Below are 288,358 nucleotides of genomic sequence, written 5' to 3'. Positions count from 1 at the left end.
AGAAAAAAAGAGGCGCACCAAGGTCGCTGTGTGACTAAGCTAAGCGACACAAGTGGCCGACACAAACACCTGGCCCATCTAGGAGTGGCACTGCAGTGTCAGACAGGATGGCACTTAAAAAAATAGTCCCCAAACAGCACATGATGCAAAGAAAAAAAGAGCTGCACCAAAGTCGTTGTGTGACTAAGCTAAGCGACCCAAGTGGCCGACACAAACACCTGGCCCATCTAGGAGTGGCACTGCAGTGTCACACAGGATGGCCCTTCCAAAAAATACTCCCCAAACAGCACATGACGCAAAGAAAAAAAGAGGCGCAATGGGGTAGCTGTGTGACGACTAAGCTAAGCGACCCTAGTGGCCGACACAAACACCTGGCCCATCTAAGAGTGGCACTGCAGTGTCACGCAGGATGGCCCTTCCAAAAAATACTCCCCAAACAGCACATGACGCAAAGAAAAAAAGAGGCGCAATGAGGTAGCTGTGTGACGACTAAGCTAAGCGACCCTAGTGGCCGACACAAACACCTGGCCCATCTAGGAGTGGTACTGCAGTGTCACGCAGGATGGCCCTTCCAAAAAATACTCCCCAAACAGCACATGACGCAAAGAAAAATTAAAGAAAAAAGAGGTGCAAGATGGAATTGTCCTTGGGACCTCCCACCCTTATGTTGTAAAAACAGGACATGCACACTTTAACGAACCCATCATTTCAGCGACAGGGTCTGCCACACGACTGTGACTGAAATGACTGGTTGGTTTGGGCCCCCACCAAAAAAGAAGCAATCAATCTCTCCTTGCACAAACTGGCTCTACAGAGGCAAGATGTCCACCTCATCATCATCGTCCGATTCATCACCCCTTTCACTGTGTACATCCCCCTCCTCACAGATTATTAATTCGTCCCCACTGGAATCCACCATCTCAGGTCCCCGTGTACTTTCTGGAGGCAATTGCTGCTGGTGAATGTCTCCATGGAGGAATTGATTATAATTCATTTTAATGAACATCATCTTCTCCACATTTTCTGGAAGTAACCTCGTACGCCGATTGCTGACAAGGTGAGCGGCGGCACTAAACACTCTTTCGGAGTACACACTGGAGGGAGGGCAACTTAGGTAGAATAAAGCCAGTTTGTGCAAGGGCCTCCAAATTGCCTCTTTTTCCTGCCAGTATACGTACGGACTGTCTGACGTGCCTACTTGGATGCGGTCACTCATATAATCCTCCACCATTCTTTCAATGGTGAGAGAATCATATGCAGTGACAGTAGACGACATGTCCGTAATCGTTGGCAGGTCCTTCAGTCCGGACCAGATGTCAGCATCAGCAGTCGCTCCAGACTGCCCTGCATCACCGCCAGCGGGTGGGCTCGGAATTCGTAGCCTTTTCCTCGCACCCCCAGTTGCGGGAGAATGTGAAGGAGGAGATGTTGACGGGTCGCGTTCCGCTTGACTTGACAATTTTCTCACCAGCAGTTCTTTGAACCTCTGCAGACTTGTGTCTGCCGGAAAGAGAGATCCAACGTAGGTTTTAAATCTAGGATCGAGCACGGTGGCCAAAATGTAGTGCTCTGATTTCAACAGATTGACCACCCGTGAATCCTGGTTAAGCGAATGAAGGGCTCCATCCACAAGTCCCACATGCCTAGCGGAATCGCTCTGTTTTAACTCCTCCTTCAATGCCTCCAGCTTCTTCTGCAAAAGCCTGATGAGGGGAATGACCTGACTCAGGCTGGCAGTGTCTGAACTGACTTCACGTGTTGCAAGTTCAAAAGGTTGCAGAACCTTGCACAACGTTGAAATCATTCTCCACTGCGCTTGAGACAGGTGCATTCCACCTCCTTTGCCTATATCGTGGCCAGATGTATAGGCTTGAATGGCCTTTTGCTGCTCCTCCATCCTCTGAAGCATATAGAGGGTTGAATTCCACCTTGTTACCACCTCTTGCTTCAGATGATGGCAGGGCAGGTTCAGGTGTTTTTGGTGGTGCTCCAGTCTTCTGTACGCGGTGCCTGTACGCCGAAAGTGGCCCGCAATTCTTCTGGCCACCGACAGCATCTCTTGCACGCCCCTGTCGTTTTTTAAATAATTCTGCACCACCAAATTCAAGGTATGTGCAAAACATGGGACGTGCTGGAATTTGCCCAGATGTAATGCACGCAGAATATTGCTGGCGTTGTCCGATGCCACAAATCCCAAGGAGAGTCCAATTGGGGTAAGCCATTCTGCGATGATCTTCCTCAGTTGCCGTAAGAGGTTTTCAGCTGTGTGCGTATTCTGGAAAGCGGTGATACAAAGCGTAGCCTGCCTAGGAACGAGTTGGCGTTTGCGAGATGCTGCTACTGGTGCCGCCGCTGCTGTTCTTGCAGCGGGAGGCAATACATCTACCCAGTGGGCTGTCACAGTCATGTAGTCCTGAGTCTGCCCTGCTCCACTTGTCCACATGTCCGTGGTTAAGTGGACATTGGGTACAACTGCATTTTTTAGGACACTGGTGAGTCTTTTTCTGACGTCTGTGTACATTCTCAGTATCGCCTGCCTAGAGAAGTGGAACCTAGATGGTATTTGGTAACGGGGGCACACTACCTCAAGCAATTGTCTAGTTCCCCGTGAACTAACGGCGGATACTGGACGCACGTCTAACACCAACATAGTTGTCAAGGCCTCAGTTATCCGCTTTGCAACAGGATGACTGCTGTGATATTTCATCTTCCTCGCAAAGGACTGTTGGACAGTCAATTGCTTACTGGAAGTAGTAGAAGTGGTCTTCCGACTTCCCTTCTGGGATGACGATCGACTCCCAGCAGCAACAACAGCAGCGCCAGCAGCAGTAGGCGTTACACTCAAGGATGCATCGGAGGAATCCCAGGCAGGAGAGGACTCGTCAGACTTGCCAGTGACATGGCCTGCAGGACTATTGGCTTTCCTGGGTAAGGAGGAAATTGACACTGAGGGAGTTGGTGGTGTGGTTTGCGCGAGCTTGGTTACAAGAGGAAAGGATTTACTGGTCAGTGGACTGCTTCCGCTGTCGCCCAAAGTTTTTGAACTTGTCACTGACTTATTATGAATGTGCTGCAGGTGACGTATAAGGGAGGATGTTCCGAGGTGGTTAACATCCTTACCCCTACTTATTACAGCTTGACAAAGGCAACACACGGCTTGACGCCAGTTGTCCGCATTTCTGTTGAAATAATTCCATACTGAAGAGCTGATTTTTTTTGTATTTTGACCAGGCATGTCAATGGCCATATTCCTCCCATGGACAACAGGTGTCTCCCCGGGTGCCTGACTTAAACAAACCACCTCACCATCAGAATCCTCCTTGTCAATTTCCTCCCCAGCGCCAGCAACACCCATATCCTCATCCTGGTGTACTTCAACACTGACATCTTCAATTTCACTATCAGGAACTGGACTGCGGGTGTTCCTTTCAACACTTGCAGGGGGCGTGCAAATGGTGGAAGGCGCAAGCTCTTCCCGTCCAGTGTTGGGAAGGTCAGGCATCGCAACCGACACAATTGGACTCTCCTTTGGGATTTGGGATTTCGAAGAACGCACAGTTCTTTGCTGTGCTTTTGCCGCAAGTCTTTTCTTTTTTCTAGCGAGAGGGTGAGTGCTTCCATCCTCATGTGAAGCTGAACCACTAGCCATGAACATAGGCCAGGGCCTCAGCCGTTCCTTGCCACTCCGTGTGGTAAATGGCATATTGGCAAGTTTACGCTTCTCCTCAGACGCTTTTAATTTTGATTTTTGGGTCATTTATTTACTGATCTTTTGTGTTTTGGATTTTACATGCTCTGTACTATGACATTGGGCATCGGCCTTGGCAGACGATGTTGATGGCATTTCATCGTCTTGGCCATGACTAGTGGCAGCAGCTTCAGCACGAGGTGGAAGTGGATCTTGATCTTTCCCTATTTTTTTAACCTCCACATTTTTGTTCTCCATATTTTGCGCACAACTAAAAGCCACCACAGGTATACAATGTAGATGGGTGGATAGTATACTATTATTACTTATACTTATGGACGACGAGTGACGACACAGAGGTAGGTACAGCCGTGGCCTACCGTACTGCTGCTTATATATATAATATACTGTATAACGGACCTGGTGGACACTGTCAGCAGACTGCTAAACTAGTATGAAGAAAAAAAAAAACACCACAGGTATACAATGTAGATGGATGGATAGTATAGTATTATATTACTTATGGACGATGAGTGCACTGACGACACAGAGGTAGGTACAGCCGTGGCCTACCGTACTGTTGCTTATATATATAATATACTGTATAACGGACCTGGTGGACACTGTCAGCAGACTGCTAAACTAGTATGAAGAAAAAAAAAAAAAACACCACAGGTATACAATGTAGATGGATGGATAGTATAGTATTATATTACTTATGGACGACGAGTGCACTGACGACACAGAGGTAGGTACAGCCGTGGCCTACCATACTGCTGCTTATATATATAATATACTGTATAACGGACCTGGTGGACACTGTCAGCAGACTGCTAAACTAGTATGAAGAAGAAAAAAAACACCACAGGTATACAATGTAGATGGATGGATAGTATAGTATTATATTACTTATGGACGACGAGTGCACTGACGACACAGAGGTAGGTACAGCCGTGGCCTACCGTACTGCTGCTTATATATATAATATACTGTATAACGGATCTGGTGGACACTGTCAGCAGACTGCTAAACTAGTATGAAAAAGAAAAAAAAACACCACAGGTATACAATGTAGATGGATGGATAGTATAGTATTATATTACTTATGGACGACGAGTGCACTGACGACACAGAGGTAGGTACAGCCGTGGCCTACCGTACTGCTGCTTATATATATAATATACTGTATAACGGACCTGGTGGACACTGTCAGCAGACTGCTAAACTAGTATGAAGAAGAAAAAAAACACCACAGGTATACAATGTAGATGGATGGATAGTATAGTATTATATTACTTATGGACGACGAGTGCACTGACGACACAGAGGTAGGTACAGCCGTGGCCTACCGTACTGCTGCTTATAATGGACCTGGTGGACACTGTCAGCAGACTGCTAAACTAGTATGAAGAAGAAAAAAAAAACACCACAGGTATACAATGTAGATGGATGGATAGTATAGTATTATATTACTTATGGACGACGAGTGCACTGACGACACAGAGGTAGGTACAGCCGTGGCCTACCGTACTGCTGCTTATATATTTAATATACTGTATAACGGACCTGGTGGACACTGTCAGCAGACTGCTAAACTAGTATGAAGAAAAAAAAAACACCACAGATATACAATGTAGATGGATGGATAGTATAGTATTATATTACTTATGGACGACGAGTGCACTGATGACACAGAGGTAGGTACAGCCGTGGCCTACCATACTGCTGCTTATATATTTAATATACTGTATAACGGACCTGGTGGACACTGTCAGCAGACTGCTAAACTAGTATGAAGGAAAAAAAAAACACCACAGGTATACAATGTAGATGGATGGATAGTATAGTATTATATTACTTATGGACGACGAGTGCACTGACGACACAGAGGTAGGTACAGCCGTGGCCTACCGTACTGCTGCTTATATATTTAATATACTGTATAACGGACCTGGTGGACACTGTCAGCAGACTGCTAAACTAGTATGAAGAAAAAAAAAACACCACAGATATACAATGTAGATGGATGGATAGTATAGTATTATATTACTTATGGACGACGAGTGCACTGATGACACAGAGGTAGGTACAGCCGTGGCCTACCATACTGCTGCTTATATATTTAATATACTGTATAACGGACCTGGTGGACACTGTCAGCAGACTGCTAAACTAGTATGAAGGAAAAAAAAAACACCACAGGTATACAATGTAGATGGATGGATAGTATAGTATTATATTACTTATGGACGACGAGTGCACTGACGACACAGAGGTAGGTACAGCCGTGGCCTACCGTACTGCTGCTTATATATATAATATACTGTATAACGGACCTGGTGGACACTGTCAGCAGACTGCTAAACTAGTATGAAGAAAGAAAAAAAACACCACAGGTATACAATGTAGATGGATGGATAGTATAGTATTAAATTACTTATGGACGACGAGTGCACTGACGACACAGAGGTAGGTACAGCCGTGGCCTACCGTACTGCTGCTTATATATATAATATACTGTATAACGGACCTGGTGAACACTTTCAGCAGACTGCTAAACTGGTATGAAGAAAAAAAAAAAACACCACAGGTATACAATGTAGATGGATGGATAGTATAGTATTATATTACTTATGGACGACGAGTGCACTGACGACACAGAGGTAGGTACAGCCGTGGCCTACCGTACTGCTGCTTATATATATAATATACTGTATAACGGACCTGGTGGACACTGTCAGCAGACTGCTAAACTAGTATGAAGAAAAAAAACAAAAAACACCACAGGTATACAATGTAGATGGATGGATAGTATAGTATTATATTACTTATGGACGACGAGTGCACTGACGACACAGAGGTAGGTACAGCCGTGGTCTACCGTACTGCTGCTTATATATATAATATACTGTATAACGGACCTGGTGGACACTGTCAGCAGACTGCTAAACTAGTATGAAGAAAAAAAAACACCACAGGTATACAATGTAGATGGATGGATAGTATAGTATTATATTACTTATGGACGACGAGTGCACTGACGACACAGAGGTAGGTACAGTCGTGGCCTACCGTACTGCTGCTTATATATATAATATACTGTATAACGGACCTGGTGGACACTGTCAGCAGACTGCTAAACTAGTATGAAGAAAAAAAAAAACACCACAGGTATACAATGTAGATGGATGGATAGTATAGTATTATATTACTTATGGACGACGAGTGCACTGACGACACAGAGGTAGGTACAGCCGTGGCCTACCGTACTGTTGCTTATATATATAATATACTGTATAACGGACCTGGTGGACACTGTCAGCAGACTGCTAAACTAGTATGAAGAAAAAAAAAAAAAAACACCACAGGTATACAATGTAGATGGATGGATAGTATAGTATTATATTACTTATGGACGACGAGTGCACTGACGACACAGAGGTAGGTACAGCCGTGGCCTACCATACTGCTGCTTATATATATAATATACTGTATAACGGACCTGGTGGACACTGTCAGCAGACTGCTAAACTAGTATGAAGAAGAAAAAAAACACCACAGGTATACAATGTAGATGGATGGATAGTATAGTATTATATTACTTATGGACGACGAGTGCACTGACGACACAGAGGTAGGTACAGCCGTGGCCTACCGTACTGCTGCTTATATATATAATATACTGTATAACGGACCTGGTGGACACTGTCAGCAGACTGCTAAACTAGTATGAAGAAGAAAAAAAAACACCACAGGTATACAATGTAGATGGATGGATAGTATAGTATTATATTACTTATGGACGACGAGTGCACTGATGACACAGAGGTAGGTACAGCCGTGGCCTACCGTACTGTTGCTTATATATATAATATACTGTATAACGGACCTGGTGGACACTGTCAGCAGACTGCTAAACTAGTATGAAGAAAAAAAAAAAAAACACCACAGGTATACAATGTAGATGGATGGATAGTATAGTATTATATTACTTATGGACGACGAGTGCACTGACGACACAGAGGTAGGTACAGCCGTGGCCTACCATACTGCTGCTTATATATATAATATACTGTATAACGGACCTGGTGGACACTGTCAGCAGACTGCTAAACTAGTATGAAGAAGAAAAAAAACACCACAGGTATACAATGTAGATGGATGGATAGTATAGTATTATATTACTTATGGACGACGAGTGCACTGACGACACAGAGGTAGGTACAGCCGTGGCCTACCGTACTGCTGCTTATATATATAATATACTGTATAACGGATCTGGTGGACGCTGTCAGCAGACTGCTAAACTAGTATGAAGAAGAAAAAAAAACACCACAGGTATACAATGTAGATGGATGGATAGTATAGTATTATATTACTTATGGACGACGAGTGCACTGACGACACAGAGGTAGGTACAGCCGTGGCCTACCGTACTGCTGCTTATATATATAATATACTGTATAACGGACCTGGTGGACACTGTCAGCAGACTGCTAAACTAGTATGAAGAAGAAAAAAAACACCACAGGTATACAATGTAGATGGATGGATAGTATAGTATTATATTACTTATGGACGACGAGTGCACTGACGACACAGAGGTAGGTACAGCCGTGGCCTACCGTACTGCTGCTTATATATATAATATACTGTATAATGGACCTGGTGGACACTGTCAGCAGACTGCTAAACTAGTATGAAGAAGAACAAAAAAACACCACAGGTATACAATGTAGATGGATGGATAGTATAGTATTATATTACTTATGGACGACGAGTGCACTGATGACACAGAGGTAGGTACAGCCGTGGCCTACCGTACTGCTGCTTATATATATAATATACTGTATAACGGACCTGGTGGACACTGTCAGCAGACTGCTAAACTAGTACGAAAAAAAAAAAAAAACACCACAGGTATACAATGTAGATGGATGGATAGTATAGTATTATATTACTTATGGACGACGAGTGCACTGACGACACAGAGGTAGGTACAGCCGTGGCCTACCGTACTGCTGCTTATATATTTAATATACTGTATAACGGACCTGGTGGACACTGTCAGCAGACTGCTAAACTAGTATGAAGGAAAAAAAAAAACACCACAGGCATACAATGTAGATGGATGGATAGTATAGTATTATATTACTTATGGACGACGAGTGCACTGACGACACAGAGGTAGGTACAGCCGTGGCCTACCGTACTGCTGCTTATATATTTAATATACTGTATAACGGACCTGGTGGACACTGTCAGCAGACTGCTAAACTAGTATGAAGAAAAAAAAAACACCACAGATATACAATGTAGATGGATGGATAGTATAGTATTATATTACTTATGGACGACGAGTGCACTGATGACACAGAGGTAGGTACAGCCGTGGCCTACCATACTGCTGCTTATATATTTAATATACTGTATAACGGACTTGGTGGACACTGTCAGCAGACTGCTAAACTAGTATGAAGGAAAAAAAAAAACACCACAGGTATACAATGTAGATGGATGGATAGTATAGTATTATATTACTTATGGACGACGAGTGCACTGACGACACAGAGGTAGGTACAGCCGTGGCCTACCGTACTGCTGCTTATATATATAATATACTGTATAACGGACCTGGTGGACACTGTCAGCAGACTGCTAAACTAGTATGAAGAAAGAAAAAAAACACCACAGGTATACAATGTAGATGGATGGATAGTACAGTATTAAATTACTTATGGACGACGAGTGCACTGACGACACAGAGGTAGGTACAGCCGTGGCCTACCGTACTGCTGCTTATATATATAATATACTGTATAACGGACCTGGTGAACACTTTCAGCAGACTGCTAAACTGGTATGAAGAAAAAAAAAAACACCACAGGTATACAATGTAGATGGATGGATAGTATAGTATTATATTACTTATGGACGACGAGTGCACTGACGACACAGAGGTAGGTACAGCCGTGGCCTACCGTACTGCTGCTTATATATATAATATACTGTATAACGGACCTGGTGGACACTGTCAGCAGACTGCTAAACTAGTATGAAGAAAAAAAACAAAAAACACCACAGGTATACAATGTAGATGGATGGATAGTATAGTATTATATTACTTATGGACGACGAGTGCACTGACGACACAGAGGTAGGTACAGCCGTGGTCTACCGTACTGCTGCTTATATATATAATATACTGTATAACGGACCTGGTGGACACTGTCAGCAGACTGCTAAACTAGTATGAAGAAAAAAAAACACAACAGGTATACAATGTAGATGGATGGATAGTATAGTATTATATTACTTATGGACGACGAGTGCACTGACGACACAGAGGTAGGTACAGCCGTGGCCTACCGTACTGCTGCTTATATATTTAATATACTGTATAACGGATCTGGTGGACACTGTCAGCAGACTGCTAAACTAGTATGAAGAAAAAAAAACACCACAGGTATACAATGTAGATGGATGGATAGTGTAGTATTATATTACTTATGGACGACGAGTGCACTGACGACACAGAGGTAGGTACAGTCGTGGCCTACCGTACTGCTGCTTATATATATAATATACTGTATAACGGACCTGGTGGACACTGTCAGCAGACTGCTAAACTAGTATGAAGAAGAAAAAAAAACACCACAGGTATACAATGTAGATGGATGGATAGTATAGTATTATATTACTTATGGACGACGAGTGCACTGACGACACAGAGGTAGGTACAGCCGTGGCCTACCGTACTGCTGCTTATATATATAATATACTGTATAACGGACCTGGTGAACACTTTCAGCAGACTGCTAAACTGGTATGAAGAAAAAAAAAACACCACAGGTATACAATGTAGATGGATGGATAGTATAGTATTATATTACTTATGGACGACGAGTGCACTGACGACACAGAGGTAGGTACAGCCGTGGCCTACCGTACTGCTGCTTATATATATAATATACTGTATAACGGACCTAGTGGACACTGTCAGCAGACTGCTAAAATAGTATGAAGAAAAAAAAAAACACCACAGGTATACAATGTAGATGGATGGATAGTATAGTATTATATTACTTATGGACGACGAGTGCACTGACGACACAGAGGTAGGTACAGCCGTGGCCTACCGTACTGTTGCTTATATATATAATATACTGTATAACGGACCTGGTGGACACTGTCAGCAGACTGCTAAACTAGTATGAAGAAAGAAAAAAAAAACACCACAGGTATACAATGTAGATGGATGGATAGTATAGTATTATATTACTTATGGACGACGAGTGCACTGACGACACAGAGGTAGGTACAGCCGTGGCCTACCATACTGCTGCTTATATATATAATATACTGTATAACGGACCTGGTGGACACTGTCAGCAGACTGCTAAACTAGTATGAAGAAGAAAAAAAACACCACAGGTATACAATGTAGATGGATGGATAGTATAGTATTATATTACTTATGGACGACGAGTGCACTGACGACACAGAGGTAGGTACAGCCGTGGCCTACCGTACTGCTGCTTATATATATAATATACTGTATAACGGATCTGGTGGACACTGTCAGCAGACTGCTAAACTAGTATGAAGAAGAAAAAAAAACACCACAGGTATACAATGTAGATGGATGGATAGTATAGTATTATATTACTTATGGACGACGAGTGCACTGACGACACAGAGGTAGGTACAGCCGTGGCCTACCGTACTGCTGCTTATATATATAATATACTGTATAACGGACCTGGTGGACACTGTCAGCAGACTGCTAAACTAGTATGAAGAAGAAAAAAAACACCACAGGTATACAATGTAGATGGATGGATAGTATAGTATTATATTACTTATGGACGACGAGTGCACTGACGACACAGAGGTAGGTACAGCCGTGGCCTACCGTACTGCTGCTTATATATATAATATACTGTATAACGGACCTGGTGGACACTGTCAGCAGACTGCTAAACTAGTATGAAGAAAAAAAAAAAACACCACAGGTATACAATGTAGATGGATGGATAGTATAGTATTATATTACTTATGGACGACGAGTGCACTGATGACACAGAGGTAGGTACAGCCGTGGCCTACCGTACTGCTGCTTATATATATAATATACTGTATAACGGACCTGGTGGACACTGTCAGCAGACTGCTAAACTAGTATGAAAAAAAAAAAACACCACAGGTATACAATGTAGATGGATGGATAGTATAGTATTATATTACTTATGGACGACGAGTGCACTGACGACACAGAGGTAGGTACAGCCGTGGCCTACCGTACTGCTGCTTATATATTTAATATACTGTATAACGGACCTGGTGGACACTGTCAGCAGACTGCTAAACTAGTATGAAGAAAAAAAAAACACCACAGATATACAATGTAGATGGATGGATAGTATAGTATTATATTACTTATGGACGACGAGTGCACTGATGACACAGAGGTAGGTACAGCCGTGGCCTACCATACTGCTGCTTATATATTTAATATACTGTATAACGGACCTGGTGGACACTGTCAGCAGACTGCTAAACTAGTATGAAGAAAAAAAAAACACCACAGGTATACAATGTAGATGGATGGATAGTATAGTATTATATTACTTATGGACGACGAGTGCACTGACGACACAGAGGTAGGTACAGCCGTGGCCTACCGTACTGCTGCTTATATATATAATATACTGTATAACGGACCTGGTGGACACTGTCAGCAGACTGCTAAACTAGTATGAAGAAAGAAAAAAAACACCACAGGTATACAATGTAGATGGATGGATAGTATAGTATTATATTACTTATGGACGACGAGTGCACTGACGACACAGAGGTAGGTACAGCCGTGGCCTACCGTACTGCTGCTTATATATATAATATACTGTATAACGGACCTGGTGAACACTTTCAGCAGACTGCTAAACTGGTATGAAGAAGGAAAAAAAACACCACAGGTATACAATGTAGATGGATGGATAGTATAGTATTATATTACTTATGGACGACGAGTGCACTGACGACACAGAGGTAGGTACAGCCGTGGCCTACCGTACTGCTGCTTATATATATAATATACTGTATAACGGACCTGGTGGACACTGTCAGCAGACTGCTAAACTAGTATGAAGAAAAAAAACAAAAAACACCACAGGTATACAATGTAGATGGATGGATAGTATAGTATTATATTACTTATGGACGACGAGTGCACTGACGACACAGAGGTAGGTACAGCCGTGGTCTACCGTTCTGCTGCTTATATATATAATATACTGTATAACGGACCTGGTGGACACTGTCAGCAGACTGCTAAACTAGTATGAAGAAAAAAAAAACACCACAGGTATACAATGTAGATGGATGGATAGTATAGTATTATATTACTTATGGACGACGAGTGCACTGACGACACAGAGGTAGGTACAGCCGTGGCCTACCGTACTGCTGCTTATATATTTAATATACTGTATAACGGACCTGGTGGACACTGTCAGCAGACTGCTAAACTAGTATGAAGAAAAAAAAAACACCACAGGTATACAATGTAGATGGATGGATAGTATAGTATTATATTACTTATGGACGACGAGTGCACTGACGACACAGAGGTAGGTACAGCCGTGGCCTACCGTACTGCTGCTTATATATATAATATACTGTATAACGGACCTGGTGGACACTGTCAGCAGACTGCTAAACTAGTATGAAGAAAAAAAAAAAACACCACAGGTATACAATGTAGATGGATGGATAGTATAGTATTATATTACTTATGGACGACGAGTGCACTGACGACACAGAGGTAGGTACAGCCGTGGCCTACCGTACTGCTGCTTATATATATAATATACTGTATAACGGACCTGGTGAACACTTTCAGCAGACTGCTAAACTGGTATGAAGAAAAAAAAAACACCACAGGTATACAATGTAGATGGATGGATAGTATAGTATTATATTACTTATGGACGACGAGTGCACTGACGACACAGAGGTAGGTACAGCCGTGGCCTACCGTACTGCTGCTTATATATATAATATACTGTATAACGGACCTGGTGGACACTGTCAGCAGACTGCTAAACTAGTATGAAGAAAAAAAACAAAAAACACCACAGGTATACAATGTAGATGGATGGATAGTATAGTATTATATTACTTATGGACGACGAGTGCACTGACGACACAGAGGTAGGTACAGCCGTGGTCTACCGTTCTGCTGCTTATATATATAATATACTGTATAACGGACCTGGTGGACACTGTCAGCAGACTGCTAAACTAGTATGAAGAAAAAAAAAACACCACAGGTATACAATGTAGATGGATGGATAGTATAGTATTATATTACTTATGGACGACGAGTGCACTGACGACACAGAGGTAGGTACAGCCGTGGCCTACCGTACTGCTGCTTATATATTTAATATACTGTATAACGGACCTGGTGGACACTGTCAGCAGACTGCTAAACTAGTATGAAAAAAAAAAAAACACCACAGGTATACAATGTAGATGGATGGATAGTATAGTATTATATTACTTATGGACGACGAGTGCACTGACGACACAGAGGTAGGTACAGCCGTGGCCTACCGTACTGCTGCTTATATATATAATATACTGTATAACGGACCTGGTGGACACTGTCAGCAGACTGCTAAACTAGTATGAAGAAAAAAAAAAACACCACAGGTATACAATGTAGATGGATGGATAGTATAGTATTATATTACTTATGGACGACGAGTGCACTGACGACACAGAGGTAGGTACAGCCGTGGCCTACCGTACTGCTGCTTATATATATAATATACTGTATAACGGACCTGGTGAACACTTTCAGCAGACTGCTAAACTGGTATGAAGAAAAAAAAAACACCACAGGTATACAATGTAGATGGATGGATAGTATAGTATTATATTACTTATGGACGACGAGTGCACTGACGACACAGAGGTAGGTACAGCCGTGGCCTACCGTACTGCTGCTTATATATATAATATACTGTATAACGGACCTGGTGGACACTGTCAGCAGACAGGAGGTCCAGGTACAGCAGACTAAGAAGTCTGCCATAAATAAGAGAAAAGGGCACAACCCAGGGGGTTGGTGCAAAACCCATATAGGCCAATAAAGCTCTGGCTGAAGGAATTCGCAGCCGAAATTTTCGATTCCACTGGTCGCTCAGCACATAAGATTAATTGCTTATGTGCTGAACGATTGTACCGCACGTAATTGTGTACATTAGTTAATCTGACCAGTACCATTTGTGTACGAACCCGGTCATAAAACTATTTGTACACTCTGATGTGATTTGTGTAATTTTTTATTTTCTGAAGGGAAGTTCGCTGGTCACTCAGGAATTGTCCAACAACCAATAGTTACTGGAAAGAGTAAGTGTTCTGCGGATATCCCTCGCATGTTCCAGTAAATAGAGGTTCATAGGGGCCCTGGGTCGAGTACGCCAGCGCTAAGGCAGTGTGTGGGTCGTATTGGTCGGCGTGGGCGAGTGAGTGGGGTACTCGGTAAACCGCCACCGTCAGCCTATCGTGAACATTTTGGTTTTTGTAAGGGTTCGCTGAAGACCCTGATTGAAGGTCAGAGGTGGTGAAAGCAACGCCTGCAAGTTATGGGGGCCAATTGTTCAGGAAGGGGGCGATCAACCTCGGTTCGGGTTGATTCAGTAAACCGACCAGTCGGGTCGGCAAGGTACGTAATGTGTGAAAAATATGGTTCACATACAGAGGTTTTATGTGATGAATGGGAGAGAATGACAGTGCATGACGGGGAGAAATTCCCAAGAGTAGGTAGCTTTAGCCCAGAAGTGTTGCAAAATTTAAGGAGGAGGATATGTCTCATTAAATCAACAAAGAGACGAATCCAACATTATGATTATTTGCAGTTATGGCAACAGGGGGGTGAAATACAGAGAGGATTGGCTCTGGCGGCGGGATCTAATCCTATCAAGAAATTGATAGCGACGGCCCCGCCGCCACCATACATATCAGGAGAGAAATTGGTTGCGGAGAATGACGCATTAGGGTGTAACAAACAAACACTTAGCAACTGTGTAAATGTTAATAAGTTAACTAATGCAAGTATTAACCCGTGCAAGTTGTACCCTGTTTTGAACTTTCCCCAGGAGTGTGATCAAGAGGACGAATCGGCAACAATATCAGCGCTCTCTCTAGCAGCCACCATAGCAGAGACAACAGTAGGCACGGCTCCACCCACGAGATTAGTAACAAAAGCCCCTAGCGGAGGGATAGGTGAGGTCGTATCTACAGGTAAGTACGGCACCATACACTATGCTGAAACCATTTCACCACAGGCTGTAGAACCTACACAGAGTGATGTTAGTAGACTTAATCCTGTTAGGGTAATAGCAGTGCCAAATGGGAAAACTGACACGACAGGAATCACACCTGTTAGGAACATTGCCATGTACAGCCCATTTTCCCGAATGGAATTAAGAACCATAGTGTCTGAATTCCCTGATCCTAGAAAAGACTTAGTTGCTAGCCAGAAATACATCAGAGACCTAGGGAACACTTTAGAGCCCAATAACAAAGACTGGCAGGTATTGCTGAGGGCATGTTTACCCTCCAATGTCGACGCAGCTCAATTTTTAGCTGACTGTGGATTAGATCAGGATGTACCTCTTACAGATGTGTACAACAAAGATAACGTAAAAAGAATAAGTTTACAGTTAAAGGAGTATTTTCCAGCGGTAGTTAAGTGGAACAAGATTTTCTCCATTAGACAGAAAGAGTCAGAAACTGCTGCAGAATATTTTCACAGGGCATTACTAGAAATGGCAAAATACACAGGTATAGAAGACATTAAAACAAACATTAAAACAAACATAAACCATCGAGAAGTAGCAGTATCTGTACTAATGGACGGTTTAAAAGAGACATTAAAGACAAGGGTACAGACCACGCAACCATGTTGGCGAGGTCTAACGGTGGCTACTTTGAGAGAGGCTGCTATTGATCACGACCGGAATATCACCCGACACAGGGAGTCACAAGGTGATAAGTTAATGGCCGTAAGTATACAGGCCCTGACCACAAGGCAGCCTTTGTATAAATCACCAAACCCTGTGGGTAAGTCAAATGTGGTAACTTGTTTTTCATGTCATAGACAGGGACACATGGCACGAGACTGTAGAGTGAAAAATTCACAAAACTCATATCAACCCCCTAGACAACGACACGACACACGACATTGGGAGCAGGGTCCGCAGAAACGGAGTTATGAGCCACATGCAGGGGAAACAAAAAGATACCCCCCGAACAGAGACTGGCAAACTCCTGGCAGTTCCCATTTAACCCCTTCACAAGTAGTTGCTGCCAGCGGGATTCAGGGAGGTCACCATACACAATAGGGGTGTGGCCATACCTGGAATCTGCAGCCAGTAAAATTGATTGCAAATCTTGGAAGTGAACCCGAAATTGCAATCAATGTAGCTGGTAAATCATTAAACTTTCTTGTAGATACAGGGGCGGCCAAATCAGTGATAAATTCGACAGTGGGCATGAGAACCACTGGTAAGACAATTCCAGCCATAGGGGTAACGGGAGTAGTCCAGCACTACCCTGTTAGCAAACCAGCCGAGATTACAGTAGGGCCTTTACATACCAAGCATTCCTTTTTGCTGGCTGCATCGGCACCGACTAATCTCCTGGGAAGAGACTTATTGTGTAAAATGGGGTGCGTCATCTATTGTACTCCTGAAGGTGTATTCTTGGACATACCTGAGAATCACGCTCAGGAAGTGCAAGACATGTTAGACTCCCCATCAAAATTAATGTCACATACCATTATGACAAATAGGACTCCATCCCAAGTAGAAGAAATGACATCCCAGATACCAGAGTCACTTTGGACTAAAGACGGACAAGACACTGGATTGATGGCAAACGTAGCTCCAGTAATTGTACAAGTAAAAGATGGTAGGATAGCTCCAAAAATCCCACAGTACCCTCTGAAGCCAGAGGTGGAGTTAGGAGTTTATCCCGTAATAGAGCGCTTGCTACAACAGGGCATTCTGGTAAGAACGTCCAGCACTGCCAATAGTCCCATCTTCCCTGTTAAAAAGAGTGGGGGGAGGGGTTACCGGCTAGTGCAGGATCTAAGGGGGATTAACAAAATAGTTGAGAGTCAGTTCCCCGTAGTGCCAAATCCAGCTGTCATCCTTATGCAAATCCCTCCCACTGCGAAATTTTTCACTGTTATTGACCTCTGCTCCGCTTTCTTTTCGGTACCTCTGCACCCTGACAGCCAATATTTGTTTGCATTCACATACAGAGGAGTCCAATACACATGGACTCGATTACCACAAGGTTTCATAGACAGTCCAAGTATATTTTCCCAGGCTTTGCATGATTGTTTACAGTCTTTCCAACCAGAGAGTGGATCAGTATTAATACAGTACGTGGATGATCTACTACTGTGTTCTGATTCATTGGAAGCATCCCTGAAGGATACGAAACAGCTCCTGTTTCATCTTTCAGACACAGGACACAAGGTTTCCAAAGACAAGTTGCAATTATGCCAAACTAAGGTAAAATATTTGGGACACTGTCTAACACAAGGACTGAGACACCTGACCGCTGATAGAATTCAAGCAATTAGAGACATGACTCTGCCACAAACCCAGCAACAGATCAGAACATTTTTAGGAATGTGTGGGTATTGCCGTAACTGGATCCCAGGGTTTTCCATTCTAGCGTTACCTTTGCAGGAGATGGTCTCCTCAAACAAACCTGATCGGATTTCGCATACAGACGAGTCCGAGTTGGCATTTGAGAGACTTAAACAGTGCCTAACGCAGGCACCAGCATTAGGTATGCCAGACTATGGGAAACCCTTTGAGCTGTACGGAACAGAAAGTGCTGGTTGCGCGGCAGGCGTCTTAACCCAAAAGCACGGTGATGCCAGCAGGCCAGTAGCATACTACAGCGCTCAGCTAGACACGGTAGCGCGATCCCTCCCCACATGCTTGCGAAGCGTTGCTGCGATAGCATTGCTAGTAACGAAAAGCGAAGATGTAGTGCTAGGTCACAACCTCACAATTCATACACCACATGCAGTGTCAGCCTTGCTAAATTCTGCCCAAACCAGGCACGTCTCATCAGCGCGGTTTACAAGATGGGAATTGGCACTAATGGCCCCCGTAAACATCACCATAAGGAGATGCAGTGCATTAAATCCTGCAACATATCTCCCAGGTGTGCCTGGACAGGCACAAAGGGTGGAGGATGAGAGTGGTGGGGAAGGAGAATTTAATACAAAGGAGGACACACATGATTGTATGGAATATTTTACCCAAAATTTTACCGCAAGGCCTGACATCAGTGACAACCCACTGGAAGATGTAGATCTAACTTTCTACACGGACGGTAGTTGCCACAGACAGTCAGACTCGGGAGACTTGTGTACTGGATACGCAGTCGTAGATGACCAAGGCACCATAGAAGCGGAACCGCTAGGCCCACCTCACTCAGCCCAGGTTGCTGAACTGGTCGCCCTAACCAGAGCATGTGAATTGGCTAAGGGCAAATCAGCCAATATCTACACCGATTCTAGATACGCATTCGGGGTAGTCCATGATTTCGGAGCCCTATGGCGCCTCAGAAATTTCATGACGGCAGCTGGTACACCGGTAGCGCATGCAGCTCACATCAAAAGGCTTCTAACAGCGATACAGGAACCCGACAGAGTGGCTGTTATCAAGTGTAAAGCACACACATATAGCCAAGACCCAGTATCACTTGGTAACAGCCGAGCAGACGAAGCAGCTAAGTTAGCAGCTGGGACCCCCAGACAGACAGACACCACACAACTGATGGTATTTAATACCATCAACACACAGAAGTTGTGTGAGATGCAAAATTTGTGTTCCACACAGGAAAAGGCAGACTGGAAGGCAAAGGGATATGGCCAGGAGTCCTCAGGACTCTGGACGGATGGACAAGGTAAACCGGTGGCCCCCAGAGCATATCTCCCATGTTTAGCTGAGGCAGCTCACGGGCTGACTCATCTGGGCAAGGAAGGGATGTGCAAGTTGGTAAGAGCATATTGGTGCGCCCCAGGATTTTCATCTCATGCAAGTAAGAGAGCAATGTCATGCCTTACATGCTTGAGAAAGAATATCGGAAAGGCAATACCAACAGAAACATCTCATATCCCACCTACAGGCGGTCCTTTTCAGGTAATACAGATTGACTTTATTCAATTACCCCCTTGTCGAAATTTGAAATATGTACTTGTTTGTATAGATGTATTCTCAAATTGGGTCGAAGCATTTCCTGCGGCCACAAATACCGCCATGTTTACTGCTAAGAAAATTGTGCAGGAATTTGTATGTAGATATGGTATCCCTAGAATAATTGAAAGTGATAGGGGTACCCATTTTACAGGTGATGTCTTTCAAGGAATGTGTAAGTTGATGGGAATTGATAGCAAGCTGCACACTCCATACCGTCCACAGGCGAGTGCGAAGGTGGAAAGAGTGAACAGCACTATTAAAAATAAACTGAGCAAAGTTATGGCAGAGACAGGATTGACATGGCCAGAAGCTTTACCCATTGTACTGTACAGCATCAGAACCACTCCCAGGTCCCCTCTTAATCTATCTCCCTTTGAAATCTTGTTTGGTCGAAAACCGCATGTTATGATTAACCCTCAGGATGATTTGAAGTGTAACAATGAAGTGACTGTAAAGTACTTGATTAACATGAGTAAACAGCTAAGGAATCAAAATGATAATTTGAAGTTGATGATTCCTGATTTACCAGATAGTAATTGTCATGACATTGAACCTGGGGATTATGTAATGATACGGAATTTTCTACGCTCAGGTTGCCTTATTGACAGATGGGAAGGACCATACCAAGTCTTATTGACTAGCACTACAGCATTGAAAGTTGCCGAGAGAGAGACTTGGGTTCATTCGTCCCATTGTAAGAAGGTTGCTGATCCAGAGAGGTCCCGTGATAAGGAACAGACGGTAGAGGAAGTTGTATCACTGGAGTGTCTGTTCCAGGAGGACTGAGGCGGCACCTGAGCATTGAGAATCACAAGATCAAAAGCAGTTGTCGATTCCCTGTTCCCTTTTATTGTTTTTCTCCACTTCCCATCCCCCCTCCCTCAAATTATTTTTCCCCCTTCTCATTCTTCTTCGTTTCCTCCTATAAGATGGACTTGCCCCAAGAGACTGTGATCCGGATTTTCCTGTTGACCATGATGTTGACCAGAGCAGTCTGTTCCGGCGAGAGTACCATGGAGGTCGAGAGAGGTTCTGGAATGGGTTCTGATGACAGAGATGGAGGCGTAGTTTTCCGAGAACAACATAATCAACAAGCAAAGGCGAGTATCAGAAAACGATCCGATAGCATTGACCATAGAAGGAATTGTGAAGGATTGTTAGCTGAAGAAAACTGTATCTGTAGGCTCTGTGACAATGTAGTTGAGGATGGATGCATCAAGAAATGCCAATCCAGTTTTAATATCCACATGGACCGGCATCCCTTGAGTGACTATCACTCCTTAGTGGGTAGTGTGTTAAATCAAACAGATTGTTGGGTATGCTCTCAAGTACCTCAAGGTCATAGCAAATCAGGACTAGTACCATTTCCTTTAACGATAGGGGAGGTACTTGAGCTAAGTGGTGGGAGGCCGGTGGACAAGAGGTTTAATATCTCCAGTCCTCCTAGTTTGAAGCTCCACCAATATCATGTGGATAGATCCCTCATATGCTTTAACATTTCCAATCCCCGAAAGCCGGGAAATTGGGAAGTGTCATGGAGTAACCAAACCATGACCTTTTCATATAGAGCAGATAGAATGCCGACAGATACAGAGCTTATACGCCACATAGCCAGTAGAGGAAAATCTTTCCGATATAGGTATACCCTAGGAAATAGGATTACGAGAGTTGGAGAGGTATCACCAGGATACTGTGCACATATCGTACAAGCTGATACGTGTACTAGACAGATGGGAGAATTAGGGTTAGGAGATTTCACATGGAAGATGTGTAATATGGTTATGTCCTACTCCGTCCCATATGTTCTCCCCGATGATGCATATTTCATATGCGGGAGGAAGGCGTATAAGTGGCTTGCCCCAAACTCTGAAGGATTGTGTTATATTGGAAAAGTACTGCCTGAAGTAATGACTGTATCACATGCCAAAATGAAAGATATACACCGTGTTGCCCAAGCTCCTTATACTCACACCCATTACGAGCACGTAGTTAAACGGCACCTGATAGAAAGAACAGAGCATCCGGCCTCTGACATGATCCATGAAACCACCGGGATTCAGTTTCTAATCGCGTTAGACATCACTCGCACCGCCAGAGGAGTGTTGAATTATAAATACATATCTGCGCTCGCAAATTTGTTAGACAATATCACAGAAATGTATGATGACACGTTTAGGTATACTGGAAGAGAACTTCAAGCTTATAAAACAGAACTGGTTCAGCATAGAATGATTCTCAATTATCTCACGGCAGTGACAGGTGGATATTGTGTCACACTGGCAACGCAGTACGGCGTGAAATGTTGCACATATATTACAAATAGTACCGAGGACCCGGTCGAGGTCATAGACCAAAAGATGGACGATATTCTCCAACTGAAGTGGGAATTTCGCAGGAGACACAATCTCACTCTTGCTGCTGTAGGTAATGAGCTGACTGGTTGGGTGTCATGGTTGAATCCGCGAAATTGGTTCTCTGGTTTAGGAGAATGGGCTCAAGGAGTCATAATGAATGTAGGGAAGTTTCTCCTATGTATCTTAGGTGTTATCATAACGATTGGCTTGATATTTAGATGCGGTCAGGCTTTAACGAAGTGTAAACGAAGTACCAGGGTGATGAGTTTAAGGAGTGAGGAAATTGTAATTCCAATGGATTTGATTTATGACCCAAATGTAGAAACAATGATGTGATGAAAATGCGATTTCTACGGTCCGTTTCTTTCACCTGTTTTTCCGTTTTCTCCAAGGTAAAAAGACCCACTTGGACGAGGAATTTGATGATCCTGTATACAGACAACTGATGGATTAAAGAAGAAGTTTTGACAACCTTATACACAGATATTTGATGAACTTTGCCATAGATCCCCAGTTTCCCTAGACATTTTAAAATTACGCTAGCCCAACACTTTTGTAAATCTATGGACATTGACAAAGCTTTTTGCCCACACGCCTTTTGGCAAAAGCACAAAGAAGACTGCATTCAACAGACACCGAACAAGACTTCAACCGACAAATGTTCATTTACCTGACATAGAATACCACTGCATTTACCGTAATTATGTCTTTTCTTCATCTCTACAACCTTCAGGTAATTACACACATAGTCGATAGGGAATACAGGCACAGATATCAGCAATCACATATTCCCCCATTCATGTATCATCAACTAAAATGTGCTCCCCATTTGTTACAACCACAGCCGAAAAGAGCTCGGTAAAGTTTGACAGCCCATCCACAGACCCGTACCACGGGATAAGAAGGAATTCAAATGTATACTTCGCAATGCCTCGAAGCTTGATTTAAAACACGTACGGCACGATGATACATGACGCCCAAACACGGATTCATACACACATGCTTCTGCTATCTCACTAGGTCATACCCTTTTCCTACCTTCTCCTCTCCTCCCCTACCCAACCATGGAAATGTATTAACCCCTGACATATATTTTTCTCGTTTTGAAATGTTTTAGGAAGTGGCAGTTATTGTTGACTGCCAAAGGGTGGACTGTCAAAGTCAGAAAAATATCACGGTGCACACTGCCATATTTGCACCTCATATGTGTCCCTGCTGCGCATGCGTGCGCTCTCCCGTGCGTGCGCATACTCACTGTTGCGGGCACCCGCAGGCGCACGGTATGCGCATTTACGGTAGAGATTGTATGCGTCTAGCGGGCGACTCTTTCGTTACATATTTCCACTATATAATGTATTTTGTAGATCATGGTCCCTTTGATAGATTCTGAAAGTTTGGTTAATGTAGCATGTTCATGGACAGAGAAATCCCTCTTTGTTTGATACGAAGGGTCAGACAGGAGTAATACAGTGGTGTTTAGTATCCATCGGAAGAGTATTTAATTAGCAATATTCCGGTGTTGGTTTGAAGCGGATTAATCGCTCGTGCGAATAGTTATGGACATAAGAAGTTTATGTCCATTTACTATTATTTGCACTTACTTATTCATGCGGCGGGAAACCCAGTTTCCCACCCACCTGAGCAGTTGGAAATCATCACAGCCCACCTGTATGAATCAACCTATGACCTTTTGTTATGATGCGAGGAGGAATTCCTGTGTCCAATGAACAATGAGATTGTAGGGACCATTGAATTGTATTGTGTGTGGGGCATAAATAGACAAGCCGATCACATCCAGCTCACTCTTCAACGGTTCTCATTGCTGAAAATCGGGAGCTGGATGTCCAGAGGCGCATGCGATCGTTCCCCTTGTGCGTAAGTTTTCTCCGCAATCATATTGTCTTTCTTGTTATTATGGGCCATATCTCTCACTCTCTCTCTTCTCTTTCTCTAGTATTCTCTTAAACGTAATAGTATTGTATTGTATTTACTGTGTAGTTATCTGGTTAGTTAGTCTATGTTATATTGTAGTGTATGACTTGTAATTGTATTATTCTTTTTCAAGTATAACATTCATATTAGGCGTTAGACCCTAAGCACGGTATTTGTGTATTTCTTACAGTGTTAAGTATTCTCAGAGCGTCGGTGACGCTCGAACAGCTTTTAAGTGAATAAGGTTACACGGTGTTGCATCTACACTCAATCTCTGCACCAAGGTTTACTGCATAATACACTGTTTTATGGTATAGTTACAAAGGTTTAACATTGTGAGCGTCTGCGCCGCTGGTGATCTCCTCGTGGTCTCGAGCGTTCGCATCGCTATAGCAAATCATTACGTTAGTCGGCAGCCAATAGTGTGCCTGCCTGTGATCTCTTGGCCGTGAGCGAACGTGACGCTTGAGCGTCTCGACCTCGGCTAAGCGATTGCTACGCAACGTGCGTACCCTTACGGTACTCCATACGTCAATAGCGTACAGTGTTCATAGACCTCATAAAGGGTTTTAAATAAGATAAATATTTAGCTTTATCAATGGATAGTATAGTATTATATTACTTATGGACGACGAGTGCACTGACGACACAGAGGTAGGTACAGCCGTGGCCTACCGTACTGCTGCTTATATATTTAATATACTGTATAACGGACCTGGTGGACACTGTCAGCAGACTGCTAAACTAGTATGAAGAAAAAAAAAACACCACAGATATACAATGTAGATGGATGGATAGTATAGTATTATATTACTTATGGACGACGAGTGCACTGATGACACAGAGGTAGGTACAGCCGTGGCCTACCATACTGCTGCTTATATATTTAATATACTGTATAACAGACCTGGTGGACACTGTCAGCAGACTGCTAAACTAGTATGAAGAAAGAAAAAAAACACCACAGGTATACAATGTAGATGGATGGATAGTATAGTATTATATTACTTATGGACGACGAGTGCACTGACGACACAGAGGTAGGTACAGCCGTGGCCTACCGTACTGCTGCTTATATATATAATATACTGTATAACGGACCTGGTGAACACTTTCAGCAGACTGCTAAACTGGTATGAAGAAAAAAAAAACACCACAGGTATACAATGTAGATGGATGGATAGTATAGTATTATATTACTTATGGACGACGAGTGCACTGACGACACAGAGGTAGGTACAGCCGTGGCCTACCGTACTGCTGCTTATATATATAATATACTGTATAACGGACCTGGTGGACACTGTCAGCAGACTGCTAAACTAGTATGAAGAAAAAAAACAAAAAACACCACAGGTATACAATGTAGATGGATGGATAGTATAGTATTATATTACTTATGGACGACGAGTGCACTGACGACACAGAGGTAGGTACAGCCGTGGCCTACCGTACTGCTGCTTATATATTTAATATACTGTATAACGGACCTGGTGGACACTGTCAGCAGACTGCTAAACTAGTATGAAGAAGAAAAAAAAACACCACAGGTATACAATGTAGATGGATGGATAGTATAGTATTATATTACTTATGGACGACGAGTGCACTGACGACACAGAGGTAGGTACAGCCGTGGCCTACCGTACTGCTGCTTATATATTTAATATACTGTATAACGGACCTGGTGGACACTGTCAGCAGACTGCTAAACTAGTATGAAGAAAAAAAAAAACACCACAGGTATACAATGTAGATGGATGGATAGTATAGTATTATATTACTTATGGACGACGAGTGCACTGACGACACAGAGGTAGGTACAGCCGTGGCCTACCGTACTGCTGCTTATATATATAATATACTGTATAACGGACCTGGTGGACACTGTCAGCAGACTGCTAAACTAGTATGAAGAAAAAAAAAACCACCACAGGTATACAATGTAGATGGATGGATAGTATAGTATTATATTACTTATGGACGACGAGTGCACTGACGACACAGAGGTAGGTACAGCCATGGCCTACCGTACTGCTGCTTATATATATAATATACTGTATAACGGACCTGGTGGACACTATCAGCAGACTGCTAAACTAGTATGAAGGAAAAAAAAACACCACAGGCATACAATGTAGATGGATGGATAGTATAGTATTATATTACTTATGGACGACGAGTGCACTGATGACACAGAGGTAGGTACAGCCGTGGCCTACCGTACTGCTGCTTATATATTTAATATACTGTATAACGGACCTGGTGGACACTGTCAGCAGACTGCTAAACTAGTATGAAGAAGAAAAAAAAACACCACAGGTATACAATGTAGATGGATGGATAGTATAGTATTATATTACTTATGGACGACGAGTGCACTGACGACACAGAGATAGGTACAGCCGTGGCCTACCGTACTGCTGCTTATATATATAATATACTGTATAACGGACCTGGTGGACACTTTCAGCAGACTGCTAAACTGGTATGAAGAAAAAAAAAAAACACCACAGGTATACAATGTAGATGGATGGATAGTATAGTATTATATTACTTATGGACGACGAGTGCACTGACGACACAGAGGTAGGTACAGCCGTGGCCTACCGTACTGCTGCTTATATATATATAATATACTGTATAACGGACCTGGTGGACACTGTCAGCAGACTGCTAAACTAGTATGAAGAAAAAAAACAAAAAACACCACAGGTATACAATGTAGATGGATGGATAGTATAGTATTATATTACTTATGGACGACGAGTGCATTGACGACACAGAGGTAGGTACAGCCGTGGCCTACCGTACTGCTGCTTATATATATAATATACTGTATAACGGACCTGGTGGACACTGTCAGCAGACTGCTAAACTAGTATGAAGAAAAAAAAACCCACCACAGGTATACAATGTAGATGGATGGATAGTATAGTATTATATTACTTATGGACGACGAGTGCACTGACGACACAGAGGTAGGTACAGCCGTGGCCTACCGTACTGCTGCTTATATATATAATATACTGTATAACGGACCTGGTGGACACTGTCAGCAGACTGCTAAACTAGTATGAAGAAAAAAAAAACACCACAGGTATACAATGTAGATGGATGGATAGTATAGTATTATATTACTTATGGACGACGAGTGCACTGACGACACAGAGGTAGGTACAGCCGTGGCCTACCGTACTGCTGCTTATATATATAATATACTGTATAACGGACCTGGTGGATACTGTCAGCAGACTGCTAAACTAGTATGAAGAAAGAAAAAAAACACCACAGGTATACAATGTAGATGATGGATAGTATAGTATTATATTACTTATGGACGACGAGTGCACTGACGACACAGAGGTAGGTACAGCCGTGGCCTACCGTACTGCTGCTTATATATATAATATACTGTATAACGGACCTGGTGGACACTTTCAGCAGACTGCTAAACTGGTATGAAGAGAAAAAAAAACACCACAGGTATACAATGTAGATGGATGGATAGTATAGTATTATATTACTTATGGACGACGAGTGCACTGACGACACAGAGGTAGGTACAGCCGTGGCCTACCGTACTGCTGCTTATATATATAATATACTGTATAACGGACCTGGTGGACACTTTCAGCAGACTGCTAAACTGGTATGAAGAGAAAAAAAAACACCACAGGTATACAATGTAGATGGATGGATAGTATAGTATTATATTACTTATGGACGACGAGTGCACTGACGACACAGAGGTAGGTACAGCCGTGGCCTACCGTACTGCTGCTTATATATATAATATACTGTATAACGGACCTGGTGGACACTGTCAGCAGACTGCTAAACTAGTATGAAGAAAAGGAAAACAACACCACAGGTATACAATGTAGATGGATGGATAGTATAGTATTATATTACTTATGGACGACGAGTGCACTGACGACACAGAGGTAGGTACAGCCGTGGCCTACCGTACTGCTGCTTATATATATAATATACTGTATAACGGACCTGGTGGACACTGTCAGCAGACTGCTAAACTAGTATGAAGAAAGAAAAAAACCACCACAGGTATACAATGTAGATGGATGGATAGTATAGTATTATATTACTTATGGACGACGAGTGCACTGACGACACAGAGGTAGGTACAGCCGTGGCCTACCGTACTGCTGCTTATATATATAATATACTGTATAACGGACCTGGTGGACACTGTCAGCAGACTGCTAAACTAGTATGAAGAAAAAAAACAAAAAACACCACAGGTATACAATGTAGATGGATGGATAGTATAGTATTATATTACTTATGGACGACGAGTGCACTGATGACACAGAGGTAGGTACAGCCGTGGCCTACCGTACTGCTGCTTATATATTTAATATACTGTATAACGGACCTGGTGGACACTGTCAGCAGACTGCTAAACTAGTATGAAGAAAAGGAAAACAACACCACAGGTATACAATGTAGATGATGGATAGTATAGTATTATATTACTTATGGACGACGAGTGCACTGACGACACAGAGGTAGGTACAGCCGTGGCCTACCGTACTGCTGCTTATATATATAATATACTGTATAACGGACCTGGTGGACACTTTCAGCAGACTGCTAAACTGGTATGAAGAGAAAAAAAAACACCACAGGTATACAATGTAGATGGATGGATAGTATAGTATTATATTACTTATGGACGACGAGTGCACTGACGACACAGAGGTAGGTACAGCCGTGGCCTACCGTACTGCTGCTTATATATATAATATACTGTATAACGGACCTGGTGGACACTTTCAGCAGACTGCTAAACTGGTATGAAGAGAAAAAAAAACACCACAGGTATACAATGTAGATGGATGGATAGTATAGTATTATATTACTTATGGACGACGAGTGCACTGACGACACAGAGGTAGGTACAGCCGTGGCCTACCGTACTGCTGCTTATATATATAATATACTGTATAACGGACCTGGTGGACACTGTCAGCAGACTGCTAAACTAGTATGAAGAAAAGGAAAACAACACCACAGGTATACAATGTAGATGGATGGATAGTATAGTATTATATTACTTATGGACGACGAGTGCACTGACGACACAGAGGTAGGTACAGCCGTGGCCTACCGTACTGCTGCTTATATATATAATATACTGTATAACGGACCTGGTGGACACTGTCAGCAGACTGCTAAACTAGTATGAAGAAAGAAAAAAACCACCACAGGTATACAATGTAGATGGATGGATAGTATAGTATTATATTACTTATGGACGACGAGTGCACTGACGACACAGAGGTAGGTACAGCCGTGGCCTACCGTACTGCTGCTTATATATATAATATACTGTATAACGGACCTGGTGGACACTGTCAGCAGACTGCTAAACTAGTATGAAGAAAAAAAACAAAAAACACCACAGGTATACAATGTAGATGGATGGATAGTATAGTATTATATTACTTATGGACGACGAGTGCACTGATGACACAGAGGTAGGTACAGCCGTGGCCTACCGTACTGCTGCTTATATATTTAATATACTGTATAACGGACCTGGTGGACACTGTCAGCAGACTGCTAAACTAGTATGAAGAAAAAAAAAACACCACAGGTATACAATGTAGATGGATGGATAGTATAGTATTATATTACTTATGGACGACGAGTGCACTGACGACACAGAGGTAGGTACAGCCGTGGCCTACCGTACTGCTGCTTATATATATAATATACTGTATAACGGACCTGGTGGACACTGTCAGCAGACTGCTAAACTAGTATGAAGGAAAAAAAAACACCACAGGCATACAATGTAGATGGATGGATAGTATAGTATTATATTACTTATGGACGACGAGTGCACTGACGACACAGAGGTAGGTACAGCCGTGGCCTACCGTACTGCTGCTTATATATTTAATATACTGTATAACGGACCTGGTGGACACTGTCAGCAGACTGCTAAACTAGTATGAAGAAAAAAAAAAACACCACAGGTATACAATGTAGATGGATGGATAGTATAGTATTATATTACTTATGGACGACGAGTGCACTGACGACACAGAGGTAGGTACAGCCGTGGCCTACCGTACTGCTGCTTATATATATAATATACTGTATAACGGACCTGGTGGACACTGTCAGCAGACTGCTAAACTAGTATGAAGAAGAAAAAAAAACACCACAGGTATACAATGTAGATGGATGGATAGTATAGTATTATATTACTTATGGACGACGAGTGCACTGACGACACAGAGGTAGGTACAGCCGTGGCCTACCGTACTGCTGCTTATATATATAATATACTGTATAACGGACCTGGTGGACACTTTCAGCAGACTGCTAAACTGGTATGAAGAAAAAAAAAACACCACAGGTATACAATGTAGATGGATGGATAGTATAGTATTATATTACTTATGGACGACGAGTGCACTGACGACACAGAGGTAGGTACAGCCGTGGCCTACCGTACTGCTGCTTATATATATAATATACTGTATAACGGACCTGGTGGACACTGTCAGCAGACTGCTAAACTAGTATGAAGAAAAAAAACAAAAAACACCACAGGTATACAATGTAGATGGATGGATAGTATAGTATTATATTACTTATGGACGACGAGTGCATTGACGACACAGAGGTAGGTACAGCCGTGGCCTACCGTACTGCTGCTTATATATATAATATACTGTATAACGGACCTGGTGGACACTGTCAGCAGACTGCTAAACTAGTATGAAGAAGAAAAAAAAACACCACAGGTATACAATGTAGATGGATGGATAGTATAGTATTATATTACTTATGGACGACGAGTGCACTGACGACACAGAGGTAGGTACAGCCGTGGCCTACCGTACTGCTGCTTATATATATAATATACTGTATAACGGACCTGGTGGACACTTTCAGCAGACTGCTAAACTGGTATGAAGAAAAAAAAAACACCACAGGTATACAATGTAGATGGATGGATAGTATAGTATTATATTACTTATGGACGACGAGTGCACTGACGACACAGAGGTAGGTACAGCCGTGGCCTACCGTACTGCTGCTTATATATATAATATACTGTATAACGGACCTGGTGGACACTGTCAGCAGACTGCTAAACTAGTATGAAGAAAAAAAACAAAAAACACCACAGGTATACAATGTAGATGGATGGATAGTATAGTATTATATTACTTATGGACGACGAGTGCACTGATGACACAGAGGTAGGTACAGCCGTGGCCTACCGTACTGCTGCTTATATATTTAATATACTGTATAACGGACCTGGTGGACACTGTCAGCAGACTGCTAAACTAGTATGAAGAAAAGGAAAACAACACCACAGGTATACAATGTAGATGATGGATAGTATAGTATTATATTACTTATGGACGACGAGTGCACTGACGACACAGAGGTAGGTACAGCCGTGGCCTACCGTACTGCTGCTTATATATATAATATACTGTATAACGGACCTGGTGGACACTTTCAGCAGACTGCTAAACTGGTATGAAGAGAAAAAAAAACACCACAGGTATACAATGTAGATGGATGGATAGTATAGTATTATATTACTTATGGACGACGAGTGCACTGACGACACAGAGGTAGGTACAGCCGTGGCCTACCGTACTGCTGCTTATATATATAATATACTGTATAACGGACCTGGTGGACACTTTCAGCAGACTGCTAAACTGGTATGAAGAGAAAAAAAAACACCACAGGTATACAATGTAGATGGATGGATAGTATAGTATTATATTACTTATGGACGACGAGTGCACTGACGACACAGAGGTAGGTACAGCCGTGGCCTACCGTACTGCTGCTTATATATATAATATACTGTATAACGGACCTGGTGGACACTGTCAGCAGACTGCTAAACTAGTATGAAGAAAAGGAAAACAACACCACAGGTATACAATGTAGATGGATGGATAGTATAGTATTATATTACTTATGGACGACGAGTGCACTGACGACACAGAGGTAGGTACAGCCGTGGCCTACCGTACTGCTGCTTATATATATAATATACTGTATAACGGACCTGGTGGACACTGTCAGCAGACTGCTAAACTAGTATGAAGAAAGAAAAAAACCACCACAGGTATACAATGTAGATGGATGGATAGTATAGTATTATATTACTTATGGACGACGAGTGCACTGACGACACAGAGGTAGGTACAGCCGTGGCCTACCGTACTGCTGCTTATATATATAATATACTGTATAACGGACCTGGTGGACACTGTCAGCAGACTGCTAAACTAGTATGAAGAAAAAAAACAAAAAACACCACAGGTATACAATGTAGATGGATGGATAGTATAGTATTATATTACTTATGGACGACGAGTGCACTGATGACACAGAGGTAGGTACAGCCGTGGCCTACCGTACTGCTGCTTATATATTTAATATACTGTATAACGGACCTGGTGGACACTGTCAGCAGACTGCTAAACTAGTATGAAGAAAAAAAAAACACCACAGGTATACAATGTAGATGGATGGATAGTATAGTATTATATTACTTATGGACGACGAGTGCACTGACGACACAGAGGTAGGTACAGCCGTGGCCTACCGTACTGCTGCTTATATATATAATATACTGTATAACGGACCTGGTGGACACTGTCAGCAGACTGCTAAACTAGTATGAAGGAAAAAAAAACACCACAGGCATACAATGTAGATGGATGGATAGTATAGTATTATATTACTTATGGACGACGAGTGCACTGACGACACAGAGGTAGGTACAGCCGTGGCCTACCGTACTGCTGCTTATATATTTAATATACTGTATAACGGACCTGGTGGACACTGTCAGCAGACTGCTAAACTAGTATGAAGAAAAAAAAAAACACCACAGGTATACAATGTAGATGGATGGATAGTATAGTATTATATTACTTATGGACGACGAGTGCACTGACGACACAGAGGTAGGTACAGCCGTGGCCTACCGTACTGCTGCTTATATATATAATATACTGTATAACGGACCTGGTGGACACTGTCAGCAGACTGCTAAACTAGTATGAAGAAGAAAAAAAAACACCACAGGTATACAATGTAGATGGATGGATAGTATAGTATTATATTACTTATGGACGACGAGTGCACTGACGACACAGAGGTAGGTACAGCCGTGGCCTACCGTACTGCTGCTTATATATATAATATACTGTATAACGGACCTGGTGGACACTTTCAGCAGACTGCTAAACTGGTATGAAGAAAAAAAAAACACCACAGGTATACAATGTAGATGGATGGATAGTATAGTATTATATTACTTATGGACGACGAGTGCACTGACGACACAGAGGTAGGTACAGCCGTGGCCTACCGTACTGCTGCTTATATATATAATATACTGTATAACGGACCTGGTGGACACTGTCAGCAGACTGCTAAACTAGTATGAAGAAAAAAAACAAAAAACACCACAGGTATACAATGTAGATGGATGGATAGTATAGTATTATATTACTTATGGACGACGAGTGCACTGACGACACAGAGGTAGGTACAGCCGTGGCCTACCGTACTGCTGCTTATATATATAATATACTGTATAACGGACCTGGTGGACACTGTCAGCAGACTGCTAAACTAGTATGAAGAAAAAAAAAACACCACAGGTATACAATGTAGATGGATGGATAGTATAGTATTATATTACTTATGGACGACGAGTGCACTGACGACACAGAGGTAGGTACAGCCGTGGCCTACCGTACTGCTGCTTATATATTTAATATACTGTATAACGGACCTGGTGGACACTGTCAGCAGACTGCTAAACTAGTATGAAGAAAAAAAAAACACCACAGGCATACAATGTAGATGGATGGATAGTATAGTATTATATTACTTATGGACGACGAGTGCACTGACGACACAGAGGTAGGTACAGCCGTGGCCTACCGTACTGCTGCTTATATATATAATATACTGTATAACGGACCTGGTGGATACTGTCAGCAGACTGCTAAACTAGTATGAAGAAAAAAAAAAACACCACAGGTATACAATGTAGATGATGGATAGTATAGTATTATATTACTTACGGACGACGAGTGCACTGACGACACAGAGGTAGGTACAGCCGTGGCCTACCGTACTGCTGCTTATATATATAATATACTGTATAACGGACCTGGTGGACACTTTCAGCAGACTGCTAAACTGGTATGAAGAGAAAAAAAAACACCACAGGTATACAATGTAGATGGATGGATAGTATAGTATTATATTACTTATGGACGACGAGTGCACTGACGACACAGAGGTAGGTACAGCCGTGGCCTACCGTACTGCTGCTTATATATATAATATACTGTATAACGGACCTGGTGGACACTGTCAGCAGACTGCTAAACTAGTATGAAGAAAAGAAAAAAAACACCACAGGTATACAATGTAGATGGATGGATAGTATAGTATTATATTACTTATGGACGACGAGTGCACTGACGGCACAGAGGTAGGTACAGCCGTGGCCTACCGTACTGCTGCTTATATATATAATATACTGTATAACGGACCTGGTGGACACTGTCAGCAGACTGCTAAACTAGTATGAAGAAAGAAAAAAACACCACAGGTATACAATGTAGATGGATGGATAGTATAGTATTATATTACTTATGGACGACGAGTGCACTGACGACACAGAGGTAGGTACAGCCGTGGCCTACCGTACTGCTGCTTATATATATAATATACTGTATAACGGACCTGGTGGACACTGTCAGCAGACTGCTAAACTAGTATGAAGAAAAAAAAAAACACAGGAGTGTTTTTCAGGCAGACAAACCTATACTGGACTGGTGGTCACTGTCAGCAAAACTGTGCACTGTACTCCTGCTATAACTGCTCCCCAGTCCCCACAATTAGGCAGTGTGAGCAGAGCAGTGCACTCAGCACACTGCACAGATATATCATGCAGCAGTGCAGCACACTGAGTGAGCACAGATATGGTGGAGCGTTTTTTTCAGGCAGAGAAACAAAGGATTAAACTCACTGGTGTGGTATAATCAAAACCCTGCACTGTACTCCCTAACAGCTGCTCCCCGTCCCCAATCCTCCCCACAATTATAACTAACTAAGTCACTCTGTGTTCTACTATAACGGAGAGGACGCCAGCCACGTCCTCTCCCTATCAATCTCAATGCACGTGTGAAAATGGCGGCGACGCACGGCTCCTTATATAGAATCCGAGTCTCGCGAGAATCCGACAGCGGGATGATGACGTTCGGGTGCGCTCGGGTTAACCGGGCAAGGCGGGAGGATCCGAGTCGCTCGGACCCGTGTAAAAAAAAGGTGAAGTTCATCACTACTATATATACATCTCATATATATATAATCTGTCAGGAACATCAGGGTCCCTAATGACATTAATGTGTTCTGAATGTGTATGAACATGTACTGAATGCCGATGTTGTGGCTCTAAACAGGAAACATTATGGCCAACAGAAAACAGAGTATTCGTGGCGACAACAGGGAGTATCAACTGGGCAAAACAACATTTCTGCAACCCCGAGGGATCTGAGGGAAACATATACCTAATTCCACTAGAACGCCCCCACAAATACTATCACGTCTGTGCTCGAGCTACAGCTCACTGCAACGTACTATACATATATACACATACAGGTATAGGTTTGATTTTTTTAATTTTACACCCAGTCATAATCATTGGTGTCGACAGGGTCACCCACATACATCTGTGTTCCCCAAACAGTGCTTACTTTGGAAAAGATTACAACTACCGACATGCTGACACTTAATCTCATGAATCAAGTACCATCTGGAGTCGACAATGCCGACAGAGGGATACCCATATCTGTATGTGATAGAGCGCTCACACATGTCGACACACGTGTACTAACCACCCACTAACATTGCTAACATGGGCAGATTTCTGACTGGGAAAACACAGAAAACTTTTTACCAACTCCTTGTACCAACACCCATTATATATATATATATATATACATATATATATATATATATATATATATATATCTAAAGTGCTGCTTGGATGAACCTATAATGCACTACATAACTGTGCCCCCCCTCATTTTACACTGTTAGGTGTATAATTAGGTGGGCCCAGCATCTCTGTGAGGAGAAAATGGCGCTGTATAGAGTGTGAGAGCTAAGCCACGGCCCCTTCTCAGCGCGCTTCAGCCCCGCTATCTTTTTACCATTATATACTGGCGGGGGTTCGTATACAGTGCCAATGGACTGTATACATCTTTGCCAGGCTTTTTTGTGAGGTATATTGCTGCCCAGGGCGCCCCCCCCTTGCGCCCTGCACCCTTGTAGTGCCGCTTATATGTCGGAGCAGTGGCGCGAAGCACGACCGCTGCGCGTTACCTCCGAGACCCTGAAGTCTTCTGCCGTCACTGAAGTGTTCTGTTCTTCTAATACTCACCCGGCTTCTGTCTTCTGGCTTTGTGAGGGTGGTGACTGCGCGGCTCCAGGAACAAGCAGCTAGGCGCACCAAGTGATCGAACCCTCTGGAGCTAATGGTGTCCAGTAGCCTAAGAAGCAGAGCCCTTAACTCAGATGAAGTAGGTCTGACTTCTCTCCCCACAGTCCCACGAAGCAGAGAGCCTGTAGCCAGCAGGACTTTCTGAAAATAATAAACCTAACAAAAAGTATTTTCAGATAAACTCAGGTGAGCTCCCCTAGTGTGTGTCCAGCCTCTCTGGGCACAGAATCTAACTGAGGGCTGGAAGAGGGGCATAGAGGGAGCCAGGAGGAGCCAGTTCACACCCATTCAAAGTCTTATAGTGTGCCCATGTCTCCTGCAGATCCCGTCTATACCCCATGGTCCTTACGGAGTCCCCAGCATCCTGTAGGACGTATGAGAAATTAGGTAGCCTTCTATCTAAGATTGTAATTATTAGTACGGGAGTCCCACAAGGTTGTGTACTACGGGCCTAATTCCGACCTGATCAGGTCTGAACTGCGCATGCAGGCAGAGGCGGTCACTGGGCGGGAGGGGGCAGGCCGGCGGTGTTTGGTCGCCACTTAGGGGGCGCGGTCCTGGCAACATAGGCGTGCCCGGACCGTGGGGGGGAAAGGGGCTGCGGCGGCTGCGCGACATCACATGCAGCCGCTGCAACCAGCATAGCGACGAGTAGCTCCCTGCCAGCGCGCAGGAGCTGCGCTGGTGGGGAGTTACTCTTCAACTACAAAAGCATTGCCGCTGTGCGATGCTTTTGTACTTGTGCGGCGGGGTCGGGCCTGACATGCGGGGCGGACTAGCCCTGTGCTGGGCGTCCCCCCGCATGTCTGTGTGACTGATCGTAGATGTGCTAAATTTAGCACATCTACAATCAGTTCTGAATTAGGTGCAAAGCCCTCTTCTTTACTCGCTATTTACCATTCATTTCTAGTGAGAATGAGGTGAGTTATCGTAGGAAAATTGAGAATTTGGTGGCCTGTAGGGTTACGGTCGTTAGGTCGACACAACTTAGGTCAGCACTCATTAAGTCAACCACTGAAGGTTGACAATGCCATTAGGTCGACATGCATTATGTCGACATGGCCGTTAGGTTGACATGTCGACATGAGTTTTTCACTTTTTTTTTTTTTTCATTTTTGGGATTTTTTCATACTTAACGATCCATGTGGACTACGATTGGAACGGTAATTCCTTGCCCGAAGCTCGCGAGCCATGCGAGGGGACACGGTGCACTAATTGGGGTTTCCCGTCACTTTACGGAGAAAACAACACCAGAACCAGTCGAAAAACTCATGTCGACCTTTTGACCTGTCGACCTAGTACATGTCAACCTAAATGACCATGTCGACCTACTGTCCCTGTCGACCTAATGCATGTCGACCTTCCATGGTCGACCTAATGACTGTCGACCTAAGTTGTGTCTATCCAACGACCCATATCCGGCCTGGAGTGAGGATAATCACCTTCTGTTAAATGTGGATAAAACCAAGGAACTGGTGATGGATGTCAAGCGCAGTAGTGATTTTTCAATTTTCACTACTCCCAGTATCTATAAACGGGTTAAATATTGAGGTTGTTCATTCTTTTAAATTCTTAGGTATCCATGTTTCCTCCAGTTTATCGTGGGTGGTTAATACTCAGGCAATAGTTAAAAAGATACACCAGACCAGTGAAACGCATTGAGCTACATTTCTAAGGACCACAAGGTGTTATTCCCCATTAACATCTCTGACGGTACAGACTCTCTTGCATCCACTGGATAAAATTCCAGCACAAGTCACCTACAGACCCGGATGTATCCCTGCTTGCTAATTTGGATCTTTATGTAAGAGATACCTAGGGGGACTTTTTTTCGGAAGCAAGTCTGGTTGATCCAGCTACCCACAGTTAGCATGGACTGAACATCCTGTTGCAGCTCACTGTCAACAAGGCAGAGGTGGAAGCGGATTGCCAAGTGTGCAGACAATAAAGATTGGAAGTCCTCGACAGTGGAGTTTCACTTCCTAGGAAGGAAGTGGAGAAAGAAACCGCTACGGGCTTGACATCATCTTTGAAGACTGTAAGTGGGGTACGTTTGCCAAATTGTTCCATTATTTATCTATTTGGACATGATCTACGGTTAAAGATACCTTTATGGGTTTATTGAATACACTTTGAGTGTGAGTACGGTATGCTGATTTATTCTTCCGGCTACCAGTGGGGTTGTTAAAATCGACTCCATTGTGATTTATTAATTGGGCCGTTCTTCTCCCTATTATCTCTCACATTGGGGTACCACCTTGGGAGGAATTGAAAGAAGAGGAGCCTGTTTCCATCTGGTTGGGAGAAGTCTGGACCCATAAAGAAACCTTTATGAGTGGAAACTCTTCCTCTTTAGACGTGAGTACGGTACGAACTACCGTGATTAACCACAAAATCTAGAACCACCAATCACTTCAAAATTCAGGACGTACTACACGATATTGTGCTTCTATTTTTTTGAGGGACTTCGGACCAACCCAGAGGGAATTCCTCCACCCAATGAATTAAAGAAAAAAGATTGGAAGACGACATCCTTTCTTTTTACGGACTGACATATTCTCGAACATTTAAAGACATCTAAGTGGACTTTACTTAGCTGAGCGCGGTTGAGGTAGTTCTCATTTTTTCTGTTTATGTCTATGTTGTATGGTGTTGGGTGACACCAGGGTTCTACGCAACTGCAGCCGCAGAGAGCGCAGTGGTTGATTATTTCTGTATTCCTTACTTATTTTTCCTTCGCCGTCTTAAGGTTGCAGGTGTGGGCGTTGGTACGTTAATGAATTTTTATAGATGCACTATTGAGAGTGTTTTAACCTATGGAATTATAGGGGGTCATTCCGAGTTGTTCGCTCGTTGCCGATTTTTGCTATACTGCAATTAGTCGCTTACTGCGCATGCGCAAGGTTCGCAGAGCGCATGCACTTAGTTATTTAACACAAATGTTAGGTATTTTACTCACGGGATAACAAAGCTTTTTCATTGCTGTGCTGATCGTAGTGTGACTGACAGGAAGTGGGTGTTTCTGGGCGGAAACTGGCCGTTTTATGGGAGTGTGCGGAAAAACGCAGGCGTTCGAGTTGCAAAACGTTTGTGACTTCAAACCAGGAACGAAAAGGACTGAGCTGGTCGCAATGGCTGAGTAAGTCTGGAGCTACTCAGAAACTGCGGGGTAATCGTTACGAGAAAATTAGTGAAGCTTTCGTTAGCAAATCTGCTATGCTAAGATACACTCCCTGTAGGCGGCGGCTTAGTGTGTGCAATGCTGCTAAAAGCAGCTAGCGAGCGAACAACTCGGAATCACCCCCATATAGTCTGGTATGGAAATTATACCGCCCGTGAGCAAGGGGAGTTAGAACGCTTGGTTCGCTCAGCTGGTAAAATTATTGAGGTCCAGCAGCAGACTGTTAAAGATCTCTTTGCAGCAAGATTCATAAATAGAGTTAGGAGAATACTGTCTGATTCTAACCATCCGTATTCTTTTCTTTTTGCCCTCTGGTAAGCGTTTTAGATCTTTGAAGGCACGCACAAATCGTCTACGGAACAGCTTCTTTCCAACTACTGCTGAACACTTATTGTGAATAATGGGGGTCATTCCGACCCGTTTGCACGCAGCGGTTCTTCTCTGCGGTGCGAACGGGTCGGAAATGCGCATGCGTGGTGGATGATTTGCGCACAGGCGTCATTGCCTGGCAATGACCGTTGCCGGGCAACGCCGCCACCTGCGACAAATGTGATCGCAGCGGCGATCGCAAGAAGACGGACAGGCGGGAGGTGTGCCGGGGCGGATACTCACCGTTTCCAGCCGTTTTCGGGGAGTGGTAAGAAAAACGCAGGCGTGTCCAGGGCGAACGGAGGGCGGATGTCTGACGTCAAAGCCGGGACCTGCATCGCACAGGGTTAGTAGGTCTAGGGCTAGTCTTGTTTTGTGTGAAACTTTTTTAGCATAGCAGGGCTGCACAAGCGTTTGCAGCCCTGCTATGCTAAAATACACTCCCCCATAGGCGGAGATTAGTTGATCGCACCAGCAGCAAAAAGTTGCTTGGTGCGATCAACTCGGAATGAGGGCCAATGTGTCATCTCTCCAATGTGTATTATTGTGTGCTCTTTTATACCTATGTCCTACCTTTTTTATATCATCGTTTGGTGTGTTGTACAAATTGAATTTCGTTGTCATCTTTTGTTTGATAATGACAATAAATGTAACGTATCGTACTGTAACCATCACCAATGTCTGAGAAATGTATTAGTGCGATTTGTAGCACTAAAGTCCACTGCAACCAATTGCCACACATTGGGGGTCATTCCGAGTTGTTCGCTCGGTAAAAATCTTCGCATCGCAGCGATTTTCCGCTTAATCCGCATGCGCAATGTCCGCACTGCGACTGCGCCAAGTAAATTTGCTATGCACTTAGGAATTTTACTCACGGCATTTTCATCGTTCTGGCGATCGTAATGTGATTGACAGGAAATGGGTGTTACTGGGCGGAAACAGGCCGTTTTATGGGCGTGTGGGAAAAAACGCTACCGTTTCCGGAAAAAACGCAGGAGTGGCCGGAGAAACGGGGGAGTGTCTGGGCGAACGCTGGGTGTGTTTGTGACGTCAAACCAGGAACGACAAGCAGTGAACTGATCGCAGATGCAGAGTAAGTGTGGAGCTACTCAGAAACTGCTACGAGGTGTGTAATCGCAATATTGCGAATACATCGTTCGCTATTTTAAGATGCTAAGATTCACTCCCAGTAGGCGGCGGCTTAGCATGAGCAAATCTGCTAAAATCCGCTTGCGAGCGAACAACTCGGAATGACCCCCATTATTTTTATTTTTCCTTGACACTTGTTTTAGTTCACACATCTAGAGAGAACTTTCAGCGTTGTTGCTTTTTTTTTTTTCATTTGTTTGTAGCCGCGATTTCTGTTGTTTAACAAATATTTAATGTCAGCTTCTGGCCTTTTGGCTATTTCATGCCGCTAGGATCTAATCCTTTTGTTTTTCCCCAAAACCTGATCAACATTGCTCCCTCTCCAGCAGAGTCTGAAATGGCACTCTCCATTGTTAAACTTAGATTATTTCATGTCTATTAACTTTACAGGGCCAGTATAAGAGTGTAGGGGGGCTTGTGTCTTTGTGGAAGCAAAAACGGTCAGTTGCCACCCACAAACGGCCTCTTCCTGTCAATCTCCTTGCGTGTGTTCAGAAATTTCGCACCATCGCTGACCAGCGATCCCCGTTGCTGCGGTCCGTCGCACCTGCGCATTGTGGGCATACGCATGCGCAATTCAGATCTGATCGCAGGTTGTGAGAAAACGCAGCCTAGCGATCAGGTCTGAATCGGCCCCTTAGTTCATCACAAAAAACAACAACAATAAAACTGTGTTTTATCAATCTTGAGTTTCATACGATTAAGATGTCTATAATTTATGACAACACTGTAACTTGCATCATAATGTACAGATACACATAATGTACATATACTCACATGCAGCTTTAGCAAATGTATACAGCATGGGGGTAATTCCAAGTTGATCGCAGCAGGATTTTTTTTAGCAGTTGGGCAAAACCATGTGCACTGCAGGGGGGGGCAGATATAACATGTGCAGAGAGAGTTAGATTTGGGTGGGATGTGTTCAATCTGCAATCTAATTTGCAGTGTAAAAATAAAGCAGCCAATATTTATCCTGCACAGAAACAAAATAACCCACCCAATCTAACTCTCTCTGCACATGTTATATCTGCCCCCCCCTGCAGTGCACATGGTTTTGCCCAATTGCTAAAAAATGTCCTGCTGCGATCAACTTGGAATTACCCCCCATATCAGGTTGTCATCACACAAAACACCTACTGAATGTAAGATCATGTTATAGGTCACAGAGGAGGAGCACCAGCAGGCAATGGAGGTGGGGGAAAAGGCAGAGATAGCGGTGGCAGTATAGGAGGTGGCAAAGGAGGCAGAAATGTGGATGAGGAAGGGAAGGATGCTATGCGGAGGTGGAGGGACTGGAAAAGAAGGTGGGGCCATGTTTACAGCATAGTAGGCTCTGGGCAAAACAATGCACTGGGTCCCTATCCACCCATTCATGGGAATCAATAAAAAAGTAAAAATCATAACTTGCCCCTCCTGTGGTTCCATGCCTTCTTTCTACATGCTTCCATACAGTGAATGGCTGTCAGCACTCTGATTGGTGTATAGCTCCAGCCATCCACCAATCAGCATGCTGACATCCAGTCACTGCTTAACTGCAGGCTGGGAGGCATGTAGAGAAAACTGCCTCCTCACTCTGATTGTGTGGCCACCACCCACCCATGCTCAAAGGCCCCTAGAATTGTGGGGCCCTGGGCAGCTGCACAGTGTGCTTACAAGTCGGCAGTGGGGGATAAGGGTTGGGTATGGGATCCCAACAAAAACGATCAATTAAACTAACCCTACCCCTAACCCTTCCTCCCCACAGCCTAAAGCTAACCCTTCCCTCCCGCAGCCTAACCCTAACATCCCTCTCACAAACAGCCTAACACAAACCCTCCCCCCACGCCTAACCCTAACCCCCCCCCAGTCTAACCCTAACCCTCCCCCCACGCCTAACCCTAACCCCCCCCCCACAGTCTAACCCTAACCCTCCCCAACAGCCTAACCCTAACCCTCCCCCCACAGCCTAACCCTCCCCAACAGCCTAACCCTAACCCTCCCCAACAGCCTAACCCTAACCCTCCCCCAACAGCCTAACCCTAATTCAAATTCACCCCAGCATACTTATGTTTGGGATTCTGGCTGTCGGGATTCCGGCGTCTGTATTTTGACAGGTGTCTGGATTCAGGTGCCGGTCTTCTAACAGCTGGCATCCCATACGTCAGGAAGCCAACTACATTCCAGTGATTACTATTTGAAAGCAACATACTGTAGCTCCAAATACAATCCACCTATGTACAAACTATATGCTAAAATATTACGCAAGATACATTCTTATTACAAGTAAAGTTATGCCTATCTATGTATGCATGGGGCAGTAATGTACACAATGGAGCCACAATCCAGGCTGCACTGCACAAGCACTGCCCCAGCACAAGCTCCGGAGGGGCAGTATGGGACTCTTCTCATACTTACCTAATCTCCTGGAACATCCGTGTGACTCCTGAATTCTCCGGTAGAATTTTTGTGTAGTCCTCCCGACACCTGTCCACTTCCCAGAGTAGTATGCAGGATGGGAACAATAATGCTGGGAATCGCAGTCCATGGGGAGGGTGATGGGGCCAATATAAGGCTATTCTATGATAACTGACCATGATTCACTGCATTATGCCATGAGGGGCGGGGCCTAATGACACGTATAACCCAGCCCACCACTAGCAGCTGCCACCTGCCTCTCCTCTCTGTCCATTTCCAGGAGATTAATTAAGGTCAGCAAGTATGTCTCATCTTAGCATGCGTTTGGCCAGCATCTGTCATTGAAGTCGAAAGCTGCCTATTTTCTCATACGTCCTAGAGGATGCTGGGGATGCTTCAAGAACCATGGGATATAGACGGGATCCGCAGGAGACATGGGCACACTTTAAGACTTTGAATGGGTGTGAACTGGCTCCTCCCTCTATGCCCCTCCTCCAGACTCCAGTTTAGATTCTGTGCCCAGCGAGACTGGTCACACACAAGGGAGGTCTACTGAGTTTCTCTGAAAAGACTTTATGTTAGGTTTATTATTTTCAGGGAGACCTGCTGGCAACAGGCTCCCTGCATCGTGGGACTGAGGGGAGAGAAGCAGACCTACTTCTCTGAGTTCAAAGGCTCTGCTTCTTAGGCTACTGGACACCATTAGCTCCAGAGGGTCCGATCACTTGGTCGGAGAGACGGCCTTCGATCTGCCGTCTTCATTCAGCCGGACAACTTAACAGTGGCGTACGTAAACCGCCAGGGCGGAACGAAATGCAGAGCGGCAATGGCAGAAGCCACAAAAGTTTTCCGCTGGGCGGAAAGACATGTAAGCGCTCTGTCAGCGGTCTTCATTCCGGGTGTAGACAACTGGGAAGCAGACTTCCTCAGCAGACACGATCTCCGTTCGGGAGAGTGGGGTCTTCATCAAGAGGTCTTTGCAGAAGTGACAAGTCATTGGGGAATTCCTCAAATAAACATGCTGGCATCTCGCCTCAGCAAAAAACCTTTAGAGATATTGTTCCAGGTTGAGGGACCCTCAAGTGATAGCGGTGGACGCCCTGGTGACACCGTGGGTGTTTCAGTCGGTCTATGGGTTCCCTCCACTTCGAAGGTGATAAAGATCATAAGAAGAACAAAGGTTCAGGCGATCCTCATTGTTCCGGACTAGCCAAGGAGGGCTTGGTATCCAGATCTTCAAGAATTAATCATAGAAGATCCCTGGCCTCTTCCTCTACGAGAGGACCTGTTACAGCAAGGACTGTGCGTGTATCAATACTTACCGTGGCTGCGTTTGACGGCATGGCGGTTGAACGCCAAATCCTAGCCCGAAAGGGTATTCCCAGTGAAGTCATTTCCACACTTCTTCAGGCTAGAAAAGTAGTAACGGCAAAGCATTGCCACCGTATTTGGAGAAAATATGTGTCTTGGTGTGAATCCAAGAAGGCTCCTACGGAGGACTTTCAACTGGGGCACTTGCTCCATTTTTTGCATGCGGGTGTGGATGCGGGCCTAAAGTTAGGCTCCATTAAAGTACAAATTTCGGCCTTATCAATTTTCTTTCAGAAAAAATTTGGCCTCCCTTCCAGAAGTTCAGACCTTCGTGAAAGGCGTGCTGCACATCCAACCTCCCTTTGTGCTCCCAGTGGCACCATGGGATCTTAAATGTGGTGTTGCAGTTCCTGCAATCTCATTGGTTTGAACCTTTACGTAAGGTTGAGTTAAAATTCATTACTTGGAAAGTAGTCATGTGTTGGCCTTGGAATCCGCAAGGCGGGTATCTGAATTGGCGGCTTTTGTCTCACAAAAGTCCCTAGTTAATCTTCCATACTGATAGAGCGGAGCTGAGAACTCGTCAGAAATTTCTGCCAAAAGTGGTTTCATCGTTTCACGTAAACCAGCCTATTGTGGTGCCAGTGGCTACTGACGCCTTGGCGGAATCGAAGTCTCTCGAAATGGTCAGAGCTTTGAAAATCTAAGTCGCCAGAACGGCTCAAATTGGGAAAACAGAGGCTCTGTTTGTCATATTGACTCCCAGTCCCAACAAGATTGGGGCTCCTGCTTCCAAGCAGACTATTGCACGCTGGTTCTGTAATACGATTCAGCAGGCTCATTCTACGACTTGATTGCCGTTACCGAAATCGGTGAAGCCCCATTCTACCAGAAAGGTGGGCTCATCCTGGACGGCTGCCCGAAGGGTCTCGGCATTACGGCTTTGCCGAGCTGCTACTTGGTCGGGATCAAACACCTTTGCGAAGTTTTACAAGTTTGATACCCTGACTGAGAAGGACCTCTTGTTTGGTCAATCGGTGCTGCAGAGTCATCCGCACTCTCCCGTCTGTTCTAGAGTTTTGGTATAAACCCCATGGTTCTTGAAGCATCCCCAGCATCCTCTAGGACGTATGAGAAAATAGGATTTTAATACCTACCGGTAAATCCTTTTCTCTTAGTCCGTAGAGGATGCTGGGCGCCCGTCCCAGTGCGTACTGTATCTGCAGTTATTGGGTATGTTTACACACATGGTGTGTTGCGTTTGAGTCAGCCTGTTGCTGCCGATATTCATGCCATGGCATGCGTTATGCTGTATTGGTTGTGTTACACACACAGGTTGTGTTACGCTTTATGTCAGCGTTTTGCTGCATATTCTTCATGCCGTCGGCTGGTTTTCTATTGAATGCCACGTTCTGCGGCATACTGGTGGTGTGAGCTGGTAAAATGCTCACCGTGGTTTATCAATAAATTCTTTCCTCGAAATGTCCGTCTCCCTGGGCACAGTTACTTAAACTGGAGTCTGGAGGAGGGGCATAGAGGGAGGAGCCAGTTCACACCCATTCAAAGTCTTAAAGTGTGCCCATGTCTCCTGTGGATCCCGTCTATATACCCCATGGTTCTTGAAGCATCCCCAGCATCCTCTACGGACTAAGAGAAAAGGATTTACCGGTAGGTATTAAAATCCTATTTTTCAGTAGGGTTCTATTTGTAGTGAATAATTTATTCCCCCACCCACTATAACCGCACAAAGAATGTATTAATCTGCTGTTCAGAGAGATGAGTAACCCTCTGAAACCCTAGATGTCACGCTGCAAACGACCCAGACTGATGAACCGAAATGTTAATTAACATAGATAAGAAGTTATTTAAAAAATAAATAAATAAACAAATAAATAACACACGTACCTCTGCACTAGGCGCAAGTTTAATAAATAGGACCCTAGACTTGGAATAATTACATAGACAACCATTAGATTCAACTGCAGACAAAGCTTCTTTTGAATTATGCAATTTATGACCGTACGTAGTGTTGTTACACTGAAATAGACAAACGGCAGGTAATCATTTGTGTGTGCTGAACATTTCTGGACTTCGTGTTCCTTCCTACACATCTACTGTAAGTGGAGAACATTTTTTTCACATAATGTACAATTTTCTAAGTCTGTGCTCTGCATAAATGTAACAGCTTCATTATTATTTCCCTTGGAAGAGCATTTTGCAAGATTTTCGATATTCCTGTTTCCAGCAATATTTGTAATCCCTGTGGGTCACCAATAGTAATCCAGCGCCATTGCGGATGTATTCCATCAACTGCAACTATCTGCTTCTGTTATGTCAATCAATTTATAGTGTCCATTCACAAATGCTTCAAAACTTAGGGCTATATGCAGAACTAAAAAAAAGGGGGGTAACCTCCCAGCGCTAGATTAATCAGGTATTTTATAGAGATGAGCGGGTTCGGTTTCTTTGAATCCGAACCCGCACGAACTTCACTTTTTTTTTCACGGGTCCGAGCGACTCGGATCTTCCCGCCTTGCTCGGTTAACCCGAGCGCGCCCGAACGTCATCATGACGCTGTCGGATTCTCGCGAGGCTCGGATTCTATCGCGAGACTCGGATTCTATATAAGGAGCCGCGCGTCGCCGCCATTTTCACACGTGCATTGAGATTGATAGGGAGAGGACGTGGCTGGCGTCCTCTCCATTTAGATTAGATTTAGAAGAGAGAGAGAGAGAGAGATTGCTGTGATACTGTAGATTAGAAGAGAGTGCAGAGTGCAGACAGAGTTTAGTGACTGACGACCACAGTGACCAGTGACCACCAGAGACAGTGCAGTTGTTTGTTTTATTTAATATATCCGTTCTCTGCCTGAAAAAAACGATACACAGTCACACAGTGACTCAGTCTGTGTGCACTGCTCAGCCCAGTGTGCTGCACATCAATGTATTGTATATAAAGCTTATAATTGTGGGGGAGACTGGGGAGCACTGCAGGTTGTTATAGCAGGAGCCAGGAGTACATGATAAATAATATTATATTAAAATTAAACAGTGCACACTTTTGCTGCAGGAGTGCCACTGCCAGTGTGACTAGTGGTGACCAGTGCCTGACCACCAGTATATTAGTAGTATTGTATACTATCTCTTTATCAACCAGTCTATATTAGCAGCAGACACAGTACAGTGCGGTAGTTCACGGCTGTGGCTACCTCTGTGTCGGCACTCGGCAGGCAGTCCGTCCATCCATAATTGTATTATAATATATACCACCTAACCGTGGTTTTTTTTTCGTTCTTTATACCGTCGTCATACTAGTTGTTACGAGTATACTACTATCTCTTTATCAACCAGTGTACAGTGCGGTAGTTCACGGCTGTGGCTACCTCTGTGTCGGAACTCGGCAGGCAGTCCGTCCATCCATAATTGTATTATAATATATACCACCTAACCGTGGTTTTTTTTTCGTTCTTTATACCGTCGTCATACTAGTTGTTAGTAGTATACTACTATCTCTTTATCAACCAGTGTACAGTGCGGAAGTTCACGGCTGTGGCTACCTCTGTGTCGGCACTCGGCAGGCAGTCCGTCCAACCATAATTGTATTATATACCACCTAACCGTGGTTTTTTTTTCATTCTTTATACCGTCGTCATACTAGTTGTTACGAGTATACTACTATCTCTTTATCAACCAGTGTACAGTGCGGTAGTTCACGGCTGTGGCTACCTCTGTGTCGGCACTCGGCAGGCAGTCCGTCCAACCATAATTGTATTATATACCACCTAACCGTGGTTTTTTTTTCATTCTTTATACCGTCGTCATACTAGTTGTTACGAGTATACTACTATCTCTTTATCAACCAGTGTACAGTGCGGTAGTTCACGGCTGTGGCTACCTCTGTGTCGGCACTCGGCAGCCCGTCCATAATTGTATATACCAGTGACCTAACCGTGGTTTTTTTTTCTTTCTTTATACATACATACTAGTTACGAGTATACTATCTCTTTATCAACCAGTCTATATATTAGCAGCAGACACAGTACAGTGCGGTAGTTCACGGCTGTGGCTACCTCTGTGTCGGCACTCGGCAGCCCGTCCATAATTGTATATACCACCTAACCGTGGTTTTTTTTTCTTTCTTTATACATACATACTAGTTACGAGTATACTATCTCTTTATCAACCAGTCTATATATTAGCAGCAGACACAGTACAGTGCGGTAGTTCACGGCTGTGGCTACCTCTGTGTCGGCACTCCGCAGCCCGTCCATAATTGTATATACCAGTGACCTAACCGTGGTTTTTTTTTTTTCTTTATACATACATACTAGTTACGAGTATACTATCTCTTTATCAACCAGTCTATATATTAGCAGCAGACACAGTACAGTGCGGTAGTTCACGGCTGTGGCTACCTCTGTGTCGGCACTCGGCAGCCCGTCCATAATTGTATATACCAGTGACCTAACCGTGGTTTTTTTTTCTTTCTTTATACATACATACTAGTTACGAGTATACTATCTCTTTATCAACCAGTCTATATATTAGCAGCAGACACAGTACAGTGCGGTAGTTGACGGCTGTGGCTACCTCTGTGTCGGCACTCGGCAGCCCGTCCATAATTGTATATACCAGTGACCTAACCGTGGTTTTTTTTTCTTTCTTTATACATACATACTAGTTACGAGTATACTATCTCTTTATCAACCAGTCTATATATTAGCAGCAGACACAGTACAGTGCGGTAGTTCACGGCTGTGGCTACCTCTGTGTCGGCACTCGGCAGCCCGTCCATAATTGTATATACCACCTAACCGTGGTTTTTTTTTCTTTCTTTATACATACATACTAGTTACGAGTATACTATCTCTTTATCAACCAGTCTATATATTAGCAGCAGACACAGTACAGTGCGGTAGTTCACGGCTGTGGCTACCTCTGTGTCGGCACTCGGCAGCCCGTCCATAATTGTATATACCAGTGACCTAACCGTGTTTTTTTTTTCTTTCTTTATACATACATACTAGTTACGAGTATACTATCTCTTTATCAACCAGTCTATATATTAGCAGCAGACACAGTACAGTGCGGTAGTTCACGGCTGTGGCTACCTCTGTGTCGGCACTCGGCAGCCCGTCCATAATTGTATACTAGTATCCAATCCATCCATCTGCATTGTTTACCTGAGGTGCCTTTTAGTTGTGCCTATTAAAATATGGAGAACAAAAATGTTGAGGTTCCAAAATTAGGGAAAGATCAAGATCCACTTCCACCTCGTGCTGAAGCTGCTGCCACTAGTCATGGCCGAGACGATGAAATGCCAGCAACGTCGTCTGCCAAGGCCGATGCCCAATGGCATAGTACAGAGCATGTCAAAACCAAAACACCAAATATCAGTAAAAAAAGGACTCCAAAACCTAAAATAAAATTGTCGGAGGAGAAGCGTAAACTTGCCAATATGCCATTTACCACACGGAGTGGCAAGGAACGGCTGAGGCCCTGGCCTATGTTCATGGCTAGTGGTTCAGCTTCACATGAGGATGGAAGCACTCAGCCTCTCGCTAGAAAACTGAAAAGACTCAAGCTGGCAAAAGCACCGCAAAGAACTGTGCGTTCTTTGAAATCCCAAATCCACAAGGAGAGTCCAATTGTGTCGGTTGCGATGCCTGACCTTCCCAACACTGGACGTGAAGAGCATGCGCCTTCCACCATTTGCACGCCCCCTGCAAGTGCTGGAAGGAGCACCCGCAGTCCAGTTCCTGATAGTCAGATTGAAGATGTCAGTGTTGAAGTACACCAGGATGAGGAGGATATGGGTGTTGCTGGCGCTGGGGAGGAAATTGACCAGGAGGATTCTGATGGTGAGGTGGTTTGTTTAAGTCAGGCACCCGGGGAGACACCTGTTGTCCGTGGGAGGAATATGGCCGTTGACATGCCAGGTGAAAATACCAAAAAAATCAGCTCTTCGGTGTGGAGGTATTTCACCAGAAATGCGGACAACAGGTGTCAAGCCGTGTGTTCCCTTTGTCAAGCTGTAATAAGTAGGGGTAAGGACGTTAACCACCTCGGAACATCCTCCCTTATACGTCACCTGCAGCGCATTCATAATAAGTCAGTGACAAGTTCAAAAACTTTGGGTGACAGCGGAAGCAGTCCACTGACCAGTAAATCCCTTCCTCTTGTAACCAAGCTCACGCAAACCACCCCACCAACTCCCTCAGTGTCAATTTCCTCCTTCCCCAGGAATGCCAATAGTCCTGCAGGCCATGTCACTGGCAAGTCTGACGAGTCCTCTCCTGCCTGGGATTCCTCCGATGCATCCTTGCGTGTAACGCCTACTGCTGCTGGCGCTGCTGTTGTTGCCGCTGGGAGTCGATGGTCATCCCAGAGGGGAAGTCGTAAGCCCACTTGTACTACTTCCAGTAAGCAATTGACTGTTCAACAGTCCTTTGCGAGGAAGATGAAATATCACAGCAGTCATCCTACTGCAAAGCGGATAACTGAGTCCTTGACAACTATGTTGGTGTTAGACGTGCGTCCGGTATCCGCCGTTAGTTCACAGGGAACTAGACAATTTATTGAGGCAGTGTGCCCCCGTTACCAAATACCATCTAGGTTCCACTTCTCTAGGCAGGCGATACCGAGAATGTACACGGACGTCAGAAAAAGACTCACCAGTCTCCTAAAAAATGCAGTTGTACCCAATGTCCACTTAACCACGGACATGTGGACAAGTGGAGCAGGGCAGGGTCAGGACTATATGACTGTGACAGCCCACTGGGTAGATGTATGGACTCCCGCCGCAAGAACAGCAGCGGCGGCACCAGTAGCAGCATCTCGCAAACGCCAACTCTTTCCTAGGCAGGCTACGCTTTGTATCACCGCTTTCCAGAATACGCACACAGCTGAAAACCTCTTACGGCAACTGAGGAAGATCATCGCGGAATGGCTTACCCCAATTGGACTCTCCTGTGGATTTGTGGCATCGGACAACGCCAGCAATATTGTGTGTGCATTAAATATGGGCAAATTCCAGCACGTCCCATGTTTTGCACATACCTTGAATTTGGTGGTGCAGAATTTTTTTAAAAACGACAGGGGCGTGCAAGAGATGCTGTCGGTGGCCAGAAAAATTGCGGGACACTTTCGGCGTACAGGCACCACGTACAGAAGACTGGAGCACCACCAAAAACTACTGAACCTGCCCTGCCATCATCTGAAGCAAGAAGTGGTAACGAGGTGGAATTCAACCCTCTATATGCTTCAGAGGTTGGAGGAGCAGCAAAAGGCCATTCAAGCCTATACAATTGAGCACGATATAGGAGATGGAATGCACCTGTCTCAAGTGCAGTGGAGAATGATTTCAACGTTGTGCAAGGTTCTGATGCCCTTTGAACTTGCCACACGTGAAGTCAGTTCAGACACTGCCAGCCTGAGTCAGGTCATTCCCCTCATCAGGCTTTTGCAGAAGAAGCTGGAGGCATTGAAGAAGGAGCTAAAAGGGAGCGATTCCGCTAGGCATGTGGGACTTGTGGATGCAGCCCTTAATTCGCTTAACAAGGATTCACGGGTGGTCAATCTGTTGAAATCAGAGCACTACATTTTGGCCACCGTGCTCGATCCTAGATTTAAAGCCTACCTTGGATCTCTCTTTCCGGCAGACACAGGTCTGCTGGGGTTGAAAGACCTGCTGGTGACAAAATTGTCAAGTCAAGCGGAACGCGACCTGTCAACATCTCCTCCTTCACATTCTCCCGCAACTGGGGGTGCGAGGAAAAGGCTCAGAATTCCGAGCCCACCCGCTGGCGGTGATGCAGGGCAGTCTGGAGCGACTGCTGATGCTGACATCTGGTCCGGACTGAAGGACCTGACAACGATTACGGACATGTCGTCTACTGTCACTGCATATGATTCTCTCAACATTGATAGAATGGTGGAGGATTATATGAGTGACCGCATCCAAGTAGGCACGTCACACAGTCCGTACTTATACTGGCAGGAAAAAGAGGCAATTTGGAGGCCCTTGCACAAACTGGCTTTATTCTACCTAAGTTGCCCTCCCACAAGTGTGTACTCCGAAAGAGTGTTTAGTGCCGCCGCTCACCTTGTCAGCAATCGGCGTACGAGGTTACATCCAGAAAATGTGGAGAAGATGATGTTCATTAAAATGAATTATAATCAATTCCTCCGCGGAGACATTGACCAGCAGCAATTGCCTCCACAAAGTACACAGGGAGCTGAGATGGTGGATTCCAGTGGGGACGAATTGATAATCTGTGAGGAGGGGGATGTACACGGTGATATATCGGAGGGTGAAGATGAGGTGGACATCTTGCCTCTGTAGAGCCAGTTTGTGCAAGGAGAGATTAATTGCTTCTTTTTTGGGGGGGGTCCAAACCAACCCGTCATATCAGTCACAGTCGTGTGGCAGACCCTGTCACTGAAATGATGGGTTGGTTAAAGTGTGCATGTCCTGTTTTGTTTATACAACATAAGGGTGGGTGGGAGGGCCCAAGGATAATTCCATCTTGCACCTCTTTTTTCTTTTCTTTTTCTTTGCATCATGTGCTGATTGGGGAGGGTTTTTTGGAAGGGACATCCTGCGTGACACTGCAGTGCCACTCCTAAATGGGCCCGGTGTTTGTGTCGGCCACTAGGGTCGCTAATCTTACTCACACAGTCAGCTACCTCATTGCGCCTCTTTTTTTCTTTGCGTCATGTGCTGTTTGGGGAGGGTTTTTTGGAAGGGACATCCTGCGTGACACTGCAGTGCCACTCCTAGATGGGCCCGGTGTTTGTGTCGGCCACTAGGGTCGCTAATCTTACTCACACAGCTACCTCATTGCGCCTCTTTTTTTCTTTGCGTCATGTGCTGTTTGGGGAGGGTTTTTTGGAAGGGACATCCTGCGTGACACTGCAGTGCCACTCCTAGATGGGCCCGGTGTTTGTGTCGGCCACTAGGGTCGCTAATCTTACTCACACAGCTACCTCATTGCGCCTCTTTTTTTCTTTGCGTCATGTGCTGTTTGGGGAGGGTTTTTTGGAAGGGCCATCCTGCGTGACACTGCAGTGCCACTCCTAGATGGGCCCGGTGTTTGTGTCGGCCACTAGGGTCGCTAATCTTACTCACACAGTCAGCTACCTCATTGCGCCTCTTTTTTTCTTTGCGTCATGTGCTGTTTGGGGAGGGTTTTTTGGAAGGGCCATCCTGCGTGACACTGCAGTGCCACTCCTAGATGGGCCCGGTGTTTGTGTCGGCCACTAGGGTCGCTAATCTTACTCACACAGCTACCTCATTGCGCCTCTTTTTTTCTTTGCGTCATGTGCTGTTTGGGGAGGGTTTTTTGGAAGGGACATCCTGCGTGACACTGCAGTGCCACTCCTAGATGGGCCCGGTGTTTGTGTCGGCCACTAGGGTCGCTTATCTTACTCACACAGCGACCTCGGTGCAAATTTTAGGACTAAAAATAATATTGTGAGGTGTGAGGTATTCAGAATAGACTGAAAATGAGTGTAAATTATGGTTTTTGAGGTTAATAATACTTTGGGATCAAAATGACCCCCAAATTCTATGATTTAAGCTGTTTTTTAGTGTTTTTGGAAAAAAACACCCGAATCCAAAACACACCCGAATCCGACAAAAATAATTCGGTGAGGTTTTGCCAAAACGCGTTCGAACCCAAAACACGGCCGCGGAACCGAACCCAAAACCAAAACACAAAACCCAAAAAATTTCAGGCGCTCATCTCTAGTATTTTACTGACCTTAGTAACCGTATTATAGCTACATTAATTTCATTAGTACCTATTTTTTAACAAGATTTGTACAATTAGGTATTCTGAAATATTGTTTTATTTGAATAAAAATGAATCAAATTATGGATTAATTGAATATAACAATTGTTCTAGTATTTTATAAAATGTAGTAAAAAACAGTGATTCCTAATACCGATATACTAACATATACACACTACAACATATAACATACATTTTCCAGTGAAACGCTTCAGTGAATTACTCACTTTAGTATTGTAAAAGTCTTGTGCAATACCAAATGAATTCTGGTGTCCTTTAAACAGAACGAAATGGGTGCTCTTAAAAAGTTCATTTTACAGTGGCCCACTATGGGCTATACAGGGTAACCTCCAAAAGAGCCTTATTACCAGTTGATGGCTTATAAGTCCCTTTACCTTACTTGTATTCTTTCACACTGTAAAGTTGAGAAGCATCGGATGTCTGCCAGCAGACGTACTGTGGTGCTCCGCGATCCGGATCGCGGAGCACCACAGTACGTCTGCCGGCAGACATCCGATGCTTCTCAACTTTACAGTGCCAAAAAATACAAGTAAGGTAAAGGGACTTACAAGCCATCAACTGGTAATAACTATTAAGGCTCTTTTGGAGGTTACCCTGCCCTATCACCCTGGACATAATACTTTTGTTTCAACTGAAATACATTTTTGTGCACCTCAAATAAGGCTAATATGCTCCATTCATCTTGAGTCAGAAGTAACTCCCTGAAAAGCTTAACATCAGAAGGTGACCACTCATGGCATACTTCCATATCGGATTCCGTATGGGTTGTGATAGAGAAGATAGACATTAAACAGATAGTCATTAGGTCGACAGTCAAAAGGTTGACAGGGTCAAAAGGTCGACAAGGTCAAAGGTTGACACACAAAAACAGTTTTGGGTTTTTCAATTTATTTACCCCAGTTTGTTGAAATGCGTCCTCTCGTGGGCTCGCTTTGGGCGTGGTGGCTCACTCCACTTCACTCGCCACAAGGTTACTAATGGTGATTGTTTGTGACATGGATAGTCAATTTGATGAAATGCATCCCCTCGCGGGCTCACTTCGGGCACGGTGGCTTGCTCCGCTTCAATCGCCACAAGGCTACTATAGTAAATGCCGCCAAAAAAAAAAAATCCTTTTTAAAAAGTCGGCCTTTTGACCCTGTCGACCTTTGGACCCTGTAATCATTGACTGTCGACCTTTTGACTGTTGACCTTTTCACCCTGATGACCTAATGCATGTCGACCATTAGTGGTCGACCTATTGACTGTAGACCTTTTTAGTGTAGATCTATAGACTGGATACCTTCAGTATGATAACCCGATGAACAGGATGCCAGTAATCCAAATACCTACAGCGACCATCAAATCCTGACAACCCCCCAGCAAGTACCCTAAGTCTCCCCTGCCCCCTACTCCAACCCTATCCTTCCCAGGTGGTGCTGTACCCTAACACTCCCTCACCCGCTGCCTAAACCTAACTGTCCCTGCTTGGTGCCCAACCCTAACCTCCCATTGACAGTGCTTAACCCCCCCCCCCCTCCCCTCCCAGGTACCTAACCATAACCTTCCCGTCCCTGCAAAACACACACAGAACCACGGCAGGACACCGGCATGTCCCTCTATAATAACCTCCATCGGGATTTTGATGCCGGCCTTATTGCCGTCGTTCAGGATTCCCGTCTTAGTATTTCATTTTAACTGTATCCTTTCACATCACCTATATGTACTTCCTGTTGTAATTGTCGATGATGACTGAGCTTCTTAAGGAGAGCCGCTGACTTTATCATGGTGACTCATGCCACAGCCTTCAGTGACCACCAAAAATGAAAGATTGTAGTGTCCTCCTGATTGGGTGATTGGTTTCCAGAAACCTTTCTAGTTTGTAGAGTCGAGCTTGCTTGGATTTGAGTTTGGACAGTAAATAGTTACTGAGGTGCCATAGTCTAGGCGGCATTTTACAGGGGCTAATTATCCAAGTCGGGCGAGTAATCGGACCATGCCATGGGCAAAGTTAAAGCCTTCTTAATCTGCTGTAAGGTCCACTTATCAAAGACAGTCAAATCGATCCGGGAATATGATTTATAGACATAAGAATAAAATGTGAAGTCCCAGACTGATGGGTTCTTAGCCTTCCATACATCAAATAAGTCTTATTCCATAAAAACCCTATTAAAAGGCATGAAAATAGTCCTAAAGAGGATTAGGCTGCAATCTTACAGTAGGAAAGGATTTGCCCAGAGCAGGATTAAAATCCCCTAAAATCAGCAGAGCCCACTTTCTATATTTTCATAAAATAGTACAAAACTTCCTACAAAAGGCCTCTAGTTTCATATTAGGGATTTATAGGGACACTAGTATCACATCCTGGTTATCCAATTTAGCAATCAAAATTAAGTAGCGGCCATTTTTATCCACGTGTTGATTAGCAATACTAAAATCAGAAGTGTGAGGCACCAGGATCGCCAACCCAGCCTTTTATGAGGGCCATTAGCAGTATACCATTAGGGGAAATTACAATCTGAGAATCTAGGAGGAGAGGCGGCCTCAACGTGTGTTTCTTGAATGGCTACAATATGGGGCTTGTTTTTTTTTTGTTTTTTTTTAAATAGCGCAAAGCCAACATTCTCTTATTGGGGGGATTTAAATCCTTAACTATTAAAGGTAGGACTTTAACCAAGAGGGGCGGAAAATATCAGAGCAAATACAGTAGTACAACATCTTGAAGCATTGTGCAATCATGCATTACATATCCAGGGAAGGAAGACAGGGAAAAAGGAAGAGGAAAACAACCAGAGAAGGGAGGGAGAAAACTCCAGAGATATAACACTGAAACAGCTCCCATATGGTGCCAAATGGGGCCACCAACCGAGGTGGCACACAAAATGTGTGAGGGTGTACAGCTCTCCCACACCACTCCAAAGACAGGATGCAGCAGTCATCCCGCCACTCACCGCATGCGTATTGGCGTTTACTAATACCGTATGCATGAACAAGGAGGTAAGAGCTGTCCTTTGCGGTATTTGGACCCGGGAGCCTGGCTGCACATTTTTCTAGTGACGGACCTGCCGTGGGGTGTGCTTGGAGGGATCCGATTGTACGCCACTCAGGGAGAATTGCAGAGAGAAACCCATAGGCTTCTATTGAGTAACGTCGTCTGAAGACTGCGCTACCCATCAGGTCCAAGCTCCGGAATCTATCGCATTCCAGAGCTTGATTCATTCAAGGTTAGTGGCCAAACCTCCGAAAACTACATTTTTGAAAGTTTGGCCGCATTTTTTACATTGAAGCATCCAGCCACCAATATAACAATAGACAAAATTATTTAAATCAGAAATTGTAGACACAAAAAAGGACATATATGCATATACTGTAACAATGGTAAATATCAGGAACAAATAGCATAATATAAGTGGAATATAAAATATTCTTAGCCAGCAACAATACCTTGTAGAAAAAAAAAAATACCTAGTTCTGTCAAGATATGCAAGTTCCTGTACAACAGCACTTGCGTCTGCGTAAAAAAAAACTGATCTGCAGTAGTGATGAGCGGGTTCGGTTTCTCGGAAACCGAACCCCCCCGAACTTCACCCTTTTTACACAGGTCCGAGGCATACTAGGATTCTCCTGTATGGCTCGGTTAACCCGAGCGCGCCCGAACGTCATCATCCCGCTGTCAGATTCTCGCGAGATTCGGATTCTATATAAGCAGCCGCGCGTCGCCGCCATTTTCACTCGTTCATTGGAAATGTTAGGGAGAGGACGTGGCTGGCGTCCTCTCCGTGTATTGTTGATGCAAATATTTGTGCTTGCTTTACTTATTGCTTAATTGTGGGGACTGGGGAGCAGCTGTATATTAATATAGGAGGAGTACAGTGCAGAGTTTTGCTGATCAGTGACCACCAGTTTTATCCGTTCTCTGCATGAAAAAAACGCTCCTTATCTGTGCTCAGTGTGCTGCATATATCTGTGCTCACACTGCTTAATTGTGGGGACTGGGGAGCAGCTGTATTATATAGCAGGAGTACAGTGCAGAGTTTTGCTGACAGTGACCACCAGTATACGTTGTCTGCCTGAAAAACACTCCATATCTGTGCTCAGTGTGCTGCATATATCTGTGCTCACACTGCTTAATTGTGGGGACTGGGGAGCAGCTGTATTATATGGGAGGAGTACAGTGCAGAGTTTTGCTGACCAGTGACCACCAGTATACGTTGTCTGCCTGAAAAACACTCCATATCTGTGCTCAGTGTGCTGCATATATCTGTGCTCACACTGCTTTATTGTGGGCACTGGGGACCACCAGTATATTATATAGGAGGAGTACAGTGCAGAGTTTTGCTGACCAGTGACCATCAGTATACGTTGTCTGCCTGAAAAACACTCCATATCTGTGCTCAGTGTGCTCCATATATCTGTGCTCACACTGCTTTATTGTGGGCACTGGGGACCACCAGTATATTATATAGGAGGAGTACAGTGCAGAGTTTTGCTGACCACCAGTATATAATATATAGGAGTACGGTACAGAAGGCCACTGCTGTACCTACCTCTGTGTCGTCAAGTATACTATCCATCCATACCTGTGGTGCATTTCAGTTTTGCACAGTTTGCTGACCACCAGTATATAATATATAGCATTACGGTATAGTAGGCCACTGCTGTACCTACCTCTGTGTCGTCAAGTATACTATCCATCCATACCTGTGGTGCATTTCAGTTTTGCATAGTTTGCTGACCACCAGTATATAATATATAGCATTACGGTACAGTAGGCCACTGCTGTACCTACCTCTGTGTCGTCAAGTATACTATCCATCTACATTCTATACCTGTGGTGCATTTTAGTTTTTCAATTTGCTGACACAGTGACCACCAGTATATATAGCAGTATGGTACAGAAGGCCACTGCTGTACCTACCTCTGTGTTGTCAAGTATACTATCCATCTACATTCTATACCTGTGGTGCATTTTAGTTTTGCAGTTTGCTGACACAGTGACCACCAGCATATATAGCAGTACGGTACGGAAGGCCACTGCTGTACCTACCTCTGTGTCGTCAAGTATACTATCCATCTACATTCTATACCTGTGGTGCATTTTAGTTTTGCAGTTTGCTGTCACAGTGACCACCAGTATATATAGCAGTACGGTACGGAAGGCCACTGCTGTACCTACCTCTGTGTCGTCAAGTATACTATCCATCTACATTCTATACCTGTGGTGCATTTTAGTTTTGCAGTTTGCTGACACAGTGACCACCAGCATATGTAGCAGTACGGTACGGAAGGCCACTGCTGTACCTACCTCTGTGTCGTCAAGTATACTATCCATCTACATTCTATACCTGTGGTGCATTTTAGTTGTGCGCAGTATATATAGTAGTAGGCCATTGCTATTGATACTGGCATATAATTCCACACATTAAAAAATGGAGAAGAAAAATGTGGAGGTTAAAATAGGGAAAGATCAAGATCCACTTCCTCCTCGTGCTGAAGCTGCTGCCACTAGTCATGGCCGAGACGATGAAATGCCATCAACGTCGTCTGCCAAGGCCGATGCCCAATGTCATAGTAGAGAGCATGTAAAATCCAAAAAACAAAAGTTCAGTAAAATGACCCAAAAATCAAAATTGAAAGCGTCTGATGAGAAGCGTAAACTTGCCAATATGCCATTTACGACACGTAACGGCTGAGGCCCTGGCCTATGTTCATGGCTAGTGGTTCAGATTCACATGAGGATGGAAGCACTCATCCTCTCGCTAGAAAAATCAAAAGACTTAAGCTGACAAAAGCACAGCAAAGAACTGTGCATTCTTCTATATCACAAATCCCCAAGGAGAGCCACTTGTGTCGCTTAGCTTAGTCACACAGCGACCTTGGTGCGCCTCTTTTTTTCTTTGCATCATGTGCTGTTTGGGGACTATTTTTTTGAAGTGCCATCCTGTCTGACACTGCAATGCCACTCCTAGATGGGCCAGGTGTTTGTGTCGGCCACTTGGGTCGCTTAGCTTAGTCACACAGCTACCTCATTGCGCCTCTTTTTTTCTTTGCATCATGTGCTGTTTGGGGACAATTTTTTTAATCTGCCATCATGTCTGACACTGCAGTGCCACTCCTAGATGGGCCAGGTGTTTGTGTCAGCCACTTGGGTCGCTTAGCTTAGTCACACAGCTACCTCATTGCGCCTCTTTTTTTCTTTGCATCATGTGCTGTTTGGGGACAATTTTTTTAATCTGCCATCTTGTCTGACACTGCAGTGCCACTCCTAGATGGGCCAGGTGTTTGTGTCGGCCACTTGGGCTTAGTCACACAGCGACCTTGGTGCGCCTCTTTTTTTCTTTGCATCATGTGCTGTTTGGGGACTATTTTTTTGAAGTGCCATCCTGCCTGACACTGCAGTGCCACTCCTAGATGGGCCAGGTGTTTGTGTCGGCCACTTGTGTCGCTTAGCTTAGCCATCCAGTGACCTCGGTGCAAATTTTAGGACTAAAAATAATATTGTGAGGTGTTCAGAATAGACTGAAAATGAGTGTAAATTATGGTTATTGAGGTCAATAATACTATGGGATCAAAATGACCCCCAAATTCTATGATTTAAGCTGTTTTTTAGGGTTTTTTGTAAAAAAAAAAAAACGAATCCAAAACACACCCGAATCCAACAAAAAATTTTCAGGGAGGTTTTGCCAAAATGCGTCCGAATCCAAAGCACGGCCGCGGAACCGAATCCAAAACCAAAACACAAAACCCGCAAAATGTCTGGTGCACATCACTAATCTGCAGGTACGCCTTTTTTTAAGAGAGAAAGATCAAAACATTAAATGATACCATTCCCTCAACACTTAAAGGAGTAATTGGACTCATTTACTAAGATCTATGAACCAGAAATAATATTGACTAGTTGTGATGAGGAAGCAAACACAGGTTGTTCAATATTATTATTTTTTACATATTTATTACACAGCTTATATAGGAAACAGAACACTACTACTGTATATGTCAGAAGATGTAGCAAGTTACATGCATAAACTTTGTTTTATTTAGAGGTTTTTTTGACATCACAAACTTGTCACCACCCATGGCAGAATATGATTATATTGTGCTGCTGGGGTACCCTGCTCCTCCTACCATCTAAATCTTAGCCTGTGACTTGCCATTTGCGTCCATAAGCATCCTCACATTATGATATTGACCCCCATCCTCATAACATAATTACATGAATGGAACTGTTCTTTACATGGAATTACATGGCACAATATCCTATACATGGGATAGATTTAGGCTGCGGGGGAAGGGTTAGGGTTAGGCAGCGGGGAGGGGTGCTAGGTTTAGGCACCTTTTGCCCCAGGGAGGGTTAGGTTGCAGGGGGAGGGTTAGGTTTAGGCTGCGGTGAGGGTGGGTTAGGGGGATGGGGCGATAAGTATACTTACCTTCTCCTGTTGGGATTCGAAAGGAGTAAAAAGTCTATGGCAGGTGAGGCAGTGCCTATCTTTTCGGCACGACTCTGATCCAAACTCAACAAATTTCCAGCATTATATACTTTTGTATATTGCCCACATGAACTCTTTGGCTCATATTGTGTGTAAATCTGGTCCTGGTACTAGCCAGTACCTCCTTAGCCATTTACTGTACCTCACCACGCATCCCTGATTTTATATATATATATATATATATATATATATATATATAGTCGATTAGCATTATCATTATCACCAGCTAATAGCCAGAGTAATCGCCGTGTGCAGGTTCATTTTGACGGAGAGCTGTTCCACTGTAGTGTGTCGGTCGCCCTCACGCACCTTCGTATCCGACATTCACCTCTCACAATCATGGCACGTGGTGCTCTGCAGTTTCCACGTTGGTTATTCGCAATGGTGCTATTTGTCCAGTCATGATACACCTTCACCACAGCAGCATGCGAACAGCTCACAAACTGCGCTGTTTCAGAAATACTGCCACCCTTAGCCCAAAAGCTGAACAGAGGCGTAACTAGACATTTTGGTTCCCTGTGCCAGAAAGAGAATTGGCTCCCCCCCCTCATATTAAAAAATTGGATCAGTGCGCTGAATGCGTGTGCAATATATATAGGGCATGGCTTCATGAGGAAGAGGCGTGGTCACAGGATAATACCAATTCATATTACACCACACAGTAGTCTCCATTATTCAAATTACTCCACACAGTAGTGCCACTTATACACATTACACCAGGTAGAGCTCCTTATAGACATTACACCAGGCACCCATTACACCAGATCTAGCATCCTTTTACACATTGTGCCAGAAGAGCCCCCTTTTAAGCATTACGTCAGACAGAGCCTCCCATTTACATATTACTCCAGGTAGAACCCCCTATTATACATTACGGCAGACAGAGTCCCCCATTTACACATTACAGCAGGCAGAGTCCCCTTTTACACATTATGCCCAGCAGAATCCCCTTTTACTCATTACACCAGGCAGAGTCCACTTTTACACATTACGCCAGGCAGAGCCCCCCTTTTACACATTACTCGCACGTAGAGCTCCCTTTTACACATTGCAGCAGGCAGAGTCCCCCTGTATACATTATGCCCGTCAGAATCCCCTTTTACTCATTACACCAGGCAGAGTCCCCTTTTACACATTACGCCAGGCAGAGCCCCCCTTTTACACATTACTCCAGGCAGAGCCCCCTATTAAACATTACACAGGCAGTCCCCCTTTTACACATCTTTCTCTTGTCCTTCCAATCCTACGCTGCGGGTCTTCGCAGCGCAGGGCACTGTGGATGGTCGGGGGGTGGCCTGGGAGAGACATCATCTCTCCCAGAAGACAGGGGGAGAGGAGGGGGAGCAGGGAGGTGGGGCAGACAAGCTGCAGCGCTACCCAGTTATATGTGAGAGGTAGCTGAGTGGAGGTGCGGTGCGGGTGATTCACATGGTGGGCGGGTAGCCAGTCAGACCCCACACAGTGCGGGACAGCGGGTGTTGCCAGTGGTGTGTGGCCTCAGTGCAATAACCAACCTTTTGACCTGTCGACCTAGTACATGTCGACCTAATGACCATGTCGACCTATTGTCCCTGTCGACCTAATGCATGTCGACCTTCCATGGTCGACCTAATGACTGTCAACCTAAGTTGTGTCTATCCAACGACCCATACCCATATATACATGTGGGCATTATACAAAGGTGCAGCAGTAAAAGATAGGCAGGGGAGGCAGTGCCTCATATTGCATAGACTTTTAACTCCAGAGTTTTGATGAAATGATTAGAATAATACAAAGAAGACATTTATAATATAGTCTTATTATTTTCATATACTTTATACAGTAAAAACTCTGCTTTATATACTGGAGTATGACAGAAAAGGCTCTGCCTCACCTGACTGCACGTCATCGGTGCAGACGGCCTATCGCACACCTTATAAACCCACCAAGCCAATGCATGACACGTAACATACTTCATGGACTATCCACTGCCAACGTAGGAGGTGGTCATAATAATGTGACTCGACCGTGTATATTCATACATATATGCATTCTCTCTCTCTCTCTCTCGCTCTCTCTCTGGACTCTGAGAGGAACACATCATCATTTTTATGCATATTATGCCCAGTGCTCTATATGCTGAAGTTGATCATCATCCACAACAGTTCAGTGATAGATATTTGTTCATTTACCATTGGTCATACTAAGACCATTGTTGAGATATAATCCATCACGCCACGATATGAAGCCATATTGCGTTGCAATCTAATACACCAGATATAACCTGGTTGTATATACCTACCTCAACTGGTACAATTTTAGGTGTAGACGGTTTATCAAGTTATTCCCACCTCATTGTCTGATTTCTGTACCCCTGAAGAAGTCCCATTAAGGGACGAAACGCATTGGATCAGTCTCTTTCTGCATTTGTGTCACTCAGTGAATCTATACCAACAAAGAAACTGAATGTAAAACCGGAAAAATCCGAAGACACAGCTTTGTGAAACCTTATCGATGCTCTTGATGTTTTATTGTATTTTTATGAATACATTTTACTTGATTTTACAATAAAATGTATTTGAAACTTTCATTGTATACCACTGCAATTAAGTACGTGAACAATACCATTAATCTAGCGCCCTGAGATCGGTGCATTTGATGTTGTTTTTTAACCTTGGCTAACAGGAGGTTCTCCTAGAGGTGGTGATTTAGACTCACATTTAGCGCTATTGGGTATCCCATTCCTTTATATATATATATATATATACATACACACACACACACAAAAAAAAAGTCTATGCCTATGTAACAGCTCATCATCAATACATGATTCTATATGATAAAGGAAATGGAGAGCAGTTAGTGTGTTTATCATTTCTTTGCGCTGCAGAAACCTGCTGAAATGTAAGGGTTTATTAGGTTTCATGTAGCTTCATCACACTCTGCTATGATATAATTCATCTTGCCGAGTGGCCAAATTGTGCCTGAATTACCTATATGAGCATAGACGCTGCCTAGGTTATCCCATGTGCTTTCGGCTAATTTGTATTCAAAGTCTGCTTTTAAATTTGTTCTGGAATATTTGCATTTACTGCTAGTCTCTCAATAGCTTTTAAGGCCAAATGTGTTTAGACTCCCTTTAAACCTTTTTTTAAACAATTTATTTTCCTACACCTGGGCTGCACAGTGAATAAAGCAACACATTTTATAAGAATATATTTTTCTTGTTTCTCTGTGATCTGGTGACTAACAGGCATGATAAAACAACAAATGACTAATTAGAATGCATCATGCCTTATTTACAGCTTTGTACTGTCTTCAGGCTTTTATTTGTTCTGAATGAAATAAGGGTCATGATTTCACAGTATGTAATACTGCTGCCTCATAGAGCTGGGTTCAGTTGTGGCCAGGATTCAGACTGTAACCTCTAGGGGGCAGGCACCAGATTGAGTAATTCAATGGAGATGATTAAGACAGGAATGCTGCAGCGGAAGCGTTCGCAGTCTGGTCTCTGGTGTGGTGTGTGCGAAAGCATCTCACTGGTGCAATCGCCTCTGCCTGATTGACAGGCAGAAGCGGTTGCGGACGTGTCGGCGGCATTGGGGAAGCGTGTCAGCGGCGTTGGGGGGGCGTGGTTAGGACAACGCAGGCGTATCAGGATCGTTGCTGGGGCGGACCGTGGTGGCTGCGTGATGTCACACGCAGCCGCTGCAACCCAATACATGGCGAGGGAGCCGCCTGCGTGGAGGCAGGGAGCTACTCGCCAGGTGCAAAAGCATCGCCACCGTGCAATGCTTTTGCACTTCTGCGGCAGGTGTAGGGCTTGGCATGCGGGGCGGACTAGCCCTGTGCTGGGCATCCCCTCACATGTCAGAGATTGTGATAGTAGATGTGCTATTTTTAGCACATCTACAATCAGCTCTGAATCACCCGCTATATTCTCTGGAAAGTGCTGTGCAAAGCTGGGTACACACAATCTGGCTGATTGGCCCAATACTTGGAAAGTGTGTATGCAGAAATGTCAGTAAGCTAAATGGATTCCAATGCTCCTGCAATGGTTAGATCGGGAGGATTGGATCTGACGTGCTGCACACGCTATATGGTTCCCGATCCTGTTGTAAAGATCCTATCCTTACCTATCCTATTCATTTGGTTGTTGCAGCATTTTGTTTAATCACTTAACTGACGATTTATTTCGCCGAAAACCGCTCCGAAATTGTCTTTTTTTTATGAGTGAACTAGGTGAAGAACATGAATTTAACCCTATCCCAAATGATTTTAGTTAAAAAAAAGGATAAAAAATATTTTTAAAAAATAATTCTTAAACATTGAAAGATCGATTGAGAACATCGCGACCATCGGAACATCGCGACCATCGGGACAGCCTGCAGGTATACAGGGAGGGTCTGGGGTTGGCTTGGGAGGGTTCAGTTAGGAGCTGATTGACTGGTACTTTATCTCTCTCCACTTTATCACTTACCAAGGTTTAGTACATCTCCCCCATATAGTGACTTGACTAATTCAATAAAGTCTAACAAAATGACAATTGCTCAAACAACAACAATAATGTATAAGAGATATCCGACTCCCGTACCAATAACATATGCAAAAGGACTGATTCCAGTAGGCAGAAATCATCCTTGACGATGTATTGAAAGCTGTTACGTAGCATGGACGGCGTAATGGTTAGCGTTATTGCCTCACAGCACTGAGATCATGGGCTTGATTACCACCTGGACCGAAAAAAGTGATCGCAGGCCCGATCGCAAGAAGATTGACAGCGGGAAGGAGGATCGGGGCGTCTACTCATCATTTCCCGGGCATGGTAAGGCGAACACAGGCGTGTCCAGGCGTTTGGAGGGCGGATTTCTGATGTCACAGCCGGGACCTTCATCGCTGGATCCGTCACACTGGGTAAGTAGCTGCAGGGGTGGTCTTGTTTTGCAGGAAACCTTTTTAGCATAGCAGGGCTGTACAAACGATCACAGCCCTGCTATGCTAAAATACACTCCCCCTTAGGCGGCGCCAAGTTGATCGCACGAGCAGCAAAAAGTTACTACGTGCGATCAACTCTGAATGACCCCCCATATGCAATGTAGTACAAAAATACCTGCCTGCACATACTACTTTGCCTTGAGATACGAACCAGACGGGACTGTGCATCGCATCGCAAGGGACAATACACATGGCGTGATTTGAACTAGACGCGATACTATTTGAACTAAAAAGATCAAATAGCATGCGAGAGTCGCACCGTGTGTGGGCACCAGATCTGAGTGGCTGGTGCGTTATCACTTTGTGCTTATTACTGCTTTATAATTTCTCTAGGCTTAATACATCTGCCCCAGTGTGAGAGAGGAGGTGGTCTGTACAGACCCCCCCTGATTGAAGAGAAGCGCATCTTAAGAAGAAATGCAGCAAGATAGACACTGGACTGTCGTTCTTTAAAGCCAAACAAATAAAGCTGTCAAAAGAAAAAACAGGAGCGAGGGTGGGAATGTTCAGATACAAAGGGGGATATTCAATTGTTTGAAAAGTCAGTTGAGTGTCTGTTTTTTCCTATCTAATAGACAGGTAAAAAAAAAGAAACCCAACTGACTTTTCAAACATTTGATTTCCCCCCAAAGAATCCAAAACAGCTAAGTGCTTATAAACTGGGGCTGATGATGCGTTTCATCTCCTTTGGACTTTCTCAAAGAACAGGGCATCCCTATATGTAATATTGAGGTATTACATTTAACATATCCAGGGGTGTTAGGGAAAAAGTCAGTACCATAGATGCGCATTGCTAAATGTGTGTGGGTACAGGCACCATTGTGATCTTCCAGTACCCAATGACGGGTAAGCCCCTCTTTGAGGCTAGGGCCCTCCTCTCAATGCCAACGATCTCGATGTAATGATTCATCTTATTACAATGCTCTCCCTCTACTCTAGTCTGAACATGATGGAAGAATGCACACACAATACAACCACCGGCCAGAAACAGAAAGGGATGAAAGATGTGGAAACACGCATCGCTTTCTGACATATTTTACTTGATTTAGGGATTCCATAGTCTTTGAAAAGTGGTCTTCATCCCTGAGCAGCAGTTACTGAAATGCTGCACAGCATCAATCTATTTGTTACATTTTTCTGTGAGAAGGTGCTGGGAGTGGGGAAAATCAATACATTCTTTCACAACAAAAAAGAAAAATGATATAGAGTTTGTGCACACAGCCATCTTTCTATCCATCTCACGTCTATAATGTTCTGTCACATGCAGGAGAAGCAGATACCACATTGAGTTTATTGATCTCTATGGAGAGACGTAGGCTCAGTGCAGAACAGAGGACTATCTTCCACTTCTCCCAGTCGCTGCTCCAGGGCTGCTTCTAGCCAATTTGGCTCCCAGTGCGAGATTTAAAAATGCGCCCCCCCCCCCCCAGCCCATTGACATTAAAAAAATGCGACACCCCCCATACATATAAAAAATATAAATTTGCGTGCACGCTCCCAACAACTGAGCGTGGCCTCGCTAAAATGGGTGTGGTCTCGCTAAAATGGGCGTGGTCTCGCCTGAAAACACTACCTTACACACCAGTTTTTGACCCTGCACCAACAGATCACGGCCACCACAGGAAAAAAAAAATCCACCATATTAAGCCCCATACAGTAATGCCCCTTGCACAATATTATGCCACCCACACCGCAATGCCCTTGATACATTATGTCCTACAGTAAAGCTTCTAATTACTTTTAAATTACCTGCTCTTTGCCAAGGGTTTCATGCGCTAGGTGTCATGCTGGTTGCCAGGGGTTTCATGCTCTGGGATCCATGCTGGTTGCCAAGGGTTACATGCTCTGGGATCCATGCTGGTTGACAAGGGTTTCATGCTCTGGGATCCATGCTGGTTGCCAGGGGTTTCATGCTCTGGGATGGATGTCATGATCGTTGCCAGGGCTGTGTAATGCCAGTTGCCAGGTTTTCACTATGGCAGCTACACCCATCAGTCATAACATTAAAACCACTGACAGGTAAAGTGAATAACTTTGACTATCTCAGTACAATGGCACCTGTCAAGGGTGGCATACTGTATATAAGGCATCAGACAACAGTCAGTTCTTGAACTTGATGTGGTGGAAGCAGTAGAAATGGGCAAGAGAAGGGATCTGAGTTACTTTGACGCCTAGAAGACTGAGTCAGAGCATCTCCAAAATGGCAGGTCTTGTGGCGTAATTCCGGTATGCAGTGGTTAGTACCTACTAAAATGGCGCATGCAAGGACAACCAGTTAATCAGCGACAGGATCATGGGCAACAAAGGCTCATTGATACGCATGGGTAGCAAATGCTAGTCATCTGATCACATCCCACAGTAGAGCTAATGTAGTATAGATTGCTGAAAACATTAATGCTGTCTGTGATATAAAGGTGTGAGAACACAGTGCATCACAGCTTGCTGCATATGGGACACAGTAACTGCAGACCGACCAGAGTGCCCATTCTGATGCCTGTCCATCACTGAAAGCACTTACAATGGGTACATGAGCATCAAAACTGGACCGTGAAGCAATGGAAGAAGGTGGCAAGGTCTGATGAATCACATTTAATTTACATCATGTGGACGGCCGGGTGCATGTGTCCCATTTACCTGGGGACGAGATGACACCAGGATGCACTATGGGAAGAAGGCAAGCCGGAGGATACAGTGTGATGCCCTGGCCTGGCAAAGGTCTGCTGGGTGACCTTGGCTACTAGCATTAATGTGGTTTTGACATGTACCGCCTTCATAAACATCGTTGCAGATGAAGAACACCTATTGTAGTATAATGCGCCCTGCCACACTACAAATCTTGTTCAGGATTGGTTTGATGAATATGACAAAGAGTTCATGGAGTTGACTTGGCCTCCAAATTCCCCAGATCTCAGTCTGATCAAGCATCTATGGGATGTGCTGGAAAAACAAGTCCAAGCCATTGAGGCCCCACGTCCCAACTTACATGACTTAAAGGTTATGCCGCTAAAATTTTTGTGCCAGATACGACAGGACACCTTCCGAGGTTTTGTGAAGGTTATGCCTCAATGAGTCAGAGCTGTTATGGTGGCACAAGGGGAATCTACACATTAGTAGGCAGGTGATCTTAATGTCATAGCTGATGGGCATATACTGTATCTGTGTAATGTGTCTGTGATATGGCGACGACTACTCTGTATGTGTACTGGCCCTTTAAAAAAAAATTGGTTATGGCTTTAACAGCTAAATATACTTTCTAATATAAGATTTGCATGGGCAAGTATCCTGTTTTATTTCTATTTAACACCTACACTTCTGTCTTTCATCCCTGCCTTGTGTAACAGAGATCATTAGACATCAGACCCGTGATATCCTGTTGTGATTTTTATATTATTCTCTATCTCATGAACACAATGATATTTCCTCCTCCTACACTTCTCCTCTTTCTCTCTCTCTCTCTCTCTCTCTCTCTCTCTCTCTCTTTTTTGTTTTAATCCAAAACATTTTCCCTCCTCTTCCCTTTTGCTCCTCTTGGGGACCTGGATATTGATGTTGCCTTTAATTGAAGTCAAGTTCTGCAGTGTTCATGCAAAAGAAGTCCATTAGGCCTAAGTGGCAAACAGATCAAGAGGTAAGGTGTTTGGTTACCCAGGCATCAGCTTCTAAAACACGCTGTCAAAACTCATCACAGCTAAGAGGAATTACAGAATCATTATGTCGAACAGCAAATCTCTGACTGTAGCTTAATGCACCGGCCTTGATGACTTGGGATCAGGTTTCCTGGCCTCCAGTGACAGCCAGTTCACCACAGTAGCAGGAATGGCAGAAGGATGCTCTTCACAGCTTGTTTAAGTCAGGACACCAAGGGGAAATGCTTGTGTTGTGATACTTACATGCATCAAGGTTGCTTAATGGATATACATAATAAGCAATTTCTCCCAGTATATGCATTAACCCTCATGTTCACCTTTCATGCAATGGGGGAGATGTATCAAGCCTTGGAGAGAGATAACGAGAAGTTGCCCATAGCAACTAAACAGATTCTGTAATTTATCTATCACAGGTTGATGCATCTCTCCCAATTTGTTTCAGCATGTAAATAGACACAACCGGAATAATGGGACATATGTAATAGGGTCCGAGTTTGGTGGATGTTGGCCGGTCTTGGACGTTTTTTTAAAGCAGCAATCATTTGCAAGGTAATACCAAGCTGGTTAATGAATGGCGTTTTAAAATACGTCTGCTATCGGCCGGAATTCCCCACCTCTGGCAAACTCGGACCCTATTACATATGCCCCCATATAGCCAAGCTTATGACAACTAGCATCAAAGAAAACTGCACCCAGTTTTATCACGCAGGCTATTAACATTTTCTAAAGTTGTTGTAAAGCACAAACATGTTCCTAAACCATAGTGCCCGATTACATTTTGGCTTTCATTATGTAAATTGCACCAGGCAGATAAAATCTAATTGATTATAATTTGCAATGGGTTCCTGCACATTTACACCTACCAGCATTGTTAGTATGGGATGCGGTTACCAGCCCAATGGTCGGGATCCCGGTGCACAAGATACCAGCGCCGGAATCCCGATACACAACGCAATACCAACGCCAGAATCCTGAAAAGGGATAGAACACAGATGCAGGAATCCATACCATCGGAATCCCAAACGTTAACACATCGGCCAGGGTAATTACTACGCTGGGGATGGGGGGGTTAGGCTTAGGTGACCCCCAGGGGACTAAAGGTGCATGCACACGGTGAGATTATGACTAACTCCCTGGAGCCCAGAACCACCAATTTTGACTATATTTACTTGCGATTTTGACTATATACAATTTTGACTATACTAGAAATGAGATTGTACACAATATAGTGAGAATTGCCTTGCCTGCACAGTCTACTTTTTCTTGCGATATTGACCCCACGGGAGTGTGCATCGGTATCGCAAGCTTTATACACACAGTGCGATATGTGCTAACTTTTCTTACGATTTTGACTATATAGTCAAAATCGTAAACACACATTGCACCGTGTGTATGCACCTTTAGGGTTAGGGTGCGGGGGAGGAGGGTTAAGTTTAGGGTGTGGGGAGGGGGGTTGGGATTAGGCATCACCAGGGCGCGGGGGAAGGTGGGGGGTTACGAGGGGAGACAGTTAGGGTGAGGGGAGGCTTAGGCACCACCCGGAGGGGTCAGGGCTAGGCTGCGGGAGGAGGAGGGTTAGGGTTAGGCACCTAAAAGGGATGGTTAGGGTAGGGGGAGGGTTAGACCCCCTTAACACCTAATTTGGGGATTTCAACTGTTGGGATGCCGCTGTCGGTCTACTGACTGTCGGCATCCCGACAGCCGACATTTAATTCCCAACCCGTTAGTATATATTCCTCCATGAAACACATAGTGATAGATTGAGTTAAGCTCGATGATTGCAGATGCACGGATTGTGAGTAACTGCAGGAGGGAGAATCGGGCTCACGTTTGCTCGCTCTTCTTGCCCCAGTGCTCAGTACTACGGCAATGTCTTGTATTTATGCTATATATTATGGAGTAGTTGGCTATTTGTATTGTACGTAAACTGTTTATTTGTATTGATGTCTATCCCATGCACACCGCTGCATACATTTTCTGGTGCCTAAAAAGTGAAAGATAATTACAGTAGAGAGTTTCCAATCAATAAATACTGCACATAAGACAATATGCAAATACTGCACTTGAACTTTATGCAATTCCTCATAAATTATTTTTATTTTAAGTTTAATGTTGGATTTATTTTCCAAAGAGGGAATTCCTGAGTACAAATATATTTGGCAATAGTGAGGTTCCATATTTTATTCTGCTAAAGACTAAGGGGTATATTTACCATGAATATTTGCACATATCCACAAATATTAAGTACCACACAGGTGTGTGCAGCGTCGGACTTGGGTATGAAGGGCCCACTGGGGGAATGCAGAAATAGGGGCCCATACTTAGGGGTGTGACCAGCCTACAAAGGGGGTGTGGCCAGCCTCCACGGAGGCTTGAAATGCACAATATAATCCTACCATGCCTAATACAGGTGCACAGTCTGGAACCTGATCCCTAGAGGAAGGAGTGGGCCCTCAGGCAGTTTGGCCCACCGGTGGTTTCCCCTGTTCCCCCGTGGGCCAGTGCGACCCTGGGTGTGTGCACTGCAGCAGATGGCCCTTGTAGCTAACAACAAAGTTTTAAACATATCCAGGAGAGGGTTCTGTGAGATCCCTCACCAGCAAAGGCTGCTCGCACATACATCATCTGATGACACTGTAATTGCAGTGGAGTGGCCAGTCCCCACAAAACAAGAAGTAAAGTTATCACATTAGCAGCCCTTGAATGCTTTTATTAATACTTATCAGCAAACAGCATTTGCATATTGTCTTACGTATGTGCAGTATTTTTTCATTGGAAACTGTCTACTGTAATTTTGTTTAATTTTTTAGGCACCAGAATATGCCTGAATCTCCCTCCTGTAGTTACTCACAATACTTACAGAATGTTCACACACAAAATGAATGAATTCCTTACATCAAAGAAAGAATATATATTAAGACGGAGTTCATCTGTTCCAATCCAGTCACGGGATTTATTCAGGTGCCAAAGCCAACAGTTGATATTATGCTTTAGGTTTCCAGCATATTTTTCTCACAACCACGGTGGATGGAAACCTTTTAAATATCCCAGAGACAAAAGGACATAGTGCAAGTATTGCCAAGCAATTTGAAAGAAGATTATTTTAATAAAAAAGCACTCACAAGCAACAGAGATAAAACAGCATATAAACCACTATTGTGGGTTTGAGACATGGGGCCACACATCCACGCATTTACCCTCCCAGATCTAGATGGGGAAGCAGGTCAGAGCTCCGGACACACTGAACCGCAGTAACAGGAAGTTGCATCGGCCAAAGATCGACCAGCTGGGGGTGGGTCTGGTGTCCTGGCGACGTTTTATAGACGATATTTTGTTTATCTGGAGTGGAACAGACGAGAATCTTGGAGAATATTGTGAGAGCCTGAATATTAATGATTGGAATGTGAATCTTACCTTCTCCATTAGTAAAACTGCTATTAATTTTTTAGATCTATGTATTTATGTTAAAAACAATACTCTTTTCACTAAGCTATACAGAAAGGAAACGGATTCCAATAGCTATATAGACAAGAGTAGCCTACATCACAAGAATTGGCTGGACGGTATACCCTACGGCCAATTTCTAAGGGCTAAACGTAATTGTACGGAAGACACAGTTTGTGATGAACAGATCGCTGAGATGAGCGAGAGATTTTTGGAAAAGGGGTACAAAAGTGAGGATCTCTTACGCTCAAAAACACGGCTATCGTTAGTAGACAGGACTACTTTGTTAGTTAATAATAAAAAAGATCAGGGGATTGGTAGGCGATTCCAAACATGGAATTTTATCAGTGATTTTAGCATTCAACACAAAGAAATCGAGTCCATTTTTAAAAAACATTGGAAAATTTTAAAAGAGGATCCTATTATAGGGAAGGAAATTCCTGACAAACCTGTTTTTACATACCGGAGGGCTAAAAATATAAAGGATAGGCTGGTACATAGTGCCATTAATGACACAAAACGAACAAGTACGAGAAGTCATGGCTTCCACAGATGTGGACTATGTACCATGTGCCGTCTGGTAAAGGGTCCTAGTAAACAGAAAGAATTCATGGTTAATGGGGAAAAATTTACCATATCCAATTTTATCACGTGTAATACCAAAAATGTTATTTATATTTTAGCTTGCACATGTGACCTATTCTATGTCGGCAAGACTAGTAGGAATTTGAAGACCCGTCTTGCCGAACATTCTTATAATATAAGAAAAGGTCTAGAGACACATACGGTCTCTATGCATTTTAAACAAGTACATCAGTGTAATCCAAAGTATCTTAAATTATTTATTGGTATTCAAGCAATTACTCCTAGTTGGAGAAATCGTGATTTGGATATTAATTTGGCGAAATCAGAAATGAAATGGATTTTTAAATTAAATTCTCTAATTCCCAATGGTCTTAATTCAGAGTTTGAGCTTAAGTGGTTTTTATAATAAATTGTTTTAATTTTTAATTTTTATAAAGATTATCTTTATTAATACATCTTTTATGTTTCTTTTATTTTTTGGTTTTCGATATATGGACTCATATGAATATTGTGTAAGGACATTGATTTCCGGTTTTTATGCACCTTATTTGCACATATTGATGGACACTGGAGAGGGAACTGAAGTGCCCGGCAGCTCACGATGGTTGTCTGTATCGGAGGATATCAGCATGGAACGGAAGGATAGCATTTCCGGCGGTTGCATTGAATGGAACGCATCGTGGAACGCATTACACGGACTTCCGGTTCCGGTTTAAAGTTCATGACGTCATTTCCGGGATATTTAAAAGGTTTCCATCCACCGTGGTTGTGAGAAAAATATGCTGGAAACCTAAAGCATAATATCAACTGTTGGCTTTGGCACCTGAATAAATCCCGTGACTGGATTGGAACAGATGAACTCAGTCTTAATATATATTCTTTCTTTGATGTAAGGAATTCATTCATTTTGTGTGTGAACATTCTGTAATTAGCGCCATTTGGTGTACCATATTGTTCTCTATTTGGTTATTCTTGTGACGTGTGAGGAGTCACTTATAGGTGCACCAAGGCTGCATTTTACTATTGGCGCTGTGTACAGATTACTTCTTTTCGTACAGTACTCACAATACTTGCAAATCATCATGCTTAATTCAATCTATTACTATGTGTTTCATGGTGGTGTATATACTTACTTTTTTATTGCCAAGTGGTGATAAGGAATTATAACTATTGGGTCTAAAATCTGATAATTAATAAATAAGCCCTAAAGACCTCGGCCCTAATTTAGACCTGATCGCAACAGCAACAAATTTTTCTAATGGACAAAACCATGTGCAGTGCAGGAGGAGGTCAGATGTAACATGTGCAGAGAGAGTTAGATTTGGGTGGGGTGTTCAAATTGAAATCTAAATTGCAGTGTATAAATAAAGCAGACAGTATTTACCCTGCACAGAAACAATATAACCCACCCAAATCTAACTCTCTCTGCACATGTTACATCTGCCCCACCTGCACTGCACATGGTTTTGCTCATTAGAGTAAGATTTTGCTTTTGCGATCAGGTCTGAATTAAGCCCTTCATTTTCAGTTGGACAGAATGATACTTCGAAACAAACGAAAATGCATTTTGTTTTAGTACATCATTTTTTAGGTTACACATCTTTTTAGATATGAACAATGTATACAGTAGATGCATCAGGAACAATAATAGGCCCGTCACCATTATAAGTTTCTACTTTAGAAGCAATGTACAGTAGTCATCAGCATCAACTTCTTCCTGTTTGAGCGGTTCTAGGGTAAAAAATAAAATAAAATTGCTGATGATGACTGTCTTATTGTTATTTATTTATGAGTGAGTCCCTCTCTTAAAATTCCTAATCAGTAGACATCACTAATACTGTACTAGAAAACAACTAGTGAGCCATAATCAGCACCAGCCTGGTCTGCATAGATATTGAGTAGGATGGCAAAATAATTAACATCCTACACATAATGTTATCATCAAAGCTCTCTGCTGACCATAGAAAGTGATCAAAGGTCCACATATCGCACCGTGTGTATACAACTTGCGATGCAGATGCGCACTCCCGCAGGGTCGGCATCGCAAGTAAAAATAGACCGTGCTGGCAGTCTAATTTTGACTATAAAGTGTATAACCTAGTACACTGTATAGTCAAAACTGACCAGATCCAAAATCGTACCGTGTGTATAGTGATTAACGGTGGCGTTTGGTTCTTGGGTGATCAAGGGAAATCGCATAGTGCAAATCTGCCACCTAGGCAGAATTGCACCGTGTGTATCCCCTGTAGAAGGTCATCTGTTCACTTTCAGAGGGTCATCCGTTCACTCCGGGAAGGTCTTTCGTTCACTTCCTGAAGGTCATCCGTTCACTTCCAGAAGATAGTCTGTTCACGCTCAGAGGGTCATCTGTTCACTCCCAGAAGATCGTCTGTTCATTCTCAGAGGGTCATCTGTTCACTCACAGAGGGTCATGCATTCACTCCCAGAAGGTCATCCGTTCACTCCAGGAAGGTCTTTCATTCACTCCTGAAGGTCATCTGTTCACTCCCAGAAGATCGTCTGTTCACTCTCAGAGGGTCATCTGTTCACTCCCAGAAGATCGTCTCTTCACTCCCAGAAGATCGTCTATTCACGCTTAGAGGGTCATCTGTTCACTCACAGAGAGTCATGCGTTCACTCCAGGAAGGTCATCCATTCACTCCTGGAAGGTGAGATAAGTCCATAACAGGCTCTCTCATGACTACCATCTGTACACATTGGTGACACAAAGGCAATACATATTGTCTTAGAATCACAAGACTAAGTTCCCCCAGAGCCAGGAATATGTTCCTGAAAATGAACATGATTGGGTTGTCACATTTTGGGGTTCAATGAAAGTAATCTTATCACTTTTGAAGGGGAATGGGATTCTGATAATAGATACAATGCTATAGTACCTCTCACCTACATGGTTACCTAGAACCAGTAGTACAAAGACATGTTACAACAAACACACTGAAAGGGTTATTTGAACACTTCCTGTGTAGAAATTGTAGTGTACATAACACAGGTTAAATTAATAATTTAGCATTTTTAGAAATTGCATAATGTTACTTCCTGTTTAAAAATAAATGGTGTTTGTGTTAATTCCTAGCACACTGACAGGTAAAAGCAACATATACTATGACCCAAATAATATGTTCTGGTCCCAACGTGAAAACCAGCTTGTTGTTGCTTTAAAATTAATTGATGCATTAAATCTTGCGGCTATCTCACCAAAATCATGCCAGGAGCCCAGGACCTGCATGCAAATCGAAGCCTATTACATATGGTCCTATAAATCAGCTTTAAAAGAAAAACTGTCCAGTTCATAGTGCATGTCATTGATTGATATAAACCAGGAGTCCCTCAATACACTGGGGAACACTCATGTCTGATTACAGAGTGCCTTATTCAGGTTCAATCAGAATCAGAAAGAACACACAAACACACATGAGATTATAAATGTTAATTATCATTAAGAGCTAATAATTGACCCGCTTTCGAGTAGCTGATTGAGAAATCCTTGCTCCAGGAGGGTGCCACTTCACAATCAGGATACATGAACCAGAAAAAAAATAAAACTCTCTAAATAACTTATGATATTAATACTTGTGGGATATGTTCATCTTAAGTAGGCTTGTTGCTTTAGAATATAGTTTGGTAAAATACACAAAAATAGTACAGCAAGTTGTGTAAAAGAGTGCACTGTATAAGGTGTATTATATATATATATATGGGTTGGGTATAGGATACCGCTGGTCAGCATATTGATGCCGGGATCTCGGTGTATAGTTTGCCGGGAAGGGGGGGGGGGGCAAGTGCAACGAAGCCCCTTGGACACCCATGAGTGGGAATAGCCCATCTCAGTAGGCATGCTGACTGCCGGACTTTCCATCGGGCGAGATTCCAGCGTCGTTATAGTGAGCGGTGGTCTCCCGACCGCCGGTCACGTTACTGCATCCCATATATATATATATGGCGGAATGTAATGGCGTCCGAGTTTGCCGGAGGTGTCAAGATGCCGGCTGAACTCGGACATTTTTTATAAAGTGGCAGTCATTTACAAAGTAAAACCATGCCTGTTGCTTTCAAAAAATGTTCGCCCGGCATCCTGCACTTCCGGCAAACTTGGGCGCCATTACATCCAACCCATAGTGTTTTGTAAAATGGAAACTAGTCTTCTCTAGTTGACACCCTGCATAAAGCAATGCCTTCAGTTTCCATAATGAGAAATCCATTCAGAGCTGGACAAAAACACCAATTGGGGCTTTTTTTTCACTTGCTCCTTTTTTTAAGTGTGTATGCATGTGAATTCGTGATGTGTGTCCTTTGCCCTGGCAACTACACCACATTTTGTAATTATGTTGCCTGCACCAAGTAAGCCGGGACATAAAAGGCTTCTAGCGTATTCCAGTTTTGGTGTATGTAATTGCTGATACTGTTAATAAAAATATTTAAAATAAAACATAACTCCTACTCTATTTAAGGGAAAGGTTGATATGTTCATTAGTGTGGAAAAAATTTAAATTTTATTATAATGTATGCATGAGCCATGTGGCTAGGGGTTGATGTATCAAGCAGTGAAGAGAGTGTACAAGTGGACTAACGGAGAAGTTGCCCATAGCAGCCAATCAGCATCTACTAACTTTTTATAAATTTTACCTCAATGCCGATTGGTTGCTATGGCAACTTCTCCATGGATCCCTTTCTCCAGTCTTTTCAGTGCTTCATACAACACTGTCCATCCATTTGTTGTGAATGCATTGTGTAGTGTGTGTTTGCCAATCTTTTGTGCTCACAGTGAAGCCACATGTCCGTCATACACCTGCTGCTGTTGTTTGATGGGGGAAAGGCTCATTTTCTACAAAGTCAATATATACATTTCACATTTGCAGCCAATTCCGCATGGGTAGCAAAATTATATTTTTTTCCTCCTGGGCAATTTTACGTGCAGTCTTAAAAACCATTATATACTCTGCATTTGTTTTGACTGTCATTTGTAATCCATCATCGATACCCATCAGATTTCAACCCCTTATTCCGCAGCAGATCCGAAGGCAAACCCGCCATTAATCTGCTGTAGAATGGGAGCAGTGCGCTGCAGCTCCCACACTCTGACCATCAGTGAATCAAGATTGATTCCAACAGAGATCCGGGTCCACCTCTGAATCAGGCTCATGGGATTGCTCAGAATTAATGGGATTGCTTTGTATGCAAAGAAGGGGTTTTGAGATGCATGCCAGCATTGGACGCCTCTGTGCAAATGACAGTGGCTGCGGCATTAGCATTAGTACAAAGATGCAGCGGTGACTAGATTTGCGTCCACCTCTGAATCATGCCCTATGTGCCAATGCTGTTCCTTTCTCTCCTCCTGGGTCTCCACTGAGTCTTAAACTCCAAGAGCAAATCCTTCCTTAAACAATTGTAATATTCCTCCTTGCCCTACAGCGTCAGGGTGACAGCTGGGATTGTGGCTTAGGCAACGCTGCCAGCAGGGACTACCTGTAAAATATGTATGTATATATATATATATATAGCGTATTGTCGGCGGCACTCCGGTGTCATAAACAAGACAACAGCAGGTTTGCAAACCTGCTGTTGTCTTGTTTATGACACCGGAGTGCCGCCGACAATACGCTATTGATGACCCGCTGCCATACGGGTCTAGGAGGGCACCGGCCAGTGATATTGTGATTGGATGGGAGTGCTGCCGCAGTTGGTTGTATATATATATATATATATATAAAATGTTAATTGATGGGGTCCCCCACAAGTTTGTTGCCCAAGGGTCCCCCAGACTTAATCCGGCCCTGAGACCACCAGTGATGGTTTGTCGACAGTTCATCATATTGACATATAGTATCACCTGGATAGATATGATGAATGTCGACATTGTAACTGTCGACATGCCGATGTGCTGCATGAGGACAGTTCGACCCTGATGACATCCTCATGCTGACCTAATGATAGGGTCATCTGAACGTATAGGCACACTGGGCAGCTGCCCAGGCCCCAATGATTCTAGGGGCCTTTGAACAGGGTTGGGCTGGACCTGGGGGACATCTGCCCCCCCACCTAGGCTTGTGCCTCTGAAGCCTCTTGGGAGGCAGGTAGAGATTGCTGCTCGGATTACACGCAATCAGACCTGCCAGGCTGAATTCTCTACCTGCCTCCCAGCCTGCAGCCAGATACTGAATGGCTGTCAGGATACTGATTGGTCGATGATTGGAGCTATCCAGCAATCAGAGTGCTGACAGACGTTATCTCAATGGAAGCATGTGGAAGGACGGTGCGGGACCGCAGGAAGGGTAAGCTATGATTTTTTATTATTTATTACCCGTGAAAGAGTGGTTAGGGGCCCCAGTGCATTGCTTTACCCAGGACCTATGATGCTATTAAGACAGCCCTGCCTGATGACTGTCGAGAAGTCACACCACACCCCTACAGCATTAAATAGTTCAAAGTTGAAAGGTAAAGTTGGATGTGAGGGACCCAGCTCACTGGTCCCATTGCTACACCACTGATTATTTTTTTAATTTATTTTGCTAGGCCTATACTTGATTTTATTATTCCTCTCAGCCTGACAGCATAGTTCTGTCATCAACAAATGGATTCAGTATGACATCCCGGCTGTCGGGATCCCGAAGATCATGGGGACCGACGCTGGGATCCCGACAGCCAGAATACCGCTGGCGAGCACAGGGTTATATTCCCTCGGTCACCACAGGGTAATATTCCCCCTGGAGTGGTGGCATGGACCACCACCCGAGTGGGGATTCCTGGTGGCGGGAGGGATTCTAACTGCCAATATTGCACCGGGCGTCTGGATTCTGGCATTGGTATCCTGACCACGGGGATCCCGGCAGCCGGCAACTTGATTGCCTCCCCAACAAATCCCTGTCATTTACTGATAATGCATAGCTCTTTGCTAAAGGGGCTTTCACACAGTGGCGGATCCAGGGGGGGGTCACGCGGGCCCGTGCCACCCCTGTCATGTCTGGCACTTACAAAAAAACAGTCCTTTAAAAAAGAAGCGGTGGCGCAGTTCAGTGGCAGCGGCAGCAGTATTAATGAGTCAGAGAGACTCATTACAGTACGCTGCAGCCGGCTGTAGTAAAGCCGGAAGACTCGGAGGAGAGGGAAGGCTTTCCCCTTCTCTCTCCTCCCCTCCTCCACGATCGGCAGCCGCTGGTACTTGGATCGGCCTGCACATGAATCAAGCAGGCAACTCGCCAGCACCTGGACTTGGTGGGGCAGCAGCATGCCCCATGGGCATAAGGTCAGTGAGTGGGCGTTTAATGAGAGGGAATCTGGTGCAGCCATATAAATAGATTTATATATGTATATATATATATGTATGTATATATATATATACACACACACAGTGTGTGTGTGTGTGTGTGTGTGTGTGTGTGTGTGTGTGTATATATATATATATACTGTATATACACACATACTGTTTGTATATATATATATATATATATATATTTACCTGGGCACTCAGTTGCAGCGCTGGGGTGCACTTGTGCTTTATTAATTCTAAAGGTGGGTACATACTGGAAGATCAATTGATCTGCAGATATATCTATGGACGGATCGGGCAGTGTGCTGTGCATACACACTGCCCAACCCGTCGGGGACTGACGTCATGAACTGGGCGGGGGTGTACACATGCCCGCCCAGTTCAGCTGTCAATCACCACCGGCCGCCGCAGCATGTGGCCGACCGCCCGTACACACACAGCGACGCGCCAATATATCGGTAGATATATTGGCCGTCGGCTGTGCTGCGGGGCCGACGCGATACGTCTGTGAACGGCGGAGTTCACAGACGTATCGGCCGTACACACTGGTCGACGGACCCGCGATATATCGCCCAGTGTGTACCCACCTTTAGATAGGGTATATTCAGGGCCGGCTCTACCATTAGGCAGCTTTAGGCAGCTGCCTAGGGGCGCCATCCACTGAAGGGCACCACTGAATACATCTAGCAAAAAACTGAAGGATGTCTCAGTATGCGGTCACTAATGAACTTAAAGATGGGGGATGGTACAAAATAAAGAGCATGCAAATATATGTATGTCTGTGCATATGCACATGTATACACAATCACATACAATTTTATGAGATGTAGATGGCATCCCAGCGGACCAGATGCTGGTGTTTAGAATCCTGACACCTGTCAGAATGCTGACGACAGAATCCCGACAGCCGGCATTCTGAATGTTAGTGTTTAGGTGTGGGGAGGCAGGGATAGGGTACGAGTAAGGGGTAAGGTTAATTCATTTCATTTAACATGACGTTATTATGGTGCTCGGGATGCCACTGCCAGTATTCTGACCGTGTACGTATGTACTTAATGGCCACCTGCATCTCCCCTCCATGAGGTGTGTGTGTGAGGGGGAAGGGGGTTGCAGGTTAGAGGGCACTAGGCTGAAGATTTGCCTAGGGTGCAGAGAGATCTTGCACCGGCCCTGGGTATATTAGGCTGTTTGCTGGGTTCAGGAGACCCTGCCTCCCCCCCCCCCCCTCTCCCCCCCCTCTCCCCCCCCCCCTCCACTCTCTCTCTCTCTTTCTTGTTCTCTCTCCTCACAGTTATTGTGTTAAGCTTCCATGTTTTCTTCTGTCTGTTTCCCCAGCGTGCTTTCCCTTCATGTCTCTGTAAACCTCACTGCAAATGTCTCGCTACTCCCCCCTACAGAGACCTTAGGTACCCACTGCCTCTCCTTGTCCACCTCTCCTTGTTACCCACTGCCACCTCCCCCTGGCATCACCCACTTTTTCCTCGTCACCCTTTCCCCGGTGTTACCCACACTGCCTCTCACTGTCACCCTCTCTCTGTTACCCACTGCCTCTCCATCTCCCACTATGTCTCCTTCACCCACTGCCTCACCCTCTTCCTCTCCCCTGCGTCACTATAAACCCATCACCCTCTCTCTCCTGTTACCCTCTGCCTCTCCAAAGTGTCACCCTCTTCCCGTCTTACGAATATGACATTCCCTTTGAGGCCATGACCCTTGTTGCTAGGTCATGCCCTTGTTGTGAGGCTATGCGCACCTTCATGGGACCGAACGCCAAAGGCGTGCAAGTGGTGCCCCCCTGTAATTTTTCCTGGATCCGCCCCTGCTTTCACATATTTTAAATTAAAATATTTGTATTTATATTATAAACAGACATGATGTATTATTACTGTACGCATTCAACTTCTCGCTTATTCCACAACATATATTATACTACTGCATTATTGCCATTGGTTTTAGCTCAGCAGGACTGTAGGCATGTGTAATGATGAATAATTACCTAGGAGTGATTGAATATGTGAAAGTCTTTGCTGTGTGAAGCGCGCTAGTCCCAACGTGCCGTGATTGTTCTGCTCTCCCTGTCATGTGACCAGTTTACAAAACACAAAGTAATCATGTGACCACGTCTGGGCTCGCTAACAAAGGGAAGTAGACACACAGTTCATATTTTTTATCTGGACTTACCAGGCGTTGTATCTCGTAATGTTAGACCAGCATTGCACACTGTGATATAAAATTTTTACATTAATAATAATTTCATAATTATTCCCCTACTGAATGAAAGGGACATTACATTGTCGGGAAATCCTTCATTCAAATGAATAGACAGCTTGTTAATTTATAGCACTTTGCACAAAGTGGAGTACAGAGCAGATTGCTCAAAATGTATCCATCTTCCTCTGTCATTGTTCTGGTGAGGGTCAACCAAAGAATGAGAATTTAGAAAGTAGGAAGCATTGCTGCAAAATTAGTCAGGCCTTGTGAATGTTAGGAAGTGCCTCAGTCAGGGTAGTTTCAGATAGGAGAGGGCCCCTCCTATCTGGCAGTGCAGTAGACTGACTTTTGTCCTAGAGTTTACTGCAAATGTGCAGGCGACCATGCTATGTTCCTGGAGACTTCTCTACTGTGCATGTTCAAATCTCCACAAAAATGGCCACCGTGACATTTTTCCCTGTGATTTCTGTCTGCAGTGCCAGACGATACAGAAATCAGGAGAGGTTAGTAGAATTATATGGGTGCAGGGTCCCACCGGAAAATGCTGATTAAGAACACTCCACTATCTATCCCTCCCCTGCATATTAAACACCTCCTACCAGTGGTTAAAGTGGTCCGGAACAGGGCGGAACTGCGCCACTTCTAATTGAAGGTGGAACCAGTTCCGCCTCCGCCCAGCCACCAAAAAGTAAAAGCTTCAGGACCTGGCTTCACTATAAAAATGGAATCCGCATAAGCAGCTGCCAGCCAATCTCTCCTCGCTGGAGCAGCTTCAGAGCCAATCACGCCTCGTGGACCGCCAGCCAATGAGAAGCTGCAAAGTGGCAGCTTTTCATTGGCTGAAGGTTCGGCGATCCGTGATTGCTTCAAAAGAGTGGCCCCTTTTGAATAGCAGGCAGTGGCAGTGGCACTGCCAGGAAGCCGATCCGTGACCGTAAGTCAGGACTGTCTGGCGGCCTCTGCCAACAGCCACAATCTGATGCTCCAGGCTCCGACGACGGAGGACGAGGGGGGGATGTGGGGGGAAGATGAGAGCAGCAGGGGATGAGATGGCGGGGCCAGGGGGGATGATGAAAAAGCTGGAGGCAAGATGGGCGGTGGGGATGACGAGAGAAGCAGGGGGAGAAACGGCAGGGGATGATGTGAGGAGCAGGGAGTGAGATGGCAGGGGATGATGAGAGGAGCAGGGAGTGAGATGGCAGGGGATGATGAGAGGAGCAGGGGGTAAGGCGGCAGGGGATGATGAGAGGAGCAGGGGGTGAGATGGCAGGGGATGATGCAAGGAGCAGGGAGTGAGATGGCAGGGGATGATGAGAGGAGCAGGGGGTAAGGCGGCAGGGGATGATGAGAGGAGCAGGGGGTAAGGCGGCAGGGGATGATGAGAGGAGCAGGGGGTAAGGCGGCAGGGGATGATGAGAAGAGCAGGGGGTAAGGTGGCAGGGGATGATGAGAGGAGCAGGGAGTGAGATGGCAGGGGATGATGCAAGGAGCAGGGAGTGAGATGGCAGGGGATGATGAGAGGAGCAGGGGGTAAGGCGGCAGGGGATGATGAGAGGAGCAGGGAGTGAGATGGCAGGGGATGATGAGAGGAGCAGGGGGTGAGATAAATGGGGCCAATGATGAGAGAAGCAGGGGGTGAGATTGGGAGGGGGTGATGAGAGGAGCAGGGGTGATATTGGGAGGAGGTGCTCAGACTCTATGGAAATCTCTTCCACGCACAGTTCAAGAGGCCTCCACTCTAGAAAACGGGTGTAGTATGGTATGCCGGCTGTCGGGATCCCGGAGCACAGCATACCGTCGCCGGAATCCCAATCGCCGGCATACCGACAGTATGGCGAGCGCAAATGAGCCCCTTGCGGGCTCGCTGCGCTCGCCACACTGCGGGAATGGCCCCAGGGGGGTCGTGGACCCCCCAGAGGGAGAAAATGTGTTGGTATGCCGGGTGTCGGGATTCCGGCGCTGGTCTACTGTACGCCAGGACCCCGACAGCCGACAAACTGACCACCCCTAGAAAACAGACTCAAGACTTTCCTGTTTACTCAGCATTTCCTTACTGTCCTTTTAGTATCTTTATGCTCTCTGTATTTTATGAAAAGCTTTTCTGTACTTCATTGTTTTTGTATTGTATTATGTTCATTCTATCTGTTAAGCGCTTTGGGTCCTATTGGAGAAAGCGCTATATAAATAAAATTATTATTTTTATTACTATTGTTATTATTATTATTATTATTATTATTAATAATAATAATAATAATAATAATAATAAATATGCCCCTAAATTAGAGACATTGGGGGTAATTCAGAGTTGATCTCAGCAGCAAATTTGTTAGCAGTTGGGCAAAACCTTGGGGGTCATTCTGAGTTGATCGCTAGCTGCCGTTGTTCGTACCGCAACGGTCAGGCTAAAAATCTAAATTTCTGCGTATGCACCGCAATGCGCTCACGTGACGTACGGGTACAAAGTCCTTTGTGGTTTTGCACAGGTTCTAGCGAAGATTTCAGTCGCACGGCACAACGCAAGAAGATTGACAAGAAGGGGGCTTTACTGGGTGTCAACTGACCGTTTTCAGGGAGTGTTTGGAAAAACGGAGGTGTGCCGGGGAAAACGCAGGTGTGGCTGGGCGAACGCTGGGCGGGTGTGTGCCGTCAAAAGCCAACCCTCCAACGTTAGAATCAACGCACACGAAGAGTAAGTCCAGGGCTGGTCTTGTTCTGCACAAAATGTTTTTGCAGGAGCTCTGCTGCACAGGCGTTCGCACTTCTGCAGAGCGAAAATACACTCCCCGGTGGGCGGCGACAATGCGTTTGCGCAACTGCTAAAAACTGCTAGCGAACGATCAACTCGGCATGACCCCCCCATGTGCACTGCAGGAGGGCAGATATAACATTTGCAGAGAGAATTAGGTTTCGGTGGGCTATTTTGTTTCTGTGCAGGGTAAATACTGGCTGCTTTATTTTTACACTGCAATTTAGATTTCAGTTTGAACACACCCCACCCAAATCTAACTCTCTCTGCACATGTTATATCTGCCCCCCCTGCAGTGCACATGGGGGGTCATTCCGAGTTGATCGGAGCTGTGCTAAATTTAGCACAGCTACGATCATCTTCCCTGACATGACATGCGGGGGGATGCCGATCATCTTCCCTTCCCTGACATGCGGGGGGACGCCCAGCACAGGGCTAGTCCGCCCCGCATGTCAGCCCTGCACAGCAGCGATGCATTTGTATTTGTGGAGTAACTCCCGGCCAGCGCAGCTCCTGCGGCTGGCTGGGAGTTGATCGTTGCTGCCACTGGCCGCAGCAGCAGCGCGAGACGTCATGCAGCTGCCGCGGCCGGTCTCTCCAACATGCCTGCGTTGGCCGGACCGCGCCACCTAAACGGAGGCTTAACGCTGCCGTCCAGCCCCCTCTTGCCCTGCGACCGCCTCTGCCTGTCAATCAGGCAGAGGTGATCGCTACTGAACAACGGACTTTGGCAGTCCGGCATGCCGTCCTGGATGTCAGTCAGAGCCACTGGTATCCCTTCTCAGCTGCTCCACCTTGCCAAGCCAGTGATTGGCTCCCTGGAGACATGTGACAGGACTCGGAGTACAGCCAGCGCAGAGGAGCCGAGCAGGAGCATCTCAGCCCCGCCGCCGATGCTGAAGGACAGTGCACCGCCGCCGTCACGGGACAACGCACCCACCAAGTTACAGAGCGCACCGCCGCCGAGGGTCGGGACATCACACTGCTGCGCACCGCCTGCTCCAAGCCTGGGACATCGCGCGCTGAGAAAAAACGCGCCGTTGTGGTCCGGGACAATGTACTTCTCCTCCCAGCCAGGGCAGACACCATGAGGATGCCCAGCCTGGGCCAGCAAGCAAGAAGAAGCCTGGCTGGCCCTGCTTTCTATGGTCAGTGTGTTTCTGGTGTGCGGCACACTGTGTTGCTGGGTGAGGGTAGAAGGCCCAGGAAGTTAAAAGTAGAGATGAGCGGATTCGGTTTTACTCGGTTTTACTCGGTTCTCAAAACCGAATCTTATTGGCTATCCAAAACACGTGACATCCGTGAGCCAATTAGATGCCGTTTTGAGAACCGAGTAAAACCGAGTAAAACCGAACCCGCTCATCTCTAGTTAAAAGCCTGCTGCTGAGGTGGGGTTTCTCTCTCAGGTGGTGAGGACAGAGGCCGGGTGCTGCTAGGGAGGGAGAACCGAGGAGCTGTGTGTGTGTGATTGTCTATTGGAGGGAGTGGGAGGGAGAACTTGAAGTAGCTGAAAGCTAGGCTGCTGCTTAGGAGCACATTTTCGCACTTGACCACACCAACTCACACAATTGATCACACCCACTGTAACTTGGTCACGCCTACTCCACTTCTAACTCCACCCCTCCTTGATAGCCCAACCACTTATGGTGCCCCCCCTCCTGTAATTTTTTCTGGATCTGCCCCTGAACCTGGCAGTTAGTAGCTGACTGGCTGGTACTTTAACTCCACACATTTGATCTCTCTCCAGGGTTTAGTACATAAGGAGCAATGATAACGCAGAAGGTGATAATGCACCAGCCAGTCAGCTCCTATCATTTTTAAAACTCAGCCTGCAACTGAGCTGATTTGTTGCAATGGGCAGGTTCTCCACCTGTCCTCTTTAGAAGGTTCGATACATCTCCCCCTTAGTTATAAGAAAGGTGTGCAATAACTTTCCAGATGCAAAAAAGTATTATATTTACAAACAAAGTGAACGTTACATGTTTTCAAATATTCGCCAGAGGAGTCTAGGCAAAGTTGAATGCGGTGACGCAGCTCGACCAGTCCGAAGTAGGTATGTCTTCTACATGCTGGATGAAGGTCTTCACTGCAGCTTCCAGTGACTCAAAACGAATCCCACACATCTTGTGCTTGATTTCTAGGAACACAAATAAGTCACAAGGGGCCTGGTCTGGACTGTATGGTGGATGACCAAGCTACTGGATATGTTCATGTGCCAGAAAATCCACCACTTTACAGGACTTGTGGGCAGGTGCATTTTCGTGATGGATAAGGGCAACACGAGCGCAAGTTCTTGGACGGTGCCTGGAAATGGCTTCCAGCACTTGCGGAAGGTTCTAGTTGGAGTACCAGTCCCCAGTGATGGTGCGCTGCTGCACGATTGGTACGGTAGCTACAAGACCAGTCTTAGACACAAAAACAGCCACCATCTGCTTGGCTATGCTGCACTCATATCGGAACTTCTGTGGCGGCGCACCTCCAACTGAGGTCCACTGAGCTAACTGTTGTTTGGTCTCGGGGTCAACACTGTAGATCCAGGATTCATCTCCACTGATGATCTCCCAGACAGAGTTTAAGTGACTGCCATCAAACCTGCACAGCATGTTGCGGCACCAAGTCCCTCTAGCATTCTTTTGCTCTCAAGTCAGCGGATGGGGCACCCAGCATGCAGAAACCTTGCTCAGGTGAAGCTTTTTGTGGAGTATCCAGCCAATGGAAACCCTGATGAGATACTTATCTACTTGTCTAACTGGGCCATGGTCACCCTAGCGTCCACCTCAACTATGGCCTGCATGACACAGCTCAGCCGCAATGCTCATCTTCCGAACACAGTGTCCTAGGAATTAATGGAGCGATCGCCAGATGCAAATAGTCGCAGCCTGGCACGCCGTGCAGCATGCCATAATGCAGCATGCCATGAAGCAGCATGCCGCATCGCAGTAAGATGAGCATGGCTACATCTGTATATCCTATTTTAATAGCCACACAAATTATATACAGTAAGGCTAATTGATTAAGAATATTTAGATCAGTGGTTCTCAAACTTGTTAAGAACCACTGATCTAGATTTTAGCTGTGCACTAGTATTCTTTTTTTTTTTTAAATTGATACCGTAGTTTAGAGGTTCATAAACGCAGTGGATAAACCTGAAACCTGGACCACTGGAGTGCCTTGAAGACTGCGTTTGAGAACCTCTGAACTACGATATCAATAAAAAAAAATTAATACAAGTGTTCTTATTTGAGAACCTGTGATCTAGATTTTCTAACTTTGTCACTTTGAGGACACTGTACATTGGCCCTCATTCCGAGTTGTTCGCTCGCTAGCTGCTTTTAGCAGCTTTGCACGCGCTAAGCCGCCGCCTACTGGGAGTGAATCTTAGCTTAGCAGAATTGCAAACGAAAGATTTGCATAATTGCGAATAGAAATTTCTTTGCAGTTTCTGAGTAGCTCGGGACTTACTCTGCCACTGCGATCAGTTCAGTCAGTTTCGTTCCTGGTTTGACGTCACAAACACACCCAGCGTTTGCCCAGACACTCCCCCGTTTCTCAAGCCACTCCCGCGTCTTTCCCAGAAACGGCAGCATTTTTCAGCACACACCCATAAAACGCCCAGTTTCCGCCCAGAAACACCCACTTCCTGTCAATCACACTCCGATCACCAGAACGATAAAAATTCCTCGTTATGCCGTGAGTAAAATACCTAACTTTTGAGTAAAATAACTAAGCGCATGCGCTCTGCGAACATTGCGCATGCGCAGTTTGCGACAAATCGCTCCGTTGCGAAAACCACTAACGAGCGAACAACTCGGAATGAGGGCCTTTATTGTTATTTATTATTTTAGATCTGTTTTATCTGTGCACTAGTTTTTTTTTTTTATTGATGCCATAGTTCAGAGGTTCTCAAATGGAGTCTTCAAAGCACTCCAATGGTCCAGGTTTTGAGTTTATCCATGCCTGGCCACAGGTGACTTAATTAGCACCTCAGTAATTTGAATGTAACCATTTTTTTTTAAATCTCTTTTAATGGGTAACTCACACAACATACAGTAAGCTGTATGAACTATGCTGGGGAAGGGGCATACTGTATGTACCAGACATTCATTACCTCAATATGGAAATTAAAATAAAACCAGACTGACTACCGGTGGGCGGGGCATCGAGTATGGCCGCATTTTAGATCAGCTCCTGAGATAGATTGTGGAGACCTCCTTATTTCTACATTTTAACTGCCCTATGGGGTGCTGTGGCTATACCAAACGGGAGAGGGTGGTCTGTGGAATCTGGAGGTACTCGTCTGGTCAAGGGAGCTTTAACCTGCACCTAAGTCCGGCCGCATAGGTTGGCGGCCTGCATGACCACCAGGACTTCGGGCGCGAAAACCTGGCGTGGACGTTGGAAGCATTCTATACCTGCTGTTACAGACTCTGATGCCCAGCAAGATCTCCGCTGCAAACAACCTTCTGTGTAAAGGGCTGGCCGGCTTGTGTTGGCTATTTACAGCCTCCCCAGCGCTTCCCCCATACGTTACCTGCTTGGATTCCGGGGACATCTTCCATTGGTGCCGGACGCTGTGCTCTGATGCGCTGAGAGTATTCCGGGGGTCACTGTGGAGAGGTGAGGACCTGATTAGGAGAGTCGCCTTCTTCTGCCTCTGCCTTGGTGCCCCGAAGTGGTCTGCCTCGCTGCCTCAAGCCCCTGTGTGTCTGCTGAATTGACGTCCCGTGACGGCCGCGCGGACTGTGGAGACCCGGCTGACGGAGGATCGTCTGCGGAGACCTGCGAAACGCCCGGAGATACGGGATCTTGACCCCCTCCCGCACATCTGAAAAGGCTGCTGCCGGGAGACCTGGTTTGCTGGGAGCTGCTGCTTGTGTGGTGTGACTTGCTGATGCCCGGGCCCCTCTGAGGGTCGCCGCTGGTGTGGTTGCTGTTTTGGCCTTCGGCTGAAGTGCAGAGGTGTCGGTATCTCTGCTCTATAGATAGCGGGCTGTGTGCACACTGTCCCCCCCCCCTTCCCTGGCCCTTGCTGGACTGCTCCGGGCACAGGAGCGTAGCCTGAGAGTGACCGTAGACGCTGGGACGCTCATAGCCTACAACTGCTGTGGCTGATCTTCATTTGGAAGCCGACTGACGGGCCTGGGGAAGGCTCTGTAGCTATGGGGGCCGTCTATTGGTTTTGCTGAGGATCCCATCGGTAGCTTATCTTCACCACTGGTCCAGGTATTAACATTGTTTGTTTTTCTTTCTTTCTGTTACTAACATCCCCTTCCCCCCTTTCTTGCAACCCTATACTTGATACCAACCCCCCTCTTGTGTGGTCCTTTTCCCTCTTCGACCCCACCCCCTCCAGCCTGATTGCAGTTACCCTCGCTTCATTCCTTTTTCCTCTCCCCTTTAATAATTCTAATATATATGCATAACGTACACATGGATGCCTCCTATGAGTAAGTGGGACAGATTGGTCACCTGTCTGAACTCTGTAAGGCTTTCTCCCCCTTATGTGCGGCAGTAGAGGTGTATACACTTTTTCATACAATATACCGCTGCCTACTGTAGAGTTTCCTTAAACGTTCCCTGGATGACGCTATTACCGGAGGCTCTCTAACCCTGCCTGTATTTTACTGGGACTTCTACTCCTTTATTGAACAGTGGAGTTGTATTGACAGTTGTACTGTGGGTGTGAGGAGAAGGGAGTGATTCGGTGATTATCCACCTATATATCACCGAGCTAACAAGGTGACACCACGGGGGGTCTTAACGGGGTGATTGGGCTATTGCTAGTATATGTTTTGTTAGGTGGTGTAATATACTTCTGAGAAAAGTCTGTTTAGATGATTATATTACATCGGCTCACATTATTACATATGTTGCTGTGAAGAATATTTAGAACTAGGGCATTTTATTGCTCCTAGAGTGTGTTATTGTTGAATAACTTTAGGGTAAAGTAGAATATTGGTGCCATATTGTGTCATCTTTAGATATTACACTCACCCTTTATATTCTTATTCAACAAGGGACGTCACTCTGATTATGTAGCCGGTTAAGATTAAAAGGGTAGAGGCCACTTATGCCACCTGCCGCGTAACGGACAACGTTTCCTGATAGGATTGGCTACTCTCTTGCCGTATTGTGCAGGAGTCAATAATAAAAGTTGTCGTGCTGTTGTAGTTTCCTTAAAAGTGGTCTATACTGGGGTATGGACAAATATTTAGAGAAAAACCCTATACCTGCTAATCCTAATACCCAATCTGATCTAAATATGGTTAGGAACAAAAATAAATCTACGGCTCCAGCCGCCCCTTCCTCCCCTCCAAGACATCCAATGGGGAGGGAGGCAGGAGTATCCCAATTAATGCCTTCTCAAATGCCGATTATACCTACCTCTGAGGATAATGCCAAGGTGACAATTCAGTTCTTGATGCCCTTGCTTGATAAAAAATTTGAAGATCTTCACACCAGATTAGAAACCTCACTTGCCAAAATAGACTCGAATACGTCCAGGATAGCAATGTTAGAACAGCGTCTTAGCGACAATGAGGACTCGGTCCATACTTTGCAGGCGACTGTTGACCAACGAGATCACACTATTCAGTCTCTGGTGGCTAAACTGGACGAATTAGAGAACAGAGATAGGAGGAGTAATCTCCGATTCATAGGCATCCCGGAGTCGGTGCGGGGACCACAGCTGATAGATTATATCAGTGTCCGTATACCACAGGCGCTCGGGATTCACGACGCAGGTGCTATACCCCAAATCGAAAGGGCACACAGACTAGGACCCGACAGACAGGAGAGATTGGTTAGGCCTAGACCTGCAATTGCCAAATTCTTAGACTTTAGAGCCAAAGAAAAAATGTTGACAGCCTATCGCACGACCCTACCTCTTGTTGTGGATGGACAGAAGATCTTGATATTTCAGGATTTTTCTGTTTTAGTGTCACAGAAGAGAAGGGAGTTTTCCGAGGTATGCAGGATGCTGGTGGAGCGGAATGAACGCTTCGCTTTGATGTATCCAGCTAAACTGCGGATAATGGAAAACGGTCATCCAGTATACTTTACTGATCCTAAGCAGGCCAAGGATCATCTGCACAGAGGTCCGAGCCGCCCCCCGGAGAGTTTTGATGAATAAATTTTAGTTACAGGCGTCCTGGGAGGGTGGGCAACAGCCGCCGACTCTACCAATGTACTTTACTGTCTTTTGATATTATGAGGCGGGGGTTGTCCGTGGTCCCCTGGGAGGCACTGATGATGCTCCGTGGTGGGGTGGTAGGCTATGATAAGGAACAGTACTTGACTATACTTACCTTTATGGTGGCAAAGTAAAATTAACCACTGGGATGCTGGCGGTATTAAACGCTATTCAGGTAGTGGCTTTTTGCCCTTTTTATTTTATTTTTATTTTTATTGTTGCTATTCACTACATATAGTTTACAAAGTTGCGATGGTTTAACAGTTTATCGGAGCCCCCCCCCAAATGAGAATGTTGGGGTCCTCGGAAAAGTTAGATGGGTGGTGCCCATCTCATATGACTACAAAAATAATAGAGAAACACGAATTTATGAAAATTTTCCAACTACTTCTATTGATCTCATTACACCTATTTGCTCACATTGACAACAACTATTTATCTCCTGCTCCCTTACACGTGTATCATTGTATATGCTGTTGTGTTGTGGTGTCTGTACATAGCTACTTATTATATATGTCTGATTCCTTGAGGCTGGTTGGCCACTCTATGTTAGCCTCAATCCATGTCTGTACCTACAATGCCTCAAGATAGAGTTTTGACCCCTCCTCATTGTAACCTAATCTCTTGGAATGTTGATGGCCTTAACACCCCGATCAAACGGAAGAAAGTAGTAAGGCATTTAAGGAGGTTGAGACCTGACATCGATCTATTACAAGAGACCCACTGGATGCAGGGAGATGACTCGACCCTTAGGGCTCGTTGGATTGGGGAATGTGTCGCGGCTTCCTATATAAGTAAATCTAGAGGGGTAGCTATAATCTTTCGCAGAGGGTTAAGATACGACATATTAGATAGAGTAGTTGACCCGGAGGGACGCTTCTTACTATTAGATGTTGACATCGAAGGAAATAAATACACTTTATTGAATTTATATGCCCCGAATGTCTCTCCTGACCGTTTTTTGGCCAAAGTTACTCAATTGGTGGCAAGACGTCACGTATATAAATTGATATTGGCGGGTGACTTTAACTCCGTGGATAACCACATGTTGGATAAGTCTCCACCAATAAATCGATCTCTCCCTCATTCTTGGTACCATATTCAAGCTCTTAAAACAACCCTACAAGTTAGTGATCCATGGAGACTTTTGCATGATGGTGAACACACCTATACTCACCTATCCAGGGCACATCAGTCACTGTCTAGGATAGACTTCTTTTTACTGGCCAATACTATGATGACTCAGGTGAAAAAAGCTGAGATTTATGATATTTTGATCTCGGATCACGCTCCAATATCCTTGGATATGTGGCATAGTGCAGCGGTGGCGGCGACCCGCCTTTGGCGTTTCCCGGACTATTTATCCAAATCGGAGGATTTTAAAAACTATCTCACAGCATCTTGGACTAATTACCAGGATGATAACTTGGACAGTTGGGATAACATTGTCTTGTTCTGGGAGGCGTCAAAGGCGGTTATGCGTGTCCATATCATCCAATATGTTGCTAGACGTAAAAGAGAATCAGTAAAACAATATAAAAATCTGCAAGAGATGGTGACTCTGGCTTTCCGGCAATATCAAATGCATCAGTCGGACTCCAATATGAATATCTATTTGCAGTCCAGAAGGACTGTTGAGGCCTTTTTGGTGGTGCAGGCTAGATATAGCTTGGACCAGTCTAGGCAGATGTATTTTAAATGGGGAAACAAGGCTGGCAGGCTGTTGGCCCTTATGTCCAAACTTTGTAAAAAACGTTCCTTCATTACAGCTATCAGGGATCCTGCTACGAACACGACATCTGTTAACGCTCTTGATATACTTGGCCATTTTCACAGATATTACACGACTCTATATCGGGATGTGCCAATATCAAAAGATCGCCAAGATCAATTATTATCCTTAGCTAGATTGCCTAAGTTAATTCAGGAACAGAGGGATAGTCTAGCCGGAGATGTAACTGAGGAGGAATTGAAAAGTGTTATTAAGGGGCTTTTATCCCATAAATCCCCTGGTCCGGATGGATTTTCTGGAATGTATTATAAGTTGTTGGAGACTGAGCTACTGCCTGCACTGCTAGATATGTTCAATAAAATACTAAAAGATAAACCTACCTTTCCATCATTCACGATGCCTACACCTCTCTTATTCTCAAACCGGATAAGGATCCATTGTTAATGGACTCCTATAGACCAATATCTCTCTTAAACACAGATCTAAAATTATTAGCAAAAATTATGGCCAACAGACTGCAGGTAATATTACCAGATTTACTGACGTCACATCAGACTGGATTTATAAGGGGGCGTCATTCCATAAAAGCAATAAGAAGGGCCATAGCAGCCGTTATAGCCGGAACAGGGATACCGCAACCTAATAGTATGCTACTTAGTTTCAGAGGCGTAACTAGGGTTTTTGGAGCCCAGGGCAAGATCAATAATGGTGCCCCCCCCCCAAAAAAAAAAAAACTACAAAAGGAAACTATGTGCGCACACCACTGGCACGCACTGAAAAAAATGGCCACTGTGTATAAAGATGTCAGGATGTGTATGTATATATGGAGGTGCAGTGGTTGAAGTGTAAATTTTTAAGTGGGGGTATGGAAAGGTGAAGGATGCAATTATGCGTGCGCCGGAAAAGGGGGCATGCCACTCTAAAGGGGACGTGTCCTTCAGTGTAGTAGGACCCCTTATACTATCTAGTACTGGTGCCCCTTTAACATTATAGCACACGGTATGAGCCGAAATTCACATACTAGCACACGGTATGAGCCGAAATTCACATTATACCACACGGTGTGAGCCGAAATTCCCATACTAGCACACGGTGAGCTGAAATTCACATTATACCACACGGTATGAGCCGAAATTCACATTATACCACACGGTATGAGCCGAAATTCACATACTAGCACACGGTATGAGCTGAAATTCCCATTATACCACACGGTATGAGCCGAAATTCACATTATACCACACGGTATGAGCCGAAATTCCCATACTAGTACACGGTATGAGCTGAAATTCACATTATACCACACGGTATGAGCCGAAATTCGCATTACAACACATGGTATGAGCCGAAATTCACATACTAGCACACGGTATGAGCCAAAATTCACATTACACCACACGGTATGAGCCAAAATTCACATACTAGCACATGGTATGAGCCGAAATTTGCATTACACCACACGGTATGAGCCGAAATTCACATACTAGCACACGGTATGAGCCGAAATTCGCATTACACCACATGGTATGAGCCGAAATTCACATACTAGCACACGGTATGAGCCGAAATTTACATTATACCACACGGTATGAGCCAAAATTCACATACTAGCACACGGTATGAGCTGAAATTCCCATTATACCACACGGTATGAGCCGAAATTCACATTATACCACATGGTATGAGCCGAAATTCCCATACTAGTACACGGTATGAGCTGAAATTCACATTATACCACACGGTATGAGCCGAAATTCACATACTAACACACGGTATGAGCCGAAATTCACATTATACCACACGTTATGAGCCGAAATTCACATACTACCACACGGTATGAGCCGAAATTCACATACTAGCACACGGTATGAGCCGAAATTCGCATTACACCACACGGTATGAGCCAGAATTCACATACTAGCACATGGTATGAGCCGAAATTCGCATTACACCACACGGTATGAGCCGAAATTCACATACTAGCACACGGTATGAGCCGAAATTCGCATTACACCACATGGTATGAGCCGAAATTCACATACTAGCACACGGTATGAGCCAAAATTCACATTACACCACACGGTATGAGCCAAAATTCACATACTAGCACACGGTATGAGCTGAAATTCATATTATACCACACGGTATGAGCCGAAATTCACATACTAGCACATGGTATCAGCCGAAATTCACATTACACCACATGGTATGAGCCGAAATTCACATACTAGCACACGGTATGAGCCGAAATTCACATTATACCACACGGTATGAGCTAAAATTCACATTATAGCACATAGAATGAGCCGAAATACACATTATAGAGTGAGGGGATCCTACCCCCTTAATTAACAAGGCCCGCGGGGCACTGCGGTGAGGGGAGTCTACCCCCTTAATTAACTAATCCTGCGGGGCACTGTGGTGAGGGGAGCCTACCCCCTCAATTGACTAATTGCAGAGTTTTGCAGCGGAAGTGTTACAGCAATTTCTCACCCCAAGCTGTGGCGCTTCTGCCACCTCCGACACTCCACGTCTTCGGCGCCACCCGGGATGCAGAGCACCGCACCAGGAATGCACCCTTTTCAGTGTGGTCTGCTGCGCTCCGAAGGGGGGTCTTCTCTCCAGCTGCAGGATCCCGATCTGCGCCATCCTCCCCGCTGTTCCGCGCCATCTTTTTTAAGCCAGCCGGGTTCTTCGATGGGTCCTTGCTCTGGTAAGCGGGTGTCCTCCGCGATGCTGGTGCTCCCGTCGTTGGTCAGTCTCCTCCCTTGCTGCAGGGTCCCGGTCCGCTGAAGGTTGGATATCCTTCCCCGGTCCTGCGGCTGGCTGGATTCCTCTTCTGCGGCGTCTTCTCCACTCAGCGCGGACGGCTCTGGTCGCTCCGGTGACAGGCGCAGGCAGCTCCTCCCTGGCGTTGGTCCTCTCCTTGTCCTGCGACACGCTCCCTCGCGTCTCTTCAGCCGGTGCACAGGTCTCCGTTCCCGGGGTGCTCAGCTAACTCCCTCTTCCAGGGTGAGTCCTCTAGGACCTCCGGCCTCCTTCCTACATGCTGCTGTCTGCACACTGCTAATTTAAAAAATAAAATATATATATATATATATATATATATATATACTTCCGGGTCTGTGGAGAAGTGCCGGTATGCCATAGCGCAGTATACCGGCCCACTTCGACCACTGTGTACATATAATATATGTATATATATACATACATATATACACACACACACACATAATACATACATGGAAAACACACACATACACAATTATACACAGACACACTGAACATATACACACATAAATATACACACACGTAGAAGACATACACACAAACATGTAGACAAACACACACTTACACTGACACTGACACCTGAATGAGGCTGAGGTATGCTGCAGGAGATCACTGGCAGTGCTGTGCTGACTGGTGGCTCGGGCAGGACCAGGGGAATGCTCATCGCTAGGCTCCGCCCCCTCACGGCCGTTTGCCGCAAGTTGCGGGTCAGTGGGAGAAGGGGCGGAGCCAATATGACACCCTTCAATGAGAAACGTCATGTTGGCTCCACCACTCACCGACCCGCGAATCGCGGCATAAAGCCGCGAGGGGGCGGGGCTACAATTGCTGGCTGATGCCTGCACACTGACGCGGCTGTGGGCGCATGGGGCGAGCAGGCCGTGCAGGTACTGGTGGCGCCCCCCTCTGCTGGGGCTGCCACAGCGCCCAGGGCACGTGCCCTGCTCGCCCTGTGCTTGTTACGCCTCTGCTTAGTTTAGATACCAATAAAGCTTTTGATTCTGTGGTTTGGCTGCATATGTTTGCGGTGCTAGAGAGAAGGGGCTTTGACCCGAATTTTACTGAATTGATTCGATATTTTTACGCCCGACCCAAAACGGCTTTGTTGATTAATGGAGTGAGGGGAGATCATATTTATATGCACAGGGGTAAGCGTCAGGGACGCCCTTTATCCATTTATTGTTCAACCTCTGTATCGACCCACTATTTCGTATCTTACAAAATTGGTCAGAATTTAGGTGCATACGGGTAGGAGGAGTAGAAATGAAGTTGTCAGCCTTCGCGGATGACGTATTGCTATATATAAGTGACCCTAAGGTGTCTTTGCAGAAAATTTTAGATAAATTAGGAGAATTTGGTGAAATCTCAGGGTTCACAGTAAATTTGACCAAATCCGTGGGTCTTTACTTACATCCCCGTGTCACTGTCCCGAATTGGGGTCGCCAGATAGCGGTGAGATGGGCGAGATCGTACATTGACTATCTAGGCCAGGGGTGTCCAACCTTTCACCTTCCCTGGGCCACATTAGAAGATGAAAATTTGGTTGGGGCCGCACATAAAATAAAATAACAGTAACGATACCTGATCATCCAAAAAAAACATAGAAAACATAGTTAACATATTAAACTTACTTGGAAATGAAGTTAGTGAGATGTTTGACATTGTTTCTCAGCCACCAATGCATCCCACCCCCCCACACGCACACTGTAGTCCTCTTCCTCTCCTCCTCCTCTCCCTCCCCCCCCTCCCTCCACACTGTACTTCTTCAAGGGCCCACAAATTTCTCCCGCTGGGCTGAGCTCCGTGCTGCTGTCACGTGTGCTACTATGCAGTAGAGGAGGGCTACACTGTGACTGACAGCGGACCCCAAACCCCCCCCCCCTCCCGGACACATTGTACTGCAGTGGCACCTGACTTCATCCTCGTTACCCCCTCCCCCCGAACCAATCTGTACTGTGGAGTTTAGACACCGCCGGCCTCATTTTACTGCTGCAGCGCTGGACATCAAGTCCATCCCAGCTCCCAAGAAACCCCCCGGACACTGTATTGCGGCGTGGCGCTGGACTTCAGACCAGACCCTCCCTTCCCCCGACACTGTACAGCGGTTCAGACCTCCTCTCTCCCCCCGCCGGGACACTGTACAGCGGCACGGCCACGGACTTCAGATCCCGATTCCCCCCCCCCCCCCCCTGGACACTGTACAGCGGCGCGGCCACGGACTTCAGACACCCCCCCCCCCCCCGGCTCACTTACGAGTTCTTGTAGAACCAATTTCTCCGCTGGGCTCCTCTACTCTCGTGCTGCTCAATCACGTGTGCCGCTATGCAGCGAAGGAGGGCTACACTGTGACTGACAGCGGAGAGGGCGTGAGCTGGTGCTGGTCCCAGCGGCAGCAATCCAATCAGGATGTGCTGGCAGCCTGCTGGGGCCGGCTCAGCTTCACATGTGGTGTCCGTACTCTGCAAAAAAAAAAAAATGGATGGGGCGGGTGAAGCGCGCTGGCGTCACCGTTGTGACGTGCCCCGGCCACAAGCGCCGGCAGTGTAACTTGAAACTTTAGAATTTCTTAAAAAATCAAAAATTGCACTGGGCCGCATTACTAGCCGACCTGGGCCGCATGCGGCCCGCGGGCCGCGGGTTGGACAAGCCTGATCTAGGCATTCGCCTTCCCAAACGTCTAACGGAGTTATATACAGTAGTTTGAATATCTCTACAGCACTAACGAATACAGCTAGGGAACTAGAAGGTTGGGCTCACCTTATGCTGTCTTATGTGGGAAGAGCGAATCTCATTAAAATGGTGACGTTTCCGAGATGGCTTTACATATTGCAGGCTTTACCTCTTCTTTTATCCCAAAAAGATATCAGCTTATTGAATGCTTACTTTAGGAAATTTATTTGGGGAGCTAAAAAACCACGAATAGGGCTGATAAAGCTACAACAACCAGTTTCTAATGGAGGAATCAACTTCCCTAATATTTTGCATTATAGTCATGCTGCTGTCTTGCGCTATTTGCGGGATTGGCTTTCTGGGACAGACCATTACACGAACACCTCTCTGGAGGAACAATTTTTAGCGAACTGTAATTTAATGGGATTTCTACACATGCATGATTGTGATGTAGAAGACCACATACGCACTAACCCTTTATTATGGACCACAAAACGACTTTGGCATATACTCCGGCACAAACATAACTTGAACTCTTATAGTACGCTGTTTTCACAGTTCCTACTTAACCCTGAATTCCAGAATGGGTTGGCGGCTTCCCCTTATGATAGACTGAAGAATGAAGGGCTATACAATGTGGGGACACTTTTAAATAAAGTTACTAGATCGCCTTTGTCATATATGCAAGCATCGGAAAAATTCCCGAGCTTCCTAAGATTCCCATTTGCATACATTCAGGCTAAACATTATGCTATAGCAGTGTGAGGAAGGCTATCAGATGTGGATTGGAATAATCCTCTTGATGGGCTACTAACCTCAGACCTACCAGTAAAGGGAGCAATCTCATACCACTATATGTACCATTTCTTTTGGAAATGTCCCTTGCTAAGAATATTTTGGCTCAAAATAAGACGTTATTCTCTTGACAATCTGGTAAACTATATTCCACTCACGGATAAATGGGCAATATTTGGCATGTTACCCGAAGAACAGCGAATAGAGAGAGGGTGTAAGCGCTTATTGCTCATTATAATTGTGGCTGCCCGCAAGGCTATTCTACAGACATGGATTGAGGCAACTCCCCCTACCCTGAAGCTATTTAAAGATAAACTACACCATGTGTTTAATATGGAGTGGATTGACACTATATTAGAGAAAGAAAGGCGTTCAGCTGGGTTTTTTGGAACCTGGGAAAGCAATATTGGCACTTTGCCAATCGATCTACGTACTAGGATACACGACTCCCTAAAAAACACGCAATGGTATGATATTCGAGAATAATCTGGGGACCCACCGATAAATATACTACCCTGAGTTCCCTGCCTAACCTCTCTAAATCACAGACGCGAAGTGTTGACTTTAGACGGGAAATGACTTGGGGGAATAACCCCTAGGAACGGGGTCTTGTGGTTGTAGACATCGATATGTATATTTGTGATAATAGATACAGTTGTATTGTACTTGAATATTATGATAGATGAGCATATTCTAAGTTATTATTTTTGTTATATACTCAGCAGAATGTATAAATGATACTCTACACACTGTTGATAAACGTAGATTTTATTGTTACGAAGGAAATTGTGTAAACAATGGAAAATTCAGTGTTTCAATAAAAATTATATTAAAAAAATAAAACCAGACTATTATGTTTAGTGTTATAATTCCAGAACTGACATATGGATTTATGACATTAGATGATAATTTACACCTGAGAATCTGTGATTGTTAAAGCCTCCTACACACTCACTGATGCATTTAATTTTGACGATGAACGATCTGAATGATGATCGATCATCGTCCAAATTGACTTGTATTGCAAACCGACGGAGAACCAACGATGAACGGCCGAGGGGCCACACATCGTTCATCATTGGTGCATACACACTGAGCAATATGAACGATTTCTTGTTCATTACTGAACGAGATCGTTCATATCGCCCGCACACATCGGCAAGTGTGTAGGGCCCTTAACCCTTTCATTGCCAAGAAAACTGCAAAGAAGTGATAGCATCTAACAAAGTTATTCGAAACTATACCCAAGGTACAGAGGCCTATGGGCAGGGCCGTAACTAGGGGGGGGGGGGGCTAAGGGGGCATGTGCCCCGGGTGTAAGATTTGAGGGGCGCCAAGTAGTTACAGAGGAGCAGGGTTTTTTTTTCCAACCAGCAGTGCTGTGCTGCTCCTGTGAGACACCAGACAGCTCCCAGGGCAATGTTTCTGACCCACCTGTCTGCCCACAGCTGTCTCCGGCGCTGTGCAGGTGAGCTCCAGTACCTGGGATCTCTCCTATGCCGGCTACTGTCTTAAACTCTCTTCTTTGCCATGCAGTGCTGCGACTAGCGTGTGGTGCACTGTACAAGCTATAGAAGCGCACTGTGCTCCCAGTTAGCAGTATCAACCTTCACTTTGCCTCCCAGATGGGGGGATTTGGTGTAGCTTATAGGGTATGTAGTGTAGTAATGTATTGTAGTATATAGGGGCACGTAGTGCACTGATGTGGTGTAGCATATAAGGGGATGTAGTGTAGTGATGTGGTGTAGCATATAGGGTATGTAGTGCAGTGCATAGGGGCATGTAGTGCAGTGATGTAGTTCAGCGTGTAAGGGATGTAGTATAGTGATGTAGTGCAGGGGATAGGGGAATGTAGTGCAGTGATGAAGTGTTATGATATAGTGCAATGTATGGGGACACACAAAGGAGCATGTAGTTGAACACGCTGGTAGGGCATGTGACGCTTAGGGCATTTGAGGCACATAGGGGAATATTGTCCAATAGTATCTTCTTTTTTCACATTTTTTGATAATATTATTATTTTAGTCTGACAGAGTTTGTTTTTGTTTGTTTTTTTTGGGAGGGGGAGCCAATTTTCTGCCTTGCTCTGGGTGACGAAAATCCTAGTTTCGGCCCTGCTATGGGCCTTATTCAGGTCGCATTGCATCTGGGATGAGACCACATTCTCCTGTCCTCTGCGCCAGTGCGCACGTGCAGGTCCCAATATGCGTGTGCGCAGCCAGAGCAATGTGATCGCATAGCATTGATGCAAACGCTACTGCCTGACTGATGCAGTGATGCTGACACTCCTCCCCTGCCCTTCCTGGGAAGCCAGAAACCAAAGATTATTCCTTCTATGCCTGTTTTCTAGATACTCAGTTTTACTCACTAATGAGGATTTGGAGAAATCGCTGGACAGTCTGGAGACAGTGGACTGCAGGGGAGATGTTTTAAACCTTTTAACAAGGAAAAGTAGAGACATTGCACATCATAACCAATCAGCTTCAAACTATCATTTTATAGAATGTGCTTGATAAATTATAGCTTTAAGTTTATTGGTTGCTATCGGCAATGTCTTTACTTGTCCTTTTTAGAAAATTTGATATATTTGTATTAATTTATTGTTAGAGCACAGTTTCATGCTGAGACTATTAGCAGAGTTCTGGAGCTCTGGGCTGTGCATGTTAGGTATGTAAGTAGCCTGGGCCTAGAACTTAGTAGCAGAGTTTTGCGGTATATGCAGAAGTGTGAGTCCACAGAGCTGTCAGTTTAACCATGTTGTAGGTTTATTAATCATGTAGAAACAGGTGGTGTTAGACAGTGGGTTAATCACAGGTGCAGGTTACATATAGAGTGGCAGATACAGCCTGGAGTGTATAGGATATGCTGGGTATTGTAGTGCGCTGGGCAGTATTAGCATGTATATCCTGGTGGTATGTAGCGGTATGCTCCCTGTGGCAAGCGATGGTGAAACAGGGTAATGGGGCACTCTGAGGGGACTTATATGTATTAATGGAGTGGTGAGTCTCAGAGGCACATCCATAAAGCATAGACAATAATGGAGAAAGCTGCACAGTAAAGCTGTGCATTCACAGTAGCAAACATCGGAAGTTAGACCTTCGGGAGAGAACTGCAATGGGTCCCAGTGCCTGCTGGCTCTTGGCAGTGAAAAGTGACAGTGCTGAACACTCCTTATCTAACAGAGCCTGCTGGTACAGCATCAGAAAATGTGTAGAGAAACATAGGTGTATATCCACACAATATTCCATTCAAGCCTATCCATTCGGAAATATCAATAATTGTGATTTTTCATTTCTGGTTTGGGAAGGTGCATGCAAAACAAAAGTACAGTGTAAAAACAAAAGGACCAAGTATTCTTCTGGGGCCTGATTCTGGTTTGGAAGCAAAGCAAAAAAACAACCAAGCAAATGTGCCCCTGGGCAAAACCATGCTGCACTGCAGGGAAAGGGGTGGTGGTAACATGTGCAGAGAGATTTCGATTTTGGAGAAGTGTGTCCAAACTTAAATCTAAATTGCAGTGTTAAAATAAAGCCGTGTTAACATGTGTGGGCTACATGCAAACGCAGCCAGTATTTACCCTGCACAGAAAACATATAACTGTATTTTATTTGCCTGCATCAAGACATGGGGGGGTCATTCCGAGTTGTTTGCTCGTTGCCGATTTTCACTATACTGCAATTAGTCGCTTACTGCGCATGCTCAAGGTTCGCAGTGCGCATGCGCTTAGTTATTTTACACAAAAGTTAGGTATTTTACTCACGGCATAACAAAGCTTTTTCATCGCTGTGCTAATCGTAGTGTGATTGACAGGAAGTGGGTGTTTCTGGGCGGAAACTAGCCGTTTTATGGGAGTGTGCGGAAAAACGCAGGCGTTCGAGTTGCAAAATGCAGGAGTGGCTGGAGAAACGGGGGAGTGGTTGGGCAAACGCTGGGTGTGTTTGTGACGTCAAACCAGGAACGAAAAGGAATGAGCTGGTCGCAATGGCTGAGTAAGTCTGGAGCTACTCAGAAACTGCTAAGAAATTTCTATTCGCTATTCTGCTAATCTTTCGTTCGCAATTCTGCTAAGCTAAGATACACTCCCAGAGGGCGGCGGCTTAGCGTGTGCAATGCTGCTAAAAGCAGCTAGCGAGCGAACAACTCGGAATCACCCCCATGGTTTGCTCCAGACACAGAGGGGCAGATGTATTAACCTGGAGAAGGCATAAGGAAGTGATAAACCAGTGATATGTGCAAGGTGATAAAGGCACCAGCCAATCAGATCCTAACTGTTAATTTACATATTGGAGCTGATTGGCTGGTGCCTTTATCACCTTGCACATATCACTGGTTTATCACTTCCTTATGCCTTCTCCAGGTTAATACATCTGCCCCAGAGTTACATGCTTTTTCTGCCTTGCTTTCACATCTGAATCAGGCCCATGGGCACTCTCAATTGGCTATAACAGCAGATGCTCTGTTATATCACTTCTATATATTGGTTCATAGCATGACTTTTGTTTTATTACATCATAAACCTTAAACTAATTTAGTCAATTTTTTAAAACTTTTTTTGAAGATTCCCTTAAAGCAGGAGAAAGAAACAAAAATGTGACTAAACATAAACAGCTTTGTTTTAACCACTTGCCTGGCGTGGTAGCATCAGATGTGACCAGTCAGAAATGCCCACAGGACGGCTGCTGGATGATAATCTTCCAGCAGCTGTCACTCTCAGAGGAACCTGCCAGCTCCTCTGCCAGCTACCTGGTTCCCTCGCCCAGTGCCTGCCGCACAGCCGATCGCTGCTGAGAGGTCGGGGAAATTTAAATTAAGCAGTCCCCAGCCTCCCAGTATATACCCAGTAGCTGCAGAGTAGAGCAGAAGCCGGGTAAATCATTGATAGTCCAATATATCGGGGATCAATGTTCTTGAGAAAATCAATATTTTAAAAGTGCTAAATAAAAAAAAAGTTAAACAAAAATTAAACTACAGTGGGATACGTTTTAAAGATAGATGGACGGTAGGTCGACCAATATTGGTCGACATGAGAAAAAGGTTGACACAGTGAAAAGTTTGACACAGGACAGGTTGACACATGAAAAAGTCAACATGAGTTTTTCACAAATTTTTTATTTTTAACTTTTTCATACTTTTATAATCCACGTAGACTACAAATGGGAGTAATAACCTGTGCCAAGCACAGCTGTAGCAGAGTAAGGCACCTTGCCCCCAGCTCACTTGCCATGCAAGGGGACATGTTGCACTAATAGGGTTTCCTGTTCATGTTACGGACAAAATAACACCAAAAATTATAAAATATCTCGTGTCAACCTTTTTTCCCATGTCGACTAATAGTGGTCGACCTATTGACTGTCGACCTTAACCAGGTCGACCCATTGATCCATAACCATTTTGAATATATGTTCTTAGCCTATTTATACCATTTAAAAAATTACAATTTCTGAGTGGTTTTGAAGAAATATTATATTTTATACGTACCTCAAACAATTCTCTAAGTCCAACTGAACTAATGGCGGATACCGGACGCACGTCTAACACCAACATAGCTGTCAAGGCCTCAGTTATCCGCTTTGCATAAGGATGACTGCTGTCATATTTCATCTTCCTCACAAAGGACTGTTGGACAGTCAGTTGCTTACTTGAAGTAGTACAAGTGGTCTTCCGACTTCAATTCTGGGACACTGATCGACTCCCAGCAGCAACAACAGCAGCGGCAGCAACAGCAGGCGTACCACTCAAGGATCCTCCGGAGGAATTCCGGTTAGGAGAGGACTCCTCAGTCTTGCAAGTGACATGGCCTGCAGGACTATTGACGTTCCTGACTGAGGAGGAAGTTGACGTTGAGGGAGTTGGTGGTGTGGCTTGCAGGAGCTTGGGTACAAGAGGAAGAAGGGATTTAGGTGTCAGTGGACTACTTACGCTCTTACCCAAAGTTTAACAACTTGACACTGACTTCTGATGAATGCGCAGCAGGTGACGTATAAGGGAGGATATTCCTAGGTGGCAACATACGGCTTGACACCTGTTGTCTGGATTCGTGGAGAAATAATTCCACACCGAAGAGGTGGCTTTTTTGGTAGTTTGCCCAGGCATCACAATGGGCTTCTTCATCCCACGGACAACAGACGTCTCCCCCGGTGCCTGATTTAAACAAACCACATCACCATCAGAATCCTCATCGTCAACTTCCTCCTCAGCAACACCAATATCCTCATCCTGGTGTACTTCAACAGTGACATCTTCAATTTCAATATCAGAAACGGGACTGTGGGTGCTCCTTCCAGCACTTGCAGGGGGCGTGCAAATGGTGGAAGGAGCCACTTCTTCTCGTCCAGTGTTGGGAAGGTCAGGTATCGCAACCGCTGACACGCTTGGACTCTCCTTGGGGATTTGTGATACCATCTCAGAGCGCACAGTTCTTTTCTGTGCTCTCTCCAGCTTAACTCTTATCAATTTTCTAGCGGGAGGATGAGGGCTTCCATCATCATGTGAAGCTGAACCACTAGTCATGAACATAGGCCAGGGCCTTAGCCGTTCCTTGCCACTCCGTGTCGTAAATGGCATATTGGCAAGTTTACGTTTCTCCGCAGACCATTTAAATTTCTTTTTATGGGTCTTTTTACTGAACTTTGGATTTTTGGATTTTACATGCCCTCTACTATCACATTGGGCATCGGCCTTGGCAGACGACATTGATGGGATTTCATCATCTATATCATGACTAGTGGCAGCAGCTTCAGCACTAGGAGGAAGTGGTTCTTGGATCTTTTCCTATTATATCCTCAAAATGTTTGTTCTCCATTATTTTTCTGGAGTTATATAACAATATGCGGTACAGGAGAGCGTACCTCTACACCACACAGGGCAAATTATTCAGATTAAATATTAATAACCCCTATATTTGGAGTAAATAATATACAGCACAGGACAGCATCACTGAATTTATATGGCAGCACCACTGGACTGGATTTATACGGAATTATATGGCTTTATATGGAATTATACGGCAGTACCACTGGATTTATACGGCAGTACCACTGGACATATATACGGCAGTATCACTGGACTGGATTTATACGCCAGTACCACTGGAATTATACGGCAGGATCACTGGACTTATACGGCAGGATCACTGGAATTATACGACAGTACCACTGGAATTATACGCCAGGATCACTGGAATTATACGTCAGGATCACTGGAATTATACGGCAGGATCACTGGATTTATACGCCAGTACCACTGGAATTATGCGGCAGGATCACTGGAATTATACGGCAGGATCACTGGACTTATACGCCAGTACCACTGGACTTATACACCAGTACCACTGGACATATACGGCAGGTTTACTGGACTTATAAGGCAGGATCACTGGAATTATACGGCAGGATCACTGGACCTATACGCCAGTACCACTGGAATTATACGGCAGGATCACTGGAATTATACGGCAGGATCACTGGATTTATACGCCAGTACCACTGGACTTATACGGCAGTATCACTGAATTGGATTTATACATCAGTACCACTGTAATTATACGGCAGGATCACTGTAATTATACGGCAGGATCACTGGATTTATACGGCAGTATCAATGGACATATATATGGCAGGTTTACTGGACTTATATGGCAGGATCACTGGATTTATACACCAGCACCACTGGAATTATACGACAGGATTACTGGATTTATACAGCAGTACCGCTGTATATACGGCAGTACCGCTGGACATATACGGCAGTATCAATGGACATATACGGCAGTACCACTGGACATATACAACAGCACAGGGACACCACCACTGGACAACACAGCACAACTGCAATGGACGGGACTTATACAGCAGCACTGGACATATAGCAGCAGAGGACACCACAACTGTGACTGGACTGATGCAGCACAACACACCACCACTGACTGGACTGATGCAGCACAACACAGCACCACTGGACTGATGCAGCACAACACAGCACCACTGGACTGTACTTATACAGCAGCACTGGACATATGGCAGCAGAGGACACAACCACTCTGACCGAACAGATGCAGCACAATACACGGACACTGAGGACGGAGACACGTCCTCTCTCTACACTCTCCAATGCCGGAGTGAAAATGGCGGCGACGCGCGGCTGTTTATATGGAATCCAAACCCCGCAAGAATCCGACTGCGTGATGATGACGTTTTGCCCCGTTCTGGTTTCCGAGTCAGGCGGGAAAACCCGAGCCTGACTCGGATCCGGACTCGTGACGTGAAGTCCAGGGGGGTTCGGTTCTTTGAGAACCGAACCTGCTCATCTCTATTTTTGATATTCAAGACCTTCCCAGACTTTCATCATCTTTGAAATCCTCACGACCGCCACTAAATCTTTTGTGCCACTCAAACACTTGTGTATGTGACATACAGTCTGCCCCATAAGCCTCGGTTTTTGTTCAATATAACTAAGCTAACACATTGCTCTACTTTTGAACTAAACATTTTTACAACGCACATGAACAACACAACTTCAAGCAGCAAAATATCCGTGCAGGAGGGGTGAAATATGCAAAACCATTTTGGGATAGTCCAAGGTAAATGTTTCCCCACTCTCTTTTAACTCACTCAGTATGGTTTATGTTATACAAGTACAGTCTCATAATTTAATAGCCACACCTCGCATGTAAGTGACAAACAATTAACAGCTTATAATATCCATTCAAGAGATGACCTGGCTAAAAAATGTAAAAGGAGAAATAAATATCACCTGAAATCTAATATGTGAATACACCAGAAGCACACTATCAGTGGGAGAAAGTGCTGCCAAAAAGGGCACAAGGGCAGGGCAACATGATTATCTGGATTCTGAGCATCTTCCTTAAGATTCTACTGAATCTGACAGCTCAATGAAACCTAATCAGTCTCCATGTCCATCTGCATAAGCAGGGCTGGAAGTAGGGCGTTTGATGCCCCGCTGTTAACTGAAAATTTGCGCCCTCCCATACTTTACCGGACCCTCAGTAGCCAGAGCTCTGACACTGGCCTACCACTTGGATACTAGTGCAGACTACACCAGTGGTCCACCAGTAGCCAGAGCTTTTTTTCTCACATGCTCCCACTCGGGTACTAGTGTGGACTACACCACTGTACCATCAGTAGCCAGAGCTCTCACACCCACCTGCTCCTTTCTGGATACTAGTGTGGACTACACCACTGGACAAGCAGTAGTCAGAGCTCTCACACCCACCTGCTCCCACCAGTATAGTGCGGACTACACCACTGTGGTAACAAGAACAAAAATAACACCTACCTACTAAATTGGGTAAAATTAGGGGATTCTGTACTGGAAAAGGACTTAGGTGTCCTCATAGATAGCAAACTAAGCAGTTTTACCCAAAGTAGGACTGCAGCAAAGAAGGCTAATAAGATATTAGCATGCATAAAACGGGGAATTGATGCTAGGGACGAGAGTATTATACTCCCGTTATATAAATCACTTGTGAGGCCACACCTTGAATACTGTGTACAATTCTGGGCACCTTACTACAAAAAGGATATCCTGGAGCTAGAAAAGGTTCAAATGCGGGCAACCAAACTAATTAAGGGTATGGAGACGCTGGAATAGGAGGAAAGGCTTGCAAGACTAGGCATGTTTACACTGGAAAAGAGGAGATTAAGAGGGGACATGATCAACATCTACAAATATATAAGGGGACAAGATACAGATCTTGCGCAGGACCTGTTTTTGGTTAGATCAACACAGAGAACTCGTGGACACTCGCTCAGGTTAGAGGAGAGGAGATTCCACACAATACGGCGTAAAGGCTTTTTTACGGTAAGGACGATACGTGTTTGGAATTCCCTGCCTGAGGGAGTTGTAATGGCCAACTTAGTCAACACCTTTAAGAATGGGTTAGATAAATTCCTAATGGATAAGGATATCCAGGGTTACGGGGCATAGTCACACACTATAGTTATTATAAAAAAGAGGGGTTAATCGGAACGGCAGTCAGCAACTTCAGTCAAAATTTTATACAAAATAATCGTGCATAGGAGACCACAAATAGGTTGAACCCGGTGGACAATTGTCTTTTTTCAACCTTAGATACTATGTTACTATGTTACTATGTTACTGGACCATCAGTAGCCAGAGCTCTCACACCCATCTGCTCCCACCTGGATTCTAGTGCAGGCTATGCCACCAGACCACCAGTAGCCAGAGCTCTCAAACTCACCTGCTTCCATCTGGATACTAGTGTGGACTACGCCATTGGACCACCAGTATCCAGGGCTCTCCCACTTGCCTGATTCCACTTGTATACTAGTGCAGACTACACCACTGGACTGCTAGTAGCCAGAGCTCTCATACTCACCTGCTCCCATCTGGATACTAGTGTGGACTACGCCATTGGACCACCAGTAACCAGGCTTCTCACACTTGCCTGATTCCATCGGAATACTAATGTGGACTACGCCATTGGACCACCATTAACCAGGCTTCTCACACTTGCCTGATTCCATCGGAATACTAATGTGAACTACGCCACCAGGCCAGAGCTCTCTTACTCTCATGTATTATGTTAGGTAAATTATCTACGAACAAATAGCATATTATTTCACTCAGGCAGTACCTTATAATGCATCTTTTTAGTGCATACAGTAGCTACAAATCATTTGGTGGCATAAGAGAACTTTTCTTTATAAAACAACTTATCTGAATCTCAAAATAACATAGTGCTTGGTATGGGTATGGTACGGTATGCCGCCGGCATACCGACAGCGTGGTGAGCGCAAAGGAGCCCCTTGCGGGCACGGTGGCGCGCTATACGTTCCACACTATTTTATTCTCCCTCCAGGGGGGTCGTGGACCCCCACGAGGGAGAATAGTTGTCGGTATGCCGGGTGTCGGGATTCCGGCGCCGGTATACTGTGCGCCGGGATCCCGACATTCGGCATACAGAAAACCACCCCTTGGTATACATAGAGCCAAATGGAGATCATACATAGTTAATCAATAAGTCTCTTAAAAAATATTTATTTATTTAGGTACAGTATTTAACCTTCCTAGAGTGTTGCAATGGAGCATACATTTGTTAGTCTGTTGATATGGGTCAAAAAAGACCCGTACATTCTAGGAAGGTTAAAGAGACATAAGGACATCATTTTTTAACTTTTAAAACAATATCTATTACGTAACCATATATATATATATATATATATATATATAATTGAATGGGTCCGGCACTCACTGTTACTTGAAATTACTGTCCCTGTTGCCTTCCGTAGATGCAGTTTGCACTGACATATAGAGAGAAGAGGACGGCGGCACTCAGGAAAGAAAGAACGCAGACACAGCCACTTATTCATACCAACGTTTCAAAGCTGGTGCTTTTTCGTCATGGCAGTAACAAACATTAAAATCACTCAGCATTAAATGTGCTCCCCCTCACCACCACGATCCGCGCCTCCGGCTCCATTTCCGGTAAGCAGGCGCTTCAGAATGACGTCACCCAGTGCGCCCATCACCAAGGAGACAGTGTATACACTAATGACATACTGAACAGCGTTTCACATCATATTATCTAGATAGCATGTAAAAGAATATGCCTTATAGATACACAGTTACAGCAAATATTATATTATATGGAACTAGATTGATAATGTCGATATTATCTTAAACCATAAAGATATACCTCTAAATGCACTCTTACCATGGAGCCGCTGCGGCCGCTGGACTTAATACACACGATACGCACTTTGTACGCTATTTGCGTACAGAGTCCCGTACCTTGTACGGACTTAGCGTACAGACGCCGCGCTGGGGGTACAAAGTACACACAGCGCGCGCACACACTCTTGATAAACTTTAAAACTTATCCGTAATGCAATGCAATGATATTATTACACTCTAAACCTTGTGCCGCAAAGCACTGCAATGATGTTACACCTTAAACCTTACGCAGCGCTGACGGTATAAAGTACCCGCAGTGCGTACACACCTTATCAATATACTTAAACCTTATACGGTTAGGTAATGTAATACGCTTTAAACCCTATCAGGGAAAAGAGGACACAACACCGATTTGTAGTTAACCGCTGGGTTCTAACGCCACAGTGGATTATTTGAAAGGGGATAACAATACAAATTATACACTACAAGGCTAACAAGATAAATCTACAACAGAATAATGGCTACAGTCAATGTACATACGTGAGAATATTCGCTTGCGCAACCTTTACCAGTCCTCCACTCATCAGGTAGATAGCGTTCAGAGTCTTCTGACCAGCCAGGCAGCAACAGGCTTTTTATACACTACTTCCATAAACAATACAATGGTTACTGTAATCCCTTTGTCTATTGGACACAGAGATGCATCTTTACATTACAGGAGAGGTCATAGGTTGATTTGAAAAGGTGGGCGATGTCTTTCCCAACTGCTCTTGTGGGTGGTCTCCTCTGGATTCTCGCTGCATACATAATATACTGTAAATGCAGTTTATATCTATATTCTACTTCTGCACATAACTATACGCAGGAACATGCGATTTTCCTTTAACCAACACCGGAATGTTACCCTTAAAATACCCTACAGCTGGATACTAGACATCACCTTATAACCTTAGTCTGTCCCTTCCTATCATGCAAAGGTGAATCCCTTAGTCCTGGAATCATTGAAACTGTTGATACTTTCTGATGTGGTGCAGGGGGGCTATGTGTACAATGTGCACTATTTGGGTTAAATATGTAATGTTCTGATAACCCTCTATGCGCTCATAAACTTTGCCGTAAATACCCATATCACGCGCAGGACCGCGGGAGCGATCATACGCAAATTGCGGATTTGTGCACGCACGGCGGAACAAGTGCACGCGCAGCGGGCATGTGTGTGTGGTTAGTACGTGGTGTGTGTATTACAATATTTTTCGACTTTGACAAGATGCAAAAAGACATGTTTACATATTAGAGAAAACTATTGTAACCAGTCTGTTCGTTTAGACCCCGTGGACTTAATGTGTCTAATCGGAAAATCCACCTAGATTCACATTGTAGCAACAGTTTGGTCCTATTGCCACTAGAGATGAGCGGGTTCGGTTTCTCTGAATCCGAACCCGCCCGAACTTCATGTTTTTTTACACGGGTCCGAGCGACTCGGATCTTCCCGCCTTGCTCGGTTAACCCGAGCGCGCCCGAACGTCATCATCACGCTGACGGATTCTCGCGAGGCTCGGATTCTATCGCGAGACTCGGATTCTATATAAGGAGCCGCGCGTCGCGGCCATTTTCACACGTGCATTGAGATTGATAGGGAGAGGACGTGGCTGGCGTCCTCTCCGTTTAGAAATTAAAATAGATAGGAGAGTGAGAGTGAGACACTTCATTTACTTACTGGAGCTTAGGAGGAGTTATACTAGTGACTGATGACCAGTGACCTGACCACCAGTGCAGTTTTATAATTTATTATTATTTAATAATCCGTTCTGTTCTTGTTCTCTGCCTGTAAAAAACGATACACAGTGACTCAGTCACACTCACATATCATATCTGTGCTCAGCCCAGTGTGCTGCATCATCTATGTATAATATCTGACTGTGCTCACACAGCTTAATTGTGGGGGAGACTGGGGAGCAGTTATAGGTTATAGCAGGAGCCAGGAGTACATATTAAACAGTGCACACTTTTGCTGCCAGAGTGCCACTGCCAGTGTGACTGACCACTGACCACTGTGACCAGTGACCTGACCACACTGACCACCAGTATAGTATATTGTGATTGAATGTCTGCCTGAAAAAGTACACTCGTCGTGTGACTTGTGTGGTGTCTTTTTATTCTATAAAAATTAAAAAACTAATTCTGCTGACAGACAGTGTCCACTCCAGCAGGTCCGTCATTATATAATATATACCTGTCCGGCTGCAGTAGTGATATATATATTTTTTATATCATTATTTATCATCCAGTCTACTAGCAGCAGACACAGTACGGTAGTTCACGGCTGTAGCTACCTCTGTGTCGGCACTCGGCAGTCCATCCATAATTGTATACCACCTACCCGTGGTTTTTTTTTTCTTTCTTCTTTATACATACTACATCTCATTATCATCCAGTCTATATTAGCAGCAGACACAGTACAGTACGGTAGTCCACGGCTGTAGCTACCTCTGTGTCGGCACTCGGCAGTCCATCCATAATTGTATACCACCTACCCGTGTTTTTTTTTTCTTTCTTCTTTATACATACTACATCTCATTATCAACCAGTCTATATTAGCAGCAGACACAGTAGGGTAGTTCACGGCTGTAGCTACCTCTGTGTCGGCACTCGGCAGTCCATCCATAATTGTATACCACCTACCCGTGGTTTTTTTTTTCTTTCTTCTTTATACATACTACATCTCATTATCATCCAGTCTATATTAGCAGCAGACACAGTACAGTACGGTAGTCCACGGCTGTAGCTACCTCTGTGTCGGCACTCGGCAGTCCATCCATAATTGTATACCACCTACCCGTGGTTTTTTTTTTCTTTCTTCTTTATACATACTACATCTCATTATCAACCAGTCTATATTAGCAGCAGACACAGTACAGTACGGTAGTCCACGGCTGTAGCTACCTCTGTGTCGGCACTCGGCAGTCCATCCATAATTGTATACCACCTACCCGTGTTTTTTTTTTCTTTCTTCTTTATACATACTACATCTCATTATCAACCAGTCTATATTAGCAGCAGACACAGTACAGTACGGTAGTCCACGGCTGTAGCTACCTCTGTGTCGGCACTCGGCAGTCCATCCATAATTGTATACCACCTACCCGTGGTTTTTTTTTTCTTTCTTCTTTATACATACTACATCTCATTATCATCCAGTCTATATTAGCAGCAGACACAGTACAGTACGGTAGTCCACGGCTGTAGCTACCTCTGTGTCGGCACTCGGCAGTCCATCCATAATTGTATACCACCTACCCGTGGTTTTTTTTTTCTTTCTTCTTTATACATACTACATCTCATTATCATCCAGTCTATATTAGCAGCAGACACAGTACAGTACGGTAGTCCACGGCTGTAGCTACCTCTGTGTCGGCACTCGGCAGTCCATCCATAATTGTATACCACCTACCCGTGGTTTTTTTTTTCTTCTTTATACATACTACATCTCATTATCATCCAGTCTATATTAGCAGCAGACACAGTACAGTACGGTAGTCCACGGCTGTAGCTACCTCTGTGTCGGCACTCGGCAGTCCATCCATAATTGTATACCACCTACCCGTGGTTTTTTTTTTTTTTCTTCTTTATACATACATACTACATCTCATTATCATCCAGTCTATATTAGCAGCAGACACAGTACAGTACGGTAGCCCACGGCTGTAGCTACCTCTGTGTCGGCACTCGGCAGTCCATCCATAATTGTATACCACCTACCCGTGGTTTTTTTTTTTCTTTCTTCTTTATACATACTACATCTCATTATCATCCAGTCTATATTAGCAGCAGACACAGTACAGTACGGTAGTCCACGGCTGTAGCTACCTCTGTGTCGGCACTCGGCAGTCCATCCATAAGTATACTAGTATCCATCCATCTCCATTGTTTACCTGAGGTGCCTTTTAGTTGTGCCTATTAAAATATGGAGAACAAAAATGTTGAGGTTCCAAAATTAGGGAAAGATCAAGATCCACTTCCACCTCATGCTGAAGCTGCTGCCACTAGTCATGGCCGAGACGATGAAATGCCAGCAACGTCGTCTGCCAAGGCCGATGCCCAATGTCATAGTACAGAGCATGTCAAATCCAAAACACCAAATATCAGTAAAAAAAGGACTCCAAAACCTAAAATAAAATTGTCGGAGGAGAAGCGTTAACTTGCCAATATACCATTTACCACACGGAGTGCCAAGGAACGGCTGAGGCCCTGGCCTATGTTCATGGCTAGTGGTTCAGCTTCACATGAGGATGGAAGCACTCAGCCTCTCGCTAGAAAACTGAAAAGACTCAAGCTGGCAAAAGCACCGCAAAGAACTGTGCGTTCTTCGAAATCCCAAATCCACAAGGAGAGTCCAATTGTGTCGGTTGCGATGCCTGACCTTCCCAACACTGGACGTGAAGAGCATGCGCCTTCCACCATTTGCACACCCCCTGCAAGTGCTGGAAGGAGCACCCGCAGTCCAGTTCCTGATAGTCAGATTGAAGATGTCAGTGTTGAAGTACACCAGGATGAGGAGGATATGGGTGTTGCTGGCGCTGGGGAGGAAATTGACCAGGAGGATTCTGATGGTGAGGTGGTTTGTTTAAGTCAGGCACCCGGGGAGACACCTGTTGTCCGTGGGAGGAATATGGCCGTTGACATGCCTGGTGAAAATACCAAAAAAATCAGCTCTTCAGTGTGGAGGTATTTCAACAGAAAAGCGGACAACAGGTGTCAAGCCGTGTGTTGCCTTTGTCAAGCTGTAATAAGTAGGGGTAAGGACGTTAACCACCTCGGAACATCCTCCCTTATACGTCACCTGCAGCGCATTCATAATAAGTCAGTGACAAGTTCAAAAACTTTGGGCGACAGCGGAAGCAGTCCACTGACCAGTAAATCCCTTCCTCTTGTAACCAAGCTCACGCAAACCACCCCACCAACTCCCTCAGTGTCAATTTCCTCCTTCCCCAGGAATGCCAATAGTCCTGCAGGCCATGTCACTGGCAATTCTGACGAGTCCTCTCCTGCCTGGGATTCCTCCGATGCATCCTTGCGTGTAACGCCTACTGCTGCTGGCGCTGCTGTTGTTGCTGCTGGGAGTCGATGGTCATCCCAGAGGGGAAGTCGTAAGCCCACTTGTACTACTTCCAGTAAGCAATTGACTGTCCAACAGTCCTTTGCGAGGAAGATGAAATATCACAGCAGTCATCCTGCTGCAAAGCGGATAACTGAGGCCTTGACAACTATGTTGGTGTTAGACGTGCGTCCGGTATCCGCCGTTAGTTCACAGGGAACTAGACAATTTATTGAGGCAGTGTGCCCCCGTTACCAAATACCATCTAGGTTCCACTTCTCTAGGCAGGCGATACCGAGAATGTACACGGACGTCAGAAAAAGACTCACCAGTGTCCTAAAAAATGCAGTTGTACCCAATGTCCACTTAACCACGGACATGTGGACAAGTGGAGCAGGGCAGGGTCAGGACTATATGACTGTGACAGCCCACTGGGTAGATGTATGGACTCCCGCCGCAAGAACAGCAGCGGCGGCACCAGTAGCAGCATCTCGCAAACGCCAACTCTTTCCTAGGCAGGCTACGCTTTGTATCACCGCTTTCCAGAATACGCACACAGCTGAAAACCTCTTACGGCAACTGAGGAAGATCATCGCGGAATGGCTTACCCCAATTGGACTCTCCTGTGGATTTGTGGCATCGGACAACGCCAGCAATATTGTGTGTGCATTAAATATGGGCAAATTCCAGCACGTCCCATGTTTTGCACATACCTTGAATTTGGTGGTGCAGAATTTTTTAAAAAACGACAGGGGCGTGCAAGAGATGCTGTCGGTGGCCAGAAGAATTGCGGGACACTTTCGGCGTACAGGCACCACGTACAGAAGACTGGAGCACCACCAAAAACTACTGAACCTGCCCTGCCATCATCTGAAGCAAGAAGTGGTAACGAGGTGGAATTCAACCCTCTATATGCTTCAGAGGCTGGAGGAGCAGCAAAAGGCCATTCAAGCCTATACAATTGAGCACGATATAGGAGGTGGAATGCACCTGTCTCAAGTGCAGTGGAGAATGATTTCAACGTTGTGCAAGGTTCTGATGCCCTTTGAACTTGCCACACGTGAAGTCAGTTCAGACACTGCCAGCCTGAGTCAGGTCATTCCCCTCATCAGGCTTTTGCAGAAGAAGCTGGAGACATTGAAGGAGGAGCTAACACGGAGCGATTCCGCTAGGCATGTGGGACTTGTGGATGGAGCCCTTAATTCGCTTAACAAGCATTCACGGGTGGTCAATCTGTTGAAATCAGAGCACTACATTTTGGCCACCGTGCTCGATCCTAGATTTAAAGCCTACCTTGGATCTCTCTTTCCGGCAGACACAAGTCTGCTGGGGTTGAAAGACCTGCTGGTGAGAAAATTGTCAAGTCAAGCGGAACGCGACCTGTCAACATCTCCTCCTTCACATTCTCCCGCAACTGGGGGTGCGAGGAAAAGGCTCAGAATTCCGAGCCCACCCGCTGGCGGTGATGCAGGGCAGTCTGGAGCGACTGCTGATGCTGACATCTGGTCCGGACTGAAGGACCTGACAACGATTACGGACATGTCGTCTACTGTCACTGCATATGATTCTCTCACCATTGAAAGAATGGTGGAGGATTATATGAGTGACCGCATCCAAGTAGGCACGTCACACAGTCCGTACTTATACTGGCAGGAAAAAGAGGCAATTTGGAGGCCCTTGCACAAACTGGCTTTATTCTACCTAAGTTGCCCTCCCACAAGTGTGTACTCCGAAAGAGTGTTTAGTGCCGCCGCTCACCTTGTCAGCAATCGGCGTACGAGGTTACATCCAGAAAATGTGGAGAAGATGATGTTCATTAAAATGAATTATAATCAATTCCTCCGTGGAGACATTGACCAGCAGCAATTGCCTCCACAAAGTACACAGGGAGCTGAGATGGTGGATTCCAGTGGGGACGAATTGATAATCTGTGAGGAGGGGGATGTACACGGTGATATATCGGAGGATGATGATGAGGTGGACATCTTGCCTCTGTAGAGCCAGTTTGTGCAAGGAGAGATTAATTGCTTCTTTTTTGGTGGGGGTCCAAACCAACCCGTCATTTCAGTCACAGTCGTGTGGCAGACCCTGTCACTGAAATGATGGGTTGGTTAAAGTGTGCATGTCCTGTTTATACAACATAAGGGTGGGTGGGAGGGCCCAAGGACAATTCCATCTTGCACCTCTTTTTTCTTTAATTTTTCTTTGCGTCATGTGCTGTTTGGGGAGGGTTTTTTGGAAGGGACATCCTGCGTGACACTGCAGTGCCACTCCTAGATGGGCCCGGTGTTTGTGTCGGCCACTAGGGTCGCTTATCTTACTCACACAGCTACCTCATTGCGCCTCTTTTTTTCTTTGCGTCATGTGCTGTTTGGGGAGGGTTTTTTGGAAGGGACATCCTGCGTGACACTGCAGTGCCACTCCTAGATGGGCCCGGTGTTTGTGTCGGCCACTAGGGTCGCTTATCTTACTCACACAGCTACCTCATTGCGCCTCTTTTTTTCTTTGCGTCATGTGCTGTTTGGGGAGGGTTTTTTGGAAGGGACATCCTGCGTGACACTGCAGTGCCACTCCTAGATGGGCCCGGTGTTTGTGTCGGCCACTAGGGTCGCTTATCTTACTCACACAGCTACCTCATTGCGCCTCTTTTTTTCTTTGCGTCATGTGCTGTTTGGGGAGGGTTTTTTGGAAGGGACATCCTGCGTGACACTGCAGTGACACTCCTAGATGGGCCCGGTGTTTGTGTCGGCCACTAGGGTCGCTTATCTTACTCACACAGCTACCTCATTGCGCCTCTTTTTTTCTTTGCGTCATGTGCTGTTTGGGGAGGGTTTTTTGGAAGGGACATCCTGCGTGACACTGCAGTGACACTCCTAGATGGGCCCGGTGTTTGTGTCGGCCACTAGGGTCGCTTATCTTACTCACACAGCTACCTCATTGCGCCTCTTTTTTTCTTTGCGTCATGTGCTGTTTGGGGAGGGTTTTTTGGAAGGGACATCCTGCGTGACACTGCAGTGACACTCCTAGATGGGCCCGGTGTTTGTGTCGGCCACTAGGGTCGCTTATCTTACTCACACAGCTACCTCATTGCGCCTCTTTTTTTCTTTGCGTCATGTGCTGTTTGGGGAGGGTTTTTTGGAAGGGACATCCTGCGTGACACTGCAGTGACACTCCTAGATGGGCCCGGTGTTTGTGTCGGCCACTAGGGTCGCTTAGCTTAGTCATCCAGCGACCTAGGTGCAAATTTTAGGACTAAAAATAATATTGTGAGGTGTGAGGTATTCAGAATAGACTGAAAATGAGTGTAAATTATGGTTTTTGAGGTTAATAATACTTTGGGATCAAAATGACCCCCAAATTCTATGATTTAAGCTGTTTTTTAGTGTTTTTTTAAAAAAACACCCGAATCCAAAACACACCCGAATCCGACAAAAAAAATTCGGTGAGGTTTTGCCAAAACGCGGTCGAACCCAAAACACGGCCGCGGAACCGAACCCAAAACCAAAACACAAAACCCGAAAAATTTCCGGCGCTCATCTCTAATTGCCACCCCTAATCAATGGGGGGACATGATCAATGATCATATGTTTCAGAGAAGTTGGAGAGCTGCTATAAAAGAAGTAATACTTTCTGGCAATAGTGATCAGCCAGTGGCGAGACACTTCGCCCTGGCTGGTCACTCTCCAACTTCTCTGAAACATATGATCATTGATCATATCCCCCCATTGATTACCATGACACAAAGAGATTTGTTAATTGTCATTTTTTTTTATCCTTCAATTTCGTTGAGTTCCATGCAGGAATACCATGTGGTTATGTAGGTACTGTAGATTGTCCATTTTTTCATTTAATTTAATTCTATCTGCATCATAGCCTTTACTCTAGGGGCTACATTTACTAAAGCAACAACTTCACTTCTATAAACCCCACTTTACTACCCCAAATATCTATACTTTTTAGATGGAGGGAGAAATATATTAGGTTTCAGTTTCGGAAATAGTTGATTGTCTGCGCTTGGGTTTTGTATTTGATAACACAGCTGTTTTAAAAACAACTGGCAAAACTGATGGAAATCAATGATTTTGCAAAACTGGAACCTATAACAATTTCCCCAGAGTCTGGATTAGCATCTACATGAGATGAATTACAGTCTCAGACACATTCACAAGACGCGACCACTACTGGCTGCTTCTTAAGTTTTTAAGATTTTGGTGTAAAAAAGTGGAAAGTTGTACATGCAACGCTTTTGTATGATTGACCCTACAGTACTCTGGAAAGCCATAATTATTAGCCAGGTCCAAAATATATTCAGAAATGTAATGTATCTTACAATACCAGTGTTCTTAGAGAATTGAGGAAAACAGTTTATGGAGAATTACAGGAGTATACCATTAAGGGGTTATTTATTAAAAGGGCTCCTTTTAAGGCAATAAGGCTGATTTTCTATTTTGTAATACTTAATAATCACCGCAATTTAGCAAACAAATGTCTTGTGGGCAGTGTAGCAATACCCTGCGGCCACAGAGAATAATACCCTGAATCAGAAAGATTTAGGGCCTAATTTAAGGTTTATTGCAAAACAACATTTTACTTTGATGGGCAAAACCATGTGCACTGCAGGTGGAGCAGATATAACATGTGCAGAGAGATTAGGTTTGGGTGGGGTGTGTTCAAACTGAAATCTAAATTGCAGTGTAAAAATAAAGCAGCCAGTATTTACCCTGCACAGAAACAATATAACCCACCCAAATGTAACTCTCTCTGCACATGTTATATCTACCCCTCCCCCCCCCCCCCCCCACTCCCCCCCCCCCAACCCTGGGCAGTGCACATGGTTTTGCCCATTAGGGGAAAATGTTATCTTGCAATCATCCTTGAATTAGGCCATTCATTCACTGTTTCCTTGCGCTGGTCTTTGTAATGGGCAGTTGAGTTATAAGCCCACATTAGTTAGAATTATATGGAAAGAGATCAATTTGAAGAAGTTTTAAAAAAATATATATATAAAAAATTCTTTATTGATTAAAAATATTATATTATATTCACAGAATAAAACATAATTTGAAAATGATTTTAATCTGTTTTCGTCACATTTCCAATGGTAACAGGACAGACAATGTGGTTGTAGCACCCAATTACTTGTTAGATTGGTTTCCTTATGTTAACCCTTTGGGTGAAACTGGAATAAAAAACTCTTCCACTGACAATGGGGCTTGTCACCCTTTGGTAAATCTGCCCATAGCATAGGTATGTAATCCGTTCTGGACTCAGTAGCACATTTTCTGACCATTATTTCTCTGTAAAGGGCCTGTCTGCACGCTTTCTCATTGATTGATATATGACAGTAAGCTTTCTTCTCAGGATGAGAATAGAGTGTTGTAAATATGGAAAGTGTATGACTTGAGGTGTCAGCAGCTGATTGTAAATCAAACACATCATGATAGGCAGTCATAGGGATTTATGTACTTACATATACAGAAGCGACTCACAAAGGAAAGGAAGGAGTGGCGCACACGCCACACACTAATAGTAAATCTCGGTACCAGTCATGCATGTTATAGGTCTGCTCCAGCGATGCTTCCAGACATACACTTCCCCACCCCCTCATGGATGGCTGCACAGAGAAATAGAGAGAAGGCAACCATGGAGGAAAGATTGCTCCTCTGGTTGAGACCTAGTATTTACCGCTGTTTTACCTTTACCTGCTGTTTTACCATGTAACCGCTACTGCAACCATCACTGTGTGTACCACCATTGGCGCAGAGAGGAGGGAGACTAATTACCTGGTCCTGGGCTTGCTGGTGGGGCCTGGGCTTGTTGGAGGGGCCTAACATAAAGTCAGGTTCGCCTCTCTGCATTGTATACTTACCTTCACCTATGAAGCAGGTCCCTCCTCCGCAACAGCGTCATCTTCCCAGTGACGGATGGCGCTGCACGGTGACAGCAAAGAGTCTGGCACTGTGCCAGAGTCTTTGCTCTCTAGTGCACATGCGCCATCTTCCCAAATATCACTGGAAGATGGCGCCGGCCGAGGAGGAGGGACCTGCTTGCCAGATCAAGCAAGGTAAGATGCCTCACTTAGAGCAGAATGCTGAGTTGGAGGGAAAGTGAGTGTATGTGCTGACACAGTGTCGGACTGCGGCATGATAGGCCCACTGGGGGAATGCAGTGATAGGGGCCCATACTTAGGGGTGTGGCCAGCCTACAAAGGGGGTGTGGCCAGCCTCCACAGAGGCTTGAAATACACAATAGTTTAGTGCAGTGTAATGCAACATATCTACCATGTATAATAGAAGTGCACAGTCTGGAACCTGATCCCTAGAGGAAGGAGTGGGCCCACAGGCAGTGGGGCCCACCGGTGGTTTCCCTGGTACCTCTGTGGGCCAGTCCGACCCTGTGCTGACATATTGTATGCATGAAGAGAAATGCAGCTATTAGCCCATATGCAGCGTTATGAAATTTACTTCAAAGGCCTCTCACACTGAGATCTTTCACACCTACACAACAGGAATTGGATTCTAACACCGCACCACAAGGCTGCTTTTAGTTTTGACTAAATCAGCAACAGAAAAAGCAGTTATTTTATTTACAGTATCACTTGTTTCAAATATACCCATTGTATTAAGGAGCAGCAATAGGTTACAGCAACAACGATTATAGCGATTACAATCTAAGATGGCGCCGCAGATGGCTGCCTCGGAGCTACGCAGCTCAGCCAAAATACCTGTTTCCCCTTGTTTTCCCTTGCCCTTGTCTACCCCACCGGTGACCAAATACAGCAGGGAAGCCCTCCTAAGTTGGAGCACTCCCGAGGTGCTTACCACACGTTCGGGCCCGTCGGCGGGCGGATCAGCGGCCCTTGCAGCCCTCGCTGCCCTTGCTGCCCTGTGTGGCAAGGACGCAGACGTTGTGGACACCGAAGTGGATGACCGGGCGGCCGCGTTCCCCCGCAGCCCAGGTGGCGACTGGCGGATGGATCACCGGCCCTGGAAAGAGAATGACGGAGGCCCTCATGTCGGCCCTAGTAGAAGGACCTGGACTCAGAGGAGAGGCGCCCTAGTGAGGTGGCGGCGGCGAGGGCACCGGTCTGCACTTCCCGCGATCCTGCTTTTGAATGTGCGCTCACTGGCAAACAAGTTCGACGAATTGTCCCTCCTTCTGGGCAGCGCAGGGTCAGGCATTACAGGGTCATCCGTCTCTCTGCTTTACGGATACGTGGCAGGACGACCATATTGCGGACAACCCGATGTCTCTGCCGGGCTTCAGTCTCTTCAGGGCCGATCGCTCCAAGGTTCTCTCAGGAAAAACGAAGGGTGGTGGCATCTGCTTCTACATCAACGACGGATGGTGCACCAATGTCACGATCATAGGCAAATCATGCAGCCCTCACCTGGAGATGCTGAGTATCAACTGCAACACCTTCTATTCCCCCCGGGAATTTGCCTCAATTGTCCTTGTGGGGGTGTACATCCCCCCCCCTCGCCTGCACGAACGAAGCCCTGCACCACCTGGCCATATGTATATCCGACATAGAACAAAAACACCCATACTCTCTGCTTATAGTACTGGGTGACTTCAACAGAACTAACCTGAGCAAGGAGCTACCTAAGTACAAACAACAAGTCACGTGTCCCACTAGAGAAGGGCGCACCCTTGATCACTGCTACACTACCCTCAAGTCTGCCTTCCAGTCTATCCCGTGTGCTGCACTCGGCCTATCTGACCACTGCCTCGTTCACCTACTCCCTACCTATACACAGAAGCTGAGAGCAGTTAAGCCTGTCGTTAAGACTGTTAAGAAATGGACCAATGAGGCCAAGATGAAGCTCCAGGCCTGCTTTGACTGCACGGAATGGGGGGTCTTTGAAGCCTCGGCAACTGACCTAAATGACTTGACAGACACTGTCACATCCTACATCAGCTACTGTGAGGACATGTGTGTACCTACCAAGACTTACCGCATTTACAACAACAACAAGCCCTGGTTCAATGCCCAGCTCAGGCAACTTCGTCGAGCCAAAGAGGAGGCCTATAGCAGCGGTGACAGAGCACTATACAACCGTACTAGGAACTCTCTGACTAAAGGAATCAGGCTAGCAAAAAAGCTGTTCTCGGACAAGCTGACAAACGATCTCTCCACCAATGACCCCGTATCTGTATGGAAAGGAATGCAATCCATAACCAACTATAGGAAAACATCAAAGTCCACCGCCATGCTCCAAGACCTTGCAGATGAACTGAACCACTTTTATTGCAGGTTCGCAAAAGAAGTCCCCTGCAACCCAAACAATCACCTCTACGATGCCCCGAACACCGACGGCCAACCCCAGGCACTGCAAGTCACCCAAGAAGAGGTGGAGGCATTGTTCAAAAGGGCCAAAACCAGGAAAGCTCCGGGTCCTGACGGAGTGTCACCATCTGCCCTAAGAGCATGTGCGGGTCAGCTCGCCCCCATATTCACCAAGATCTTCAATAAATCGCTGGAGCTACAGAAAGTCCCTTCCTGCCTCAAAAGGTCTACTATAGTCCCGGTCCCCAAGAAACCCACTATCACGAACCTGAACGACTACAGGCCGATAGCACTGACGTCTGTGGTCATGAAAACGTTCGAGCGCCTGGTTTTGAATCACCTGAAAACTGTGACTGGCCCCCAACTGGACCCCCTGCAGTTCGCCTATCGCTCGAATCGGTGTGTCGAGGATGCAGTCAACCTGGGCCTGCACTACATTCTACAGCACCTAGACATTCCCGGTACCTATGCGAGGGTCCTGTTTGTCGATTTCAGCTCGGCCTTCAATACAATCGTCCCCAGCATCCTCCACCCCAAATTACTTCGCCTAGGGGTCCCAGAAGCTACCTGTTCCTGGATAATAGGCTTCCTGACAGATAGGACACAAGTGGTGAAAGCGGGGGAATTCACCTCTCAAGCGCGGTCCATTAGTACAGGGGCCCCTCAGGGCTGTGTTCTCTCACCCCTGCTCTTCTCCCTGTACACAAATGACTGTACCTCAGAGGCGCAATCAGTAAGGATCATCAAATTCGCCGATGACACCACCGTCATCGGTCTCATCGAGGATGGGGACGAATCGGCCTATAGACGGGAAGTAGACCGGCTGGCCCAGTGGTGCATCCACAACAACCTTGAGCTCAACCCCCTCAAAACTGTCGAGATGATAGTGGACTTCAGGAAGAAGTCATCTAGTGCACCTCCGCTAACCATTGCTGACAGTGTGGTATCGCTAGTGGACTCCTTCAAGTTTCTAGGGACCACAATCTCCAGGGACCTTAAATGGGGTCCAACGCTGACGCCACTGTTGGGAAAGCGCAGCAGAGGTTGTTCTTCCTCAGGCAACTAAGGTAGTTCAACATCCCACAGAAGCTTCTGCTCCTCTTCTACTCCGCGATTGTGGAGTCGGTACTGTGCTCCTCGATACTCGTATGGTACAGCTCCGCCAGCGCGAGGGACAGATGCAGGCTCCAAAAGGTGGTCAGAACCGCAGAGAAGATCATCGGAGCCGACCTTCCCTCAGTCCAGGACCTGTACTTGTCCAGAGCTAAAAAGCGGGCAATGAAGATAGTAAAAGACCAGCTACACCCCGGCCACAGCATGTTTAACTTGCTTCCTTCAGGCAGGCGTTACAGGGCTGTCCCCGCTAGATCCACCAGAAGCCTCAAAAGTTTCTTTCCCCAAGCGGTCCACCTGCTGAACTCCTGAACATTGACTGACTAGACGTACATGTAACTAACTTGTGTCCCTACGGTATACCTATCTGTGTAACTTTACTTGCCCCCCCCCCACACACACACACACACACACACCTGCTTACCTGTTACCTACTTGGCTGTTCCTAGTATACGCAAGTATACCTGGCCAATAAAGCTGATTCTGATTATACACATCTTGCTGTGCATCTGACTACTAGCCGTACAGTTAATTATGGTATAACCATTATCATTAGTGCAAACTTGCACGTATCTGTACTTGATGAAACAGACAGGCTATGGAGTATGCACATTGCAAAAACATGCACAATATGTTCTGCCAATAGACATATATTCAACTCAGCCCCCTCATGCATTGTGTAGGTATACAACATACTTGCCTACCTGACCCTCTCCATGAGGGAGAAAATGCTCTGTTCCTGGACTTTCCTGGTAATGTATGATTGTCATCACCTGTGGTGAAACACCTTTCTTATCATTTAACTAGCTCACCACAGGTGATGGCAATTATACATTACCAGGAAAGTCCAGGAACAGAGCATTTTCTCCCTCATGGAGAGGGTCAGCTAGGCAAGTATGGTATACAAGCCATCCACAATTGCATAATTCATAGGCAATAGGGCTGATTTAGCCAGTACAGAGATTTTGGTGATGTTTTGCTGCATTATGCAATACTAAACACATGTTAAGTTTGAAAATCTCAGGGTTTTTTTATTTTTACAATGGCTTCTCCTTTAATAAGACTACTGGTAGAAAAAAAATTACACAAAACCCACAATTTTGTAAATGCAGCACCTGATAAATCCGGCCCAAACCAATCATCAATAAAGTGTCTGCTATGGGTTAATTGCAACTATTTGTTTTTTGTTTGTTCCACAATCTAACATTTTGAACACTGCCGTCTAGATATTTTTAATTTGCCCTTGGACAGTAGTGGAGCCTGGGCAACGTTCTACATCTAGCACCAATACTTCAGTACATGTGGACTGCAGCCTAAAGCTAGATACACATTATAAGATTATCTGTCCAATCTATCTGGTTGGAATAAAAATATGTCAGCTTTGATAGAGGAAAGGTAGGGTCAGGGGATGGGGAAAAGAGAAACTTAAGCACAGGTAATAGGAATTAAGTAATACGGTTGTGACAACCAATGGATTATTAAACCACAATAGTCTGAAATATTATCCCTCTAACAAGGATTTCAAAAATGGCTCATGTGGAGGTGCACACCTGAGAGTAAATTAGCAATCAAATACACAGGAGAAAAATAAACTCTCACAGTATTTGTACTAAGACAATTCTATAATAAGTTCTGCTTACATTGTGGACATTTGTATCCTATATTTATTGAATAGTACCATATTATTTCGCTAACACCTCCACAAGATATAATACATCACGTAATCAATAGGGAGTGATCTGTTGTGGTACCGCAAATTCTTGTGATATATGTAACACTATCCAAGGGATCCACATGAAATTGTGGGTGTGAACCTATGAATTGTGGCTGTGACTCTTGTAACTTACTACACTGGTATTTTCAACTATAATTGGCTGAGGTGCCGATAGTTGACTCCTTCATACTGATGTTATTAATTGATTAACATTTAATCAGCCGTACTACCCCATAACCCTTATGAAATTGTGGGTTGGAAAGTTGCCTGTTACATAGGTAATTCTTAACCTTGATACCATCAATTATGAGTTACATCTAAATTAATTGTGTTAATCTCCCAACGTGATAATATTATTAAAATTGGGGTGTGGTTTTAGGTCATTTATGTGTATATGTCAATGTCTTTGTCTTCGTTTGTGGTATAGTATTTTAATTATAAGAAATAAAAGTTATATTTTATAAAGTTTTCAATGCGTGCCGCCAAAAAAACGAGAGTTTCTTTTTCTCCTGTGTATTTGATTGGAATAAAAATATGGTAATGTATGGAAGTGAATGACAAATCACCAATTGCTCACAAAATCCAGAAAATGGAAAAAAAAATTGTCGTTCGGATAAGCTGGTTGACTCAAATGGATTTAACAAATTTGCCTGAACGTCCATTTTGGTCTGTTTTCCAGTGTTTGGGAGCAAATGGCCCATTGTCATTTGCCCCCATACCAGATTGTCATTCCAACTAGAAAGATTGGACAGATAATCTTATAATTTATATCCATTTTAACATTTTGAACACTTCCGTCTAGGTATTCTGCATTTACCCTTGGACGGTAGTGGATCCTGGACAATGTTCTGCATCTAGGAGCAATACATCAGCACATGTGGACTGCAGCGTTTCTGGCCAACCAGCCAGGGGGAGGTATGAATGCTTATTTTTATTTTACAGCCAAGTGTTTGAGGGGCTGGGTAGTGAGCATTACGGTGAAGGAGAGGCAGAAACCTAAAGCATTCCTTGGGTGTCAACAAACCTTTCACCAGCCCATTTGCTGGTCTCTACAGATGGGAGGGAGGTAAATGTAATTCATGTAACCTCTTTCCTACACTGCCATGCAATGGCAAAATATTGGCCTGAGGCAACGGGATGCGGTCAATTTATCTACAATCAGAATCCCGACGGTCAAAATCCCAACAAGGTCAAAATCCCAACATTTAAAATACCGACAAGGTCAAAATACCGACATCTAAAATGCCGACAGGTCAAAAAGTGGACATGAGTTTTTTATTGAAACCGACTTGTTCAGAATTTACCATCCTAGTGGACCTGGAGGGGGAATATAATAGCGCGCTGAGTGCAGCAAGCCATGCGAGGGGACGCAGTACACTTATACGGTGTCCATGTCAACCTATGCCGACATACACACCAAAAAAACAACGAAAAACTCATGTTGAGTTTTTATCCTGTCGACATTTAAAATTTTAGTATTTTGACCTTCTCGGTATTTTAAATGTTGGTATTTTGACCATGTCAGTATTTTGACCTTATAAGGATTTTGACCGTTGGTCAATTGATGTCGAGATTTTGACCGTCTGGAATTTGATTGTAGGTATTTCATACTGATCCCCAGCCAACATGTACAGATCATGTGTATAGAAAGTGTTTTCATGAGAGGGTTAAAAACACATTTGTTTCCTGGGGCAGATGACTATTTCTCCCACCCTGCTCGGTAATGCTAGTGTTTAAAAATTATTTTAAAATGAGACTCTTCTTTGTGAGGCAGCAGACAGCTGAATACCAGCTAGAGCAAGAATCTTGGAGGTATAAAAAGGGAAATGAATGAAGGGATTATGTGGCACTTTGAAATTTAATCATCCTGTTTTCGGAACATTTTACTGGCTGAGAGTTCCATACAGAAGCCTTGAGCTGTGTACACACTTGTTCGATTCCCATCTGATCGGGTAAACGCTCCCGATCAGCCGGGCTGAACAGTGTTTACAGCTGTGTCCCCTGTGGCTTCCTGTGTGGTTGGGGCAGCAGCAGGGGGGTAGCGTCTCCTCTATCGGGATTGGGAGGTCGCATGTGCAGCACATATGATGCCCTGACCATTGCGGGAGCGTTATACGCCATTTATCGGCTTAATAATAATGGCACCTTAGCATAATTTTTTAAATCTAAGATGGCTGCAGCGAGACAATCACGGCTCGCCATGTCATCACCCCGTCCCATCGGGGCTGTTTTATAGAAGCTAGCGCGATGGCTGACAGTCCACCGGTGGGGAGGGAGTGTGAAAGAGCTCCTGAAGACAAACAACACCGGAAGATATGGGAGGGCGTAGGCCTTGCAAAAGAGCTGATACTTTAAAGGCCACCGCCCCCATGTGAAAACGCGGGAAGACCTGGGAAGGTGGCGGCCATGAAGACCCTGTATAATAAACTCTTTTTATAAATAACTCAATCAATCTGTGTACACCTAGCAATCAAAAAAGATGCAGGATTTTTTCGCAGTTTGCCCTCACGCATGCGCATTACGATCCGTACATATGCGCAGTCATTCGATAATCGGCCGCTTTGTGATTTTGCCCATCGATCAGGTCTGAATTAGGCCCATAGTGCATACACACTGTGCAATATCGCAAGCAATATTGCACAGTGACGTCATGCCGCGGCTGGCCCGAACATGCAGCTTCTGTCAATATAGTCAGATTGAGCTGCATGTACAATCGCTAATAGCAAACACACTGGGCGATATTGTAAACAATATTGCTCAGAAGGGTAAAAATTAGCAATATTGTTTATAATATCGCTTAGTGTGTATGCACCACAAGAAAATGCAAATAAAAAATATAACCCCCCCAAATCTAAATATCTTTGCACATGTTACATTTGCCCCACCTGCAGTGCAGCATGGTTTTGTCCAATTGCTTGGTTTTTTGTTTTACTTCAGTTCATGCAGCGCTTTCCAGAAGATTGTCACTGCTTTCAGTGGCGCACACAGGGGGGGTTTCTGAGTACCCAGAAACCCCCCTGATGGACCAAATGTTTTTTTTTAGAGCGTACCGTGTTCCCAAAGACCACGATCGTAGCTCCACCCCTCTGATATTAGGCCCCGCCCCTCGCTGCATTTTGCCGCGATTCTCGGGCCTGTGTGGAGGAGTTCTGAATGGCACTCTTTCTATACACCACACTACATGACATTTATAAGAAAAACAGCGGTGGCCATTCTCATGTAGTCTATATAAATGCAAGGGCAGCGCCATTTTGGTGGTGATATTAGTATCCTATAAAAGCCTCACAACAGCTGCTACTGGGATGCTTCTCAATAGTCTCACTTTGGTATATACAGGTATATTTTTATATTTTGTGTGGTATTTTATAATGAATGCAATATAATGTATACAGTATATATATATATATATATATATATATATATAGGTAGCGGTTGTGGTTCGGCACTCACAGTGGGGATAAAAGCATACTTGCTGCGGTGCCCTCTGAGGATCTTTGGCAAAATCCAATGTAGTGACGGAGGAATCAGCGGCACTCGGCAGACTTGATATTGAAGTAAAAGAGTCTTTAATACGGACCGTATTAAAGACTCTTTTACTTCAATATCAAGTCTGCCGAGTGCCGCTGATTCCTCCGTCAATATATACACATGCACAAACATACTTTTCCACACAGGGCGGCACTCACTTAAATCTAGGCAGCTTCCCAAGTGCTTTCCGTAGGTATCCCAATGCTGGGGTCACATATATTTCACAGTCGGCGGCACTCAGGTTAATAAAGGTCAATGACAGGCTGTTCTGGTGTGTGGGGTATATATATAATAACTGTATCTATGTGTTTGTTTGTATTCATTGCACTGACGACGATGGTGGAATAAACATCGAAACGTTTGCAGAACAATGTGTCATTGACATTTATTAACCTGAGAGCCGCCCACTGTGGAACCAGCATTGGGATACCTACGGAAAGCACTGGGGAAGCTGCCTAGATTTTTATGTGTAAAATGTTGGAGGGTATGGTGTGTGTGTATATATATATATATATATATATATATATATACACACATATATATATATATATATATATAGATAGAGAGAGAGAGAGAGAGAGAGAGATATCTCCTATATATTTGGCTACATCTGTGACTCTGTGCCTGCCCGTAACGCTGGGCGGAGTCACAGTCACAGATCTACCAGAAACAGTCCCCTCCCTCAGCCCGCCTAGTCTCCTCCCTGTCTCCGCCCACTCCCCTGTCTCTCTCCTCCCCGTACACTCCCTGCAGCAGTGCTGCCGGCTCCTGGTCACTGTACTCCGCGGGGCGGCTACCACATGGTGACACGCTGTCCCGCTGCTAACACTACCCCAGCCGCAGCACTGTATATAACCAGCCAGTACCCGGGGCTCCCGCGGCAGTAGCTGCTGTCACACACGTGCTCGGGGCGGCTGTAGCCAGATGATAATATTATTGCAGTCCATACCTCCCAACTGTCCCGATTTTCGCGGGACAGTCCCGTTTTTTGGGGACTGTCCCGCTGTCCCACCCGCGGGCCGCAGTGTCCCGCGGTGGGGGGGGCAGTTGGGAGGCTCCGTCTCTCGCTGCCCTGCTTAGCAGAGCAGCGGTGAATAGACAGAGGGAGAGGGGGCATGCCAGCAGCTCACAGAGCGCTGGGCATGCCCCTTCAGTGACGAAAACGGGGACGTGGCTCGCGATCGCGGGTCCTCCCGCGAAGCCACGCCCCCTTTTCGTAGGCCACACCCCCTTTTCGGGAGCTTCGCCGCGCGAATGTAGAGATGTGCCCTGTAGGCACATCAGCGGTGCTGACTGTGGGCAGCGCTGGGGCAGCTTGTCTGCCCCCAGCGCCTGTCAGTGCGTGGCGGCGGGTGTCTGGTGCAGGGATCGGATGTTTCCCTGCACCAGGCTGTCGGCGGCGCTTTAAACTTGGCGCCGCTCGGGCCGCCAATGAGAAGCGCCGCCGGAGGCTGTTTGAATCTGGCGCCGTCCGCGAGCCAATCACGGCTCGCGGGGCGCCAGCCAATCGGAGAGGGGCGCGGCGAGCCAATCGGCGCTCGCCGCGTCATAGGCCCCGCCCCCAGCGTCTGACGTCAGACGGCGGGCGGGAGCCTGAAGTGAGGTCCGCGCGCAGGAGCGCGAAGAGGAGAGACGCGGGACGGAAGCCGACGACGGAGGGCGCGCGGAAGAGCGCCGAAGAGCTCGGGCGGCCACGGAAAAGGCCAGAAGTCTCCAGCCCTGGGAAAGAAGATGTCCAGTGGCGGCTGGACGCGGCGAGGCGCCGGCGGCGCCGCTGGCCAGGACGGGCCAGCGGCCGAAGATTAAAGAAGAGCGCCAGAGAGGTCACCAGGGGCGGGAAGCAAAGGGCTGACGAAGCTCCCCCCTGGTGCCTCTCCCAGCGGGTCAGGTAGGCCCTTCTCAGGTGCCCCTGTACCCGTCCTTCCCTAGACCACCGGGTGTTCGGGCATTAGGCCCGTGGGCACAGTCAGGCCCTCCCGGCCTGTGGGCAAGTAGTCGGGCCCTCCCGGCCCGTGGGGCATTTAGTCGGGCCCTCCAGGCCCGTGGCCACGAGTAGCCGGGGAACCCCCCGGCCCGGATAGTCAGGCCACAGGGCTGCGAGACAGTTAGGCGGGCATTAGGCCCGAGGGGTGAAACAGGCACTAGGCCTGGGGGCCAAATAGGGGGCATTAGGCCCTAGTGTATTTTGGCCGATTAGGGATATGATAAGGTGACCTTGGGCACAAGGCCCAGGTCACCCAACGGGCAACAAGTTAGGCGGGCGCTAGGCCCGTGGGCGAAATCAGGCCTCCGGCCTGTGTGCAGCTAGAGGGCGCTAGGCCCAGTGAATAAGACCCCCGAGGTGAATAAAGGTGGCACTGGCCCCCCTGAGGTATTTAGGCAGGCGTGGGGCCCACATAAGGGAAGGTACAGGAGGTGGGTAGGCCGTGCGGTGCCCACCCCCTTTCCAGCGGGGGGGATTTAAAGGGACAGCACCGTGTGATCTTGTATTCCGATATTGTGATGTATGTTGTTACTGTGCAGGGCAAAGTGTATGCGTTGTTTAAGTTGTGCATAGTTGTGTCGCACCACCCACACGAGCTAGTTTGAGGGCTCTGTTTATGTAGCTAGTGTAGCGGACGCACACTAGGGTAGTTCTTGGCCCTGCACGGCTGTTTCTCTTTGCCTCCTTACAGGGACCTGTAAGTGGAGAAGATCGGAGTGCAAGACTTGTGACGGTGAGTAGCATCCGTGTACGTTTGTCCCTTGTCTGTCCCCGAGCGCCGGAGTCGGGATTGCTCACGGACGTGAGAATCCTTTTCATCACACTACGTGCGAGAGCGCGAGTGTGTGAAAGCTGGGTGGCTGAGGCTTTGTGCCAGTGATGACCTTTCACCCAACCGGTGAAGGTCGCGGTCACCCCTGGGGTATCCCCTTTTCCCAGTGGAAGAAGGGTCGATACCCCCTTTAAGGTAAACTATTCTCTCCTCAGCTCGGGCGTCGGTCAGCTCCGAGAGGGAATCGCTGTGTCCGGATCCGATTGAAGATTGCCAGGTCCGTTGAAGGTTCCGGTACCTGAAGGTGAGAGAGAGAGCGGCGCCTGGTGAGTACCGAATCTACACCTGCACGGCAGCAGGCACCACCACACCGCAGCCGCTCCTCTTACACGTGTGTCACTCTTTCAAAAAGAGAAAAGTTAGGAGGTATGGCAGTGACATGGACGGGTTTCCTATCTCACCCTGCCTCCCGCCCCTCACCTATTGCGGATCATTAAGTAGAATAGCCAGTGACTACTCCTAGCCCCACCACTGCGTTACACAGGCGCCCTCGGGATCGGGAAGATATTCTCTCTCCCTCCTATGCCACAACACCGCGGCCATAGGGATCTGCTATGTGGTGCAGTACTGTAAGTCCGGGATGTGACTGTTCATGTCACTGTCAGCCGCACGGGTGACGTCACTGTGTGATGCAATGCTGCAGCAGTATTAATGTATTATTGTCCGGGTGTCGTCACTGTTCGACCAGCTGCTGCAGTGTTGCTGTATTGTGCCCGGGTGACGTCACGGTGTGACGCTGCTGCTGGCCACGTGCCTGGGTATAGTAGCTGTGCGAGAGACGTGTCTCCCAGGGAGTCGGGTGACACTGCAGCCGCTGACTGTAAGCGGGACTCTTACTAACCGCCTCAGTCTTGCAGCTGCCGCACAGTTCAGGGGAAAATGCTACTATACAGTAGAAGGCTACTGACAGCCGCACTCGCCCCCCACCCACCCGTAGCACTAACACCCGCGGCCCCTCGCCCGCTCCCCCACCAGTAGCAACAACACCCACGGCACTCCCGCATGCTCCCCCACCAGTAGCACCAACACCCGCGGCCCCCCACCTGCGGCACCCACCGCATCCGCCCCCCACCCCTGCAGCCCCCCCGCGGCACTCCCGCCCCCAACCGTAGCTCCCACATTTGCAGCACTCCCCACCCGCGGCACCCCCGGCCCTCCCCCACCCCCATACCCACCTCTCCCCCCGCTACATCCCAGCACCCTCCACCCCACCCGCACCACCACCGCATCTGCCCCTCCTGCACCCGCGCCTCCCCCATCCGCAGCACCCCTGCTCCTGCTCCACCAACTACGGCACCCACGGCACTCCCACACCAGCCTCTCCCCCAGCCCCCCCGCCCCTCCCACACCCGCATAACCCCTGCTCCCAAGCCCCCACCCATGGCACCCCCGCCCCTCCCCTATGCACAGCACCCCCTCCCCTACCTGCAGAACCCCCCCAACCGCACACGCAAAAGTGGCACCCTCGCACCCACCCAACCACACCACCCCTGCACCCACCCCTCCCCTCCCCCTCAACACCCACCCACCTGCCCCTCCACCACCCCCAACGCCACCACAGCTGGCCCTCTCCAACTGCGGTAACCACACACCCACCCCTCACCCACCTACAGCGCCCTTGGATCCCCTCCCCCATCCGCCCCTCTCCTGCCCGCGCCGCATCCGTACCCCCATCACACCCCCGCAGCCGCTACTCCCCCACCCACAGCACCTCCGGACCCTCCCCCACCCCATCATCTATAGACACCTTCCCCCATTCGCGGACCTCCCCCGCCCCCAGCACCTCTGGACCACCACCCACAGCACCTCAGGACCCCCTCCCCCATCCACGGCTCCCCTGCAGCCACCCACAGCATGTACATACCCCATCCCGCACCCACACCTCCCCCACCCGCAGCACTTCTACAACCCAACCCAACCCCCCCCTGCAACCCCACCTCCCCCTACGCACCCCCACTACATCGGCCCTCCCCCACGCACAGCACCTCCAGACCCCCTCCTTCATCCACAGGCTCTTGTACCTGCCCCTCCACCACCAGCAGCATCTACAGACCCCATCCGCACCCCCTCACGCCCCCACCCCTGGCGCACCGCCCGCAGCATCCCCACACCCACCCCTCCCCCACCGCCACACCCCTGCCCCTCCCCCACCCACCGCAGCAGCACCCCCGGCCCTACCCCGACCACGGTATCCCCGCACCGGCACCCTCCCCCACCCACCGCCGTAATCCCGCACCCACCCCTCACTCATCCACAGCACCCACGGACCCCATCCGTGCCAACCCCGCACCCGCCCCTCCCCTGGCTACCACACATCCAGATCACCTACCCCATCCAGATCACCTACCCCACCGCAACACCCCCGCACCCACCACTCCCCCAACTACAGCACCTACCCACCCGCATTATCTACAGACACCCTCCCCATCTATGGACCTCCCACACCTGCCCCTCCCCCACCCGCAACACCTCTGGACCACCACCCGAAGCACCTCCGGACTCCCTCCCCCATCCACAGCTCGCCCGCAGCCACCCCTCCCCCATCCACAGCATCTACATCCCCCATCCGTGCCATCCCACACCTCCCCCACCCACAGCACTTCTGAAACCCATCACCTAAGCCCACCCCCCCTGCACCTCCAAACGCACCCACCTACATCGCCCCTCCCACACACACATCACCTCCATACCCTCTTTCATCCACATTCCCTCGCACCCACCCCTCCCCCACCAACAGCATCTACACTTCCCACCCGCACCCGCCCCTCCCCGCAGCACCTCTAGACCCCCTCCCCCATCTGCGCCCCCTCCACACCTCCCCCTCCCCCACACACAGCACCTCTGCACCCTTTCCGCCATCCGTGCCCCTGCACCCACCCCTCCGCCACCCGCAATACCTCTGGACCCCCTCCCACACCCACCCCTCCACCACACGTAGCACCTCGGACACCATCTGTAGCCGCTACAAGGGATTCCCTGAATCGGGGTGATCAGCGGCACGGATAGGCACCTCACTGAACCCACCCCCTTTGCAAACCCCCCCCCACACACACTGAACTTTTGTGAGTATAGTTGCTACCAATGGACATTGGATTAATAAGAAACACTAATGCTGTGGCCATTCTGTGTCTAAGCGACACTGCTACCTGTGGGCATTGTGTATAAGTGGCGCTGCTACCTGTGGCCACTGTGTGTATAAACGCAGCTACTACCTGTGGCCACTGTGTCTAGAACCAATGGAGGTAATATATATCAAGTATATATACAGGCGCTGTGGTGAGTATGCTTTTCCTAGCAGCTGAATAAATAAGGGGTAGTCAAACCCTTCAAATGACAGGAAAGAGAAAAAAAGGATATACAGCGCTACTTGACACAATATGATCAAAAGGTATAAAATGTAATATTAGGAAAATTTAAAAATAACAGTTTTTGTATAAAAACTTGCAACCTATGATATAATATGTCTCAATATTGACTTCGGGTGGACTTAAGGTCTGTTAATGCTGACACCAATTGTATTAGGCACTCATCAACATAATTACAACCAGCACATATACAGTCATAAAGATGGACCTGATGTATAATGATTCATCCAATTGGATGTGATTACCAAGTCTGTGTTCCGTTTATAGAGGCTCCCGTGGGGTACAAGTCCGTGTGGCAACGGCAACAATTGTTGGGGTCCTGGTTCACAGTTCACTTGGAACTCCGTGTTCCATTGGGTGGGTTCTCCTACGGATGTAGTAGGCAATAGCAGCGTCAGTAGGAGTCCTGGTTCACGGAGTCAACAAAAGAGCAAGGTCCTGGCTGTAGGTGGTGGTTACGACCTGTGTGGACATCTTGCTGACCTGCACCATCATCATACCACCACCAGAAAATCACAAATTCTGCTAGGGCATGTAAACTTATGAGCACAACTCTATGTATATATATATATTTACGATACACACGCACTAGCTGGGTGGACGTGCGTCGCGTCTATACGCGATGACGTCATCTAAATGGGACACAGCCAGAGCCGCAGCGTGGTGAACGGCGTGATCCCGTTTTGAACACGGTGAGGGGTATAAAGTTCGGGTAAGTCACGATTTATTTGTTATGCCTGTATCCTGAAGACAATCTAATAAGATTGAAACGTTGATACGAAATTTGCTTATGCTGTATTTTTTCCTGAGTGCCGCATTCTACAACTTGTCTACATTCACCTTTATGAGGGCACCGGGACCAGTTATCTATTGGAATAGGAGTGCCGGTCACATGATTGTATATATATATACACATTTATACACATACACACGGAACCCCCCCCCCCCCCCCCTTATAATTCCTGCGTTGGCCCCTGGCTTTCAGCTTCTCCTGCAAGGATTAATATTTGACTTTGCTGGTGAAAAGGTTAATGCTGCAGATAGGTGGCAAGTGCCCACAGAATACCGAACTTCTGGTACCTGCAATAATTGTCAGTGCACATGGCACAGCTGGCTCTCAACCAATTCTACACATCTAAAAGGAATTAAAAAAAAAATTAAATACAACTTCTTATAATGCGCCACTTTTACCCATTATCACCTTGACATCCCTTTTTCTCGCTTACATTATGGGTTACTTTGATAATAATTACATACTTTTTGAAGTTGCAGAAATAATGACATTACTAATGTACTTTATTGTATGTTAGCAATAAAAACGTTTAGCTAATGTTAGTATAGTTTTTGCCACACTCTTATGACCATTTATATAAAGATGCTTGAAACTGTTGTTGCTGTACGTACAGTATTTTGCTGTTAACGCATTTTTGGTTTTTGATAAATAGGGGTCTACGGGATGCATTCATCATCACTAAATGTACGAGAAAAAAGTATTTTTTACTAGGTATCGTAGCTATTCATCACACTAATATCTCCTGCTTACCCCTCATCTCATCTTTATATTATGGTGACCTTCATTCAGCACCGTAACAAGGCAACACTGGCAACACCGTAACAATGCAACATAATGACATCACAGGTAAAGGGGGCGGGGCTACTGACACTCCTGCCTGCTAGGGGTAGTGGCTAGCAGATAAGGTAATTGGTTCCCAGAGCCCCGCTCTATCTTATGCGAAGGAGATCCAGGTTGCTAAGAGGGATCCGATCAGATACCACCGCCTCTGCTGTCCCCCTGTATGCGCACTACCAGCCATCACAGTCCTGGCGAGTATGGGTCATTAGGTCGACCACACTTAGGTCGACAGTCATTAGGTCGACCACTATTGGTTGACATGAAGTATGTCAACATGGTAACTATGCCGACGTGGTCAATAGGTCGACATGTAGTAGGCCGACATAGAAAAGGTCGACATGGGTTCTTTGACTGTTTTTGGTGTTGTTTTTTTTCGTAAAGTGATGGGGAACCCCAATTAGTGCACGGCGTCCCCTCGCATGGGTCGCGGCAAGGTGCCTCGCTCCGCTACCGCTGCGCTCAGCACAGGTTACCATTCCCAATTGTAGTCCACGTGGATCGTAAAGTATGAAAAAGTTTTTTTTGTTTTTTTTTTCAAATGTGAAAACACACTCAACCTTTTTCCAGGTCGACTTAAGTGCTGTCGACCTTATGACCGTATCCCGTCCTGGCACTGTAAAATTACTCCACCGCTAATAATGAATGGTGCAACTGACAGTATTAGGGCTCACGGGGAAATTTGGAGCAGCTGTCCCTGCATCGGAGCAGTCTTTCTCCGGCAATATGGCATCTGGATTTGCAAATTCTATTTACATAGCTTGTACCATACTTGCTGACTTTCTGGTTTCCCCCACCAATAGGGGGCAGCCAGTTGGGACAGCAGGGGTGACATGCAGGAGGGCATGACATGGCATAGGTAGGCGGTGCGGGGGTGTGATGGAGCAAATGCATCATCATGGCCTCCTCCCCTCTATACAACAAGCATGTAAAGTTGCCTGGCTACGTGATTCAGCGCAAATTGCATCATCACCAGCCTCCTGGACTGTGGGCAGAAGCAGTACAGTTCTGCGAGACTGAATTATTTTCCGGGAGGCTGGGGGCACCCAGCCCCCAGAGGCTGCTAGCCATTCCGGGAGAGCAGACAAATATGGCTTGTACATACCTAACACATTACTTATATATAGATATGCACACTTTATTATACTCAAATAGTATTTACTTAAAATAGATCCAAAACACCCTTCATTGCAGGCTTTTCTAAAACCGTCACTTTATCCCCGGGAAATAAAAATGCCGGAAAGGAAAACTTAGCCCCGTTCTGGTAAATAAAGAGTTAAGACTCCCTCCATCATTTACAAAAATGCTAATAGGCAGAGAAGGTTTTCTGGCGCAGTTCAGCCGAACGGCACTTCCACATGATTTAACCACAGCAAATGTCAGCTTTAAATAAATGATAAATACCATTAAAGCAAATATGGGAGAGGACGGCATCTCATCAACATTATTCTGCCCTACATAGCCAGTCCGCTCCCCTCCCCCACCTTTCCCTCTCCATTACTTTTACACATTACTGGCTGGCGCTCTAACATAGAATGGGTGGGGGTATGCTTTTAAAGGTCAGACTTGCAGAAAAGGTTCTGTGTCCAGAGAAAACAATGCCTGGAGATTAAATTTAGTTAAAAAGCAAAGATTAACCCCTTTTTGCAATTGGTGAGAATAAAGGGTTTAGCAAGATGTGTGGGGCTTCAGTGCTCTCTGTTAGGGAAACAGTAAATGCAGAACTATTAGAATTGATATATAAATACTCTGTGTGATGTACTGCTACCAGCGCTGTGTGATATGGTACAGCCTATTGCTAGGGAGTCGGGACACACCTGAATGATTTTACTCATGATCCGACTGACGACGATTTTCAGCGCAATTACACGATCTTGAGATGATCCAATTTCAAGTGTATACATTAGTGATCTATCGCTCCAATCAGAGAGATTGTCTGTCCTAAGAGCGTCAGACTGGTGACGTTTTGAAATGAACTATCAGCAGACAAGTCGGACAGATGATTGGATATGCTTATGGTTGCACGCAGGACAGATCCCATCATCCGATGAGACTGGTTTTGGAAATATAGGGGCAGATGTATTAACCTGGAGAAGGCATAAGGAAGTGATAAACCAGTGATAGGTGTAAGGTGATAAAGGAACCAGCCAATCAGATCCTAACTGTTAATTTACATATTGAAGCTGATTGGCTGGTGCCTTTATCACCTTGCACATATCACTGGTTTATCACTTCCTTATGCCTTCTCCAGGTTAATACATGTGCCCCTATGCAAACTGTTTTGAGGGAGATAAAATCTGCAGTTTTGGGAGATATGCAATTACATATCTCCCAAAACTAGACGTTGGAAAATCAGACAACATATAGGGGGGGATGCATTTACCAAACCCGATTTAGGCAAAGTTCTGTTGATTGAAAAAGAAAATGACTGTATTGCGCTAAATTAGTCCAAGGTGCATATATGAATGAAATCACTCATTGATATAATTATCCAGTATTTATTTCAATAATATCTGTATATAAAAATCAATAAAAACCTACATACAACTTTCCAGTGAGCTCACTTGAATTCCTAATTATAAATTGTATACACTTGTGCACATAAATATCTCCCAAAAATACACTTTATTAAAATGTACCTTAGTACTATAATGAGAAAATCTCATATATTAACCTGCAGTGCAGAAAAATGAATTAAATTAAATGCTGTCAGTCAGCTCTATAGTACTGATCTATTAGTTGTAACAGTCTCTTAAATGAAACCACACGTGGATATTCAGAAACAATGTCTCATAATTCCAATGTTTGTTCAAATAGCATGTAAAAGCAGACTAACGAACCAATTTATCCGGACAATACTGATGTATATTTCCACTAGGCACAGCAGTAATTGATGACAACCTCTCACCCGTTCTTTATCAGTTGTATCTGAATGTCCCAGGGTGTAGTGAACTGGAGCCGCTTGTATACGGACGTATGCACAGGAGACTCCTGCCGTCAGCTGGCTGCCCGTGTCTCCACTGAGGGAGACCCGCCGATGGTTCAGATGTGTGGAGTCCCGCCTATTGTCCTTAGCTTCCAGCTCACCTGTGTTTGTCCACTGTGCCTGGTGCTACCGAGCTGTGCTGGAGCCACTTGTATACGGACACTTAGCTACCCGCTTATGCCGTCGGCTGGCTGGCCACATCCTTAGTGAGGGGAATCTCAGCCGGCAGTCAGATGTACAATCGCGTCAGCCGTCCTTAGCTCCCAGCATTAGCAGCGGTTCCCGATGTGGAATGGTCACTTGTAGAATGATCAGCAGATCACCTCTAACGCGTTTCGCACCTGGGTGCTTCCTCAGAGGTTCTGTTGATGTACTCAGCCGCATTCCTGACCTGTTCAACTACATCAGGCACTCTAACAGTCCAGGTTTTGGTGATACCCATGCTTGAGCACAGGTGATTTAATTAGCACCTCAATTACAGTATTTTGAGTTAACCATCTGTGCTGAAGCCTGGATATCACCAACACCTGCACTGTTAGTGTGCCTTGAGGACCAAGGTTGGATATGCCTGAACTACATAATTGATCTACCCAACAAATAGGGTGTATCTACCTCACAATGGAGGCATGGGCCTGTACTCCCCGCCAAACATCTAGTCAGGTGCCTCTACCAGTGGCAGGTTCAGATGGCACCTATTCACTGCTCTGCTATGCAATGATGGAACCCTGAAATGAGTGAGTGTCCAGCCAAAAATCGGGACAGTTGGTACGTTATTTATCTGATTATTTTAATTGAAGCTAATATTGAGTGACTGTGGATTATGCATCATGGATGCAGCACAGTTAGGTTGGTGGATGATAGAGTGACAGGCAAGAGGATGAAAGTTAATAGGTCAACACCATATGGTCAGCATGTATTTGCATGACAGTAATGAAAGGTCAACAGTGCTAAAGGTCGACATGACATTAGTCGACACAGTTTTTTTTTGTGGGTCTTTTTTAAAAAAAAATCTCTAATTTAATTCACTTTGTCATCATTTATATCCATTTGGACTATGATAGGAATAGTGAAGCACATTATCCTATGTGTGGCAAGTGAAGCAAGCCCACAAGGGCACAAGTGTCCACTAATTTCGGTTAAATATGGTAAACATACAAAATGACACTCAAACAAGTTGTGTTGACCATTTCCATGTCAACATTTTGACTCTGTCGAGTTTTTGTGCCTGTTGATCTTTTGTACTGTCTACCTTTTACATCTTGACCTTCTGATTCTTTTGACCTAATGCATGTCAGCCATATGATGTCGGCCTATTCATATTTGATATTTTAATCTACGCCCGCACAGTTGTTATATTGCAATAGAGAGAAAGGACATGCCAATTTCTTTCTTTATACTGTATTTAGAAATGGAGATTGATGTAAGAGGACACATTTAGAATTATACTGGGCTGAAATGTAAATCCATAATGTACAGTACAAGGACTTTGTGCCTATATACTATATATGTGCATTGAAATCAGAACCATTAGGTACCACTATGTATCACAGCAATACACAGGGGGAATGTAATAGCCTGCAACTTGCAGGCTGTGGTGAGATCCCAGCGAGCCTGCCCTGGCAATCCGCACACACAGAAGCTCACACAGAAGGCCGTACTCAGACGGAGGATCTACGTCTGCCATATGGTTGGTCAGTAGTGGATTTCCCACTAGGCACATGAGGCACGTGCCTAGGGGTGGCACTTCCGGGGGGGGGGGGGGGGCGCATACCAGGCTGATACGGGCCAGGGGAGTCTTTTTTTCGTCATTACGACTTATTTTTTAATATTCTATTTAGTAAATCACATGTTAGGACAATGGCCAGCAAATTGTGGTCAAAAAGATGGTAGTAGGGTGAGGCTGGGGCTGCTTTGGTGGCCTCGAGGCATCCGGGCTGGCACCCAACATGAAGGGGGCAATGACATGATTGGAAGAGTGCTGGCGGTGGCCAATAATGTGCCTAGGGGCCTGACCCCTAAATCCGCCCCTGTGTCTGGTGCAGGTTTCAATGGTGTGAAATTGTGTATCCTTGCTTTGTGTGTCTAAACATAGCTGTATTACTTATTGCAGCGTACAGAAAGGAGGCTGGGGTTCTATTATGATTTGGAAAATGTATTACTTATTGCAGCATACAGAAAGGAGGCTGGGGTTCTATTATGATTTGGGAAATGTATTACTTATTGCAGCATACAGAAAGGAGGCTGGGGTTCTATTATGATTTGGGAAATGTATTACTTATTGCAGCGTACAGAAAGGAGGCTGGAGTTCTATTATGATTTGGGAAATGTATTACTTATTGCAGCGTACAGAAAGGAGGCTGGGGTTCTATTATGATTTGGGAAATGTATTACTTATTGCAGCGTACAGAAAGGAGGCTGGAGTTCTATTATGATTTGGGAAATGTATTACTTATTGCAGCGTACAGAAAGGAGGCTGGGGTTCTATTATGATTTGGGAAATGTATTACTTATTAATAGCGTACAGAAAGGAGGCTGGGGTTCTATTATGATTTGGGAAATGTATTACTTATTGCAGCATACAGAAAGGAGGCTGGGGTTCTATTATGATTTGGGAAATGTATTACTTATTGCAGCGTACAGAAAGGAGGCTGGAGTTCTATTATGATTTGGGAAATGTATTACTTATTGCAGCGTACAGAAAGGAGGCTGGGGTTCTATTATGATTTGGGAAATGTATTACTTATTGCAGTGTACAGAAAGGAGGCTGGAGTTCTATTATGATTTGGGAAATGTATTACTTATTGCAGCGTACAGAAAGGAGGCTGGAGTTCTATTATGATTTGGGAAATACAGAGGTGGAAGTGCAGCCCAGAGCCTGGCTAACACACAGTTATTTATTTCACATACTGTATAACAGCTTACCCAGTGATCACATTCAGCATGATCACATTTCTCTAATCCTTTCCAATACAACTAACTCCCATTGTTTGCTGTGTTCTATATTTAGAGCATCATGGATTCATGCAGTATATTGCCAATGGCCTGTGGCCTCCACCTGCATCACCTTTATTCTGGTATGTGTACTGTATATTATATATTGACACTTTTACTCACCCATTGCAAATCCAACCTTACAGCATGACACAATATTGCTATTTCTAACTACAATGTACAATGTTGGACAGAAACAGGCTTTATCTTATATATTTTTTTAGAATTATTTTTTTTGCAGTGCCCTCACCGTCAGAAGCCTGGGACATTCTGCTTCTGCGGGCCCTGTGGTATGGACACTGCACCTAGGCCGAGAAGGCGGTGTGCTAGTTTGGCTGGGCTCAGTCGAGGTAGGGGGCTAAGCAGGCTTGGACTGGCCCGCAGGGGCACCGGGGAAACATCTGGTGGGCCTCACTGCCTGGGGGCCCCACCTCCTCCTCTAGAGATCAGGTTTGTAGACTATGTACTTGAATTATACATTATACATTTTATCTCCAGTGCTTTACGGTTATTAATCTGGTACATTATTATGCATGCACTAGCAGTATTTACTATATATATATTTATCAACTTCCCAATACCATGCACTCGCTAAAGGTTAGCCAAGCCCCTGTGGCAGCTGAAGACTGGATACACCCCCTAAGCATGGGCCCCTACCACTGCATTCCCCTGGTGGGCCCTTCATGCCCCAGTCCGACAATGGGGCCAAGTGATCATCTGAGCAAGAAATGTTGTAATTGCCAGTAATTGACTGATAGTTCTCTCACCCATCAACCCATTCATTGCACTGGTCATTCCCACTAGATGAGCATCGATGTGGGATAATGAGTTTAAGATACCGGTTTGGGCACACCTCCCTACTGTCCTGATTTCAGTGGGGCAATCCTGCCTTTCAGGCACTGTCCAGCTGTTCCACCCGTGGGCTGCTGTGTCCCATAAGGGGGGGTGAAAGGTTGGTAGGGCACCCTCACTCATTACTGCTTTCATTAGCATATTGGGCCCAGTTGTGCCATGTAATGGCATGGCTGGTGGAGAAGCAGGCCAGTTGCTGATGCTGTATTTCTACTTCAGCAGCTGCTTCCTTCACAAAATGTATGTATACTCCTGGCCTGCAGGTGGTGCTGTAGAGTTTGATGTGGTAGTTGGATATAATCAGCGGCATCTGCATCCCCTGTTGTTCTGATGTATGTAATATATGTGCTGGCTGCTTTCCTTTGGGATCAGCAGCGATGTGTGCATCACTCAAGACTCAGCATACAGTATCACACTTCTAAGCCACACCCAGACTCCTGTGAAACTAGCCAATGAGAGCCCAGGGGCGGGCTTAGGAGGAGTGTGTGAGGCCGTATGCTGAGTCCTGGGTGCCGCATGGCACCTATTGCACACAGCGCTGCCGATCCCCGGGAAGTCAGCCGGCACATATATTACATACATCAGAACATGTATGTTTATATGTGCTAAGCGGTTAACCCCTGCATTATGTGGTCGGTGCTCTGCCACTGGATATAGGGCCTAATTCAGAGTTGATCGCAGCAGCAAATTTGTTAGCAGTTGGGCAAAACCATGTGCACTGCAGGGGGGGGGGCTGATATAACATGTGCAGAGAGAGTTAGATTTGGGTGGGGTGTGTTCAAACTGAAATCTAAATTGTAGTGTAAAAATAAAGCAGCCATTATTTACCCTGCACAGAAACAATATAACCCACCCAAATCTAACTCTCTCTGCACATGTTATATCTGCCTCCCCTATAGTGCACATTGGTGGGTCATACCGACCTGAACGCACGCTAGCTATTTTTTGCAGCGCTGCGATCAGGTCAAAACTCTGCAAAACTGTGCATGCGTATGCATCGCAATGCGCAGGTGCATCATACGGGTACAAAGCGGATCGGTGCTGGGCGATGGATTAAACGAAGAATCCATTCGCACAGCCAATCGCAAGAAGACTGACAGGAAGAAGGCGTTTGTGGGTGTCAACTGACCGTTTTCAGGGAGTGTTTGGAAAAACGCAGGAGTGTCCAAGCATTTGCAGGGCGGGTGTCTGACATCAATTCCGAGACCGGACAGGCTGAAGTGAGTAAGTTCAGACCTACTCAGAAACTGCACAAACTGTTTTTGTACCGCTCGGCTGCACAAGTGTTCGCTCCCTTGCAAAGTGAAAATACACTCCCCCATAGGCGGCGACTATCTGATCACAGCACTGCAAAAAATAGCTAGCTAGCGAGCGGCTCGGAATGGCCCCCATGGGCCCTCATTCCGAGTTGATCGCACAGTAGCTGTTTTTAGTTGCCGTGCGATCAGATAGTCGCGCCTATGGGGGAGTGTATTTTTGCATAGTAAGGCTGCATTCGCTTGTGCAGCCGAGCTATGCAAAAAACATTTTGTGCAGTTTAGGAGTAGGTCTGGACTTACTTACCCTCTGCGATCACTTCCGCCTGTCAGGTCCCGGAATTGACATCAGACATCCGCCCTCCAAACGCCTCGACACACCTGCGTTGGACTCACCACTCCCCGAACACGGTCAGTAGACGCCCGAATCCGCCTTCTGCCTGTCAGTCTTCTTGCGTTCGCCACTGCGAAGTCTTTCTTCGTAGTTCTTGTTGTTGCCGAGCGACGGCCATTGCAGGCTAACGAAGCGCCTGCGCATTGTGGCCATAGCGCATGCGCAGTTCCGACCCAATCGCACGGCAACGAAAAAGTGCAGCGTGCGATCGGGTCGGAATGACCCCATGATTTTGCCCAACTGCTAACAAATTTGCTGCTGCGATCAACTCTGAATTACCCCCATAATCCACCAAATCCCTTATTTCTCCTACCCCAATCAACTAACCTTAGGCAGTAGGCAGTCTTATAAAGTGCTGGTGAGCTAGAAATTGTTCTTTTTCAGGGGTTTGAAATCAGCCGATCATAAAAAAAAAAAAAAAACTTTACGGAAGTTTGGCGCCGTTAACCCTTCAATCGCTGGATAATAATATCTGGCTTTTTATAGGGAAAAATCAAAAGTGATGTACGGCAACATGCAGAGAGTTCAAACACACCTTAAATAAAACACACTGCTATATATATCTACGGCTGTGTACCACTCTATTTTGTCATCCTGGATGTTTTTTCCTAACACATCAGTGATTGCTCAGAAGGACTGGAAGGCACGCTGCACAAATATCATGCAGTTTAAAAATATTTTGTGCAGTACGGGAACATTAAATACGGGCATTACTCTAAATGGCAGACGTGCTTTCCAGATTTAAGAGAAGCTAACAATTTGCGTACTCTTCAACATTCCCACCGAACAATCTCTGCTATGACTTATAGAGAGATGTTCTGTAGACTATTTTATAGAGCTTATATTTAGAGATGATCGGTCCATATTACAAGGAACGCACTGATCATTGGGGATCCGAGTCCACCCGAGCCGCGGCTTCCCGGCAGTCTTGGATCCCATGCTGAGGATGAACGTCAGATTCTCATGGGACTTGGATTCCATATAAGGCTCCACGGCCGGGACTTGGCATCATTTAACACTAATGCATGCTGCTGAAAGCTGCGCTATGCTCTGCTGTAGTGGCTGTACTGAGACTCCAGACTCACAAATGGCTGTGCTGTAACTATGTGCTCCCTATGGTGAATGCTGCTAAAAGCTGCACTATACTCTGCTGTAGTGGCTGTGTTTATTTATATTTATATTTATATTTGTGCTGGTTGCTGCAGGACCGGCTCCAGGCCTACTAGCGAGAAATTTTGAAGCGCTCCCTAATGCGCGTGCCCCTGGGAAAGTGGGCGTGGCCTCGCTATAAATATAACTATAAATATATTTTCACACACCCCTCTATACACACAATAAGCAGCCTTACACATAACGCCCACAGTAGGTTTCCTTACATACATAGGCCCTCATTCCGAGTTGTTCGCGAAAGATTAGCAGAACTGCTACTAAATCATTTGCAGCAGTTTCTGAGTAGCTCCAGACTTACTCCTAGTTTGCGATCACCTCAGTCTGTTTAGTTCCTGGTTTGACATCACAAACACGCCCTGCGTTCGGCCAGCCACTCCCCTGTTTCTCCAGCCACTCCTGCGTTTTTACCTGGCACGCCTGCGTTTTTTAGCACACTCCCTGAAAACGGCCAGTTACCGCCCAGAAACACCCACTTCCTGTCAATCACACTACGATCCCTCCAGCGATGAAAAAACGTTGGTCGGCCTTGTGTAAATCTACTAAGTTTTGTGTGAAAGTACTTAGCGCATGCGCAATGCGTACCATGCGCATGCGCATTTTCCACATAATCGCTGCGTTGCGAAAATCGGCAATGAGCGAATAACTCGGAATGACCACCATAATGTCCCCAGTATAGTGTCAGATACACATAAAGTTCCAGTATAGTGCCAGATACACATAATGACCCCAGTAGAGTGCCAGATACACATACGCCCCCAATAGTGTAGTACCAGATACACATGTGTCCCCAATAGTGCCAGACACATATGCCAGATACAAATATGCCCCCAATAGTGCCAGATACACATATGCCACCAGTAGTGCAGTGCCAGATACACATATGCCCCCAGTAGTGCAGTGCCAGATAAACATACGCCCCCAATAGTCTAGTGCCAGATACACATGTGCCCCCAATAGTGCTAGATACACATATGCCCCCAGTAGTGCAGTGCCAGATACACATGTGCCCCCAGTAGAGCCAGATACACATATGTCCCCAGTAGTGCAGTGCCAGATACACATATGCCCCCAGCAGTGCCAGATACACATATACCCCCAGCAGTGCCAGATACACATATACCCCCAGCAGTGCCAGATGCACACATACACCCAGTAGTGCAATGCCAGATAGACATAATAATATGCTCCACAGTGCAATGCCAGATACACATAATATGTCCCCACAGTGCAATGCCAGGTACACATAATATGCCCCAAGCAGTGCCAGATACACATATGCCCCCAGTAGTGCAATGCTAGATACACATAATGTGCCCCCACATTGCCATATACATATAATATGTCCCACAGTGCAATGCCAGATACACATAATCTGCCTCCACAGTGCCAGATACACATAATCTGCCCCCACTGTGCCAGATACACAAGGAGCACCACAATTCTCAAAACATAATACAGCTTAGATGTAAGTAGCGAGTGAGTGATCAGCGTACTACTAGGAGCTGGTGGCCATAGATAGAGATGAGCCTTTACCAGCAGGAGAAAAAGAGGGTACGCTGAGTAGGAGAGAGCTGTGAGTGAAATGTGTTGAGAAGAGGGCTTTGACAACAAGAGGAAAGAGGGCCCTGCTCTGAGGAGCTAACACTCTAGTGGGAATGGGCGACAGACAGATTACATGAGGTGCAAGCAAGCGGGAGGTAGCCTGATGGCAGGATGTAAGCAAAGCAGAGATGGTCAAGGCAGGGGGATGGAGGAGCAGCCTCTGGACTAGGTTATGCATCGGAAGGGTACGCTTTAATAGGTGGGTTTTCAGTGCCTGTTTGAAGCTTTGTAAGGTCGGGGAAAGTCTATTGGAGCGGGGGAGCGCGTTCCACTGAAGGGGTGCAGCACGGGCAAAATCTTGAACTTGAATATGGGAAGCAGTGACCAGGGTAGAGAGGCGATGGTCATTGGCCGACCATAGGGGGTGGGAGGGAGTATGAATGAAGAGGAGGTTGGAGATGTAGGGAGCAGTGGAATTAGGGATGGCCTTGTATGTGAGGATTCTGTAGGGGAATGGGAGCCAGTGCAGATTTTATTGAAGGGGAGTGGCAGATGTGGAGCAGCGGGAGAGGAAGATAAGCCTGGCTGCGGAGCTGAGGACAGATTGGAGGGGAACAAGATGGGAGCAAGTGAGGCCAGTGAGAACGTTGCAGTAGTCGAGCCGTGAGATGACCAGTGAGTGGATGATAAGATTAGTGGGAGAGAAATGGCCTGACGCGAGCAATGTTGCGTAGCTGGAACTGACAGCATTGCACCAGAGCTTGGATGTGCGGTGCAAAGGAGAGGGAGGAGTCAAGAGTGACGCCCAAGCAGCGGAATTGGGGAACAGGGGAGATGATGGTGTTGTCAACAGTGATAGAGATATTGGTAGGGAGTGTTACTCTGGCTGGCGGAAAGATAATGAGTTCAGTTTTGTCCATGTTGAGCTTCAGAGTGCGCTCAGACATCCAGGAGGAGATGGCGGAGAGGCAGCTGGAAACCTGAGAGAGGACAGAGGGGGACAGATCAGGAGAGGAGAGGTAGAGATGTGTGTCATCAGCATAGAGGTGGTATTTAATGCTAAAGGAGTTAATAAGTGCACCCAGGGAAGAGGTGTACAGAGAGAACGGAAGGGGGCCGAGGACAGAACCCTGAGGGACACCAACAGGAAGGATGGAAGGATGTGAGGTGGTGCCAGAGGCAGACAAAGAGAAGGAGCGGTTAGTGAGGTAAGAGGTAAACCAGTCAAGGACAGTGCCAGAAAGGCCAATGTTTTGGAGTGTGCGGAGGAGAGAAGCAGGTCATTGGTGACTTTCACCAGGGCAGTCTCAGTGGAGTGGAGTGGGCGAAAGCCACACTGCCGTGAATCAAGGATGGGGTTGTCAGAGAGGAAGCTTGTGAGATGGCTGTAGACCAGTCGTTCAAGTAGTTTGGAGGCGAATGGGAGAAGAGAGATGGGGTGGTAGTTAGTGGGTGATGAAGGGTCAAGGTTGTTGTTTTTTTTTTAGAATAGGTGAGACCAGAGCATGTTTGAATGGTGAGGTAAAGATGCCGGTAGAGAGTGATAGGTTGAAGAGGTGAGCGAGGTGGGAGCAGGCTGTGGGGGAGAGGGAGCGGAGAAGATGGGAGGGGAGGTGGTCCAGGGGGCAGGTTGAGGGGGGGATAAGATGAGAGAGTGGACTTCCTTGTCTGTAGTGGGATGGAAGGAGGACAGGGTGGGATAGATGGAGGAGGGGAAGGATGATGGGGGCAGCAGAGGGGTGACAGGAGGAGAAATCGTGTCGGATTTTCTCAATTTTGGAGATGAAGAAGGAGACAAAGTCAGTGGTAGCAAGGGAGGATGGAAGGGGAGGAGGAGGGGGGCGAAGGAGAGTGTTAAAAGTTTCAAAGACACGACGTGGACTGGAGGACTGAGAAGAGATGAGTATTTTGAAAAAGGTTTGTTTAGCGAGGGAAAGAACAGAGCTGTAGGAGGAGAGAATAAACTTGAAATGGAGGAAGTCCGCCTGAGAGTGAGATTTCCTCCAGAGGCGTTACGCGGAGCATGAACATTTTTGTAAGAATCGTTTAGGGTTTAGAGCTGCGGAGGGGGACAGATATGCTCCCAGTGCCAGATACACATATACCCCCAGTGTCAGTTACACATATACCCCAGTGCCATTTACACATATGCCCCCAGTGCCAGTTACACGTATGCCCCCAGTGCCAGATACACCTATGCCCCCAGTGCCAGATACACGTATGCCCCTAGTGCCAGATACACGTATGCCCACAGTGCCAGTTACATGTATGCCCCCAGCGCCAAGTACACATATGCCCCCAGTGCCAGACACTCACCACTGTTGCCTCTGCTTGTCCTGGATGCCACTGCCTCTGCTCATCAAGGCCGCCGCTGCCTCTGCTCGTCCCGGTGCACTGTGAGGGTTCAGACTGTCTCCGGCGGGTAAGTCAAGTAAGGCGCCGGTTCGTAAACCAATCATAGCTCGTGGTCCGGCAGCCAATCAGGAGCTGCCACCGGTCTGCGAGCTGATTGGCTGATGAACCCATTTTTTACTTAACTGACGGGCCGGCCGATGGCCACCCTTAGGAGTCGGATGCCCCCTGCGGCCGCTTCTAAGGAACATGCCTGAAGCCAGCCCTGGGTTGGTTTGCTTTACTCTAGTGCGGTTAGTTTATGTGCATCTATAAGCCCTGTGATCCACGCAGTTTGAACCAAACTGCAATTTAAAAATTATATATATAAAAATTATATATATATATATATATGTTTATTTATTACAGTATATATATATATATATATATATATATTACAGTATCTATTGTTTTTACTGGTTGGTGTGCTTTACCCTAGTGCGCTTTGTTCATGTGCATCTATAAGCACTGTGATCCATGCAGTTTGAACTGAGCTGCAAGTTAAAAAGCAGAAAAAAGTATATAGATCTATTATTTGAAGTGTTCTGTGCACTGTACCCCAGTAAGCTGTGGCAATGTTTCATAGATTTGCTATAAATTGCCGTGTGTTTATGCCGCTGCTCTGTTGCTTAGTAACCAGCCAACTCGCTGCAGTCTTTGGGCAATATTAATGGAAACAATATTGTGAGCTGTGAGGTGGTCAAAATTAACTGGAAATGACTGAAAATTAATGTTATTGAGATTAATAATATTCTATAAACAAAGAAGGCCCAAATTATGTGATTTTAGCTTTTTTTTTTCAAAAAAATCACTCTGTCAAATTCACTCTACAACTGTACAAATTACTTAAGAAAGCCCCCAACAAACAATTGACCCAGGAAAGTAACCTCTTTCACCAACCAAATATTATCAGAAGAGAGTTTCTGCAACTCAGGGTAGGAAGAGTTAAACCATAGGGAGGAACCACATCAAAATCTGACCAGTCAAATAAAGTGTGAGAGTATCACCAGACCAGTAAAGGAGGCAGACACAGATAGACCAGAAGGCAGAAATTGCACAGGAGAAAGCGAGGACCCCACCCACTCAGCCAGAAAACCTACCCATGTAGAACTCTCAGCCTCAGAAGACCAGCTCAACAGGTCGACCAATTGGGCGGCTATATAACTGAATGTTAGGGAGGCTCAGACTGTCCAAAGCCTTAGATCTATACAGAGTTTTCACAGCCACACAAGCTGGTTTATTTCCCCAAATAAAGGAAGATAAAACACTGTCAATACCCGAAAAAAACTTTTTTGGAATGTAGACTGGAGAGTGTTGCAGAAGGTATAAGTATTTAGGTTGAATGGACAATTTAAAAAGATTAATAAATCCCATAACAGTCAGGGGCAATTTCTTGAGTTCTCAATTTAAAAGTAGACGTAATGAAGTCTATGTTCTGAGACACACAGTCTGCTGCTTGAGGCATAATCCATACTCCCTGATACTTGAATCGCAAAGTCCTCTTCAGGAATCCCATCGCAACCAGGGGCCTTAGAAGCTGGAAAGGAGGAGACAGTACTTTCAACTTACTCCAGTGTAAGTGGAGCCTCAAAGAAGTCAATAGCTTCCTGAGATAAGCGTGGCAGAGTAACCTGTGCCAGGTAGTCTTGTAGTTGCTCAGTGGACTAAGAGGCTTTAGAGATGTACAAAGAAGAGTAATAATGGTAACAAAACATCAGCAATATCAGTCCTATAATAACAAGGATGACCCTAGGAACTACTAATGACCGGAATAGTCCAGCTGCCAGCATTTTCTTTAGTCAAAAAAGCCAGATTGCTACCACCCACCTCTGTCTGAGAGTACTGTGCATGCTGGGAGAACATTAATCTACGTTTAGATTTATTCACTTTCCCTGAGCCTCCATCCACAAATGTCGATCCAAGAGAGCCTTAGTCAAAATATACCGGGCTACCAGTAGACTGCATGACTGTTCACCACTGATTTACTCCCTCCTATTAGACAATTTAATTTCCGATACCCTTTTAATGAAGGAGCCTTGAATAAAAGCCTTTAGGGCATCATACTTTATATTAGGATGTGGGCAGGAGGAGTTTTTGGACTTAAAACCTTCACAAGCAGCAATGAGAGCAGAGGCCTTCTCCATGAAAGTCAACCAAAATGGTTTAAGTTTCCAAAAACAAACAAAGAGATGGATTTGTTATTCTGGGCAGTTAGCTGGAAAATATGCAGCAGATCCTATCACCTAAACAAGTAAACACTAAAAACTTGTATAGCAGATACACAAAAAAGAAGTGATGATAGGATTTTGCGCTGTTTCCAGAAAGATGTCCTTTTTCCCAAATAAATATCCACACTAACAAACCATTTAAAGGTACAAGTAGGATATTACATTTATTGGGACAGGTAAAGTAAAGTGCATAGTTTACAAAGCAGGATAAAGTGTCAAAGTGCACTGTCTATTTGTAAACAATACACTTAAAACAATAAACACATTTAAATATTAAAGTGCATAAGACAATAAAGTGCATTAAAAAATACTCCTTTTTTCATACCCCCTTGGGCTAGTGGTGTGTGCCTGATAGTGATGAAATGGAGTCCATATATTAGGCCATTCAGCAACACACCACCCAGCTTTGCCTAGATGATTTGGAGAGTATCTCTAGGAGTGTCAACAGTTCAGCATCACAGCACGACACGTTTCGGAACAAGATGAGTCCTTTTTCAAGTGCATGACTTGCTGAACCACATAACTAACTATTTATACCCTAAATCCGGTTATGAATTCTCCTGTATTTCCATTTGTTTTTCCCACGTTCATGTTCAAGTTTCCAGAAATGGGCTCCTTGCTCAAGGGAAATATTAAGAGTGAGAAGCACAGGGGAGTGGTTGGCGATACCCCTAGACAAATAGTCAACCCTGAAAACCCCCGGGGAAAGTCTCAGAGAGATTAATGCTAAATCTATACAAGAGAGTATATGGAAGGAGGTGCAGGAGTACTGAGAAGCATAGAGGTGGCGAATCCACCAAATAGCCACCAGCCCAATTTCTGACACCAATTTAGCTAACGGAGTTGGAGAGGGAGAGGTAGGGGCTGAGGATTTACTCCAGCGGTCCAGGATGGAGTCCATAACATTATTGAAATCTCCAATACAAATAATAGAAGTGGCCTGGCATTGGACTATAAAAGAGGTTGCCTTATGGAGGATCTCATTACTATATGTATTTGAAAAAAAGTGTTATTAACACAAGCTTGTGGGAAAACATATCTACCATGGGCACCGACCTGACTTCAAGAAACTGAGGTATTTTTTTTAACTCAAACAGAAATGCTCCTAGTAGTGATGTGGGAAAAAGTGGAATGACATATCCAACCAGCCCACTTTTTTTTAAGGGCCAACACCTTACTCCCAATCAAATGAGTCTCCGAGAGACTTTCTATATCAACTTGTTATTCTTAACTTGGGCCAGGACCAGAAACCATTTACTTTTGTCATTCATGCCTCGAATGTTGCTGAACAGGTGGAGTCCCTCACTCATCAAGGCAGAGATCCAAGGAGAAGAATAAAACAGGATAGAAAGTGGAAGGGAGTGCAGAGAAGAAAGAAGAGGAGAGTAGCAGCAAAGTAACCATAAGGACAAAATAACACACCGGAACCCCATTAAGGTGCCATAGTATAGACCCGTACCAGCTCAACACCATATGGCAATGGAATACATCTAGTAATGTACCCAGGAGAATCAGTACATGCATCACATCCATCAAAGAGATGACAATATTTAAAAAATTAAAAACTGTCCCAACCTGCACCCACCCTTTATAACCATCTAAACTGCAGTATACCTGGGTTCCTTACCCAAAAAATCTATAAACAAACTAAAAGAATAAAAAAGTAAATCACAACAGATGTGAGTTTAGAGAACTGTAAAGTGCTACAACTGTTCCTAGTATAGAACTCCCAAGTTACATACGTATCCCCTGGTGGAAAAAGAGAAAGTCACATGTGATCCGAAAAGAAAAGACTGAGATTACCGAAGGCACTCATTAGTAGCATTAACCCTATAACAGACAAGGGAAATGCAAGTATGGAAATGCAAATAACCACAGTGATCGTTACCATGGCAGACACTGGCGGAAAGTGCAGGGATGCAGAGGGGCTGAGAGGTCCCTCTGTGATTGGCGGCTGCTGGGAAAATGTCTTCCGGCAGCCGGCCACTCTGAGTTTCTGACTGAAAGTGATGTAACAATACAATTTGTTCTAAACTGTGATTGTTAAATTATTTCTTTCTTCCTTTAGACTATGTTTTCATAATTCTAATTAGCTGTGACAGCTACAGTAACTGCTTTTTGGAAATATCTTCAGTGTTTTGTAAAACTTGGCAAAATATCTTGGCAAATATGATCCCGATTGTCATAACCAGTTTAGCCACTACTATTGTCATCATCTATATTTTTCATTAAGATACAGCCCAAGTTAATTCCAAAGAGGCCAACAATACAAATTGCAGTTGGCTGGGCATGTCCTTGGCACTTCTTAGGTCACCTCAGGGCCAAGCCTCTTTCATTAATTTACTGTTTTATTTCATAATGCATATGCTGGACACACCTATGACTACATTTACCTAGACGTAGATAACCTCTTCCAAATACACCTAGATTTTCACACTCTCCCAGGCCTTTAGAAAGTATGAAATTGTCCAAAGCCATGAAATGCAGTTGCACTACTATCTGTTTCCAGTAGGTGGCAATATTAAATTACTCTATTTTTATTGGTGTTTGTTTGTTTGTTCCAATTGAAATATACTGCATGACGTTATTTTTGGCTGATTTTTTTTTTTTTTTTTTTTGTTATATGTTCCCCAGCGCGCAGCGCTGAAGAATGGGGCTCCACCTGAGAGGCATGTTGTAAAATTGCCTCACAATTACCTGTAAATGAGCCCCAAATCAGTACTTAGCTCAGCACATATAAGCTATATGAGGTTCCTTTATTTTCCAAGTTACATGACATGATAATATGGGTAAGATGCAAATGTCATAGGAGTTAGTGATTTAAACCAAGTATTTAAGTTTTGCAAATGGGTATGGGTCGTTGTGTCGACTCAACTTAGGTCAACAGTCATTAGGTCGACCATGGAAGGTCGACATGTATTAGGTCGACAGGGGCAATGGGTCAACATGGTCATTAGGCCAACATGGGTTTTTGGACTTTTTTGGTGTCGTTCTCTTCGTAAAGTGACGGGGAACCACAATTAGTGCACAGTGTCCCCTCGCATGGCTCGCTTCGCTTGCCATTCTTCGGGCAAGGTTACAGTTTCAAATTGTAGTCCACGTGGATCGTCAAGTATGAAAAAGTCCATAAAACGGCAAAAAAAATTGAAAAACTCATGTCGCCCTTTCGACCTAGTACACAGTGCCGTAACTAGACATTTCAGCGCTGTGTGCAAGAAACAGCATCGGCGCCCCCCCCCCCCCAACCCATATTTAAAACAGGGCCAGTGCGTGTGTGACCAAAATGTAGGAGCATGGCTTCATGGGGAAGAGGCTTAGCCACAAATTACTACCAATTCATATTACGCTGCACAGTAGTCTCCATTAGTCAAATTACGCTGCACAGTGGTGCCACTTACACAAATTACGCCAGGCAGAACTCCCTTTTACATATTACGGCAGGCAGAGCTCCCGTTTACATATTACGGCAGGCGGAGCTCCCTTTTACACATTACGGCAGGCGAAGCTCCCTTTTACACATTACGGCAGGCGGAGCTCCCTTTTATACATTACGGCAGGCAGAGCTCCCTTTTACACATTACGTCAGGCTGAGCTCACTTTTACACATTACGGCAGGCAGAGCACCCCTTTTACACATTACGGCAGGTACAGCCCCCTATTACACATTACAGCAGGTAGAGCCCCCCTTTTACACATTACGGCAGATAGAGATCCCTTTTTTCACATTATGGCAGGTACAGCTCCCATTTACACATTACGGCAGGTACAGCCACCTACTACACCTTACAGCAGGTAGAGCCCCCCTTTTACACATTACGGCAGGTAGAGATCCCTTTTTTTACATTACGGCAGGTACAGCCCCCTTTTACACATTATGGCAGGTGAAGTCCCCTTTTACACATTACGGCAGGTAGAGCACTTTACATCCCCCCCCCTTAGGGTGTAATGTAGTGTAGTGTAATGTAGTGTACTGTAGTGTAGTGTAGTGTGTAGGCAGCCACTTACATGATTTCTTCTTCCGTTGCTGCTGCAGGCTACTGACCCGACGTTCCCCAGTCTGTACACTGCACTGCAGGCCAAGAGGAGTGGGGGGGCCACGGGAGCGCAGCACGGGGGCCAGGAGAGGAGGCAGGCCCGCAGGAGCGCAGCTGAGCATAGGGGGGACTAAGAGAGCGGGGGGACGAGGCAGCGCAGCTGAGCACACGGGAGATAAGAGAGCAGGGGGGGCGCTGGAGCGCAGCTGAGCACGCGGGGCTCAAAGGGGGGGTGATGGGAACGCAGCTGAGCACGAGGGGGCTAAGAGAGCGGGGGCCGAGACAGTGCAGCACACAGGGGATTTACTGGTAGCAGAGGCTCCTGCTGGTTGGAGCTTGGGGCTGCGGGTGCCAGGTCCTGCAAGAGTGCATAGGGGATCGAGAATGGGAGAAGCTGCTGTCAGCAGGGGGGATATGCGGCCACTCGGAGTGTATGTAGAAGGTGCACCCACAGGGAAAATGCGCTGTGGGCAATGCACCTTCTGCACACACCTAGTTATGGTCCTGCTAGTACATGTCGACCTGATGACCATGTCGACCTATTGACCATGTCGACCTAATGCATGTCGACCTTCGGTGGTCAATCTAAGCTGTGTCGACCTAACGACCGTATCCCTTGCAAACCATGCCCAGTTTTCATAGTAAAAAAAGAAAAACTTCCATGGTGACAGAAAAGGGCCTGCACAGATAACATAAGTCTACTTTCCAGCCTATTATCCCACAAACATGAAATGTTTCACCATAGGCTTAACTGTGCATTAAAAATAGGTATCTGTTTAGGATTCCGACGGTCAGATCCTGGCAGTCGAAATACCATCGTTGGAATCCTGACACAATTTGGAATGCCGTCGACGGGATCCTGACATTGATCACTATCCCGCCACCAGGATACGATCAATGCTTACATAGGCCGCCGGAGAGGTAAGCTGCGGGTAAGGGTAGGGGAGCTTAGGTTTAGGATGCATGAAGAGGGTTAAGGTTAGGTTTAGATTGAAGGGAGGGAAAGTTAGGGTTAAGCAACGGGGGTTCATAGCCAGATTAAGGAGGGGAGGTAGGGCATATTGTACCCCGGGCCCCACTCTGTCAGGGGGCTCCCTGGCCAAAGCACACTGACATCACTAGCTTTCCCTCTTATGCAACAGCAACCAGACAGCCAGAATGTGAGCAGGACAGTATGCAGTGCAGGCAGAGACACAGGAGTATCAGATTTCATGAACTATTGATGGAGCTTCCCAACTGGAGGAGAGAGAGAAGGGTGGAGAGAGCTGTAAGTGACACAGAGGCATATTTATTAAGCTCGGTGAAGTGATAAAGTGGAAGGTGATAAAGTGCCAGCCAATCAGATCCTAACTACCATGTCACAGGCTGGGTTTTAAAAATGACAGTTAGCGGCTGACTGGTTGGTCCTTTATCACCTTCCAATTTATCACTTCCCCGAGCTTAATAAATCTGCCCCACAGGGTGGGAGCCCTGTGTAACTTGTTATCTAATGAGGGTCTAGAGAGAGAGAGACGAACACACACACACACACACACACACACACACACACACACACACACACACACACAGTCCTCTTGAGTCCTGTCCCAGTGCGCAAGTAGTACAGAGGCTGCTGCTATTTTTGCATGTGACAAGATAAATTATAGAATGTATTGTTCTATGTGTATTAAGGTTGTTTAAGTTGTCTTTGTCCCACTAAAAGAACATTTTATAAAATACAGTAGTTGTCTTTCAATCAGGTGGAGCTATAAAAAGTACCTAGGCATTATTAAACTATTAGTTTAAATCTAATATACACCATTGGGCTAAATTTAATATACACAATCCATACCTCCCACCATGACCCATTCCAGGAGGGACAAAATGTTCTCTACCTGGACTTCCTTCTTAATTTATGATTGCAATCGCCGGTGTTGAAATACCTTTCTTATCAATTAAATAGTTCAACACAGGTGACGCAAACATATGTTAAGAGGGAAGTCCAGATAGCATTTTGTCCCTCCTGGAATGGGTTATGTTGGGAGGTATGCACAATCTTATACACAGCACCCCCCACCCTCCACCGGGGCCCCCCTGTCTAAAGTGCCCCGGGCACCCCCAAGGCTTAATCCGGCCCTGCCGGGGTTAGCTGGTATATTGACAGCCGTCAGGATCCTGATACCGACCCTTAAATATACACTTCCACCGGGATCATGCAACCTGTTACACAGCCCCTCTTCACACATCTCTGAGTATACAGCAGCACCTCATGTAGCCATCAGTGAGCTGGAGAATGGTGGCCATATTCTATAGCTCATATCGTTTTTATTCAGGCATTGTGAGGAAGTGGTCTATTGCACAGTGAGAAATCCGTTTTTTATGTTTTTATTATTTTCATTTTATGATTTATCATAAACATTTTTTTATTGCCTATGTCAGAGGTTCCCAAACGCAGTCCTCAAGGCACCCCAACAGTCCAGGATTTAAGTATATCCATGGCTCAGCACAGATGGTTAAATCAATTTGAGTGAGGTGCTAATTAAGTCACCTGTGGCCAAGCATGGATACATTTAAAACCTGGACCAATGGGGAGATTTGAGGACCGCATTTGGGAACCTCTGGCGTATGGTGGTCATTCCGAGTTGATCGCAGCCAGCAACTTTTTGCTGCTGCTGCGATCAACTAGTACACGCCTATGGGGGAGTGTATTTTAGTTTAGCAGGGCTGCGATCGCTTGTGCAGCCCTGCTAAGCTCAAAAATTTTCAAGCAGAAGTAGACCAGCCCTATATCTACTTACCCTGTGCGACGATCTCTGCGATGCTGGAGCCGGCTTTGACGTCAGACATCCGCCCTCCGTTCTGCTGGACACGCCTGCGTTTTCCTTACCACTCCACGACAACGGCCTCCAACGGTCCGGATCCGCCCAGGTACGCCTTCTTCTTGTCAATCTTCTTTGCGGTCAGGTCTGCGACCGCTACCTTCGTTAGACGCGATGTAACCCGGCGACCCCTGTCACCGGGCAACGTCGCACACGCGCATTGCGGCCGCCGCGCATGCGCATTCCGTACCCGTTCGCACCGCAGCGATAATCCACTGCGTGCGAACGGGTCGGAATGACCCCCTATGTTGTTTTAAAAATGGATTTTAGTGCTGTTATATATATATATATATATATATATATATATATATATATATGTATTATTGGTTCAGAAACACCTGGGCTATAATGTACTTGCTTTATACTGACCATTATTTATTAATTTATACACTGTGAATGAGACTAATATCCTAAATAACACTTGCTGTATATCTTTATATGCTATTGGTTTCTGGGAGTGATGGAATGAACATCCCAGACACATGTGCTTCTATCATTTAATTCAATAAAATTTATTTATTTCTCTAACCCATTGGCTGATCTCTTGTATACATAGGGTGGTATTCACATGATATATCACATCCAGTCTTCTTTCTAAAGTGATTCCCATTATCACTCATATTGTGCCCATAGTAATCAGGTTTAGCTGCGTAAAGGGTTGGCTGCCCCCGCTACCCCGGGGGTAGCAAGCTTAAATGATTATACAATGCCCGTCAGCCGAAACAGAACGGCTGTGGAAAGGGGTGAAAAGAATTGAATACCGCCCATAAAATTCTCACTATTATATGAGTAAGAGATTTAAGATCTCCATTAGGGAGCCAATCTACTTAGCCGCAGGGTTTATTGCATAGAGCTATTCAATTAATCTGTATTTTCCCTGCGTTCAACCCTGTAGTAATGCGGGTTTTAACCATAGATTCAGTGTTAAATGCTGGAATCTATAGGATTCCCAGCATGTTCAACCCTAGAGGCTGCATTTAACGCAGACTGGATATGCCCCTATATGCACACTGTTGTGTTTCTGCTACAATGTTTAAAGCAGCTATATGTCATCTCATATCCAGCACCAGAGAAACTCACAGAAACCTATCTTTTAATCCTTTGGGACTTTTTGGGAAGTCCCTTATTCTCCTAGGCTGCAGGGCACTGCACACACCCCTTCTTAGGGGTCTATTCGATGCCTGTCAGATCTTCTCCGACAGAGAGGATCCGATAGTTCAGTATTCAATTAGCTGGCATTTCCGACAGGTTTTGCCCATTTTCGACAATGCTGATCCGACTTTTTTTGAAGTCGAATCAGCGTCGTCAAAAACGTGCGAAAAACCAGTCAGAATTGGCCACTAATTCAGCAAAACACGTGGATCCGCAGCTAATCCGCCGATCCACATGTTTGCCAACATGTCAGAATTTCCGACAAGCCGGAAAAACGGCAACTCATTTGAAAAGGTCGAATCCTGATTGGACCTAAAAAAGTCGTAAACTACCATCTTTCCAAATTGACAGCAATTCTGACATCAATTGAATGTTGTGGTTTGTTTTAACAGCTTTCACTCATGTCCAGCAGGTGAATGGTGTTTATTAATATTTTCCATCAGGTCCCCGATATTCCAGGATCCAGCAAAGCAGCACCTGAGCTTAACACAGCAGCAGCCAAAGGCAGTCAAAGCTGCAAGAACATGTAAAAGGTGGCAGCACAGCCTGATAAGTGTCCACTTCTGTTAGGAAAGCACCAAGTTTAAGGTATTATCCCATGTCTTTTGTATGGTATCAGACTGTATTAAGGGGGTAATTCCGAATTGATCGCAGCAGGAATTTTTTTGGCAGTTGGGCAAAACCATGTGCACTGCAGGGGAGGCAGATTTAACATGTGCAGAGAGAGTTAGATTTGGGTGGGGTGTGTTCAATCTGCTATCTAAATTGCAGTGTAAAAATAAAGCAGCCAGTATTTACCCTGTACACAGTGGCGCACGCAGGGGGGGGGGGTTCCGAGTACCTGGAAACCCCCCCTGATGACCGCAAAACATTGTTTGAGACGGAGACACAGCTGTATCCGTCTCGGCAAAAGCCGCGACTGCGATCGCGGACGCGGAACTTCAGCAAGAGCGGAGAGGTATGCAGCTCTCTGTTTACAGAATGTCCAGGGTGCCGGGGGAGCTGCTGGCTGCACATGTGCAGCCACAGCAGCTCCCTCAGTCCTCACTCTCCCTCATGCTGCCGCGGCTGCCTCTCTGCTCCCAGCCCTGGTGTAGTGCAACGCTGTATACTATATGTAAGTTTTTAATCTTTGTTTATGTGTGTATTTGTATGGAATGTATGTATATATGTATGTATGTGGGTTTGTGTGTGTGCTTGTGTATGTGCAGTATGTATGTATGTATGTATGTATGTATGTGTGTGTGTTTACATGTGTGTGTTTGTGTATGTATATATAAATGCGTGTTATTTATGTATATATTATGGTGACGGACAGCGCCGGGACCGGAAGTGCGGTGACGGAAGCCGACCCTGGCAGTGAGATGCTCGTGGAGATTCGCGGGTGATGGCGCCAATCCACTGGGGGTATTTATGTGGGTAAGTTCCTTGTCACATTGTGTACCTATTGTATTTTTTTGGTCCTGACGGCGGGGCTTTAAGACCCGAAATGTTGACTGTCATATTACACAGACTGTTGGATTCGGGCACCTGAGCAGGCTGTGTGTTTTTGTGAGTGCTGGCTGCTGCTGTACATATATATATATATATATATATATATAGGGAAATAGAGACCTAGGCGCTACAGTACAAACGTGCGGTGAAAATCGTAAGAAGGAAAACACTCGTTTAGCTCTTTTAAGAGTAGCAGCTCGTAATACAAGATTAGTGTATGGTATACACATAGAAAAAATGGGTAGTGGAGAGTACAAGCGCTAATGAGTGCGGTGACAATTATAACGGAAATGCTCAGGTGAGTTAAAAGATTATTAATATGGCCTTGGACACTTATCTGGTAAAACAAACTTCAAGCCGGTATTCATCATTTTAGGAGTAACATGTAAAAGAAGAAACAGCAAACATAGTGTGTAACGTTCACAAGTAAATATAGAGCTTTTCGCTGTATAGGGCGCAATCTTAGGGAATTTAAGCTATTCCCAATAAAATTATAATCTGTAGCTTCACAACATAAAATACAGATTTTAATGAACAATACAAACACGGCTAGACAACACACGTACAAGATTTAAAATCATAAAAGCTTATCTGTCCATTCTAAGCATAGGGGAATCAGTAACCAATTGTTCCAGGGACACAGGATAGCCAAAGTTTATGCGTACAGGATAAAAATGGTTCAAATGCTTATCTGTCCATCAATGGGAGTTTCAGCAGCAAACGGTCCCAACGCGTTTCGTCCTTCAGAGTGTGGACTTCTTCAAGGGGATCAAAAGAGTGAGCTCAGACAGCTCAATATATACCGTCCAACAGGAAGTAGCAATTAACATTTCTTTAGTGACATCACTTCCTGTGATGTCACTGGTGTAGATTGTTTTAAATGCAGAAAAAAGGGGGCTACTGAGCTTGATCAGTTAAAAGAGAGAAGGAAATAAGAGTGAAAAGAAAGGCCTATAATCATGATGAACTGAAAGTGATTAAAAGTGATAAATAATGGAAAAGACGGCGGTGGAACGCACCGCCGTCTAGTGGAACGCACCGCCATCTTGTGGACGTCATGTCCGCCTAACCAGTGATAGGGTGATAGAGAGAAGTGGGAGGAGGCGGGGTGCTGGGTAAAACGCACCGCCGCCTGTGAGATGGAACGCACAGCCATCTTCTGGAACGCAACGTGACATTGCGGAAGTCATGCACGGTGGGCGGCGGTGGAGCGCAACATCACATTGCGGAAGTCGTGCAGGGTGGACGGCGGTGGAGCGCATAGTCGCCATGGAGACTGTGAAAAACACCTTTTTAGTAGAAACGCCTCTTAATGTGGTCGTGCATTGTGTCACTATATCCGAAAGGGGACGGCACCACCATTTAAATTAATGCAATTACATTATTAAACAGTGAACTGCACTGCCGTTCTGAGAGGGGGAATTAATACTTCATGGTGAATAAGCTACAATTAAGAGTGCTTATAGTGTATATTGTGTAACTACTATATAAGGAAATTGAATTTGAGATGATATAAATTTGTATATATGGACACTCATTTTTTATATATAAAAACATAAAAAATAAAAACATAAAAAATAATAAAAACGTAGAGACAACCAAAGCAATATTTTAAATATATCCAAAAGATCCCATTTTTTAGGGAGAGGTGGTTCCAATTTACATTTTTTGGAAGGTAGAAAGAAGCTAAAATGAGAAAGACAAGAACAAAAATAGAAAATATATAAAAAATATATAAAAAATAGGCAATTTGAGAATTTCTTATTCATAACAATGAAACAATAAAACATCATGCAGTGCTACGCGTAGAGGATAGGTGTGTAGTACAGATCACTATTGGAGAAAAGGGGCGATTTCAAAGGCTTCATTTAGTCCTTGTGGTGATAATGTTTGGAGCTCGTGTATCCAAAACATTTCACGCTTGGAAAGTTTGTTTAGTGTATCTCCACCTCTATCTCCGGGTTTGACACATTCAATCGCTTTATATGTGATCTCTTCTGGATTGGATCTGTGTTTGTCTATAAAGTGTTTTGATACTGTGTGATTGTCAACTTTGTTTTTAATATTTCGGATATGTTCCTGTATCCGAAGTTTTAAGGTTCTCTTAGTTTTGCCCACATATTTTAGTCCGCAAGTGCACTCCAGTAAGTATATAATCATTGTGGAATTGCAATTAAGGAAATCTTTGATGGAATATTCCTTTGTGTTATTGTGGTTGAAGAATTTTTTTCTGTTAGGATGAAGAAATTTGCAAATATTGCAGTTGCCACATTTGTAACTACCTTTGCAGATTCCAATGGTGTTTCTTGTATTCGTGATTTTAGTTGGCAGATGGCTAGGAGCCAGAATATCTTTTAGATTACTTGTTTTGCGAAAGACTATATCTGGTTTGGAAGGGAGTATTTCCTTCAGGATGGGATCCAGAAGAAGGAGATCCCAGTGTTTTTTGATGGATTGCCTGATCCGATGTTCTTGATTGCAAAATGTGGTAATGAAGGGAGTGAAGTTCTTATCCTTTTCTTTGATATTTTTGCGGAATAAGTCTTGTCTGGATGTGCTGGCTGTTTTCTCTAATGCTTTAGTGATTACAGTATCAGGGTAATTCCTCTCCTTGAATCTGTTGGCATATGTAGTTAGTTGATTCTCACAGTCTTGTTGGTCGCTACAGTTGCGTTTGATGCAGAAAAATTGAGAGTAGGGAATGTTTGTTTTCCAGCTTTTCGCGTGACAGCTTTTGAAGTGAAGATAGCTATTGGTGTCGACGCTTTTAATGTGATTGCTGGTGACGATCTGAGTTCCGTTATTTGACAAGGTTAGGTCCAAGAAATTAATTTGTTTTTCATTAATTTCATGTGTGAACCTTAGATTGTAGTTGTTGGATTCTAATGTACCTAAAAAGGCTTTAGACAGGTCAAGGTCTCCTTTCCAAACGATCAAGATGTCGTCTATATACCTCTTGTAGACGATCAAATTAGAAAGGTATGGATTATTATTATAAATGTATTCTTCTTCCCATGCTCCCATCAGCAGGTTGGCAAAACTGGGCGCAAAGGTAGTGCCCATTGCGGTCCCGCAAATTTGTAGAAAGAATGTTTTTTGGAATATGAAGTAATTGTGGCTAAGAGTAAATCTCATAAAGTCACAAATTGCATTTTTGTGAATAGTTGTAATCTCCAGATCTCTATCCATGAATTTTCTACAGGATTCTATACCTTTTTCGTGTTTGATGCAAGTATATAGACTTTGTACATCAACAGTAATCCAGATGTAATCTTCTTTCCATTCGATTTCAGATAAAAATTTAATCACATTGCCTGTATCTTTAAGATACGATGGTAGGGACATGACATATTTTTGTAGAAATATATCAATGTATTGTGATAGATGGCTTGTGAGGGAGTCGATGCCGGAGATTATGGGTCTTCCTGGTGGATTTGTCAAAGACTTGTGTATCTTGGGTAGATAGTAGAAGGTGGGTATCACCGGTGTTGTCATCATTAAGAACTGGAATTCATTTTTGTCCAATATGTTGTTATGAAAATAATGAAGTAATATTGGTCGCAATTCCTCAATGAAGAGGTTCGTGGGATCTTGTCCGAGTCTCTTGTATGATGTAGTGTCATTAAGTAGTCGGTCTGCTTCCTGTTCATATGCTTCTCTATCCAAAAGGACTATGCCTCCTCCCTTATCTGCCTGCTTTATCACAATATTCTTGTTATCCTTTAGCGTTTTTAATGCTTCTTTTTCTTTGTTTCTCAAATTTGAGTAGGGATAAGATTTCAAATCCATATCACATAAATCCCTTTTCACTAGTTCCTGAAAGGTATTGATGTAATTACCTTTAGACTCCAGGGGATAAAATTTCGATTTGCGTTTAAGGCCTGATTTTGATGGCTCTATATGTGTCAAATCTTGCTCTTTCTTCGCAAAATGTCTTTTAAGGGTCAATGATCTTGCGAATTTATTGATATCGATGTAAGTATCAAATTTATTCATCTGTTTGGATGGAGCGAATTTTAGTCCCTTACTTAAGATGGCAATTTCATCATTTTTTAATACATGACTGGATAGGTTGAAGATACCCTGCTGGACGGGATCTTTCATTACAGATGGCGTCTTTTGTTCAGTCTTTCTGCGTCCGCCCCGAGTGCCTCTTCTTCTTCTTGTAGGCTTCTTTTTCCCTTGAACCTCTCTCTGAAGAAGGTTTTCCTTGTGGAGAATTGATTTTCTGCCGTAGGGTCTGGAGATAAAAAATCAGAGTCGCTATTGGAATCACATCTTTGAAGTGCCGAGAATCTGTTATTGGTGTTTACATAAATGGGATATGGAGAGTTGAATTTTTCTCTGGTTTGTTGTCTCTGTTGTTGAAATTGATTATGGCCAAAGTTCTTCTTTTGATAGTATGGGGTGGTTTTCCATTTTCGTACTCTTGGATCTTGAAAGACCGGAATTTTCGGGTATTTTTTATCATTGAATCTGCTCCAATTTTGGATACGGTTATTAAGGTAGTCCTGCTTATCTCTAATGAATTTCTTTTGTTTGCTTTTGATAACTTCCTCCTCTATACGTTCAATTTTCTTTGTCAGTGTTGTATCGTTAGCCTTAAAGTCCTCTTTATCTTTATGGACCACTAGTTGTTGTTCTATAGTTGATAGGTCTTCTTCAATCTTAGTTAAGGTTTTCCTTTTTTCCATAACGATGAGTTTCATGAGTTCTTTGGAACAATTATGGAGAATCTCGTCCCAGTTCTTGATGAAGTCTTGGTTTTCTAGACCAAAAGTAGGTCTTTTCAATAGTCTTAGGCCTCTTGGTATCCTATTGACTGTAATATATTGTTCCAGGCCTTTTATTTCCCACCATGTTTTGATTTCCCTGGTGAGAAGTCTTTCTGCTTCCCAGAATTGGGAGTCTAGATCTGATATATTTGTTGTATCTTTTACGTTATTAGAGTTTCCTTCTTCAAATATTTGGTGGCAGAGGTCATTTCTTTTATCGTATCCTCTGTTTTTAAACATTATTTCTTTATAGCACAAGTACTAGCTGCCTTTGGAAAATCACCAAGGTAAAGATAGGGAAATAGAGACCTAGGCGCTACAGTACAAACGTGCGGTGAAAATCGTAAGAAGGAAAACACTCGTTTAGCTCTTTTAAGAGTAGCAGCTCGTAATACAAGATTAGTGTATGGTATACACATAGAAAAAATGGGTAGTGGAGAGTACAAGCGCTAATGAGTGCGGTGACAATTATAACGGAAATGCTCAGGTGAGTTAAAAGATTATTAATATGGCCTTGGACACTTATCTGGTAAAACAAACTTCAAGCCGGTATTCATCATTTTAGGAGTAACATGTAAAAGAAGAAACAGCAAACATAGTGTGTAACGTTCACAAGTAAATATAGAGCTTTTCGCTGTATAGGGCGCAATCTTAGGGAATTTAAGCTATTCCCAATAAAATTATAATCTGTAGCTTCACAACATAAAATACAGATTTTAATGAACAATACAAACACGGCTAGACAACACACGTACAAGATTTAAAATCATAAAAGCTTATCTGTCCATTCTAAGCATAGGGGAATCAGTAACCAATTGTTCCAGGGACACAGGATAGCCAACGTTTATGCGTACAGGATAAAAATGGTTCAAATGCTTATCTGTCCATCAATGGGAGTTTCAGCAGCAAACGGTCCCAACGCGTTTCGTCCTTCAGAGTGTGGACTTCTTCAAGGGGATCAAAAGAGTGAGCTCAGACAGCTCAATATATACCGTCCAACAGGAAGTAGCAATTAACATTTCTTTAGTGACATCACTTCCTGTGATGTCACTGGTGTAGATTGTTTTAAATGCAGAAAAAAGGGGGCTACTGAGCTTGATCAGTTAAAAGAGAGAAGGAAATAAGAGTGAAAAGAAAGGCCTATAATATAATCATGATGAACTGAAAGTGATTAAAAGTGATAAATAATGGAAAAGACGGCGGTGGAATGCACCGCCGTCTAGTGGAACGCACCGCCATCTTGTGGACGTCATGTCCGCCTAACCAGTGATAGGGTGATAGAGAGAAGTGGGAGGAGGCGGGGTGCTGGGTAAAACGCACCGCCGCCTGTGAGATGGAACGCACAGCCATCTTGTGGAACGCAACGTGACATTGCGGAAGTCATGCACGGTGGGCGGCGGTGGAGCGCAACATCACATTGCGGAAGTCGTGCAGGGTGGACGGCGGTGGAGCGCATAGTCGCCATGGAGACTGTGAAAAACACCTTTTTAGTAGAAACGCCTCTTAATGTGGTCGTGCATTGTGTCACTATATCCGAAAGGGGACGGCACCACCATTTAAATTAATGCAATTACATTATTAAACAGTGAACTGCACTGCCGTTCTGAGAGGGGGAATTAATACTTCATGGTGAATAAGCTACAATTAAGAGTGCTTATAGTGTATATTGTGTAACTACTATATAAGGAAATTGAATTTGAGATGATATAAATTTGTATATATGGACACTCATTTTTTATATATAAAAACATAAAAAATAAAAACATAAAAAATAATAAAAACGTAGAGACAACCAAAGCAATATTTTAAATATATCCAAAAGATCCCATTTTTTAGGGAGAGGTGGTTCCAATTTACATATATATATATATATATATCTGCAAATGATGAATGGCATTCCTTACTAGTACCGCACAACATGCTCCGGTGCCCGTCAGAGTTAGATAATATGTACGGAGGCAGGACGGCACTCAGAGAGGGGTAAACCATAGAAAATCAGCACAGGACGCTGTAGCTGTTTGTCAACGTTTCAGAGTTAGACTCTTTTAAAGGAGTCTAACTCTGAAACGTTGACAAACAGCTTCAGCGTCCTCTGCTGATTTTCTATTGTTTACCAGTCTCTATGAGTGCCGTCCTGCCTCCGTACATATATATGTACTGTATGTATGCGTGTGTGTATGTACAGTATGTATGTATGTATGTATTTATATATATATATATATATATATATATATATACACACAAATATATATATACACACATATATATATACACACATATATTTATTACACATACATGCGCATATACATACACACCCACCTACGGAAACCCCCCTCACTAAATCCTGCGTTTGCCCCTGGTACAGAAACAAAATAACCCACCCAAATCTAACTCTTTCTGCACATGTTATATCTGCCTCCCCTGCAGTGCACATGGTTTTGCCCAACTGCTAACAAAGTTCCTGCTGCCATCAACTCAGAATGACCCCCTAAGTCTCTGCATGAGATGGTTATCAATACTACAAGGGAGATTTATCAATTCTTGGAGAAAGATAATGGAGAGGGATAAAGTAACGCAAACAAACACAACCACACACAGCAAATTGCAGTGCTGAATCTCTGACATGTATTGTGTTGTTCCCTCAAATCTTTAAAGTGCCTCATTATGGAGGAGATTTATCAAACCTTGAGGAGAGATAACATGGAGGGAGATAAAGTACCAGTCAGCTCCTAACTGATATTTTTTAAACACAGTCTGTAACATGGCAGTTAGGAGCTGATTAGCTGGGACTTTATATCTCTCTCTCTCTCTCCACTTCTGCTCTCACTGAGATTTGATAACTCTCCCCCTATGTTTTAAATATAACAGCTAGAATAAGGTAAAGTAAGCTGCTATTTTACAGTGCTGAGTCCTACATTAAATAAGAATTTACTTACCGATAATTCTATTTCTCATAGTCCGTAGTGGATGCTGGGGACTCCGTAAGGACCATGGGGAATAGCGGCTCCGCAGGAGACTGGGCACATCTAAAGAAAGCTTTAGGACTATCTGGTGTGCACTGGCTCCTCCCCCTATGACCCTCCTCCAAGCCTCAGTTAGGATACTGTGCCCGGACGAGCGTACACAATAAGGAAGATTTTGAATCCCGGGTAAGACTCATACCAGCCACACCAATCACACCGTATAACCTGTGATCTGAACCCAGTTAACAGCATGATAACAGAGGAGCCTCTGAAAGATGGCTCACAACAATAATAACCCGATTTTTGTAACAATAACTATGTACAAGTATTGCAGACAATCCGCACTTGGGATGGGCGCCCAGCATCCACTACGGACTATGAGAAATAGAATTATCGGTAAGTAAATTCTTATTTTCTCTAACGTCCCAAGTGGATGCTGGGGACTCCGTAAGGACCATGGGGATTATACCAAAGCTCCCAAACGGGCGGGAGAGTGCGGATGACTCTGCAGCACCAAATGAGAGAACTCCAGGTCCTCCTCAGCCAGGATATCAATTTTGTAGAATTTTACAAACGTATTTGCTCCTGACCAAGTAGCTGCTCGGCAAAGTTGTAAAGCCGAGACCCCTCGGGCAGCCGCCCAAGATGAGCCCACCTTCCTTGTGGAGTGGGCATTTACAGATTTTTGGCTGTGGCAGGCCTGCCACAGAATGTGCAAGCTGAATTGTACTACAAATCCAACGAGCAATAGTCTGCTTAGAAGCAGGAGCACCCAGCTTGTTGGGTGCATACAGGATAAACAGCGAGTCAGATTTCCTGACTCCAGCCCTCCTGGAAACATATATTTTCAGGGCCCTGACAACGTCTAGCAACTTGGAGTCCTCCAAGTCCCTAGTAGCCGCAGGCACCACAAATAGGTTGGTTCAGGTGAAACGCTGAAACCACCTTAGGGAGAAACTGAGGACGAGTCCTCAATTCCGCCCTGTCCGAATGGAACATCAGATAAGGGCTTTTTCAGGATAAAGCCGCCAATTCTGACACGCGCCTGGCCCAGGCCAGGGCCAACAGCATGACCACTTTCCATGTGAGATATTTTAACTCCACAGATTTAAGTGGTTCAAACCAATGTGACTTTTGGAACCCAAAACTACATTGAGATCCCAAAGTGCCACTGGAGGCACAAAAGGAGGCTGTATATGCAGTACCCCTTTTACAAACGTCTGAACTTCAGGGACTGAAGCTAGTTCTTTTTGGAAGAAAATTGACAGGGCCGAAATTTGAACCTTAATGGACCCCAATTTCAGGCCCATAGACACTCCTGTTTGCAGGAAATGTAGGAATCGACCCAGTTGAATTTCCACCGTCGGGCCTTACTGGCCTCGCACCACGCAACATATTTTCGCCAATTGCGGTGATAATGTTTTTGCGGTTACATCCTTCCTGGCTTTGATCAGGATAGGGATGACTTCATCCGGAATGCCTTTTTTCCTTCAGGATCCGGCGTTCAACCGCCATGCCGTCAAACGCAGCCGCGGTAAGTCTTGGAACAGACAGGGTCCTTGCTGGAGCAGGTCCCTTCTTAGAGGTAGAGGCCACGGATCCTCCGTGAGCATCTCTTGAAGTTCCGGTTACCAAGTCCTTCTTGGCCAATCCGGAGCCACGAATATAGTGCTTACTCCTCTCCATCTTATCAATCTCAGTACCTTGGGTATGAGAGGCAGAGGAGGGAACACATACCCTGACTGGTACACCCACGGTGTTACCAGAGCGTCTACAGCTATTGCCTGAGGGTCCCTGGACCTGGCGCAATACCTGTCGAGTTTTTCCCAACGGTTTATAATCATGTGGAAGACTTCTGGGTGAAGTCCCCACTCTCCCGGGTGGAGGTCGTGCTGAGGAAGTCTGCTTCCCAGTTGTCCACTCCCGGAATGAATACTGCTGACAGTGCTATCACATGATTTTCCGCCCAGCGAAGAATCCTTGCAGCTTCTGCCATTGCCCTCCTGCTTCTTGTGCCACCCTGTCTGTTTACGTGGGTGACTGCCGTGATGTTGTCCGACTGGATCAACACCGGCTGACCTTGAAGCAGAGGTCTTGCTAAGCTTAGAGCATTGTAAATGTCCCTTAGCTTCAGGATATTTATGTGAAGTGATGTCTCCAGGCTTGACCATAAGTCCTGGATATTCCTTCCCTGTGTGACTGCTCCCCAGCCTCGCAGGCTGGCATCCGTGGTTACCAGGACCCAGTCCTGAATGCCGAATCTGCGGCCCTCTAGAAGATGAGCACTCTGCAACCACCACAGGAGGGACCCCTTGTCCTTGGTGACAGGGTTATCCGCTGATGCATCTGAAGATGCAACCCGGACCATTTGTCCAGCAGGTCCCACTGGAAAGTTCTTGCGTGGAATCTGCCGAATGGGATTGCTTCGTAGGAAGCCACCATTTTACCCAGAACCCTTGTGCATTGATGCACTGAGACTTGGCTCGGTTTTAGGAGGTTCCTGACTAGCTCGAATAACTCCCTGGCTTTCTCCTCTGGGAGAAACACCTTTTTCTGGACTGTGTCCAGGATCATCCCTAGGAACAGAAGACAAGTCGTCGGAACCAGCTGCGATTTTGGAATATTGAGAATCCAACCGTGCTGCAGCAACACTACCTGAGATAGTGCTACACCGACCTCCAACTGTTCCCTGGATCTTACCCTTATCAGGGAATTGTCCAAGTAAGGGATAACTAAAATTCCCTTCCTTTGAAGGAATATCATCATTTCGGCCATTACCTTGGTAAAGACCCGGGGTGCCGTGGACCATCCATACGGCAGCGTCTGAACTGATAGTGACAGTTCTGTACCATAAACCTGAGGTACCCTTGGTGAGAAGGGTAAATTTTGACATGAAGGTAAGCATCCTTGATGTCCCGAGACATCATGTAGTCCCCTTCTTCCAGGTTCGCAATCACTGCTCTGAGTGACTCAATTTTGAATTTGAACCTCTGTATGTAAGTGTTCAAAGATTTTAGATTTAGAATCGGTCTCACCGAGCCGTCCGGCTTCGGTACCACAACATTGTGGAATAATACCCCGTTCCCTGTTGCAGGAGGGGTATCTTGATTATCACCTGCTGGGAATACAGCTTGTGAATGGCTTCCAAAACTGTCTCCCTGTCAGAAGGAGACATCGGTAAAGCCGAGTTTAGGAAACGGCGAGGGGGAGACGTCTCGAATTCTAATTTGTACCCCTGAGATATCACCTGAAGGATCCAGGGGTCTACTTGCGAGTGAGCCCACTGCGCGCTGAAATTCATTGAGACGGCCCTCCCACCGTGCCTGATTCTGCTTGTAAAGCCCCAGCGTATACTGAGGGCTTGGCAGAGGCTATACTGAGGGCTGGGAGAGAGGCGGGGAACTGGCTGATTTCTGCAGCCTTTTTCCTCTCCCTCTGTCACGGGGCAGAAATGAGGAACCTTTTGCCCGCTTATCCACGAAAAGACTGCGCCTGATAATACGGCGTCTTCTCATGTTGAGAGGCGACCTGGGGTACAAACGTGGATTTCCCAGCTGTTGCCGTGGCCACCAGGTCTGAAAGACCGACCCCAAATAACTCCTCCCCTTAATAAGGCAATACTTCCAAATGCCGTTTGGAATACGCATCACCTGACCACTGACGTGTCCATAACCCTCTACTGGTAGAAATGGACAACGCACTTAGACTTGATGCCAGTCGGCAAATATTCCGCTGTGCATCACGCATATATAGAAATGCATCTTTCAAATGCTCTATAGGCAAAAATATACTGTCCCTATCTAGGGTATCAATATTTTCAGTCAGGGAATCCGACCACGCCAACCCAGCACTGCATATCCAGGCTGAGGCGATTGCTGGTCGCAGTATAACACCAGTATGTGTGTAAATACATTTTAGGATACCCTCCTGCTTTCTATCAGCAGGATCCTTAAGAGCGGCCATCTCTTACAAGCGTGTGAGCGCTTTATCCACCCTAGGGGGTGTTTCCCAACGCACCCTAACCTCTGGCGGGAAAGGATATAATGCCAATAACATTTTAGAAATTATCAGTTGTTATCGGGTGAAAACCACGCATCATCACACACCTCATTTAATTTCTCAGATTCAGGAAAACTACAGGTAGTTTTTCCTCACCGAACATAATACCCCTTTTTGGTGGTACTCGTATTATCAGAAATGTGTAAAACATTTTTCATTGCCTCAATCATGTAACGTGTGGCCCTACTGGAAGTCACATTTGTCTCTTCACCGTCGACACTGGAGTCAGTATCCGTGTCGGCGTCTATATCTGCCATCTGAGGTAACGGGCGCTTTAGAGCCCCTGACGGCCTATGAGACGTCTGGACAGGCACAAGCTGAGTAGCCGGCTGTCTCATGTCAACCACTGTCTTTTATACAGAGCTGACACTGTCACGTAATTTCTTCCAACAGTTCATCCACTCAGGTGTCGACCCCCTAGGGGGTGACATCACTATTACAGGCAATCTGCTCCGTCTCCACATCATTTTTCTCCTCATACATGTCGACACAAAAGTACCGACATACAGCACACACACAGGGAATGCTCTGATAGAGGACAGGACCCCACTAGCCCTTTGGGGAGACAGAGGGAGAGTTTGCCAGCACACACCAGAGCGCTATATATATACAGGGATAACCTTATATAAGTGTTTTTCCCCTTATAGCTGCTGTATAGTTAATACTGCGCCTAATTTGTGCCCCCCTCTCTTTTTTAACCCTTTCTGTAGTGTAGTGACTGCAGGGGAGAGCCAGGGAGCTTCCCTCCAACGGAGCTGTGAGGGAAAATGGCGCCAGTGTGCTGAGGAGATAGGCTCCGCCCCCTTATCGGCGGCCTTATCTCCCGTTTTTTTATGTATTTTGGCAGGGGTTAAATGCATCCATATAGCCCAGGAGCTATATGTGATGCATTTTTTGCCATCCAAGGTGTTTATTATTGCGTCTCAGGGCGCCCCCCCCCAGCGCCCTGCACCCTCAGTGACCGGAGTGTGAAGTGTGCTGAGAGCAATGGCGCACAGCTGCAGTGCTGTGCGCTACCTTGTTGAAGACAGGACGTCTTCTGCCGCCGATTTTCCGGACCTCTTCTGCCTTCTGGCTCTGTAAGGGGGCCGGCGGCGCGGCTCTGGGACCCATCCAAGCTGGGCCTGTGATCGTCCCTCTGGAGCTAATGTCCAGTAGCCTAAGAAGCCCAATCCAGTCTGCACGCAGGTGAGTTCGCTTCTTCTCCCCTTAGTCCCTCGATGCAGTGAGCCTGTTGCCAGCAGGTCTCACTGAAAATAAAAAACCTAAACTAAAACTTTCACTAAGAAGCTCAGGAGAGCCCCTAGTGTGCACCCTTCTCGTTCGGGCACAGAGATCTAACTGAGGCTTGGAGGAGGGTCATAGGGGGAGGAGCCAGTGCACACCAGATAGTCCTAAAGCTTTCTTTAGATGTGCCCAGTCTCCTGCGGAGCCGCTATTCCCCATGGTCCTTACGGAGTCCCCAGCATCCACTTAGGACGTTAGAGAAATAGGATCTGGGTGATCTCCTAATACCTGATATTGTAGGTGGAAATGTGTGGTGACAGACAGATGATAGAGCATAATAATGACTGCAAACATCAACCAAATGGATTTTTACTGTATATGACAAGAAAGAAGATAGACATTCTTTGCTTTCTATGGAACATTTTGGTACCTCATCACCTGTATGTAGGTAATGATCCAAGCCCACCTAAACAATTGATCAAATCCAGGCCTAGTTCCTGCTGACCTGAGCCACCTGTAGTTAAGCATACTGCCCAACTGACCCGTTTCCAGCGTGTTGGTCAAGCTATTTGGACACTGTCCTGCTGTCCCACCCACGGGTTGCAGTGTCCCGCGGGCAGGTTGGGAGAGCCCAGAGCCGGCCCTAACCAATATGATGCCCTAGGCAAGATTTTGGCTGGTGCCCCCTAGCACCACCCTGGTTCTCCCTCTGACCTTGCACCTCTTTCCCAGCACCATCACCCCTCACCCATAGCAGTCCTTGTACCACCTATATTTTAAATAGGAACAGTTTATACATTTGACGCACAGCCCAAAAAGGGGCATCTTCTTGCTGGGAAGGGGCATGGCCACACAATAGTAACCCCAATTCCAATTACGCCACACAGTACTGCAACTTTATTCACATTTTATCTTGCGATAGTGTCCATAATTCATATTACATCCCACAGTAGTATCACTTTACCTTATAAACGTTACTCCTCACAGTAGAGCCCCTTATTCACATTACATCACACTGAATTGCTCCTTATTCACATTACACCACACCTTATTGCTCTTTATTCACATTAGATGACACAGTAGTGCCCTTTCTATATGCAACGCCACATAGTAGAGCACTTTATACAGATAATGCCACACATTAGTAATGCATTTATACACAATTCCACACAGTAATGCCCCTTACACATATGAGACACATTAATGTCCTTATAAACATAATGCACCTTACACATTATGACAACCTTTAGTAATGCCCTTTTACACATAATGTCCCTTACACATATGCCACACATTATTAATGCCCTTATACACATAATGACACACATAGTGCCCCCTACACATTTGCTGCACATTATTAGTGCCCCTATACACATAATGACACACATACAGTAGTACCCTGTTACACATATACCGCACATTATTAATGCCCTAATACACATAATGACACACATAGTGGCCCTTTACACATATGTTGCACATTATTAATGCATTTTTACATGACACACATAATGCTCCTTACACATATTCTGAACACTACTGCACAACCAACCCACTCACATGCACACAGCACTCACACTTCCACTAACACTGTGACCTCTGCCTCTGCTTGGATACAGATGTGTCCTCACAAATCTTGCATCAATGCTAACGTCGGGCACCTTTTTTTAATGAAAATACATCTTATTTGCATTGCTATGTGGCTAGGATGCACAAGCAGCTTCTGCTGATTAAACTGATATGCAGCATGCCTATATACTGTGTGTGGCTGTATCTGCATATGAAATGCTACATACAGAATATAGGCATGCCGCATATCATTTTAATCAGCAGAAGCTGATGATGCCCCTAGGCATATCAAATGCCCTAGGCAATTGCCTAGTTTGCCTATGCCTATGGCCGGCTCTGGGAGAGCCAGTGATCACCGCTGCTCTGATTTGCAAAGTAGCCAGTGATCCCTGAATAGATGCTGCATGCGCACGGCATCAAAACAGTGCGGGAGGCGAGTGGGGGGGGGCTGCCTAGCTGCTTGGGGAGCACTGTGCACGCCCTCAAAATGATGAAAATAGGGGGTCGTGTGGCATGACCACTTCTCACAAAGGCCCCGCCCCTTCTCACAAGGCCCCACCCCCTTTCCGGACTCGGACGCACCTCCCGCATGGCAGGTCCCGCTTACAACATTGCAAAAGTTGGGAGGTATGGTTACAGTTCAGTCCAACTGGTTTATGTGAGTCTTATTCCTAATGAGTGCCTTACTTTGTTTCTCTGAAGGATGCATTTTAAATATACTGTAGGAGCAATCAATCAATAAAGAAAGAAAAAACATCTGAGACTTTGTCCCCTGAGGTTACAGAATTTTTGAGGTCATTCCGAGTTGATCGCTAGCTGCATTCATTCGTTGTGCAGCGATGAGGCAAAAAACCGGCACTTCTGCACATGCGTATGCAATGCGCACGCGCGTCGTACAATTGCAACGAAGGATGCAGTTTCACACAAGGTCTAGCAAAGCTTTTCAGTCGCACTGCTGGCCGCAGAGTGATTGACAGGAACAGGGTGTTTCTGGGTGTCAACTGACCGTTTTCAGGGAGTGTTCGTAAAAATGCAGGCGTGCCAGGAAAAATGCAGGCGTTGCTGGGCGAACGCAGGGCATGTTCGTGAAGTCAAAACAGGAACTGAGTAGTCTGAAGTGATCGCAAGCGCTGAGTAGGTATTGAGCTACGCTAAAACTGCACAAAAAAGTTTGCCGCCGCTCTGCGATCCTTTCGTTCGCACTTCTGCTAAGCTAAAATACACTCCCAGTGGGAGGCTGCATAGCGTTTGCACTGCTGCAAAAAACTGCTAGCGAGCGAACAACTAGGAATGACCACATTTGAGAGGCACTTTCTATAACAGTATCAATCAGGCCCCATACATCTAAGGGTGTGTACACACGGTGAGATTCGGACTTAACCGATTCTCACTGTGCGACAGGGGCCGGGTCGGCACTTAGCCAGTATCGCAAGCACATAATGAGTGTGCTTGCGATCCTGGTTCTGTGCGAAGTTGGCTAAGTGTCAATCTTGACTATCTCTTCTATAGAGATAGTCAAGATTGACTTGCCTGCACAGTCTATTTTTTTCTGCCGATGCCGACCGCGCGGGGCCGCGCATCGGCATCGAATCGGGATCGCAAGGTGTCTGTCACCTTGCGATCTGCACTATCTTTTCTTCCGATTCTGACTATATAGTCAGAATCGGAAGAAAAGATCTCACCGTGTGTACACACCCTAAGTGCATTCCCCAATTCCTCAACCTGACCAGAACCAATGATCCACGATAAACAGCAATCCATCAGGGAATCAGGGAAATTAACATGTTATAAATCCCCAATTTCCCAACCAATTTTTGGCTGGGGGATTGGAATATTGCAGCATCTCCTCCCTGATGAATGGGGGAGTTTATACATTTCATCTGATATTTCCTAATCCTAATATGAAATAATCACCAAGAAATACCTCCTCTCTTGGATTCACAAGCAGCTGTACTCAAATAAGCGGCAAAGCAATATAAACACGCAGGCTTGGAGGAAACCCAGTGAACAAGACGTTAGGTTTTTTCAAAGAAAAGAATCTACGATGATTAGAGGGGATTTCCTGCAAGCTTGACTAGTTGAGGGTGAGATGAGTACTGCCTGTGCTTCTCTGGGGAACCCAGGAAAGACATGGAGGGGGCAGGGCCGGTGCTAGGGTGTTCGGCGCCCCCCTGCAAACTATAAATTTGCGCCCTCCCATTTTCCTTTGGCACGCGCCGGGAAAAGGGGTGTGATCTCAGAAGTAAGGGGCATGGCCACACAATAGTACCTCCATTTAAAATTACGCCACAATGTAGCACAATCTTATTCATCTTATACGTAATGCCCCACCCATAGTAGTAGTGTCCTTATATGTAATGCACCCCAGTAATAGTAGCAGCATCCTTATACATAATGCCCCCCCCCCCCCCCCCCAATAGTAGTAGCATCCTTATTAGTGATGTGCACCGGACATTTTCGGGTTTTGTGTTTTGGTTTTGGATTCGGTTCCGCAGCCGTGTTTTGGATTCGGACGCGTTTTGACAAAACCTCCCTGAAAATTTTTTGTCGGATTCGGGTGTGTTTTGGATTCGGGTGTTTTTTTACAAAAACCCCTCAAAAACAGCTTAAATCATAGAATTTTGGGGTCATTTTGATCCCATAGTATTATTAACCTCAATAACCATAATTTCCACTCATTTTCAGTCTATTCTGAACACCTCACACCTCACAATATTATTTTTAGTCCTAAAATGTGCACCAAGGTCGCTGGATGACTAAGCTAAGCGACCCAAGTGGCCGACACAAACACCTGGCCCATCTAGGAGTGGCACTGCAGTGTCAGGCAGGATGGCACTTCAAAAAAATTGTCCCCAAACAGCACATGATGCAAAGAAAAAAAGAGGCGCAATGAGGTAGCTGTGTGACTAAGCTAAGCGACACAAGTGGCCGACAAACACCTGGCCCATCTAGGAGTGGCACTGCAGTGTCAGGCAGGATGGCACTTCAAAAAAATAGTCCCCAAACAGCACATGATGCAAAGAAAAAAAGAGGCGCAATGAGGTAGCTGTGTGACTAAGCTAAGCGACCCAAGTGGCCGACACAAACACCTGGCCCATCTAGGAGTGGCACTGCAGTGTCAGACAGGATGGCACTTCAAAAAAATAGTCCCCAAACAGCACATGATGCAAAGAAAAAAAGAGGTGCACCAAGGTCGCTGGATGGCTAAGCTAAGCGACACAAGTGGCCGACACAAACACCTGGCCCATCTAGGAGTGGCACTGCAGTGTCAGGCAGGATGGCACTTCAAAAAAATAGTCCCCAAACAAAAAAAATTAAAGAAAAAAGAGGTGCAAGATGGAATTATCCTTGGGCCCTCCCACCTACCCTTATGTTGTATAAACAGGACATGCACACTTTATCAAACCCATCATTTCAGCGACAGGGTCTGCCACACAACTGTGACTGAAATGACTGGTTGGTTTGGGCCCCCACCAAAAAAGAAGCAATCAATCTCTCCTTGCACAAACTGGCTCTACAGAGGCAAGATGTCCACCTCCTCCTCATCGTCCGATTCCTCACCCCTTTCACTGTGTACATCCCCCTCCTCACAGATTATTAATTCGTCCCCACTGGAATCCACCATCTCAGGTCCCTGTGTACTTTCTGGAGGCAATTGCTGGTGAATGTCTCCACGGAGGAATTGATTATAATTCATTTTGATGAACATCATCTTCTCCACATTTTCTGGAAGTAACCTCGTACGCCGATTGCTGACAAGGTGAGCGGCTGCACTAAACACTCTTTTGGAGTACACACTGGAGGGTGGGCAACTTAGGTAAAATAAAGCCAGTTTCTGCAAGGGCCTCCAAATTGCCTCTTTTTCCTGCCAATATACGTACGGACTGTCTGACGTGCCTACTTGGATGCGGTCACTCATATAATCCTCCACCATTCTTTCAATGGTGAGAGAATCATATGCAGTGACAGTAGACGACATGTCAGTAATCGTTGGCAGGTCCATCAGTCCGGACCAGATGTCAGCACTCGCTCCAGACTGCCCTGCATCACCGCCAGCGGGTGGGCTCGGAATTCTAAGCCTTTTCCTCGCACCCCCAGTTGCGGGAGAATGTGAAGGAGGAGCTGTTGACGGGTCACGTTCCGCTTGACTTGACAATTTTCTCACCAGCAGGTCTTTGAACCTCTGCAGATTTGTGTCTGCCGGAAAGAGAGATCCAACGTAGGTTTTAAATCTAGGATCGAGCACGGTGACCAAGATGTAGTGCTCTGATTTCAACAGATTGACCACCCGTGAATCCTGGTTAAGCGAATTAAGGGCTCCATCCACAAGTCCCACATGCCTAGCGGAATCGCTCTGTTTTAGCTCCTCCTTGAATGTCTCCAGCTTCTTCTGCAAAAGCCTGATGAGGGGAATGACCTGACTCAGGCTGGCAGTGTCTGAACTGACTTCACGTGTGGCAAGTTCAAAGGGTTGCAGAACCTTGCACAACGTTGAAATCATTCTCCACTGCGCTTGAGTCAGGTGCATTCCCCCTCCTTTGCCTATATTGTAGGCAGATGTATAGGCTTGAATGGCCTTTTGCTGCTCCTCCATCCTCTGAAGCATATAGAGGGTTGAATTCCACCTCGTTACCACCTCTTGCTTCAGATGATGGCAGGGCAGGTTCAGGAGTGTTTGGTGGTGCTCCAGTCTTCGGCACGCGGTGGCTGAATGCCGAAAGTGGCCCGCAATTCTTCGGGCCACCGACAGCATCTCTTGCACGCCCCTGTCGTTTTTTAAATAATTCTGCACCACCAAATTCAATGTATGTGCAAAACATGGGACGTGCTGGAATTTGCCCAGATGTAATGCACGCACAATATTGCTGGCGTTGTCCGATGTCACAAATCCCCAGGAGAGTCCAATTGGGGTAAGCCATTCTGCGATGATGTTCCTCAGTTTCCGTAAGAGGTTGTCAGCTGTGTGCCTCTTCTGGAAAGCAGTGATACAAAGTGTAGCCTACCTAGGAACGAGTTGGCGTTTGCGAGATGCTGCTACTGGTGCCGCCGCTGCTGTTCTTGCTGCGGGAGGCAATACATCTACCCAGTGGGCTGTCACAGTCATATAGTCCTGAGTCTGCCCTGCTCCACTTGTCCACATGTCCGTGGTTAAGTGGACATTGGGTACAACTGCATTTTTTAGGACACTGGTGACTCTTTTTCTGAGGTTTGTGTACATTTTCGGTATCGCCTGCCTAGAGAAATGGAACCTAGATGGTATTTGGTACTGGGGACACAGAACCTCAATCAAGTCTGTAGTTGCCTGTGAATTAACTGGGCCTGAGTTATCCGCTTTGCAGCAGGATGACTGCTGTGATATTTCATCTTCCTCGCAAAGGACTGTTGGACAGTCAATTGCTTACTGGAAGTAGTACAAGTGGTCTTCGTACTTCCCCTCTGGGATGACGATCGACTCCCAGCAGCAACAACAGCAGCGCCAGCAGCAGTAGGCGTTACACTCAAGGATGCATCGGAGGAATCCCAGGCAGGAGAGGACTCGTCAGACTTGACAGTGACATGGCCTGCAGGACTATTGGCTTTCCTGTGTAAGGAGGAAATTGACACTGAGGGAGTTGGTGGTGTGGTTTGCAGGAGCTTGGTTACAAGAGGAAAGGATTTAGTGGTCAGTGGACTGCTTCCGCTGTCATCCAAAGTTTTTGAACTTGTCACTGACTTATGATGAATGCGCTGCAGGTGACGTATAAGGGAGGATGTTCCGAGGTGGATAACGTCCTTACCCCTACTTATTACAACTTGACAAAGGCAACACATGGCTTGACACCTGTTGTCCGCATTTGTGTTAAAATAATTCCACACCGAAGAGGTGATTTTTTTTTGTAATTTGACCAGGCATGTCAATGGCCATATTCGTCTCACGGACAACAGGTATCTCCCCGGATGCCTGACTTAAACAAACCACCTCACCATCAGAATCCTCCTTGTCAATTTCCTCCTTAGCGCCAGCAACACCCATATCCTCATCCTGGTGTACTTCAACAGTGACATCTTCAATTTGACTATCAGGAACTGGACTGCGGGTGCTCCTTCCAGCACTTGCAGGGGGCGTGCAAATGGTGGAAGGCGCCACCTCTTCCCGTCCAGTGTTGGGAAGGTCAGGCATCGCAGCCGACACAATTGGACTCTCCTTGGGGATTTGTGATTTAGAAGAACACATAGTTCTTTGCTGTGCTTTTGCCAGCTTAAGTCTTTTCATTTTTCTAGCGAGAGGATGAGTGCTTCCATCCTCATGTGAAGCTGAACCACTAGCCATGAACATAGGCCAGGGCCTCAGCCGTTCCTTGCCACTCCGTGTCGTAAATGGCATATTGGCAAGTTTACGCTTCTCCTCAGATGCTTTTAAGTTTGATTTTTGGGTCATTTTACTGAACTTTTGTGTTTTGGATTTTACATGCTCTCTACTATGACATTGGGCATCGGCCTTGGCAGACGACGTTGATGGTATTTCATCGTCTCGGCCATGACTAGTGGCAGCAGCTTCAGCACGAGGTGGAAGTGGATCTTGATCTTTCCCTTTAACCTCCACATTTTTGTTCTCCATTTTTTAATGTGTGGAATTATATGCCAGTAATATATCAATAGCAATGGCCTACTACTATATATACTGCGCACAACTGAAATGCACCACAGGTATGGATGGATAGTATACTTGACGACACAGAGGTAGGTAGAGCAGTGGCCTACTGTCCCGTACTGCTATATATTATATACTGGTGGTCAGCAAACTGTGCAAAACTGAAATGCACCACAGGTATGGATGGATAGTATACTTGACGACACAGAGGTAGGTAGAGCAGTGGCCTACTGTACCGTACTGCTATATATTATATACTGGTGGTCAGCAAACTGTGCAAAACTGAAATGCACCACAGGTATGGATGGATAGTATACTTGACGACACAGAGGTAGGTAGAGCAGTGGCCTACTGTACCGTACTGCTATATATTATATACCGGTGGTCAGCAAACTATGCAAAACTGAAATGCACCACAGGTATGGATGGATAGTATACTTGACGACACAGAGGTAGGTAGAGCAGTGGCCTACTGTACCGTACTGCTATATATTATATACTGGTGGTCAGCAAACTGTGCAAAACTGAAATGCACCACAGGTATGGATGGATAGTATACTTGACGACACAGAGGTAGGTAGAGCAGTGGCCTTCTGTACCGTACTCCTATATATTATATACTGGTGGTCAGCAAAATTATGCACTGTACTCCTACTATATACTACAATGCAGCACAGATATGGAGCGTTTTTCAGGCAGAGAACGTATAATACTGGTGGTCACTGGTCAGCAAAACTCTGCACTGTACTCCTCCTATATAATACTGCTGGTCCCCAGTCCCCACAATAAAGCAGTGTGAGCACAGATATATGCAGCACACTGAGCACAGATATGGAGCGTTTTTCAGGCAGAGAACGTATAATACTGGTGGTCACTGGTCAGCAAAACTCTGCACTGTACTCCTCCTATATAATACTGCTGGTCCCCAGTCCCCACAATAAAGCAGTGTGAGCACAGATATATGCAGCACACTGAGCACAAATATGGAGCGTTTTTCAGGCAGAGAACGTATAATACTGGTGGTCACTGGTCAGCAAAACTCTGCACTGTACTCCTCCTATATAATACTGCTGGTCCCCAGTCCCCACAATAAAGCAGTGTGAGCACAGATATATGCAGCACACTGAGCACAGATATGGAGCGTTTTTCAGGCAGAGAACATATAATACTGGTGGTCACTGGTCAGCAAAACTCTGCACTGTACTCCTCCTATATAATACTGCTGGTCCCCAGTCCCCACAATAAAGCAGTGTGAGCACAGATATATGCAGCACACTGAGCACAGATATGGAGCGTTTTTCAGGCAGAGAACGTATAATACTGGTGGTCACTGGTCAGCAAAACTCTGCACTGTACTCCTCCTATATAATACTGCTGGTCCCCAGTCCCCACAATAAAGCAGTGTGAGCACAGATATATACAGCACACTGAGCACAGATATGGAGCGTTTTTCAGGCAGAGAACGTATAATACTGGTGGTCACTGGTCAGCAAAACTCTGCACTGTACTCCTATAATACTGCTGGTCCCCAGAATAAAGATATTTGCAGCCCCCTGAAAGTTCTGAAACAAAGTGAGAGGACGCCAGCCACGTCCTCTCACTATCATTTCCAATGCACGAGTGAAAAATGGCGGCGACGCGCGGCTCCTTATATAGAATCCGAATCTCACGAGAATCCGACAGCGGGATGATGACGTTCGGGCGCGCTCGGGTTAACCGAGCAATACTGGAGTTTCCGAGTATGCCTCGGACCCGTGTAAAATGGGTGAAGTTTGGGGGGGTTCGGATTCCGAGGAACCAAACCCGCTCATCACTAATCCTTATACATAATGCACCCACAGTAGTAGTAACGTCCTTATACGTAGTGCACCCCCAGTAGTAGACGCGTCCTTATACGTAATGCTCCCCCAGTAGTAGTAACGTCCTTATACGTAGTGCACCCCCAGTAGTAGAAGCATCCTTATACGTAATTCCCCCCTAGTAGTAGTAACAGTGTTCTTATACGTAATGTCCCACCCCCCAGTAGTAGTAGCATCTTTATACGTAGTACACCCCCAGTAGTAAAAGCGTCCTTATATGTAATTCCCCCCTAGTAGTAGTAGCAGCATCCTTATACGTAATTCCCCCCTAGTAGTAGTAGCAGCGTCCTTAAGGCTTATACGTAATTCCCCCCTAGTAGTAGTAGCGTCCTTATACGTAATGCGCCCCCAGTAGTAGTACCGTCCTTATACATAATGCCCCCCCCAGTAGTAGCTTCCTAATACGTAATGCCCCCCCCCCCCCAGTAGTAGTAGCATTGTTATACATAATGCCCCCCCAGTAATAGTAGCGTCCTTATACATAATGCCCCCAAGTAGTAGTATCGTCCTTATACGTAATGCCCCCCTAGTAGTAGTATTGTCCTTATACGTAATGCCCCCTAGTAGTAGTAGCGTCCTTATACGTAGTGCACCCCCAGTAGTAGAAGCGTCCTTATACGTAATTCCCCCCTAGTAGTAGTATCGTCCTTATACGTTATGCCCCTCCCCCCAGTAGTAGTAGCATCCTTATATGTAATGCCCCCCCAGTAGTAGTAGCGTCCTTATACGTAATGCACCCCCAGTAGCAGTAGCGTCCTTATACGTAATGCACCCCCAGTAGTAGTAGCATCCTTACACGTAATGACCCCCCCAGTAGTAGCGTTGTTACACGTAATGCCCCCCCTGTAGTAGTAGCGTCCTTATACGTAATGCCCCCCAGTAGTAGTAGCGTCCTTACATGTAATGCCCCTCCCCCCAGTAGTAGTAGTGTCATTATACGTAATGCCCCCCCAGTAGTAGTAGCGTCCTTATACGTAATGTACCCCCAGTAGTAGTAGCGTCCTTATACGTAATGCCCCCCCCCAGTAGTAGTAGCGTCCTTACACGTAATGGCCCCCCAGAAGTAGCGTCGTTACATGTAATGCCCCCCCTGTAGTAGTACCGTCCTTATACGTAATGCCCCCCCAGTAGTAGTAGCGTCCTTACATGTAATGCCCCCCCAGTAGTAGCGTCGTTATACGTAATGCCCCCCCCAGTAGTAGCATCCATAAAGCACGCGCACACAGACATACCTCACACACACATACCCACCATATACACACACACATTTCTCTCTCACCCTCCACTTACCTAAGCCAGTCTCCCTCTGTACAGCAGCCTGGTCCGTGTAGCTCCGCCCCCTTCTGTCCTGTTTAGCCCCGCCCCCTTCTGTCCCGTACACAGCGCTGTCACACAGGTGAGGGGAGGGAGCAGGCTTTTCATGCTGCAGCGCCGCTGCCAGTGCCTGTCATACAGTGACAGACACAGCAGCTGACAGCAGCAGCAGGGGGGACAGGACGGCGCAGCAGGGAAGGGATGCAGAGCAGTGGAAGCGCCTCTCCGTCCCAGCGCCTCCCTGCACTGCATCCCTTCGCTGAGCAGGTAGCGCCGGGCCTGGGAGGGGGAGTACCAAACTCTCGATCAGCCATCGCACTTTCCTCACAGTGAATCTTTTTCCAAGCGGTATGGTCATGCCCCAATGCATTCTGATTGGCCAGATAGAGCCAATCATAGAAATTTGTCTGAATTTCCAAATCATCAGTTAAGTTACCCATCCCTAGTTAAAAATAAATACATAAATGTGTGGTACCCCAGAATAATGAGGTATTAATATGTGATGGATAAACAGATCAGACGGTACATTGTTGCAACACAGCTTCTTTAATCAGCTCTTGCTCCAACACGCTGTTACTTTCTCCTTTAATCCACATCACAACAGAAAGGCAAGGGTTCTTCCCAGACACAGACAACTGCAGACAGTGTTTATGTTCTGTAAGATTCCTCTGAATGCAGGCACTATAAACATACATTTTAGAATCTTACCTGTTACAAGGGGATCCAGTCAGGATCCCGCCAGATGACATACCGACGCTGGAATCCTGACACTACTTGGAATGCCGACACCAGCATCCCGGATAGTCTCATAATCCCGGTGCTGGAAATCTTGACCCCTGGGTTACCAAATGAGCGTCTTCTGGCCCGTCTGACAGGTAAGCTGCGGTGGAGGGGGGGGTTTAGGCTTCAGGGGGAGGGTCAGGATTAGGCTGCGGCCTGGGGGGTTTAGGTTTAGGATACGGGGGGGGGGGGAGAGGTTAGGTTTAGGCTTCTAGTCGGTCGGGTTAGGGGTCCATTATGGGAAGGTGTGTAAACTTACCTTCTCCTGTCAGAATTCTGAACATTGGGACGCCGCGCTCGGATTCTGACCGCTGGTATCCTGAGCGCCAGCATTTCAATCCTAACCCTGAATAAGATGACAGGCTAGTGACCCACAAGACCATCCCCTCTCTATTTCTCTATTTCTCTCTCTGCTGTATCTTTTTGACTTGTGTTGTTTGTCTCTTTCTCTTGCTTGTTATATTTCTCACATTAAGGCCTGTGTATTGATTAAAATTTGCCGGATGTCCCCTAAAAAATCCTGTTTCATTAATAATCTCATGGATGTACCATGGAGTGGCCGCAACAGATGTCTCCAATATTTGCAGTGTCCCTCCGACATCAGAAGCAGCCCCCATATTTTTCTAAGGGGGTTACTAGGCTCTCAGATTTACCTCTAAAATGTAAAGCCTTCCAGAGCTTGGTCCTGGCAGCTAACAAACAATGGTAGCTGCTCAATCATTCCTGGAGATAATTATATATCCGTAGCTAGAAAAGGGGAGGGGTCCCAAACAAGCAGCAGACGGAGAGGGGGGTTGCTCCCCCCCAATTCACCCCCCCACCCACCCTTCCCCACCGGTATCCCGCCTGCACACTAAAAATTACCTATAACCATACCTGATCCTATCTGGTAATAGAATTTCAGAGAAATTGGAATCTCCTGGATGTACCATGGAGTGACCGCAACAGGTGTCTCCAATATTTGCAGTGTCCCTCCGACATCAGAAGCAGCCCCCATATTTTTCTATGGGGGTTGCTAGGCTGTCAGATTTACAAACCTCTAAAATGTAAAGCCTTCCAGAGCTTGGTCCCGGCAGCTAACTTTAGATGATGTCAGCCACTGTAGGCTATGGGCTACTGATTGCAGAAATGATCTGGAACCCTCCATCGCAATGGCTGCCACACAGGCGCAGTCAGCAGGCCGTGCAAATACTGTAATGCTGTGGGGTCCCGAAATAGTTGAAATCATTTCTCTACTTAGAAAACGCAGAGACTTGACCCCTGTCCCTGCGTCTGTATCTTAGTACACCCTGGCCAATGTTAAATTCTTATTGGCGCAATAGCAGCGATAAGAAATTATAATTATCAGCCTATGACATGATAATTAATAAATATTCCACATTGTCTCTTTGTCACCAACAGGCTTTGTCTCTGCTGCTTTTCTAAGCATCCTCTAATACTGGCTGTGCAACACTGCTCTTCCTGCTTCCCTCTATATTATCTCTGGCAAACAGCAGGCTTCGCCTTCCTTCTCTATTAGGATAGGTCCTCAGTAGCCCCTGTCACTCTCCTACCTCTTTCATGTGGCTGATTAAATGCTCTCTTTTGCAGGCTTGTCTTCTTCTTTGCTCCACCTCAACAAGCACCTCTCACCTGCCTCAGTGCATTTCAGGAGCGGTAGTTTGACTGGGACATAATCCACGATGGTCCCCACATCTTCTGAACAATGCATTGATTCTGAGAGCAAGGCAGTATTGCATTCCAAGATGGCTGGCATCAACTAGGGTTGCCACCCATCCTATATAATACAGGATTGTCCCGGATTTGAAAGGAACATGTTACACCATGTATTTTGAATCAAGTGTGTCTCATATTAACACTCAAGACATTCATCCTGCACTTGGTTACCTCTCCACCTGGAGTGGCAGTATATACAGACAGACGCCTGCTCTATGACTCACTAGCAATGTCCAGCGTCAGTTGAGATATATATATATATATATATATATATATATATATTTACTTATGTGAACATTGATGAAGGATGTATTACATATTCAGGGTCGTAGAGTGCAGTACAGGGGCCCCTCCTCCTCAGCCAGCGCCACCTTCCTAGTGATATTCAAGAAGATGGCGCATGTGCCAGAGTCTTTGCTTTCTCTCATTGTGCAGTGCCAACTTCCCAAAGTTGTCACTGGGAAGATGGCACTGCCGAGGAGGAGGGACACACTTTCAGGATCGAGGTAAGTATACTCAGGAGGGGAGGAAGCGGCTGATCTGGTACCCTCCAGCAAGCCCGATCCTGAGTAATTAGTACCCCCACCCCCTTCTTCACACCAGTGTATATATATTTTTTATTATTATTGTTACATTTTATTTATTAGGCACCACAAGTGGCCAGCAGCTCTGTACAGATACGGCAACAGTAGGACAGTACAGGGTACACAAAACATTACAGTAACCAAGACATAAACAGAGCACAGGTAACAATTCGCACCACATTTCTCAGTACACTATACAGTTGGGAAGTAACGTGAGTGAGGGAGTATTCATTGAAGGGTGGAACCTGTCTCCAATAGTGACGGCACTTATAGCAGGAGTACAACCACTGGAAGAGATGATTGGCTGTGAGTGAGAGGAATACCAGGAAAAATGGACACTGAGTAGGTAAAGGCTGTCACTGAAGTGCTAGAGAAGAGGGCTGTAAGAACAGAAAGGAGGAGAACCCTGTTCCTAGGAGCTTACAATCTAGGGCAGGCATTCCCAACCACGGTCCTCAAGGCACACCAACAGTGCAGGTTTTAGTGATATCCAGGCTGCAGCACAGATGGTTAACTCAAAATAACTGAGCTACTAATTAAGTCACCTGTGTTGAAGCCTGGATATCACTAAAACCTGCACTGTTAGTGTGCCTTGAGGACCGTGGTTGGGAATGCCTGATCTAGGGGATAGGGCAGAAGGACAAGACATGAGAGATAAGAATGTGGATGGGGACCAGGTAGTGATGACTGAGGTAGGAGGGTGAGGTAAGTGACCTGGTGACAAGGTAAAGTGGTGGAAGTGTAAGCTTTGATGAAAAGGTGAGTTTTCAGTGCGCGTTTGAAGCTGTGCAGGGTCATGAAGTGTCTGATGGAGTGAGGGAGCTCGTTTCAGTGAAGGGGCCCCCGGGCAAAATCTTGGATTCGAGTCCGATATGCAATAACCAGGGTAGAGGAGAGACACTGGTCATTAGCTGACCGGAGAGGGAGGGAAGGAGTATATGTAAGGGGATAAGGCTGGTGATGTAGGAAGCAGTAGAGTTAGAGAGAGCCTTGTATGTGAGGATGAGTTTGAAAAGGATTCTATAGCGGAATGGGAGCCAATACAATAAGAACAAGGACAGCTCTTAAAACTAGTACTGCAGACAGGCGTAGGTAAATAAAATCAATTTATGAAATGTATTCATGTTTGCAGGGACTGTTGTCCAATAGTTACCAATCCTGGGTCTTCCGTTAGTGGTGGTCCAATAGGCAGTCCAATAGGAATTCAGCACACAGTGAACTGTCCCTTAGATGGTGCCTCCACTGTGTTTTTTTTATCCTGTTTGTCCCAAGGTAACTTGGCAAAGTCCACACCTAAGTATCTGTAGCATTGAGCGTGTCCTGAGCCCAGAGCTGGGTGGTCCTGACGTGTTTCACTGGCTTATGGCAGCTTTGTCAAAGCTTTGTGTGTGCTGGAATCCATTGCCTATTGGACCACCACCAACAGGAGACCCACAATAGCAGCACAGGATTGGTAACTATTGGACAATAGTCCCTGCAAACATCTGGCAATAATATCCACCCTAAGCTAGTATCTGAACTTGTTCTAAGGAGCATTTGTCAGAGACTGGTGATATTTAGCTCCTATTATTTATTGTTAATGTGCTAGCATATTATGTGCTATACAAAGAGATCTTTGATCACGCTTGTGTGTTTTAATAAATTTTATAAGTCGTTTTCATTTATCTACACCTGTCGGCAGTACTAGTTTTTAAGCTCTTTTCTTATTCTTATTGTATTTGTATATATTTGTGGACTGACTATCCCATTTAAACAGCTGCTTAGGAAACCAGCCCTGATCAAGTGCCTGTTAGGATAATCCACTAGTGGACATATCCTTTTTTCCCATATTGGGCCTAATTAAGACCTGTTCACTCGCTAGGGTTTTTTTTGCAGTCCTGCGTTTGCATAGTCACTGCCCATAGGAAAGTGTATTTTCGCTTTGCAAGTGTGCGAACGCATGTGTAGCAGAGCTGTACAAACAGATTTTGTGCAGTCTCTGAATAGCCCAGAACTTACTCAGCCTCTGCGAACACTTCAGCCTGTCCGGGACCGGATTTGACGTCAGACACCCGCCCTGCAAACGCATGGACACGCCTGCGTTTTTCCAACCACTCCCAGAAAATGTTCAGTTGACACCCACAAACGGCTTCCCCCAGTCAATCTCCTTGCGAACGCCCATGCTAATGGATTCTTCGCACAAACCCATCGCTGAGCGGCGATCCGCTTTGTACCCTTGTGACGCACCTGCGCATTGCAGTGCGTACGCATGTGCTGTTTAGACCTGATCGCCCGCTGTAAGAAAATGCAGCCTAGCGATCAGGTCTGAATTAGGCCCATTTTCCTGTGAATGGAAGCCAATGCAGGTTTTTGGCAGAGGGGAGTGGTGGATGTGGAACGCCGGGCGAGGAAGATGAATTTAGCTGCATCGATGAGAACAGATTCGGAGTGGAGTGAGATGGGAGCCCAGTGAGGAGAAGGTTGCAGTAGTCAGGCCGAGAAATGATTAGTGAATGCATAATCAGTTTGGGAGCATTCTGAGAGAGAAATTTCCTGATGCGAGCAATGTTGCATAGATAAAACAGACAGGATTGAGCTAGAGATTGAATGAGGGGGGTGAAGGAGATGGTGGAATCAATGGTGACACCTAAGCAGCAGAGTTGGGGAACAGGGAAGATGATGATGTTGTCACTAGTGATGGAGAGACTGGGAGGGACACAACTCTGCTAGGGGGGAAGATGATGCGTTCAGTTTTGTCCATGTTGAGCTTCAGACATCCAGGAGGAGATGGCAGAGAGACAGCTGGATACCTGAGTGAGGACAGAGGGGTAGAGGTCAGGTGAGGAGATGTACAATTGCATGTCATTGGCATAGAGGTGATAGTGAAAGAAAAAGGAGCTTATGATTGCACCCAGGAAAGTGGTGTACAGGGAGAAGAGCAGGGTGCTAAGGACAGAACACTGTGGGATGCCAACAGGAAGGATGGAAGGGGGTGAAGTGGAGTCGGAGGCAGACATAGAGAAGGAGTGGTTTGTGAGGTAGGAGGTGAAACAAGCATGGATGATGCTAGAGAGGCCAGTGGTCTGAAGAGTGGAAAGGAGGCGAGAATGATCCATGGAGTCGAAGGCCGCTGATAGGTCCAGGAGGATGAGCAGAGAGAAGTGGCCCCTGATTTTGGCCTAGAGCAGGTCATTGGTGACTTTGACCAGGGCAGTTTCAGTAGAGTGAAGTGAAAACCAGATTGGAGGGGATCAAAGATGGAATTCTCAGAGAGGTAGGGTAGCTGGTGAAACAGCTGTACTGTAGACAAGCAGCTCAAGCAGAGGCAAAAGGGAGAAAAGAAAATAGGATTTTAATTACCTACCGGTAAATCCTTTTCTCGTAGTCCGTAGAGGATGCTGGGGTCCACATTAGTACCATGGGGTAAAGATGGGTCCACTAGGAGCCACTGGCACTTTAAGAGTTTGAGAGTATGGGCTGGCTCCTCTCTCTATGCCCCCCCTACCAGACTCAGTCTAGAAACTGTGCCCGAGGAGACGGACAACTTTGAGAGAAGGATTTTACACAGATAATGGCGAGATTCACACCAGCTCACACATACAATGCAAACCAAGCTAACTAGCTTGAAAACTCAGCAACGCCTGAAACAAGATTACTTAACCAAGTAACAAAACAGTACTTAATCAAGAACTAAGCAGTACTGAACTAAGTAAAGACTGCAGGATCACGAAGCGCTGGGCTGGCGCTCAGCATCCTCCACGGACTACGAGAAAAGGATTTACCGGTAGGTAATTAAAATCCTATTTTCACTTACGTTCTAGAGGATGCTGGGATCCACATTAGTACCATGGGGATGTACCAAAGCTCCCAGAACGGGAGGGAGAGCGCGGAGGCTCCTGCAGAACTGATTGACCAAATTTAGGTCCTCAGTGGCCAAGGTATCGAACTTGTAGAACTTTGCAAACGTGTTTTCGACCCCGACCAAGTAGCCACTCGGCAAAGCTGTAAAGCCAAGACACCCCGGGCAGCCTCCCAGGAACAACCCACCTTATGAGTAGAGTGGGCCTTAACTGACGTAGGACACGGTAATCCTGCCGTAGAATAGTAGAATACGCATGCTGGATAGTGAACCTAATCCAGCGAGAGATCGTCTGCTTAGAAGCAGGACACCCATGTTTCTTGGGATCATACAGGACAAACAGAGAGTCCGATTTTCTGTGACGAGCAGTCCTCTTCACATAGATTTTCAGAGCCCTTACAACATCCAAGGACTTTGAGAAAATTGAGGACTCAGTAGCAACTAGAACCACAATAGGTTGGTTGATATGAAATGCCGACACAACCTTCGGCAGGAACTGCTGACGTGTCCGGAGCTCAGCTCTGTCTTCATGGAAGATCAAGTAGGGGCTCTTACAAGACAAAGCCCCCAACTCCGACACACATCTAGCAGAAGCTAAGGCCAACAAAGTGACAGCCTTCCACGTGAGAAACTTGACTTCAACCTCCGGTAGAGGCTCGAACCAATCCGATTGGACCTTTACGGATCCCAACCTTAGGCCCATATCCACACCTGCTTGCAGGAAGAGGAGAAACCGTCCCAGTTGAAACTCCACCATAGGAAACTGCTTGGACTCACACCAAGATGCATAATTTTTTCCAAATACGATGGTAATGTTTAGACGTTACTCCTTTCCTAGCCTGTATCAGGGTAGGAATAACCTTGTTCGGAATGCCCTTCCGAGCTAATATCTAGCGTTCAACCTCCTTTACCGTCAAACGTAGCCGCGGTAAGTCTTGATAAGCGAACGGCCCCTGCTGCAGTAGGTCCTCCCGAAGAGGAAGATGCCTCTGCTATTCTAGCAATAGATCCAGAAGATCCGCGTACCAAGCCCTTCTTGGCCAGTCCAGAGCAATGAGGATTGCCTGAACTTTTGTTCTCCTTATGAGTTTTAGAACTCTTGGAATGAGTGGAAGTGGAGGAAACACATACACCGACTGGAACACCCATGGAGTCACTAGGGCGTCCACCGCCACGGCTTGTGGGTACCTCGACCTGGAACAATACCGCCGAAGCTTCTTGTTGAGATGAGAGGCCATTGTGTCTATTTGAGGTACTCCCCAAAGATCTGTTACCTCCGCGAACACTTCCGGATGGAGTCCCCACTCCCCTGGATGGAGATCGTGTCTGCTGAGGAAGTCCGCTTCCCAGTTGTCTACTCCCGGAATGAAGATTGCTGACAGCGCCAACGCGTGTTTTTCCGCCCAAAGGATGATTCTTGTTACCTCTGACATTGCAGCTCTACTCTTCATTCCGCCCTGTCGGTTTATGTAAGCCACTGTCGTTACATTGTCCGACTGCACTTGAATGGCTCGATCTTGCAGAAGATGGGCCGCTTGGAGAAGACCGTTGTAGACGGCTCTTAGTTCCAGAATGTTTATTGGCAGGCCGGATTCCAGACTTGACCACCTTCCTTGGAAGGTTTCCCCCTGAGAGACTGCGCCCCAGCCCTGGAGACTTGCATCCGTGGTTAGAAGGACCCAGTCCTGAATCCCGAACCTGCGGCCCCCAGAAGGTGAGGTAGTTGCAGCCACCAGAGGAGTGAAATCCTGGCTTTCGGCGACAGACGTATTCTCTGGTGCATGTGTAGATGAGATCCGGACCACTTGTCCAGGAGATCCAGTTGGAAGGGTCTAGCATGAAACCTTCCATACTGCAGAGCCTCGTAAGAGGCCACCATCTTCCCCAGAAGGTGAATGCACTGTATCACCAACGCTTTCTCCTCCGGAAGAAACACCCTCTGTACTTCTGTGTTGAGGATCATTCCCAGAAAAGACAACCTCCTGGTAGGCTCCAAATGTGACTTTGGAAGATTCAGGATCCAAACGTGTTCCCCGAGCAGATGAGTCGTGAGAACAATGGACTGCAACAGCTTCTCCTTGGACGATGCCTTTATTAGCAGATCGTCCAGATACGGGATTATATTCACCCCCTGTCTGCGGAGGAGAACCATCATCTCCGCCATCACCTTGGTGAACACCCTCGGTGCCGTGGAGAGGCCGAGTGGGCGTGCCTGGAACTGAAAATGACTGTCTAACAGTGCGAATCGGAGAAAAGCCTGATGCGGCGGCCAAATCGAAATGTGGAGGTACGCATCCTTGATATCTAGGGATACCAGGAATTCCCCCTCCTCCAGACCTGATATCACCACCCTCAGGTGCTCCATTTTGAACTTGAACTCACTCAGAAAGGGGTTTAGTGATTTTAAGTTCAGAATGGGCCTGACCGAACCATCCGGTTTTGGTACCACAAAAAGGTTCGAATAGTAACCTTTGTTTTGCAGATGAGGTGGAACTGGTACAATGACCTGTGACTCTTCCAACTTTTGAATGGCTTCCTGTAGGACAGCCCTGTCTGCCAGCAAAACTGGCAAGCCTGATTTGAAGAATCCGTGAGGTAGGAGATCTTGAAACTCCAGCTTGTACCCCTGGGACACAATATCATGTACCTAGGGGTCCAGGCCGGACGACACCCAGACGTGGCTGAATCGTCTGAGCCTCGCTCCCACCAGCCCTACCTCCAGGCCACGTGGTCCACCGTCATGCTGAGGACTTTGACGCACCTGAAGCGGGCTTCCGTTCCTGGGAACCTGCAGCAGCAGGTTTCTTGGATTTTGCCCGACCCCCTCTAAGGAAGGTGTGAGACGGCTTGGTCTTTCTTGATTTGACAGCCCTAAAGGACTGTGACATAGCTGCAGAAAAGGGTTTCTTCGTAGCAGACGCAGCTGAGGGAAGAAAAGGTGACTTACCTGCGGTTGCCATGGAAATCCAAGCATCCAACGCTTCCCAAAAGAGAGCCTGACCTGTCTAGGGTAGGTTCTCCACACTTCTCCTGGATTCCGCGTCGGCAGACCACTGGCGCAGCCAAAGTCCTCTGTGAGCCGAGACAGACGTGGAAGACATCCCTGCAGCCATCGAACCCAGGTCTTTCATGGATTCCACCATAAAACCTGCAGAATCCTGATTGTTACGTAAAAACAATTCAACTTCATTTTTATCCACTGTATTTGAATCTTCAAGTAACGTGCCTGACCACTTTACTATAGCTTTAGAAATCCACGCACAGGCAATAGTAGGACGTAATATCGCCCCTGAAGCCGTGTATATGGATTTGAGCGTAGTGTCAATTTAGCGATCAGCCGGTTCTTTTAACATGGTAGATCCTGGAATGGGTAAAACCACCTTTTTAGACAGTCTGGAGACAGACGCGTCAACAATGGGCGGGTTTTCAATTTTTTTCCTATCCTCCTCAGTAAAGGGAAAAGCAACCAGAACCTTTCTAGGGATCTGAAATTTTTTCTCCGGGTTTTCCCAGGATTTCTCAAATATAGCGTTTAATTCCTTAGACACGGGGAAGGTTAGCGAGGTTTTCTTATTGTCAGTGAAGAAAGCCTCCTCAACCTGCTCAGGTGTTGTATCTGCAATATTCAATACATCTCTTATGGCCTCAATCATCAAATGCACCCCTTTTGCAAGAGATGCCACAGGGGCAAACACAGGATTTATTCAGGGGGGTTTCCGAGGGTGGGTGTGTATAACATATATATACACACACATACATACACACACATAAATAAATACACATACATACATAAATACACAAACACACACACTATAAATATATATACAGTATATACTCATTCGACTTTGCAAATACAACACTGAGTCCCGTGTCAGTTTCAACGTTTCAGAATTTTTACAGTAAACGAAAGAATTACAGAATTATATGCACATATATATATATATATATATATATATATATATATATAAAATCATACACATGCATAGATAGTAAATACATCACAACTTATTACAATTTATAAATATATGGTGGTATACATACCACCAGGGACTGGGAGCGGGAGTTCTGTGATGAGGGAGGGACGGAGGGAGCTGCTGTGGCTGAGCTTCCACAGCCAGCAGCTCCCCCTGGACTTTGACTATGCAGACTGCAGAGAGCTACGTACTGTAGCTCTCTGCTGGTGCTGCAGCAGCTCCGTGGTCGCGGTTGCGATCGCGGCTTTTTCTGAGACGGAGACAGTGCTGTCTCCGTCTCATCAATAAAACATTTGGCTCATCAGGGGGGGGGGGGGGTTTCCAGGTACTCGGAAACCCCCCCTGCGTGCGCTACTGTGCCACCCCACCCCCCGCAGTACATCCCCATCACCGTCTGCTGTGTCAGAATCGGTATCCGTGTCATCCTGCATAATCTGGGCAAGAGCACGTTTATGAGAGTGTACGCTAGGGGGCCCTGAGGGAACAGAACTGGACCAAACTGCCATAGAGTTCTGTAAGACCTGAGTTGCACTTTCATTTTGTGCAAACCTAGTAGAAATCTGAGAAATCATGGGGGTAATTCCAAGTTGATCGCAGCAGGAAATTTTTTATCAGTTGGGCAAAACCATGTGCACTGCAGGGGGGGCTATAACATGTGCAGAGAGAGTTAGATTTGGGTGGGTTATTCTATTTCTGTGCAGGGTAAATACTGGCTGCTTTATTTTTACACTGCAATTTAGATTGCAGATTGAACTCACCCCACCCAAATCTCACTCTCTCTGCACATGTTATATCTGCCTCCCCTGCAGTGCACATGGTTTTGCCCAACTGCTAAAAAATTTCCTGCTGCGATCAACTTGGAATTACCCCCCATACTTTTGATAGAGGCTAACCACTCAGGCTCCCTTGCAGGGACCTGCGCTAAAACAGTACAATCCTGATTACATGGAATGGGCTCATCCTGAGAGGAATTATCCTCTGCAGCATATGACACAGAGTCCCTGGACATAGTTATATGGAGACAACAAACAATCCACACACACACAGGGAAGGGGCAGACAGAGTTTCCCCCCTAAGAATGCCAAGAGAGACACAGAGATTGGAGCCAACACAGACCTTCAGGATATAGGGAAACTCTGGCCAGGGCGTCCAGGGCGTCCCTCACAGTGCCACACCATGTACCGCTGAGCCCCGGAGCGCAGTTAGTACTGCGCTCCCTACCCTGTTGCCGCCATCTTCACACCGGCTTCCCGCTTGCCATGGGGGCCGGTGACTAACTCGCCACTGATCTTCTGGCTCTTTAAGGGGGTGGCGGCATGCTGCTGGGGTGAGTGATCCCCTGTGGCGGCGAACGTTAGATCCCCTCAGGAGCTCAGTGTCCTGTCAGCGGAGATAGTGGCTCAGACCCCGCAGGGCGGACACTACTCCCCCCCCCCTTAGTCCCTTGAAGCAGGGAGGCTGTTGCCAGCAGCCTCCCTGTGCCTAAACTCTAACAAAAATAATAAAACTAAAAGAACCCCTATGGAGCTCCCCTAGCTGTGACCGGCTCCTCCGGGCACATTTTCTAAACTGAGTCTGGTAGGAGGGGCATAGAGGGAGGATCCAGCCCACACTCTTAAATTCTTAAAGTGCCAGTGGCTCCTAGTGGACCCGTCTATACTCCATGGTACTAATGTGGACCCCAGCATCCTCTAGGACGTAAGAGAAATGGGGCGGTAGCTATGGGCTGAGGATGGGTCGAGCTTGGGTTTTTTGAGAATAGGTGAGACAAGAGAAAGTGTGAATGGTGAGGGAAAGATTGAGGAGCTGAAGGAAGAGAGGATGAACTTGAAGTGGAGGAAGTCTGCCAGAGAATGAGAATTCCTCCAGAAGCGCTCAGCGGTACGCAAGCATTTTAGCTGGTACTGGGTCAGTTTGGAGTGCGAGGATTGAGGTTTGGAATGGCAGAGGGGGAAAGAGGAGATGGGGGCAAAAATATATTTAGTACACACATTCTGCATTGCTTTACAGAGAATATTTAGTTATTCACATCAGTGAATCCCAAGTACTGTGTGTGTGTGTGTGTGTGTGTGTGTGTGTGTGTGTGTGTGTGTGTGTGTGTGTGTGTGTGTGTGTGTGTGTGTGTGTGTATGTATGTATATGTGCACACCAAATCACGTCAATACACCCACCCCATCCCCAGGTACTTGACTCAATTTGAATTATGCACTCTGGGACAGACTTTGGGCTCTGCACAAACTAATGTGCAGAGAGGAAATGTGAAGGAGAGCAAGGGCGGATCGGGTGGGGAAGGGGAGGCTGCCGCTGAGAAGCAGCAGTCTCTGCTCTCTACCTGCTTGATGTGCTGCTGTTCTGTTATATAGTGGCCAGCAGTAGTGGATTCGAGCAAAGTGTTACTGGAGGAGAGGCAGTCATCCTGTTCATGCAGTTACCCCCCCCCCCCCCCCCCTGGATTCGCCACTGGAGGAGAGTAGCAATAGGGTGGACGGGAAGGGAAAGAATGGGTGGGGAGGAGTGGGGATAAGGCTGGGATGAGTGGAACAGAAGAGGCAGAAACAACAGCAGTTGGCTAGCTTCAATGGTGGAGAGGTTACCTTGAAGTAGGGCTGGGACACCTTATTGCTAGGGTCACCACAATAATCAGCGTAATACTGATCATCATGTGACCTTGTCCGCTAACTGCTGTCAGTCCTGGGCTGCCTAAAAAGTAATCCAACATTGCAAATCCCCCCCCCCCTCCATGCTAGGCAGAGCAGTATTGAACTGGTCACATCACCAACATTCTGACGTACTGGACACAGCTATTCTGATATGGCAGGTGGGGTAGAGTCCCCAAATTGGGATTGTCCTGTTTAAACTAGTGATGAGCGGGTTCGGTTTCTCGGAAACCGAACCCCCCCGAACTTCACCTTGTTTACACGGGTCCGAGGCAGGTTCGAACCTTCCCACCTTGCTCGGCTAACCCGAGCGCGCCCGAACGTCATCATCCCGCTGTCGGATTCTCGCGAGATTCGGATTCTATATAAGCAGCCGCGCGTCGCCGCCATTTTCACTCGTGCATTGGAGATGATAGGGAGAGGACGTGGCTGGCGTCCTCTCCGTTTATTGTAGAAGACAGTTGATTGGTTGTTTATTGCTTAATTGTGGGGAGGATTGGGGAGCAGCTGTTAGGAGTACAGTGCAGAGTTTTGCTGATAAGTGACCACCAGTTTTTATCCGTTCTCTGCCTGAAAAAAACGCTCCATACCATATCTGTGCTCAGTGTGCTGCATAATATATCTGTGCTGAGTGCTCACACTGCTTAATTGTGGGGACTGGGGAGCAGCTATAGCAGGAGTACAGTGCAGAGTTTTGCTGACAGTGACCACCAGTATACGTTGTCTGCCTGAAAAACACTCCATATCTGTGCTCAGTGTGCTGCTTTATTGTGGGGACTGGGGACTACCAGTATAATTAATATTATATAGGAGGAGTACAGTGCAGAGTGCACTGCTGTACCTACCTCTGTGTCGTCATCCATTAAGTATACTATCCATCTACATTCTATACCTGTGGTGCATTTTAGTTTTGCAGTTTGCTGACAGTGTCCACCAGTATACTATATATAGCAGTACGGTAGGCCACTGCTGTACCTACCTCTGTGTCGTCACTCGTCATCCATTAAGTATACTATCCATCTACATTCTATACCTGTGGTGCATTTTAGTTTTGCAGTTTGCTGACAGTGTCCACCAGTATACTATATATAGCAGTACGGTAGGCCACTGCTGTGTACCTACCTCTGTGTCGTCACTCATCATCCATTAAGTATACTATCCATCTACATTCTATACCTGTGGTGCATTTTAGTTTTGCAGTTTGCTGACAGTGTCCACCAGTATACTATATATAGCAGTACGGTAGGCCACTGCTGTACCTACCTCTGTGTCGTCACTCGTCATCCATTAAGTATACTATCCATCTACATTCTATACCTGTGGTGCATTTTAGTTTTGCAGTTTGCTGACAGTGTCCACCAGTATACTATATATAGCAGTACGGTAGGCCACTGCTGTACCTACCTCTGTGTCGTCACTCGTCATCCATTAAGTATACTATCCATCTACATTCTATACCTGTGGTGCATTTCAGTTTTGCAGTTTGCTGACAGTGTCCACCAGTATACTATATATAGCAGTATGGTAGGCCACTGCTGTGTACCTACCTCTGTGTCGTCACTCGTCATCCATTAAGTATACTATCCATCTACATTCTATATCTGTGGTGCATTTTAGTTTTGCAGTTTGCTGACAGTGTCCACCAGTATACTATATATAGCAGTACGGTAGGCCACTGCTGTACCTACCTCTGTGTCATCATCCATTAAGTATACTACCAATCTACATTCTATACCTGTGGTGCATTTTAGTTTTGCAGTTTGCTGACAGTGTCCACCAGTATACTATATATAGCAGTACGGTAGGCCACTGCTGTACCTACCTGTGTCGTCATCCATTAAGTATACTATCCATCTACATTCTATACCTGTGGTTCATTTTAGTTTTGCAGTTTGCTGACAGTGTCCACCAGTATACTATATATAGCAGTATGGTAGGCCACTGCTGTGTACCTACCTCTGTGTCGTCACTCGTCATCCATTAAGTATACTATCCATCTACATTCTATACCTGTGGTGCATTTTAGTTTTGCAGTTTGCTGACAGTGTCCACCAGTATACTATATATAGCAGTACGGTAGGCCACTGCTGTGTACCTACCTCTGTGTCGTCACTCGTCATCCATTAAGTATACTATCCATCTACATTCTATACCTGTGGTGCATTTTAGTTTTGCAGTTTGCTGACAGCGTCCACCAGTATACTATTTATAGCAGTACGGTAGGCCACTGTGTACCTACCTCTGTGTCGTCACTCGTCATCCATTAAGTATACTATCCATCTACATTCTATACCTGTGGTGCATTTTAGTTTTGCAGTTTGCTGACAGTGTCCACCAGTATACTATATATAGCAGTACGGTAGGCCACTGCTGTACCTACCTCTGTGTCGTCACTCGTCATCCATTAAGTATACTATCCATCTACATTCTATACCTGTGGTGCATTTTAGTTTTGCAGTTTGCTGACAGTGTCCAGCAGTATACTATATATAGCAGTACGGTAGGCCACTGCTGTACCTACCTGTGTCATCATCCATTAAGTATACTATCCATCTACATTCTATACCTGTGGTGTATTTTAGTTTTTGGCAGTTTGCTGACCGTGTCCACCAGTATACTATATATAGCAGTACGGTAGGCCACTGCTGTGTACCTACCTCTGTGTCATCACTCGTCATCCATTAAGTATACTATCCATCTACATTCTATACCTGTGGTGCATTTTAGTTTTGCAGTTTGCTGACAGTGTCCACCAGTATACTATATATAGCAGTACGGTAGGCCACTGCTGTACCTACCTCTGTGTCGTCATCCATTAAGTATACTATCCATCTACATTCTATCCTGTGGTGCATTTTAGTTTTGCGCAGTAAATATAGTAGTAGGCCATTGCTATTGATACTGGCATATAATTCCACACATTAAAAAATGGAGAACAAAAATGTGGAGGTTAAAATAGGGAAAGATCAAGATCCACTTCCACCCCGTGCTGAAGCTGCTGCCACTAGTCATGGCCGAGACGATGAAATGCCATCAACGTCGTCTGCCAAGGCCGATGCCCAATGTCATAGTAGAGAGCATGTAAAATCCAAAACACAAACGTTCAGTAAAATGACCCAAAAATCAAAATTAAAAGCGTCTGAGGAGAAGCGTAAACTTGCCAATATGCCATTTACGACACGGAGTGGCAAGGAACGGCTGAGGCCCTGGCCTATGTTCATGGCTAGTGGTTCAGCTTCACATGAGGATGGAAGCACTCATCCTCTCGCTAGAAAAAAGAAAAGACTTAAGCTGGCAAAAGCACAGCAAAGAACTGTGCGTTCTTCTAAATCACAAATCCCCAAGGAGAGTCCAATTGTGTCGGTTGCGATGCCTGACCTTCCCAACACTGGACGGGAAGAGCTTGCGCCTTCCACCATTTGCACGCCCCCTGCAAGTGCTGGAAGGAGCACCCGCAGTCCAGTTCCTGATAGTCAAATTGAAGATGTCACTGTTGAAGTACACCAGGATGAGGATATGGGTGTTGCTGGCGCTGGGGAGGAAATTGACAAGGAGGATTCTGATGGTGAGGTGGTTTGTTTAAGTCAGGCACCCAGGGAGACACCTGTTGTCCGTGGGAGGAATATGGCCATTGACATGCCTGGTCAAAATACAAAAAAAATCAGCTCTTCGGTGTGGAATTATTTCAACACAAATGCGGACAACAGGTGTCAAGCCGTGTGTTGCCTTTGTCAAGCTGTAATAAGTAGGGGTAAGGACGTTAACCACCTCGGAACTTCCTCCCTTATACGTCACCTGCAGCGCATTCATCATAAGTCAGTGACAAGTTCAAAAACTTTGGGTGACAGCGGAAGCAGTCCACTGACCACTAAATCCCTTCCTCTTGTAACCAAGCTCCTGCAAACCACACCACCAACTCCCTCAGTGTCAATTTCCTCCTTACCCAGGAAAGCCAATAGTCCTGCAGGCCATGTCACTGTCAAGTCTGACGAGTCCTCTCCTGCCTGGGATTCCTCCGATGCATCCTTGAGTGTAACACCTACTGCTGCTGGCGCTGCTGTTGTTGCTGCTGGGAGTCGATCGTCATCCCAGAGGGGAAGTCGGAAGACCACTTGTACTACTTCCAGTGAGCAATTGACTGTCCAACAGTCCTTTGCGAGGAAGATGAAATATCACAGCAGTCATCCTGCTGCAAAGCAGATAACTCAGGCCTTGGCAGCCTGGGCGGTGAGAAACGTGGTTCCGGTATCCATCGTTAATTCAGAGGCAACTATAGACTTGATTGAGGTACTGTGTCCCCGGTACCAAATACCATCTAGGTTCCATTTCTCTAGGCAGGCGATACCGAAAATGTACACAGACCTCAGAAAAAGACTCACCAGTGTCCTAAAAAATGCAGTTGTACCCAATGTGCACTTAACCACGGACATGTGGACAAGTGGAGCAGGGCAGACTCAGGACTATATGACTGTGACAGCCCACTGGGTAGATGTATTGCCTCCCGCAGCAAGAACAGCAGCGGCGGCACCAGTAGCAGCATCTCGCAAACGCCAACTCGTTCCTAGGCAGGCTACGCTTTGTATCACTGCTTTCCAGAATAGGCACACAGCTGACAACCTCTTACGGCAACTAAGGAAGATCATCGCAGAATGGCTTACCCCAATTGGACTCTCCTGGGGATTTGTGACATTGGACAACGCCAGCAATATTGTGCGTGCATTACATCTGGGCAAATTCCATCACGTCCCATGTTTTGCACATACCTTGAATTTGGTGGTGCAGAATTATTTAAAAAACGACAGGGGCGTGCAAGAGATGCTGTCGGTGGCCCGAAGAATTGCGGACCACTTTCGGCATTCAGGCACCGCGTACAGAAGACTGGAGCACCACCAAACATTCCTGAACCTGCCCTGCCATCATCTGAAGCAAGAGGTGGTAATGAGGTGGAATTCAACCCTCTATATGCTTTAGAGGATGGAGGAGCAGCAAAAGGCCATTCAAGCCTATACATCTGGCCACGATATAGGCAAAGGAGGTGGAATGCACCTGACTCAAGCGCAGTGGAGAATGATTTCAACGTTGTGCAAGGTTCTGCAACCCTTTGAACTTGCCACACGTGAAGTCAGTTCAGACACTGCCAGCCTGAGTCAGGTCATTCCCCTCATCAGGCTTTTGCAGAAGAAGCTGGAGACATTGAAGGAGGAGCTAAAACAGAGCGATTCCGCTAGGCATGTGGGACTTGTGGATGGAGCCCTTAATTCGCTTAACCAGGATTCACGGGTGGTCAATCTGTTGAAATCAGAGCACTACATTTTGGCCACCGTGCTCGATCCTAGATTTAAAACCTACGTTGTATCTCTCTTTCCGGCAGACACAAGTCTGCAGAGGTTCAAAGACCTGCTGGTGAGAAAATTGTCAAGTCAAGCGGAACGCGACCTGTCACCATCTCCTCCTTCACATTCTCCCGCAACTGGGGGTGCGAGGAAAAGGCTAAGAATTCCGAGCCCACCCGCTGGCGGTGATGCAGGGCAGTCTGGAGCGAGTGCTGACATCTGGTCCGGACTGAAGGACCTGCCAACAATTACTGACATGTCGTCTACTGTCACTGCATATGATTCTGTCACCATTGAAAGAATGGTGGAGGATTATATGAGTGACCACATCCAAGTAGGCACGTCAGACAGTCCGTACATATACTGGCAGGAAAAAGAGGCAATTTGGAGGCCCTTGCACAAACTGGCTTTATTCTACCTAAGTTGCCCTCCCTCCAGTGTGTACTCCGAAAGAGTGTTTAGTGCAGCCGCTCACCTTGTCAGCAATCGGCGTACGAGGTTACTTCCAGAAAATGTGGAGAAGATGATGTTCATTAAAATGAATTATAATCAATTCCTCCGTGGAGACATTCACCAGCAGCAATTGCCTCCAGAAAGTACACGGGGACCTGAGATGGTGGATTCCAGTGGGGACGAATTAATAGTCTGTGAGGAGGGGGATGTACACAGTGAAAGGGGTGAGGAATCGGAGGATGATGATGAGGTGGACATCTTGCCTCTGTAGAGCCAGTTTGTGCAAGAAGAGATTGATTGCTTCTTTTTTGGTGGGGGCCCAAACCAACCAGTCATTTCAGTCACAGTCGTGTGGCAGACCCTGTCACTGAAATGATGGGTTCGTTAAAGTGTGCATGTCCTGTTTATACAACATAAGGGTGGGTGGGAGGGCCCAAGGACAATTCCATCTTGCACCTCTTTTTTCTTTAATTTTTCTTTGCATCATGTGCTGTTTGGGGACTATTTTTTTGAAGTGCCATCCTGCCTGACACTGCAGTGCCACTCCTAGATGGGCCAGGTGTTTGTGTCGGCCACTTGTGTCGCTTAGCTTAGTCACACAGCGACCTTGGTGCGCCTCTTTTTTTCTTTGCATCATGTGCTGTTTGGGGACAATTTTTTGAAGGGCCATCCTGCCTGACACTGCAGTGCCACTCCTAGATGGGCCAGGTGTTTGTGTCGGCCACTTGTGTCGCTTAGCTTAGTCACACAGCGACCTTGGTGCGCCTCTTTTTTTCTTTGCATCATGTGCTGTTTGGGGACAATTTTTTTGAAGGGCCATCCTGCCTGACACTGCAGTGCCACTCCTAGATGGGCCAGGTGTTTGTGTCGGCCACTTGTGTAGCTTAGCTTAGTCACACAGCGACCTTGGTGCGCCTCTTTTTTTCTTTGCATCATGTGCTGTTTGGGGACAATTTTTTTGAAGGGCCATCCTGCCTGACACTGCAGTGCCACTCCTAGATGGGCCAGGTGTTTGTGTCGGCCACTTGTGTCGCTTAGCTTAGCCATCCAGCGACCTCGGTGCAAATTTTAGGACTAAAAATAATATTGTGAGGTGTGAGGTGTTCAGAATAGACTGGAAATGAGTGGAAATTATGGTTATTGAGGTTAATAATACTATGGGATCAAAATGACCCCCAAATTCTATGATTTAAGCTGTTTTTTAGGGGTTTTTTTTAAAAAAACACCCGAATCCAAAACACACCCGAATGCGACAAAAAAATTTCGGTGAGGTTTTGCCAAAACGCGTCCGAATCCAAAACACGCCCGTGGAACCGAACCCAAAACCAAAACACAAAACCCGAAAAATTTTCGGTGCACATCACTAGTTTAAACCAGGACATCAGAGTAGGTACTGTCCTCTTAGAGAAAAGCAGGAGCATTCTATACACCAATCCTAGGTGCATGGACTTAATCACAATGGAATGAAGCCAACATTTTCAAGAGATTATTTTTAAATGTTCTTTATAGTGGTCAGTTCATTTATAAACTGTAACGCAGTAGGAGACTGCTAACACAAAACAGGTTCCTTGCAAAGTGCAAAGAGAAAATATTGGGAATAGCATCAGGTAATAATAATATATAACAAGGAGTGACAGAAATGGCCGCAGTGTGTTTGTTTTGATGTTTTAGAAATTGTTATTTTTTTATTTATTTCCTTTTAGTGGCCTGTGTTTTGCTGACATCTGGTGGAGAATTGTAGAATTGCATACATGTTTAACCTTTGGTAGCAATGTGTAAGTAATATGTGCAATTAATATGTTCTAACCAATAAATAAAAACACTTACATTAGGAAGAGGTATATATTATTACTGGACATATACAGTATATAAGCCCCATTTGCTTATATTTTGGTATTGGGTCCCTCTTAGTGCGTTGCTTGTAGCAAACTTGGGTCAACCAGCTCTCTCACTTTAAGATCCTGATGGATAAAGTAGTCCAACCGGGGTCCTGTACATGAAGGTTAGACACCTCTTAGATGCAATGCAGATGCAGCAAGCACCAGGCTTTGCTTTCTGGTCAGATGTAGCAAAATAAAACACTTGACTCAAGAACTATAGAATATATATAAAAATCTCAGAATCTGCTAATTGTTGTTTTTTTGTGATTGTGGATGTATACATCCACAATCACAAAAAAAAAAAACAATTAGCAGATTCTGAGATTTTTTTTCTCAAATTTAAAGATTCCCCAATCCCCCAATCTGCTCCCACACATTACATTACATTACATCTATCCAGAATGCAGCCGCAAGGAGATGGGTCACACACGCGCACTGCTGCCAGTGCGCATGTGCAGACCAGATGGACGTGGCCGCTGTGTCCAGACGTGCGGCTATGTCCATCTCTGAATCGTCCCCATTATTCAGTGAGTTGCAGATCATTTTCAGCAAATACAGATCTGCCAATCTTGAAAGGCTGATCAGTTTACTAGAAACAGTCTGCAAATCTGCTGATTGTTACCATACACCAGCAATCTACAGCCCCAATTGATCTATGAAATCCAACATGTTGGACAACCTGATTTACCAATCCTAATCGATTTTTGGTTTGAATCCGAGATCTGTGAACGCCATACATTGCAGATTTATTTGCACACTCATCTGCAAAATGGCAAATTGCCCCAATTGATTGCTGATGTATGGCGACCTTAACTCTGCTTGTAGACTACACCTGCTGACTATGGATGTATGGCGACCTTAACTCTGCTTGTAGACTACACCTGCTGACTATGGAAACAAGGCTTTCCATAACTGATGACACATACAGTAGAAGCTGATGCAGACACCTCTATGGAAACAAGGCTTTCTATATCTGCTGACACAAACAGTAGAAGCTGATGCAAACACCTCTATGGAAACAAGGCTTTCCATACCTGCTGACACATACAGTAGAAGCTGATGCAGACACCTCTATGGAATCAAGGCTTTCCATATCTGCCGACACATACAGTAGAAGCTGATGCAGACACCTCTATGGAAACAAGGCTTTAAATATCTGCTGACACATACAGTAGAAGCTGATGCAGACACCTCTATGGAATCAAGGCTTTCCATATCTGCTGACACATACAGTAGAAGCTGATGCAGACACCTCTATGGAAACAAGGCTTTAAATATCTGCTGACACATACAGTAGAAGCTGATGCAGACACCTCTATGGAATCAAGGCTTTCCATATCTGCTGACACATACAGTAGCAGCTGATGCATACACCTCTATGGAAACAAGGCTTTCCATATCTGCTGACACATACAGTAGAAGCTGATGCAGACACCTCTATGGAAACAAGGCTTTCCATACCTGCTGACACATACAGCAACAGCTGATACAGACACCTATTTGTGAAGCATAACTTGCAAGAACAAGCAATGCATATGAAAAGGAACGCGCACAAGTCTCACATGGGGCAGGATGCAGCAAAGCTAAAACTGCGGCCAAGCATCTAAAAATACAGTTTCCAGAGGTTTGGTCGCTTTTCTCATACGCACTAAACTCGGAATGTGATACATTCCGGAGCTTGGAGGTGGTAGGCAATGCCATCTGTAGATGGTGTTACCCTGTAGAAGCCTATGGGCCTTTTTTATGTTTCACTTACAGAGGCCCATGCACTTGAACCCCCCCCCCCCCCCTCTCCCCCCTCTGCATCTCTGCTGACTGTAACGTGTTTTATAAATGCACTTTGTTTGTTACTTGTTGCTTCCATTCAGGCTTCTGGAACTGAGATCCATGAAATATTTTATCCTGTGTGCTGTTTGCCAGTTGAAATCTGGGCTCATATCAAAGCACTGTGTTGAGCCAAGGTTACTTGTACCACCAAGATTGTGGATTTAAATACCTAAATTGGCCACAGAGTCCCTTTTAATAGTGAATAAAACTCATGGAACTTGAGCCTGTTTGAGTCTTTTATTCTGCTGGTTAATGTTATTCCTTTCATCCAGGGCAGATGCCACTTCATTTGGCATCAGAGCTCTTGTTTGTTTGCTGTTAGCATATCAGGTCTTTCAATACTAATTTGAGTTAGTCTACCTGATTAATTATATGACCACGTCCAGTGCCAAGGCCAATCTATTTCACATTTTAATCTTTGCTAATGGGTGTGTGTACATGTCTGCCCTCATGTGCGCAGCTTATGGTATCTTCAGCGTTGAGGCGCCACTCTGCCTGTCTGCCAGTCTTTCGTAGACTCTGCAACTGGAAGTTTAATTAAAAGTGTTCATACACAGATGTTGCTGCCTCCGTACAGCCCATTTGTGTATTAAATTAAAATGAAGGATTATGGGTTTCTCCAGCCTCAGATAAAAATAAGTTATTGGTTTGAACATGTCGTCTTGTAAAGTTGGGGGGAAACGTGGCTTTAGATTTTAGCCTCATTCTCTGTTTTTTAGCCATGTGTATACATCATGCTGCAGAATTGTTGTATTCATTACACAAAGCTGATCTATGGAGAGAACTGCATTTAATGCATAGACAGCAGCAGAGCTGACTCATATCCCTCCCAACGTGATGCATAATAAACAACTTTATATGATAATATAAAAACAATGCTGGAAAACACAAAAGTGAGGCATTTAGTAATTGTTGGAAAAGGGTATGCAGAAAACAATGTGTTAAAGGCATTTGATGGTTGGAATGCCTCCTGTGGTGAGTGTACTCCCCTCTCTGTGACAGAATAAATATATATATATACAGTTGTGCCCATAAGTTTACATACCCTAGCAGAATTTGTGATTTTCTGGCCATTTGTCAGAGAATATGAATGATAACTCATAAACTTTTCTTTCACTCATGGTTAGTGGTTGGGTGAAGCCATTTATTGTCAAACAACTGTGTTTACTCTTTTTAAATCATAATGACAACAGAAACTACCCAAATGACCCGGATCAAAAGTTTACATACCCTGGAGATTTTGGCCTGATAACATGCACACAAGTTGACACAAATGGGTTTGAATGGCTACTAAAGGTAACCATCCTCATCTGTGATCTGTTTGCTTGTAGTGTGTGTGTGTGTGTGTGTGTGTGTGTGTGTGTGTGTGTGTGTGTGTGTGTGTGTGTGTGTGTGTGTGTGTGTGTGAAAGGTCAGTGAGTTTATGGACTCCTGAAAGACCCTTGCATCTTTCATCCAGTGCTGCACTGACGTGTCTGGATTCTGAGTCATGGGGAAAGCAAAAGAATTGTCAAAGGATCTGCGGGAAAAGGTAATTGAACTGTATAAAACAGGAAAGGGATATAAAAAAGATATCCAAGCAATTGAGAATGCCAATCAGCAGTGTTCAAACTCTAATTAGGAAGTGGAAAATTAGGGATTCTGTGGAAACCAAATCAGTCAGGCAGACCAACAAAAATTTCAGCCACAACTGCCAGGAAAATTGTTCGGGATGCAAAGAAAAATCCACAAATAACTTCAGCTGAAATACAGGACTCTCTGAAAAAAAGTGGTGTGGTTGTTTCAAGATGCATAATAAGGAGGCATTTGAAGAAAAATGGGCTGCATGGTCGAGTTGCCAGAAGAAAGCCATTACTACGCAAATTCCACAAAGCATCCCGCTTACAATACTCCAAACAGCACAGAGACTAGCCTCAAAACTTCTGGAACAAAGTCATTTGGAGTGATGAGACCAAAATTGAACTTTTTGGCCACAACCATAAACGTTACATTTGGAGAGGAGTCAACAAGGCCTATGATGAAAGGTACACCATTCCTACTGTGAAACACGGAGGTGGATTGCTGATGTTTTGGGGATGTGTGAGCTACAAAGGCACTGGAAACTTGGTCAAAATTGATGGCAAGATGAATGCAGCATGTTATCAGAAAATACTGGAGGAAAATTTGCACTCATCAGCCCGGAAGCTGTGCATGGGACGTACTTGGACATTCCAACATGATCCAAAACACAAGGCCAAGTCGACCTGTCATTGGCTACAGCAGAATAAAGTGAAGGTTCTGGAGTGGCCATCTCAGTCTCCTGACCTCAATATCATTGAGCCACTCTGGGGAGATCTCAAACGTGCAGTTCATGCAAGGCAGCCCAAGAATTTACAGGATCTGGTGGCTTTTTGCCAAGAAGAATGGGCAGCTTTACCATCTGAGAAAATAAAGAGCCTCATCCACAACTACCACAAAAGACTTCAAGCTCTCATTGATGTTAAAGGGGGCAATACACGGTATTAAGAACTGGGATATGTAAACTTTTGATCAGGGTCATTTGGGTAGTTTCTGTTGTCATTATGATTTAAAAAGAGTAAACACAGTTGTTTGACAATAAATTGCATCACCCAACCACTAACCATGAGTGATAGAAAAGTTTGTGAGTTATCATTCATATTCTCTGACAAATGGCCAGAAAATCACAAATTCTGCTAGTGTATGTAAACTTATGAGCACTACTGCACTCTGGGGCTGCAAAATTATTCCTGCAGCACTATCTGGGGAATGCAGCTTTCAGGCAGGATATGCCTCATTCAAAGAAAGTTCTATAGTCGCAAAGGGGGGAGGGGGGGAGGTATTAATTACCCAGGCCTAGGTCTAATGGAGGGGCCCAGTTGGGGCCCAGGTCTTCCACCCCATTTACCTAGCAGCAGCAGCTACAGCTCTTTTCCTCCTCAGCCTATCACACACCGCTGTGTGCTGGAGTGCAGTGTGGCCAGGGAGGCACTTAAAATACTATTTTTTCTTTTTTTTTTCTAAGGGTGCATGACCACACACCCTGCGATTAGGCCACCCCACCCTCCACCCCGAAAAGTACCTGGGCCCAGACAGGCTCTCTACTGCCCTGCCTTTATTAGTAGGGATATGCATATAAGGATATAAAGTGAGACAACAATTACTTATTTGTAATTTCTTTCACACAGACAGATATCATATATTCTTGCCTCCCATCTGTGCCTCTTCATGAACGTACTAAGAGCAAGGATAGAAGCTGTCCGCCTACCAAAAAAAAAACCTATGCATTGCCGCATGCACCTCATGCCCTCTCTAGCCAAATTATGTAAACCCAGACATATTATGCCACCCCTAGACACAACATACTATCCACATGTCTGTGCTCTTCCTGAGCAGACATTCACTGATATTACTAATGTAACTCAAGTGGAAACTTGATGTCATTACATACCTGAGTCCCAACAAGACCCTCTCCAGGAGGGACAGAATGCTCTGTTCCTGGGCTTCCCACCACAGGTGATGGCAATAATTAATTAAGAGGGAAGTCCAGGAGTAGAGCATTCTGTCCCTCCTGGAGAGGTCATGTTGGGAGGTATGCATTATGCTACCACATAATGAAATAACTTCAGATATTTGAAATAGAATTTAGGCCTGAAATTGCCCCTTGATAACTCAAAAACACACTGTTGTTCTATTTTGAAATATTGGTTGTGAATAACTAATGTTCATTATTAACAGCTAGAATGATAGAAACAATCACTACAGCCTACAGTTGTTTGGTTACATGTCGCTAAGTAACAGTTTGTTTGTTTGTTTGTGAGTAATTAACAGGAGATATCAGGCAAATGTCTTTTTTTCGAGTTGTATGGAATATAATAATTGTACTTAAGTTAAATATTATTTTAGTGAAGTTTTACTTTAATTTTTGTGTTCAACTAATCAGACTGCCGACAGATTGGTAAAGCCCTGTGAAGATTCTAATGCTTTGATTGGCGGCATGTCACTCTAGCCCTGCAGACATAAATTCCGTATGCATGTGTACAGACTAATTAAAAATCCACATGTCCAAGATTAGTGGTTTGAACTCAGGGGGTCAATCAGGTTTCGGCAAACCAAAAAAAGCACACTAATGGGCAAAATAATGTTACACTGCAGGTGGGGGCAGATGTAACATGTGCAGAGATTTAGATTTGGGTGGGTTATATTGTTTCTGTGCAGGGTAAATACCTGCTGCTTTATTTTTACACTGCAATTTAGATTTCAGTTTAAACACACCCCACCCAAATCTAACTTTCACTGCAGGTGTTACATCTGCCCCACCTGCAGTGCACATGGGGGGTAATTCCAAGTTGATCGCAGCAGGAAATTTTTTAGCAGTTGGGCAAAACTATGTGCACTGCAGGGGAGGCAGATATAACATGTGCAGAGAGAGTTAGATTTGGGTGGGTTATTTTGTTTCTGTGCAGGGTAAATACTGGCTGATTTATTTTTACACTGCAATTTAGATTACAGTTTGAACACACCCCACCCAAATCTAACTCTCTCTGCACATGTTATATCTGCCCCTCCTGCAGTGCACATGGGGGGTCATTCCGAGTTGTTCGCTTGCAAGCTGCTTTTAGCAGCTTTGCACACGCTAAGCCGCCGCCTACTGGGAGTGAATCTTAGCTTATCAAAATTGCGAACGAAAGATTAGCAGAATTGTGAATAGACACTTTTTAGCAGTTTCTGAGTAGCTCCACACTTACTCGGCAACTGCGATCAGTTCAGTCAGTTTCGTTCCTGGTTTGACGTCACAAACACTCTCAGCGTTCGCCCAGACACTCCCCCGTTTCTCCAGCCACTCCCGCGTTTTTCCCAGAAACGGCAGCGTTTTTTCACACACTCCCATAAAACGGCCAGTTTCCGCCCAGAAACACCCACTTCCTGTCAATCACATTACGATCACCAGAACGAAGAAAAAACCTCGTAATGCCGTGAGTAAAATACCTAACTGCATAGCAAATTTACTTGGCGCAGTCGCACTGCGGACATTGCGCATGCGCATTAGCGACTAATCGCTCCGTTGCGAGAAAAAAATAACGAGCGAACAACTCGAAATGACCCCCATGGTTTTGCCCAACTGCTAAAAAATTTCCTGCTGCGATCAACTTGGAATTACCCCCATGGTTTTGCCCATTAGTGTGCTTTTTGGTTTGCTAACAAACCTGAATAACCCCCTTTGTGTGTAATTCTAGCATTGGTGAATGTGACACTCATGTTTTATAATGTACATCACGCCAATAAAAATATTTGTATAGATTGGAAGCCTGAAAGTGGAGCTAGATTTAGGAATCAGAGCAGCTAGGCCAGATTTGGTCACAGAACAATAACCAGACATCATCTTAGTGGGCCACGCTGAAGCAAAGCTTTGTAAATTATTGCTATTTAAATAAACACTAACTATAAATGTTTCCTTGAAACAAAGCTTGCCTTTTTGTATAACCTCATTAGAGCGCTGTTAATGGCCCTAATAATCTGTTAGCATTATGAATCCAATCGATTGCTTGAGTCAGATGGACACATTGAAGGTCCACGTTGAAACTCTTGTGTGTCTGTTTATAAACACTTCATGGCATGGATATATGAAAATTCTGTGTCAGATATGATGACAGTTATATTTCTGTGGATCAGGCAAACTCCTGCCTTGTGCATCAGCTGCAGACTTCCTCCACTACAGAAGCTGAGAATCATGGAAATATGCAAATGGTTATATGTATTCATGAGCTATAACGAGGTAATAATATGTGTTCTATACCGGTCAGAGGAAACATTAATAATATGTGTATGGACCATGAACTTTTATGCTGAATCTGGGACATTAATAGCACCAATTCCAGCACGTAGCGGCAGTGAATACAAATCAGATTATGTGCTAAATTAGAACATGTCTCCCAACAGCTCACATCTACTATCTGGGGTGTGTGTGTGTGTGTGTGTGTGTGTGTGTGTGTGTGTGTGTGTGTGTAACAGGGTTTTTCCCGCATCCTGCATATAGCTCTTTAAAGGGAAATGTATCAAACGTTCTAAAAAGCGGAAAAGTTGCCCATAGCTGCTTCCTATAATGTTATAGAATGTACTGGATAAATGCTTGCTACAAACTGATCGGTCGGTTTCTATGGGCAACCTCTCCACTCTTTAGAAGGTTTGATACATTTCCCCCTATGGCACATGGTCTTGCCTTACAGCTGTTGGGAGGCATGTTGTGTAGGGGACAGAAGACATGCACTAACAATATATAATCTGGTGTGCTATAGAAGATCTACAGTGTCTAGGCTGACTGTCAGTAGGTTGACATCAAATGGCCAACATGCATGAAGTTGACAGGAACAAAAGGTCTACAGATAAAAGGACGACAGAGGTTAAGGTCAACTAGTACAAAAGGTTGACAGTATGAAAAGGTCATCATGACACAGTTTTTTGGATTACATCTTGTATGTTTGTCAAATGTAACCGGTGACCATCGTTAGAAACGTATACACTCACGGTCTTCTTTCACTTGCAACGATTCTGGCAATGTGGCTCGATGAACTCGACACAGATTGCTATTCCCAATCGTAGTCCACGTGGATAGTAAATCAAGCAATAGTTGGGAAAATATGTTACAAAACCCCAAAACATATTAATCAATTGTGTATTGACCACTGTAGTGTCAATCTATGAACCTGTCAACCTGAAGCACTGTCAATGTTTCATCTGTTGACCTTTTGTAACTGTCAACCTAATGCATGTCAACCATATGGTGTCGACCTAGACACTATCTATCCTCCATATACCATATAATAATAGACAACAGTTTAATTGCCATACAGTACTGTAGGTGTAGAGCAGGCATGGGTAATCTTCAGCTGTTGTGGAACTACAAATTCCTGCATGGTCTGAGCCAGAGGTCAATCCAGTTTTTAAAGGGCTTTATATTCTCCACAACCCAACTGTCCCAAATTACTGATGCCCTGCAGTCCCGAGAGTGATACATATACGGTAGCATGTCACACTGAGTGATGTTTGAAATTGAGAAGTGCAGAGTCTTTGTATCGGCAGCCGCACATCCGTCCAGGAGGACCCGCCGCCAGCAGCTCTCTGCCACCGCAGCCGCACCAACCAGCAGCATGGCAACCCCCGGGAGCACCAGCCGGAGGTAAGGCTCCGGAGCCTGACAGTACTCCCCTTTTTAGGGTGGGCTTCGAACACCCTTGTGCTTTCATCGGGTTCTTGGTATGAAAGGCCTGGACTAATCTTGGAGCGTGGACATCCTCTTCAGAAACCCAGGTCCATATCCCTTCCAATCAATAAGGTATTGGAGACAACCATATCTTTTACAACAGTCAAGGATCCTATGAACTTCAAATTCTTCTCCTTGAGCAGCTTGCACCTTGGGAGGTCTAGGGAGCGCAGCCCAAAAACGGTTAAGTATGAGAGGCTTCAGTAAGGAGATGTGAAATGCATTTGGGATTTTCAAGTATGGAGGCAACGTAACCTTGTATGCTACTGGATTCAATACTTTTTCAATAGTATATGGTCCAATGAATCTGGGGGCAAATTTCTTGGAAGGGACTTTGATTCTTAAGTTTCGAGTAGAAACCCAGACTTGATCCCCCACTTTGAGATTAGGGACAGCTTTCCGTTTCCGATCTGCAAACAATTTGTATTTATTAGATGATTTAAGCAAAGCCTCATGAACTTGTCTCCACATCTTAGTGAATTGCTGAAGGGCTAACTCTGCGGCAGGTACTTCGAGAGCTGGAAGAGATTGAAAAACAGGAACACGTGGATGAAGTCCATATTCAAATAAAAGGGTGTGGAATGGGTAGCGGAATGGTAAAGATTATTATGAGCATATTCCGCAAATGGAAGTCCAGCCAATCATCCTAAGAAGAAGACATGAAGAGTCGTAGGAAAGTCTCTAAGTCTTGGTTCACTCGCTCAGTCTGGCCATCCGATTGGGGATGGTATGCAGAGGAGAAACTTAATTTCATTCCAAGGGCTGAACTCAGTGCTCTCCAGAATTTAGCCACAAATTGAGGCCCTCGATCAGAAACTATCTCTTGTGGAAGTCCATGTAACCGGAAGATGTCTGATATGAACAATTTCGATAGCTGTGGAGCAGTTGGAAGAGCAGTGAGTGGGACAAAGTGTGCCATCTTGGAAAATCGGTCCACAATGACCCAAATGGTGTTTTGTACTCTGGAGACAGGCAGTTATAAAATCCATGGAGATGTGTGTCCAGGGTTTTTGTGGAACCAATAGCGGATGAAGAAGACCAGATGGTAATCCTCTTAGATCTTTATGTTGGGCGCACTTTGGGCAGGCAGCTATGAATTCCAAAACATCCGACTTCGGGTGAGGCCACCAATAAGAGCGTTGGATGAACTTAAGAGTCTTGACCCATACAAGGTGAGGTATGAGCCCATGTGAGCAGTCTTTTTCTGAGTTTTGGTGCAACAAAGGTTCTTCCCAGTGGAGGAAGTGAAGTAGTACAAGTTGCAGCAAAGTAAGCAGGATCTAGGATGAATTGTCTGTCCGGAAGATCTGTGGACTCATCTGAATTCAATGAACGAGAAAGTGCATCTGCTTTCTGATTAAGAGACCCTGGACGATAACTGAGCTTGAAAGAAAAACGGTAGAAGAAGATTGCCCACCTGGCTTGCCATGGGTTTAAACATCGGGCAGTCTGAAGATATAAAAGATTTTTGTGATCTGTGGTTACAGAGATTGGGTGCTGAGCTCCTTCCAGCAAGTAACTCCACTCTTCAAAAGCAAGTTTTATGGCAAGCAATTCTTGTTCCCCAATGGCGTAGCTTTGTTTTGCCGGAGAGAATCTTTGGGAATATTAAGCACAAGGATGAGCTTTCTGATCCTCGAAGAACTGGGATAAGATGACCCCCACTCCTGCTGAAGAAGCATCCACCTCTACCTGAAAAGGACGACTGAGATCAGGTTGCCGAAGAATAGGAGCTGACATGAAAGCCTCTTTCAGAAACGAAAAGGCTTTTAGTGCCTCAGGTGGCCAAGCTGCAGAATTAGACACTTTTCTTGTTAGTGCTGTAATCGGAGCAATGATGGAGGAGTAATCTTTAATGAACTTCCTATAGAAATTGGCGAAGCCCAAAAAACGCTGGATTCTCTTCAGAGTGGTAGGAAGGGTCCAATCTCTGATTGCTTGGGTTTTGGCAGGATCCATCTGTAATTCCCTTTCAGAAATGATGTAACCTAAGAAGGGGATGGAGGACACCTCAAACGTGCACTTCTCCAGTTTACAAAAGAGTCGATTTTCCCTTAGAAAGTCTCAAGACTTCTCTGACCTGTTCCCGATGGACCTTCAGATATTTGGAAAATATTAGAATATCGTCCAGATACACAACTAGGCACTTATAGAGGAGATCTCGAAATAATTCATTGACATAATCCTGGAAGACTGCTGGAGCATTGCATAAGCCAAAGGGCATCACCAGATATTCGTAATGCCCGTCATGAGTATTGAACGCAGTCTTCCACTCGTCTCCTGTGCGAATGCGTATAAGGTTATAAGCTCCACGCAGGTCCAATTTGGTGAAAATGGTAGCCCCCTTTACTCAGACAAATAGTTTGGGAATCGAGGGCAAGGGATATCTGTTCTTAACTGTAAATTCGTTGAGGCCCCGGTAGTCGATGCAAGGCCGTAGGCCCCCATCCTTCTTCTTAACAAAAGAAAAACCCCACCCCGGCTGGAGTAGAGGAAGGGCGAAGGAACCCTTTGGCCAAATTCTCCTGTATATACTCAGACATCGCTTGGGTTTCCGGGAGAGATAAAGGGTATGTTCGGCCTCGGGAGGTGTTTTACCAGGCAGTAAATCGATAGGACAGTCCCAACTTCGGTAGGGAGGCAAGGTATCCGCCCCCTGCTTACTGAAGACGTCTAGAAAGGGCTGATAGGCATCTGGGAGATCAGTGGAGTGTAGGGTAAGGAGTGGCTTGACGGTGGATAAACAGCTTTGAGAACACAATTCCCCCCAAGCGAGTACATCCGTAGTTTGCCAATCCAAGCGGGGGTTGTGCTCCTGTAACCATGGGAATCCTAGGATTATTTTTTGAGAGGCTTTGGGAATTACCAGGAAAGAGATAGCTCCAGAATACCAACTTTCATCTTCAGAGGAACCATACGGTGGGTGATGATCCCTTCAGGAATGTAACTTCCATCAACCGCGGTGATAGAAATAGCTCGCTCCAAACGAATGGTTGGTATTTCAGACTGTCGGACTAAGGCGAAAGTAATTAAACTTTCTGCAGCTCCAGAATCCAAATGTGCTGCAACATGAAGGGGGATAGAGGAAAGTTTCAGACATACAGCCAACAGTGATTCCTTCCTGGTAAATTGGTTGGGGAATGCTCCTAGCTTAACCTCTCCTGCGTAAGCTAGGAGTGGGAGTTTCCCGGTCGCTGAATACAAGACTTAACGAAGTGGTCGGCCGCCCCACAATACATGCAGAGGTTGCCCTGTCTGCGTCTTTGACATTCCTCATTGGTGAGATGAGAGCGGTTGACCTGCATGGGTTCTTCAATAGACGGTGAGGATGGTCTAGGAGTGGGACAGGCCCGAGGTTTGGGTCGCTAGAACCTTGATCTCTCAAGACAACGCTCCTTGTATCTTAGATCAATCTTGTTACATAAAGAAATTAGCTGATCGAGCTTAGCTGGCACATCCTGAGTGGCCAGGCCATCTTTAATTTTGTTGGAGAGACCGTTCCAAAAGGTGGCAATGAGAGCCTCTTCATTCCAGCCCACTTCAGAAGACAGAGTACGGAATTGGATCATGTACTGGGCAACGGAACGGGTTCCCTGACGCAGCCGCTGAATCTCCAAAGAGGCAGAGGTGGTCCGGCCTGGCTCGTCAAAGATTTTACGAAAGGTTGCCACGAATTCCGGATAATGATGTATGCGATTTTGGTCCGATCAGATGGAAAGTTATCTGACTGAAGCTCAAACTGGATCTCGCATTGATTGAGGAACCCTCGGCATTGCTTTGGAATACCGTCAAATTTGCTGGGTGGCTGGGATCGACACAGGAGGAATAGGTGCTGGCGGATTGGAAGCTGGAGCCGGAGTCCGAGATTTGGATATGGCTGTGTGAAGAGAATCCAAACGAGTGGACATATAATGCATGAACTGTACAATCTGTGCCTGCATGGCCTCCTGTTTATTTAAACGAGTCAGAATATTCACAGAGGCATCGCCCCTGGTAGCCTGCTCACTTGCTGGATCCATTGGGCCAGTGCTTACTGTCACGCTCGGCGTAAGTTGGGATTCCGACAACCGAGTTTTGGCTGAAGGGACAGCTACCTGTGAGGAGAGTAAACGAGGTGGCTGAATGTAATTCCTTCTCATGGGGTGGAGGCCAAACTAATTGTTAACGTTGGCCGGAGGGCGTAAAGGAAAAGGAGGACTACGTAGGAAGTGTCAAAGTTGAAAAATATTGCAGTACATACATTACGTACAAACTACACACAGATGGCCTCCGTGCGCGTACTTGCTCTGCCGTACGTGCGCATATTCGCAATTTGCGTATGGTCGCTCCCGCAGACCTGCGTATTAGCGCATGGTATGAGTATTTACGGTACAGTTTGTGAACGCATGGAAAAGCCATCAAAACACATTACATATTTAATCCAAATAGTGCACATTTTACACATAGCCTCCCTGCACTACAGCAGCAAGTTACAGCAGTTTAAATGGTTTCAGAACAAAGGGATTTACCTTTACAGGATAGTAGGGGACAGAACAAGGTTATAAGGTGGTGTTTGGTATCCAGCTGTAGGGTATTTTAAGGGTAACTTTCCGGTGTTTGTTTGAGGAAGATCGCATGTTCCTGCGGATAGTTATGTGCAGGAGCAGAATATAGATATAAACTGTATTTACTGTACATTATGTATGCGGTGGGAATCCAGAGGAGACCACCCACAAGAGCAGTTGGAACAGACATCGCCTACCTATTCAAACCGACCTATGACCTCTCCTGTACTGTAAATGACCATCCCTGTGTCCAATGGACAAAGAGATTACAGTATCCATTGTGTTATGTTTTGGATGAATTGCATAAAGAGAGCCTGCAGCAGGCCTGGTCAGACACAAGACTCACAAAGTTATCTATTAGATGACCGAGGACCGGACCGGGTAGCGCGGCGAGTCCAATCACGTATGTACCATTGAATGTAGCCATTATTCTGTTGTATTGTATTGTTTATATTGTAACCCCCTTTCAGCAATAATACGCTGTGGTGTCGGAACCCAGTGGCTTAACTAGACTGGTGTCGTGTCTTTCTTTCCCTGCTAAGGTTTAAAGTGTAATAGCATTGCACTGCATTGCTGCATAAGGTTTAAAGTGTATTCATTGGGTGTGTACGCGCTGTGTGTACTTTGTACCGTCAGCGCGGCGTTTGTACGCAAAGTCCGTACGCGGTACGGGACTCTGTACGCTAACAGCGTAAAAGGTGCGTAGAGTGTGTATTAAGTTTAGCGGCCGCAGCGGCTCCATGGTAAAGTGTATTTAAAGTGTGTATAAGGTATAGCTTTTCATTCCTGTATATAAATCAGCATTCTCAGAAGGTAACTGTAGTTTTAATGAATAACAGGCTGTACACGAATATTGGAGAAATTGACGAAAATGGAAGAATTAGATTCTATGGTTAAATGACTTGAAGAGTGAAGCTGAAGAACTCCGGTAAAGAAGAACTGGAGACTGTGATTAAAAGACGAGGCTGAAGAACTTGGACTTTGAAGAAATGAAGACGTCTGCGAGAACTGCTTTTAGCACCTGGAGCTCCTCTATGACCCCGTGAGTGCTTCCACGAGTGGCGACGGACTTAGACAGCAGGACTGCAGCAGCGTTTAGGTAACCAATAGATGAGAGCAACCAGGACCAGGGCACCAGAAGTAACCTGGGAGCACAGAGCTGGAGAACCTTTCACAAGGAGGTAACTTGAAGCACTGGCAATCTCCCTCTGGGCCAGCCCCCTTTTGTAAGGGGAGAACACGCAGGATTGGCTGGACACAATATGGTAACTTAATTGGTAATGCTCTGGTCTCCAACATGGCTGCCCCTAGCACAGGAGACATGCTCAGCTGTTAGCCCACAGCTTTAGCCAGCTTCTGGCTCTGACACACTATACTGTGTCACACTAGAGGACCTTACCGCAGCGATCCCCGCCGCAGCGCCCGGCTCTCCAGACCCCGGCCCTCAGCAGCCGCACATCCGTCTAGGAGGACCCGCCACCAGCAGCTCCCTGCCGCCGCAGCCGCGCCAACCAGCGGGACGGCAACCCCCGGGATCACCCGCTGGAGGTAAGGCTCCAGAGCCTGACAGAGGTCTGGGAGATGTGTATAGGACCATTATCTCTTCCCATGCAACAACAGATTCACAGCGGGGAATTCAATTAGACTCGCCGTAGCTTACCGTTAGCTCCCAAGAATATGTGCCAAGAGCTATTCAATTCTATCCTGCAGTAAGCCCTGTGGCTAACACATGGTAGGGCATAGATTCCGGGCAGTAGCGGATCTTGCCACGGGCAAGCAGGACTTTTTCCCGGGGCGCCGCATTCCGGAGGGCGCAGGGCGCCATCCGGAGGGTGCCGCACCGGGGCAAGATCCGCTGCTGCTGTGTGCCCCCCTCTGCCCGCTGCCCCCCTGCTGCCGCTGGCCGCTGCCCCCCCCCGCTGCCGCTGGGAAGGGAAACTAGACGCGTACGCATCTAGTTTCCCTTCGTGGAGAGGTCCTTTACTGTGCAGTGCGCGATGACGTCATCGCGCACCGCACATCATTTAAGTCTGTACAGGCCACGCCCCCTGTACAAAGCCACACCCCCTAATGCCGCCCGGGGCGCCAGAAGCCCCGGAACCGGCCCTGATTCTGGGTTACGTGCATGGAGTAAAGCTATTACTGTGTGCAGTATGCCCGTGGCTAGCCCAGAGGCTGCACCAATGTTAATTGAGCTCTTGGGGCTTATTGTATTTTAATAACTGCAGGCTCTTAACCCGGGAATTAAAAGCGCAATGGAAGTCCTGCGGCTAACTGAATTCCCCACACAGTAGTCACAGCCGCCAGGAACGGCCCACGTACTGAGTGGGCGCCAGCGGGCACACACAGGTTGCCAGCAGTTGCACAGGAGGCACCCACAGCCGTACAGGAGGATGTTTGTCATCCTCAGCAGCTGACTTGGGCCCAAGCCAGGCCCGTCCAACAAGCCCAGGCCCAGGTAATTAGTACCCCTCTCTTGGCACCCCTGACAATAGTTTACCCCTTAATGTTAGGAACTTAGTTATTATTTATTTATTTATTACCAGTTATTTATATAGCACACACATATTCTGCAGCGCTTTACAGAGAATATTTGGTCATTCACATCGGTCCCTGCCCCAATGGAGCTTACACTTTATATTCCCTACCACATGAACACGTACACACATTCATGCTAGGGTAATTTTTGTTGAGAGCCAATTAACCTACCAGTATATTTTTGGATTGTGGGAGGAAACCGGAGTACCCGGAGGAAACCCACGAAAATACCTAATTCAAGATGGATCGCAAATCGCGATCCAACCGGAATTTTTGCATTCGCCTGGCAGACGCATGCGCAGGGCCCGTCCTGCGCATGCACCCGCATTTACTGCGGGTAACCCACAATAAATGCGAATGCCTCTACCTGATTGACAGGCAGAGGCGTTCTTGGAGTGGGAGGGGAGCAGCGACACTCCGTTTCCTAGGCAGAGACGGAGTGTTGCAGGTGCGGCGACAGGGAAACGGGGGCGTCAGCTTCCAAATGGGGGGCGTAATGTGGGTGTGATTGGGGCAGCTGCATGACGTCACATGCAGCCGTTCAGATCAAAAAGATGGCAGCGGGCCTCCTGTCATCGCAGCCAGGCTGCGCCGGCAGGGGCCATCCACAATTTCTAAATAAATTCTATTTTTCAGATAACTATAAGCATTTGTTTAATTCCTTTCTTCTATTACAGTGTAACAGAAGGTCTGTGGCAGAGCTTGTAATGACATAATCCTTGTTAAATGTGGTTACCATCCCTGGAGAAAGGGCTTTTTGCTTTTTGCCCTTCGTCTGGTGAGGGTAATGAGAAAGTTTATTCAGTAGTGTTAAGAAGTAGTGAGAAAGATAAGTGCGCAATCGGAAAATAAGAGGGCAGAGAGAAGAGAGCTGACTGGCATCTGAGGAGGCGGGGCTGTAACACCACTGTAACTTGTACTAACCTTTATCCAACTGCTCCGTAAGCATTCGTGAGGAGGACAGCATTGCTACAGAGACTGTATCTAAATGAGTGGTGATTCTGTTATTCAGCTGTCCAGCAGGAATCTATTTCAAGTTTGGCAGCTATTAAATGAGTTACTGTACTACGTTAATTCATTGGGATGGACTGCTTGCTGGGGAGCTTATACAGTGCATTGTGTGACAAGGACTTTAATGATTTACAAAATATGAGCCTGGCGTGTTATCAGTGTCGGACTGGGGCATGAAGGGCCCACCAGGGGAATGCAGTTATAGGGGCACATACTTAGGGGTGTAGCCAGCCTACAAAGAGGGTGTGGTCAGCCTCCGCAGAGGCTTGAAATACACCATAGTTTAGTGCAGTGTAATGCAACATATCTACCATGTATAATACAAGTGCACAGTCTGGAACCTGATCCCTAGAGGAAGGAGTGGGCCCTCAGGCAGTAGGGCATACCGGTGGTTTCCCTGGTACCCCTGTGGGCCAGTCCGACCCTGCGTGTTATAGATTGCACTGCCCCTAAGTACACAACTCTACGGAGATTGTCATGTCTGCTGTCCTGGCCAGTAGATAAAACCGTTTGATCTTTCATCTACAACTTTTTGTAGTACAGATATTTAGGCCGTCTGGCCAATCTGCTGACCTATCTGCATACACACTTATTGATCGTCGGCCCGGTGTGTCATGCCTGATGTCACAACTGTGCTGTCAGTCACGGGTAGCTTCTGCAGCAAGCGTATAATTGAATGGGCGATAAATCAGCCAGTGGGTAGAGATGAGCGGATTCGGTTTTACTCGGTTTTACTCGGTTCTCAAAACGGCATCTTATTGGCTCACTGATGTCACGTATTTTGGATAGCCAATCGGATGCCGTTTTGAGAACCGAGTAAAACCGAGTAAAACCGAATCCGCTCATCTCTACCAGTGGGTACCCAGCTTTATACTCTATTACTGTCCTATCCTCCATCTAAGAATTTGTATTATAAATATTGTTTGTTACAGCTTTGTTGCATATATGGTTATCAGATATCAGTTCAGTATTATCTTTTAGCTATACAAGACTTAGCAGTGGCAGGGGGTTCAGCAGCCAGGGGGCCCAGAGGTAAGAGGGGGCCTGTCACTGCCAAAGAATGCATTTATTACTAGGCAGTGCAGAAATTAATAGTGGGTGCCGACAATTCTGCCACCGCCTGCACTTAATTTTATTCCTCATTAGGCCAAGCTTGGGTGTGCTTGTACATATACCATTAAGCCCCAGTCATTAGTTAGAGTTGGGTATGTGTTACCAGTGGCCGGGGTCCTGGCAGTTAGCATCCTGACGCCGGGATCCCGGCCGCAGAGTTCTGGCAGGGGGGGTGTTTAGTCCCTTTTAGTCAGCATGCCGACTGTCAGGATTATTAGTGTTCGTGATTCAGGTGGAGGTATTGTAACCGGCGGTCTCCTGATCGCCGGTCACACAACTACATCCCATTAGTTATACTCATAGATCACCACAGGGCCGATGGGCTGCTGGGCCAGTCTGGTCCACAGAGACCCGGGAAGGCTGTGCTCAGCACAGCTCCCGGCTCTCTGGTTTGTCCCCCGCTGCTGCCGCCGCTGCCCGTTAAGCAATATGGGGGCGTGCTGCGAGTCCACGCCCCATGACTCATGACATGCCCCTATTTGCAGTGTTCGTGCGCCCTTTGCACACCGCGCACGCCCCCTTCCCTTTCCGGATGGACTCCCCAGACCACACACATACGTAAGGTAATGCAAAAAAAGGAGGAAATAGTTATGGACTGTAGACTACAGTCAAAGCTACAAATATATATATAGAGAGAAGTGATCCTGTGTGGAAGTCCTTGTACTCAGGAATTGCTGTATGTGAGAGTGTATATCCCAACATAGTGACCAGTAGGGATGAGCTGGAACCAGTGACATATGGTCAGCACTTATATTACTTGTCATCCGATCGAAGCTGTCCTCAAGGAGCTAAGTTGTTCTTTTTAAAATTTTGCACTTTGCACACCTCACAGGGTGAACTGGCTATACAATAATATATATAACACTATCAGGCGCTCTATTTGCACTCTATTTTTTATCTATTCCCCCCGTACTGGGCACGAGCTGCCACCCATTGATTGATGGGGTGTGTTTCAATATCTTAATTGATCCCATAATATTTTATCAGTGTGTCTTAATTAGGATTGTCCTAGGCGCTATTCTTCATTTTTTCTTCATATATATATATATATCTCCTATATAATAGCCCTGATCTGTACCTTTGTGCCTGTGTGTATAACGCATCTCTCATTGGGTTAGTGGCAGGTCTATCACACCCAGTCCACAGCTGATTGGGTGAGAAACGCCCTCCCACACAGATTACATCCAAATGGGAGGTTCTGCCCTTTGCCTGTTGTGTTTTCACAGGATTAGCAATGAGACTGATGGAACTGCAGCTCCAGCCCCACACCCCAAAATAGGCCCACTGCATCTGCAGCATCATACCCTCCAACAATTTACACATAAAAATTGATACAAATTCGAAAAGGGGGCTTACATGCGTAACGCCCCCTGTACCAGTGCCGCTTACACACGTATCGCCCCCTGTAGTAATGCCGCTTACACACGTAATGCCCCCTGTACCAGTGCCGCTTACACACGTAATGCCCCCTGTACCAGTGCCGCTTACACACGTAACGCCTACTGTACCAGTGACGCTTACACACATTATGCCGCAGTCACACATACACACACAACAGATAGATATATATATATATATATATATATATATATATATATACAAACACACACACACACTGTACATACATTACACACATACACAGTCACACATATATACAGTATACACAGACACTGTATATACACACACACACTCACTCTCTTTCCAGACACTTACCTAATGACGGCTGGCTGGCCGAAGCTGTAGCAGCTCATCCTCCTGCTGCAGCATGGTCCCGTCTAGCGCTGCCCCTTATTCCCATCTAGCTCCGCCCCCTTTGGCTCCCGTCCGGCCACTGAATGTCACACAAGGGAGCGGGGGGAGAGAGGAGGCTTTGTGCTGCCGGCGCTGAGGGGGAGAGAAGGTTGTGTGCTGCTGGTGCCGCTGCATGTGTGACAGCAGCCTGCAGCAGCAGCAGGGATAGCAGCAGCAGCTCAGCACAGGGATGTAGAGCAGGGAGAACGCCTCTCCTTCCTGGTGCCTCCCTGTACTGCATCCCTTTGCTGAACGGCTAGCACCGGGCCTGTGTGCAGTGTCACTGACACTGCACAGCACTCTCACCTTTTACATTGATTCAGCCAGTCACTCAGTTCTGCCAGCCAGTCACTATTGTTAGCACCAGTGTCCCAATGCACCGCATTACAGGGAAGTAGACGCACTAAATAAACTACAGCTCACAGCAGCCCTTAGCACCGAAGCATCCCGGCCCTTAGGGCTGCTGGGAGCTGTAGTTTATTGAGTGCATCTTCTTCCCTGTAATGCAGCGCGTTGGGACACCGGCGCTAACAATAGTGACTGGCTGCTGTGCGAGTCTCTGGGAGAGCCGTTGCCAAAGGGAGGACAGCAGCTTAGCTGCTGACAGGAGAAGCATTACCCACCCCTCCCTCACTCACAGTATCTCCGGGCCACATCTGCGGCACCCCCACACACCCCCTCCAGCACCCGCGGTAGCTCCGGACCCCCTACCACAGCAACCCCGCACCCGCCCCTCCCGCCGCACCACCGCATTCACCCCTTCCCCACCCGGGGCACCCCCGCAACTGCTCCTCCCCCACCCGCAGTGGCTCCGGACCCCCACCTGCGGCACCACCGCACCAGCCCCTCCCCCACCTGCGGCACCACCGCAAGCGCCCCTCCCCCTCCCGCGGCACCCCCGGGTCCCATCCGCGTCTTCCCCGCACCCGCCATTCCCCCAACCAAAGCACCTACTAGGTGATTCATCAGGCCCTACGTGCGCTGTTCATGCCGTTGCAAGGGGCTTTCACCCCTTAACCATTGCACGCCCTTTGTCCGTGCAATATTTAACCACTCACACAATTATGATTGGAGGTAATACTCCCATATAATAAAAATATTGCTCGCCACAAGGGTGTGCAAGGTTTAAAGGGGGCGTAGCCCCTTACAACGGTGTGAAGAGCGCCCGTAGGGCGCGATGAATCACCTAGTATATATATATATATATATATAATAAGATTTTACTTACCGGTAAATCTATTTCTCGTAGTCCGTAGTGGATGCTGGGGACTCCGTAAGGACCATGGGGAATAGACGGGCTCCGCAGGAGACATGGGCACTTTAAGAAAGAATTTAGATTCTGGTGTGCTCTGGCTCCTCCCTCTATGTCCCTCCTCCAGACCTCAGTTAGAGAAACTGTGCCCGGAAGAGCTGACAGTACAAGGAAAGGATTTTGGAAATCCAGGGCAAGACTCATACCAGCCACACCAATCACACCGTATAACTTGTGATAAACTTACCCAGTCAACAGTATGAACAACAACAGAGCATCAGTTCAACCCTGATGCAACAATAACATAGCCCTTATTGCAGCAATAACTATATACAAGCATTGCAGAAGAAGTCCGCACTTGGGACGGGCGCCCAGCATCCACTACGGACTACGAGAAATATATTTACAGGTAAGTAAAATCTTATTTTCTCTAACGTCCTAGTGGATGCTGGGCACTCCGTAAGGACCATGGGGATTATACCAAAGCTCCCAAACGGGCGGGAGAGTGCGGATGACTCTGCAGCGCCGAATGAGCAAACACAAGGTCCTCCTCAGCCAGGGTATCAAACTTGTAGAACTTTGTAAAAGTGTTTGAACCTGACCAAGTAGCCGCTCGGCACAGCTGTAATGCCGAGACCCCTCGGGCAGCCGCCCAAGAAGAGCCCACCTTCCTAGTGGAATGGGCCTTAACTGATTTTGGCAGCGGCAATCCAGCCGCAGAATGAGCCTGCTGAATCGTATTACAGATCCAGCGAAAAATAGTTTGCTTTGAAGCAGGAGCGCCAAGCTTGTTGGAAGCATACAGGATAAACAAAGATTCTGTTTTCCTGACCCTAGCCGTTCTGGCTACATAAACCTTCAAAGCCCTGACCACATCAAGTAACTCGGAATCCTCCAAGTCATTAGTAGCCACAGGCACCACAATAGGTTGGTTTATATGAAAGGATGACACCACTTTTGGCAGAAATTGTGGACGGGTCCGCAATTCTGCTCTATCCGCATGGAAAACCAGATAGGGGCTTTTATGTGACAAAGCCGCTAATTCTGACACACGCCTAGCCGAAGCCAATGCTAGTAGCATGACCACCTTCCACGTGAGATATTTCAATTCCACCATTTTGAGTGGTTCAAACCAGTGGGATTTCAGGAAACTCAACACCACGTTAAGATCCCAAGGTGCCACCGGGGGCACAAAAGGGGGCTGAATACGCAGCACTCCCTTCACAAACGTCTGAACTTCAGGTAGAGAAGCCAGCTCTTTTTGAAAGAAAATGGATAGGGCCGAAATCTGGACCTTAATGGAACCCAATTTTAGGCCCAAAGTCACTCCTGACTGTAGGAAGTGAAGGAAACGGCCCAGCTGGAATTCCTCCGTAGGGGCATTCCTGGCCTCACACCAAGCAACATATTTTCGCCATATACGGTGATAATGTTGAGCTGTCACGTCCTTCCTAGCCTTTATCAGCGTAGGAATGACCTCATCTGGAATGCCTTTTTCCGCTAGGATCCGGCGTTCAACCGCCATGCCGTCAAACGCAGCCGCGGTAAGTCTTGGAACAGACAGGGCCCTTGTTGCAACAAGTCCTGTCTTAGAGGAAGAGGCCACGGGTCCTCTGTGAGCATTTCTTGCAGATCTGGATACCAAGGCCTTCTTGGCCAATCTGGAACAATGAGTATTGTTCTCACTCCTCTTTTTCTTATGATTCTCAACACCTTGGGTATGAGAGGAAGAGGAGGAAATACATAGACCGATTGGAACACCCACGGTGTCACCAGGGCGTCTACAGCTATCGCCTGAGGGTCTCTTGACCTGGCGCAATACCTCTGTAGTTTCTTGTTGAGGCGGGATGCCATCATGTCCACCTGTGGCAGTTCCCACCGACTTGCAAGCTGTGCGAAGACTTCTTGATGAAGTCCCCACTCCCCCGGGTGGAGGTCGTGCCTGCTGAGGAAGTCTGCTTCCCAGTTGTCTACCTCCGGGATGAACACTGCTGACAGTGCGCTTACATGATTCTCCGCCCAGCGAAGAATTCTGGTGGCTTCCGCCATCGCCACCCTGCTCCTTGTGCCGCCTTGTCGGTTTACATGAGCCACAGCGGTGATGTTGTCTGACTGAATCAGAACTGGTTGACCGCGAAGCAGGGCCTCTGCTTGACGTAGGGCGTTGTAAATGGCCCTTAGTTCCAGGATGTTGATGTGAAGGCAAGTCTCCTGACTTGACCACAGACCTTGGAAATTTCTTCCCTGTGTGACTGCCCCCCACCCTCGGAGGCTTGCATCCGTGGTCACCAGGACCCAGTCCTGAATGCCGAATCTGCGGCCCTCGAGAAGGTGAGCACTCTACAGCCACCACAGGAGAGACACCCTGGCCCTGGGGGATAGGGTGATTAACCAATGCATCTGAAGATGTGATCCGGACCATTTGTCCAGTAAGTCCCATTGAAAGGTCCTCGCATGGAACCTGCCGAAGGGAATGGCCTCGTACGATGCCACCATCTTTCCCAGGACTCGAGTGCAGTGATGCACTGACACCTGTTTTGGTTTTAATAGGTCCCTGACCAGTGTCATGAGTTCCTGAACCTTCTCTATTGGGAGATAAACCCTTTTCTGGCCTGTGTCCAGAATCATGCCCAGGAAAGGCAGACGAGTCGTAGGAACCAACTGCGACTTTGGAATATTCAGAATCCAGCCGTGTTGCCGTAACACTTCCAGAGAACATGCTACGCTGATCAGCAACTGCTCTCTTGACCTCGCTTTTATGAGGAGATCGTCCAAGTATGGGATAATTGTGACCCCTTGCTTCCGCAGGAGTACCATAATTTCCGCCATTACCTTGGTAAATATTCTCGGAGCCGTGGAGAGACCAAACGGCAACGTCTGAAATTGGTAATGACAATCCTGTACCACAAATCTGAGGTACGCCTGATGAGGTGGATAAATGGGGACATGAAGGTATGCATCCTTTATGTCCAGAGACACCATAAAATCCCCCCCTTCCAGGCTTGCAATGACCGCTCTCAGCGATTCCATCTTGAACCGGAACCTTTTTAGGTACACGTTCAGGGATTTTAAATTCAATATGGGTCTGACCGAACCGTCCGGTTTCGGTACCACAAACATGGTCGAATAATAACCCTTTCCTTGTTGAAGGAGGGTAACCTTGACCACCACCTGTTGAAGATACAATTTGTGAATTGCAGTTAACACTATTTCCCTCTCTAAGGGGGAAGCTGGCAGGGCCGACTTGAGGTATCGGTGAGGGGGCATCTCTTCGAATTCCAGCTTGTATCCCTGAGACACAACGTCTATTGCCCAGGGATCCAACTGTGAGTGAACCCACTTGTGGCTGAAATTTCGGAGACGCGCCCCCCACCGGTCCTAGCTCCGCCTGTGGAGCCCCAGCGTCATGCAGTGGATTTAGTGGAAGCCGGGGAGGACTTCTGTTCCTGGGAACTAGCTGTGTTGTGCCACTTCTTTCCTCTGCCCCTGCCTCTGGCAAGAAAGGACGCACCTCGGACTTTCTTGTTTTTCTGTGATCGAAAGGACTGCATTTGGTAATACGGTGCTTTCTTAGGTTGTGAGGAAACATATGGCAAAAAATTTGACTTCCCAGCCGTAGCTGTGGAGACCAGGTCAGAGAGACCCTCCCCAAACAATTCCTCACACTTGTAAGGTAAAACCTAAGGTATCAGGTTCCTCAGATAAGGTATCCGTCCATGGTGCTACAGCACTACACACCCAAGCCGACGCGATTGCCGGCCTCAGGTAAGGTACCTGAATGTGTAGAAATGGACATCAGGGTAACCTCCTCTTTGCGATCCGCAGCATCTTTGAGGGTAGCCGTATCCTGTGACGGCAGGGCTACCTTCTTGGATAAGCGTGTCAAAGCTTTGTCCACCCTAGGGGAGGATTCCCAGAGTAACCTGTCCGTTGGCGGGAAAGGATACGCCATAAGAATCTTTTTGGAAATCTGCAGTTTTTTATCTGGAGATTCCCAAGCCTTTTCACATAACTCATTGAGCTCGTGTGAGGGGGGAAAAGTTACCTGCGGCTTCTTTTCCCCATACATATGAACCCTCCTGTCAGGGACTGGGGTTTCCTCTGTGATGTGCAACACATCCTTAATAGCTATAATCATATAACGGATGGATTTAGCCAATTTTGGCTGTAACTTTGCATCATCGTAATCGACACTGGAGTCAGAATCCATGTCGGTATCCGTGTCAATAATTTGGGATAGTGGGCGCTTCTGAGACCCTGTCGGCCTCTGCGACATAGGATCAGGCATGGGTTGGGACCCTGACTGTCCTGAGGTTTCAGCTTTGTCTAACCTTTTATGCAAGGAATTAACATTATCATTTAAAACCTTCCACATATCCATCCAATCAGGTGTCGGTGCCGTCGGCAGAGACACCACATTCATTTGCTCCCGCTCTGCTTCCACATAGCCTTCCTCATCAGACATGTCGACACAAGCGTACCGACACACCACACACACAGGGAATGCCCTTTTTGAAGACAGTTCCCCCACAAGGCCCTTTGGTGAGACAGAGAGAGAGTATGCCAGCACACACCCCAGCGCTATATAACCCAGGAATAACACAGTAACTTAATGTTAACCCAGTAGCTGCTGTATATTGTGTTTTTGCGCCTAATTATGTGCCCCCCCTCTCTTTTTACCCTTTTCTACCGTGATCTGCAGGAGAGACCCTGGGGAGCTTCTTCTCAGCTGAGCTGTGGAGAAAAAATGGCGCTGGTGAGTGCTGAGGAAGAAGCCCCGCCCCCTCGACGGCGGGCTTCTGTCCCGCTAAAATACATATCTTTTTGGCGGGGGCTCATACATATATACAGTGCCCAACTGTATATATGAGTACTTTTGCTAACAGAGGTCCATATGCTGCCCAGGGCGCCCCCCCTGCGCCCTGCACCCTTACAGTGACCGGAGTATGTGAGGTGTGTTTGGAGCAATGGCGCACAGCTGCAGTGCTGTGCGTTACCTCATGTGAAGAACGGAGTCTTCTGCCGCCGATTTTGAAGTCTTCTTGCTTCTCATACTCACCCGGCTTCTGTCTTCCGGCTCTGCGAGGGGGACGGCGGCGCGGCTCCGGGATCGGACGACGAGGGTGAGATCCTGTGTACGATCCCTCTGGAGCTAATGGTGTCCAGTAGCCTAAGAAGCAGGACCTAGCTTCAGAGAGTAGGGCTGCTTCTCTCCCCTCTGTCCCACGATGCAGGGAGTCTGTTGCCAGCAGAGCTCCCTGAAAATAAAAAACCTAACAAAATACTTTCTTACAGCAAGCTCAGGAGAGCTCACTGAACAGCACCCAGCTCGTCCGGGCACAGATTTAAACTGAGGTCTGGAGGAGGGACATAGAGGGAGGAGCCAGAGCACACCAGAATCTAAATTCTTTCTTAAAGTGCCCATGTCTCCTGCGGAGCCCATCTATTCTCCATGGTCCTTACGGAGTCCCCAGCATCCACTAGGACGTTAGAGAAATATAAATAATCTCTCTATGTGTGTATCTGTATATATATATATATATATATATATATATATATATATACTAGGTGCTTCATCGCGCCCTACGGGCGCTCTTCACACCGTCGCAAGGGGCTACGCCCCCTTAACCCTTGCATGCCTTTCTGGGGTTTAATATTTGTATTATATGGAGTATTACCTGCATTCCTTTGTTAGTGGTTAAATATTGCACAATGAAAGGGCGTGCGATGGTGAAGGAGGCGCAGCCCCTTGCGACGGCGTGAACAGCACCTGCAGGGCACGATGTACAGAATGTAGCGGGTGCGGGGGGGACTGCGGATGGTGTCTGTAGATGCTGCAAGTGGAGGGGAGGCAGAAGTGGGGGTGGGGCCCGGATGGGGAAGGTTCGGGAGGTGCTGCGCGTGGGGGAGGGGCCGAGGAGTGGGGGATGCAGATGGGGGAGGGGTCCGGAGGCACTGAAGGTGGGGGAGGGGCAGGGGTGCCACGGGTGGGAGAGGGGCAGGTGTGGGGATGTTGTGGATGGATGAAGGGTTCCAGAGGTGCTGTGGGATGGGAAGGGACGGGAGTGCCGGGGGTGGGGTAGGGGACCGCAGGCACCATGGGTAAGGTAGGGGCAGGTACGGGTGTTGCGGCGGATGGGAAAGGAGGTCCGGAGGTGCTGCAGGTGGTGGAGGGGCAGGTGCGGGGGTGCCATTGGTGGGGGAGGGGTGGGTGAGGGGGGGACCGCTGATGGAGGAGGGTGTCTGCAGATGCTGCGGGTGGAGGGGGGCAGGTGTGGGGGGAGACATATAAGGGGGGTGAATGGTGGAAGGGGCCTGGAGGTGCTGTGGGTGGTGAAGGGGTGGAGGAGTGGGAGCCACGGGTGGTGTAGGGGGTCTGGAGGCACAGCATGTGGGGGAGGGGTGGAGTGCCGCATGTGGAGGAGGGGAAGGTGCGGTGTGGTGCATTGGGGAGAGGTCTGGAGGCGCTGCGGGTACTGTATATGCCATAAAAGATAGTTGGAGGGTATGCAGTAACAGGGCCAGGACAGGGGTGACAGGGTCAGTACAGGGTTGACGGGGCCAGGACAGGGGTGACAGGGTCAGAACAGGGGTGACGGGGCCAGGACAGGGGTGACGGGGCCAGGACAGGGGTGACGGGGCCAGGACAGAAATGATAGGGACAGGATAAGGGTGACAGGGCCAGGATAAGGGTGAAAGGGCCAGGATAAGGGTGGCAGGGCAAGGCCAGGGGTGACAGGGACATGACAGAACACAGGGCACGGGAGAGATTGGTATTAGGGACAAAACAGTGGTGACAGACAGATGTGTCTTACCGGAGTCACTGCTGCTGGCTGCTGCTGTTCCACTCCAACCTGTTGGGATCTGCTGCTGCTGGAGACTTGGCATGGCTGACTCTCTCAGGCTGGATTCCTGCTTCCTCTGCCCGTCCGCATCCCTCCCCCCCTCCTCAGTCACACACCGCAGACCTCGCGCAGCTGCCGGGCACTGTGGTAAGGTGAGACTGGAAATGACTGGTTAGCCCCCAGGAGATGCTGCGGCTGGAGGGAGGAGGGGGTCATAGCATGCACGTGGCGCGGACCTCACGGCTTCCGGGCACTGTGGTAAGGGGAGACTGGGAGTGACTGGTTAGCTCCCAGGAGACGCTGCGGCTGGAGGGAGGAGGGGGTCGGAGCCTGCAAGCAGCTCGGATTTCTGCAGCGCTACCCGCCGGCTAAAGTGTGTGAAGGAGCTGGGCGCACCTCACTGCGGGTGGCAGCGCTGCAGCTAGCGGTGGGGTTGCTGGGGCTGGAGATAACAGAGGCAGTACGGAACCTGCACAGCAGCAGGTGCCCCACAAAACTGCAGCTAAGAAGCGTGGAGTGTGCCAGAAAGTGACGTTCCTCCACGCCAGAGAGACCCTGCTGAGTATGCCGATGTGGGGGGTCAAGCACACAGTGAGCCGGTGCCCGTCTGTCTGTACGGCATACCCCCTCACACACCCCCATACCTCCCAACTGTCCCGATTTTCGCGGGACAGTCCCATTTTTTGGGGTCTGTCCCGCTGTCCCACCCGCGGGTCGCAGTGTCCGGCGGTGGGGGGGGGGGGGCAGTTGGAAAGCTCCTGTACTCGCTGTTCTGCTTAGCAGAGCTGCGGTGAATAGTGGAGACAGAGGGAGAGGGGGCATCAGGGGGTACGGATTAATGGGGGGGTTCCAGCAGCAGAGCCGGATTAAGGTGGGGGGGGCAGGGGGTACGTACCGTTGGCCCCACAGTTTTAGGGGGCCCCCCGGCTGGAGTAGCTCTGTTCCAGCTCAGAAGCTCCCCCCCCCCCCCCCCCGTCCTGCCAGCAACAGCGGCAGCAATTGTGCTACAGTCAGCACACGCTGCTGCATATTGGCAGGTCTGTGGTGTTGCAGGGAGGCAGCAGCCTCCCTGCTTTCTTCTCCCTGTGCGGGTGTGTAGGGGGGAGCGACCACCTCCTCTGGATTTAGCCCTAGCTGAGGGGCCAAAATCCCATCAAAAAAATAAAAATAAAAATCGTAATTTGCATAAGGGGGCGTGGCCACGCGGGCCGCGATTAGGCCACGCCCCTAACCCACAGCAGGCACAGCAATGAGCTAGGGCTCCCTTGTCACAAGTGCCCTGGGCCCCCCGGACTCATAATCAGCCCCTGGGAGCATGCCAGCAGCTCACAGAGCGCTGGGCATGCTTCCTCACTGACGAAAACGGGGCCCTCCCGTGAAGCCACGCCCCCTTTTCGCCGAGTGTGTTTCCCTCCTTCTGCCTGGATAAAGCTCCTGCAGAAAGCAGGGAGGTCTGCACCCCTGCCTGTGCCATGCCCAATGCCCATGCTATCTGCTTCTGCTCCTAGTCTCCTGTAGATTTGGCCAGATCTCTGTGACTCATTTGACTAACTCCGCCCAGTGTTGTAACTCCGCCCAGCATTAGCAAATGAATCACAAGGTCACAGAATAGGGCTATTATATAGGAGATAATATATATATATTTCTAGAAAGACGATAAGATATGGTCAACGTGAATTTTAATACATCATCGCCCACTTATGGTTGGTTTTCTTATGTCTTCATCAAAGAGGAAATTGGCCTATGAAGAAATTATGTCAAAGGGATGTTTCATTAATTTAAAGTCAGATATTTGATTAACATTTCAAGGCTGAGCCTTCCAGTAACTAAGGGGTGTATTCATCATGATGTATGGGTCTGCTAAACATGTAGTGTTTGCATGTTTTAAATTACAGACCCATTCATCACAGTACAGTAGCTGTGCAGGAGATAAAGTATAGCTTGTGCTATAATAGAACCCATGTGCAGGGCTGCCCCCGCCCACTTATATGGGAACATACAGTAGTAATTATTGCCGTTGTCACCAAGCTCTGAAAGTTTGTGGAAGTACAGCGGGAACTAACTCAATTGTCACTGCATTGACTCACTGAGCCTGACTGCTTCCTATGGCAAAAATTGCCGGATTACCAGAATTGATCTACTCTCATCTCTCCACCTACTCCGTCCCTCACAGTATTTTACAATGACTTCAAGTACCATTTAAAAATTTCACCTCCGAGCTGTCAGGAAATGGTGGCTTATAAAAGCTTTTGTAAGCTGCCGCTTCATAAATAGTCTCAGTCACACATATCATCATTATTATTATTAACCTTTATTCATATGGTGCCACAAGGGATCCACAGCGCCCAATTACAAAGTATATAAACGAAAAAGCAAAACAGGAAGTTATTTATGAGCTGATAAAAAATAAATTTTATAAAAAAATAAGCACAGTCGTTTTTAAAAATGGTTTATTAATATATAATGTAAAGTCATTCACAACGTTATTGTTATGAAATATAACAGATTTCAAAATGTTTTTTATTTGATTGCAACTGTCACTTCCTGGAACCAATCCACCAATGGGGTCATAGGAGGGAGCATAAATAGCACACAGTACACCATAGCCCACTACACCTTGATAAAGGCTCCAAGGAGCCGAAACGCGTTGGGGGGAACACAGACTGCTGCCTACCTAGGACCCTGAGGGTGTATTCCTGTTTCCGGGAGGTACCAGAAAAGAACCCTTTACTACATATGAGAATTGGTGTGCATTATACACCTTAGCCTGAGGTACGCTTCTAAAGTTATGTTTTTATCTTATCCTCAATAAACCTGTGTTACACTATTTTGCCCCTTTCTGTTTTTCGTATCTGAGATACATATTCCCAGAGATAAGTGGAACAGAAGGAGGAGAAGCTATGCGGTCTGTTGATTGAGGATATGAAAGAATTTTGGGCATATTCTGAAAGAAAGAACATTCATCATGGATATTTGAATTTCACTAAATCATCCTGAAACCACATACCTTTGAATGTGAAGAATATCTCTACTGCATTGAATTCAGATATTTCATTGCACCCCCATAGGAGTTTGCGCTTTATCTACAACTTTCCTTATTTTCCTATGCATTTGCCCTACAGGTGGGCTATAAGATAGAGCTGCACTCTGCTTTGAAGCACCAAACTTTTCCCCATTCTGTAGGATTTTAGTTGAAGACAATATAGGACAAGTACAGGGTATATATAGCTACATCAGCAGACGACACTGACATAAGTATGAGGGTGGCAGAAAACCGAGGGATTTGGTGCCATCGAAGATGGTTTAAGCATGAGAAGGAAAAGCACACAAGGGAAGAGCTTATCATCATTGTTATGTGTAAGGCACCACAGATTCAGCAGCACCGCATAGACTGCAATACAAAGCATGCAAATAAATATAAAACAAACCGCTAAACAAATTACACTAAAATCATATAAGTCAAGCTTAAAAATAAAATGAACATCACATTAAGAGGTAAAACAAGGCAGACAAAGGTGTGACATGAGACAGGAGTGACGAACCTGCTTGTGAGAGCTTACAATCTAGAGGTAGGGGAAAGCTGAGACAAAAGGAGCTCATAGGACAATCAAGAAAATGCCTGTAAAGTGTCATGCACTTCACTGATGCGTTTTAATGCATTCTCCGTGCACTTGTTATGCTTTTACCAATACAACCTCTTCTACTGGCAGCTTGTATGAGAATGCCGACATTTTACAACCTGATGATTATTGACTCTTACTTGTTCTATTACAATAAGCTTCTTGTGAATGTTGTTAATAAAGGAGTGCGCTACTGCGCAAACTACATGTTGTTACTCCTCCAGGGGACGCTTCATTCCCTATACCAAGATGGCCACCAAGGCTACTACTGATCATGTGTGGAGCCATCGTGTCACTGTGTGAGAGTACCACAGTGTAAGACAGTAGTCTTCCACTTAGCTCCAGTGAGACCTGCGTCCACCTACTGATAGAACCGTTGCTCCAGCATCCTGCCCCCGTTACTCACAGGCAAGTGAGCTGCATCACACACCGCTCCGCTCAAGCTCCTCTCTACCTATCAGAGTGTATAACAGTGAGTACGGCTATACCTGTATTATCTTCAATAAAACCACTCCACTGGTTAAGCAACTGGGCTGTTCATAGCTGTATGGCATCCGCTGGTGTATACAGATGCTCTGCTACATCCTCAGCCTGCACACACGTATTTCCAGCAAATGTATTAACATTTTAAACACATACTGAAAGCAGATGAGTGTGAATGAGCCGTCAGCCTGTGACTCCGAGCTTGCCTCCATTACAGTCATCAAATCATGACATTGCTTTTGTCATATTCAGGCATGTCCTCGTACAGTCAGTCACATAAATACAAATCACTGGGTCCTACAATGCCAGCACTCGCCTCTCCTGACATACCCCATGTGCTGCGATAGTTCTGCCAATGAGATCAGCAACAGGCCCTTCTAATCCTACGAACTTCACAACTGGGCCGGCAGGAAAGAAGCTTGCTAACCAATATATGCTCTGACCCTAATAAAACGCAACTAAGACAGTGAGATTCCCATTATCACATGGACATTCCGCACTCTTCCGGCCATGTCTTTCCACAGCTATCAAGAATCAAAAATAAATCTTTTTCTGTGGGGACCACTGTTTAAAAGTGTTTTGCTTAACCTGTATTTCCCTGTAAAGTAGAGAAGACTATTCCTTACCAACAACAGGTTAAAGTGCAATGTCCGCTTGATACAGACTATGTCATTGGAAATGAATATAAACCGATGGAAATACTGCAGACAATCCAGTCTTCGCGGGGTTAAAACAATAACGTGCCGCCACATCCATAAAACTCAATTGCATTGGGTTACAAACACAGGAAGATGTTACCATAGAAACTCTGTATTTATCTACCTAATTAACGGGGGGGAAAGGCATCTTGCATATTGGATGGCAGAGCGGTTTTGTTAGCCTGTATTTAACTGGCAGGTTGAGTGTCAAAATCAAATATGATTTCTGCTAATCACCTTCAGGTTATTAAAGGCAGAGACTCGGGAGAAGAGGCAAGGACAGATGACGATAAACACTCAGACAATGAAAGAAGGATAAGAGAAAATCATGGAGAGAACAGAGGAGGGTGGTGAAAGACAGGGAGACACGGCAGAACAGATGCACAGGGAGTTTTGATAAATATACACGTACGCTGCTCAGAGTGTAGGGTGACTGATAGGCTTATAGGTAAAGATCGGCACGTCAATTACCAGATCCTGTGTTGTACTCGAGGTTTGACAGCTTGCAGCGTATGATCGTACGACAGGAGATCAGGAGACATGCTAGCTATACAATCACTGACGCAGCCTGTGTTTTACATATCACACGGAGGTTCTGCTAATACACAATGACGGATGTCTCTATACTTGATGATATATATATGTATATATATAGTTATTTATTTTAATTGTGCTTATTACAGGAAGGGACATATGCCACGTACAGCTTTATGCTCTGCCCTTTGTACAGGTACTTGAAAGATAGGGGGTTTGTGACGCCCGCTTGTGGTTTTCCAGCGCCCAGACGTGTTTTCAAGCTCCCGCATCTGATCACGGCCTAACACATGTCAGACTCACACTCCCATTCCAGTTGGTATTACTACTAATATGTTGGTTGAATTGTTAGAATATTCTCACCCATGAATAAAGAAGGTTTAAGGAGGAAATAAGTGCATTAAGGTGGTCATTCCGAGTTGATCGCTCGCTAGCTGTTTTTAGCAGCCGTGCAAACGCTATGCCGCCTCCCACTGGGAGTGTATTTTAGCTTAGCAGAAGTACGAACGAAAGGATCGCAGAGAAGCTACAAAGTTTTTTTTGTGCAGTTTTAGAGTAGCTCAAAACCTACTCAGCGCTTGCGATGACTTCAGACTATTCAGTTCCTGTTTTGACGTCACAAACTCGCCCTGGGTTCGCCCAGCCACGCCTGCGTTTTTCCTGGCATGCCTGCGTTTTTTCGAACACTCCCTGAAAACGGTCAGTTGACACCCAGAAACGCCCACTTCATGTCAATCACTCTGTGGCCAGCAGTGCGACTGAAAAGCTTCGCTAGACCCTGTGTGAAACGACATCATTCATTGTAATAGTACGTCGCGCGTGCGCATTGCGCCACATATGCATGCGCAAAAGTGCAGTTTTTTTGTCTCATCGCTGCGCAGCGAACGAATGCAGCTAGCGATCAACTCGGAATGACCCCCTATGTTATGTTCTAGTGATAAAATGGTTAGCTCTGATGGAATGTGGTCAGCATCCCGCTGCACTGGATGCCGGCGGTCAGGTGGCCGACCCCGGAATCCCGACACGCTCTGACAGCAGACGTGATTACTTTCATAGAAGATACCAAATTATTTACACTATACTTACAGTTAATATATTTTTCACTTTATAAATACATGTACAGTATTTAAACAAAAAGAGTTAATACAAATAAAGGCAGTGGGTTAGTGTATGGGGCTGTAACTGGTGCTTTCCATGAAGAGCTCTGTATTTTATATCTGGTTCTGAATAAATATAATATTGATCAATAAACCAGCTCCCAAATCCGCATACTCAGATCTGTAACTGTATATAAGAGGGTGTGGCATAGAAGATCTACAGTATTTAGGTCGACAGCAAATAGGTCAACACCAAATGGTCGACACGTACAACAGATAAAAGGTCGACAAAGATTAAGGTCAATAGGGTCAAAAGGTCTACATGACAATGATCTACACACAAATGGTTGACACCAATTTTTCCAGTTCTTTGGGTCAAGTCTTGTATGTTTGGTAATATGTAACCACCATCAGTGGAAATATGTACCCTTGCGGGTTTGCGTCGCTGACCGAGCTTCGGGCAAGGTGACTATTCCAAATCGTAGTCCATGTGGATGGTACATCAAACAAATGTTGTGAAAACATTTAAAAAAAAAGAATCAACCATTTGTGTGCTCACCATTGCTATGTCGACCTTTTGAACCTGTTGACCTAATGCATGTCGACAATATGGTGTCATCCTAGACACTGTAGATCTATCATCCAGATACTCATATAAGAAGGGGAGGCCGGGCAGAGTGTCTATCATCATTCTCATATTTACTAAGTTACTTCACAGAGGAAGTGCCAGTTGGGAAACAGAACACACAGAGTGTGGTTCTATAGGGGTCATTCTGACCTGATCGCTCGCTGTAGTTCATCGCAGCGCAGCGATCAGGTCAGAACTGCGCATGCGCCGGCACCACAGTGTGCCGGCCCATAGCTGACAGCCGATGGCTGTCGTTGCCTAGCGATTGCCTCTGCCTGATTGACAGGCAGAGGCAGTCGCTGGGCGGGAGGGGGCGGCACAGCGGCATTTGGCTGGCGTTTTGTGGGCGCGGTCCGGCCAACGCAGGCGTGGCCGGACCGTGCGGGGAGCGTGCCGCAGCGGCTGCATGACGTCACGCAGCCTCTGCGACCCGGGCAGCGACGAGTAACTCCCGGCTAGCCGCAGGAGCTGTGCTGGCTGGGAGTTACTCTTCCAGTACAAAAGCATCGCCGCTGTGCGATGCTTTTGTACTTGTGCGGGAGAAAGGGTTGGAATTACCCCCTATGTCGGATGAAGAAGAGATGTTGGATGCAGCAGAGAGATTATTTTCTTCTGCACCTGTGTGTATGTCGCATCTTGCATGAGTCCAGATTGCATATGCTCAGAGGCCCAATAGCAATTGAGGTGCATGGGAAGGGACAGTCTCAGAAATGTTTGGAAGATGTATTGGGGGGTTAGTTGGCGGCGACAGGGAAGTGGATGTACAGAGATGGTACGTGTTGTGGGAGTGTGGTGGCTGTGTCGCTGATAATGGTTACCTAAGGAGACACAGAGCCTTTCACATAGGAGGCCATATTTAGTAGGATAATCTGTACCTGACATAGGGCTGGTGCAAGTTTCGATGGTGAGGCCGATGGTGGCATTAAAGACGCAACAAACTGTATTTCAGTGTATACAGATGCTGACAGTAGATGTCCCAGTCCTTGCACATTCAGATGTTTTTCCAGGGAAGGGCTCTGTAGCAGCAATTGCATGAAGACGGGTGAAAAACACCCTCCACAGAATAAGGCCCATACGGGTCAATTTATCAGGTGGTTTAAACAGAACACATGTGCGGTAACCCACGGCAACCATATAACTGCTCCGATCAGGATTGGGCAATAACGGGCAACAAGTGACCATACAGCTTGATACACCTCAGAGCCAATAGCTGCCAGCTCATTGTTGCTTTATACCCCATTAACCACAGCTCTTGCGCTTTGCTTTATGAACCACCGAGCCTAATCCACAGCCCCAGTATGGATAGTGGTTGAAACTTGGTGGCTCATATATTGGAGAGTAAGAACTTGGGGGCAGATTTAGCAATGAGTGATATTTTTTGTTATCACTCGTTACGAATGTTAAATGGTGCACATGACAGTTTGGAGCTGATTGGCTGGAGCACCATTTATCATTCGTAATGAGTGATAACAAGAATATCACCCGTTGTTAAATCTGCCCCTTGATCACAACGCAGGGATTCCACAGTGGTAACAGAAGGAGGGACGTGCTGTCTGCACCATATGTCCGTGCATGCGCATCAGAGTCTAGTATGCATCCACAGGTCTCCGGGAAAATGGCACGGCGGCCATTTTCCCAGTGATTTTCTTACTGTGCATGTGCGAAACACCGGTAAAATGGTGGTCATTCCGAGTTGTTCGCTCGGTAATTTTCTTCGCATCGCAGCGATTTTCCGCTAATTGCGCATGCGCAATGTTCGCACTGCGACTGCGCCAAGTAAATTTGCTATGCAGTTAGGAATTTTACTCACGGCATTATGAGGTTTTTTCTTCGTTCTGGTGATCGTAATGTGATTGACAGGAAGTGGGTGTTTCTGGGCGGAAAGTGGCCGTTTTATGGGTGTGTGTGAAAAAACGCTGCCGTTTCTCGGAAAAACGCGGGAGTGTCTGAAGAAACGGGGGAGTGTCTGGGCGAACGCTGGGTGTGTTTGTGACGTCAAACCAGGAACGAAACTGACTGAACTGATCGCAGTTGCCGAGTAAGTCTGGAGCTACTCAGAAACTGCTAAGAAGTGTCTATTCGCAATTCTGCTAATCTTTCGTTCGCAATTTTACTATGCTAAGATTCACTCCCAGTAGGCTGCGGCTTAGCGTGTGCAAAGCTGCTAAAAGCAGCTAACGAGCTAACAACTCGGAATGAGGGCCAATGTCCGCAGCACCTTTTTCATGGTGATTTCTGCAGCACTGGTAAGTATTGAAAAAATGGGTGCACAGTGTGCGGAGTGGGCCCCCCTGGACCCGAGTGCACCGCACACATTGCACCCATTATAAATACGCCTGCATCTATCACATAATTGTCCCACTCACATGACTTGAAAAAAAAAATCTATACATTATTTTACATATAGAACCGGTTAGGGTAAAGGATAGTGTTAGAAATGCATTCAAAAGAGACAGATACAATTTAAAAGTCACCCCAAAGTGGAAGAGTGAGGAACATGAAGAGGCCACTGTATAAAATAGATCAGGTATTTTATTTTTCTCACATTGGAAAATGACTACATGCTGTGCTCATGTCCTCAGTATTGGTTTATATCAGACACTGTCTTTCATTAATGTTCCAATGCTAATGGAGCTCAGGCTGAGACCTGCTGGGCACCGAACCTGTGGATCTCTTAACTCTTGTGTTATTCAATCCTGCTTGAAATCATCTTGATATTATCATTATGAGCACTAAGGACAAGAAATCCCAATATGAATCACTTATTGCAACTCCCCAACACATATATATTTTACATCCCGTCAATAGGTGTTTCAGAGGCGTTTTATTTGGGAAGGGGCATTGTGTGATCTCTGTGCCCCCTCTCCCTTGCACATGGACAGTAAAGATTCTGTGTCTCTGTGCTGAGACATGACCATGTATGACCATGTATGCGACCAGTTTTAGTCTACCAGACCTTTGACCTGCCGTCTGATAAACTGGACGTCTTTTGTGAAGAGTATCTCGCATATCTGCACTGCAGATGATCCGGAACCAGGGGGGCCAAGAGGGGGAAGGGGAAACTATTAACCTGGGACCGGTGAGCTTTGGAGGTGGAGACTTTCCCGCTCAGTGTCACACGTTGGCGCACATAGTAGTTTCCTGGTCTTTCTTATAGGCTAGTGCAAAAGCGATCTGCTGATGATGACGAAACTCAATCTAAGGGGCGGATTTATTAACGAGTGTTAAAACTCATTGTGAATGATAAAACTCATTGCATTTTTGCATTTGCTAAATGGTGCTCCAGCCAATCAGCTCCCAACTGTCATTTTTCAAACACATGTCAGTTGGGAGCTGAACACGATTGCTGGAGCACCATTTATTATAAGCACCAAGTGTTATCAACGAGTTTTAACTAGAGATGAGCGGGTACGGTTCCTCGGGATCCGAACCCCCCCGAACTTCACCCATTTTACACGGTTCCGAGGCAGCCTCGGATCTTCCCGCCTTGCTCGGTTAACCAGAACGCACCCGAACGTCATCCGCTGTCGGATTCTCGCGAGATTCGTATTCTATATAAGGAGCCGCACGTCGCCGCCATTTTCAGTCGTGCATTGGAGATTGAACGGAGAGGACGTGGCAGCGTTCTCTCCCTGAAAAGCTCCGTAGTCTGTGCTCAGTGTGCTGCAAATATCTGTGCTCAGTGTGCTGCAAATAATCTGTGCTCAGTGTGCTGAAAATATCTACGTTCTCTGCTTGAAAACGCTCCATATCTGTGCTCAGTGTGCTGCAAATATCTGATCAGTGTGCTGCATTGTGGGGACTGGGGACCACCAGTATAAGTATATACAGTACATGATGTGGCCATTCACTGGTACCTGGTGACAGAACGTATACTGGATTCCCCCACAATGTAACTTTATATCTGTCATCTATATAAATGATGTGGTCATTCACTGGTACCTGGTGACAGAACGTATACTGGATTCCCCCACAATGTAACTTTATATCTGTCACCTATATACATGATGTGGTCATTCACTGGTACCTGGTGACAGAACGTATTCTGGAATCCTTCACAATGTAACTTTATATCTGTCATCTATATAATAATTATAGTAGTACAGTACAGTAGGCCATTGCTGTATCTTGCAGCTCTGTGTCACTGCAAGTATCCATTCCATATCTGTGCGGCATTTTTGTGAGCAGTATATATAGTATTACAGTGCAGCATTTTGGTGACCCAACAGTATATAGTTGTACAGTAGGCCATTGCTGTATCTTGCAGCTCTGTGTCACTGCAAGTATCCATCCATTCCATTTTCTTCCAGTGATTTGGACCAATAATACCATTGATTAGAATGAATAATTCCAGTGATTTTTTCATTTTCTTCCAGTGATTTGGACCAATAATACCATTGATTAGAACGAATAATTCCAGTGATTTTGTCATTTTCTTCCAGTGATTTGGACCAATAATACCATTGATTAGAACGAATAATTCCAGTGATTTTGTCATTTTCTTCCAGTGATTTGGACCAATAATACCATTGATTAGAACGAATAATTCCAGTGATTTTGTCATTTTCTTCCAGTGATTTGGACCAATAATACCATTGATTAGAACAAATAATTCCTGTGATATTGAGGTGTTTGTGTCGCTTAGCTTAGCCGTCCAGCGACCACAGTGCACCTCTTTTTCTCTTTTCTTTGCATCATGTGCTGTTTGGGGACTATTTTTTTTTAAGTGCCATCCTGTCTGACACTGCAGTGCCACTCCTAGATGGGCCAAGTGTTTGTGCCGCCCTCTTGGGTCGCTTTGCTTAGTCATCCAGCGACCTCGGTGCAAATTTTAGGACTAAAAATAGTATTGTGAGGTGTGAGGTGTTCAGAATAGACTGGAAATGAGTGGAAATTATGGTTATTGAGGTTAATAATACTATAGGATCACAATTACCCCCAAATTCTATGATTTAAGCTGTTTTTGAAAAAAACAACCGAATCCAAAACACACCCGAATCCGATAAAAAAAATTCAGGGAGGTTTTGCCAAAACGCGTCCGAATCCAAAACACGGCCGCGGAACCGAATCCAAAACCAAAACACAAAACCCGAAAAATGTCCGGTGCACATCTTTAGTTTTAACACTCATTGATAAATAGAAGCAAATGTACAGTATATGTCCTAAGCACAATGCAGAGATACTTGCAACTCTGAGCATTTATGACTGATTTGTGTTCAACTGAGCATCAGTCCCTGTGGCAAAATGTCCAATTATTTAGGGTGAGGGCCAGTGGCGTCACAATGGGGTGCGGGGGGGTGCGGCCCGCTCCCGAGTGTCACTCGCCAAGGGGTGACACCAAAATGCCGACTCCTGCTCAGTGTGAGAGCGGGGTGCTGCACTGTTACATTATGTGCAGCACTCGGCTCCTGTCACTGTGTAGGAGCCAGCACTGCAGGCACAGCACTCCCCGGGAGGCAGCTCGCACCTCCCAAACCCCCCAAGTGACTAAAAAACGGGTGCTGGATCGCAAAGCCCCGCCCCTCCTTCAAACCCCACCCCTTCCTGCAAAGCCACACCCCCTTTCCGGGGGCCCAAGTGACAAAACCACGCACCAGGCCATGAAGCCCCGCCCCTTCCCGTGAAGCCCCGATCCCTTTTTCCGGCGCTGCACCAGATGTCCAGGAGGTAAGTGAAGCCTCTGGTCAGGGCCGTAGTAGGGTGAAATTACTCCCTGTACAGGCCCCGCCTCCCACACATGTGACATCATGACAAAAGGGGACAGGAAAAAGCCAAGCACAAGTATAGAGCATTCTAAGGACAGTCCAGGCACCCTGAATGCCAATATTGGTACCAAGGTGTAGCAACAGTGCTGCACTCTAGGCCCCTGAGAGGAGGCACCGATTGCCCATCCAAAGTTACAGCCCTGTTTAAGACCACTACATCTGCAGTAGTCACTGCCGCCGATAGAGGGGGGAGTGGGTACTAATTACCCACGCCTGATGAAGGGGCCCGAGTCCGCCACCACCCCGCTTTCCTGTCAGCCTGTGGTGAAGCAGTCTCTTCTACCTGTGTGGGGACATAGGGGGGGGGGCAATCACACTGATCGCGGACCCCCTCCTGGATTTGTCCCTGGCTGAGGGGCATGATAGCGCACCCCCAATTTCTTCCAACAATCATTTGCATAAGGGGGCGTGGTCATGACTCCCGTGATTAGGTCACGCCCCTGATCCCGTACCTGGGCCTGTCATTGCTCTCTACACCCCTGACAATAGGATATTCTTCATTACCCAACTCAGTGTTGGTCAAGTTCCTTTCGGTACAAGCAATTCAATGTTCAAGTAAGAAGAAAGAAGAAAAAACATAAAGGACTAATTAATATAACTTTACTAATACATTCCTGTTTCCATAATTCACTATTGATTCCATATTGAGGACACAGCGCTTCTATGTGTCAAGAAAACAAGTTCATCAAATATCTTTTCAATCTGAGGCTTGTAATGCAATGTATAATTAATTTACACAGAGACAAAAAGGGAATGTTTACTTTTTTCCTAGTAGTTAAATTTGCATAAGGAAGCTAATTAAATTGTTGTTTTGTTTACAAAAGATAGTTTGCTTTTTTGTGTTGCTGTTGTTGATTGCATCATTAATGTAGCAATCCAATTTTTTCTACTTTTCAATCTTACCAGATATCCCCTGAGATTTGCTGATTGCTTATTAGCAAAGGATGTCTGATTAGCAACACATGTTACCGTTATTTGCTTGTGCAACTGAAAATGAAAATGGCTACTGATTGGAGTTAATAACCTCAGGTCATAAGTGAAGTAATAACCCAATACTGATTTTTTTCTTTTTAAACCTAAAAAGGATAAATTATCCTGGGAATAAATAAAAGTTTTGATTAGTAGTAGAACATTTAAATTACAGTGTACTGAGAGCAAGTAAACAAAATACCTCTGTATAGTTGCCAGTTAACCATACATATGAGGTTAATCCAACATCCTCTTTTCTTCAAAATGGTCCTATATTTTTCTTACTATGGGTTCTATTACAATGGATGTGGGACAACACCACCACCCCCACCCCACACCACCCTACCCCGGGACACAGGTTGCTCACCCTAACCCCACCCCACCCTTCCCAGGGACACAGGCCATACCCACCCACCTTAGACCCCCTACTACTGACCTGGTCTACAGTCACTGCTTTTGTCTCCCCTCCACATCTCAGCCAGCTCCCATGAAAGAGGCAGCCTTGTTTTGAATACAAGATGGCCGAAGTGAAACGTCTTTATTCAGATACATCAGTTTCATATCGGCCATCTTGGATTCAAAAATAGGCATCCTCTTCCCTGGGAGCTGGCTGTGATGCAGGATGGATGGGCGCTTTAGGTAAGGATTGAGGCAACCTATGAGGTGTGCATTCGCACACATATGGCCTATTGGGATCAGTACGAAATCCCGCTGGACGGGATCCTGGCGGCCGGAATACCGACATCGGGATCCCGACTGGCACAATCCCGACAGGGGGCGAGCGCAACGTAGCCCCTTGCGGGATCGCTGCGCTCGCCACGCTCGGCACACTAATTTATTCTCCCTCTACGGGTGTCGTGGACACCCACAGAGGGAGAATATGTCGGGATTGTGCAGGTCGGGATCCCGGTGTCGGTATTTCGACCACCGGGATTCCGTCTGGCGGGATCTTGACCGTATCCCGGCCTATTTACCATCAATTAATTACAAGCAATTATTTATCACCACTTATACATACTTTCCTACTCTCCTGGAATGTTTGGGAGACTCCTGGCTCTCCCAGATTCCGGTGAGATTAGGCCTATTTTCCCCATGCGAAGTTGGTGATCTGGGTGGCTCAATTATGTTATTTGCATTTGAACACATCAGCATAGCCCTGCCTCTACTTTATAAAGGCAGGAATCACAGTTTTTGTATAGCGGAGGTAGGGTGAACATGACATGATTACGTTGCTAAGCTGCCCGCACCTCCCATCTGGCAGCTAAAATATCAGCAAGCTTAATATATCAACAACTATGCACTTACTGCAGCTGTATAGAATAAAATTTGTCTTGCTCAGTTGCTACTATGTAAACGTCACGTTGCTACTCCTCAAGGGAAGCTTCATTTCCTCAGCCAAAATGGATGCTGAGGTTACTACTCAGCATGTGCGGAGCCATCTTGGGATTGTGTTAGGGCACCACAGTGGAAGACAGGAGTATTCCACTTCACTTCAGTAAGACCTGCAATTACCTGCTGATATAACCACTGTTCCAGCATCCTGCACCACTACCTGGTACCTACTGTACATACACTCATTGGCTGGTGAGCTGTATGACACCCCACTGTGGTACATCTAGCAGTGTGTATAACAGTGAGTACGGCTGTACCTCCTTTATCTTCAACAAAATCACTCCACTGGTTAATTAACTTAGGCTGACCATATTATCCCTTTAACCTGGGACACTAGTGAATCACACAGGTTCTGTGGCTGGCTGACTACAAGCCTGCATTTCACCTGGTTTTAAGCAGCCACAGAACCTGTGTAATTCATGAGTGTCCCAGGTTAAAGGGATAATATGGTCAGCCTAATTAACTAGGGCTAGGCTTTTCGTAGTTGTATGGCGTCCACTGGTGCGTACAGAAACTCTGCTACATCCTCAGCTTGCACACACATATTTCTAACAGCTCTGAGAATACTGACCCAGAGCAGTCAGCGTTAACTTACTATATTAGTCTCAGGGGATATGCCGGTTCTCGCTCATGGAGTGGAACTAGAAGCCAACACTTGGGCTTTCAATACCCCTCATTTAAAAAGTATATAAAATAATTTGTTGCAAAACACAAATAAATAATAGGAAGAAAATACGGGAAGCAGTTAAAATGCCGGTTGTCGGGATCTTGGCTTTCAGAATCGCAATGACAAAATCCCAACAGCCGACAATGCCGCCAGCCGGAATACCGGCGGACCAGGGCTATTCCCACTCGTGGGTGCCCACGACACCCATAAAGTGGGAATAGATCCTGTGGCACTGGCAGCGAGCCACGAGTCCGCAGTGTGGGGAGCATAGCAAGCCCACAAGGGGACTCTCAGTGCTCCACCCGCTGCCGGGATATTGATATTGACAGCCGGCATCCCGCCTGCCGGTATTGCGCATGTAATCCGTAAAATTGTTCATTGATAAATTGCTTTAGTCAAAAAATAAAGCATTTTTTATTGTTTGCTTCTTTTGTTACCACCATCCTGAGGTGGAAATAACAGAACCGGTACTGCAGCTGTACATTGCTTTTTAAATAAGTGAATCACCAAAAATGTTATGCCCAATTATAACTAAGCCCCAGTGTGTGGTACATTAAGTATATGTTTATTTGTAAATGGACGTCTGCCAAGGAGTGTGCGCACATTTCTGAGTGTATAAATAAGTAATGCACTTTTATACATCAGCAAACGTGGCCTGGTCATTTACCCGTGTCACTCATAATGTTATGCAACGAGTTCATATGAAGGACTGAGGGTTCTGTTTATTAATATTTACTGCAACCAGTGTCGGACTGGGGCATGAAGGGCCCACCGGGGGAATGCAGTGATAGGGGCCCATACTTAGGGGTGTGGCCAGCCTACAAAGGGGGTGTGGCCAGCCTCCACAGAGGCTTGAAATACACAATAGTTTAGTGCAGTGTAATGCAACATATCTACCATGTATAATACAAGTGCTCAGTCTGGAACCTGATCCCTAGAGGAAGGAATGGGCACTCAGGCAGTAGGGCCTACCGGTGGTTTCCCTGGTACCCCTGTGGGCCAGTCCGACCCTGACTGCAACTGCCAGTAGCTATGGGCTGGTATCACACGCTCAGGTACCGCTGGTATTATCAGTACTCACAATGTACAATGAAATATGGCAGTGCCTCCTCCTCAGTGGTGCCCACTTTTGGATTGCCGGTAATCTAACGCTGGGTCAGCCATCCATGCATGCTCATAGCAGTTTAACCGGGTGTGGTTCATTAGATTGACATGAGTTAGGTCGACATACATTGGGTCGACCACATTAGGTCGACATGGTCATTAGGTCGACATGTACTAGGTCGACATGGAAAAAGGTCAACGTGAGTTTTTTTTACTTTTTTTGGTGTGGTCAAGTGATTGGGAGCCCCAATTAGTGCACCGCGTCCCCTTGCATGGCTCGCTTCGCTCGCCATGCTGCGGGCAAGGTGCTTCGCTCTGCTACCGCTGCGCTCGGCACAGGTTATTATTCCCAATTGTAGTCCATGTGGATCGTTAAGTATGAAAAAGGTAAAAAAATAAAAAAAAATAGTGAAAAACTCACGTCAACATTTTTCCATGTCGACCTAATTACCATGTCAACCTAGTGATCATGTCGACCTAATGCATGTCGTCCAAACGTGGTCGACCCAAAGTATGTCGACCTAACTCATGTTGACCTTATGACCGCCATCCAGTTAAACCAAGCAGGGATGGCGTTACGCAGTGGAGAAAAGCTAAGCTTTAGGCCGCATGGTAAATAGAGTTAAGAGTCTATGGGGACACCGGTGAAGAGTAGAAAGTAGCGTAAGGCCGTAACCCTTTCATACATAGCACTGTATGGTAGATTATGATGTAAAGCCCGAAGTGTGCAGCGTTTATCAATGACCAACAGCAAAGTGCCACCAATAGCTGAAGTACAATTTTGCCAATGTTTATACAAGTATTTCATTAAATGCGACACAGACATAGGGGTGTATTCAATAGCTGTTGGAAGCTGCCGTCTCTTCGGAAAGACGGCAGCTTCCGACAGTTTTCAGTTGGAAGGAGTTCCGACCTATTCAAAATGTGCTGTTTTTTCCCGACCAGTCGGGAATTCCCAACTTGGAATAGCCGCCGATCCGCGTGCTTGTCGGAAATGGGGCCAAATCCGACAGGTTTTGGCCCCCTTTCCGACAAACTCAATCCGACTTGAAAACAAGTCGGATTGAGGTGAGGAGACGGGGAGTGGTGCGGTGGGCTACGGGGATCGGGGATGAAAGGTACCTTGACGGTCATCCCCCGGCCGGGCACCTCCCTCCCTGCAGCGCCTCCCACCGCCGCCGCAGACATCACCTCCGCCGGCCACAGCTGGCAACTCCCTCGCCACCCGACGCTGTCCAGTTCTGCCTGCGGCCGTCCAGCTCCCCCTGCCGGCTCCTGCTCCCCCCACCGCCGCTGATAGCACAGCAAGACAGGACCCCGGATACGGATCCATTCCGACAAATGCATGTTGGAATGGATCCGACACTTACTGAATAAACCCCATAGGGTTCTAATTCAGACCCGATCGCTGTTGTGTGAAATCGCACAGCGGACGATTATCGAACGTCTGCAAATGCGTACAGATCATAATACGCACACGCGAGGTTAAACTGCAAAATAATCCTGTGTCTTTTTTAATCGCAGGCTGATTTACAGGAAGCGGGCGTTTGTGAGTGGTAACTGGACGTTTTCTGGGAGTGTCAGGAAAAAATGGAGGTGTTCCCAAGCGTTTTCAGGGAGGGTGTGTGAGGTCAGCTACGGCCCCGATCAGCCTGTTCTCATCGCACTGTAGGAGTAGGTCCTGGGCTACGCACAGACTGCACAGTATGCAAAATTAATTTGATGGTGAGTGAGTTGCGAACGGATTTGCAGCTGACCAGCGTTTGCAAAGCTTTTCGCATGGTGTACGCAGACATGCATGGGGTGGATTTTCATTCTGGCTAGGCGGCGACGATCCAATCGCAAACCTCTGCAAATTGGCAGAGGTGCAATCAGGTCTGAATTAGGCCCATAGTTTTAATCTTTTAAATCACTTACTTGTCCGATTCATAAAACCATGCATAAACCGCTACTACAGAAACTGCAGGGTGTTCAGTAGTTGCTGTAGATTCAAACAACCCCCAATGTATTTGCAAGCGTAAGGGCCGGGGTGCAAGCGAGAGTCGGCTAAATCTGTCTCTGCTAACCTGCAGGTGATCTCCCTGTTCTCTCTCTCTCTCTGCTATGAATAACTTGCTCCATCACCCCGCTCCCTGGAGTACCCATCTCACTGTACTGCTGTCCTCTCAATTGCAGCCTGCTATAGTCAGTGATTTGCCTTGATAAAATATTCATGTGTGACACAGTATGTGATTGGCTGTAACATTCTGTCCTATACAGAGCTCAGAGGCCTAACATGATGTGACAGCTCTCAGGCCATACACACAAGGCTCAGGAACGAGTCTTAAGAAACCTGTAACACGAGAGGCAGCAGCTTGCCTGGCTGTTGTATAAAACACTGCTAAATATGACAGGGATATATAGCTTTTTTGGACTGATGCTTTAACAAAAACACCTCAGGAAGCCTCTGCGCCTCCCGGTAATGCGGCCCAGGTCCAAATGTTCAGGTCTGAGATCAGAGGCTTCTATGCACTGCCTTTAAAAAGCAATTTAATTCTTGTGCAAATGTGACATTTTTAAAGTCCATTAAAGGCCAGTCCCACAGAGCGAGATCCACTAAAACTGTAACATATTGAAATTGATATCCCTATGCTTTTCTCTGGCTTACGTTACTGCAATAGGCGGCTGAGGGCTCTGTGGAAAATATCTGACATATAGACATGTTAATATCCATTGCTTTATTAAAAGCAGGCGTAAAACATTAACAGGAAAGTTGTGCATGCTGTTCGCTGTGATATGCGGAGGCATTATTTTCTCTTCACCAGCAACTTTCTCAGTATCTTCTGATAGACTCCTGCAGAGAGACTGCCAAGAGATGGAGGACGTGCCCGGGCAAAGCTTCTGCAATAAGGAGTTTTAACTTATTACGTTTTGTCAGGATATGTCATACAATACGGACATAAATGCATGTGGCTGCTGTAAGAACTAGCAGCAGAATACACTCTTTATGCATTTTTATTCCGGCCCAGGAGGCCTAATTATCAAGCCACAATCCGAGGCCAAAACAGCAGTGATAGCACCTGTCTCCAGCTTCCTGCTTCCCAGTCACATGTTCTGTGATGTAATCAGTGGCGGCAGCTGCCCAGACCACACATTACATGGGGAGGGTGGGGGGGAGCTTGGCGGTTAACATATAATGTAATGTAACATGTAATGTTGTATGTTGTATGTAATAATAAGAATTTACTTACCGATAATTCTATTTCTCGTAGTCCGTAGTGGATGCTGGGGACTCCGTCAGGACCATGGGGTTTAGCGGCTCCGCAGGAGACAGGGCACAATAATAAAAGCTTTAGGATCAGGTGGTGTGCACTGGCTCCTCCCCCTATGACCCTCCTCCAAGCCTCAGTTAGGATACTGTGCCCGGACGAGCGTGCATAATAAGGAAGGATATTGAATCCCGGGTAAGACTCATACCAGCCACACCAATCACACCGTACAACCTGTGATCTGAACCCAGTTAACAGTATGATAACAACGAAGGAGCCTCTGAAAAGATGGCTCACAACAAGAATAACCCGATTTTTGTAACAATAACTATGTACAAGTATTGCAGACAATCCGCACTTGGGATGGGCGCCCAGCATCCACTACGGACTACGAGAAATAGAATTATCGGTAAGTAAATTCTTATTTTCTCTAACGTCCTAAGTGGATGCTGGGGACTCCGTCAGGACCATGGGGATTATACCAAAGCTCCCAAACGGGCGGGAGAGTGCGGATGACTCTGCAGCACCGAATGAGAGAACTCCAGGTCCTCCTCAGTCAGGGTGTGCCCCTGACCAAGTAGCAGCTCGGCAAAGTTGTAAAGCCGAGACCCCTCGGGCAGCCGCCCAAGATGAGCCCACTTCCTTGTGGAATGGGCTTTTACTGATTTTGGCTGTGGCAAGCCTGCCACAGAATGTGCAAGCTGAATTGTACTACAAATCCAGCGAGCAATCGTCTGCTTAGAAGCAGGAACACCCATCTTGTTGGGTGCAGACAGGCTAAACAGCGAGTCAGATTTTCTGACTCCAGTCGTCCTGGAAACATATATTTTCAGGGCCCTGACAACGTCAAGTAACTTGGAGTCCTCCAAGTCCCTAGTAGCCGCAGGTACCACAATAGGTTGGTTCATGTGAAAAACAGAAAACACCTTAAGGAGAAATTGAGGACGAGTCCTCAATTCTGCCCTGTCAGAATGAAAAATTAAGTAAGGGCTTTTATATGATAAAGCCGCCCATTCTGACACACGCCTGGCTGAAGCCAGGGCTAATAGAATCTTCACCTTCCATGTGAAATATTTTAATTCCACAGTGGTGAGTGGATCAAACCAATGTGACTTTAGGAAACTCAAAACAACATTGAGATCCCAAGGTGCCACTGGGGGCACAAAAGGAGGCTGTATATGCAGTACCCCTTTTACAAACGTCTGAACTTCAGGCACTGAAGCCAGTTCTTTCTGGAAGAAATTCGACAGGGTCGAAATTTGAACCTTAATGGACCCTAATTTTAGGCCCATAGACAGTCCTGTTTTCAGGAAATGTAGGAACGACCCAGTTGGAATTCCTCTGTAGGGACCTTCTTGGCCTCACACCACGCAACATATTTTCGCCAAATGCGGTGAAAATGTTTTGCGGTTACATCCTTCCTGGCTTCGACCAGGGTAGGGATGACTTCATCTGGAATGCCCTTTCAGGATTCGGCGTTCAACTGCCATGCCGTCAAACGCAGCCGCGGTAAGTCTTGGAACAGACAAGGCCCCTGCTGGAGCAGGTCCTTTCTTAAAGGTAGAGGCCACGGTTCTTCCGTGAGCATCTCTTGAAGTTCCGGGTACCAAGTCCTTCTTGACCCATCCGGAACCACGAGTATCGTTCTTACTCATCTCCTTCTTATGATTCTCAGTACTTTTGGTATGAGATGCATAGGAGGGAACACATACCCTGACTGGTACACCCACAGTGTTACCAGAGCGTCCACCGCTATTGCCTGAGGGTCCCTTGACCTGGCGCAATATTTGTCTAGTTTTTTGTTCAGGCGAGACGCCAACATGTCCACCTTTGGTTTTTCCCAACGGTTTACAATCATGTGGAAGACTTCCCGCTGAAGTCCCCACTCTCCCGGGTGGAGGTTATGCCTGCTGAGGAAGTCTGCTTCCCAGTTTTCCACTCCCGGAATTAACACTGCTGAGAGTGTTATCACATGATTTTTCGCCCAGCGAAGAATCCTTGCAGTTTCTGCCATTTCCCTCCTGCTTCATGTGCCGCCCTGTCTGTTTACGTGGGCGACTGCCGTGATGTTGTCCCACTGGATCAATACCGGCTGACCTTGAAGCAGAGGTCTTGCTAAGCTTAGAGCCTTGTAAATTGCCCTTAGCTCCAGTATATTTATGTGGAGAGAAGTCTCCAGACTTGATCACACTCCCTGGAAATTTTTTCCTTGTGTGACTGCTCCCCAGCCACTCAGGCTGGCATCCGTGGTCACCAGGACCCAGTCCTGAATGTCGAATCTGCGGCCCTTTCATAGATGAGCACTCTGCAGCCACCGCAGAAGAAAACACCCTTGTCCTTGGAGACAGGGTTATCCGCTGATGCATCTGAAGATGCGATCCGGACCATTTTCCCAGCAGATTCCACTGAAAGGTTCTTGCGTGAAATCTACCGAATGGGATCGCTTTGTAAGAAACCACCATTTTTCACAGGACCCTTGTGCAATGATGCACTGATACTTTTCCTGGTTTTAGGAGGTTCCTGACTAGCTCGGATAACTCCCTGGCCTTCTTCTCCGGGAGAAAACATCCTTTTCTGGACTGTGTCCAGAATCATTCCTAGGAACATTAGACGTGTCGTCGGAAAAAGCTGCGATTTTGGAATATTTAGAATCCACTCGTGCTGTCGTAGAACTACTTGAGATAGTGCTACTCCGACCGCCAACTGTTCTCTGGACCTTGCCCTTATCAGGAAAGCGTCCATCTTTCTTTTAGGAAGAATCATCATTTCGGCCATTACCATGGTAAAGACCCGGGGTGCCGTGGACAATCCAAACGGCAGCGTCTGAACTGATAGTGACAGTTCTGTACCACGAACCTGAGATACCCTTGGTGAGAAGGGCAAAATTTGGACATGTAGGTAAGCGTCCCTGATATCCAGTGACACCATATCGTCCTGGTTCGCTATCACTGCTCTGAGTGACTCCATCTTGATTTGAACCCTTGTATGTAATTGTTCAAATCTTTTAGATCTCACCGAGCCGTTTGGCTTCAGTACCACAATATAGTGTGGAATAATACCCCTTCCCTTGTTGTAGGAGGGGTACTTTGATTATCACCTGCTGGGAATACAGCCTGTGAATTTTTTTCCCAATACTGCCTCCCTGTCGGAGGGAGACGTTGGTAAAGCAGACTTCAGGAACTTGTGAGGGGAAGATGTCTCGAATTTCCAATGTACACCTGGGATACTACGTGTAGGATCCAGGAGTCCACTTGCGAGTGAGCCCACTGCGTGCTGAAACTCTTGAGATGACCCCCCACCGCACCTGAGTCCGCTTGTATGGCCCCAGCGTCATGCTGCGGACTTGGCAGAAGCTGTGGAGGACTTCTGTTCCTGGGAATGGGCTGCCTGCTGCAGTCTTCTTCCCTTTCCTCTAACCCTGGGCAGATATGACTGGCCTTTTGCCCGCCTGCCTTTATGGGTACGAAAGGACTGAGACTGAAAAGACTGTGTCCTTTTCTGCTGAGATGTGACTTGGGGTAACAAAAGTGGATTTTCCAGCTGTTGCCATGGCCACCAGGTCCGATGGACCACCCCTTTATACGGCAAAACTTCCATGTGCCGTCTGGAATCTGCATCACCTGACCACTGTCATGTCTATAAACATCGTCTGGCAGATATGGACATCACATCTACTCTTGATGCCAGAATGCGCATCTCGCATATATAGAAATGCATCCTTAAAATGCTCTATAGTCAATAAAATATTGTTCCTGTCAAGGGTATCAATATTTTCAGTCAGGAAATCCGACCAAGCCCCCCCAGCGCTGCACATCCAGGCTGAGGCGATTGCTGGTCGTAGTATAACACCAGTATGTGTGTATATACTTTTTAGGATATTTTTCAGCTTCCTATCAGCTGGCTCTTTGAGGGCGGCCGTATCTGGAGACGGTAACGCCACTTGTTTTTATAAGCGTGTGAGCGCCTTATCCACTCTAAGGTGTGTTTCCCAACTCGCCCTCACTTCTGGCGGGAAAGGGTATACCTCCAATAATTTTCTATCGGAGGAAACCCACGTATCATCACACACTTTAATTTATCTGATTCAGGAAAAACTACAAGTAGATTATTCCCACCCTACATAATACCCTTATTTGTGGTACTTGTAGTATCAGAAATATGTAACACCTCCTTCATTGCCCTTAACATGTAACGTGTGGCCCTAAAGGAAAATACGTTTGTTTCTTCACCGTCGACACTGAAGTCAGTGTCCGTGTCTGTGTCTGTGTCGACCAACTGAGGTAAATGGGCGTTTTTTTTTTACAAGCCCCTGACGGTGTCTGAGACGCCTGGACAGGTACTAATTTGTTTGCCGGCCGTCTCATGTCGTCAACCGACCTTGCATCGTGTTGACATTATCACGTAATTCCTAAATAAGCCATCCATTCCGGTGTCGACTCCCTAGAGAGTGACATCACCAATACAGGCAATTTGCTCCGCCTCCTCACCAACATCGTCCTCCTACATGTCGACACACACGTACCGACACACAGCACACACACAGGGAATGCTCTGATAGAGGACAGGACCCCACTAGCCCTTTGGGGAGACAGAGGGAGAGTTTGCCAGCACACACCAAAAACGCTATAATTATACAGGGACAACCCCTTATACAAGTGTTTTCCCTTATAGCATTTTCACATATGTAATCATATCGCCAAATAAGTGCCCCCCCTCTCTGTTTTAACCCTGTTTCTGTAGTGCAGTGCAGGGGAGAGCCTGGGAGCCTTCCTCACAGCAGAGCTGAGCAGGAAAATGGCGCCGTGTGCTGAGGAGAATAGGCCCCGCCCCCTAAAACGGCGGGCTCTTCTCCCGGAGTTTGTGAGATCTGGCAGGGGTTAAATACATCCATATAGCCTCAAGGGCTATATGTGATGTATTTTAGCCATAAAAAAGGTATAATACATTGCTGCCCAGGGCGCCCCCCCCAGCGCCCTGCACCCTCAGTGACCGCTGGTATGAAGTGTGCTGACAACAATGGCGCACAGCTGCAGTGCTGTGCGCTACCTTATGAAGACTGAAAGTCTTCTGCCGCCTGTTTCTGGACCTCTGGACCTCTTCAACTTCGGCATCTGCAAGGGGGGTCGGCGGCACGGCTCCGGGACGAACCCCAGGGTGAGACCTGTGTTCCGACTCCCTCTGGAGCTAATGGTGTCCAGTAGCCTAAGAAGCAAATCCATCCTGCACGCAGGTGAGTTTACTTCTCTCCCCTAAGTCCCTCGTAGCAGTGAGCCTGTTGCCAGCAGGACTCACTGAAAATAAAAAACCTAACTTAAACTTTTATTCTAAGCAGCTCAGGAGAGCCACCTAGACTGCACCCTTCTCGGCCGGGCACAAAAATCTAACTGAGGCTTGGAGGAGGGTCATAGGGGGAGGAGCCAGTGCACACCACCTGATCCTAAAGCTTTTATTATTGTGCCCTGTCTCCTGCGGAGCCGCTAAACCCCATGGTCCTGACGGAGTCCCCAGCATCCACTTAGGACGTTAGAGAAATATGTGCTGGGTGCCTTACCCCGGGGATCAGCAGTGCCGTTGTGTTTCACTGAGACATTGCTGCACAGGGCACAACACTCTTCTTGTCTATCCTCTATAAGCCTGCCCCCAGACTCCCATCGGCTAGTTTCACTGGAGTATGGGGGCGGGCTTATAGACATACTTGCCTACCTGACCCTCTCCATGAGGGAGAAAATGCTCTGTTCCTGGACTTTCCTGGTAATGTATGATTGCCATCACCTGTGGTGAAACACCTTTCTTATCAATTAACTAGCTCACCACAGGTGATGGCAATCATACATTACCAGGAAAATCCAGGAACAGAGCATTTTCTCCCTCATGGAGAGGGTCAGGTAGGCAAGTATGCTTATAGAAGATAGGCAAGCTGAGTGCTGAGTGATCCCTACATTCAGGAGATCGGCATATCCCGGAAGTAAGTATGGGGGGTTAGGGTTAGGCAATAGGGGAAGGGGTAGGGTTAGGCTGGTGAGAGGTGGGCTGTGGTAGTGGGGTTAGGATGCAGACGGGGGAGGTTTGAAATTGAATTAGACTGCGGGAGGAGGGATTAGGGTTAGGCTGCAGGGGTGGGGGAGGCTAGGGGTAGGTTGCGGAGAGTTAGGTTGCAGAAGGGGAAGGTTAAGGTTGGCTGAGGGAGGGGGAGGGGAGGTTAGGCTGTGGGAGGGGTAGGTTAGGCTGAGAGAGGGGGAGGTTAGGCTCTAGGAGGGGGAGGTTAGGGTTAGGCTGAGGGACTCAGGAAGGGTTAGGGTTAGGTCTAGAGTAAAAATACCAGGTTGTGTTGAGTTTCTGGTCGCTGGGATCACGCTGTTGGTTTCCAGACTGCCGGTATTTCATCCCCAACCCGTTACCAGAGAACCCCACAATCCTTCTGCCACCAGGGAGACCATAGCACACTATAAACCACACATTGATCTGATTCTCCTCCCTGTGCCCCAATATCTGCCTTTTATACTGTAACAGTGCAAGAGATTTACTTTTCTGTATTTACAAAGTGGCTACTGTACTTATTACTCAGCACACTGCAGGGAATTTGTATCATTCACCCCAGTTGGAACTTGCAGTCTACTTTCTGAACCACTTTGACTTGTCAGGATTAATTTGGTCAGAAGCCAATTAACCTGCTAATGTTTCGGAGTGTAGAAGGAAGCCGGTGCTCCTGGAGGAAGCCCCCCAAACCCAGGCACTGATGCAGGTGTGGACGCAAATTGGGTCAGTGCTGCATCTTCGGTCGCAACGGATGTGGGAAAATATGCTAATACCATAGGAGCCGCCGTTTGTAATGAGATGCCCACCGTCGGTTTCTCAGACCCGATGTAAACTCCTACAGATGCAATATAGGACAAACATTGGGATCAGCAGGAGCATCGGACGTCTGAGCAATCCTAGTGCTCAGAACTTGTGCTGCAACTAAGCTATCGGGGCCAGTGAAATCGCACTGGCTTCAATACGCCCCCTAAGCAGTGCCACTCCCCATCACCGACCCCAAAACAGTTGCAGTGTGTCAAACTATATTTAAAATCACACTGTGACTGCCCACACGAGACCATGGCGGCACATGCGCAGCGCGGCTCAGACGCCTGCACAAAACAAAAACCATCGGCCATTTGAGGTTTTTTTTCTAATGTAACACTTTTAATTATGTATTAACAGTTATTTATATAGCGCACACATATTCCACAGCATAGGTGCCCATTTATGTTTTTGCTGATGGGTGCTCGGCGGGAGGCGGCAGCGGGAATGAAAGGACGGCTGCGACAGCGACTAATGCCCATTACACATTATGCAACGCACCATAATGCCTATTACACATTATGCCACACACCGTAATGCCCATTACACATTATGCCACACACCGTAATGCCCATTACACATTATGCAACGCACCATAATGCGTATTACACATTATGCCACACACTGTAATGCCCATTATGCATTATGCCACACACTGTAACGTCAATTACATATTATGTCACACATAGTTATGGCCCTGACATCATTTTACGCCCCACACACAATAATACCGCTTACAAATGATGCCACACAGTAAGGCTTCTAATTACTTTTAAATTACCTGCCTATTGTCAGTGGTCTCATGCTCGTTGCCAAGGGTTTCATGCATGTTGTCAGGGGTTGCATGCTCTGGGTTCCATGCTTGCAGGAGTTTTCTGCGCGTTGGCAGCGGTTTAATGCACGTTGCCAGAGGTTTTATGCGCGTTGCCAGGGGTCTCCTGCAGATTGCCATTGGTTTCATGTGCGTTGCCAGGGGTTTCCTGTGCAATGCCAGCGGTCCAGTAAAGTATGGTAGAGTGGGTTCGGACATCACTAAAAATACTGCTAGCCTCTGCAGCCCCCGCAGTGGATTGAGATGCGCTGGGGGCTGCGGAAGCGATTTCGTACACTGCAGTGTAAAAAAAATACCTTAAAATGCCCACCGCCAGGGAGACAGGCACTAGAGGTCAAACTTGACCTCTAGCATCTGTCTCCTCCTTGGCGGTGGCCATTTTTGGTGTGGTTTTTCACACTGCACTGTATGGAAGCGCTTCTGCAGGCCCCAGCGCGTCTCAATCCACTGCGGGTGCTGCGGCTTAACAAGCTAATTACTAGAGATGAGCGGGTTCGGTTTCTCTGAATCCGAACCCGCCAGAACTTCATGTTTTTTTTCACGGGTCCGAGCGACTCGGATCTTCCCGCCTTGCTCGGTTAACCCGAGCGCGCCCGAACGTCATCATGACGCTGTCGGATTCTCGCGAGGCTCGGATTCTATCGCGAGACTCGGATTCTATATAAGGAGCCGCGCGTCGCCGCCATTTTCACACGTGCATTGAGATTGATAGGGAGAGGACGTGGCTGGCGTCCTCTCCATTTAGATTATAAGAGACTGAGAGAGATTTACTGGAGCTGACTAGGAGGAGTACTGTTACTGTAGAAGTGTAGAGACTGAGTGGAGAGAGTTTACTAGTGAGGACAGTGCAGTTTACTTTATAATCCGTTCTCTGCCTGAAAAAAGCGATACACAGCACACAGTGACTCAGTCACATACCATATCTGTGTGCACTGCTCAGGCTCAGGCCAGTGTGCTGCATCATCTATTATCTATATATAATATTATATATATCTGTCTGACTGCTCAGCTCACACAGCTTATAATTGTGGGGGAGACTGGGGAGCACTACTGCAGTGCCAGTTATAGGTTATAGCAGGAGCCAGGAGTACATAATATATTATATAGTGAGTGACCACCAGACACACAGTGCAGTTTATTTAATATATCCGTTCTCTGCCTGAAAAAAGCGATACACACAGTGACTCAGTCAGTCACATACCATATCTGTGTGCACTGCTCAGGCTCAGGCCAGTGTGCTGCATCATCTATTATCTATATATAATATTATATATATCTGTCTGACTGCTCAGCTCACACAGCTTATAATTGTGGGGGAGACTGGGGAGCACTACTGCAGTGCCAGTTATAGGTTATAGCAGGAGCCAGGAGTACATAATATATTATATAGTGAGTGACCACCAGACACACAGTGCAGTTTATTTAATATATCCGTTCTCTGCCTGAAAAAAGCGATACACACAGTGACTCAGTCAGTCACATACCATATCTGTGTGCACTGCTCAGGCTCAGGCCAGTGTGCTGCATCATCTATTATCTATATATAATATTATATATATCTGTCTGACTGCTCAGCTCACACAGCTTATAATTGTGGGGGAGACTGGGGAGCACTACTGCAGTGCCAGTTATAGGTTATAGCAGGAGCCAGGAGTACATAATATATTATATAGTGAGTGACCACCAGACACACAGTGCAGTTTATTTAATATATCCGTTCTCTGCCTGAAAAAAGCGATACACACAGTGACTCAGTCAGTCACATACCATATCTGTGTGCACTGCTCAGGCTCAGGCCAGTGTGCTGCATCATCTATTATCTATATATAATATTATATATATCTGTCTGACTGCTCAGCTCACACAGCTTATAATTGTGGGGGAGACTGGGGAGCACTACTGCAGTGCCAGTTATAGGTTATAGCAGGAGCCAGGAGTACATAATATATTATATAGTGAGTGACCACCAGACACACAGTGCAGTTTATTTAATATATCCGTTCTCTGCCTGAAAAAAGCGATACACACAGTGACTCAGTCAGTCACATTCCATATCTGTGTGCACTGCTCAGGCTCAGGCCAGTGTGCTGCATCATCTATTATCTATATATAATATTATATATATCTGTCTGACTGCTCAGCTCACACAGCTTATAATTGTGGGGGAGACTGGGGAGCACTACTGCAGTGCCAGTTATAGGTTATAGCAGGAGCCAGGAGTACATAATATATTATATAGTGAGTGACCACCAGACACACAGTGCAGTTTATTTAATATATCCGTTCTCTGCCTGAAAAAAGCGATACACACAGTGACTCAGTCAGTCACATACCATATCTGTGTGCACTGCTCAGGCTCAGGCCAGTGTGCTGCATCATCTATTATCTATATATAATATTATATATATCTGTCTGACTGCTCAGCTCACACAGCTTATAATTGTGGGGGAGACTGGGGAGCACTACTGCAGTGCCAGTTATAGGTTATAGCAGGAGCCAGGAGTACATAATATATTATATAGTGAGTGACCACCAGACACACAGTGCAGTTTATTTAATATATCCGTTCTCTGCCTGAAAAAAGCGATACACACAGTGACTCAGTCAGTCACATTCCATATCTGTGTGCACTGCTCAGGCTCAGGCCAGTGTGCTGCATCATCTATATATATTATATATCTGTCTGACTGCTCAGCTCACACAGCTTATAATTGTGGGGGAGACTGGGGAGCACTACTGCAGTGCCAGTTATAGGTTATAGCAGGAGCCAGGAGTACATATTATATTAAAATTAAACAGTGCACACTTTTGCTGCAGGAGTGCCACTGCCAGTGTGACTGACCAGTGACCTGACCACACTGACCACCAGTATAGTTAGTAGTATACTTATATTGTGATTGCCTGAAAAAGTTAAACACTCGTCGTGTGACTTCACTTGTGTGTTTTTTTTTTTTTTATTCTATAAAAATAAAACTCATTCTGCTGACAGACAGTGTCCAGCAGGTCCGTCATTATATAATATATAATATATACCTGTCCGGCTGCAGTAGTGATATATATATATTTTTTATATCATTTATCATCCAGTCGCAGCAGACACAGTACGGTAGTTCACGGCTGTGGCTACCTCTGTGTCTCTGCACTCGGCAGGCAGTCCGTCCATAATTGTAATACCACCTAACCGTGGATTTTTTTCATTCTTCTTTATACATACATAGTTACATAGACATCTTCTCTTTATCAACCAGTCTATATTAGCTGCAGACACAGTACAGTACGGTAGTTCACGGCTGTGGCTACCTCTGTGTCTGCAGTCGGCAGGCAGTCCATAATTGTATACTAGTATCCATCTCCATTGTTTACCTGAGGTGCCTTTTAGTTGTGCCTATTAAAATATGGAGAACAAAAATGTTGAGGTTCCAAAATTAGGGAAAGATCAAGATCCACTTCCACCTCGTGCTGAAGCTGCTGCCACTAGTCATGGCCGAGACGATGAAATGCCAGCAACGTCGTCTGCCAAGGCCGATGCCCAATGTCATAGTACAGAGCATGTCAAATCCAAAACACCAAATATCAGAAAAAAAAGGACTCCAAAACCTAAAATAAAATTGTCGGAGGAGAAGCGTAAACTTGCCAATATGCCATTTACCACACGGAGTGGCAAGGAACGGCTGAGGCCCTGGCCTATGTTCATGGCTAGTGGTTCAGCTTCACATGAGGATGGAAGCACTCAGCCTCTCGCTAGAAAAATGAAAAGACTCAAGCTGGCAAAAGCAGCACAGCAAAGAACTGTGCATTCTTCGAAATCCCAAATCCACAAGGAGAGTCCAATTGTGTCGGTTGCGATGCCTGACCTTCCCAACACTGGACGTGAAGAGCATGCGCCTTCCACCATTTGCACGCCCCCTGCAAGTGCTGGAAGGAGCACCCGCAGTCCAGTTCCTGATAGTCAGATTGAAGATGTCAGTGTTGAAGTACACCAGGATGAGGAGGATATGGGTGTTGCTGGCGCTGGGGAGGAAATTGACCAGGAGGATTCTGATGGTGAGGTGGTTTGTTTAAGTCAGGCACCCGGGGAGACACCTGTTGTCCGTGGGAGGAATATGGCCGTTGACATGCCAGGTGAAAATACCAAAAAAATCAGCTCTTCGGTGTGGAGGTATTTCACCAGAAATGCGGACAACAGGTGTCAAGCCGTGTGTTCCCTTTGTCAAGCTGTAATAAGTAGGGGTAAGGACGTTAACCACCTCGGAACATCCTCCCTTATACGTCACCTGCAGCGCATTCATAATAAGTCAGTGACAAGTTCAAAAACTTTGGGTGACAGCGGAAGCAGTCCACTGACCAGTAAATCCCTTCCTCTTGTAACCAAGCTCACGCAAACCACCCCACCAACTCCCTCAGTGTCAATTTCCTCCTTCCCCAGGAATGCCAATAGTCCTGCAGGCCATGTCACTGGCAATTCTGACGAGTCCTCTCCTGCCTGGGATTCCTCCGATGCATCCTTGCGTGTAACGCCTACTGCTGCTGGCGCTGCTGTTGTTGCCGCTGGGAGTCGATGGTCATCCCAGAGGGGAAGTCGTAAGCCCACTTGTACTACTTCCAGTAAGCAACTGACTGTTCAACAGTCCTTTGCGAGGAAGATGAAATATCACAGCAGTCATCCTACTGCAAAGCGGATAACTGAGGCCTTGGCATCCTGGGTGGTGAGAAACGTGGTTCCGGTATCCATCATTACTGCAGAGCCAACTAGAGACTTGTTGGAGGTACTGTGTCCCCGGTACCAAATACCATCTAGGTTCCATTTCTCTAGGCAGGCGATACCGAAAATGTACACAGACCTCAGAAAAAGAGTCACCAGTGTCCTAAAAAATGCAGCTGTACCCAATGTCCACTTAACCACGGACATGTGGACAAGTGGAGCAGGGCAGGGTCAGGACTATATGACTGTGACAGCCCACTGGGTAGATGTATGGACTCCCACCGCAAGAACAGCAGCGGCGGCACCAGTAGCAGCATCTCGCAAACGCCAACTCTTTCCTAGGCAGGCTACGCTTTGTATCACCGGTTTCCAGAATACGCACACAGCTGAAAACCTCTTACGGCAACTGAGGAAGATCATCGCGGAATGGCTTACCCCAATTGGACTCTCCTGTGGATTTGTGGCATCGGACAACGCCAGCAATATTGTGTGTGCATTAAATATGGGCAAATTCCAGCACGTCCCATGTTTTGCACATACCTTGAATTTGGTGGTGCAGAATTTTTTAAAAAACGACAGGGGCGTGCAAGAGATGCTGTCGGTGGCCAGAAAAATTGCGGGACACTTTCGGCGTACAGGCACCACGTACAGAAGACTGGAGCACCACCAAAAACTACTGAACCTGCCCTGCCATCATCTGAAGCAAGAAGTGGTAACGAGGTGGAATTCAACCCTCTATATGCTTCAGAGGTTGGAGGAGCAGCAAAAGGCCATTCAAGCCTATACAATTGAGCACGATATAGGAGGTGGAATGCACCTGTCTCAAGTGCAGTGGAGAATGATTTCAACGTTGTGCAAGGTTCTGATGCCCTTTGAACTTGCCACACGTGAAGTCAGTTCAGACACTGCCAGCCTGAGTCAGGTCATTCCCCTCATCAGGCTTTTGCAGAAGAAGCTGGAGACATTGAAGGAGGAGCTAACACGGAGCGATTCCGCTAGGCATGTGGGACTTGTGGATGCAGCCCTTAATTCGCTTAACAAGGATTCACGGGTGGTCAATCTGTTGAAATCAGAGCACTACATTTTGGCCACCGTGCTCGATCCTAGATTTAAAGCCTACCTTGGATCTCTCTTTCCGGCAGACACAAGTCTGCTGGGGTTGAAAGACCTGCTGGTGACAAAATTGTCAAGTCAAGCGGAACGCGACCTGTCAACATCTCCTCCTTCACATTCTCCCGCAACTGGGGGTGCGAGGAAAAGGCTCAGAATTCCGAGCCCACCCGCTGGCGGTGATGCAGGGCAGTCTGGAGCGACTGCTGATGCTGACATCTGGTCCGGACTGAAGGACCTGACAACGATTACGGACATGTCGTCTACTGTCACTGCATATGATTCTCTCAACATTGATAGAATGGTGGAGGATTATATGAGTGACCGCATCCAAGTAGGCACGTCACACAGTCCGTACTTATACTGGCAGGAAAAAGAGGCAATTTGGAGGCCCTTGCACAAACTGGCTTTATTCTACCTAAGTTGCCCTCCCACAAGTGTGTACTCCGAAAGAGTGTTTAGTGCCGCCGCTCACCTTGTCAGCAATCGGCGTACGAGGTTACATCCAGAAAATGTGGAGAAGATGATGTTCATTAAAATGAATTATAATCAATTCCTCCGCGGAGACATTGACCAGCAGCAATTGCCTCCACAAAGTACACAGGGAGCTGAGATGGTGGATTCCAGTGGGGACGAATTGATAATCTGTGAGGAGGGGGATGTACACGGTGATATATCGGAGGGTGAAGATGAGGTGGACATCTTGCCTCTGTAGAGCCAGTTTGTGCAAGGAGAGATTAATTGCTTCTTTTTTGGGGGGGGTCCAAACCAACCCGTCATATCAGTCACAGTCGTGTGGCAGACCCTGTCACTGAAATGATGGGTTGGTTAAAGTGTGCATGTCCTGTTTTGTTTATACAACATAAGGGTGGGTGGGAGGGCCCAAGGACAATTCCATCTTGCACCTCTTTTTTCTTTTCTTTTTCTTTGCATCATGTGCTGATTGGGGAGGGTTTTTTGGAAGGGACATCCTGCGTGACACTGCAGTGCCACTCCTAGATGGGCCCGGTGTTTGTGTCGGCCACTAGGGTCGCTAATCTTACTCACACAGTCAGCTACCTCATTGCGCCTCTTTTTTTCTTTGCGTCATGTGCTGTTTGGGGAGGGTTTTTTGGAAGGGACATCCTGCGTGACACTGCAGTGCCACTCCTAGATGGGCCCGGTGTTTGTGTCGGCCACTAGGGTCGCTAATCTTACTCACACAGTCAGCTACCTCATTGCGCCTCTTTTTTTCTTTGCGTCATGTGCTGTTTGGGGAGGGTTTTTTGGAAGGGCCATCCTGCGTGACACTGCAGTGCCACTCCTAGATGGGCCCGGTGTTTGTGTCGGCCACTAGGGTCGCTAATCTTACTCACACAGCTACCTCATTGCGCCTCTTTTTTTCTTTGCGTCATGTGCTGTTTGGGGAGGGTTTTTTGGAAGGGACATCCTGCGTGACACTGCAGTGCCACTCCTAGATGGGCCCGGTGTTTGTGTCGGCCACTAGGGTCGCTTATCTTACTCACACAGCGACCTCGGTGCAAATTTTAGGACTAAAAATAATATTGTGAGGTGTGAGGTATTCAGAATAGACTGAAAATGAGTGTAAATTATGGTTTTTGAGGTTAATAATACTTTGGGATCAAAATGACCCCCAAATTCTATGATTTAAGCTGTTTTTTAGTGTTTTTTGAAAAAAACACCCGAATCCAAAACACACCCGAATCCGACAAAAAAAATTCGGTGAGGTTTTGCCAAAACGCGTTCGAACCCAAAACACGGCCGCGGAACCGAACCCAAAACCAAAACACAAAACCCGAAAAATTTCAGGCGCTCATCTCTACTAATTACTACTTCTCAGCTATGTAATACATTAATAAGAAGTAGCAGCGCAGTGCTAAAGTAACACCTTTTAACACTTAAACTGCTACTTCTTACAAGTGTAATGACTTGGGACAGTTGGGCTGTGCTGGTCCAGAGGGGTCCTGTGCTCTGGACTTGAACCTTAGGAATGTTAGGGACCCACCTGATTAGGTTACCTGGCTATGATAGGTGGGCCCATATTTACTGGCCACAAATTTTGCTAAGAACCTCAATTTTACTCCATGTTAAATTGCAGAGTTTATTATATTTGTTCTGATTACCAGAGTTCTTAGTGCTTAGAGTGTGCAGCTGCATTTTCTCTTTTTTTCCAGTTTGACACAAGTCTCATCATGGTAGAACCTCTTATTATTGTTAGAATTAGGGTCTACAGTCCAGTCTCTTCTACAGTATATACAAAATGCATACACCACTAAATTGCATACACCACTAAATCAGTGCCAGATAATTTATACCAACACAGTTTTCAGAATTTGTCATGCCTGTCTGTTTTAGTGTTTCAATCTAACTCAAGTCAGAAATAATGCTTATAGAGATTTATCAATAGGTTTTAACCACTTAACTGGATATTTTTTCCCCAAAACTGCTCAGAAATTGTCATTTATTTTTTAGGATTGAATTAGGTTAAGAAAATCTATTAAAAACTTATTCAACATGATTTTATTTGAAAAAATTTAATTTTGTTTTAAACACATTTATAACCACTTGCCTGGCATGGTCGTATTAGATGTGACCACACCCGCAAGTGCCTTATCTGATCTGGTCGCACAGGATACACAGCGTGTGCAACTGCAGAGAAGAGAAACTTCCCGCAGCTGCCGCTCTCCGAGGGACCTTTCTCTGCCTCCCTGCATGCCCCACCAGTGTTTGCCTTGCTGCCGATCACTGCTGATAGGTCACCATGGCAGGACTTCCCACTGGGCACCTGCAAACAATAGCAGCCGCTGGGGAAATGTAAATGAAGCACCTGGCCCCAGTCCCCCAGTGTTTGAAAAATGAAAGTCGTGATGTTTCCGATGTTCTGATGGTGCCAACCGATGTTTCGATGTTTGAAATAATTATTTTAATGCTAATATTTTTAAAAAGTTTTTTTTTTTATTAAATAATTTTGAATAAGTTTAAATACATGTTCTTCACCTAAAACACTCATTTAAAAAAAAAAAATTCTGAGCTTTTTTGGAAAAATATCAATTTGATATTACGACATCAGTGGTGACACTGTAGCAGGAACTATCTGCTAGGGAGACACACAGCTGGCTGAAAACCCTATGGCTTTTCTCCGCACCCCTGGGGCTTTGGGTGCAGAGGTAATAACTTTTATTAATAATAATAATAATAATAATAATATTATTCTTTGCAGGTGGACTGCTGGTGGAAGAAAGGCATAATGACACATAGGGGCCGTTTATCACCATCCGCCACCTCAGCTGAGGATGCGGATGTGATAAAATCGGCCAAACTCACAATTCGATTATTGTGGACATCGCATGGATACAGTATATCAGTAATCGTATGCAGGGATAGTGCTTGCGAGAAAGCTCTGTCCCTGAAAATGCCCTCCGCAGCATTATCAGGTTATTTTTCATAAAATATACCCAGAGTTCCTGCTGCGCATGCGCCACCACTGTCGCTGCCACAGCCGCCGGATACTCCCCCGTCACGACTCCCCTCCACCGGAGCCAGGTCACTGCACAGCTTTCTCTACCAGGGGGCAGAGGAAGCTGTACTGAAGGCTGCATATCGCAGTGCTTCCCTGACATAATTATCACAGGGCTCATTGCAGGGTTTCTTTTTACAAGTTTTTGCTAAAAAAATTTTTAGTAAATTTGCCCAGATCGCTGGGACATTAAGTACCAGCATGCCCTGGCTTCAGCATGACACTTGTAATGGCACCTGCAATCGGGTGTGGTATGCAAGGTCGACCACACTTAGGTCAACAGTGTCTAGGTTGACCACTATTGGTCAACAGTAAGTAGGTCAACATGGTTTCTAGGTCAACAGGGACTCTAGGTCAACATTAGTCTTTTCACTTTTTTTGGTGTCGTTTTCTCCGTACAGTGACCGGGAACCCCAATTAGTGCACCGTGTCCCCTCGCATGGCTCGACGGCTTCACGAAAGATGCCTCGCTCCGCTGCCGCTGCGCTCGGTACAGGTTACCATTCCCAATTGTAGTCCACGTGGATCGTAAAGTATTAAAAAGTTAAAAACATGGGGGAAACAATTTGAAAAACTCATGTCAACCTTTTGTCAAATTGACCTAGAACATGTCGATCTAGAGTCCCTGTCAACCTAGAAACCATGTCGACCTACTTACTGCCGACCAATAGTGGCAGTTGCTTCAGGCAAGCAAGTGGCAGTTGCAAGGCAGGCAAGTGGCAGTTGCTTCAGGCAAGGTGCCTCGCTCCCTGTCAACCTAGAAACCATGTCGACCTACTTACTGCCGACCAATAGTGGCAGTTGCTTCAGGCAAGCAAGTGGCAGTTGCAGGCAGGCAAGTGGCAGTTGCTTCAGGCAAGGTGCCTCGCTCCGCTACCGCTGCACTCGGCACAGGTTACCATTCCCAATTGTAGTCCACGTGGATCATAAAGTATTAAAAAGTTAAAAACATGGGGGAAAAAATGTGAAAAACTCATGTCGACCTTTTGTCAAATTGACCTAGCTAGAACATGTCGATCTAGAGTCCCTGTCAACCTAGAAACCATGTCGACCTACTTACTGCCGACCAATAGTGGTTGACCTAGACAGTGTCGACCTAAGTATTGTCGACCTAGAGACCGGATACCCATGTAATCCACCTGTCAAAAAATATTAATAAAATCACTGTACACACAAAATTTTATCGAATAACTACACCATAACACCCCCACTTTATTACTTGCAAATCCATGGAAAAACATCCACTTCAGTCCATGTACCAGCCACATTCTATGCAAAATGTAAAAAAATAAATAAATATGTGACGTGGGAACTAAGAAAGTCACCAAATCCGAAAACAAAAGACGGAAAAGTGCTAATTCTAAATACATTTATATATATATATATATATATATATATATATATATACTGCTCAAAAAAATAAAGGGAACACTAAAATAACACATCCTAGATCTGAATGAATGAAATATTCTTATTAAATACTTTGTTCTTTACATAGTTGAATGTGCTGACAAGAAAATCACACAAAAATGATCAATGGAAATCAAATTTATTAACCCATGGAGGTCTGGATTTGGAGTCACACTCAAAAGTAAAGGGGAAAAACACACTACAGGCTGATCCAACTTTGATGTAATGTCCTTAAAACATGTCAAAATGAGGCTCAGTAGTGTGTGTGGCCTCCACGTGCCTGTATGACCTCCCTACAATGCCTGGTCTCCTGAGGGATCTCCTCCCAGACCTGGACTAAAGCATCCGCCAACTCCTGGACAGTCTGTGGTGCAATGTAGCGTTGGTGGATGGAGCGAGACATAATGTCCCAGATGTGCTCAATTGGATTCAGGTCTGGGGAACGGGCGGGCCAGTCCATAGCATCAATGCCTTCGTCTTGCAAGAACTGCTGACACACTCCAGCCACATGACGTCTAGCAATGTCTTGCATTAGGAGGAACCCAGGGCCAACCGCACCAGCATATGGTCTCACAAGGGGTCTGAGGATCTCATCTCGGTACCTAATGGCAGTCAGGCTACCTCTGGCGAGCACATGGAGGGCTGTGTGGCCCCCCAAAGAAATGCCACCCCACACCATTACTGACCCACTGCCAAACCGGTCATGCTGGAGGATGTTGCAGGCAGCAGAACGTTCTCCTTGGCGTCTCCAGACTCTGTCACGTCTGTCACATGTGCTCAGTGAGAACCTGCTTTCATCTGTGAAGAGCACAGGGCGCCAGTGGCGAATTTGCCAATCTTGGTGTTCTCTGGCAAATGCCAAACATCCTGCACGGTGTTGGGCTGTAAGCACAACCCCCACCTGTGGACGTTGGGCCCTCATACCACCCTCATGGAGTCTTTTTCTGATCGTTTGAGTAGACACATGCACATTTGTGGCTTGCTGGAGGTCATTTTGCAGGGCTCTGGCAGTGCTCCTCCTGTTCCTCCTTGCACAAAGGCGGAGGTAGCGGTCCTGCTGCTGGGTTGTTGCCCTCCTACAGCCTCCTCCACTTCTCCTGATGTACTGGCTAGTCTCCTGGTAGCGCCTCCATGCTCTGGACACTACGCTGACAGACACAGCAAACCTTCTTGCCACAGCTCGCATTGATGTGCCATCCTGGATGAGCTGCACTACCTGAGCCACTTGTGTGGGTTGTAGACTCCGTCTCATGCTACCACTAGAGTGAAAGCACCGCCAGCTTTCAAAAGTGACCAAAACATCAGCCAGAAAGCATAGGAGCTGAGAAGTGGTCTGTGGTCACCACCTGCAGAACAACTCCTTTATTGGGGGTGTCTTGCTAATTGCCTATAATTTCCACCTGTTGTCTATTCCATTTGCACAACAGCATGTGAAATTGAATGTCAATCAGTGTTGCTTCCTAAGTGGACAGTTTGATTTCACAGAAGTGTGATTAATTGGAGTGACATTGTGTTGTTTAAGTGTTCCCTTTATTTTTTTGAGCAGTGTATATATATATATATATATATATATATGATGAGGATAATGCTAAATACCAGCCAAGAAAAGAAGTGAATTAGTAAAAAGGACAGCTGGACGATAAGGTTAGTTTATAGCTATAGAAAAAAAAAATTTTAGGCACATACTGTGCGGCTGCCGTTTATCCGATGACACCACTGTTACCCAGAATAGTGTGATATTTAACAATGTATAGGAATATTGCATGATCTGGTGTGCTAGCTTTGCCCGTCACATTCCATGTTTAAGTAATATTATTTCATTACTACTAAATGAGGCTGCAAAGGCATATATAGGACAGAGAGAGATTCACTCAATCACTGATAAAAGTAGAAATATTTTGCTTTGCTTGCTGAGTTTCTAAAATTTGCCATCGCTGCCAAGGTCCTTGGACCAATATGAGTGACATTTAGGTAATTTAGACTAAAAATGGGATTATAATGAAGCAGTGCCCTCATTCTAGAGTGACGCTCCGCAGAGTTAATGAGGGCAATACTGGGAAGATGAGTGATGCCTTCGAAATTAATAAATGTCACCCGAGAGGGGTGTCACTCGGCAGTTTTTGCTATGTTGTGACCATGCGCATTGCGGCGGGGGGCGGGGGTGTACTGCTCATTTTGTTCTTTTATCTGAATGTATTAATGTATTAAAGAGCATACAGATATAGCAGTATCATGGCTTAGGTGTTATAGCCATTAGCTTTTGTTAACAAGCAGCTAATTAGACTTTTTCACACTTTTTAACAGACCGCAGAGCTTGGTGCGAGGGTGCATCACACATTATTATTTCAGCTCCAGACATGTAGATATATATAATAAATATATAGATATCTATTTATGTATATGACTCAAAATAAGCAATATTACCGGCTAGAGATAGCCAGAGCTCTAACAGATTTGTTTTTGTAAAAGAAAATATAAAGAAACAAACAAGTCAATTAAAGAAAGGCAAAGTCCCCAGTAAGTCTGTATGTCATCTTGTAGAACCGTTATCATGACCATTGCATAAAATTACAAGATGTTGAGGTTAGCATTCAGTCTATAGCAACATTAGGGGGCTGGTGCAGAGTTAAAAGCAAAGGGCTGTAATTATCCTGATGGCGTAGAATAGACACGAAGTGGATTAGACCCCAAGGCTTGGTACATAAGCAGCCACAGAGTTTTTTTTTTGTACATGAGAGTGGCGTGATGGTAGGGATCATTGCAGGCTGGGAGGTGGGCAGAGCCGACTTAATTGCACTGTAGGCCAAGGGCAATGCAATGCAGTGGGGCCCCTACCCATCCATTCACGGGCACCGATTAAAAAAATCATAACATGCCCATACTGTGGTCCGGATGCATTTCTCCACATGCTTCCATACAGTGAATGACTGTCAGCACTTTGATTGGTGGGTAGCTGTTGTTTGTGTGTGATTGTGGCAGTAAGCACGGCAAACACAGGGAACGGTGTGAGAGACGGTAAGTACATGGAAACTGGGCAGTGGAGATAGTGGATACAACAACCGCATGGATGTTTTACGGATCCCACCTGAAAGGAGGTGGGGGAAGCACAATTGTTGCATCTTGGCGATTTGAGAATTGCATGATCCTGGAGAACCTGTCTGCAAAGCTTAGACGTCATCAGGCAGTTGCAGTTAGGTTCTACTTCAATGCTTGATAAACTCTATGTAAATACAGTGCATCCAGAAAGTATTCACAGCGCTTCACTTTTTCCACATTTTGTTATGTTACAGCCTTATTCTAAAATGGAATCAACTGATTTTTCCCTCAAAATTCTACACACAATACCCCATACTGATAACATGAAAAAGTTTTTTGAGATTTTTGCAAATGTATTAAAAATAAAAAACTAAGAAATTACATGTACATAAGTATTTATGGCCTTTGCCATGAAGCTCAAAATTGAGCAGGTGCATCCTGTTTCCACTGATCATCCTTGAAATGTTCCTACAGCTTAATTGGAGTTTACCTGTGGTAATTCAGTTGATTGGACATGATTTGGAAAGGCACACACCTGTCTATATAAGGTCCCACACTTGACAGTACATGTCTGAGCACTAGTGATGAGCGGGTTCGGTTTTACTCGGTTCTCAAAACGGCATTTTATTGGCTATCCAAAACACGTGACATCCGTGAGCCAATAAGATGCCGTTTTGAGAACCGAGTAAAACCGAACCCGCCCATCACTACTGAGCACAAACCAAGCATGAAGTCAAAGGAATTGTCTGTAGACCTCCGGGACAGGATTGTCTCGAGGCACAAATCTGGGGAAGGGTACAGAAAAATATCTGCTGCTTTGAAGGTCCCAACGAGCACAGTGGTTTCCATCATCCATAAATGGAAGAAGTTCGAACCACCAGGACTCTTCCTAGAGCAATCTTCCTAGAGCAATCGGGGGAGAAGGGCCCTAGTCAGGGAGGTGATCAAGAACCCAATGGTCACTCTGTCAGAGCTACAGCATTCCTTTGTGGAGAGAGGAGAACCTTCCAGAAGGACAACCATCTCTGCAGCAATCCACCAATCAGGCCTGTATGGTAGTGGCCAGACGGAAGCCACTCCTTAGTAAAAAAGCACATGGCAGCCCGCCTGGAGTTTTCCAAAATGCACCTGAAGGACTCTCAGACCATGAGAAACAAAATTCTCTTGTCTGATGAGACAAAGATTGAACTCTTTGGCGTGAATGCCAGGCGTCATGTTTGGAGTAAATGAGGCACCACTCATCACCAGGCCAATACCGTTCCTACAGTGAAGCATGGTGGTGGCAGCATCATGCTGTGGGGATGACTTTCAGTGGAAGGAACTGGGAGACTAGTCAGGAAAAGGGAAAAGATGAATGCAGCAATGAGAGACAACCTGGTTGAAAACCTGCTCCAGAGTGCTCTTGACCTGAAACTGAGGCGACGGTTCATCTTTCAGCAGGACAACGACCCTACGCACACAGCCAAGATATCAAAGGAGTGGTTTCAGGACAACTCTGTGTATGTACTTGAGTGGCCCAGACAGAGCCCAGACTTGAATCCGATTGAACATCTCTGGAGAGATATGAAAATGGCTGTGCACCGACGCTTCCCATCCAACCTGATGGAGCTTGAGAGGTGCTGCAAAGAGGCATTGGCGAAACTGCCCAAAGATAGGTGTGCCAAGCTTGTGGCATCATATTCAAAAAGATTTGAGGCTGTAATTGCTGCCAAAGGTGCATCAACAATGTATAGCGCAAAGGCTGAGAATACTTATGTACATATGATTTCTTAGTTTTTTATTTTTAATAAATTTGCAAAAATCTCAAAAACACTTTTTTCTCGTTGTCATTATGGGGTATTGTGTGTAGAATTTTGAGGGGAAAAAATTAATTTATTCCAGTCTGGAATAAGGCTATAACATAACAAAATGTGGGAAAAGTGAAGTGCTGTGAATACTTTCTGGATGCACTGTATTTTGCTTACACCAGTGCTGCAAGTATGGTGGTACGGGACGGTACTGTGTGCCGGTAAGAAATTGACAACCAATACGCAGTACCGCCGTCCTGACCTCCATGCTTGAAGCCGCTGCTGTGTCTGACGGGAAGGCGAGAGCGCAGTGTGCGCCCCTCCTGCCCCTCAGTGCTCAGTCCGGTCTGCAGCTGTGTGTATCTCAAATGAGGTGCCAGTTCATTAGCCAATCAGAGGTCGTGAACCGGCAGTGGCAGCTCCTGATTGGCTGCTTTACTGCAAACTTTGATTGGCTCACGAACCGGCGCCTCAGTTGAGATACACACCGCTACCACCGGAGACCGAACTGAGGGCAGGCCCATTTTTGGCGCGCCGACGGCACAGTACCATTAACCATTTTTTTTACTTGCACCACTGGCCTAAACTATTGTCATAGTTGTGGTTACAGGGAAGATAAGCTGTTAGGGTGTTTAATGAGACCGTATATGTGCAGACTTTTAAGCATCTTTTGCGAGAGGACTGTGCCTATCCATATGCTAGGTTTAATAATTGACTCCATCATTTCCACCAGGAAACCCTTGCACCAGCCGTAACCTTGGTGCAAAAGATCTATCATCACATCGTTGCAGGACATCGCCTACATGAGCAAGCCCCCTATTACAGCTGAGTGACGTCCGTTCAGTCACATGTAAGATTGTGATTGATATGAGTATCACTATGCAACGCCTGTACTTGTGCCTGCACAGTACCATAGCACACAAAGTGCAAAAACACACACAATGTGTTCCAGAAGCTTGCGTACATTCAACGCTACATTAGATGTGCAGCTTCTGGAGCCCTTTGCTGCAAATCCCGGGACTACTATGTGTTTGGCAGGGGTTTAGTATGATCTACCTACAATCTAAATCCCGACAAGGTCAAAATACCGACAAGGTCAAAATACCGACATTTAAAATACTGACTAGGTCAAAATACCGATAGTTAAAATGTCGACAGGTCAAAAAGTTGACACAAGTTTTTCATTGTTTTTTTGTGTGCGTATGACAACATGGACACCGCATAAGGGCTGTGACACACTGGCCGGTTTCTCCCGGATGGCAAAAAGCCGGACAAACTTTGTCCGGCTTTTTGCCATCCGGGAGAAACCGGCAGAGTCTGTCACACAGGACGGCTTTGAGCCGTGTGTGATGCTGTGCGCATGCGCAGCATCAGACACGGCTTGGGAAAAAACCGTTGTGTGTGAAAGCTCCCCTTCACACACACGGTTCACTGGCTGCAAAGACGGCCAGGCGCCCGCCTGGCAGCCGGACCTTTCAGTGGTGAGACCCGGCTGCAACCCGGCAGCCGGGCCGGGGCCGTGCAGTGTGTAAGGACACTAGTCCTCACACTGTTCATTACAATGCCGGCACGGGAAAAAGCCGTCCGGCTTTTTCCCAGCCCGGCAAAAGCCGGGTAGTGTGTTTTAGCCCTAAGTGTACTGTTTCCCCTTGAATGGCTCGCTGCGCTTGCCATGCTATTATATTCCCCTGCAGGTCCACTGGGATGGTAAAGTATGAACAAGTCGGTTTCAATGAAAAAATCATGAAAAACTCATGTCGACTTTTTGACCTGTCGATGTTTTAAATGTCAGTATTTTGACCATGTCAGGAATTTGACTTTGTCTGGATTCTGACCGTCAGTCAATGGTTGCTGGGATTTTGACCGTCGGGATTTTGATTGTGCAGATGGAGCCACGTTTATCTTGGCTTCTTTGCTGCACCTAGGCAGTAGGCACACCATGGTTTATTAGCATACGCCCTTCATTTATTGTTCTCAGCTGCACTACAATACAGAGAGAACAATACATTAGGGGATTAAGTCATTACAGCAGGGGATTAAGTCCGACGGCCCTGGCTCAATTAATCCTATTAAAGGCCAAGATAAAGATGGCTCCATCTGTAGGTAAATTGGCCGCATCCCTTTGGCAGAACAGTTGTAGATGATATCATGAAGAATACAGCAGTACAGGAGGAATAGCCAGCTCATGATGCAGACACTTTGCCAATATTCCTGTCTCTTAGTGTTTTGAAGGCTGATGCCAGTGGCGTGAAATGACAATTTCTCCATTCAGCTGCACAACAGACACTGGGTGATCACCTTGTTTACTGTAAACACAGACTTCTTTTGTTTTTCCCTAGACGCACATTAGTGTAGAAGAACCTTTGTCATCACGGAGAAGGTGTCACTGGGGTAACAGCCATGTATAATGCAATCTTTTCGCTTGATCTGCCTGTGGCCTTGTCATTGTTGTCAAATCTGCAATTAAAAGAAATAAGCAGACAATTACCCAGATGATGTGGGCAGTGCAGTCAGCTCTAATGTGCAGCTCTTACCTGTTGTGTTCCAATAGCATGTGGGCAACTACACTTGTATGTTACAATAGGCACCTAGCCATCAATTTACGCAGACTGCAATTACTGGTGATGCAGAGCTCCCTTTGATTGTGATTGTCAGAGATTGTCAGTAGTCTGGCACCATACACATGGGCCCTCATTCCGAGTTGTTTGCTCGCTAACCGCTTTTCGCAGCAGTACACACGCTAAGCCGCCGCCCTCTGGGAGTGTATCTTAGCTTAGCAGAATTGCGAACGAAGTATTCGCAATATTGCGAAAAGATTTTTCTGTGCAGTTTCTGAGTAGCTCGAGACTTACTCTTCCAGTGCGATCAGTTCAGTGCTTGTCGTTCCTGGTTTGACGTCACAAACACACCCAGCGTTCGCCCAGACACTCCCCCGTTTCTTCAGCCACTCCCGCGTTTTTCCCAGAAACGGCAGCGTTTTTTCACACACTCCCATAAAACGGCCAGTTTCCGCCCAGAAACACCCACTTCCTGTCAATCATACTCTGATCACCAGAACGAAGAAAAAACCTTGTAATGCCGTGAGTAAAATACCAAACTTCTTAGCAAATTTACTTGGCGCAGTTGCAGTGCGAACATTGCGCATGCGCAATTAGCGGAAAATCGCTGCGATGCGAAGAAAATTACCGAGCGAACAACTCGGAATGAGGGCCATGGTGACAATACTGTGCTGTATGCTAGCTCTGTTGTGTTCTGCCTGTGGTGAATGGAATACTAGGGGGGCAACCTGGGTGGTACAAATGATTACGCAATCTAAACTCACAATGCTATTATTGTATACATTGCATGGATGTATCAATAATCGTATGCAGGGACAGAGCATGCAAGCCCTGTCCCTGCAAATGCCCGACACAGCATTATCAGCACATTTTTTACAATAAATACCCTGAATTCCTGCTGCGCATGCGCCACCGTCGCCGCCGTGTAATCCCCCCATCACGACAAACCCCCACGCCAAGACTCCCCCCATCAGTAATCATACTTACCAGTCCCTGTAGCCAGTGATCAGTGCTCCTGGTGGGCTGCCAGGCATCGGATCCTGCGAGCTGCTGTGATGATCGGCAGACTGCGCGTGTGCGAAGGCGTAAGTGCAATCGCTCTGCAATTGCCGACCCAGTGCAATGCGACCGCAAAGTGATTGACAGAAAGTGACTGTTTGTGGTAGGCAACAAGGAGTTTGTGGGGAGTGGTTGGGAAAACACAGGTGTGCCTCGGCCGTTTTCGGGGCGTGCTTTAGAGAATTAGTACTTATGATGTACTTTGCTTTGTTTTCTATTTATGCGTGTTTCATAATGTCAGTTATTTCACTAATGTTATAACTATGTTGGTATGCTTCCTGTGTGTGTTTCACACCCTTTTGTTACTGACTTTGTTGATCTTAATAAAACCTTTTATTGAAAAAAAAAAAGGCAACACACGGTGTGTA

At 46.0% G+C, this 288,358-nt stretch overlaps 1 long non-coding RNA gene across 1 annotated transcript; it reads right to left on the bottom strand.

Annotated features, from left to right (window-relative positions):
• Positions 1-76,791: 76,791 nt before the first annotated feature.
• LOC134935662 (uncharacterized) lies at positions 76,792-218,080 on the bottom strand. Its single transcript, XR_010180321.1, has 3 exons — positions 218,031-218,080; positions 212,703-212,865; positions 76,792-77,830 (listed from the first exon to the last, which is right to left on the bottom strand). It is a non-coding gene; the product is annotated as an uncharacterized LOC134935662 (long non-coding RNA).
• Between the last annotated feature and the right edge of the window lie 70,278 nt (positions 218,081-288,358).

The sequence above is a fragment of the Pseudophryne corroboree genome, chromosome 6 (assembly GCF_028390025.1).
Source record: "Pseudophryne corroboree isolate aPseCor3 chromosome 6, aPseCor3.hap2, whole genome shotgun sequence".
NCBI lineage: Eukaryota > Metazoa > Chordata > Amphibia > Anura > Myobatrachidae > Pseudophryne > Pseudophryne corroboree.
Note: the sequence above shows the minus strand (reverse complement) of the source record. Positions and strands in the feature narration are given on the sequence as shown.